The sequence below is a fragment of the Ctenopharyngodon idella genome, chromosome 3 (assembly GCF_019924925.1).
Source record: "Ctenopharyngodon idella isolate HZGC_01 chromosome 3, HZGC01, whole genome shotgun sequence".
NCBI lineage: Eukaryota > Metazoa > Chordata > Actinopteri > Cypriniformes > Xenocyprididae > Ctenopharyngodon > Ctenopharyngodon idella.
Window position 1 is genome coordinate 3,757,058 of NC_067222.1, and position 288,358 is coordinate 4,045,415.

General features: G+C 38.9%; 11 protein-coding genes and 1 long non-coding RNA gene across 15 annotated transcripts in view; 8 read left to right on the plus strand and 4 right to left on the minus strand.

The window, feature by feature from the left end:
• Positions 1 to 4,559: 4,559 nt before the first annotated feature.
• Positions 4,560 to 13,956, minus strand: nup85 (nucleoporin 85). Its single transcript, XM_051888540.1, has 19 exons — positions 13,779 to 13,956; positions 13,442 to 13,535; positions 13,187 to 13,344; positions 13,015 to 13,085; positions 12,892 to 12,935; positions 11,291 to 11,360; positions 11,083 to 11,204; positions 10,868 to 11,002; positions 10,611 to 10,733; positions 10,400 to 10,531; positions 7,957 to 8,063; positions 7,792 to 7,875; positions 7,492 to 7,557; positions 6,375 to 6,526; positions 6,026 to 6,143; positions 5,824 to 5,924; positions 5,247 to 5,398; positions 4,934 to 5,023; positions 4,560 to 4,843 (listed from the first exon to the last, which is right to left on the minus strand). Exons 4-19 carry the CDS (start codon positions 13,037 to 13,039, stop codon positions 4,745 to 4,747), a joined length of 1,620 nt encoding a protein of 539 aa, XP_051744500.1. The 5' UTR covers positions 13,040 to 13,085; positions 13,187 to 13,344; positions 13,442 to 13,535; positions 13,779 to 13,956; the 3' UTR covers positions 4,560 to 4,744.
• Positions 13,957 to 14,890: 934 nt separating this feature from the next.
• On the plus strand, positions 14,891 to 23,099 carry sumo2b (small ubiquitin like modifier 2b). Its single transcript, XM_051888431.1, has 4 exons — positions 14,891 to 15,055; positions 16,002 to 16,133; positions 19,933 to 20,004; positions 22,408 to 23,099. The coding sequence occupies exons 1-4, from the start codon at positions 15,035 to 15,037 to the stop codon at positions 22,468 to 22,470; spliced, it is 288 nt and encodes a 95-aa protein (XP_051744391.1). The 5' UTR covers positions 14,891 to 15,034; the 3' UTR covers positions 22,471 to 23,099.
• Positions 23,100 to 25,789: 2,690 nt separating this feature from the next.
• On the plus strand, positions 25,790 to 40,520 carry jpt1b (Jupiter microtubule associated homolog 1b). The gene is made up of 5 exons (XM_051888415.1): positions 25,790 to 26,003; positions 29,726 to 29,865; positions 34,812 to 34,924; positions 36,840 to 36,870; positions 40,051 to 40,520. The coding sequence occupies exons 1-5, from the start codon at positions 25,948 to 25,950 to the stop codon at positions 40,161 to 40,163; spliced, it is 453 nt and encodes a 150-aa protein (XP_051744375.1). The 5' UTR covers positions 25,790 to 25,947; the 3' UTR covers positions 40,164 to 40,520.
• A 1,626-nt stretch (positions 40,521 to 42,146) lies between these two features.
• Positions 42,147 to 144,061, minus strand: LOC127509341 (nuclear factor 7, brain-like). Of its 2 annotated transcripts, none has more exons than XM_051887968.1 (6): positions 142,816 to 144,061; positions 142,161 to 142,256; positions 46,967 to 47,197; positions 46,865 to 46,887; positions 45,300 to 45,418; positions 42,147 to 44,178 (listed from the first exon to the last, which is right to left on the minus strand). In XM_051887968.1, exons 1-6 carry the CDS (start codon positions 143,209 to 143,211, stop codon positions 43,676 to 43,678), a joined length of 1,368 nt encoding a protein of 455 aa, XP_051743928.1. In that variant the 5' UTR covers positions 143,212 to 144,061; the 3' UTR covers positions 42,147 to 43,675. The 2 variants fall into 2 exon arrangements, with proteins under 2 accessions (XP_051743928.1, XP_051743927.1); XM_051887967.1 differs by lacking the exons at positions 142,161 to 142,256; positions 142,816 to 144,061 and adding exons at positions 48,404 to 48,499; positions 48,627 to 49,187.
• Positions 64,260 to 74,576, plus strand: LOC127509340 (nuclear factor 7, ovary-like). Its single transcript, XM_051887966.1, has 6 exons — positions 64,260 to 65,254; positions 65,370 to 65,465; positions 72,766 to 72,996; positions 73,084 to 73,106; positions 73,188 to 73,306; positions 73,646 to 74,576. Exons 1-6 carry the CDS (start codon positions 64,859 to 64,861, stop codon positions 74,146 to 74,148), a joined length of 1,368 nt encoding a protein of 455 aa, XP_051743926.1. The 5' UTR covers positions 64,260 to 64,858; the 3' UTR covers positions 74,149 to 74,576.
• Positions 82,658 to 89,264, minus strand: LOC127509343 (E3 ubiquitin-protein ligase TRIM35-like). Its single transcript, XM_051887969.1, has 6 exons — positions 88,802 to 89,264; positions 88,592 to 88,687; positions 85,915 to 86,145; positions 85,815 to 85,837; positions 85,615 to 85,733; positions 82,658 to 85,389 (listed from the first exon to the last, which is right to left on the minus strand). Exons 1-6 carry the CDS (start codon positions 89,204 to 89,206, stop codon positions 84,905 to 84,907), a joined length of 1,359 nt encoding a protein of 452 aa, XP_051743929.1. The 5' UTR covers positions 89,207 to 89,264; the 3' UTR covers positions 82,658 to 84,904.
• Positions 110,424 to 128,996, minus strand: LOC127509345 (uncharacterized). Its single transcript, XM_051887983.1, has 7 exons — positions 128,976 to 128,996; positions 128,776 to 128,894; positions 121,428 to 125,052; positions 119,217 to 120,007; positions 118,443 to 118,649; positions 111,056 to 111,144; positions 110,424 to 110,716 (listed from the first exon to the last, which is right to left on the minus strand). Exons 3-6 carry the CDS (start codon positions 121,507 to 121,509, stop codon positions 111,115 to 111,117), a joined length of 1,110 nt encoding a protein of 369 aa, XP_051743943.1. The 5' UTR covers positions 121,510 to 125,052; positions 128,776 to 128,894; positions 128,976 to 128,996; the 3' UTR covers positions 110,424 to 110,716; positions 111,056 to 111,114.
• Positions 144,062 to 149,620: 5,559 nt separating the features above from the next.
• Positions 149,621 to 157,151, plus strand: LOC127509338 (protein NLRC3-like). The gene is made up of 3 exons (XM_051887964.1): positions 149,621 to 149,759; positions 153,128 to 153,396; positions 155,333 to 157,151. Exons 2-3 carry the CDS (start codon positions 153,138 to 153,140, stop codon positions 157,147 to 157,149), a joined length of 2,076 nt encoding a protein of 691 aa, XP_051743924.1. The 5' UTR covers positions 149,621 to 149,759; positions 153,128 to 153,137; the 3' UTR covers positions 157,150 to 157,151.
• Positions 157,152 to 157,277: 126 nt separating this feature from the next.
• LOC127510163 (stonustoxin subunit beta-like) lies at positions 157,278 to 172,901 on the plus strand. The gene is made up of 5 exons (XM_051889666.1): positions 157,278 to 157,309; positions 157,528 to 157,701; positions 159,968 to 160,141; positions 162,605 to 162,651; positions 171,934 to 172,901. The coding sequence occupies exons 1-5, from the start codon at positions 157,278 to 157,280 to the stop codon at positions 172,452 to 172,454; spliced, it is 948 nt and encodes a 315-aa protein (XP_051745626.1). The 3' UTR covers positions 172,455 to 172,901.
• Positions 172,902 to 175,389: 2,488 nt separating this feature from the next.
• LOC127509351 (uncharacterized) lies at positions 175,390 to 178,240 on the plus strand. Its single transcript, XR_007929208.1, has 3 exons — positions 175,390 to 175,793; positions 177,080 to 177,235; positions 178,183 to 178,240. It is a non-coding gene; the product is annotated as an uncharacterized LOC127509351 (long non-coding RNA).
• Positions 178,241 to 214,637: 36,397 nt separating this feature from the next.
• On the plus strand, positions 214,638 to 229,755 carry LOC127509349 (butyrophilin-like protein 2). Of its 2 annotated transcripts, none has more exons than XM_051887986.1 (4): positions 214,638 to 214,753; positions 225,628 to 225,972; positions 226,048 to 226,404; positions 228,337 to 229,755. In XM_051887986.1, the coding sequence occupies exons 1-4, from the start codon at positions 214,702 to 214,704 to the stop codon at positions 228,483 to 228,485; spliced, it is 903 nt and encodes a 300-aa protein (XP_051743946.1). In that variant the 5' UTR covers positions 214,638 to 214,701; the 3' UTR covers positions 228,486 to 229,755. The 2 variants fall into 2 exon arrangements, with proteins under 2 accessions (XP_051743946.1, XP_051743948.1); XM_051887988.1 differs by having other exon boundaries at positions 228,486 to 229,755.
• A 25,907-nt stretch (positions 229,756 to 255,662) lies between these two features.
• The window catches only part of LOC127509339 (uncharacterized), an 82,791-nt gene continuing 50,095 nt past the window's right edge, over positions 255,663 to 288,358 (plus strand). For both annotated transcript variants that reach the window (XR_007929205.1, XM_051887965.1), the window contains exons 1-3: positions 255,663 to 255,918; positions 273,636 to 273,989; positions 274,527 to 274,613. Coding sequence is in view for 1 of the 2 variants with exons in the window: in XM_051887965.1 (XP_051743925.1) it covers positions 255,663 to 255,918; positions 273,636 to 273,989; positions 274,527 to 274,613 (697 nt within the window). In the remaining variant the exon portion in view is untranslated. The remainder of the gene's footprint in view (positions 255,919 to 273,635; positions 273,990 to 274,526; positions 274,614 to 288,358) is intronic.

Below are 288,358 nucleotides of genomic sequence, written 5' to 3' on the forward strand. Positions count from 1 at the left end.
TATAGCATACCAAGAATATTGACTGTCTGCTCATCGATTGCTCCTGTCTGCCTCGCTGCTCAGTGGTTTGCGTCTGTAGCTCCGTATAGTTTTGTTTTGAATCTCTTACTATCATTCTTTGTTGTTTATATTATCATCACCATATATCTGATATTGTCTAATATTGCCTATCACATTAATTTGATGTCGCTATCTTTTAATCTTTTAATCTAAATCGCTATCACAACTTGTTATCCGTGCCTACCGTCTTTTTCTCTCGCGCTCCTTTTTCCACGAGTCCATCAAACAACTGTGGTAAGACGGATCAGTCTACAAACACGGTGAGTCATGTCATCCTCTCCTTTTATTGTTACTTGCCTGTCACATGCTTTGTATAGTTTCTCTGTCAGCGGTGAGATTTACATGTGATAAATGCAGGGAGATAGTCAGGCAGACAGAGAAAATCTCAGAATTAGAGACATGCATCCAAACTTTAATTGAGGACAGTAAGAATGTAAGGGCTTTAGATACTGTTTTGGATGCGACTAGCTTAGTGATCTCTGTACATTGTTCAGTTCTGGCTGTAGAGCCCATGCAGCAGGGCAACTGGGTGACTGAGACGGCAAAGTTGCGGGACAAAACACCACTCTTCTGTTCTGATTAAAACATCAAACAGGTTCTCCCCACTCAGTGACACACCCACTGAGAATCCTGTTGAAAGTGCCCTAGTTATTGGTGAGTCTATTACATGGAACGTGAAAATAGAGACACCAGCCACCATAGTCACATGTTTGCCTGGAGCCAGAGCACCTGACATCAAAGCAAATTTAAAAGTGCTGGCTAATGCTAATCATAAATACACTAAGATTATTATTCACATCGGCACTAATGATGTCTGACTTCGCCAGTCAGAGAGCACTAAAATGAACATTAAAGAGGTGTGTGAACTCGCAAGTACGATGTCAGACACTGCCATTTGTTCTGGACCCCTTCCTGTTCGGAGTGATGAGATATTTAGCAGACTATCATCACTCGATGGCTGGGTTAGCATCATATAAATATGAAATCCATCACCCCTCAGCAGTAACATAACATGCCCTATGTTAAATCAATATTACCAAACTGACAATGAAAAATACTTATAAAGCATTTATTAATCTTAGTTCATGTTAATTTCTTAGTTAAAGTTTAATAACATTACTAAAATGAAAAATTGTAACTATTATTTAATGGACCTGAGCTAAAACTAACAAAGATCAGTTGTATATTTTTACATTTACAATAACATTTACAAAACAAAATAAATAAAAAAAACCTTGTGTAACAAATGTAGCTATTGCTCATTCTTAATATTAGTTAATGCATTAACTTTAAATAATGAGACCTTATTGTAAAGTATTACCTGTTCTTTATAATTCTTTTGCATTATAGCGTAGACTTTTAATCTGTTTAAAGAATTTTACTTTATAATTTTTTTTTGTGAATTGCATTATTGTATTTAAACATTCAGAGTTATTTTTGTTATAAGAAAAAAGAGTTCTTAAACCTGTTATAGTATGACATTTTTTTCAATACCTTATTTCAACTTATTTCAATATCGTGATAATACTGTATACCGTGATAAAAGCTTCAGCAATATATTGCAACATGAAAATTTGATACCGTCACATGCCTAGCTGGATGCCATATGTTGTGATCCCTGCGGCAATCACATATGTGTATTCTTCCATGGTATGGCTTTGCTGTTGGCAAGCCCATGTCTTTCCCTTGGCAGAGCTCGCTCTGGCGTCTCTGCCGTGCCATTGACATACTATTATAGATATGTTTTAAATATTTTAAATTATTATTTTTATTTTTGTATTTTCCGTTTTCCTTTTTGTTTTAGTAATTGTTTGTTTTTTGTCATTTTTATTAGTTAATTTTTTTTTTTGTTTTTCTTAATTTGTGTATATAATTTTTTATAATTTTGTTAGTTTTAGATATTTTAATACATCGTTAAACTAAACAAAAATGAGAAATGTTGCTTTGGCAACTAGATAAAATGTTTTTTTTTTATTTCAAGTAACAAAATGTAAAAAAGTAAAATGTTTTTTAATGGTTTTAGTTTTAGTTACTATAACAACCCTGTTTGTTACCCATTGTGGTGTTTTTTATATTTTACATATATTTAATTTTTACTTTTATGTAATTTTTAGGTTTATCTAATGTTTATTTGTATAAAATATATTTAGTTGAGTGGCTCCTTTCACTTACTACTTGTTGAAAAATCCAACAAAATTTATCTTAAGCACTATTTTGTACCTTATTTTGTGTCAGCTGTAATAACTGTGGTATTTTGGTGTAAACTATGGTGTATCATGGTAAATTCAGAAGCTGAGCTGATACTGATGGTGTCATGTGACCTCGCCGTCTGTGGAGTGTATTTAACCGTGATTTTACTCTGTTCAGGCAGTTCTAGGTGTTCTTACGCTCCTCAAAATGAACAAGCATTTGAACGTTGCTGTTTCTAGAACTAAGATTCATCCACTACAAACTCAGCATCAGAACGAATGTACCTGCAGTCAAACGAGTTTACACGCGTACAGTCAGAGTAGCACAATGACGCTTGTTTATTTTGAGATTTTTTTTTTTTTTATCTGCCTATATTATAGTTCAACACTGTTTGGTTTTATTTATTGCTGCTACAGGAACGTTTGGACTCAAGTTTCAGCATTACAGTCTGTCTCAGTCGACAGCCTTTATTGACAATATTAGATTTGTTTATTTAATTATGACAATATTAGATTTGTTTATTTAATTATGAGATATTTACATAGTGTTTTTGCCTGCAGGTTATGAGATGAAGATCTTGATTGAGGACAAACTGCATTTGAGTTAATGGTGTTTATCATAAGTCTGTCAGTCCTCTGAGCGTTTCCCATAGTTTAATTCTTTTTAAGCGCTGTAGCAGAGAGAGAGAGAGAGAGAGAGAGAGAGCATTTGACTTCATCTGATAAAGGCCTCATGTGATTTTAGACACTAATTTAGTCCTAAACAAACCTTAATGTGTCTGACTAGGAGAACTGGACAGCTGCTCCTCCTCTGTGTGATAATGTGCAAACCGTACAATTCATTATGATCATGTGTTTAGACTCTGACAACAGCTGCTGAGTGAATCTCACAAAGAAATTATATTTAAACTTAATCATTTTACCCGCAAAGAGATAATTTTGCCAAATTTGTTTTTTTTTTTTGTGTGTGTGTGGGGGGGGGGGTATATGACCCGTATATGTTTGAGATTCATCTGATTCATGCCTGTGAAAGTTTGAAGGCATTAATCTGTATTTGTGGGCATCATGGAGCATCTCTGCTGATTCTGTCTTGAGTGTTTCAGTGAGATGATGGTTTGAGAGCTTCATTGTGCATCTGCATCAAAGCGTTTCCAGTATTTCAGAGGACCTAGTGTGTATTTTAATGAATCATTGTGTCTCTGTTAATGAGCCAAAGTTTCATCTGGTCTGATGTTGAGGTTTAGGAGGACTCATGAAAGTATGTAACGTTAGGACAAATGTGTAAATTGTGAAAAATGATAATGGTTGATGATGATGATGATGATGATGAAGATGCACTGCTCTGGTGTTTAATAATGATTACATCATGTGTACTGCGCCATTAAAGACTTCAAATGGATTGACAAGCACAAGTTTCTATCTTTTCTTTTCGTTTCCTGTTCATTATTTTTCACCATCGGTCATACAGAGACAATTTTCACCATCCCACTCAATTCAGATCAAGTCCTGACCAACCGTTATTCTCATCGACTATCCTGTTTCATTCAAAAATACGCCACAATAAAAGTGAAACGACTTTAAAGTCTGTGGAACTGCATTTGTAAGTTATATTGTCGAAACTGCAGCTGGTTTAAGATGTGTAGTAGTTGAAAAATACATGTTTGAGGGCGTCTAACCTGCTTTTCTTGCCGTAAACGACAGATTTCACGCCGCTTCTGAATTCCTGATGTTTTGCTCGTCGCCGAATCTGAATGATGACGGTTTATGGAGTGATATCGATATCTGTATGTCACAACTGTGCAGTAAAGGTCCGTTCAAGCAAAGAAAAATGTTAGCGTCATACCATCGGACGATAACGGTGTTTTTTTTTTGTAAGCGCGCGCTTCAGCTACGTTCCGTGAACGTAATTGCAGCGCGCGCGATTTTTAAGTAGGAATGATTCTGATTGGCTGTATCATTCATCAGTAGTTACAATATCGCTCTCAAAGTAATTTTTACAATATCGTTACTCTGTACGGTTATTGTAATCAGAACCGCTATTTTCTTTGAGATAAATGATTATAAAGTGTTATATTTAATGATTATATATAAATTATTGATTATATAGAACCTATAAAATTGTTATGGTTATTGAGTTTAGCGTGTGGGGACTTAAATCAACCAGCATGCAGAATAAACCATGTACTTATTAAAATATCAGTCCATTTTCTTGCACTAAAAACAATTTACATAAGTAAATACAGAGTCTTGCAGTTAAACAGGCTGTTTGAGTTGCTATACCTCAACTTCTAATTCAAAAGAACACAACTATTTTGTTTACCCTCACAAGAGCTTTATATAAAGACAAAACAAATACATGAAATATGAAAGGCATTTTTTGCAAATACTGGAAAATGTTTTTATAAAAGACATCACGTTTTGTATCCAAGTTTTCTGGATTATGTACAGGACACAAAGAGAGTAAAAAACAGTGTTAATTTGATGATCAGATGAATTTATGTTTCTATCGTTCCCTCTTTCACAATGGCCATGGCGAGGTTACGGGCCAAAGACAGTCGCAAGAGCTCTGTCTTTGTGGACTCGATATCTTCATCCTGAAACAGAAGAAAAAACAGCTTAGATTTACTGCTATACATTATACCAAGCAGCTCGTGTGTTTCTGGGACATTCTGGACGAGCAGTACCTGGTCTGTCTGGTTTGGTTCTTTAGTTCCTGAGTTCAGTTCCTCCAGACAGGACATGAGCTCATACGTCTGATCCACTGAGAAGATCACCTTTACATGCAAGAAAACAGAGTGATTCAAGCTAAATGCCAAATGGTCAACTTTTATGGGTTAAGCTGATGTTTACATTTAAATTTATGCATTTAGCAAATGCTTTTATCCAAAGTGATTTACAATGCATTTAAGGTATGTACTTTATCAATTCATAGTACAGACAGACAGAACTAATCAATGTTACTTTATGTTGTAATGATCGTGAAAGCTCTAATGTGACCTCTTTCTGCTCCAGCAGCGGCAGTGCATCGGTCAGCAGCGTCATCCACAGGCTACGCGGGGCAATCTTTGCCGTCATGAGGGACAGCAGGAGTTTGGCCGCCTCAGAGAAACGCTTCTCACCGTAAAGCCTGTGAAACTCACGGTACTTTCCTAAAAACACACACACGGTCATACATCTTATGGACTACAGACCTTCTTAAAGACAACCTTCATTTGTGACATGTTTCAGAGTGAAACAGGATATTTGACAAGAAAAACATGAACTTTATTCAATGGAATTAATTGGTGTGAAATGGGTGTTTCATATAGAATGAGTCAGAGCTGAATGTGCCTTTGCTAAAAACAAAAACGAATAAATCGCTTCAGTCATTGCTCAATATTAATACTTGAAGAGCAAGTTCTTACACAAAAGACAAGCTATGTGCAAATATAATGTGAATATAATGAATCGTTCAGTTAGTGCAGGAAAGCCGAATGAAAGCTGTGATAAACAGCAGACTGAAATATGACACAGACTGAATTATAGCAGCTCTTCAGATAAATCACATAAATGGCATTGATCTCTCATGCTGTACCTAAAAACGTCAGTCTGTCACTGAGCAGCATGGCAGGACCCAGATTATCCAACAAATCCAGATCTGTGAAAGAGCCTTTATTACTGTAATCCTGAAGAAACCTGCGCCAAACACACGGGTTAGGAAAAAAGAGCAATATAATAACTTGTGTATACCGGCAAGAGTATGTTAGACAGAAAGATAGATAGATAGTGTGTGTAACCTCTCAGAGATGAGTGTAGCAAAGGCAGCGTCTTTGGCTCTGATGCTCCAGGACAGAGCAGATCCCAGTCTGTTGTTCCTCAGAGCTCGTTTAGCCATGATTTTACAGATACTGCGCACTAAAACACACACATACTCTCTTACTTTATGTAGTTTATGATTTTATTAGTCTTTGACTATCAGCATAAGATACAGTCTTTACTGAAGAATATTCTGAAAAAAGAGTTTAGGCAGCCATTTAGGCAGAAGAGGACTGCCATGTAAAGTGATGAATTACAGTTTTTTGTGACTATAAATCTGTAATCGGTCATAATTCAAACTCTGTGTTTGAGGGTGTTGGCGTCGCTCACCCTGTTCACTCATCTGCCTGTCCTCACAGATACGCAGGACTTTAATGGCTTTGCGTTCGGTGTCGAGCGGGACTCTCTCGATCTGCAGCTCCAGATACACACGACCGAACTCAGGACAGTGATCGAAATAATCCACCGCCAGCTGCCACAGACTAACACACACATATGAGAAATACATCATCTTGAGCAGTTCATTACTGAACCAGATCAAAGAACATGTCAGAGCCATATTTATAAAAAAAAAAAAAAAAAAAAAAAAAAAAATTATATATATTCATAAATACATATTAAATTTTATCTATCTAAAATATAATAGCATATTTTGTATAGTGCTGTCAATCGATTAAAAAAAGTTAATCACGATTAACAACAGTTTTTAATATTTTTATATTGTAATAATTTCACAGTTACTCTCCAAATTAATGTAGAAACTTAAAAACTATTATATTAAATATATTACATTAATTATTATATTAATATTTAGTATATTTTGAATATTTGTTAAATAGCATCTTTTTATGAATGAAGGCCAGTATCACTGATACTAATGTCTCTATGAAATTGATTTTTAAAACATTAATTAATAATTAATTATTTAATTAAAATTAAACATTAATAGACATTCAACATTACAGTATAACTGAAAGCTATCAATTTCAATATTAGGCTTAAAAAAAAAATTTAAGTGAACTTTTATATTAGTCTTCACTGCATAAATTATAAGTTAAATATAGATTAATCCTTATTAAAGCTACAATTCTCTGTTACCTTTGCTCTTTGATGAATATTAATGTCAGACATCACAGCAACTGGTTTATTAGGCTGCTGTCACTTTAAGAGCTGCCGCTGCCAAACATGACGCGGATCTGACGCACATCTCATTTTCTCACAACTCTTTAAGTTCAAGATCATATTATGTAATTTTTTTTATTTATTTTTTTTTACATTGAAACGAGCATTTTCTGTCAAGCTGCTTTGAAACAATATGTATTGTGAAAAGTGCTATATAAATAAACTTTTGAATAAAATTGAATTGAAGTTGTGACCTAGACATGTTCTCATGAGATTTAACCCTTTAGTCATCAGTCTGCAGAGATAAATAATGTGTTTTAATCACCTGTGATGTGTGAAGAGACCTGAGGCATACTCCAAAACCAGAAACTCTCGCAGATTAGAGCCAAAACTACAAACGCACAAAACCAGAACAGCGTTACATGCATCACATCAACAAAACCTTCTCAAAGAGACACATGAATCTGTACGATTAGTTTAAAGGCACCATAACAGAGGTCATTTACATATAGAAGTAGCAAGGGTGGAAAATTATCATATAAAAAAATATGACTTTTTGTGTGCAAGAATCTTGACTAAGTGTACTACAAAGGTCTGAATGTAAGATCTGATGTGAGATACGCACTGGAGGTTGTGCGACTGCAGCAGTTTGCAGTGATCCAGCAGGTCCGTCAGATGAGCCACAAACCACCAGTTATTGAGCGCGATGCTGTGGAAACATCACGTGTGTGTTAGTTCAGAGGGTCTCTTCAGATGAATGTGTGTCTGTACTGAAAGAGCATCAACACACCTGCAGTCTTTGATCACCTGATGCAGGTCGAACTCAAACGCTGACAGCAGGATGATATCCAGAGGCTCCGGAGATGCCCGCGGACCCAGAAACATGTTCATGCTCGACTGCCACAAAAACACACGGTCAGTACAGGGTTTATAGACTCACACGCTCACTCAAATCAAGCTCAGATATCACTGCATGACTAATTCTCAGAGGTTCGTATGATATCGGGCAGCTTCACTCATGCTGTGTGTGTGCTGCATGCAGGGATATTATAGTTAACCAAAATTAAATAAAACAAAGAAACATAAGCCTGCTTTTAGGATATTACTGTGATGACAATTTGTACTGATTGACTAATTAAAATTAATTTATGGATTAAAATAGATTAATTTTCTTCATGCAAAATATAATTTCTTAATTTTCTTGAAGGGTGAAGCATGACCTGCACATGATTTATTATAGTTATTATATTTACATGGGTTATTATAGTTAACTAAAACCATTAAAACTTTGTTACTTGAAATAGAAATAGGATATAAAAATAAAAATTATTACCTTCTAAAAATGATAAAAACATACAACACGTTTACCAAAACTTTATCTAAAATAAAACAGAAAATATTAAATTATAAATACCAATACTACTATAACAGTATAGGCCTGTCACGTTCATGAAGTTTGTGCTAACGATTAATTGTCATACAGATAATTGCGAGTAACGGTTTAATTCTGTTTTGTTTATTTCACTTCACACAGTGTAAAGCCTAATATGTTTGGTTTTTTTATTTGGAATATAATATATGATATAATATGATACAATCTTGGCCCATTTACTTTAATGTTCTGATAATATAATATAATGTAATATAATATAATATAGGCCCATGTGATTTACTTTAATGCTGTGAAAATTAATATATAATATATGGTCCAAGATTATATTATATTATATTATATTATATATCATATCATATGATTTACTTTAATGTTGTGAAAATTAATAAAATATAATATAAAATATAATATAATATAATATAATATAATATAATATAATATATGGTCCAAGATTATATTATGTTATATCATATGATTTACTTTAATGTTGTGAAAATTATTATAATATAATATAATATAATAATAATTACTGCTGTCAATCAATTAAAAAAATTAACTCGATTAATTACATTTTTTCTGTGATTAATCACAATTAAAAACACAAGTTTTTATATGTTTTTAATATATTTTATAATGTAATAATTTCAGTTAATCTCCAAATTAAAACAACATAAAGCAACAACAAAGACAGTATATTTAAATACTTGTTTAATGGCATCTTTTTATGGTCAGTATCACTGATACTAATACAGCTAGATGTCTTGATGAAATTGATTTTTTCCCCAAATTTTAAACATGAATTATAGCCATTCAACATTATAGTGTTATTGAAAGCTATATCATTTTTTTTTTTTTTTACACATTCATTAGGCTTTAAAAATATAACTTTTAATTTAAGTGAACTTAGAACAATCCTCACATAAACCCATACCAAACAGTCTGCACTGCATGATTTATAGCCTAAATTAAATATAGATTAATCATTATTAAAGCTACAAAAGTTCTTTAGTCAAGAGCAGTGAGTAATTTTCTTTGATTATCCTCATTGACAGACAGCAATGGTTGCTGTTCCTTTAAGAGCTGCTGCACATGATGCAGATCTCACAAGCGTCCCACTTTCTCACAGCTCTTTACTTTCGTTTAAGACTCTTTCAAGGCTGCTCTAATGAGGATACTCGACAAAACGGATTATTGTACGTTCAAGCGTGACAGAGAACTCGATTCTGGCGCGCCGTCCATGCGCACGATGGCGCGCATCTTTCTGTGCGTCGTGTGTGTGACAGGACATTCACAGACAGCGCGTTCTCTTTTTCTCTTTTGGCGCGCTTAAATGGTTTAAAAGCATTTGCATGAATAAGAGCGTAATCATATATTGTAATGCTAGCCAAAGGATGACGGAAAAAAAGGGATGCTGCGTTAATTGCGTTAATATTTTTAATGCGTTAAACCAGAAAAAAAAAATTAATCGCATGCGTTAACATTGACAGCACTAAATATATAATATATGCAGTCTAATTAAACACATACATCTTCATTTCATATAAAGGAAGACCTTTGATCTTTGTGTGCTTTACAACAGTTTTTTTAATTTTTTTTTATACATTTTTAAAAAATATTTTTCATTCTTTACTCCCTGTAAGATTCTGTCTCTCTCCGCACCAGAAAAAAAAAAGGAGACACAATATCACACATTTGATTCATTTAAATTTCCCTTACTTGGACGGCAAAATGTAACTGAAATTTAAACTGCACAATAATTGTGCTTCTCTCAAATAATTGCGATTAGATCCGATTAATCAATAACTGTGACTGGTATTTAAATGAACACTGCTGCTCGTACCTGTGCGTAGTAGTGCAGATCGGGCGGTTTGATGGTGGGGTGCGTGAAGAGCAGCCGCGACACCAGGAAGTGATACCAGGTGCTCAGAAGCTCCTTCTGCTCCAGCAGAGCATCTTCATCCCCAACCAGAATCTGACAGAGACAGACAAAGTCAGGATGGTACAGCCTCAGTCTCTTTGATCAAAGGTCACCAGAGGTCAGGATTCTTCACCTTGCAGATGGTCTCTAGGTGACGGTTGCTAGCGAAGGTGTTGTCCTGGAGACTGCGGTCACACTCCTCGTGCCAGCTTCTCCATTTCACATCAAACTCGGTCAGTGTTTGAGTTCCTGTGGGCTGAAAATACACACACACATAATGTGATTATTTAGTTGTTACAGTGATTTTATGATAATTAAGGGTAAATCTCACAAAAACAGGTTATAGTTCAATCCTTTAATCATAGGGATGTTGTGTCCTGATGTACGTACGTTGAATATGGGCATGGTCTGTAACAGGACGTCCATGCGTCTGAACACAGAACTGCTTTCTGCCCGCAGAGACGCCTGTTTGGACAGCACCTGCCGGGCTTCATCCATCCGGCCCTGCAGCACTAAACTGATCACCTGCACAGAGACACAGATGCGTGAGGACGCCAGTGGTGATGCGTGAAGGATCTGGAGGTCAGAGGTCTCGCGCTTCATACCACGTCCCAGTAGGACTGATGTCGGGTGGGGCTGTCGCTCTGTAACACCTCTCTCGCTCTGGTGTCCACGTCTGACTTGTGCAGGCGCACCCAGTCCAGCAGGTGGAGCAGCAGAGATCCGGCTACAGCGTGACAACAAAACCCAGTCATGAAGAGCAGAGAAACTAAGATCAAATCTGAATGAGGACATGATCGCAGACGTCTGTACCTGGAGCTGCGTCGATGAACAGCACCTCACACAGGTTCCAGATCAGCTCGATAGCCAAGAGAATAGACACCTACAGACATCAGATCAACATTTAACTTCAGAATATTTCATTTGAAAATCAGTGATTTTACCCATCAGGGGCTGGTTAGATCATAATATTTTTCTTTTGCTCATGTGACATTGATTATGTCAGCAGAGTGAGATATTACTTTTTCTGATGAAAAATTACAAACATTTTTACTTTTAGAAACAAATGTTATTTAATTTTATAATTTTTAATCCATTTATTATTATTAAAATATTCAGAATGCATGCATATTACACCTTTGTTGTTGTAATCTAATGATTAATGTCTTTTTATAAAATAAAGCATATAAAATAATTAGAAAATAAGTGTTATTTTAGTAATACTGTATTAATATACTATTATAGTATTAATATTTTTGTAATCTAATGATTAGATTAATGACTTATCTTTATAAAAAACAAACTTAGAAAATTAGTGTTAATAATATTAATATACTATAATAGTATTATTATTGTTTTTGTAATCTAATGATTAATTCATAAAATAAAATAAAATAGAATCGTTTTATTTTAGTAATATGAATATACTATAATCATATTTATTAATATTTTGTAATCTAATGATTAATTAGAAAATTAGTGTTATTTTAGTAATATTAATATAATATAGTATTTATTAATATTTCTGTAATATAATGATTAATTTATCTTTATAAAAAACAAAATTAGAAAATTAGTGTTATTTTAGTAATATTAATATACTATTATAGTATTCATTAATATTTTGTAATGTAATGATTAATTTATCTTTATAAATTAAAACAGAATAAATATAATTTAGTGTTATTTTAGTAATATTAATATACTATAATAGTATTAATATATTTGTAATCTAATGATTAATATATCTTTATAAAATAAAACAATTAGAAAATTTGTGTTATTTTAGTAATATGAATATACTATAATATTATTTATTAATATTTTTGTAATGTAATGATTAATTTATCTTTATAAAATAAAATAAATATAAAGTAGCATTATTTTAGTAATATCAATATACTATAATAGTATTAATATTTTTGCAATCTAATGATTAATTTATCTTTAGAAAGCATATACAATAATCAGAAAATGTATGTTATTTTAGTAATATTAATATACCATTACAGTATTTATTAATATTTTGAATACATTTTTGTATTTTCGGTTTTCATTTTAAATTTAGTTTAAGTTGTAACCGTCTGTTTTATATTTGTGTTTGTCATTTTTTTTAATATTTCCATTTATTTTTTATTTCAGTTTTAGAATTTTAATATTATAGTAATTTTATTTCAGTTTGTTACCAATGCAACATTTCTAATTTTCACATCTCATATTTATATTTTATTTTGTTTTATTTCCATTAACGAAAGTGTTTTTAATAGTTTTAGTTGGAATGAAACTACTGTCATCCGTCACTCACATATCATTTATCGGACGATTAAACATTAAAATAATCTGCACTGGTCACGAGTTAGTGTTAAAAATACTCTATCTGTCAATTTAGATTTCATGTGAACTTCAGCATGTACCTGATCTCCATACTGTGACGCTAAAGACCCATCTTGTGTTAAAACTGAGAAGAGAAAAAGAGCATGATCAGCTGATCAAACGCATCATTCCTCATGTGTGAAGTGTGTCACATGACCGTTTACCTGCGTTCTGCTGAAGTTCCTCCATACAGGCTCTGATCACAGACCTGTAGTTTTTACTGATACTCACAAACCTGCAGGAAACAATGACAGATCAGCACAACAAATACACCAGGACTTTGTACCAGCAGCATGTGCTCCTGTTAAACATCCCGTTTGATGTCTGAGGACTCACTGTGGCTTCTTGTTTTTGCTCGGCACATCCTCTTTGATTTTCTGCAGCCCCACGAAGATGAGATGGGACTCATTGAAGAGTTTACGCAGGATGGGAGAGCAGATATCTTCATCTTTCCTCACGATGTGGACGAACGGAGAGCCCTGCAGACTTCAGACCTGAGCAGGAATACATGTGATGAGATCTCTGACAGTTTTCATGTCCTTTCACACACACTCGAACAGTCTTTCCAGAATTAATTTTGGATATTAATACCTTGTAGTTTGTAGTTTGTCTCATAAACTAACAGATCTCCAGGACCCCATTCAAAACCCAAGTGTCTCTGATGAAATCCGGAGCCAGGAATCAGCTGCAAGATATATATTTATGAACAAATAGCACTACCATTAATCATTCAATAATATATGAATATGCCGGTTTATAGTTTATACAAAATATATATAATGTTAGCCTACTTTGGAGCACCATGGTATATACCATACTACCTTCAGATACCATGGTAACACCACAAAACCTTATAAGTGTATCACATGTATATTCTTCACATATGCATACTTAAACCGTATATTAATAATCATATGCACGCACGTACCGTGGGACCGGGCTCCACATCCACCTCCTCCATCACACAGCGATATTAAATCCTCTTGAATAATAGTGAAAAATATAACTTTAAACACCTTTATGATCTGAACAACATTCAATACTTTCAGCGCTCAGAATCTAACGCCATGAGCCTGAAGGACCCCTGTAGCCTGCGCGGTTAGTACGACGCACTAAACGCCTGAGCAAAATATTGATCGACAATAAAATATAAATTATTATGCACTGTTTATATTAGTTTCCAGTTATGTGGATATTATTAGGAAACGCCAATTGTTTCAGAATTATCAGTAATGTTTAATAACAATACATACCAATCACAAATGTTTGTCATGTTTTCATTATGCAGAATAAAGGAGTAAAATAAGAGTGTTCTAACTTATATAACTTTTATTTTAAGGGCTGTGCTGTGATTTTTTCAATCATTAAAGCTTGAACTTGACTGTAATTAAACATTGTAATGTTTCTTTAAAAATAATAAACTGTTTTATATATGGTCCTGATAAATGTATTAATCTATCATTTCAATGGTATAAAATTATCATAAGATGTTTTATTCAGGATGTAGTGTAAATAATTTCACTTATTTGTTGTAGTGTAGCTCTTTTCCCTTACAGTCGTTTTGAATTATTAATAAATAATGGCTAATAAATTCATTATACTATCATTTCAAAGGTATATGTTTTATTCAGAATGTAGTTTGAATTATTTCACTTATTTGTTGTAGTGTAGCTCTTTTCCCTCACGGTCATTTTGAATTATTAATAAATAATGGCTGAGGTACATTCAGCTTGATCTGTGAATTACATAAAGAACAAAATGGCTTCCCTTCCCACTCCAGTATGAGGAGCAATGGATCATTATTCCCTCAGAATCTACACAACACTCAATGTACACCATTCTTATGGATTCCCTGTCATGTATATGATTGTATATGATATTTACTATAAAATAATCATTGTTTTGTGACATTTATATCATATTTGGTCCAACATTTTTTCAAGATAAGATGTTGTGCACGAATGCGCGTGCATGTTTCCCCGGCTCCCTGGTCTCGCGCATGACATCACCGTTACGCATCGTACGATGCTTGTGACCTGCACTGGCCAATCGCGACAGAGCGCGGAGAACGGACGCGCCGCTCGTGACCGCGCACGCCGGGCCTGTTTTTAATCGGGGGCGCGGACGTGCGCGTCCCCGCGGAGTCTTTGTGTGGCGGCGTAGAGAAGCGCAAATACAATAACCATGGCCGACGAGAAACCCAAGGTGAGTGGCGTTTAAAAATGAAGAGACAATTTATTATTAGTTACAGTTTAAGTCGTGTGAGGGGTTGTGAAAACATGGAAGGACGCAGATGGTTTGATATTTAATGTGAAATATCGCGCGTAGTGGATAAATCCTGTAACTGCCGCCTCAGAAACACCGGAAGAAGACGTGTGAACGCGCGTGGCGAGCTCGCACCGCGCGCGACACACATAGACGCATTCAAATAAAAATAATAAGGAGAAGTAATCAATTATCAGACATATATTGATAATATTTACGTGTTATATGTGATCGCTGAGTGTTTGCTGATTGGGACCTGACAGAAAGTAGTTTTCTGTTGGTTTGAGCTGAGGATGTGATTCAAATGTGAGCATCCATCACGTGAAGCACAGCAACTCAAGCACAACACTGCTAATAAAGCCACAAATAACACCACAAAGATGAACGTGCACGAGTCTGTTTATTACAGCAATTCATTTCCAAATGTAAAAGATATAAATAAACTGAAATTAGTGTGAAAAGACAATGAAAGGGACACACAGTGAGCAAGATTTATCCCGTTCCTTTTAGTTTATTTATAAAACCAGTTCAAATAAAGGATACAACTAGTTTCTACACTTACCACAATAGTCACATGTTAGCCTTTTGCTGCCCCTTTCCACGTTATTGTCATGTGATTATAGACAACTTGAACTCACATTCATTCTATTTTAATCATGAAACTACAAACGGTTCCTTTTATACGAATATATATATTAGTATAAAATCATTGTATAGAATCATACAGAATTTTCTGTGTATATTGTGTAATGGCTTTACTAATATGTCTGATATATTATTTTAAATTTTTTTACATGGAATAATTATAAATGTGATGCACATATAACATGCCAGGAAGAGTGATGTAAAATCTCATATTTGTACATGTGTGCTTTTGTTTTCTCAGGAGGGTGTAAAGACAGAGAACAACGACCACATCAACCTGAAGGTGGCGGGACAGGACGGGTCAGTGGTCCAGTTTAAAATCAAGAGACACACACCCCTCAGCAAGCTTATGAAGGCCTACTGTGAGAGACAGGTGAGATCATCACGCCACACACACACGTAAAATAAAGTCACAGTCACACACTCTCCTCGTGAGTTCTTGTCAGCTACAAGGATTGACAACTTACCATCCCGATAGCATTTTGTGTCCAAAATATAGAAGAGGTTTACACATGCCTGTCGTAATTTCTTCATTATTAAATTGAAGAAATACACAAGAATTTGCCTTGTTTATCAACACAAGAACAACAATAATACAACATGAAATATTATTAGAAATTAAGCTTTGTTCATTTTGGTTAATTCTGATTTCTAATTAAACTGCATTTATTATTTTAAAAAATATGTTTGTGTATAAAATATACAAAAGAGAAAGCAACTAATTATACTCTAACTGACAGTGTAAAATTCAGATAATAACAAGCCAAATCTCATTAAAAGAATCTACTGGTACGCAGTAGAGTGCATTAGTGCCTGCCACCTTTTTTAGCAGCACTTTTTCCATTCATTTCTCCCATAGGAATTTCAAAAAAATTATTTGTTAAAGCATTAGAAGCCATGAACCAAGTCAGCCAACTACAAGCTGAATCACAACACTACAAACTTTGATTTGAAGCAAAAAAGTATTTGAAAAAGGTACAAAGGTACAAGACTGTACTTAAAGGCACAATATGTAATTTTTCGCCACTCGATGTCGCGTATTCAAAACAAAGGCATAGCTCGATGCCGAGATTGAGTGTGGAATCATGGGAGATGTCCGGTGGAATAGAATCTGGATGGGACTCGGTCAGAAATCTTGTTCATGGATGAGATTATTAACGTTACTGTAGTAAGAAGCAGAGCAAGGTCGAGTGCTGTTGGAGCTGAATGAGGCTGCTGGGGCGATTGCTAATGAGAGACGAACGCGACACATGCCTCGAGAGCAGCGGAACTTTTATTATGCCGCAGTCGCCGCTTCCTCTTTTTCTGGTAATTCGTGTGTGGGGTAAAGCAGCACTGTTTATTAGAGATGCACCGATGTATCGGCCAACAATCGGTATCGGCCGATAAAAGCTACTATTATCACTATCGGCCATCGGCCGATTGTTTAAAAACGGCCGATGATCAGGGCCGATTATATACTGTCGATCAAAAGCGTGCGGAAAAACGTGTTCAGACTGCAGCTCATACATACTGTGTGGGAAGAAAATCACTCTTGTGTTGAATTTCTTCTTCTTCTTTTGTGATGCTTTTGTGATGAATTTTAAGGCATTAACAGTTATAAATAGTGACGCTAAAGCAGGCTCTTTTTGACCCTATGAATCACCCGTATTTCAAGCCAGGGTTGCCAGGGTCTGCGTTTTTATTTTTTGCTACATCAAATATTATTTGTAGCGCCTCCCGTCCAATAATCGCAAAAGGCTTTGTGCTTTGTTACTTCTGCTTGTTCAGAAATGGTTACAAAATCTTGATGAATTAAAAAATAACATCTTTCTCATAACATCATTTAAATAAACGAATATTCGAATATTCATTTTTTACGAGGCCAAATATTTGAATACAGTATTTTGGAAAAATGCCCATCCTTAGTAAGTACACAAGTCAACAAAATATATAACACTGTTCTAGTGGTTTTTGATTATTTTAATCCAAAAATCTTACATATTGTGCCTTTAACATTTTTTTCTGAGGGAAAGAACTACAATCCCATGAAGCATTGCAAACAGCATAATCTAATTAAAAACGATGAAGCGTGAAACATAAAACTCCTTATTTGAAAATGTTGATTATATATAAAAACATTTTTTTTTTAAGATTATTGCAAAATATGGATATATTTAAATATTTAAGTATTTTGAGTATAGGGAAATCGACTCGATTACATTATTCGCAGTGCTTCATGGGAGTGGGTGGAGATAAAGAACTATTTTGATGCGTTTTGCTTGTTTCGACTCCCTGATTGGTGGAATTTTGTACAGCATCATGGGTAATGTAGTTTTTCACCCGGAATTCCGCTGTTAAACATGATTATTTTGTAAATAAGTTGAAATAATGCGGGCTGACGGCCTCGTAGCTCACAGTAGCACTGGCTTTAAAGATTTATAAGTTATAGTTAAAAATCAATTTCCCTATGGAGAAAATGAATGGAGTTTTTACTACCGGAACCGTCTGTTGCACTCTGATGTTATTGTACCTCAGACCTGAATTTTTCATGATTGCATTTTTAAGTGTCCAATTTTGTATAATAAAAAATAGCTATTTTCACACTTATAAAAGAATGCAACAGCAGGACAACATGATTCAAGGATATGCTCAATAATGAAATGTCACCTAGGATACATAATTGAGGTAATAAAGGTTTTTTTTAGGCATGCATTTTATATTTTAAGCATAATCTTGGCATTTTTTTTGTCCTACGTTCCTTGGTCTCCTTTCCTAATTGAAACCGGTTTAAATTATATACATAAACGGTTAATAATGTTCTTTTCGAAATGAGAGTACACTATGATAAAAAGCTTTGATATATGAGATCATTTATTCAAAAACAGATGCAGTGGTAAACTAAACATTTGTTTGTATATGTACTTTTCACAAATGGCAAGAATCCATGGATGACTAATATTTGACAGATAATATTCCAGAGCATTGTTCAAACAAATCTGAGCCTGGTTTATTCCACCTGTTTGTCATTATAACAAAAATAAAAGTCATTGAGAGTGGATTGAAGCTTGACATATTCATATGAGTCTGATGGCTTACAGTAGTGCTCAGTCCGCAAGACGGTTACAGCCATCTGCACTAAAGCTCTTCAGCCTGATCAATAATTTCCTCAACAGCCTTACCGCCTGCTGGCTTTATCACTCCCTCATGTCCGGTTAATGGTCCTGCGCGTCCGGTCGAAGGTTTATTCCATGTCAGAGAGGGTTAGAGAACGAACAATGACTCTAATGTTCATGTGTGACAAAGAAAGACACACATGATCAGTATTTCTGCACAGTTCGGCTCCAGACATAAGCATGCGTACAGTACCAGACTGGCGTCTTCATTTCCATGGCCTCCTGTACACACACACACACACACACACACACACATACACACAAGCAGGCTTTATTAACACTGTAAACATACGAGGTTAAGATGCTCCTCGTGATCTTTAGGTCAGTAACATGTTTTCCTGGCAGAGGCAGAGGGTTTAATCTTATTGTGGCTCTGTAAGTTTTGCCGGCAGAAGTAGGACAGCGTTCACTTGCGCATGGGGAAGGAAGCGACCCTGCCCTGAGGAACTCCCTGTCAACAGCGCTGCCCGTCAGAAAACAAATATGAAGGCGTGAGGTTTCAGCTGATCTTTATCTGAGATGTTTATTTCCCTTTTTGGGGAGGAAGTTAAAAAAGATGCAGGATTCAACTCGATTCAACTGATTCATTAAAAAGAGCAAGTCTAACTGAGTTATTCATTCAGGATTCAGGATTTATTCAGTTTTCAGCAGGTAACTAACACTATTAAAAAAATTTTGTTAATTGAAATGACATTGCAATAAATTAAAAATAAAATATACATATTAGATGAAAAAATTTAACTTATTTCAATTAGTTGTCAAAGTAGAATTTCAAATTTTTAAGTAAAATTTTAGCACTCAAATTACTAACTAGTAATAAAATAAATAAAAACTAAACTGAAACTGAAATAAAAATAAATCAAACCTAAATAGTAATATTTAAAATAAACAAAAACTAATAAAAATGACAAAAGCAGTTAAAAAAATTACAAAAATGTTAAAGCTACGAAGTGATTTTCATTGTGGTGAATGGTGGTGTGAGAAACACTGGACTGATGTGCTCATTTGTTTTTGCAGGGACTGACAATGAGGCAGATTCGATTCCGGTTTGACGGACAGCCTATCAATGAAACAGACACGCCCGCACAGGTATGACATCACCGCGCTCACTGTCATTCTTACAACACTTTTGATTCTGAAGTAACAACACTGGACAGGTTTGTGTGGGTTATAGAGACCAAATGTCCCTTCAAGGATAATAATACCAGTCATTTTTGACCTTGTGGGGACATTTTTTTGGTTTCTATGAGGAAAACAGCTTATAAATCATACTAAATGTTTTTTTGAAAATGTAAAAATGCAGAAAGTTTTCTGTGATGGTTAGGGTTACAGGACAGAATATGTCATTAGCTCAGTATAAAAAATATTATGCCTATGGAATGTCCTCATAATGTAGTATGTAGTAATGTAGTGTGTGCGTGTGCACATGTGTTTTAGACCACATCAAATCAAAATTAACCCTATTTAGTAAAAGGTGAGTCTCACAAAGCCTGAATGTCCAGGTCATATTCTAAAGATACTTAAAAAAACAAAGCCCAATTGCATTGTTAATCATAATAAGCCTAAAAGCCTAGCCTAATTGCACTGTGACATTATTTTCATGGTAATTAAGTAGAACTCTGTTACATCAATTGCTGTAATGATAAAAATAGTATTTATAATTTTTTAAATTTAAATATATATTTTATATTCAATTCAAGTTTATTTGTATAGTGCTTTTCCACAGCTTTATATATGTGTGTGCGTGTGTGTGTGTGTGTTTATGATTTATTTATATATATATTTATATTATATAGGGCCCTATGAAATTCGTTTTATTTTTTCCCAAATTCAGATTTATTTTTATTTATTTATTTTTTCAAATTCAGTTTTTTTCTGTTGTCATTTTTCTGGATTCCATTTTTTTCTTCTTCTTTTTTTTCTTTTTTTTTTTTTTGGATTCCATTTTAATGGTTACATTAAATTTTAGTATTCAAAAAGCATGTCTAATTAATTGAAATAATAGAATAATAACAATTTATTAAAAGTTTAACAAAATTAAATTTTTAGGGCCTTAAGAAATTTATTTTCTCAAATTCTGTTTTATTTTTTAACTAATTCTGTGTTTTCTGTTTTAAGTTGTCTGAACTCCATTTTAATGGTTTATTTAAATTTTAATCATCAAAAAGCATGTCTAATTAATTGAATTCATAAAAACATGTATTATTTTTTATTTTAAATTCATTTGGAAATTTTTTTTTTTTTTTTTTTTTTAGAAATTCTTTCTCCGTTGTGTTTTTTTATTTATTTATTTTTTTCTGGCAATCAAAAGAAGGCATTTATCTTTTAATCAATAAACTTTTGTGTTGAACACAATAAATTTACTGTTAAAATTAAAACATGGAGGAAAATTTATGATTATTTCTTTAAAAAAAAGTGTTTTAATAATAATTTATTATTATTATTATTAGTGTTAGTATTATTATTGCATTGAGACATAGCTAAATTCTACTGTACAACAGTAATATATTTCTGTCACAATTTCTTCAAGTTAAACCAAAGTTTTATTTTGACGGGTTGCCGTGAAGACCTTTGAGTTTCTGTGTTTATGATGTGTCGATATTTTTTCTCAAATGAAACTGTAAAAAGCTCTGTAAAAGCATTGAATATTCTTTTTGTGGTTTAATATTAACAGACACTAGCCTATATCACAATTTGATTTAAGTGTACTGACCTACTTTTAATTTATTCATCAAAAAAATTACAAATTCCGTGACATTCCACACTATACAATAAATTCCGTTTTTATGACTGAATTCTGCGATTCCATCCGCGTTTTCTGCATCACGGAAATCATGGGGCCCTACATATAGTAATATTTGTAATACATTATATATAAAGAAAAATATTTTTATACTATTTTTAGTTCGATATATATATATAGAGAGAGAGAGAGAGAGAGAGAGTATTAGTACATATTGGTAGTGTTTATACTAATTTAATTTTTTAAAAAGTAGTAGTTTAATCTAGTGAGTATTATTATTGATAAAACTTATCCAATCATACACTACTTTTTATTATCCAATTAAATCATGATGGAAAATGTCCTGCCCTTATTTTCCCACCAAATATTCAATTTCAATTAGAAATTTAATGCATCTCATGTTGACTGTAAAGCTCAGGTGGTTTGATTTAGACAGAGTAGGCGTCATGCGTGCTCTTAGATGAAGATTCAGGCAATAAAACAGCAATAAAACAAGATTTTGTCAGAAATATTATAGAGCTCATCTCACCCACTGAATAAATCTGAGTTGACAGCATCATTGTACATTTGCATCATGGGATAAGAGTAAACTGTAATTAGAGTGGATAGGTGTCGATTTCACAGTCAACAGGACGTCTTGTGAAATCTGAATGAAGTGTCCTTATGTGACTCTCTACTGACCTCGCACCGCTTGTGTGTATTAATAATACTGAATAATAAAGACGTGACCTCATGTTATTCTTCCGCAGTTGGAAATGGAGGATGAAGACACAATTGACGTTTTCCAGCAACAGACGGGAGGACACATCTGAATCGGACGACTCTATCAAGCCCAACCCATCTCTCTCTCTCTCTCTCTCTGTTCCTGGTTCTCCCAGACCTCTCTCCTCATGGTTTTCTGTAACTGCTGTTGTATAGTGTTTTCAGTTCATCATGTTTTCTTTTGGTTTTGTACATAAAGGGTTCCTGCTACAATAATTATTGCATTGGGTTTGTTAATTGCCGTAAAATCTGACGTGTTAAGCCCAAGTTCTTGAACGAGTGATCGCTAAACTATCATGGAGACGGTCATTTGTGTATAGACCAACTAATACATGTTTCCCCTTAAGAATCATTGACCTGAGGATACGAGCCGTGTGGTTTCGCTCGGGTTCAGATATGAGCGCACAGGCTTTTTCGCAGTTATGACTGTGTTTCAAGAAATGTTCAGCTCTGTTGTACTTTAAGCAGATTCAAATTGATTTTCTGTTTTCCATTCAGACAATTTGGTTTTAAAACTTTTTTTTTTTTTTTTATTGTAGTGATCATGTATAGTGCAAAACTTGTGTTAAACATGTTTTGACTCGTACGAGGGAATTCATGTTTTGGACAAGTCGAGCATCTGTCTGTATTGTCTAATCTCTTGTTAAAATAAAATATTCTCTTTTTATCAAACTGCCAATGTGTTTTAGTCATTGACTGATTGCACTGAATGACACGCATCTTTAAATTGTTTTTGCGTTCCAAATAATATTGCACTGATTCTTGAGATAAGGGACAAAACATGTTTTGTTTTAAGTTTTTATTTCTTGGGTTAGGGTTATTATGAACAATCCAGTTCCTAAATTCCTTAATTCTCTACCCTCCTTTTTAATATTAAACATAGATAACCAATGTTCTTACATAAATCAGACATGATATCATGTAGTTCAGTTGATGTTTTAATTTAACACAGTGAATTGAAAAAAAGAATACAACATTTCTTTCAAAATTAACAAAAACCTTCACCTGACAAATATTGGCGGAGCTGACAAAAACTGACGGAGTTGACAAATACTGACTGAGTTGACAAAAACTGACGGAGTTGACAAATACTGACAGAGTTGACAAATACTGACGGTGTTGACAAACTGACGGTGTTGACAAAAACTGACGGTGTTGACAAAAACTGACGGAGTTGACGAACTGACGGTGTTGACAAAAATATGACGGAGTTGACAAAATATGACGGAGTTGACAAATACTGACGGTGTTGACAAAAACTGACGGAGTTAACAAATACTGACGGAGTTGACAAAAACTGACGGTGTTGAGAAATACTGACGGAGTTGACAAATACTGACGGTGTTGACAAATACTGACGGAGTTGACGAATACTGGCGGTGTTGACAAAAACTGACGGAGCTGACGAATACTGACGGTGTTGACAAACTGACGGTGTTGACAAAAACTGACAGAGTTGACGAATACTGACGGTGTTAACAAACTGACGGTGTTGACAAAAACTGATGGAGTTGACAAAAACTGACGGAGTTGACGAACTGACGGTGTTGACAAAAATATGACGGAGTTGACAAAATATGACGGAGTTGACAAATACTGACGGTGTTGACAAATACTGACGGAGTTGACAAAAACTGACGGTGTTGACAAATACTGACGGTGTTGACAAAAACTGACGGAGCTGACGAATACTGACGGTGTTGACGAATACTGACGTGTTGACGAACTGATGGTGTTGACAAAAACTGATGGAGTTGACAAAAACTTGATGGTGTTGACAAATACGGTGTTGACAAAAACTGATGGTGTTGACAAATACTGACGGAGTTGACAAAAACTGACGGAGTTGATAAAAACTGACGGTGTTGACAGACAAAAACTGACGGAGTTGACAAATACTGACGGAGTTGACAAAAACTGATGGTGTTGACAAATACTGACGGTGTTGACAAAAACTGACGGAGTTGACGAACTGACGGTGTTGACAAAAACTAATGGAGTTGACAAAAACTTGATGGTGTTGACAAATACTGACGGAGTTGACAAAAACTGACGGAGTTGACAAATACTGACGGAGTTGACAAAAACTGACAGTGTTGACAAAGGTCCAGCTGGGGCCAAATATGCAGTATACATAAATAGAATCATGAAACAACATTAGAAGAATTACCTATATGCAAAAAACATTAAATCACATTATATCGACTTTTTGAGAGCACTTGTCAACCATCAGACATAAAACCTGATGGAGTTGATGTTTGACGGAGTTGATAAAACTGAATATTTTTCCACCTTAACCACATCTTGTACAGTGGAGCAATTTTGTTTTCTTTCTCAGTTGTAGCTGCTTCAAGAAACATATCAAAAATGGCAAGATTTATTCCACAACTATTTACAGAAACTACACTGAGACGACGGAGTTGACATGTTAAAGCAAAATTTGTATAAAGCATTGTTTGTATAAAATATAAAAAGATATAAAACTTCCAGGACTATGTGTCCTACTGTGAGATCCACAATGAGCAGGAAATAGGAAAGGGGTCCTCAGAGTTAAAGATGACCATGACCCCGCCTGATTTATTCAGAATTATAAAAAATCCTGACGGAGTTGACACAAATTGAGGACACAACTTTGATAGGCATTTTTTATGGAAAATATAATTCAAGACTTAATTTTGCTATTGTTTGATATATTCCAAATCTCTGTCTTTCAATTTAAATGTGTATTTTTGAATTTGTTGCATTTTTAAACACTTTGTTTGGCAATTATTACATTGTGACCTCATCCTGAATTACATGTATTTTCCAAGTATAGAGCACATGTTTAAATAATACTAAGAAAATTATTTAAAATTAAAATCAATGAATGTCCTGAGTATCCAGATTTCCTTTAGATGTACTGTTTTAAGTATTTTTATTTTGATGAATGTATTTATTTTTTAACATAAATAGGGCCTTTGTGGGTAGGACATGTTTTGTCCCTTATCTCAAGAATCAGTGATTGGCATGATTTTAGCAATTATTCAAAATTGCATTCAAATGAATTATAATAATCATTAAAATAATTAGATATAATTTTGCATAATTAGAATTCATTGTAGGTTGAAGAATTTAAGATATGATTCAAATTATTGTCTAATTATAAAATGTCATAATATAGGTGTTTCAGTTTGTTCTAATGTCTTACGGTAATTTATACATTTATAATGTAAATATTCGCATAACACGTTTTTAGTAAATAGCCTATGGATGATTATGCAGTAAACCACATCACATAAACCCAGGAAGGCTACTATCTGATTGACAGTCGATCATCCAATCAAACGCCAGGGACCGCTCTGCTCTATCCAATCACATCGCGCGTCTCTCCGGGGGGCGGGGTTTCGTGGGCTGGTCTAAAGGGCCGCTCCGCTGCACTCGGATTTCAGCTGGTCCGGGCGGAGTCCATGCGGGATAAAGGACTTAGACGAATTCAGTCAAGCTGAAGGGTTTCTAACGCGTTTTAGCGAGCACATTACCCGCTCAACATGACTACGACGACCACTTTCCAAGGCATGGAGCCTGGTGCCAAAAACAGTTCCAGGTAAATGAATTTAAACGTGTTTGTTGCGTTCGCCAGGCAGACAAAAGAAGAGCGGAGCTCAGAGCTGGAGGTGATGATGATGATGATGATGATGATCATGGTGGCCTGATGGATGGATTCCTCCTCCAATACACGAATTCAAATGAAGCTAATCAGCCTAAATATGAGGACTTAATGGATTTGGATTAATTTAACACTTTCATTTCATCTGAATTCACCCAGACTGTCTGCCACCACCATCATCATCCTCTTCCTCCTAGCCATGAACATCCATCCACCCTTATTCTGCTCTGAGATCCAGTCCAGGCACATTATACCCAGGTTTGACGTGTATTTGATCTGATGTTTTGATGTGGATGGAGCTCAAACTTCAGCCATTATAAAGGAATGGGGCTGGCAGGCTGCCACTGTACATCTCAAACTGGGAGATTTGCTTTAAAGTTTAGTTTGCATTGTGCATTGCATTGATTTTAATGAATAGATGCTTTCTCTGCTGCTTATATTTCTTTTTTTTTCTATCAGTTTAATCCAAGTCATCTGACTATTCAGTGTAACCCTCAAGCTCTGGCCCAAAAATACACGCTCCATTGTCCTTAAAAGGTTTCTGATACTAGGCTTGGAACAGATGCATTGAATTTCTTCCAACCAACCAGTGGAAGGTTTGCACGTCTGGCCAAAGGACTTTGTGATCCAAACTAACTCATATTTTTTTTTTTTTTTTTTAGGTGTGTTTGTGTGTCCAGAAATGATATCATCTGTAACTTTCAGTCAGTGAATGAGGGAGGGATGGAGATGCATTCTGGCATTTGCATGTCAAAAATGTTGCAGTGGCTTTTGTTGCACAGAAACGAGGTTTAAAATCAGGATTCAGGCATTGTCTAGTCGGTTTAACCTGAATATTAAGGCATCCTTGGTGCAACATGTTGCCACCCTGACACCTTCAAAGCTCATTTTCCTGTTAAATCCAAGTAAATTCACCCAGTTTTACTCTTAAAATCCTGTGTGTCTGGGGTTCCCCTCAGTAGGACGGCCAGAAATGTAGGTCAAGCCGAGAGCAGGCGTGTTTATTGGTCACTCGGTCTGATTTAGTGATGTTTTCAGCATGTATCTTGGGCTTGAGGAAGGATTTTTAATGCCATGTGTCTCCTGTGTCAGTTGGGTGGGGTCTCAGGCGAAGCGGCCTTCCTCTCTCTAATAAAGTCCACTGATCGGATCCCAAAGCTTTAGTCTGGTTAAGGCATTAGCTGTTTCAGACGGCACTGGTTGGTTTTATAATCTCCACACCGTCGATTCCTTTGACAAAGGGAGCAGAAAGTTGCGTTTGGATGGAGGCGAGACCCTGACAGCTGCCGCCGGGTGTCAGCTGGTCTCGTGGAGGGAGGGCTGTTGAGATAAGCGTTGGGCTTTTCAGAAGCATTGATTAGGGCTTCCCTCAGCCGCATCAATCACAGGTCCACTGCTTTTCATCCGGGGTTTGCTGACACCCGCCCTCATGTCTTTTTAATGAATCAACATATGTGCTGAATGAGAACCATCCAACGATGGAATCTGCACTTGGTGTGAGCAGATGAGCTGGACGAGTCAGCTGTGTGTGTGTGTGTGTGTGTGTGTGTGTGTGTGTTCAATGGTGGGTGGTACGACCAAAATCATTTGTTGTATTGTATGCGTCACTTTATATTACAGCGACCGGTTTGCCTCACAATGCAGTTTTTTTTTTTTTTTTTTTTTTCTCTTTACTCAAAAAATGATGCATTTTGATAACCATGTGGTAGGCTAATGCTTATTCCTGTAGCTCAAACTGGTCATGTGTTCAATTAAATTCCCAAGGAAAGCATGAATTTATCAAATGTATATCTTCTATAAAAGGCATCTGTGAAATGCATAAATGATCCAACGATCTAAACGCTTTATTTATGAGAGGTCATAAAAGGTCATTTTTGTGAGACTTCTTTGACAAATCTTATTTTATTGGACCGTCCTGATCTAAATATTTAATTTATATTTAATGTTTTATTGGACTGTCCTCATCTAAATATATAATGTATATTTAATGTTTTATTGGACTGTCCTGATCTAAGTATTTAATACTTTAAAATATTAGGTGACCGTTTTATTCAGTTTTCATTTATGGGGATTTTTAAAAAGACTTCTAGGAAGATTTTAGATTTTGTAGCCAAAGAAAGAGCATATATACACTCTAAAAAAATGACTGTTAAAAAAACGAAAAATATTTACACAGCAAAATACCGTTTTCCATTGAAACGGTAATATACCATAAAAACAATGCATTCTGGGTAATAGTTGTTGCCTATAGGCAACTTTCTCAAAAGCGACAAATAATATTATCCAGAATGTATTGTAATATCCAGAATGTATTGTAATATACAGAATGCATTGTAATATACTGTAAAAACAATGCATTCTAGGTAATATTTGTCGTTTTCGAGGAAGTAGCCTAAAGGTTACTTTCTCGAAAACAACTAATAATGTTGCGCAGAATGCATTTTTACGGTATATTACTGTTTCAATGGAAAACGGTATTGCTTGCCAAACATAAATGACAAAATGCTTAAAAGATTAGTTCACTTCAGAATTAAAAGTCTGATCATTTACTCACCCCCATGTCATCCAAGATGTTCATGTCTTTCTTTTTCTTCAGTTAAAAAGAAATGAAGGTTTTTGAGGAAAACATTCCAAGATTTTTCTCCATATAGTGGACTTCACTGGGGTTCAACGGGTTGAAGGTCCAAATGTCAGTTTCAGCTTCAAAGGGCTCTACACGATTCCAGACGAGGAATAAGGGTCTTATCTAGAGAAACGATCGGCCATTTTCTAAAAAAATAAATAAAAAAATTATATACTTTTTAACCACAAATGCTTATTTTGCACTGCTCTGTGATGTGCCACACATTACATAATCACATTGGAAAGGTCACATGTGACTGAGCAAGTGTTTACAAAGCGAACGTGCAAAGACTAATTCAAACGCTCTTAAAAAAAAAAAAAAAAAAAAGGGTAAAACAACGATGTTGGACGATTTTGAAGTTGGAGGAAGTTTTTTGCCCAACCGCGGTACTTTCGCCTACGTCACGTGTGACCTTTCCAACATGATTACGTAATGCGTGGCGCATCGCAGAGCAAGTGCAAGACGAGCATTTGTGCTTAAAGTATATACATTTTTAAAATGACCAATCGTTTCTCTAGATTAGACCCTTATTCCTCGTCTGGGATCGTGTAGAGCTCTTTGAAGCTGCATTGAAACTACAATTTGGACTTTCAACCCATTAATCCCCAGTGAAGTCTACTATATGGAGAAAAATACCGGAATGTTTTCCTCAAAAATTCGACGGAAGAAAGAAAGATGTAAACATCTTGGATGACATGGGGGTGAGTAAATTATCAGGGAATTTTAATTCCGAAGTGAACTAATCCTTTAATTTCATCATCTTGACACACCCTGCTTTGAATTTTTGCATGTTGCTTCATCATTCTCACATGTAAACAGCATAAAGTGGTAATTTCTACTGGTATCATGCTAATAAGATCTCGACTGTTGACATATTTGCACAGTATCTACATCATAATGTCCAGCCCTTCTTCTGATAGTGTTTCTTTTCTGCACTATTGAGTGTCATTAGGCTGAGTGTGCTGTTTGTTAATATGTCAATGATTCGTTGATTTGCATGTTCCTGAACGCCATTCTTCTGACCGATGTCTCGTAGGGTGTTGCGTCCCCCTGGCGGAGCCTCTAATATTTCCTTCGGCACAGATGATGAGAAGCCTGTGCGCAAAAACAAGATGGCCTCCAGTATCTTTGCTGAACCTGATGACCCTCACGCTCACCGGAGGAACAACCCGCCAGGTACAACACACACACACACACACACATACACATACACACACACACATACACATACACACACACACACACATACACATACACATACACACACACACACACACACACACACACACACACACATACACACACACATACACACACACATACACACACACATACACATACACACATACACATACACACACACATACACACACACATACACACACACATACACACACACATACACACACACATACACACACACATACACATACACACACACACACACACACACACATATACACATCTGGTTCAAATTCTGCTTCTGGTCAGATCTGGACTTTGTTAGATTTTAATGCTTGTATTATTTGAAACCAGCATGGCATTAACGCCACCCTTATGTTTTTAATTCATGTCTGTATAACTGATCTCATCTATATGAATGTCTAAACCGTAAATCTAATTTAAAAGTTTGGGGTCTGTAAGATTTTTATGTTTTTGAAATGTTCTCGTCCAAGACTGCATTTATTTAATCAAAAATACTGTAATATTGTGAAATTACAATTTTTAAAATCACTGTTTTCTGTTTGAATATGTTAAAATGTAATGTAATCAAATTTGCTGAATAATTAATACAGTTTCAAATTATAGTTTTGAATGAAAAATGACAAAACAAACTTAGCAGGAATATATATAATATAATATAATATAATATATTTTATATATATATATATATATATTAGTTTTGTAGTCCATTTTAGTGAAATGGGTTAAAAATATTGATGTATTAAAATATTAATGGCCTTTAATGATTCACTATTGGCTTATTATTTCAGTGGGAAAATGTCAGAAATTAAAGAGTGCTTTTGTTAGATTTTCCAGGTTTAACCCACTCACTGCTTTCACAGATGACCACTTATGTGTCAGCATACTTGTTGGCATGATGTCATTTCCTGGACTAATATCCTGACTGTTCAGTGATTGAGGAAGTGACTCGTGATGTAGAGAATGTTAGGGTGTGACATCATGATGCGTCCAGTCCATTAGTGCGTACAGGACGGTCTGCTTTACACAGAAAAGTGTTTCTTTATAAATATACCTGTATTTTATTCAAAAATTGAGATTTAAATTTAAATGGGAATATGTTCCTCAGTTTTTGTGTGCTGTTTTTGTGTGCTGTTTTTCTGCTCAAAGTAGCACATCATTAGTTTAGCAACATGTCAAACACTACTGAAATCACTTGAGTTGTTTCCCCCATGTGCTTCACATGCTGCTCCAAATCCGTCACTTATGTAGGAAGTTGCCTCAGAAGGGAGCTGCCCATGTAGACAGCGAGGCAGCTCTGTGCTGTTTGGATGTTCAGAGTTTGACAGCATCTTTATTTTCTGAAAAAGAAACATGTATTTGCATGCAGTAGCGTTTTGAATGCAGTCGGCAGTCGTGTGATTAGCCCTGCACAAGCTCATATACGGATAAACGCTCGTATCGGGATAATCTGAGCTTTTGATTCAGCGCTAATGCTTCACTCGGGCAGGTGTCGTTCCTATATCTGTTTATTCTCTCTAAAGGCCTTTGCTGGCTCTCTTCTGGGATGTTGAATCCCGCTGCATCTGATTATTTTACAGCCATAACTCAAACAAAACTGAAAATTCTGTAGCAAGCAACTAGATATTTATAAGCTGATCTAAGTGTCCCAAAAAAAACTTTTAGTTTTAAAATATTTGATGTGAACTTCATGTCCTAAAGGGTTAGTTCACCCAAAAATGAAAATTCTGTCATTAATTACATTAATAATCTTCAGAACACAAATTAAGATATTTTTGATGAAGTCTGAGAGGGTTTTTTTCCATCTCCCATAGGCAGCAACATAATTACCACATTCAAGGTCCAGAGAAGTAGTAAAAACATCCTTAAAATAGACAACGTGACTACAGTGGTTCAACCTTAATGTTATGAAGTGACGAGAATACTTTCTGTGCGCGAAAACAAAACAAAAATAACAACTTTATTGAACAATTTCCTCTATACCCTGTCAGTCTTCTACGCCATTGATGCAGCGTCGGGCAATACTGCGTCAACTCCGTACGAGTCTGACAGGGTAGAGAAGAAATTGAGTTAAGTCGTTATTTTTGTTTTGTTTTTGCGCACAAAAAGTATTCTCGTCGCTTTATAACATTGAGGTTGAACCACTGTAGTCATGTTGGCTATTTTAACAATGTTTTTACCACTTTTCTGGACCTTGAATGTGGTAATTTCGTTGCTTTCTATGGGAGATTAAAAACCTTGGATTTCATCAAAAATATGAAACATGAAAGTTATTTAATGACAGAAATTTCATTTTTGGGTGAACTAACCCTTTAAGGTCTTGGAACTTGACTTGTTAATGACTTTGTTTCCCGGTAAGCCGGTGTGAAGTTTTGCATACTGATTTTAGTTGTGTAAAGCATCCGGTCAGATTTTATTTTTTGGGAAACGCTTGGCATTTTTACGTGTGCTATGTATCATGTGGTCCATGTCGGATGTGTGGATTTTCTCTCATATAGTCTTGCTCTGACTGAATGAGCTTCTCTCCTGTCTGACAGGAAGTTCATTGTGTCGACCAGAGGTGCCTGACAGGATGTTGTTGTGGTTGTCCATTGTGATTTGTAAGGGGTTTCGTTTTTTTATGTTTTTTTTTTTTGTTGTTTTTTTTTTTTTGTTTCAACTAATGGATTGTAACAGTCGGTTCCAAAAGTAAAAATTACATTCCATTTTTGTCCATTAAGGCAAGACACTACAGGTGAAAAGAGTCAAAATTTTAATAATAGATAGTTGATTAATCACAGTACATTATGACAATTGATTTGTTTTACAGGTTTTCTATATATTCTATGTTTAAATATGCAAATGGTGCATTATCAATTTAAACATCACATGCACTAATTTTCCTATATTTCCAGAAGATAAATCTGAATACTGGAAAAAGCCAGGTTCAAAATTCTTGTTTGATTTTGTTGACATATTAGAGTTAAAGGTTTTTACAGAAGGGATTTTTGATATCTCTTTTTATCACTCCATAAATCAAAATACTGTCAACAGACAGAAAAACACAAGTTTTCACCATGTTTTTAGAAATAAAATGTTCTATAAATCAGAGAGAATGATATATGAACAAACCCCTCAGTAAAAACCTTCAGAATATAGATATGAATAAATATGTAAAGTTTGGTGTGTGTAAGTGCTGCTGAAGTGGAGAAAAAAACTTTAAAGATATGTATTGTAATTGAAATCTACTGACGCTAATACATAAAGTGCAATAAAAGAAACACTTAAATGTGTATTCTGGATGTTTTCTGTCCACTAGTCTTAAAGTAGTAGTTATGGAAGCAAATAGACCAAAATCTCAAAATTGAACCGTTGTTTAGCCCTATAGTGTATAATATGTATACATATTAAGTTGGTTTTTAATAATAATATATAAAATTTTCAAGACATGAACTGTCACAAATTGTCAAATGTTGCAAAATTATCTTGACTTGTCATAAAACAGTCACATACTATTTATTAATTTATCTATAAATATACTATATTTAGTTGATTTAAACTAAAAATAATCAATCCAAATCACATGTTTAATGGCAAACATGTTGAAGATTTGGGGATAGTCTGTCGATTCATTAAATAAGCTGCTTCCCCTCAAAAGCAGCGTACTGTCGCTCCTCCATTGACATCCATTCAAAAATGGCCTCTTGTCTGTTTTCCACTTTATCTGCGCTAACCTTGAAGGCTTGCCTTAGTGGCTCTGTTAATGGTATTCCTGTTGAAAACTTCACTTCCCATAATCCTGCAGAATGGCTGTTACCATGGAAACAGGAATCACTGCAAAATGGCTCAGCAGTGACCGGACACTCCCATGAAACATTGTGAAATGTAATCCAGCCCGTCTGCCCACAGCCTATTTGTACATTTTTGAATATTTTGGAAAACTTAAAATATATTTTTATGCTTTTAACTAAGTCAGCAGTTGTGCATTATACTGTTGTTTTTATTTGGATCTTTTTTTCTTCTCTATTTACTTTCATCGACGTGTGATGTTGTGATTTTTCTCAGTTGGTTTGGTTCACTTTCTCTGAAGGGGTGTGTGTGTGTGTGTGTGTGTGTGTGTGTGTGTGTTTCACCGTCAAGCTCATTTAATGTTCATAATCTCTCCATTGACACACAATAGGATGCTGCATTTGTTAGACAGTCAAACAAAAGCCCTTTGTTTGCAAAGAAGCAACCTCTGGTTCTCCTAGATGTGTTTAGGACTTTGACCTCAGGGTCACGTCACACTTAAAACACTCATGAAAGCCTTTAGGGGGGTGTGTGTGTGTTATGTTGTCATTAGTATCTTTTTGATGTACTACTGTAGCGTGTCAATTTGAAATTGCTTTAAAATGGCTTTCTTTTTAAAGTTTAGTCTTTTTTTTTTTTTTTTTTTTTTTTTTTTTTTTTTAAATGGGTTTCAGTTGACGATAATAGCCCTGATGTCATCTCTGGTAATAAATGCTGTCTGTTAATAGCAGTTCGTTCAGGTCACAAGCTGGCTTTTTTCCACCCACATCAAACAAACCAGATGCAAATGTGTGTCTTGTTTTCTTGAATCAGCTGCTGAAATAAACATTGTATCGTCATTGTGACTCTATTTAAAACTGGTTTGTTTTATGACCCAGATTTGACTTTGAACATCAAGCGGTGACCCAATACCCAACTAGAATTGTTCGAATCAAATTCATGAACATTTACCATGAATTTCATTGGACTAGCGGAAGGTTAATAGGACAGTGGAAAAATGCTGCGCCTGATATTGTTGTATGAAATGTTATGTACTGACAGGGCTGTAGAGTTTGTTTGGATGCACAGCCACTGTTTAGAAGATCCTATTGTTTATTGGTAAACTGAAGTATTGATAATCTAATGACCCAAGTGTGTTTCTGTCATCACAGGTGGAGAAGCATCTGGTGTCCTGTGCGGTGAACCCTCGGCTCCTCTGAGACGGTGCCAGCCCGCCATCGTTTATGATAACGGCGCTCCCGCCGAACGGCCCGCCAACAGTGTGGTGAGTTCAAACACGAGATTTATGAGTGCGATCTGAATGTAGGTCATCTGAACCTGTTTGAGCTTTATTCATTTAGTCATTTAGCAACCTAGAGCACATGAATGAAAGGGTGTGATTGGAGTTCATGCTCTTACACAACATGAACCCCATTTACTTTTCTTCATGCATGTTTCAGGTCTTACTGTGAAGTTCATCAGGACATTTTATTCTGGAGGGAAAAAAGTCACAATGCAAAAAAAAGGAATGTAAAGAATTTATTTAGATTTGACTTCTTAAGTGTGCAATTATTAATCATGTACTGTAAGGCCAGACACGTTCAAGGCAGAAGATACATAAATATTTTTATTTTTTATTTTGATGAAAGGTTATTTTCTGTAACCCTTCATAAAAATAAATCTTTATAAATTCTGCAACCGTTTATTTAAATAAAACATATAAAAAAGAATTAATAAAAAATCTTTATTTTAATGTACTTATTTTAAAGAAATATTGCTTTCAACCGTTCATCTAAATAAAAAAAAAAACGAATAATTAAAAAAATTCATAAAAATCTTTATAAATTCTGCAACCCTTCATCTAAATAAAACATAAAAATAAATCTTATTATAAATGTATGTATTTTAAAGAAAGATTGTTTTCTAAAAATTTAAAACATAATCATCATAATCTTTATTGTACAATTCTGCAACCCTTTATCTAAAAAACATAAAAATGAATCTTTATTTTTTTTTAAGTTTTCTGCAACACTTCATCTTAAAAATAAACAAATAAAAATAATTCATAAAATCTTTACATTTTGCAACCCTTTATCTGAATAAAAAATAAAAATGAATCTTTATTATAAATGTATTTATTTATTTTAAAGAAAGATTGTTTTCTGCAATCCTTCATCTAAAAATAAATAAAATTTATTATACTTTCTGCAACCCTTATCCAAAAAAATTTCAGGAAAAAAAATCTTTATTGTACATTCTGCCACCCTTTATCTGAATAAAAAATAAAAATGAATCTTTATTATAAATGTATTTTATTTTGAAGAAAGATTGTTTTCTGCAACCTTCATCTAAAAAAAAAAAAAAAAAAAAAAAAAAAAAATCATAAAATCTTTAATATACTTTCTGTAACCCTTTGTCTAAACATGATGATAAAAAAAAAAAAAAAATTATATTAAAAATATATTTTGAATGTTTGCAACATTTCATCAAAATAAATGAATAAAAAAAATAAAACAAGTAACATAACACCAGAGAAATTTGAGTTCAGAGGGGTTTCATTATCATAACTGTATTTGGCTCTCAGTAGTGCTGTTAACTGACTGTATGTGTGTCTAAAATAACACTGTTAGTTGGGTGGGGTACAAACTAACAGCCGCAGGGTCTGTGGAAAACACACACACACGCACACACACTGCTGGACACCACAGCTGTTCTCTGGGTCAGTAAAACCGCAGCTCTTTATGTGGATGAATTTCATTCATTTGTCCTTCACAGGAGGAATTTCTTACTGATTTTTATCCTGTGGTGATTTTTTTTTTTTTTTTTTTTTTTTTTTTTAAGAAGCTTTTGTTTCTATTTTCTGTCTTGAATGTCTCTGCTCTTAATTAATTGCACATTTTTATTAACAATCTTTTATCAAAACAAATTGTTACTTAATCTGCCTTTGCAATGCCTGTTTTTATAAATGCTGTGAGTGCAGAGAGAAATAATAGAATAATACTTCACAATCTATAAAATCAAGCCCTGCCCTTCTTTGTTTTCCCACTCAGAAATAAGTCGCATTACGGAGTTTAAAAACTTTCATGTTGTCAGGACAGTTGAACCGAATGAGAGACCATATTTAATACTGAAGCTTGACAAACACTGTCCAGGTTTGTTTTATAAATGCATCTGATCTCAAATCTGCTCTTGTTTTGCAGGATCAAAATGAACATGAGCAAGAGAACAACGGTGAGAATCAATTCCTTTTGTAAATTTCAGTGTTTCATTGTGGTCCAGTGATGGTGTTCTTTCTCTCTGCGCGTGTGACCGGTGAAGCGTGACTCACATTTGTTGAGGAATGCTGCTAATAAACGGTTGCTGAAGTTCTGCATTAGTTCTGGAATGTTCCCTCTCCGTTAACGGCACAGAGACACATATTCCATGATTCCACGTCTGCTGGCCGCTGCTTCAGTCTGGACTTCTCATTAAGGACAGCTGGAGTAACACTGATTCTGGATTTCAGATGACGGTCGGTCTCGCGGGACAGAATGAGGGAATTCCATTAGAAATCCAACCCGTCTAGAGTTCAGGACAGGGAAACCGGGACTCAAGTTTTAACCTACTAGACCGAAGTCACATGCTGATTGAGCTTTGTTGATTTGATATGCGTTCATCATGTGTTGGCATGACTCGGTTTAATTTTCTTTTCTTTTTTTGCAAATGGTCAGTGAAAAGAAGTGCTTAAACTTCAGAAAGTGTTGACCAACAAACTCAGGAGGTCAAACTAAATATGAGCTTTTATTTTTCATTCATTTAGTAGACACGTGTCTAAATATAGTTTTTAAACCTTCATTTATTTGTTTTTTCCCCTCTTTTAAATGTTCAATAGGTAGATTTTAAATTTAAAAAAAAAAAAAAAAATGATTAGTAGTAGTGTATATAAAAATATAACAACAATTATAATAAAAATAATAATTATTATTATTATTAAATGATCAAAACGTTTAACTAATAGATGAAAAAATGTTAGCATGGATAACAAGGTCACAGATTTTATATAAATGACACATTTATAGTTCACAAATGAATAAATGTTTTTTTTTTAAAAGGGTAAAATCATTTTGTTTTTTTGTTTTTTTTAACTGCAATGAATTTTAAAGGGCACATATTATGCCCCTTTTTTACAAGATTCTGGTGTCTGCAGAATGTGTCTGTGAAGTTTCAGCTCAAAATACCCCACAGATCATTTATTATAGCTTGTCAAATTTGCCCCTATTTGGGGGTGAGCAAAAACACGCCGTTTTTGTGTGTGTCCTTTTAAATACAAATGAGCTGCTGCTCCCTGCCCTGTTTCCAGAAGAGGGTGGAGCTTTAACAGCTCCTGTTTCGGTTGCTCAACAACAACAAAGCTGGAGAATGTCACGCATGCAAAATGAGAACTGAAAAAAATGGAGCTGCCTGAACCGAAGAAACACATTGCATTAGTTAAAATGCTTACATTTTCTTCATCTGCAGCTTTGCTTTGCTTCGCGAAAACAAAATGGCGGCGCCGTGGGTGGAAACGTGTAGATTAAGGGGTGGTAATATTAAAATAAGATCACCTTCCTACATCACTAGGGAGCTCATTTTTTCACATGCTTGCAGAGAAAGGCTTACCAAAACAGTTACTGAGTTGTTCTTTTTCTCATTTTCTGGGTTGGTAGATGCACCGGGGACCCGATTATAGTACTTAAACATGGAAGTCAGATTTTCATGATATGCCCCCTTTTAATATCAATTCAATAGACATTTGATGCATTTAAAACCAGCAACTTTTTCATTCTGGGTTAATTTGTGTCGTTTATGGGCAAATGTTTGTAGCTTTGTCTTCAAACACAGGCTTTGTGCCTCTTGTATGTTTGTGTGTCCTGTGACTTTAAGTATTCAGTATTCAGTGGCTCATCTGGGTTCATATAACAAGTCTGTTTACTAGTCCTGCTCTAGTGTTAATGTTAGGCCATTAGTCAATGCTGATAGTGTAAATATTATCCGTTTCTAGGGTCTTAATGTCTGCTGGGTTTGGCTTTTTACCAGTTAGCACTTTTGCATAGTATCTGACTTCAGCTCCTCTGAGCAAATGTTTGTAATCAGAATTCAAACATAGGGTCATTTTCATTAGATAATGCTGTATAAAAACTAAACTTTAACCCGCTCAGCGAAATTCTCTTCAGCCTGTTGTGTTTTCTTTCAGGTCAGTTTATGTGAATATCTGCTATAGTGCCCCCTTGTGGCTGTGGTGATATTGCAGTTTGTACTTGTTGCATTATGAATTGAGTTGACACTTTTCTGAACACAGTGTATGGAATTTAAAGCATTTGCATTCATATAGTTTTGTAGAGTATATATCAGGCCTTACTGGTGCACAATACTGCTGTGTTCATGAGCTGAATGCTATCCCTCTGATGGTATGAGTCCTTTTGAGAGACGTTTCTGAGTCACACCTTACCGAACGCTTGAATATACTTCCTGGAAATGTTCGATGTGACTGAATGATGAGCCATTATGTTTCCATCACCATAAAATGCAAATATACTGACCATTAGAGAGACAGTCCTGATATGCTGAGTGAGACTGTGAATGTTGTTCCAGTCATTGATGGTACTGAAGCACCGGTGCTTTGACATCTAGACTTCTGGACCTAGACTTTACATGTATGATAAGCCATTTTGGTTCTGAGATGTCAAAAGATTGAATGTATCCTCAAAATCAAACATTGAAATGTATTAAAAATGCGTTTGTATTGATATCCCTTAATGTTAGTAGAGCTTTTTTGCACACGCGCGCACGCACACACATACACATACAAGCTATATATATATATATATATATATATATATATAATATATATATGGAAAAACTTATTTCCAACCCTCATTGTGACCCTCTGCCTGGAATTATGCATTTTTAAAGGGCAGCTCCTTTAAAGCTCGTCAGTAAACAGCCACTGTTATGATTGAAAACATTATCCATATAAAACCGTCATTTATAGACAAAACATTATGAAATACTTACGGTTTGTAATACAGCTGTTGTCAGATCCAATACTTCATGTGTCAACAAAAGTTTCTTTGCAAACTCATTACACTGTGCCTCGCTGAAAAATAATATGCTCTGAACAAACATATAATCCTCTGACGTGATCCATGATGCCATTAGAATAAAACATCCTTTTACATTCACAAGCAGCTATATTATACTACATGAAAGGTAATATTTTTGGGGAAAAACGCATAATAGGGGCACTTTAAGCATGCATGTGGTTATTTGTATTGTTTTAGACAATGCAAATGCCAATATTTTCCTTCCCCTGCTGTTTGTAACAGAATCTCTGTGTCAGACGGAGTAGGACACTAGTATCCTAACCATTGTCCATCTGTGTTTGTTTTCCAGACGAGGTGGTGGAGCAGAAAGAAGAAGCCGCACAGCCTTCTGCCCCATCTCCTGCCAACCCGTCCGGCCGGAGGAACCCACCCGGTGGCAAATCCAGTCTGATCCTGGGCTGAAACGGCCTTCACTGAACTTTCTTCGCTCTTTCTGTCTTTTTTCTGTTTTTCTTTTTTTAAAAAGGAATTCCCCTTCCTCTTCACTCTTCTTGTGAGCCATGGAAATTTTTTGTCCTCCACCGTCTTTTCATTTTTTCTATTGCAAAAAAAAAAAGAGAAGCGATCGTTGACAGAAGCACTTTATGTAAGAGGTCCGTTTCAGCCGCTCCTGCAGGAATAATGGCATGAGAGATTCAGATCGACTTTTAATCTGCCCTGGTGTAAATCATTAAAGGAAAAAGGACAAAAAAACAAACAAAAAAAAAAGATTTGTTGCGCAAAATTTCTAAGTACAAATAAAGATTGATATGAATTTCACTGTGTTTGTGTTTGCTTGGAGTGTTACTGTCATATCAAAATGCCTACTTGCTTTTTAGTAAAATGTCAATATGAGGTGACATTTAATTAGGGGCCTTGTTAATACAATAATCAGTTTAGCTTTGTAAATGTGCATTTTGCACATTTTTGTTCTTTGCTACTTGGTAAATAAGTACATGTGAGCTGAAGTGTTATATCCCACCTATTAGTGGGTGGGATATATTAGGCAGCAAGTGAACATTTTGTCCTCAAAGTTGATGTGATAAAGCAGGAAAAACGGGCAAGCGTAAGGATTTGAGCGAGTTTGACAAGGGCCAAATTATGATGGCTAGACGATTGGGTCAGAGCATCTCCAAAACTGCAGCTCTTGTGGGGTGTTCCCGGTCTGCAGTGGTCAGTATTTATTAAAAGTGGTCCAAGGAAGGAACAGTGGTGAACCGGCGACAGGGCCATGGTCGGCCAAGACTCATTGATGCATGTGGGGAGCGAAGGCTGGCCCATGTGGTCTGATCCAACAGACGAGCTACTGTAGCTCAAACTGCTTAAGAAGTTAATGCTGGTTCTGATAGAAAGGTGTCAGAATACACAGTGCATCACAGTTTGTTGCGTATGGAGCTACATAGCTGCAGACCAGTCAGGGTGCCCATGCTGACCCCTGTCCACCGCCGAAAGCGCCAACAGTGGACATGTGAGCATCAGAACTGGATCACGGAGCAATGGAAGAAGGTGGCCTGGTCTGATGAATCACATTTTCTTTTACATCACGTGGATGGCCGGGTGCGTTTGCGTCGCCTACCTGGGGAACACATGGCACCAGGATGCATTATGGGAAGAAGGCAAGCCAGCGGAGGCAGTGTGATACTTTGGGCAAAGTTCTGCTGGGAAACCTTGGGTCCTGCCATCTAATGTGGATGTTACTTTGACATGTACCACCTACCTAAGCATTGTTGCAGACCATGTACACCCTTTCTTGGAAACAGTTTTCCCTGGTGGCTGTGGCCTCTTTCAGCAGGATAATGCGCCCTGCTACAAAGCAAAAATGGTTCAGGAATGGTTTGAGGAGCACAACAACTAGTTTGAGGTCGACTTGGCCTCCAAATTCCCCAGATCTCAATCCAATCGAGCATCTGTGGGATGTGCTGAACAAACAAGTCCAATCCATGGAGGCCCCACCTCACAACTTAGAGGACTGCATCTGCTGGGATCTACTGCTAACATCTTGGTGCCAGATACCACAGCACACCTTCGTGGAGTACATGCCTCAACGGGTCAGGGCTGATTTGACAGCAAAAGTTTACCCCCGTCAAGTTGTTCCAAACCTGTATGATATTGACATCCAGGTGACCTATGTACAAGGTTAGTTAAACCTACAATAAGGAAAATGTGCAGTGTGTTCATTGGGGTGTTTTAAGGGGCAGTCATAATACACTTTTTGATTTTGGCTTGTATTCAATTGCATATGAATGTAGGAGATGGGAAACAGACTCATGTAAAGAAATTTTGTTGCATTCAAAAGTTCAACTTGCGAGTTCATATCACGTGAAGACGCGTGACCAATTGAACAATGGTTTTCAACTGGTTTGGCCCACATTTTTCAATGGTTATTAAGCCACGACCTAATTTTTTAGGATTTTGAACCAAGCAATTTTTAATTCTCCAAAATACACTTTCTGACACAGCCATAAGTACATTCATCATACACATAAATTGTAAGAATATCATAACACTGATGAATAAAGGAAAGGCTATTAATTAGCAGTCCCAAACTAGTTTTTGTTAATACAATAAAGTTATAAGTTGGTATGAGCCACCACAGTCATCAAAAATATAGAAAACAAAGTGAAAAGTATTGTTAAAGTTACAGAAATTAGAGTTATCATGTTAAATACACAATAACATAAACTGTTAATTAAGCATATGGATACTGATCCTGATGAATAGAATGAACATTATACATGCAAGCAAATCCTTCCCAGCTAACATGTAACATATTTGGTGGCGATTGCAATAAACGTAAAGATGATTGTGGTGACGTTACGGCTGCACGATAATGGTTAAACTGATAATCACGATTATTTTGCTCAAAATTATAATCACGATTATTAATCACGGTTATTCTATCAAAAAGGGTAATGTAGTTATGGCCATTTTGGCCATTATATATATATCACTTAATGTAGCCTACTAAGTGATATTAAAAGATCAAATTCTGCACAAACCAATTTTTCTGTATAGTATGCTTTATTAGTATAGTGTTTAATAAGTCTGGTATTTTAATGTCACTGACTTAGTATATTAAGCCACGTTAAGCGTACAATAAAGTGAGATCCGTGTTGCATTTGTTGAAATTCATCGCTGAAGGTTTGATCATGGGAGATTTAGTCACACAAATAGTACAAGTAGCTTGTTAAGAAGAAAAGACTGGCTGTATGACACTTTCACTGAAGCAGAATTTCGCTGTGGAGATCGCTAAACTCCAGCGCACATGTTTGTTTTCAGATCATCAGCGCTTCTTCCGCATAGAGGGAGCGCGTGCACAGAGTTGCCAGATTACACAGATTAAGTAAAACACCGGGAAGATCTTTTTAAGGGAAAAGCTCTATTTGGGGGATTTAAGCTCTTTGCATCTGGCAACCACAAGCATATCCCAAAGAAAAAACACGTTGTCAGGATAAATAACGAGCGGGCCAATATCGTGAAGATTATTTGTAATCAGTTATCGTTATCGCGATTAAAATACAATTAATCGTGCAGCCCTAGGTAACAGTCGTACAGTACGCTGTATTGATGAGCAAACAAACCGTGCATGTGCACCCTCGATCACTGATTGCACATTGTACTTGTGCACAGACAGATTTCAGTACATTTGCATCATTTCCACACACATTCAGGATAATGTTTTGATTTGTCATGTGTATGTTGCTGCGTTTAGTAATTCTGAATGGATCGGTGTACTGTAGTAGGTATATGCAGTCAGATCAGGGTGGTGACTTAGGGGTTTTTCTAGCATCTTCATGTGGTCCTGTTTGGTATCACAACTTGTCTAAAATATAAACAAGCTCTTTGCTGTTCAGTCATGTGAAAAATTACTCGTGAAGTGGATTAAATACTGGAAACATGATGACTGTAAAAGATGAAAGCAGCTTGATCCAAACCTACAGGTGTAACAATTTCTGACTACTGAGCGGTGAGATTCTCAGAGGGAATTGACTATAAAAGAATGGAAAGACTGGGATAGTGAAGGTGGTTGTGAATGTGTGTAGATGTGTGTTAGTTACAGGATCAGAGAATGACACCGTTCCTCTGTCATAGTCTAGATCAACTCTCACACACTCAAGCTTCTGTTTAACACGAAAACCAGGCAGTTGAAATGGTCCATACATCACACTCCAGACATCAGCGTTAAAGAAAACGCGTCCTTTCCGTCGTTTTGATGCTGTAGTTACTCCAAGACTCCAGGATGAACGTTCATCAACCTCCACATCCCAGCAGTGTGTTCCTGAGTTAAAACCCTCTGAACCCAGAACACAGAGATACTTGTCAAATCTCTCTGGATTATTAGGAAGCAGTTGATTGATCAAGCCACATGCCATGATGGTCAGATCATCAGACAGGACGAGAGATGGATGAGCCGTGTTTGGATCCAGAATCACAGGAGCTGATGAGACACAATCAACAGGTGCTTTTATTTTTTATTCTGATGTTCATATAATGATCAAGAGCACAGGCGTCGGAAGCAAAAAAAAAAAAAAAATGTGGGTGGGTCCTCCCCCAAAATTTTTTTACTGGAGTAGATGCCATTTCCTGTATTCTGGTGCCTTTTAATTAAACGAGTAAGGGATAATCTACAGCTAGCTGTGCATTAAACGATTTTACTGCACAATGTGGAGGCAAAGAACCGCCCGATGCGAAGCAGAGGGTGGTTGCCTTTGCAAAGTGCATTAAAATAGTTAAATGCACAGCTAGCCTTGGATTATCCTGCTTATACCATGGTCATTTTATTGTTAATGATGTTTGCAGCGCAATACTGTCAGATATTTTCGTCATAGTCCAGAGTCCATGTAGTTCCAAGTCACTGTTCTTTATTAAAGGATTAGTTCACTTTCAAATAAAAATGCTGTAATATCTAGCTTCCACCAGACCGCCTTCCATATTCTACTTACGAAGAAAGTGTAAAACTCTCATAGTCCAAAAAGCTTACGCTACATCCTACACCTTCCCTATTCAACTTGTGGAAAAAGCTTAACTGACGCCACGCCAGTTCCATTTTTTCATAATTTGAATACGGACGGCGGTCTAGCGTAAGCTAGATATTTTACTTCATAACTTGTTAAATATGGATTTTTTTTTACACAAATGCATTGCTTTGCTTCAGAAGGCCTTTATTAACCCACCAGAGTCGTGTGGAGTATGTTTATGATGGATGGATGTGGATGGAGGCACTTTCTTCAGCTCATATTTGTTGATCCCATTCATTGCCATTAAAAAGCTTGGATGCGTCAGGATATTTATTAATATTTTTCAGATTGTGTTCATCAGAAAGAAGAAAGTCATATACACCTAGGATGGTTTGAGGGTGAGTAAAGCTTAGGGTAATTTTCATTTGAAAGTGAACTAATCCTTTAATAAAGAACAGTGACTTGGAACTGCCTGACTTGGAACTACCTGTATATATATATATATATATATATATATGACATCTATATATATGACATCTGTCAGTCTTCTCTCATTCATGATTTCCAGTGTATGTAAGAGTAGACTCTTCTCCAGACTCACTGTATTGGACGATGTCCTGCATCTTCTTCCAGACTCTGAACTGCAGGTTGCCCAAGTAACGTGGCACATTAATTAAAGCTTCAGAAGGCAACTGTGGATCCGACTGTAAGATCTGGACTCTGGAAGAACATTCAGGAGTCAAAACTGAACACAGCAAAACCCCCAGCATTAAATGAACTCTCATCAGAGTTTATTTGAGACCACACCCAAGAGTGTTAAACTGTTAAAATAAGAGTGTTAAATTAACACTAAAGCAGTGTTAAAGTTAATAAGATAATTAAGTGTTTACATGAGTGATGATTGACCGTTATTGAAGACACCTGAGACAGCAGAATCACTGAAGGAGAAAATCTTTTTTTTAGTTTTAAATCAAGTTTTAAATCAAATTTAAGTCACCATTATGAAGATCAGTGTTTGCTTTAGTTTGGCTCTTAACTCTTTACTTTTTAACATTAGATTTTGTTTGGGCTGTTGTTACTGAATTTTAACAACCAGACGAGCAAAGAGAAAATGTAATCAGGTGGTGTTGGTTATGTTTTGACAATCATTATTTGACTTGAATCACCGAACTCATTTAGAAACCAATCTCTGAGTTAGATTTACATTATTGATTACAGCAGCCCTGTGATTCTACCGCATAAGATCCAGCTTTTTCAATATAATCTAAAGGATTTCTTAAGTTGTTCTGTTCAAAAAACTTTAATTTAGACACACACAGACATCAAGAATCAGCCTGTGAATCTCAACAATGGTGACAATAATAAAGCATGTTGTAGTGCATTCTGGGTGCCACCAATCAAAACTCATTCATGGCTCCCATCATGCATTGCGGTATGAATAAATTATGAGCTGAATTGTCTTAGTAATTTCCTTTCTTCTTAATATTTTCTTCTATTTTTGCTGTTTTTATGTGACTTTTTATTAGCTTGTTTTCTAATGTTCAGTTGATCTGTTTATCTGAATATGCCTTTTTTCATCGTTGTTGAGATTCATACATTGATTCTTGATGTCTGTGTGTGCCTAAAAGATTGATTGATTGATCGATTGATTGATTGATTTTTTATCAGAACAACTTTTAAGAAATCCTTTGGATTATATTGAAAAAGCTGGATCTTATGCTAAATGAGTTCAGTGATTCAGGTCAAATGATGACTATGTTAAAACATAACCAACACCACCTGATCATCTTTTTTCTCTTTGCTTGTCTGGCTGTTATAACTCAGTTACAGCAGCCAAACAAAATCTAATGTTAAACATTTAAGGGTCAAGAGCACAACTAAAACAAACACTGACCACCATAATGGTGACTTGAAATTGTGATTTTCTCCTTTGGTGATTCTGCTTGTTAACATCAGGTGTCTTCAATAATGGTCAATCACCACTCAAATAATCCCTTAATTTTAATTAATCTCATTAACACTGCTTCAGTGTTTATTTAACACTCTTATTTTAACACTTTAACACTCTTGAGTCTCTGATGAGAGTTAATTTAACACAGGGGTTTTTGCTGTGCAGTGGCTTTGAATCAGAACCAGAGAGACCAGAGACACCAGCAGATCACTCACCTTTCCATTGAAACTGGAAACTTCTGTAGAACAAACACACCATTTATCATCAAGAACTCAATCAATCAATCAATCAATCAATCAACCAATCTGAAATCAGACCTTCAGAAAGCAGACGTCATTGTCTTTCATCATCTCCTCCATGTCTTTGATTGTGTGTGAAAGAGCTGAGATGTGTCTGTTCATCTCCTCCAGCTTCTCCTTCATCATCTGGTTCTTCTGCTCCTCTTCCTCCCTCAGTGCAGTGATTGTAGCTTCTTCTTCATCTCTGAGAAACTGATGAAGCTTCTCAAACTGCTGTTTAATCTGACGCTCTGTGTGCTCAGTTTGAGACTGAAATCAAACCACATTCACTTCAGTAATTTCAATCAACATTGAATGTCTAGACACTCTCAATGTATCTTTTTTCAACTGTTTTGAATGTATTAACAATCAAGAATTAAAACATCTTTTAATTATTTTTCTGCAACTAAATAAAATGTTGGTTATTTGATAATCAAAGATATCTTCATAATCTGGAGTATTGGCTTGTTTTCAGTATTTGAAGTAACTTTGTGTTTGCTAATTTGATCTAGTCATGGTTATGTTTACTGGAACATGCTTTTATATGATTTTTTTACTTGGTATGTGCTAAATGATAATTTCCTGGTTTTACCAATTGTAGGCATATGGATTTTTACCATCAACCTGCTATGTGGCATATTTACATGATGGACTTAAGTGTTCATGTTAAAGGGGTGGTTGATTATGATTTCACTTTTTTAACTCTAGTGTAATGTTGCTGTTAGAGCATAAACATCTGCAAAGTTTTGACGCTCAAAGTTCAATGCAAAGGGAGTTAAACTATCTTCATGCAGCATATATTTTCTGGCTCTGTAGGCATCTTACAACAGTTCCCACACGAGCGATTTATAGATTATCATGACAGAATATGCTAATCAATGACTTTAAGATAGTTAACTCCACATCAGCTATAAATTAATCAGCTAACCATTCAGAAACGTCCTGTTGCATTCTACATGTTGTCACTTCTTCTTGAGTCTCTCCATCATTGTCCGACTCCGTTTTGAACATAAAAGGCTGAACAGTTTCTAACATTTTCAGTGAGTCTGCGTGAGGTAATCGGTGCTGCTAACATGAGCTCTTGAAACTCCGCCCTCTTCTTGAGAGCAGCAGCTCATTTGCATTTAAAGGGACACACAAAAACCCTCAAAAAGCAAACACTTTTTAACATGCTATAAAAAATTATCTGTGGGTATTCAGACTTCACATACACACTCTGGGTACCTCAGAGACTTATTTTTGTAAAAGTGCCATTATATGACCCCTTTAATTAAAGTGCTTTTTAAAAAAAATTAAAATTAAATAAATAATAAAAAGGAAGTTGTTTGTGTCCTGAGCTGGGGGACTTTGAAGGAGATAAAATAAATTACTTTGTTTGTCATAAATTACTTTTGACATTCTTCCATTTGTGTTATTACTCTTCTAAAATGTGGACAGTCATAATAATAAATAAACTGTGACAAACTGTTTCCTCACCTTGATGTGTTGAACAGTTTCCTCAGACTCTCCTATGAATCTTTCTCTGCATTTAAGTTTCCACTTTAAGGACTCCAGTGCTGTATTGAGCTCCTCCTAGAATTTAACAAAATACAAATGTATAAAACACCAGCTGCTAAAAGAATACAGTGATATGATTTATATGATGGTAGAAAAATACTGATGGGATGAATGTGATGATATCTGTGTTAATGAGCCTTACCTTGTATGATAAAACAGCTTCACTGATGGGTCTGAATTTATGATTGTCATGTTTCTGTGAATCTCTGCACACTAAACACACAGGCTGTTTGTCCTCCAGACAGAAGAGTTTGAGTTTCTCACTGTGTAAACTGCAGATCTCCTCAGATCCTGATAAGCGCCTCTCATTTCTCCTCTTCAGGAACGACTCACACAAGTTTTTTAAGACAAGATTACATGGAGGATCATCTCTTGAGGATCTTCTCCTGCAGACAGGACACTCCTGAGTTTCCTTGATTCCCCAGAACTGTTGAAGACACTCTTTACAGAAACTGTGACTACATGATAAAATAACAGGATCCTTGAAGATTTCACGACACACAGGACAAGAAAAATCATCCTCAGATAGCAAAGCCATTTTCACTGTTTGAGCTCCAACAATATTAACCTCTCTTTCACTTTCTGAATGACTGTCGTAAGTCACTTCCTGGTAATTGTTGTAAGAGGATGGAATTCCTGATCACATGGGTGTGTTGAAACAAGTGGGATTTTCAGTATTTCTTCTGGTTAATATAAACAAAATTAATTCAAAACTTACTTACACCATCTCTAACGCCAAATATACTTGATCTGTGAGTGATTTTTATTGCATTTTATTTGATGGTGAGTGTGTGGACCCTTACGAAAAGAAAATATATTTCCATATATTTATGATTAATACATTAAATTGTTTATATATAAAAATTTAAACCATTTACCCCTGGTTTCACAGACAAAGCTTAAGCTAGTCCTAGACTAAAATGCATGTTTGAGCTGTTTTAACTGAAAGCAACTTGCACTGACATGTCTTAAAATATGTCACTGCCATTGTTTTGTCTTAAATTGCACACCAGCAATGTTTTTTTTCTATGGTATGTTTATAAAAGATACTTAAATACCCTAATTGAAATGAAGCTTAATCCTGGCTTAACCTAAGCCCTATCTGTGAAACCGGCCCATTAAGTATTAAAAATATATGAAATAATATTGCATTACTTTAGTACAATATATTGAATACATAAGGAATTGCCACTTTTCATACATTGAAAAATATGCGATAATGTATTTATTTATAACATAATAAATATATTGTCACATTTTTCAATACATGAAAATCAGCAATTTCTTATGTATCTCCACAGAATCCCATCCGCCTTCCTCAATGCCTAATTAAACTGATATGTTCTAGTGTTATCAAATGAAACCCCTTTAATATAAACTTCTCTATTAAGCATGACAAGATTGATATTCATCCATTTTAGGCATCATCCATATAGGCATCAATATAGGACTGCGAACGATGTGGATCGATGAACGATGATGATGACAGTCTACATATAGATGGATTTGGGGCTCCCTTGAGACTTGACCGGGATAAAGAGCTTACAGGCAAACAGTACGGCGGTGGTGTTTGTTTTTATGTGAACACACGCTGGTGCTCAACGATTGTCGTAAGGGAGAAGTTGTGTAACTCTGATATTGAACTTTCGGCTATTTCCTTACGCCCTTTTTATCTGCCCAGAGAATTTCCACAGCTCTTTTTTATATTGGTTTATATCCATCCGAGAGCGAATGCGACTATAGCTATAGAGCATATTAAGAACACATTGGACAGTTAAGAATTAAAATCACCTGATTCTCCGAAATTTATTCTGGGCGATTTTAACCACTGCCTGGCAGAAAAATCTTTTAAAGGTTTTCATCAATATGTTACATGCACTACTCGTCTGGGGAAAATATTAGACAAAGGTTATGGCCCAATTCCCGGTACATATAAATCCATCGCTCTTCCACCACTCGGCTCTGCTGATCACCATACTGTATTGCTTGCACCAAAATATTTGCCGATTATCTAGAGGGCAAAGAAGGTTGTAAAATATGTTAAACAATGGACAAATGACAGCATTGACAGGCTACAGGGATGTTTTGAAACAACGGATTGGAACACGCTCATAGTTCCATCTACTGATATTAATGAGCAAGTGGACATAGTAACATCGTACATTTCCTTTTGTGTGGACAGTATCGTTCCTACTAAGAAGGTTCCCATTTTTCCAAATAAGCCCTGGGTGACCAAGGAACTTAAAGCAATTTTAAATAAGAAAAAGAGACTTTTTTACACTGGCTCTGAGTTTGAAAAAAAGGAGGTTAATAGAGAGGTCAAGCGTGCTATTAAAGCTGCTAAACTGAAATATAAGAGTAAGATCACGCAAACGTTCACTCAGGGGAACCTCCATGCAGCCTGGTAAGGTCTTAAGAACATGGCAGCAGTTAATATTGCTCCCAATGCCTGCAAGTACATTCAGGTTGCTGGTAGCAGCCCAACATCTCTTCCTAATGACCTCAATTCTTTTTATGGCAGATAATTGGAAACAATCATCTCGACTCTAAAACCTGGGGACTCTGCCCTCACTATAAGTACAGAAGACGTGGTGCGAGCTCTTAAGAAAACTAAAGTTAAATCTGCACCCGGATCGGATAATATTTGTGGCTGAACTTTAAAATACTGTGCGGAGCAACTAGGGGGTGTGTTACAGACTTTGTTTCAGAAATCTTTGGTCAGTGGCGTAGTTCCATAGAAATGGAAACACTCCACAGTTATTCCGATACCGAAAAAGAGTTCCGTTAAAGCATTTAACGATCTGAGGCCAGTTGCTCTTACCTCTCTAGTGATGAAGGCAATGGAGAGAATTATTAAAAACTTTATCACTAAAGTCACCGACCCACAGTTGGACCCACTTCAGTTTGCCTATCGTACAGGTAGAGGAGTCGATGATGCAAAAGTGTTTATCACAGATGTTGTCAGCACCTTGAGTCTCCTAATACCACAGCGAGACTTTTGTTTGTTGATTTTTCTTCGGCATTTAATACTCTGCAGCCACACATTCTTGCTGAGAAACTCGCCAGTCGCTTTCATTTTGAGGATCAGTTGATTTGTAGGATAATTGACTTTATGACCAATAGGTCTCAGAGATTGCTAGTCAATAATACCCTTTCTGATCTTCTATATACATCTACGGGTTCCCCGCAGGGATGTGTCCTTTCACCCCTGCTCTTTATTCTTTATACTGATGATTGTAGGTCTACTCATCCCAATTGTCATCTAATTAAGTTTGCAGACGACACCGTCTTACTGTCTCTACTTTCAGGCTCCTCACAGCAGCATGGTCCAGCTCTCCATGAATTTGTTGAATGGTGTGATAACTCCTGTCTGGAACTAAACGTGAATAAGACTAAGGAGATGGTAGTGACTTTTTCCAATAAGCAGAGGCAGATGGCTATGGCAGTTACTACTGTTATTCACGAAAATCCTATAGAGATTGTCGAGGAGTACAAGTACTTGGGTACAATATTTGATAATCTGTTGAAATTTACTTCCAACACAGAGGAGATACTTCGGAAATGTCAGCAGCGGCAGTATCTTTTAAGGAAGCTCAATTCTTTTGGGGTCAATAAGAATATTCCTTCTTTGTTCTATTACTCTTACATTGAAAGTGTCATTACATTCTCTATTGTCTGCTGGTTTCATTCTATCAGCCTTCAGAACAGAAATCGCCTGGAGCGTACAGCTAAAGTTTGTTCGAAAATTATTGGACTTTATATCAGGACTCTTTCCACTATAAGTGAACAGCAAATGCTGAAGTTGGCTGGTAGGCATTTTACATATGCTATGAGTGGCTCCCTTCAGGGCGACGACTTCGTTGTCCAGGTTGTAGGACACAAAGGAGGAAAGCAACCTTTATTCCTAAAGTGGTTCAGCTTCTAAATTCTCAATCATTTCTGACCCCCAGGCTTACCATGTTGTGATTACATATTTTTAAAAAACTTTTTTGTTATTTTTTTATAGGGTCTGGATCTGCTTCTTAGATGTTTATACGTCATATCATAGAATACACATATGTTGTGTACATTGTGTTATTTATTTACTGTGTTGTGTTTTTGATGTATATTGCTTGTTACTCTGCGTGACCTTGTGAATTGCTCTTTCTGGGATAAATAAAGTATTTGAAATTGAAATTGAAATTTTAGTGTAGAATATCATGTGGTTTCAGTCACACAGTGTGTTTTGTCAATAGTCTTACATGAATTCAGTATTTGTGCACAACATTGAGCCAAGCCTTCAAAATAAAGATACTGCAACTTATAATAAATAAAATAATGCATATATGTAATGTAAATAACAAACACAACTTAAATTCTCAATTATGAAAGTGATTTTAGAAAATGTAAACAAATTATATATCAAAGTTCAAAGAAGTTCAAAGAACTTTATCGTCATTCTAGTCATACAACGAAGTGTACAATACAACAAAATTTCGCTCAATGTGCAAAACAACATAAGCTAGTACAAACAGGACAACATCAAATAAGTGTAATATACACCATTGACAGACAAGATAACATATCACCATATACAGTAACACAATTCTAAATATACTGAAACAATACAGAACTATATAAATACTACACAGTGGGGGTAGTGCACATATGGGTGTATTGTGCATAAGTGTATTGTTCAATGTAACATTTGATGTAACATTGCTCAAAAGTAGCAGCATAGGAAATAACAGCATATGTAATTTAGTCAGTCTGTGCACAACATGTATCAGTAGTCCAACAACCAACATATCTGTGTAATATTCATGTGAGTTGAGCATTCTAATGGCCTGTGGAAAGAAACTATTACTGAGTCTGGCAGTCTTACATCGCATAGTACGGTAGGGTTTGCCAGAGGGCAGAAGGGTGAACAGTCCATGGGGCAAGGTGGGTGGGGTCACTGATTATTTTGGTGGCTCTGCTAAGACAGCGTGACAGATGTAATTCCTGTATAGATGGGAGGAAGGCCCTGATACCTTACTGTCCTTACCACTCTCTGGAGGGACTTCTGGTCTGCGACCGTACAGATGCTATACCAGACTGAGAGGCTGCTGGTCAGAATGCTCTCTATTGTGGTTTTATTGAAGATTGTGAGGACAGGAGGGGAAGATTTGCTCTCCTCATCCGCCTTAAGACGTGCAGACGCTGCTGAGCCCTCTTGACCAGGGAGGTGGTATTAGTTGTCCATCACAAGTTTGCAGTGATATGTACCCACAGGAACTTGGTACTTCTCACTGACTCCACAGTGCTGCCATTGATTTTGAGTGGGTTATAAGTAGTATGCTTCCTCCTGAAATCAACAGTGATCTCTTTAGTTTTGTTGACATTCAGTGATAGGTTGTTGTTGTCACACCAGACGACGAGCTGGTTAACTTCTCTGTAGGCCAATTCATCCTTGTTGCTGATGAGACCCACCACCGTTGTGTCATCTGCAAACTTAATGATGTGGTTCGAGTTGTATCTAGTACAACAGTCGTGGGTCATCAGGGTGAACAACAGTGGGCTCAAGACACAGCCCTGGGGGCCCCCAGTGTTCAAGACGATGGTTTCTAGGTTTTCTTCCCAACTTGTACTGTCTGGGGTCTATCAGTGAGAAAGTCCAATATCTAGTTGCACAGTGGGATGTTGATACCTAGTGGGCCAAGTTTTCTCACCAAGTGCTGGGGGACGACTGTATTGAAGGCAGAGCTAAAATCAATGAAGAGCATCCGCACATAACTGTTCTTGTTCTCCAAATGCGCCAGGCTCAGATGAAGTGCTAATGCAATGGCGTCAGTGCTGGAGTGGGTCAAGTGCTGCCGGGAGTTTGGATGTGATGTGGCTTTTGACCAGCCTTTCAAAACAATTCATCATGATGGGAGTGAGGGCTATCGATCGGTAGTCGTTGAGTGTTGATGCTGGTAACTTCTTTGGCAGTGGTCTGATGGTAGTGGCCTTGAAGCACGAGGGTACAATGGCTTGATTTAGGGAGATGTTATAGATGAGGACATCTGTCAGTTGGTCCGCACACATTCTCTAAGTACATACCTTGGTATGTCGCCGGGACCTGCAATTTTCTGTGGGTTGACCCTATGTAGGGTCCTTCGGACGTCAGCTGGGTCAAGGCAGAGTACTACATCGTCCGGGATGGGGGGGTTTCATTATTGTTGTGTTGTTCATTTTGTCGAACCTGCTGAAGTAGGTGTTAAGTATATTGAGGAAGTCAGTGTTGTCATCACAGGGTGGTTGGGAGGACCCGTGGTCCGTGATAAGACTTGATGCCTTGCCATAAGTGCCTGGGGCCTTTTGTATCAGGGAAGTGATTCTGGATTTTCTGTCCATAAGCATGCTTTGCTGTTGTCACACCCCGGTTCAAGTTGTTTCTGGTAGATCTAAGAGCGTCTTTGTCCCCAGAAAAGAATGCAGCATTATGTGCTTTTAGGATCATGTGTACCTCTCTGGTAAACCAGGGTCTCTGGTTGGCAGTTGTGGTTGGCACGTGTGGTGATATTCTTAACAACAGCCACATCCTCAACACACTTAGATATAAATCCCATCACAGATTCAGCATACTCCCCTAGATGGATTATATAAATATAATACTGGCAGCAGTTACACACACACACACACACACAAAAAACACATTTGTCCTAACTTATATGGTGGAATTACTTCACTGATGGGTCTGATATGTGATTGATGTGTTTCTGTGAATCTCTGCACACTAAACACACAGGCTGTTTGAGACAGAAGAGTTTGAGTTTCTCACTGTGGAAACTGGCAAGCTCCTCAGACCCTGATGAACGCCTCTCATTTCTCTCCTTCAGGAAGTACTCACACAACACAGGAAAATCACAGGTAGACACTCTCCAGACGCCTGATGATGGCCTCCCTCCAGCTGAGTCCCTGGGTCTCTGGGAGGTCTACTGGATGTTGATAATTTGCCCTGATCCAGAACAGTGATTTCAGTGTCTTGTCGCCATAGTTGGAACTGATGGCGAGATGGCAAAACTGCAAAGAAAAGTCCAGAAAAGTTAGGCCACTCCGGGCCAAAGCAGACTGAGCTGCTAATTCCATTCTTTGTTGAGGTCGGTTGTTCTGTCATGTAGTGAAAGTCCCAAAGATGAAGATCAATGCAAAAGTTCCAATGCAAAGTTATTTAATGAGAAAATCAACTAAAAGTTATAAAAAGTATATTTTTGATATATTTTTATTAGTGGGTGCAGGACACTATAGTTAATTTATGTAAGTGAGGATAGCAAAATAAAGTAAAGTAACATATTATACCCAAAAATTCTTCATACAGTGGACTACTAGTAAAAAATTTGGAACCAAAAATTATTCAGACACTTTGACCTGACCATGTTTTACTTAAGTGTTATCTGACATAATTAAGATTATTTTTTGACACATTTAACTCTGAGATCTTGTCATATTTTATTACCATTTTTATACTATAGTGAATAATCTGTAATAATGAATGAAATGTTCAAGGTGTCTGAATAAAATTTGGTTTGACTGTATTTTGTACATTTTAAGGTAACTTGTGAATGGTTAATCTATTTTGTTTATTCATTTGAGTTGAAATTTAAATTTGAATCTGCATTTGAAAACAAGTGGTTTAAACTACAGTAAAAGCAGAAAATTAAAGCCTTAAAGTGAAACTAAACTTATTAGTCTGCAATAAATAGTATTTAAATTAGAGAAAGTAAGAATTTCAAACCAAAACCTAAAATACATAAAGAATTGAGGGAAATTTTCAACTTAAGAGACAGGAAAGAAAGTGTTGGTGTTTGTCTTGTTATTTGGATTCATCTTTTTTTTTTTTTCCTTTTTCAAACAGAACTTGATTAAGGTTGATTATATTGTATTTTTTCTTTTTCTGTTAAGAGTTCTGTTGACATTTCATGTGATTCATCTTTTCAAATCTCATTTACTGTTTATTACATCAACTCTTTAATCATTCACAAAAAATATAACAGCGAATAGAAAAAAAATCTAAAAACTCAAATCCTATATGTGTGTTTGTGTGCTTTGCCTCCAACAAACTCTGCATTTTCTGATTGGCCCATCAGTGTGTTAAGCCAAATTTTAGGTACTTCTTGTGGCATTGATTCAAGCATCCAGCTAACGGGTTGTGTATACGTCTGGTGAGCAGGTGTTACAGACAGTTAAAATTTTCCCATGCAAAATCATTATCTGCTTGTCTAAACACAACACTATTGATTAACAACAGCTCCTCTGTTGACCTCATTATTACTTCACTAGGAGTCCCTTCTGAAATGTGGATAAAACCAGTGAATTTGCCACTTTACACTAATATTTTAAACAGTTCAAACTAACTCTAAACCATTTAACTCTAAATGAACAACTTTTACATTTAAAAGTGTTTATGACAACACTGTTGTTTTAAAAAGTTACACAATGACACGGGACATGTAGGAGTTGAAGTGCTTCGTCTTGCTTGTGAATGCTTCTATTGGCCTTCAGTAAGGAAGAAGAATGAGGATTAAAAACCAAGTGTGCCCGCATAAAACAAAAGCACCCCATGAGCTTGTGGCCAAGCAAGCAATGGTGGAGAAAGTACACAAATCTTAGTATTTGCATAAAAGTACAGATACTCTTTTAAAATATTACTCCAGTAAAAGTATTAAGTACATAATTTTTCTTAAGTAAAAATACTTGATTTTTAATGTAATTATATATTAAAAGTAAAAAGTACTGATCAATGAATGTTTGTTTTGTAAATTTATATACATTATTGCATCTCAGAGTTGGTGACAATTTCTTCAGTTCAAAGTAATGATGACTAAGACCTCAGATGACTAAAACTTTGGAAGAGACGGCGCCAACTCCTGCGATGACTTCAGAAGATGCAACATCTGGATCAACACGCACATTCACATTCTATAAATCCTAATTATTGTTAATATGTAATTCATTTTTCCAGGAGCTCTTTGCTTCTACCTCCAATTACATTGCTAACAGTGATTGTATGTTAATTGCCTAAATTATTACATTATTAGCTAACTGCAGTCTCCAAATTGTAATGTTGACATGCATTCTCTGTAAAGCTGCTTTGAAACGATATGTATCGTGAAAAGCGCTATACAAATAAATGTGAATTGAATTGAATTGAATTAATGAGTAACAACATGTTTTTATGAAATGTAGTGGAGTAAAAAGTATGATTATGCTTTGGAATGTAGTGAAGTAAAAGTTTCGCAAAATAAAAATACTCCAGTAAAATACAGATACTTGAAAAATATTTTGTTACTGTCCATCACTGCGTTTTTCAAATCCCCGTCTTTGTTTTTTATATTGCCTGTGCATAAATTTGCTGGTTTCAGCGACAGATCACACTATAAATTGAACACGTTGCTTTAATGTACTCTGTGTTTACTTCTGTATGTCAGTGTGCTGCGTAATGCCTTTTTATCATTCTTTTGCACATGCAGGTCATTGCAGGACAATGATCTGTTCGCACTGGAATCTGACATTGGCCACTTTTAAAGCAACAATGTGAACCACTACACAACAAAATCTGATCTGAGCAATAAATCAGAATTGAGCACTAAGGCTCGCAGTGTGAACATAGCCTAAATTATTCTGTTGTTCTAAACTTTTTTTTTTTGAATGATTAGTTAAAAATTCTTCATGATAACTGGTCGTTGCGGAAACTTTTGCTGTAATTTCACAGTGGTGATAATGTAGAATTTAAGTGTATTAATAATACAACACACTTTTGATAAATGACTAAACACTGGATGAGATCAGTGAATCAGGCCACTACATGATCTAAATCTCAAAATTAGTGAACAAATACAATTTCTAAAGCTAGGGCTCCTGAACATTAGATCCCTCACACCTAAGGCGGTTATTGTAAATTAAATTATCACAGATAAAAATTTTGATGTACGTTGCCTTACTGAAACCTGGTTTAAACCAAATGATTATTTCGGTCATTTAAGTGTACTCAACTGTGCTATTTTGAGACACCATGGACTAAAATGTGCTTTTAATATACTATCTCTGTTTTGGAAAAATGTATTTAGTTACCTCTTGTAGTATAAGTGGTAACTAAATACATTTTTTAAATACAGAGATAGTATATTAAAAGCACATTTTAGTTCATATTTCACGGTGACTCAAAAAAGCACAGTTGAGTACACTTAAATGTTCTTAAGATTATCTTAAGAAGTACTAAAGAAGAATTTTTAGTATATTAAGTACAAAATTAGTACTTTAAGTATATTATAGAAATGTACTTTTTTTCACCTGGGATATAGAGTGCAAATGGAGACAAACACATTCAGAGGTCTTTAGAAATGCGTGGAAAGACATCACTTCCCGTTATAAAAAGGCTCTAAAAGCAGCCAGGGCCGAGCATCTCCGCAAACTCATAGAAAATAACCAAAACAATCCAAGGTTCTTGTTTAGTAAAAGCATCAGAAATACAATTATAAATGTCTCAATAATAGTTTTACTTGATCTTAGTGCTGCATTCATCACTATAGAACATAAAATACTCTTAGATCGACTACAAAATTACATTGGTATTCAGGGACAGACATTAAGGTGGTTTAGATCATACCTATCAGACCATTACCATTTTGTTTATTTAAACGGGGAAAAATCGAATATAACATCAGTAAATTATGGAGTGCCGCAAGGATCTGTGTTAGGCCCTCTGCTATTTTCAATATGCTGCCACTTGGTAATATTATAAGAAAACGTGGAATTAGTTTCCTCTGCTATGCCGATGATACTCAGTTATATATTTCATCATGACCAGATGAAATCTCTAAAATATCCAAGTTGACAGAGTATGCTAAAGATATAAAATATTGAATGACCAGTAATTTTCTTCTATTAAGTTCAGACAAGACTGAGATATTACTTACTGAATTACAAAAACAGCCTTCTTCCACCTCAGAAACATTGCTAAGCTACGGAACATATCATTTTCTGATGCAGAAAAGTTAGTTCATGCATTCATGACCGTCTAGACTAGATTACTGTGATGCATTACTAGCTGGTTGTCCAGCATCCTCAATAAACAAGCTACAATTAGTCCAAAATGCAGCTGCTAGAGTTCTTACCAGGTCAAGAAAATATGAAGAGTTCAGATGCAAAAGCCTCTAAGTGCCGTCTGAAATTTTCTTCTAAAATGAACATTTTTATCAAGCTTGTATGTTTAGGTTCAGTAATTTCACTTCAATGGCAATTAATAGGTCATTTTCATTGCCATTAAAGTTAAATAACTTAACATAAACACAAGCTTGATAAAAAATGTTCATTTTAGAAGAAAATTTCAGACGGCACTTAGAGGCTTTTGCATCTGAACTCTTTATATGATCATATAACACCAATTTTATCATCTCTACACAGGTTACCTGTTGAGTTCTGTATCAATTATAAAGTATTGCTACAGACCTATAAGGCCCTAAATGGTTTAGCTCCTGTCACCATTCAGGATCACGGGTACCTGTGCAGCACCATCGAGAACACGAGCACCAGGAAAGCAGTGACTGCGCACCTTACCTTTAGATGAGTTAGCGTGGACGTGCCGGACAATGGAGTCTCCGATGACCACAGTGTTGCGTTCCATCTCACAAAGAGGTGAGAAGTGGTTCCAGGTTGAGATCTCGAAGGCTCGGGATCGGGGTGGCGGAGGGGGAGAAGTCCTGGCTCGTGCCTTCCGCTGCTGAAGCACCCAGGGTCCGTGGTGTGTCGGCGCTGGAGTGAAGGGGGGATCCCTGTTCAGAGAAACACACGGAGTAGAAGAAGTCAGAGTGATAGCATTACTTACCACAGATTTGTGAGCGTCAGCCCACAATGTTTCTAGCACTGATCGCCATTCCTGTAGCTAGGCCTGCCTCTCTAGTAGTTCACAGATCTGCTTCTCCACTGCCTCCAGCTCCAACTGCACCGTGTGCAGCTCAAACATGTCCTCACCTGCACTCAAAGGTAGACACATCTGATACATTCGCCATTAGAACAAATAAACAGTAATTAAAGAGTGATAAGAGTGTAAACAAGACGAGTGTTAGGCGAGACCACGCTAGTGATGCTAGCGGGCTAAAGCTAGTAGCGGATGGACGAAAAGTTGGATAAAAGTAGCAATATCAAAACAATCCAATTGTTTTCGATATAGAATACTATTGGGTAGGGCTGGGCGATTTTTCCGATTAATCCTAATTTAATGTTTTGCCTCGATTTTATTATTTTTTAAATCGAGAAATCGCGATTTTGAATAAAAATGTCAGCAAGCGTTACAATTAGACATGTTGACAATACAGCAATGATAACCGTATTAGGAGAAGAAAATGATCCGACCCCATGATGGCGCCGGCGCGCCTGATTAACCGCTCTCATGTGACGCTCTATGAACGTAGAACACATCACTGTTCTTAAGCGGCTGTTCATTCAGAAATGCGTTATTGCGTTATAAAAATGAGACGCAGGCAGTGGAATGAGAAAAAAAGGCAAAGTTATTAAACGCGAGTTGAGCTTTTTTTTAACTTGACTGCCATGTTTTTAGAATGCCGTTTCATGGGTGAGACGCTGCAAAAGACGCGAGACACAAGTGCAACACCTAAACATGTACGCCAAACATAAAAACAATAGAACAAATAGTGCAATGGAATGCAAAAACCTGTAAACCTGTTTGATATTTCACGTTTGCATGATGGTGACAGGCTGAAAGCTGCTGTTGTTTTCTGTTTTTGCAAAGCATTTGCTGTTAATAATAGCCTATTACTGGTGTTATTTATTGCTATTACTTTTTGGCTAAGAAATATTTAGCATTTTCTTATTTTATATTATTTCTGAGTGTATAGGATGTGTTTAAAATAAGTTTGTACAACATTTGCCTTCATATTTCAGGCATATTTCTGCAAAGATATTTAACACTGTTTTACATTTACACCATATTGATCACTTCATGTGTGGTGCACTTGGAATGGAACTTTTTTTTTTTAACCAGATTGTAAATAAAGAGAATGTTACTTAAATCATATTGTAATTAAGTTTTTAAGTTGACTAGTTAAGCAGTAAAAAAAAAAAAAAAAAAAAAAAATCGAAATCGTGAATCAGTCAATCGTTCTGAAAAAAATCGAGATTTTATTTTTTTGCCATATCGCCCAGCCCTACTATTGGGGATATGTTCACCCACTGTTAAAAGAAAAACTATTAGTTTATAGAATTAATACATAGAAGAAAACCGAGGATTAAAGGGGACATATTATGCCCCTTTTCACAAGATGTGTCCCCAGAATGTGTCTGTAAAGTTTCAGCTCAAAATACCCCACAAATCATTTATTATAGCTTGTCAAATTTGCCCCTATTTGGGGGTGAGCAAAAACGCACCGTTTTTGTGTGTCCCTTTAAATGCAAATGAGCTGCAGCTTCCCACCCCTTTCCAGAAGAGGGTGGAAGCATTTACAAGAGTTTTGCATATTCCATCAACAAAACAGGTGAATCTCACCCAGCCAAAATGTCAGAAATAACCACATGTTTGAACCAGAGTCGGACACAGATGGAGAGACTCAGGAAGAGGTTGCAACTTTTAAAATGCACCTGGACGTTTCTGAATGGTTAGTGAATTCATGTATGTAGTTGTTGTGGAGTTACATTGATTCAACTCATCGACTAGCATGTACCGTCATGTTAATGTATAAATTGTTGCATAGGTGCTTGTGTGGGAAATTATACACGAGCTTATACACAAACTTATATACTTATACCGACTTATACAGCCATTGTGAGTCTGTCTGGCAACCAACATCACTCGTGTTAAGGTGATGATACACGGGGCAACTTTTTGAGCAATGTTGCCAGGCAATGTCAGCAAGCGATGTTGCTTGGGCACTTTCCCATTGAGAATGGGTAGAATGGACCCTAGTGTAGTCAAATCAATAATATTGTTGAATAGTAGGTGTCCCCAACTAGGCAAGTCAGAGAAAACAGTGGCAAGGAACCTAAACTCCATCAGGTGACAGAATGGAGAAAAAAACCTTGGGAGAAACCAGGCCATTCAACATGATTGATGTGCACTCCTGACACATATTAACAAAATTACTGTCACTGTAACCAGTAGCGTATTTACATACCAGCAAAGCACGCAACTGCGTGGGGCCCCGCGGGTCTGGGGGGCACCATCGAGTTCTCTCTAGGGGGATCCCCCAAGTGGTGTAGTCTACGTGATACGCAGGTATATGCCTTATACCCACTAGGAAAGGTCAAGGATTTTCGTGTATCCACTTAAAAAAGCACGAGAATACGGATTTGCCGCTCTTTAATGTGACGCGACAGATCGCAGTGCTTCAGTTCAAAAGAACCGGCAGCCTGACGCGCACGTGAACTGATCCTCTCCTCCGCTTTAATACCAGTTACAGCGTGAAATAAACATGAATGAACACCTTAAGGTATGTTAAAGGATACAGAACAACTTACCGACATCCATATCATGTCTCATGTAATCGTTTAATCAGTGTTTCAACCGCGGAAAGACGGTTAACAGCTTGTAAACAAACAAACGTAACGTCACATTTACCATATTCAGTGACCATAAACTCGTTAGTCAGCTAGAAAAATTAACTCTAGAGAGGAGCATTTCGCTAAATATATGCATCAGATTACATATTAATTATAATTTTTAATGTTCTTCAGTAGCCTATATAGGCTAATGCATGTTTGAATAAATCCATCAAGTTGACAGCCACCATTTAAATGTTTATATTTAAAAAAGAAAAAAAGAATTAGAGTAGAAATAATTTTAAAGTTAGTAGGCCTATTATAACTTTATTATTATAAAAATTTCCTTAAGTGTAATTTAAGTTTGTATACAAATTGGTTTATTTAACCTTCAATATTAATGTACCAACTGATTCCCATGTGTATTATACAGCATTAGTTAATTTTTTTTTTCTTGAGAAAATTTGCCATGTAGCCTACTGTAGCCTACCTGATATACAGTATATCCAAAATAACTGATATTGACTCATTGCAAGCTTGTGAATCCAAATACATAACTATGATAACAGACTGGCAGGAAATGGTGCAATACAGAGTCCAAATAGGGTGATATTGTGACATACTGATAAGCCTCATCTTTCCATTAATGTTAATAATAGTTGCAACTTGCACTCTTGTGCAAATGTGCATTGAAAATTGCCAGATGATAAAACCTGTGCTCCAGGGACCATATTCATATAACATCTAAGGCTAAATGTAGATCTTAACTGGCTGAGTTAGATGGTGATTGACACTAAACAGTAGAAAATCAGTCCAGTCTCTCCAGCTGTAAATGTCATTAGCTGTTAAAGTGTTGTGTTGCTTATAATAAATTGTAATAAATATAACACGCTCGCTGGGGCCCCCTCCCGGAGATTTGCTTAGGGCCCCCAATAACCTAAACACGCCACTGACTGTAACATTTTTTTATTGTAAAACATTGGTCAAATATCAATGCTGAAAACTTAAGTCTTTAAGTAAAGACCAAACGTTTGCTTCTGTCATGCTCATTTTGCGATCATTGTTTTCAGTCAGCTGGTGAAATGGTGAGGTCGTGTTACGTTGTTCTGTGGAGGCGTGTTAAGGGTGGGTTTAAGGGTAGCGCTGCAGGGCTACTGGCCCAATAGTGCAAACATCTTCCCTGTGCAAACAAAAGTGACTCTGTGTGTTTTGAGATAAGTTGTGTTTTGGATACTTACCGGAATTGCTTACCTCTGCGTTGTTTTTTGGATTTTAAAGACCTGTTTCCTGTGCATAGAATTTTGTTTTCAATTTTGAACTCAAATTCTAAGTTCTTGTTTAAGAAAGATTTACCTGTGAAGACCTGCCTATTGCGAGACTTGCAGAATCGCACTCTGTTTATGATCCCTGATCTGTTGAAAGACTAAGGACTTGTTAAACTTGCCTGCATACTCGTCTCCCATAACTGAGTTCTTCTCCATTTTCTGTGTTTGTGTCGTTACACAAATAAAGTGTCTTTAGTCTTTCTTGTTATTTTTAAGTTAATTTGATTGCATTTTTTTTTTTTTTTACCTGAGGAAATCCTGACTTGTTTCAACACACACATTATCAGAAACTCCACCCTCTTAGAACACTTACCAGGAAGAGACGGACTTGTTTTTTCTTCTTTCTGTCATGCAGACTTTTTTTCTTTCTTGACAAAAGCAAAAAATTATCAGCGATCAGTGGAGAACGAAGACAAACACTTTCAAGGAGGATTTTTAAGAAGTTTGTTTCTTAACAGACAGCTGATGTTTGTGATTCTCGTGGATATTCATTTTTTAAAACCATCGTTTAGAAAGTGAAAGTAAAGTTTATATTGCTGGAGTTCAAACAGTAGAAATGGCTTCCCTATCTGAAGATGATTTGTCTTGTCCTCTGTGTCGTGAAATCTTCAAGGATCCTGTTGTTTTATCATGTAGTCACAGTTACTGTAAAGAGTGTCTTCAACAGTGCTGGAGGACCAGTGAAACTCAGGAGTGTCCTGTCTGCAGGAGGAGATCCTCAAACGATCTTCCTCCATGTAACTTTGCGTTAAAAAACTTGTGTGAGTCGTTCCTGAAGGAGAGAAATAAGAAGCGTTCATCAGAATCTGAGGAGATCTGCAGTTTACACAGTAAGAAACTCAAACTCTTCTGTCTGGAGGACAAACAGCCTGCATGTTCAGTGTGCAGAGATTCACAAGAACACAACAAACACACATTCAGACCCATCAGTGAAGTTGTTCCATCACACAAGGTAAGACTGACTTAAATGTGAGGATAAACACTTTTTAAGCTCATGTTATGTATTAAATACATGAACATATTACAGAAATCTCTGGTGTCTTATAGATTTTTACTTTAAATTCCAGGAGGAGCTCAATGCAGCTCTGAAGTCCTTACAAGAGAAACTTAAACACAATGAAAACATTAAAGGAGAGTTTGAGAAAACAGTTCAACACATCAAGGTGAGAATGAATTCTCCTGATACAAATTTGTTTAGAACAGCTGAATTGGTTGCCAGGAGATGAAACGTCCACATGGTGGCACATTGTTCATTTGTAGAATGCTTGCATTCCAAGCACACATTAGCTGCTATGTACACGTAAACAACAACAACAACAAAAAGATATAATGTAGGATTAACGTCGGTCATATCTAAAGAAAAAAAGTCAAGGGTCAAGAGTCCAACTAAAGCAAACACTTAAAACCATAATGGTGACTACATCCTTTATTATTTTCAATAAAACATCAACATCTAAACCTTTCTCAATAAGAACTTCTGTAGACGTATGACAGAAATAAAGTTAAACTTGTTAGTAATTAGTGCTGTTTTTGTTGTTTAATCCACCTCTGCTAAGATCTTGAGAGTGTTTAATGTTCTGTTGGGATTTAAAGGGTTTCTGTTGTATCTACTCTTCAGCAACAGTAACCTCACAAAACTCAGACAACAGAAACCTGCCCTCAAACACTAACTGTAGCTGAGAAGCAACATGTTGTGGCAACATGTCATGTTGTCAACATGTCAAGACGCTTTTTTCTTGGCTGCGAATCCACTTCAAATCAAAAGTGTTTTTTGACCTTGGATGCATGTAAACCTATTGTAGGAGACCTCCAAATCTAAAGGAGGAACATTTATTCAGCATTTAAATAGCATAATAGGAGCACTTTAATCGCAGTATGAAAGTAAAAATATGACCTCTGTCTGCTGGTTGCTTCGGCAGTGGGCTGGACTAATCTGCAAGTGGGAATCCTATTGGCTAGTGCTCACATTTAACCATTATGTGCTTTCAGCGAACCATTTTAGGCCAATGCAGATGAGTGATTAATATTTATTAATATTCACAAGCCCAAAGTTTCTTAAAAGTTCTGTTGTTATGCTTTTAAATGATATCACATGAATTTATCTCATTAAAAAGTCATTTAAAACTGGCATTTTCTGAAAAGAGGCTGATGAGAATGTGTATTTACAGCCAACACACACACAAATGTCTACTCAGTATTCAAAGTGAAAGTAAAAAATGACGGAGCTGCCTGACGCTGCATTAACGGTGCATATTCTCTCAGAGACGAATTTCAACATAACATGCTGATAACGGTATATAACTGTCTTTATTTATTCCATTATTTCTCTTGTGGCCCGCATATAGTGAAACAAATGAGAAGAATAGTGTTTCGTGTTAAACAGCTTGTTTTTTTTTTTTTTAAAGTAGCCCAAAGCTGCTCCTAATTTTCACTGATGACTGCAGTGTTAGGAAATATTATACACTCTTAATAATTTTAATTATAGGCATATAATTAATTGTATAATAGACCTAAAAAAAAAAAGTTTAAAACATTTTTAAAGATGAGCTAATAGCCTAATCTTTTACTATCCTCACAGCACGTCAGTTATGCGATGATGTGCTATGAAATGATTGCGGGGCAAATTTATTATAATATTAATTTAATAATAAAAGTAGCCTAATAATAATAGACTAGAAGAATGTAACAGGCCTACATTAATTGGAAATGCCAAATCCTCTTAATATTTCCAATATTTGATGATTTTGACAATATCTCTGGCTATTGTTGATACATGATCATCATCTGTTGACGCAACCCGGGTTATTACATTTGGGTTAAAAATAACCCATCATTTTTAGAGTGTGAATAATAATTTTACATTGTATGCATAGTTTACTCCTTGACATGAACTTTTTAAAAAATGCATTATTCTGGAAAAATGGATGAAAAATATTGATGGCTCTTGTATCTAATTTGTATTAAGACGTTTATTTTGCTTAAAGTGCCCCTATTATGCTTTTTCTGGTATTGCCTTAGTGTGTAATATAGCTGTTTGTTAATGTAAAAGTTCTGCAAAGTTTTAAAGATAAAAGTGCACGACAAATAAAGTTGTTGTCTCCCAAAAGAAAGAACCAATTATGAAGTTCCTGAAACGAGTCGTCAGTAATTCCAGTCTCATTTCCGTAACATACAAAGTAGCATAATGCCAGCCTATGGTCTTAATTGGCTGTGACAACGTCTACTTAGTACTTTCCCTTATGGAATGAAAATATAATTTTATATATATATATATTAAAACAAATATGAAATGATATACTGCGTTAATATATTGACAATATATTCAATAATACATAAGGAATTGCCGCTTTTCATATATTGAAAAATATTTGACAATATATTTACAATGTAAAGTGTAATTGGTTGAGTATACTTAGAAAACTTTTTTAAAGGATATTTTACTCAAAGTTGTAAGTTCTTAATTCAAAGACATACAAAGGAGTGATGGGACAATGATAGACTGTGCACTTATTTGTATTTATTAAACTGCAAATACTTAGAGTATGTCTGAAATGTAATACAATTTGAAAATGAATTAATTAAAAAAATAAATAAGTAAATAAAACATCAACTCAAAGTAGTTAATAGACATCACTGCAATGCAGTTATTGCCTTTTAAATAAAGTAACATTCAGTATATTCCCAATGCTTCACAGTCTAAACTGAAGCACAGGCTCTACTCTTCAGTACAATAGTAACAATGGTTGGGATGAGGTCTGTGAACTTAGATACTTCATGATAAAATCATCAACAATAAATACCCAACAGATTATATTTCTCTTTTCACTGTCACTTTTTTTCCCATAACGACTGTGTCTTATAAACACTGAGTTACAGCAGCCAGAGCATATCTAAAGAAAAAAAGTCAAGGGTCAAGAGTCCAACTAAAGCAAACACTTAAAACCATAATGGTGACTACATCCTTTATTATTTTCAATAAAACATCAACATCTAAACCTTTCTCAATAAGAACTTCTGTAGACGTATGACAGAAATAAAGTTAAACTTGTTAGTAATTAGTGCTGTTTTTGTTGTTTAATCCACCTCTGCTAAGATCTTGAGAGTGTTTAATGTTCTGTTGGGATTTAAAGGGTTTACCTCACAAAACTCACAAAACTCAGACAACAGAAACCTGTCCTCAAACACTAACTGTAGCTGAGAAGCAACATGTTGTGGCAACATGTCATGTTGTCAACATGTCAAGACGCTTTTTTCTTGGCTGCGAATCCACTTCAAATCAAAAGTGTTTTTTGACCTTGGATGCATGTAAACATATTGTAGGAGACCTCCAAATCTAAAGGAGGAACATTTATTCAGCATTTAAATAGCATAATAGGAGCACTTTAATCGCAGTATGAAAGTAAAAATATGACCTCTGTCTGCTGGTTGCTTCGGCAGTGGGCTGGACTAATCTGCAAGTGGGAATCCTATTGGCTAGTGCTCACATTTAACCATTATGTGCTTTCAGCGAACCATTTTAGGCCAATGCAGATGAGTGATTAATATTTATTAATATTCACAAGCCCAAAGTTTCTTAAAAGTTCTGTTGTTATGCTTTTAAATGATATCACATGAATTTATCTCATTAAAAAGTCATTTAAAACTGGCATTTTCTGAAAAGAGGCTGATGAGAATGTGTATTTACAGCCAACACACACACAAATGTCTACTCAGGGCTCAACGCTGAGGATTTTATCTACTTGCCCAGTTCAAATTTGCCCTGCCAAAATTTTCACTTGCTCCACCACAAACAAACAGACAGACAGACAGACAGACAGACAGGAAAAAAGATAGAACTTTGAATCCTTTAATCTTCCAGTGTTGTTTATCTGTAAAGTATTTAAGGGTCATTGACAAATAAGGCTTCAAAAAAGGTGTTTTTTTTTTTGTTTCAGTTTGTTAAATAACATTTCAAAGTGTATGAATTAATTTTTTTGATTGTTTTTATGTCAGGCGGTACAACCAAATAGTATGTATATTGCGGCTGAGTGTCGGCTCACTCGGCTGTGCTCTGGCAGCGGCTGACCAAAAGTGAGCCAGCTCTGGCCCAGTAATGGTTGCCAGATTTGGCTAGGCTTTGGATGTGCAGATTTGGCCCAATTTGCTCTGAGACACGGCGCATTTAGCCACATTCGGCCCGATTACGGACCATAAGAGCTGGTCTGATTTTGGGTGAGATATGGCCATACAGACCCGGACCAGTTTAGGTTGAGTACTGGGGGTGGGTCTCCTTTTACAATATGGTAAATTGTATGTAGCAGTGACCCTTAAACTTAAATGTAATATCCTTTCCCTGTCAATGTTATATGTTATTTATTAGTGTATTTTTATTGGGGATGATCTGTTAGGTGTTTATTGATGATAATCATAATCGTCATTAAACATTTTAAGCCACAGATCTCATCTTAAGATTTATCGCTGATCAAAAGTGTGTTAGGTCATTAAATGATTTTAAATTTTGTATTATAAACACTTTGAAACTATAACAAGACATCAAACATTGTTTTGGTAATCAGATACTTTTTTAAACATATTGCATACAAAATATTGTAAATTACTACATCATTTAGACACACACAGACATCAAGAATCAGCATATGAATCTCAACAACGGTGACATGCTTCATGCTGCAATGCATTCTGGGAGCTACCATAGTATAAAACTCATCCATGGTTCCCAGCATGCATTGCAGCATGAAGCATGTCACCATTGTTGAGATTCATACGCTGATGTTTGATGTCTGTGTGTCTAAATATAACAGTAGTACACAATATTTTGTGCACAATGTTTTAAAAAAGTATCTGATTACCACAACAGCACAAGACCTCTTGTTATAGTATCACACTGATAGAACGCAATATTTGAAATCCATTTAACACACTTTTGATCAGCGATAAACATGGGGTGAGATCTGTGGCTCAAGATGTTTAATGATGATTATGTCTTCATCAACAAACATTCAATAGATCATCCACAGCATTTCCCTTTGCTTTTTTTTGCCATAACGTCTGTTTTACAAAGACAGTTGCAGCAGCCGGAAAAAAGTAATGTTTTAAAGTCAAGAGGCAAGAGCCCAACTAGAGTAAACACTGATCTCCATCATGGTAACTACAAACTTTATTAATTTCAATAAATCATCAACATCTAAACCTCTGTTAATTCTCAATAAGAACTTCTGTAGACGTATGACAGAAATAAAGTTAAACCGGTTAGTAATATTTGAAGCTGGTAATGCTGTTTTTGTTGTTTAATCCTCCTCTGCTGAGATCTTGAGAGATCTGTATGTGTTTTAATATTCAGTTGGGATTTAAAGGGTTTCTGTTGTCTGAGTTTTGTGGGTCACTATTGTGCTGAAGAGTAGAATGTGCTTCAGTCTAGGAGAAGACCAAGAAACACTGATGATATGCTGCATGTTGCTTTATTTAAAAAGCAATAACTGTGTTGCAGTGATATCTACTAACTACTTTAAGTTACTTTTATTGGTTTAATTTTTTTTAATTTATTTAGTTTCAAACATGTGCAAAGTATTTGCAATCTATCAATGTCCCAATGCACTTTTGTATGTTTTTATATTAGTACTTTTAACTTTGATTAAATATGTTAACACAATATATTTTTTCATATATTATTCAGTATATTTACAACATTTAATATATAGATCATAAATATATGGAAATATATTTTCATTCCGTAAGGGCAATACCGGCTAAGTGTACAATTTTTGCTGGCGTGATTGTGGCCCAATGCCGGCAGTGTCGGCTCAGTTTCAGTACCCAGACTCGGGCCAGTACTGGCTAAGTGTTCAATCCTTGTCAGTGTGATTGTGGCCCAATGCCAGCAGTTTTGACAGCCGGACATGGGCCTGTGTATTTGGGCCGATACTGGGGCGTCATTCATCCTGCGTCCATCCCGAGTCTGGCAACCACAATCGGGCCGAGTTATTTCTTCCAGCCAGCCGGATCTGGGCCATTATTGGGCCAAACTGTTTTGGCTACCTGGGTAGGCTCCTTCCTACATACTAGAGCACATGCACACTCTTCAAAAACGGTGCTTTAAATCTCGACAAACTAAAAGACGTAAATGACATTTGTATATATTCAAGATATAGATTGTACTGAATGTCAGCTTCCATATTTTGCTCAAGATAAATATTTAGTCAGTCCATGTCATGCAAACAGGAAACTATGCTTCTAACCACAGCTCGAGAGCTGTCATTCTAAGCACATAACTTTGCAATGCTGTTTGTGAATGTTCGTTGAAACTATGGTTTTGAGAAACACCAACTTGTTGAAATATGCTGAAAACGATAGAACTTGCAACCATAGTTGGCTAACAATGCTTTTGGGAAATGCACCCCAGTTTGTCTTCACTTATATTAATTAGACTACATAAGGCCATGTCTTTATGAAAATATTCGCGTATTGGTATTCTCAGAAAAAAATGAAGGTAAAATTATGAGAGCCTTATTTGTGTGCCATCTTGTCTTGATTGTTTGCTTGCTTTGTCACTTTAGTTTTTCTTTTTTGAACGCTGGTTTACAAAGCTGAACAGCCAATCAGAGTGATCTCTTTTCGCGATGGCGATTCAACATGCTCAATTGACTAAAGCCGACAGAGGCCTGACTAAAGGGGGTCGCACACCGGACGTGCACATTCTATGCACGCAAGCTCAATTTCAAATCGACTCCTGATAGAAGAGCTGCATGATGACTGTTTTAACTTTATTTATTTTATTATTATTATTATTATTATTATGGAATAATAGTTGACTTTTGAACGTTAATCAATGAAAAGTATCTATATTACGTTGTTAAGTCTGTTATTGTTTTGTTGTACCGGTTGTCTAGGCAACTGTGTTACAATAGTATTTATTTAACTAGCGTTAACTAGCTAACCCGAGAGAAAACGTTAACCCATCAAGTTATTTGGGTTACAATTTACAATAAGGAAAATGGCTAGTAAGAGTGTAAGGAAGGCTACGTTTATTATAAATTTTTTCAAGCTGTTAAACTAAGAATGTAAAACGAATGTATCTTGCAGCACAGGTTGAAGTCAGTATGTACATTAACAATGATTTGAGAGAAATATAATATAAATTTAATACAAACTATGTAAATGGCGCTCTGTGGCGCGGCAGGATTTTAAACAACTTCCTGAGTCGTAGCTGGGTGCCGCGGACAGATGCCGAATGCCTCCGCCGGTGTGCATACACTCCTAGAAAACAATGCATTCGAATTTTAAAGACGTGGCGCGGCGCTGAGCTTCTCGTCCAGTGTGCGACCCCCTTAAAGCCGGCAAATGGAACACACCGCAAAAACTAGCTCGAACGACACTCACCGACTGCCCGACTTTCGCCGATGGCTGACTGTCAGCTTGGTGTGTCCATGCAATGAAATGATTGATGTGAATGTGGTTTGATTTCAGTCTCAAGCTGATCACACAGAGCGTCAGATTAAACAGCAGTTTGAGAAGCTTCATCAGTTTCTCAGAGATGAAGAAGAAGCTACAATCACTGCACTGAGGGAGGAAGAGGAGCAGAAGAACCAAATGATGCAGGAGAAGCTGGAGGAGATGAACAGACACATCTCAGCTCTTTCACACACAATCAAAGACATGGAGGAGATGATGCAAGCAAATGACGTCTGCTTTCTGAAGGTCTGATTGATTGATTGATTGATTGATTTATTGTTTTATTGATGATTGATTGAGTTCTTGATGATAAATGGTGTGTTTGTTCTGCAGGAGTTTCCAGTCTCAATGGAAAGGTGAGTGATCTGCTGGTGTCTCTGGTGTCTCTGCTTCTGATCCAAAGCCACTGCAGTTCTGACTCCTGAATGTTCTTCCAGAGTCCAGATCTCACAGCCGGATCCACAGATGGCTTCTGGAGCTTTGATTCATGTGTCACGTTACTTGGGAAACCTGCAGTTCAGAGTCTGGAAGAAGATGCAGGACATCGTCCAAAACAGTGAGTCTGGAGAAGATCTGTGCTGTTACACAAATGACCCATAGGGGAAGATTTACAGATTTTAGCATTATGTGTGAATAACCAAATGAGCTGTAAACAAGAGAAGAACATGATATTTATAGTTACAGTGATACAGCAGATCTTTATAGTTCAGTTTGATCGATTGTCAATATCAGTTTCTATTGACATGGGATGCAATTCTGAAATTTCTCAAGGAAAGTGTCTAATGTGTTTGATCAACAGGACGAGTGTCATAATTCATAATAATCTGTGTACGGTTCACTCTTGATCATTATATGACCATCAGAATAAAAGCAGCTGTTGATTGTGTCTCATCAGCTCCTGTGATTCTGGATCCAAACACGGCTCATCCACATCTCATCCTGTCTGATGATCTGACCAGTGTGTGGAGCAGTGAGAACAAACAACCTCTTCCTGATAATCCAGAGAGATTTGACGAACATTCCTGTGTTCTGGGTTCAGAGGGATTTAACTCAGGAACACACTGCTGGGATGTGGAGGTTAAAGAGAGTGAACATTGGAGTCTTGGAGTAACTACAGCATCAAACCAGAGGAAGGGAGATGATTTCTTTACCACTGGTGTCTGGAGTGTGCGGTATGATCAGTACGGACGGTCTGAACCGTATAGTACTTCTGTTAAACAGAAGCTTGATCGTGTGAGAGTTGATCTGGACTATGACAGAGGAACGGTGTCATTCTCTGATCCTGTAACTAACAAACATCTACACACATTCACAACCACCTTCTCAGACACACTCTTTCCATTCTTTCGTAATCTTGATGAAATAGCCTGTCTGAGGATTTTACCAGTTAGACTCTAAAAACAGAAAATCACTGATACATAATCTTATCTGCTAATGAATAAAATATACAACCCCAATTCCAGAAAAGTTGGGACATTTTGTAAAATGTATTCATGAGTTCACTTTTACATATAATAAAATACAGTAAGAGTTATGCGTATTTGGCGTGCTGTCCAGGGGATGGGCTCCGAGCTCAGAATTTTAACCTGAACCCAGAGTACTCCCCCCGGTTGTGGTAGGAATAGTTAGAACTAGAAGTGAGGAGATGGGGTGGTGGAGGGATACTGATAAACTATCAAACGAACAGAGGTAAGTCTGCTGTATATATACCTCTTATCAATAATTGAGTTGATTAACTGAATGCTCTCCACTTGTGCTAATTAGGTTAATTATCTGAACCTGCTCCTCCTGAACTTTGTTAATAAAACATGATGTAAAATCAAGAATCTGTGATTTGTTAATTCTCTTTAACATTTATTTAACTTACAAAAGTACAAAGAAAAAAAATCTAATGTTCTCACTGGCCAAATTAATTGTATTTTGTAAATATAAACAAATTTTGATTTTGATGGCTGCAACACACTCCAAAAAATTTGGGACAGAGGCATATTTACCACTGTGTCACATCACCTTTCCTTTTAATTACAGTTTTTAAATGTTTGGGAATTGATTGAAAATACTAATTGTTGCAGTTTTGCATGTGGAATGTTTTCCCTATCTCGCCTGATACAAAACACCTGCTCAGTCTGTGGTCATCGTTGTCTGATTCTTCTTTTTATGATGGGCCATACATTTTCAATAAGAGTCAGATCTGGACTGCAGAAAGGCAGTCAAGTACATCCCTTCTATGGTGTAGTGTGTCTAAGAAAGCACTCTGATGTATCACGTGCAGAATGAGGCCTGGCATTGTCTTGCTACCCAGGAAAGATGTCATCTTGATGGCAGTTTATGTCTCTGTACAATTCAAATATATTCCTCCATGTCAATAGTACTTTTACGCATTTGCAAGTCACAAATGCCGTTTGCACTGATGCACCCTGCATTGAACAGACGAATAGCTTTCTCCTTGCGTAACAGAGATTCGAGTTGCATTTCTTGATGCAGCGTCAGACGGTTTTCCAAAGTATTCCCGATCACATGTGACTAATTTTAACGTAGTAGCATGCAATGCCATCTGAAGGCTCAAAGGTCATGCGCATTCAACAGAGGTCTCCGGCCTTGGGAACCCCTGTCCTAGGATGTTTGTTTGTTTAACCTGGTATGTATTGCTTGATTATTTATATATATATATATGTTGTGTTGTATTTGCATGCATGCTTGTTTTTGTTTTTTTGCTCTTTCTCTCTTTCCATCATAAGGCAGTTACCCTGATTGTTATCAGCTGAGGTTAATTAGCTTGTGCCTAAGTTGATTAGATTGTGAAAGGGAAGCAGAGATATAAGCAGTAGTGGAGCCGTGGATTTTGATAATCCCTGTGTCCCAATGTCCATACTATCCATCCTAAATAGTATGTCAGAATAAAATAAATGTGTCCCAAAGCATAGTATGTTAAAAAAAGAGTATGCCCGGATGGTCTACTATTTCCAGTAGATTTTCAAAGTGTGGATCCGTGCACATTGTAATCTATTGTGCTTTGGAGGACGATTCATTTCAGAACTACAAACACAAATAAAAAGTGTTCAAAAACTACAAACATGGCAGATGTGCGCAACCGATGGTTAAGTAGAGAGGTTTAGAAAAAGGGGTTGTAATGATTAATAATCAACATTTAAACTGATAAAACTATATATATTTAATGTTATCTGTGTTATATATCATCTGATGAGGAGAGTTCTTCGCATGAAAGACCTTTTCTCTCCAATAGAGAAGGAAATGAAATGAAATGTGGATGATTTTAACTGTGACAAGATGATTGACTGGTCAGTTTACAGTGACAGCTGCGTGTATCTATGCGACAGAGCATCTGTTAATGACGCAATTTAATGACTTGATAGTATGTCCCAAAATTCTGTTGTAATTCTGTTTGTAAAAAAGTCCCAAAATGTAAAAAAGTTAAAAATAATGATTTATAATTTGTGAATAACTCAGTTTTTACAAAAATGTCAGATAGAACTGTAAGACTGATGCCGGACTGTCTGGACCAAGAGAGGGCTACTCTCTGAGAAAACAAAGGAAATTAACATTTGAATTCTCTCTTGCAAAATTAGCATCCCCGTCTGAGATGCAATCACAGTCGATCATCACACCTCAGTATTGTCTTAATCTACATTTCCTTTCCTTCACCCCCTCTTTCCCCATCTCTCCTCTCTACCTGAAATTCACCCAAAATCTATATGGTTTAATATGAATGCTATACATGTTAGTATCATTTGAAATGTCTCAGTGTGACTGGTACAAAGGTCTCATCCCCACAGAAGTGACCCAGAAGGTAATAAAGGTTTTAGGAGTTTAGAGATACATTGCTTACTGTGGTGGGTGTACCCCTTTCACATGGTCTTTTATGATAATTGCCTTCTGTCCTCAGTAAGGTGTAAACTACCCAGATCTGGGGTCTTGATTAATGCAAATTCCCATTGTTAACTCATGTCTCCTTTGGAGGAGGTTTCTGTCTTGGTCTGGCATTTAAGGAAATGCTGCAAAGGGCTCAGGGCACGATTCTGTAGCCAGGTCGGCCCATAATGCTGTGTGTCTTTGAGACGCTGCAACGTGATCTCATGAGAAAACGTGTGTATTTTTACATAAATTGTGGTTCTACCACACGTACATTTACTTACGTTTTCATACACACAAAAACGTACAACATTGACATATTTATAGCACTAAAACGTAAAAATACTTACATATTAACAGCAAAAAAAAAAAAAAAAACTAAATCATGTAACGTAAAGTGTGAATGTATATGAATTCCCATGTTAAAATCGTGGCTTTGATGATTTAACGATGTTTTTAGTCGAATTTATTAAAAGCAGTTTACTCATCTACTTAATATGAAATAACATTTCTGTTCGTGACTTGTGCTGCTCGTTTCGGATGATTATATAATGTTAAACAAGACTACAATTTGAAACCTTATGAATAAAATTTCTGTAATTGTTTAACCATTTTGTAATATTTAGTTTGTTTGCTGTGAGACACAGAAGGCGTTTTCTCTTATGCAGCGACTGACAATACAACCATAAGATACACCAAAGCACAACATAAATTCACAAATCACATCCATTTTATTTGTTCGCTGTACTCCAAATCTTTAGAATCCATATGTTTGTAAGGAACAGATCCAAATTCAGCCCTTTATCCATCAATCTTCATCTTCATTCTCAGCAACAGCGACCATCACAGTCAAAGCTCGCGCTCGTTATGATTCAAATTTGAAAGTAGCGCCACCCTCGAGAAGCGTTACGACATGGTTTACGGCACTGATATCGAACGCTCATTGGTTCTCACCTGCTTCGTCACAGATTGCGACATGCCGTGTTTCAGTGGATTGACATTTGAAATGAGTGCGCGCCTTCACGGAGAGAAGCCGGATTTATCATATTTTCATGGATTGATAAGTTAAATTCTGCTCTGTACCCTATAAAAACTATTACCGCCAGAGAGGACTGTGACTGGAGCTCATCATCATTTGAACTACTTTTGGTACCACTTTTGACATTTTCGCAAAAAATAAATTATTGTGATTATGCGTGTTTGTCTGTCATTCTTTTATTTATAACAGTAGATAGTTTAAAGAAATGGTTATGGGTAGGTTTAGGGGTAGGTGTAGGATTAGTGGCTCAAAATATCGTTTTAATGTTACATTTTTACTAAAATTGTCATTTTTCTACACATTTCTGTTCTTTATGTTTTATTCTTTTAACATTCTGTATAAAATGGGTAGGTTTAGGTTCGGGATGGGGTTTAGGGATCTTACATTTATCTATAAAACGATAAAATGGAAAGTATACATATATCTTTATGACATGAAAGATTCGTAAATATTTTACGTTTTTTCACTGTAAAAACGTAAGTATTTTTACGTTTTAGTGCCATAATTACGTCAATATTGTACGTTTTTAGCACCTTTCTAAACGTACAAAAATGTACGTTTTGTGTCTTTGAAAGTTACGTATTAATACCTACGTATTAACAATGAGACCAGGCTGACTAACCAGACTGGTTAGGGATTTCTGCGTTATGTCTACAAAAGATTTTATTGAGAACTAACAGAGGTTTAGATGTTGATGTTTTATTGAATCCAATACTTTGGTTTGAAGTCGCCATTATGGTGATCTGTGTTTCCATTTGTTGGGCAGTTTGACTTTGAGGTTATTCTTATGTATGTCTGTGGTCTTTTTAACAGTGTGTTTATCAAAACACATAACTTGTTAGAAAATAAGCCATAAACAAAAATGATTAGATAATGTTGATTATTTAATGATGGTGATCACCATTATGATGTAGACTGGTTCAGAAATCTCATTACTGACCAAAAGTGTTTACTCTTCATAGATTTTATTTTATTGTTAATACTGTCTTGCTACAGATAAATCCTGCATTTTGATTTTTAAATATATTGTAGAAAAAAAAAGAAAAAAAAATTTTAGACACACACACTGACAATGGTGACATGCTTCATGCCGCAATACAATGAGCCACCAAAGAATAAAACTCATGGCTCCCAGCGGCATGATGCATGTTACCATTGTTCAGATTCATATGCTGACTTTTGATGTCTGTGTGTGTCCAGATGATGAAGCTTCTCTAAAAAAAGAAAAAAAGTTGTGACTATTGTTATTAATATTCTTCAGGTTATCAGTAGTGATGGTTAAATGAAGCTTTGTGAAGCACGAGGCTTTCCCCTCCACTGTTTTGTAAAATGGTTCATTACTCAAAACTTTTCAAATGGGTGCACACTCATGACATCTTGTGGTCAAAAGGTAGAAAAGCTGCCTTTGCGTCCCAGACAACCAAGCCATCAGTTTGTGTTATGAAAACCATATATATATATATATATATACCATTGTACACACACAATGTATGAATAAATGAGCCTATGATTAAATTCATGAAAAAAATAGGAAAGGCTCATGTAGGCATATATGATCAAAATAAATGAAGATTATCGTGGAATGGTCTGTTAAAGTGTTTGTGAACCGGAGATTAATACAAACTGAACATGCACAAAACTACATGTAAATATTTAGTTATTCTTATCAAAGAAGCAAATGACATCTTAATCCTGTGCAAGGGGTTCACATTATTTTTGAATCAGAAAACGAAACAGTCATGTGGTTGTGTGAAAATGAAGCTTCGGACGTCACTGATCACGTGGTTATGGCAAAACGAATCAAGCTCCGGTACAGTGCTTCACTGGAAGACATCACTAGTTATCAGGTTAGTAGAATATCAAGATTGCAGTCACAGGACTACTGTCATCAGTAATGTGGTATTCATAACACATTACCAGAAATTAGACTCTGAATGTGATCAGTGAATAAGATTATTATATGATAATTCGATCTTTATCGTCAAGCATCATCTGATCACATTCTTACCATGACAAAAAGTTACAGCAGTCAGAGAAGTTAAAAAGTAAAGTTTCAAGAGCACAACTAAAACAAACACTGATCATCATAATGGTGACTTCAAACCAAACTACTATTTTCAATAAAACTTGTTAATTCTCAATAAGAACTTCTGTAGACGTATGAAAGAAATAAGGTCAGTCTGGGTTGTAATAAGTGAAGCTGGTAGTGTTGAAGTACTTAAGACCGGTCTTGGTCTCGAGACCAGCCTTAAGACAATTTTTTGAAGGTCTTGGTCTTGTCTCGGTCTCGACCAAATTTGTACCCGGTCTTGTCTCTGTCTCAGACTAACATTGTGTCCTAACTACACGCAATATGACACTGTGATGTGATAAAAGTATCTCCTCCATGTTAATCAGAGTTTTTGTCCTAACCATGGGGGACGATGGGGACTTGCGATGATTCTATTTTAGAAATGGTTTCTATTTTTCTGCGATGTCATGGCTGGAACAACGACACAAAGTATGGCAATGATAATCTCTGCTTATGTGCTATATTTAATGTTAAAAGCGTCTAATTTGAGTTTGAATATCATTTTGTGTGTTTTTATAGCTGTACTGAAAGCAACAATGGTCAATTCACCTCAGATCTTCAAAATAAATGAAAGGAAAGAAGAACGTTTAAACTGTCAACTCATTGTGAACAGAGAAGTGTATTCTATGACAAAGATTGTTTCAGTAACTCAGTATGTATTTTTAATTATGTTAAAATGGTGTAATATTCATGAATTTGATTACGTACCAATCCATTTCATTGCGAGTGCCGGGAGCTCCCGCCCACGCTTTCTTCTGATTGGCTGTGATTTTTGATTGACTTTGATTGTCGCGTGGACAGACAAATTGCTTGTCACTGGAGTCTTATCATATCGCGTCTGGTTAGGACACAGACTTTTGTTTCAAGACCGGTGAAGACCAAACTGCGGGGATATGACTAAATTGTCGGTGCATTGTCCGATTTATTTATTAACATCATTAATGTGATTGGATGTAAAACTTCCTGCTTCAAATGCAATCAATAACTTGTTTTTACTTTGATTTATTTATACTGTTGTGCCAGGTCAGAAAATAATGAGGGATTAAGCCAAAAAATGTCACCCAAATTAATACAAATGCCCACAAAATTCAAGATATTGTTGCAAAAAAGTACTGGATTTTTATATTATAACATGATATAATTAAGCAATATCTCAAGAGCAAGAGAGTCGTTTTCACAAATTTGAGCATGATTGCAAACAGGATAATTTAATACAAATTTATATTTAATTTTATATTTATAATTAATACAATTTATTTCAATAAATAACATTTTATTTTTAAAACATTATTCTCAACTATTGGTGCAACATATCACAAAACTAACGGTTCAGATCACATTACGTTTTTCGAGTCACGGATTGGATCATTTTTCGGGTCAGCAAAAAAAAAAAAAAAAGGGGGGGTTAAGAAAATGTATCTTTGCTTCCCATTTATTACTTAAAGAACACTTTAAAGGGGATGTCTAATGCTTTTTTATTCATTCTGGCTTATTTAAACTGCTAAAGAGTTACCTTCTCATGCTAAACATGGCCAAAGTTTCAAAAAACAAGTTGGACGTATGACAGTATTTCTGTGCCAAATTTTTTTTTTTTTTTTTTTCAAGTATGGCCCTGTATGATGTCATAAAGGGCGGAATTCCTTGTATGGGCACACACACATCACCCAGAGCGAGAGAGCAGGAGCACGCCCATCAACATGCTTCATTCGGGTTACGGAAGTCGTCGGCAGCGCTGCACAGGACTTGCTTGAGAAAGATTTGTCATTTTGTTTTTAGACTATGAAATCACCATGTGTTATTGGTTGTGAGGGAAAGATAACCTTGCTTCCCAAAGAACCCAGCATTAAGGGAACAGTGGAGCTGAGAGGTTTGTGCTCATTGATGCGCTCTCGACATTTGCCATTAAAATTACCATAGAAACTGCCTCAAATTAACTGACCTTAAAAAAAGTGTCTGAAAGTTGCAATCAATTTTTTTTATTGGTTAAAATGAATGGAGAATATCTTGTGTTTTTCCGTGGCTGCTCGAACCCTTAGGATCAGCACTTATAGTTTTATAAACAAGCCCCAGTTCTACACTGGATTTACAGATCTTTTGAAACTAAAAGATGGGGCAGTCACAGCGATAAAAGATCCCGGTCATGAGTCTGAACCGCAGGTGATAAGTAAAACTGCATCAAAAGTCTGTTTTGTTGGCAGTCGGCGCACAAGTGCATATAATGTAAACAACGCCTCCAGGAGCTCAGCTGTTTTCGGAAATAATCGGTACAGCGTATCTGTCTTTTATAAATCTCATAAAACTAAACTCTTTGGAGATATGAAGGATGCAGTACTACTCTATGGCCCGGTTTCACAGACAGGGCTTAAGCCAGGATTAGGCCTTAGTTCAATTAGGATATTAACTAACTTTTATAAACGTACATTTGAAAAAAAAACATTACTGGTGTGCATCTTGAGATAAAACAATGGCACTGTCATATTTTATCAGTACAAGTTGCTTTTAGTTAAAACAGCTCAAACATGCATTTTAGTCTGGGACTAGCTTAAGCCTTGTTTGTGAAACTGGGGGTATAGGTACTCAAGATTAACATGAGATTGGCAGAAGCAGTGTGTGTTATTTACCCTTCAAGTACTTTGACACCACAGCAAAAACTCCTAACTAGTAAAGTTCAAACATTATTAGACAAATGAAAATAAGAACACACAAATTAAAACATTGATAAATACTATAGAACAGTTACAAATAGTTAGGTCTAACAGTAGCCTAGTATCCAGGTACAGAAATGTAATAATTAATATAAATATAAATATAATTGTAATTTCTGTCAAGTGAACCCTCACTATTTTTGCAAGGTTCTCAATGTGCAAAACTCTCTCACTTGAAAAAGATGGCCCACTACAAGAATAATTCATCTGGACTTGACTCCATTGACCACACTTTTGCTGACTTTTCTTTTTTTTATTTTGAAAGTTCGATGCAGTGATCATTCAGTCAATCAGTCAGGTGAAAAACCTTTAAACACAAATACAAACACCACTTTTAGAGCACAAGTAGATGCAGTCAAATATAAACAGGATTTAGCACAGACAGGATTTAAATGCTTGATTTCAATTACCACAAAGAAGACCATGTAAGTAGGCGGTAGATATTCAAACATTTATACAGCAAATACAATTTTTAAATTGATGATTTAATTATTTTAAACATTTCTTTTTCAAACTATTAATCTGAATATATTTTATATAAAACTTGACATTCATCCACAACCCAATAATGTCTAAATACACCCTTAAAATTATATAATGTGCAATACAAAAATCCAATTTCATACAAGAAAAATCACCAGCTGCTACAATCTCTTCCCCCACATGTCTATTTTCAAACATAAAACAAACACAATGGAACTATAAAAAGGCTATTCACATAAGCACATTAAAACTAAAGGATTTATACTTACATTAATTTGATACACTTCTCCACATAGGAAGACCAGACAGAACTAGTTACTGACCTGATGCACACACATAGCTGAAGCAGATTGATATCGCCTTGGTCTGGAGCGAGGTTTACTTGAAAATAAGCGGGGAAGTCTGAAATCTGCTCCATAGTTTAAATATATAATAATTAGTTCTGGACTACTGGTTTGGTCAGTCAAGCAGTGTTCCAAACATGCTTGTATTTCACTTTTTTACTGCACAGACAGACACCGACAAACACTGCGTCAAAGTATATAACTTCTTTGACATTCCACAACTCAACAAACCCTGTCTGAACATGTTCAATTGGCAAAAACAAGTGCCTACCAATGCCAGCCCTTATGGAAAAAAAATATTTCCCTATATATGAATGATCAATATATTACATGATTTAACAGTATATTCAGAAAAATATATTGTGTAAATATATTACAATATATTGAATAATACATAAGGAGCCGCTTTTCATATATTGAAAAATATGTTATAATATATTTACTAATATATCATAATGTATGTAATTTTATATTCAGTAATATACTTCATATTATATAGATTTATATGTGATCAGATATGGTACTGCATGTATAATTGCAGATATATTTACTCATGCAGTATAAACACATATATGGTCAAATATATTATGTAACACATTTCTTATAGTTTATAATTATTTACATTTTAAATGTTTCATATTTTTAAGTTAGTTAACAAAAGCACACCTGCATGTACTAAAGTTCCTACCAAAGAGACTATCACTGTGTATAACGTGCACAGCCGTTACTGTTTAAATAAAGTTATTACAGTCTTAATGGTGTTCAGCCAATCATAAACCTAACCTCAGGCTCTACTCTTCAGCACAATAGTAACCCCAAAAACTCACACATACCAGAAAACCTTTTAAATTCCAAAATAATACAACTTTAAACACTAACAGATCTCCCCCTATATCAATATTGAGCAAAACCCATGAAATAGCACTTAATTTTAACATTTACTCTCCTTTAACAGTCAGAAGCAAAGCATGCTGGGAACTAGAAGTCTGCTGTAACTCATTCCATGAATGTGTGTACAATACATTCACATTTATATGGGAACATGTATGTGCAATATATGTACACAATAAAGGATAAAACTTTATGAATGTAATGTCCTCATTTCTAAATATTTTATATGTATCAATATATAGCCATACATGGTCAATGCATATATTGCAGTATATTGAAAAATATAAGCAGAAGTTTCCCATATATGAAAATGTATTATGTAATATATCACATTATATTTTGCAGTATATTCCCATATATTTTTGTTCCATAAGGGAGTAAACACCGACAAGGGTAACACATTGATACAAATGATTCTGTTGGTGTTTAACAGCGTCTGTCTATGAAGTGTGAATTGGCCTTAACAGCACTAGAACATTTCAGTGTTTGTTTCACTCCACTCCAACTGAAATGTTGTATAAAGCAATCAAACTCACAATCATGTTATGCTGAATCTGCATGGTTGTGATCAATTGCAGCCTTGTGCCCAGTCACAGCCTCAATGATATTTATAACAACAGTGTGTGAGAGTGTGATATGGTTTAAATATCGGAAGGCATGTTGACTATGAATAAAAAATCCCCCTCCCCCCATACATTTTTGACTTCACCCCCAATGAAAGCAGGTTGATCCAGACCTACAGTTGTAATGTTTACAAACTATTTAACTGTAAGATCCTCAGATGGGAAAGAGTATAAAAGAATGGAAAGACTGTGTCAGTGAAGGTGGTTGTGAATGTGTGTAGATGTGTGTTAGTTACAGGATCAGAGAATGACACCGTTCCTCTGTCATAGTCCAGATCAACTCTCACACGATCAAGCTTTTGTTCAACAAGAAATCCAGACTGTGTCAGATTGTACCCCACACTCCAGACACCACTGTGAGGGAAATCACGTCCCTTCCTCTGGTTTGATGCTGTAGCTACTCCAAGACTCCAATATGAACTCTCTTTAACGTCCACATCCCAGCAGTGTGTTCCTGAGTTAAATCCCTCTGAACCCAGAACACATTCATACCAGTCAAATCTCTCTGGATTATTAGGACATGGATCGGGGTTCCAGTTGCTTGTCACGCTAGTCAGATCATCAGACAGGGCGAGACGTGGATGAGCCGTGTTTGGATCCAGAATCACAGGAGCTGATGAGACACAATCAACAGCTGCTTAAGAGGTCTTAATAGTTGTGTGTATTGTTTTAAAGTAGTTTCTTGTTACTGTCTGTTATGTTTGATTTAATAATTAATTAATTGTTCATTTTAAAATTTTTAAAAATTTTGTGGTGTAAGTACAGAACCAGGTCAGGATCTTTAACTTTCCATCCATCATTTCCACTGTATAACAGCACAGATCTTCTCCAGACTCACTGTTTTGGATGATGTCCTGCATCTTCTTCCAGACTCTGAACTGCAGGTTGCCCAAGTAACGTGACACATGAATCAAAGCTCCAGAAGCCATCTGTGGATCCGGCTGTGAGATCTGGACTCTGGAAGAACATTCAGGAGTCAGAACTGCAGTGGCTTTGGATCAGAACCAGAGAGACCAGAGACACCAGCAGATCACTCACCTTTCCATTGAGACTGGAAACTCCTGCAGAACAAACACACCATTTATCATCAAGAACTCAATCAATCATCAATCAATCAATCAATGATGTGAAATCAGACCTTCAGAAAGCAGACGTCATTGTCTTTCGTCATCTCCTCCATGTCTTTGATTGTGTGTGAAAGAGTTGAGATGTGTCTGTTCATCTCCTCCAGCTTCTCCTTCATCATCTGCTTCTTCTGCTCCTCTTCCTCCCTCAGTGCAGTGATTGTAGCTTCTTCTTCATCTCTGAGAAACTGATGAAGCTTCTCAAACTGCTGTTTAATCTGATGCTCTGTGTGCTCAGCTTGAGACTGAAATCAAATCACATTCACTTCAATCATCTCAAAGACACAACTGATCCTGGAGCAGCATGAAGAGTGAGTAGGTAAATGTGGGATATTTAACTTTAACTTTATGAAGTACCAGTACTGTAGTAGTAGATGCTCTGTGTCTGTTGGGTCAAAATACACATTCTCAATCTCATCAGCATCTCTTCACAAAACAACACAATTTTAAATGGCTTTTTAAGAAGATACATTAATATATGGGATCATCTGAAAGCATAACAACTGAACTATGAAGATGTTTCTGGGTATAATGAGGGTTGAGATTAAACTTGCTTTAAATAAATGTAAATATTTTCACCTATTTAACAACTACTTATTACACAGCTTATTAACTTACAACCCGTAGGCTATTGTAAAAGTGTTGCCTCAAATTCTTGTTAAAACGCACTAGACATGCTTATTCTGTGCATTTTGAGCACTTTTTGTGTGAAATCATATTTATTTTGTCCATCAAAAGTGTACTTCACCTTGGTCGACAACCAATGAAACACAGACATTCAACAAACTCATTTTACAGAATAATGAATATTAATATATGAGCACGGAGAAAATGACAACAAACTCCCAAGCACAAGGGAGAAATGCAAAAGAATATTTAAAAGGGCTAATAATACTTTGATTACGTTTACGAGCACTGCTGTCTCATGATAATTAACAACACGTAGTTTAACACAGAAAGAATAAAGACATCGTTTATTTTTTGTCCATTTTTCTTTGAATTTTCGATCTAAATCAGTCTTTTGTCTATTAGAATAATCGTGTCGTTGCGTTCAGATAGGCTACACCACTGTATCAGTGTCTAGTTTGCACATATAATTCATTTGAAGAAGACTTTGGTTAATGTTTGGTGCAAGAGAATGTGTGAAATATGTCTATAAAAACTTTAAACATGGATACTTTATTCTGTATGAGCTATGATCCACGTGGCTAGTGTTGTTAAACTCATCACGGACCTCCGCGCTGAAACCGATCATATGCGTGTATCATAACAATCGTATTTTTCATGTGTTCGTATTCAACCTCCAGTTCTGACCCCATCGCGGACAAAATACAAACAACACTCATGTGCTTGCTGTGAAAACAGACACACGGTTCGCGTGTCCGAACGCAGAGCAGGCAGAGGTGAATGAAGCACTTTTGTGACATTTGAATTCTCCGCTGTAATGCGATCTCATGCAAACATATATTTTCCATTTGTGCTGGTAGATTAGCAAAACAATCTACATGCACCCAAACTTCTGCTCTGGTCGCATTGCGTGGAGAAGCACGGCTAAAGGCCCTATGGCCCATGGTGGTTAGACGAGCAGAAGGTGTTTGGAGGAGACCCAAAGATAAAGAGCGGGGAGTTCAAGAAGGAATGTAAGGCTGTAAAAGATCTGAAAGGTAAGTTGGAGAGAAGTTATGGAGAGATTTGTAAGTGAGGAGAAGAATTTTAAATTCAATGAAACAAGACTGGTTATATTATTAATGTGAGCTTCAAATGAAATGGTGCTGTCAAAGATAACCCCCAAGTTCCTAACCTGGCGGGAAAGGGAACGTGGAAGAACCATCAATGGACAAAGAAAAACTGCAAGACCTAGAGAGAATAGATTTAGTGCCAATAAGGAGTACTTCAGTCTTACTGCCATTAAGTTTGAGAAAGTTGGCAGAAAACCAAATTTTTATTTTGTCTATTCAGTCGGTAAGACAGGTAGGTGGAAGAATGGAATCAGGGTTTGTGGATACATAAAGCTGTGTATCATCAGCATAACAGTGGAATTTAATACTGTATTGGGAGAAAATATTACCAAGTGGGAGAAGGTAAATAAGGAACAATAGGGGACCTAGGACAGAACTTTGGGGGACACCACGGCTAACAGAAGAAGGTTGGGAGTTTTTTTTTTTTTTTTTTGTACAAACTGTGTACGGTTTGAAAGGTATGAAGTGAACCAGGTGTAAGGAATAACAGTGATACCAATGGCAGACAAGCGGTTCAACAGAATATTGTGTGAAATGGTCTCAAAAGCTGCACTCAAATCAAGCAAAACAAGAATGGATAAGGATTGAATAACAAGAATTGGAGTATGTCAGAAAAGAAAATTAAAAATCAATAATATTTATAGAAGATTTACCCATTTAAACTTGTTTTTAATTATTCAGTTTGGGTTAAAGTATGGTGTAGCCTATTATAAAAAAAAACTAAAGTAAACTAGCCAGAAAATATGATATATAAACATTCTTTTAGTTATTACACAGACAGCTATTTAGGCTATAGCATACCCACATCAAACCAGCGGTCATTTTTTTGTCACGAGTTTGCTGTCTTATAAAGCAAGTGTGAGTTCCAGTCAATAAAGGATGTAATTATGTCAGACAAACAAATTCAGAAGTTCTAATAAAATTTGCAAATGTCAAAATAATCAATCCTCACCTTGATGTGTTGAACTGTTTTCTCAAACTCTCCTTTAATGTTTTTATTGTGTTTCAGTTTCTCTTGTAAGGACTTCAGTGCTGTATTGAGCTCCTCCTGGAATTTAAAAAGAAAAACTATAAGATACCAGAGATTTCCATAATATGAGCAAAATGGTGCAAAGAAATGTGTATGTTTGTGACCACATTTTTTCTCTGATATAAACCTTACCTTGTGTGATGGAACAACTTCACTGATGGGTCTGAATGTGTGATTGTCGTGTTTCTGTGAATCTCTGCACACTAAACACACAGGCTGTTTGTCCTCCAGACAGAAGAGTTTGAGTTTCTCACTGTGTAAACTGCAGATCTCCTCAGATCCTGATGAACGCCTCTCATTTCTCTCCTTCAGGAACGACTCACACAAGTTTTTTAACACAAGATTATTTGGAGGATCATCTCTTGAGGATCTTCTCCTGCAGACAGGACACTCCTGTGTTTCCTTGGTTCTCCAGAACTGTTGAAGACACTCTTTACAGAAACTGTGACTACAAGATAAAACAACCGGAGCATTGAAGATTTCATGACACACGGGACAAGACAAATCATCTTCATATAGTGAAGCCATTTTCACCATTTGAGCACCAGCAATCTTAATTTCACTTTCACTTTCCGAGTAATTGTTTCATAAGTCATTTTCTGGTAAATGTTGTAAGAGGGTGGGATTTCTGATCACATGAGTGTGTTGAAACAAGTGTGATTTCTTCAGGTTAATGTAAAAAAAAAAAAATAATTCAAACGTATTTACACTGAAACTCTAAATGCATATTAAATGTATTTTGAAACAACTTTAAGTATATTAAGTGTATTTTATGCTTAAGATCAATTTTAAGCTATTTGCAAATTAATATATTGAAACTGTGTTAAATTGTGACCACTTCAAGTACATTTAGTGTACATATTATTTAGTTACAATTCATTTAAAATATACTTTAATACTTTTTTAACTACAGTTAGGATATATTTGAAGCTTCATTTTAATGTACTTCAAGAACATTTCAGCTCATTAGGAATGCATTAGCATTACACTACTGGTTTATTATAAAGCTGTTTTTTTTTTTTTTTTTCCAGTATTCAAAATGTTATATTAAAACTTTGAAATCTAGAAATATCTATATTTTTAATATACTATATTTTGTTGTGTACATTACAAAATAACTAGAGTACATTAAAGAACAGCAGCATATATAATCTCTTGACCAAAATACATTATAACAAATGAAAGATCAGTGAAATGCTATGGCAGAGCTATTTTTAACCATTTGTAGAACATTTCAGTAATACTGGTACAGATTTTCAAGACTGAAATTCAAGAGGTGCTTTTCAAGGGTACAGGTGAATAAAGGAAAAGTTGCTCATTAACATGCTTATTACTAGCATATTGTCTTTTTATTAGTATTTATAAATCACATATTAATACCTCATTCTGCATGATCATATTCACCCCTTAATCCTACCCCACTTACTAACTATTAATAAGCAGTGATAATTAGGAGTTTATATGGGGCAAAAGTTTGGGGTTGGGGTGTTAGTAGGGCTTTGTATCATCAACATGGTCACAATACGATATGTATCACAATACAGAGGCCGCAATATGATATATATCATGATATGGGTCTGCGCTAAATTTCACCTCAGCAGAACAGTTGTTTATTAAACACTGCATATTTTGAGGCCATTGCTAACAGAGAAGGCAGTTGCTCTGTGCATTATGTAGGGCCTCTTTAGCACTGAATAACAATACTCCCTGCCAGGTACAATATCCTGATTGTTTTCTTCTGTTTTTTTTTTTTCTTTTTCTTTCTTGTTCTTCTGTATGCGGTCTTCGTTTGGGGTGTACACTCAGGCCTTTGGGGTCTCCAGAGACCCCAGGCAACAAAATGTAATTTTGTAACAAAAGTTTTTTTTTTTTTTTTTTTTTTTTAAACAAATGTCATTTTACTCTGTTATTAATGTTTTTCCTCCACATTTGTGCAGTTTTTGGAGGATTTATGATATCTTTTAAATTTATATAAATTATTATTTTTTTAATAATAATAATAATAATACGTTTATTTTATATAGTGCCTTTCTACAAACTCAAGGTCGCTGTACAATATTATAACACAAATGACAACAGACAGGTAAACAATACAAAAACATCAAAGGCATAACACATAACATCATACAATCAGAAGTCAGAGAAGCAAGAAACAAAAAGATAAGTTTTAAGGTGGGTTTTGAAATCATGTATTGATGATAGGTCTCGAATGTGCTTCGGAATGGAGTTCCAGAGTGAGGGCGCAGAGATGTAAAATGCCTGACCACCAAATGATGCGAGTTTGTGATGTGGGATCAACAACTGACCAGTATCAGAAGATCTTAATGTGCGCATAGGAGAGTAGGTTTGAATGAGATCAGAAATATACTGGGGGGCAAGACCATGAAGTGCTTTGAATGTGATGAGGAGTATTTTGTATTGAATTCGGAAACGAACAGGTAGCCAATGGAGTCTGTGTAGAATAGGAGTAATGTGAGAAGATTTCTTTGAATAAGTGAGAACCCTAGCTGCAGAGTTTTGAATGTATTGGAACTTATTAATTGTTGTGTTTGGTAAACCATAGAAAAGAGAATTACAATAGTCGAGTCTGGAAGTAATGAAGGCATGAACCAGTGTCTCAGCATCATTGGTATGTAAGAAGGGACGTAAACGTGCAGTATTATGGAGGTGAAAGAAGGCAGACTTAGTGAGTGAAGAGATGTGTGGAAGGAAACCCAGGTTTTTAACGGAGCTGGAAGGTTGAACCAAGACTCCTGCAATGTTAACACTGTCAAGACAGAAACGAGATACAGATTTCGGTGAACCAACAATTAGTAGATCTGTTTTATCTGTGTTGAATTTGAGAAAGTTACTGATCATCCAGGTATTAATATCATGAATACAAGCAGATATGGAGTTGATGAGAGAAGGAGAATTGTGTTGAAAAATAATATAGATTTGAGTGTCATCTGCATGGAAGTTGAAGCTATGATGACGGATAATGTTACCTAATGGGAGCATGTAGATGATGAACAGTAAAGGTCCAAGAACAGAACCCTGGGGAACACCGTGAGAAACAGGGGCAGTAGTGGACTTGGCTTGGTGAATAGAGATGTAATGCTGACGTTCAGACAGGTAAGAAATGAACCAGGATAGAGCAGTACCAGAAATACCAAGAGCAGAGAGTCATGAAATGAGAATACTATGAGTGATTGTGTTAAAAGCATGAGGAAAGATCTAACAGAATTAAAATGCTAATGGAGCCTGAGTCAGTAGCCATAAGGAGGTCACTGACAACCTTGAGAAGTGCTGTCTCAGTGCGAAAGCCGGATTGGAAACATTCGTAGAGGTTGTGAGATGACAAATAACATTGAAGTTGAGCAGCAACAACTTTTTTAAGCAGCTTTGAAAGAAATGGAAGGTTCGAGATTGATCTGTAATTGACCATGTCAGAAGGATCGAGACCAGGTTTTTTTAAGACAGGTGTGACAGCTGCAGTTCTTAATTCCAGAGGAACAACACCAGTACTGAGTAGTTGAGAAATGAGAAGTGAAATAAGCAGTGAGATGACAGGTGCACAGTTTTTAAGTAAAGCAGTAGGAGCAGGGTCAAGACGACAGAAAGATGCATTTGATTTCTTGATTAGCTCAGAGAGATATAAGCAGGGGTTGGAGGGTTAAAGTCAGTAAGAGTACCAGGTACAAAATCAGAGGGGAAGTCATGCAAGGGGTGAGAGATCATATATGCAATTTATTTTATTTTGAAAGAAGTGTAAGAATGACTCACGGAGGTCCGCTGTATTACTCATAACAGGTGCAGGTGGGTTGGTGAGTTTATTGACCACAGAAAACAGTGTTTTGGGACGAGAGGATGCATTAGCAATAAGGGTAGAGTAGTAGCTGGAGCGTGCAGTATTTAGAGTGGATTTGTATGACTGTATGTGTTCCTTGAAGGCAATAAGATACACATTCAAACTGGTTTTCCTGTGAAGGCGTTCAAGGCGGTGACCGGTAGTTTTCAGTTTGCGAAGTGCAGGAGTAAACCAGGGAGATGTATGCGTAGAGGGTACAAGTCTACATTTAAGAGGAGCGTGTATGTCAAGGGCATTAGAAATGGAGGCATTATATTTGGCAAGGATTTCAGGGGCGCTAGTGTGTACAGTAATATTGGACAGATGTGTTTGTACAGATTCAGAAAACAGTAATGGATTGATAGAATTGAGGTTACGGTAGGTTATGGTGGTTTTCACCCTAAGGCGGGGAAAAAGCATTACACAGTTTAGTTCAATGAAGAGGTGATCAGAAAGTCCAAAATGAGAGCCAAGCATGGAAACATTATGTAAACAAACAGACCAAATCCAGTGTATGACCTTTTGAGTGTGTAGGAAAATCAACATGCTGTACGGGATTGAAACATTCAAACACTGATATGAGTTCACGGGAATCTGCACAGTCACTATCAATATGTATGAAATATGTTGAAATCACCAAGTAATATAACTGAAGGAAACCTGGCACAGGAAAAGGTTAACAGTTCATGCAGTTCTCTGAAAAAATTAGACATTGATTTGGGTGGACGATACAGGAGAATTACAAGCAATGGAGAAGTACCAGATATTTTGAGAACTAGATATTCAAAAGTTAATGTCACATGAAGATCAATTGTGTTAAGTGGGATATTGCTACGGTAGACAGCAGCCAGACCACCACCTCTAGATGTTAAACGAGGTTTGGCCAGGTAGCTGTATCCAGAAAAATTACTTTTTTTTGTCAAAGTTTAGCATTTTTTGTACTGAAAAAAAAAAAAAAGTTGTTCAGTAATGTCACATTATGATTAGAATCAAACCTGAACAAAGTGTTACAAAGAGAAAAGTTGGAGTCTTTAGAGTTTATTTCAGTCATCTGTTTTTCATATAATTCTACAAATTTAATCTACACTTCACTTACTGTAACTGTAATGGAACAAAAATTAACAGAAATGAACAGTTACATTACATATTGAGTACAAATACATGGCATGAACATCAAAATGCGATGAACTAAACAGCAATAACAAATGAGCAAATGGATTCTCTGTGTGTGTGTGTGTGTGTGTGTGTGTGTGTGTGTGTGCGCATGATCATTTTGCATTGTGGATGTTTTTTCATTGTTGGAAGTGTGCCACTTCATTTCTGTCTATGTGTGTTCTGCATTGTTTCTGATTTTGAGGATGAATTTTGTCCATTTTCTAAGTGGGGTCTCCAGAGACTCCGAAGGCCCTGAGTGTGACTTTTTTTTTTTTTTTTCAAACAGATATCATTCCATTTTTTTTAGATAAGACCTTTATTCCTCGTCTGGTATCGTTTAAAGCCTTTGAAGCTGCACTGAAACTGTAATTTTGACCTTCAACAGTTTGGAGTTGAAGTCCATTATATGGAGAAAAATCCTGGAATGTTTTCATCAAAAACCTTCATTTCTTTTCAACTGAAGAGAGAAAGACACGAACATCCTGGATGACATTGGGGTGAGTACGAATTTTTTTTTTTTTTGAAAGTGAACTACCCTTTAAATCCACGCCAACGCTCATATTTATAAAAACGGTCTTTGACGTGGAAAAGTGCTTACGTCAGGGTCTAAGCAGATGTACACACTTTTCCTTGTCAGATTACTGCAGGTTTTTGGAAATCTAAGCTATTCTTGCTGCTCACCATTCTAAATGAAAGGATTTGGATGATGACTGGTGATCTTTTATATGTAAATGACATTAATTATGTGTCGTTTACAACGCAGAGAACTGAAACCATTCAGCTGAGAGCAAGTTCAAGATAGACTTCACATCTGAAAGAGAGGTGCACACTCGTTTTCTGTGTGTACGTTCATTCTATGAATCACACGCACAAACATCTGAGTAATGATCGTAAGATCAAATTTAGGATGGTTTCTGCGCAACATTTTATAAATGAGGCCCCTGATCTATTGCTTTGTCAAACAAAGAGGCAGTGCAACAGCAGAAGACGGCCATGTAGCACACCCATCCATCCATCCATTTTCTAAACCACATGTCCTCTGAAGGTAAACACCCTAGATGGATGGCCAGACCACCACAGAGTTAACACAAACTCACACTTTCACTTTCACACCTACGGTCAATTTAGTTTCTCCAGCTGACCTGTACTGCATGGATTGTAAGGGAACCAGCACATGCTTACATAAATAATATGATTAATAATAACAACAACAACATATATAAAAATTGCTTTGTAGTTGTGGATAAAAGTGTATACATAATGAACCATGCAAATAAAATTATATTATCCAGAGGGGTACCTCAGCTGAAGTGGGCAAAATTAACCAGTGGCTCTACCCCCTTTGCACATCCCTGTTCTTGTCTTGTATCACTCAGTTTCCCCAAAGTCATGTGATTTTTACAAAGCCATTGTAAAAACGTCCCAACGTAAGTTGTATTTCCTTCCGCAGCAACTGTTGCCCTCTGACCGGTCCTACAGAGCACTGAGCACAAGAACAGCCAGGCTTTAGAACGGCTTTTCCCCTCAGGCCATATTCTGCCTGAACAATACATATCTCAGGACTGTACATCTGTACATAACACTCTTCATTTGTAAATAGCACATTTGCACATTCATAATTCTGTCTATTAATATTTTGTTCTCTATATTTTTATTACCATATATAGTTATTATTATTATTATTATTATTATTTTAACTTATTGTCTATTATCTTTATTATTAGTGTTATATTTCATTTTATTACCTTAAAGGTGCCCTAGAATGCTTTTTCACAAGATGTAATATAAGTCTAAGGTGTCCCCTGAATGTGTCTGTGAAGTTTCAGCTTAAAATACCTCATAGAATTTTTTTTATTCAGTTTTTTAGCTCCCTATTTTGGGGCATCATTATAAATGCGCCGATTCAGCGCGCATCCCCTTTAAATGCTCGCGTTCCCCGCCCCCAAGCTCGCAACTCTATAATACATTGTATAAACAAAGTTCACACAGCTAATATAACCCTCAAAATGGATCTTTACAAAGTGTTCGTCATGCAGCCTATCGGATCAAGAAGTATGGTATTTATTTGGATGTTTACATTTGATTCTGAATGAGTTTGAGGCTATGCTCCGTGGCTAACGGGCTAAAGCTAACATTACACACTGTTGCAGAGATTTATAAAGAATGAAGTTATGTTTATGAATTATACAGAATGCAAGTGTTTAATAATGAAAATAACTACATGGCTCTTGTCTCCGTGAATACAGTAATAAGCGATGGTAACTTTAACCACATTTAACAGTACATTAGCAACATGCTAACGAAACATTTAGAAAGACAATTTACAACTAGATGAAAAAAGTTTGTCGCGACAAACTTTAAGTTGGTTTGAAAAAGCCGGTCCAGAAAGATTGAAGCAGTTGTACAAGTTTTAAAAGTTTTCAGTTTGAGAGTTTTTAGTTTGAAAGTTTCAGTTTTAGTTTAGTAGTTTTGTTAGATGAGTTTATGAGTTTCAATGAGTTTAGATAGATTAACATGATTTAGCATGTTGCTAGCATGATTTAGCACATTGCTATCATGTTCCTAGCATGATTTAACACATTGCTAACATCATTTAGCATATTGCTAGCATGATTTAACATGTTGCTAGCATGATTTAGCATGTTTGTTAGCATGTTGCTACCATGATTTAACACATTGTTAGCATGTTGCTAGCATGATTTAACACATTGTTAGCATGTTACTAGCATGGTTTAACACATTGCTAGCATGTTGCTAGTATGATTTAACATGTTGCTAGCATGATTTAACACATTGCGAGCATGATTTAACACATTGCTAGCATGATTTAGCATTTTGCTAGCATGGTTTAGCATGTTGGTAACATGCTTTAGCATTTGCTACCATTAATTAGCATGTTGCTAACATGATTCAACACATTGCTAGCATGTTGCTAGCATGATTTAGCATGTTGTTAGCATGATTTAACATGTTGCTAGCATGTTGCTAACATGATTAAGCATGTTTGTTAGCATGTTGCTACCATGATTTAGCATGTTGCTAGCATGATTTAACACATTGTTAGCATGTTACTAGCATGGTTTAACACATTGCTAGCATGTTGCTAGTATGATTTAGCATGTTGCTAGCATGATTTAACACATTGCGAGCATGATTTAGCATTTGGCTAACATGATTTTGCATTTGCTAGAATGTTGCTAGCATGATTTAACATGTTACTAGCATGATTTAACACATTGTTAGCATGTTGCTAGCATGAATTAGCATGTTGTTAGCATGTTGCTAGCATGATTTAACACATTGTTAGAATTTTACTAACATGATTTAACACATTGCTAGCATGTTGCTAGTATAATTTAGCATGTTGCTAGCATGATTTAGCATGTTACTAGCATGATTTAACACATTGTTAACATGTTGCTAGCATGACTTAGCATGTTGTTAGCATGTTGCTAGCATGATTTAACACATTGTTAGAATTTTGCTAACATGATTTAACACATTGCTAGCATGTTGCTAGTATGATTTAGCATGTTGCTAGCATGATTTAGCATGTTACTAGCATGATTTAACACATTGTTAACATGTTGCTAGCATGACTTAGCATGTTGTTAGCATGTTGCTAGCATGATTTAACACATTGTTAGAATTTTACTAAGATGATTTAACACATTGCTAGCATGTTGCTAGTATGATTTAGCATGTTGCTAGCATTATTTAGCATGTTACTAGCATGATTTAACACATTGTTAGCATTTTGCTAGCATGACTTAACATGTTGTTAACATTTTGCTAGCATAATTTAACACATTGTTAGCATGCTACTAGCATGATTTAACACTTTGCTAGCATGTTGCTATCATGATTTAGCATGATTTACCATGTTTGCTAACATTATTTAGCAAGTTCCTAGCATGTTTTAAGCATGACTTAGATAGATAGATAGATAGATATTAGTTAGATAGTTAGTTAGATAGTTATTAGTTAGATAGATAGATATTAGTTAGATAGTTATTAGATAGGTAGATAAATAGAAAGACAATTTACAAATATCACTAAAAATATCATGATATCATGTCAGTTATTATTGCTCCGTCTGCCATTTTTCACTATTGTCCTTGCTTGCTTAACGTTACCTGCATAAAGTCTGTTGATTCAGCTGTGCTGCTCCAGACGTTAATACTGGCTTGTCAAATGCCTTGAACATGGGCTGGCATATGCAAATATTGGGGGCGTACATATTAATGATCCTGACTGTTGCGTAACAGTCTGTTATGTTGAGATTCGCCTGTTCTTCGGAGTCTTTTATACAAATGAGATTTACATAAGAAGGAGGAAACAATGGTGTTTGAGACTCACTGTATGTCATTTCCATGTACTGAACTCTTGTTATTCAACTATGCCAAGGTAAATTCAATTTTCAATTCTATGGCACCTTTAAGGTTTTTTTGATGAAAACATAGACACACAGCAGCTCATTCACCTTTCCATTGAGACTGGAAACTTCTGCAGAACAAACACACCATTTATCATCAAGAACTCAATCAATCATCAATCAATCATCAATCAATCAATCAATGATCTGAAATCAGACCTTCAGAAAGCAGACGTCATTGTCTTTCATCATCTCCTCCATGTCTTTGATTGTGTGTGAAAGAGCTGAGATGTGTCTGTTCATCTCCTCCAGCTTCTCCTTCATCATCTGCTTCTTCTGCTCCTCTTCCTCCCTCAGTGCAGTGATTGTAGCTTCTTCTTCATCTCTGAGAAACTGATGAAGCTTCTCAAACTGCTGTTTAATCTGAAGCTCTGTGTGCTCAGCTTCACTCTTAAAAATAAAGGTTCTTTTTTGGCATCGATGGTTCCATGCAGAAACTTTAACATCCATGGAACCTTTCCATTGGACAAAAGGTTCTTTAGATTACATAAATGCTCTTCACACTGGTTCTTTAAAGAACTGTTAAGTAATGGTTCTATGGGGAACCAAAAATGGTTCTTCTATGGCATCATTTCAAAAACCCTCTTTTGGAACCTTTATTTTTAAGTGTGTTGAGACTGAAATCAAATCACATTCACTTCCGTCATCTGAATTGTCTTATTCTGGAGACACAAATATCTAAATCTCATCAGCCTCTCTTTTTAAAAAAGCAGTTTTAAATAGATTTTTAATAAGATACAATAATATGCAATATCATTTGAAAGCACATCTACTGAACTTTTAAGAAACGTCAGTCAATTGAGTATTTCTATGACAAAAACTACATGGCAAATGTATGAATGAAAGTGCATATTTTTTATACAGCATTAAACAGAACATAGAGATTTGGCGGTAATGCTTAAGAAATTGTGTCTTTTTGTTAAGACTAAAAATAATGAGGTTCAAGATTAAAAACCTGCTAAAAGTTATTAAAATGTAAAATATTTTCATCTGTTTAACAACATAAACTTAATAGACAACATAAACAATAGTCAGATATGAGTTCTCTTTTATTTTATTTTTTTTGCACTTTTTCTGCACAGGGGTTGATTTGTAGTTTGTATCACCAAAATATTTGTTTTCATATTTCCCATTCATTTCCTATCAGTCATTTTTGACCGCTAAGGAGCCAGGTGTGACTATTTTTTTCCCGATCCTTCATGTCCATGATGTTTTGTGTTCACATAGCTAATGTGACAAAAGTCACCAAATGTCATCCCATTCCGATGAAGCAAACAAATGTAACATTTCAAAACGTAAATTTTTTTTGGTCATTTTTGACCAAAGAGGACCAGAAGGTTTGATTGTACTGTTGATTGGTAAATGCGCTCTAGGGGGAGTTGTATTATGTGGAGGGGAAGAGAAAGTAAAAAGACATGCGTTACCTAAATGTAATCTCTCTTGAGTTATGTGACTACACTACAGCATTCTTCAAAATATCTTCTTCTGTGCCAAATGACTACTTCAGGTTTTGGAGAGTTTTTTTTCCGAGTGTGTCGTCAAAAGAGAGCAGAATTCCTTGTATAGGCACTTCTTCCTGATAAGTGCACACACACATCACACAGAGCAAGAGCTAGTGTCGCCCATCAACACGTTTCGCTTGGGATACGGAAGCCGAGAGATTTTTCAGCAATGGCTGTGTCCCAATTCAGGCGCTGCACCCTTTGAGGGCTGCATACATCATTGGTCTCATTTAAGAAAAATAACCATTAGATTGCAACATAAGAAAGAAATTACAGTATTTTACACCTCACAATGAATATCAGTCAATTTTATTATGGTTACTTTTCTTGAATATGACATCCTTGATGAAGTATTCAGCCTTCAAATGCGACCTCCGAAGGACGCAGCCTCCGAATGAGACGGAGCTCCTGTCACCAAAGGAGTGTGTTTTTGGTTGTGAGGGAAATATTACCTTTTTCAGCTTCCCAAAGAACACAGCATTAAGGGAACAGTGGATGAAGTTTGTTTTTCCGAGGCAGCAACGGAGTTGCACACATATGTTTGTTTGTTCCTGGGATTTCAGGGTGATGAATACTTTGTAAACAAGTCCCAGTTCAGCGCTGGATTTGCAGATCGCGGGTGGTGAGTAAAGCTGCATCAGATGTCTGTGTTTTGTTGGCAATCGGCGCATAAGTGCATATAATGTAAACAACACACACTTTTTCTTCCCCATTGTATTAATAATGATGTTGCAGCTAGCAGACATCGCAGAATCTGCGCCCTCGTGACTCTTTAGCTCTGCCCACGGCACTGACGGCAGACACGCCTCCAGGATCTCGCTTTTCGAATTATGGCAGAATTTAATAGCAGTAAATGTACTTTCATGGCATCCTAGCTCAAAATCAGTGCCTTACTCTCAAGTACATTTCTATGCGACAAAAATGCAATATTAACTGTATTTGCAATAATTTCAATAATGTATAATTTTTGTTTCTGTCCTATTTCATTTTTTAATTTACCACAGCAAAACATTCACAGGTGAACCTGTGGGCTGGATGGGTTAGATTTGTCTGCTAACAGTCTTCAATCAGCCTGAGAGTTAGACTGAGAAAGCCAGCAGAAGAAGGCAGGAGACAAAGAGATGGTAAAAATGAGCAAAGTTTATTGAATAATCTTATTTGCATATGTTTCAATGTTCAGACATTGTCTGAGTGTTTCTTTGCTCAGACTTTGTCTGACTAGTACAAATCCAACAAGTGTTATTATAACCAAGCAACAACAATGGAAAATTACTGCTTCACAACACCGTTCTGTGATTTTAAAAATATTGAAATAGAAACATTCCCTTATCACTTATTCATGAAGACAAAATCCCTTTTTGCACACAATTTTAAGATTAAATGGCAACAGCAAACATTGCAAGAGCAAGAAAATAAGTAATATAAAAACTAAAAATATAAACTGACAAAACTTAATAATAAAATGATTAAATTATGTAAAAGAAATACGAAATGATTAAATGATATAAAATCATATATAAAAAAATGATGAAAATATGAATAATAAATGATAAAATAAGTCAAATGACAATTACGTAAATGACTGATTATAAGTGATTAAAAAGTTAAATCATATGAACAAAAAAATAAAATAAAAAGACAACACAGAATTATTGAGTTATTGAGAATTCTTAGATCCGTCAAAAGTATTTATCCAAACTCTGAATAGCATCTTGTTTTTTGTGATTTCTCCATTCAGCTAGAATCTCACCACAACCCTGGAATGTTTTTTTTATAATACTGTTCCAGATCTTTCTGGAATCTGCACACAAACCACTTCCAGTAGGGTGGTTCAGAGAGATCAGGTGTGATGCTCCACTGTGCATAAACTCCTCCTGCTCTTCTGTATTCTTTATATGGAAACCACTTATATGATACAAGAAAGCTTTTACTACTTAATACTAAATTTGTACAAAAATCAGAAGAGAGATACTCTGTTTTATAGTAACAGCCTCCATCAATTCCTTCCACTCTATGGAAAGGAACGCTGTGATCTCCATGATGGTTTTCTATGGTGTTGGTGCAGATGGCTTCAGAGAACGGACACAGAACCCAACAGCACTGACAGAAGTGATCTATCAGAAGCTTATCTGGTCTCTCTTTGAGGTCCAGTTTTTCATCAAATGTCTTTCTGTTAACTCTGCTAATATCAGACATTATAGCTGGAAGTTCTTGTCTTATCACATATTCTAGGAGGTTGAAATCATCAACATCATCAAGTTTCACTCCACTGAGGTCTTTTTCAGAGAAGATCAGCACATCTGAGAGCTGCTGTGTGAAACTCTTCAACCACAAACCAACATCTCCTCTGTTCACTTGAACATGTTCAGTAGATTCATGTGCTGCTTTCATGATCTTCTGCTGCAGGAGTTTAAGGTTCTCTTTTATCTTGGGTAAAACACTGACACTGAACTTATCAGTGATGAAACCCTTGAAGTGATCTCTGGGATTTTCAATGTAATTCATGAATTTGTCAAAATCTTCCTGTTCTGCCAGTGTCTTCAGGATGTGTTTCTCAGTATTAGATCTGTTTCCTTTAAGTGATTCACAGTTTGTTCTCATTTCATCTGTCAGATCTCTGGCAGTCTTCTTGTAGACACTCTGCTCAATGGGTTCTTTAAGTTTCTGACAGATGATCTCACCAAAAATGACAGTTGATATTGCGCCATGACAGTATTTCTGGAAAATACTATAGTACTCTCCTCTTTTTTTCTCAACATATATTACAGGATCATTGGCTTCCTTGAAGAGTCTGTGTTGGTCAGTGATCATCTTGTTTGCTCTCTTACAGATGGAAAGAACCAAATCCATGAAGAATTCATTCTTGAACTCATATTTCACTGATTTTTCCTCATGTTGCATTACATTTGCCTTGATATAATCTGTGAGTTGTTGAATGTAGCTGATGTTGTAGCCCATCTTTGAGATGTTAAATGACTGAATCTCTTTGGCTGTGTGGTGATCAACATCTGTGACAAATGATATTATTTGAGCTTCATCCTCTTTAGATAGAAAACCGTAACCAAACATTGCTTTATCCTTCTCTGTAACTCTTGATTTTTTTTGTCCTTACATAACCTGAATAACTGGACACAGAGAAAATATCTCTGCTCTCCCTCCAGTGGTCGACAGAAACACTTCCATAGGCATCACTGATGATCTCTCTCACATCTCTCATTATGTCAATATCTTTGATTGGAGGACTGTCTCTGATGATCTTCTTCACACTCTGTTTCCAAAACAAATCAAACTCTTTCTTCATTGTTTCTCCATCGTTTGCTTTGTGTTTGAGTTTTAAGGCGAGTTCTTTGCTCTTTTCAAAGAGAGTGTTTTCATGATTTGTCCTCTGAGCATCAATCTTTTTCTTCAGGTGTTGATGCTGAAGAATCTCATTTAATTTCCTCTTGGTTTCTCTCACAATGTTTCCCTGAAGCTCTTTGATTTTGATTTCAAATGATGTTTTCCACTGAATCAGTATATCCGCATCTTTGTCTTTCTCAAAGAATTCTGACATTGATTTCCTCACTTCTTCACTTGTCTTCTTCAGTTCTCTTTGAAGATCAGTTTCCTCTATCTCATGGATTGCTTCATTTTCTATTTTGTTGTGTAGTTTGTTCTCAGTTTCCACCATTGCACTGCGAAGACTCCGGGACCACTTGCTGTATTTGGCCTCCAGTCTCCTGTACGCTGAAATCTCCAGAGAATTTCTGAAGCTGAAGACAAATCGTTCATTCAGTAAAGCTTCCCAGAGATCTTTAATACGATCTTTCAAGTCTATCAGCATCCTCTCATGTGATTTTGAGGCATGAGACATAATACTTTCCTTTAGTTCTTGTACATTCTTGCAGTAGTTTGGGTTTGGTGGTGCCATGGGTGGGCTGCCCTCCCAGAACTGAGCAAAATACTTCACATCTTTCTGAACATCAAATCTAATGACATCACTGAAACATTCTGCATCACAGTCTTCCTCTTCTGCAGCAAGTTTTGTTATTTCATCCAGTGTCTTCTGAAGTCGTCTCCTTCCCTCCATGTTTTTCTCTCCAGCTGTGACGTCTGAAATGTTCTGATGCACAAACACACAGCTGGGATTCAGTCTGACCTTCTTCATCCTCATGAAGGCCTGAACAACAGTCTGAAGAATGTCCTGCATCTCAGATGGGTTTTCTCCATAAAGGTTGATCAAGGTTAGATTTCCAAGACCAACAACAAATGTGGCCAGTTCATTGTCCTGATGTCTTGTTGATCTTCCAGACAGTTCTAGAGCATGAAGGCCCTCAGTATCAACAACCAGAATATAGTCAAAGTTCAACTGTGTTTTCATCTCATCTGACACTTTGACCAGCTGCATGAAAGCTCCTCTGGTTGTCCTGCCAGCACTGACGGCAAACTGGAGTCCAAACATGGCATTCAGCATGGTGGATTTCCCAGAGTTCTGAATCCCTAAAACTGACAGCACAAAGACTCTCTTGTCTCCCAGTTTCTGGATGAGCTGATCTATAACAGCAGAGATCCAGATCAGAGGAACATGAGCAGCATCTCCATCCATCAGCTCCAGTGGAAATCCAGAGATAATCATCTCTGCTGCAAGACTCGGGAGAGAAGAGAAGTGAAACTGCAGGTCTTTCTTGTCCTTCTTCACAGATGAACATGATTCATAGATCTGCCTCATGATGTGCTCCAAACCAAAGTTTGCAGCTTGAAGCTCTTCAGATATTCTCTCAAGTTCAGTTTGTTTAGCTTTATGTTGTTCAGATTTATTACTGTTGTCTTTCAGTTTCAAGACTGCTGACCATGTTTTATCATATTTCTGATGTAGAGCAGAAAGGTCAGCTGATGTATGTTCATCCAAGAGGATTCTGAGCCATTTGAGAAAAAAAGTTTGTTCTAGATTAAAAAAGTTAATTGTTTTATTAAAACATGTCATAAACTCCCCGATTTCAGAGTCATGCTGTTGTTCACGGATTTGCTTCATTTCTGTTTTTTTCACACTTGTTTCCTTTTCTATATTTTCTCCTTGAGGTCGATGTAGTTCTTTGTTCTTCTGACTCCACTGATGCCACAGTTTTCCCTGACGAGGAAGAAATGATTCTTTGATTTCTGTCAGATCTTTCTTCTCCAGTAAACTCATCATCTGCTGTGCTGCTTCTCTTCCTCTCCTGCAGTCTTCATCATTTTCCTCATCTACTCTGATGTCTGAGTGTTTGGACACATCTTCAAGTCTGAAAGTGGAAGGTGATTCTGAGAGACAATCTTTTATAGTTCTTCTGAGTTCTTCAGATACATCTGACTGATTTCTGTTTTTCAGACCAATCTTGAATTTCCCTTTCTTCATCTTCATTACAGTAGATTCCTCCTCCGTAAATAGACAAATAAGTGGCTTTGTGATTCTGAACAGGTTCTGGATCTTTTCTGCACTTCTGTCATTCATGTCCAGTTGTGGTAGAAGAACAACATTGACTGAGGCCATTTCAGTGAGGATCTCCAGCTGTTTCTCATGGTTTCCTGCATCACCGTGTAGATTACAGAACGCAACACAGTCAGTGAATTTATCCGTGTTACAACCAATGAAGCACAGACATAGAGCACACTCATTATACAGAATAATGAATATTAATATATGAGCATGGAGAAAATGACAAACTCCCAAGCACAAGGGAGAAATGCGAAAGCATATTTAATAAGGCTAATAATAGGCTACCTTGATTATGTTTACGGGCACTGCAGTCTCAAAATCAGTCTTTTGTCTATTAGAATAATCGTGTCGTCGTGTTCAGATAGGCTACACCACTGTATCAGTGTCCAGTTTGCACATATAATTCATTTGAAGAAGACTTGATGAAATATGTGTGCATACACTGTGCTGGTTAATGTTTGGTGCAGGAGAGTGTGTGAAATATGTCTATAAAAACTTTAAACACGGATACTTTATTCTGTATATGATCTATAATCCACGTGGCTAGTGTTGTTAAACAACGCGGAGCTCCGCGCTGAAGCCGATCATATGCGCGCTCCGCCTGTATATCATAACAATCGTATTTTTCATGTGTTCGTATTCAAACTCCAGTTCTGACAGCATCGTGGGCAAAAACAAAACAACACTCATGTGCTGCTGTACTGAGGGAAACATACATATGGCTCACGTGTTTGAACGCAGAGGTGAATGAGCCGCACTTTTGTGACATTTGAATTCTCTGCTGTAATGCGATCTCATGCAAACATATTTTCCATTTGTGCTGGTAGATTACAGCAAAACAATCCACATGCACCTAAACCTCTGCTCTGGTCGCGTCACAGGAAAACGTCTCAGGTTATGACTATGACCATGGTTCCCTGAGAGAGGGAACGAGACACTGCGTCCCGAAGGGGGCGCTATGGGAACGCCCTCAGCGTGAATGCGTCTGATGCACGTGTGTCAACTAGTCCAATGGCGAGAGTGAACGTCACTGGTGGGTGACGTCACGACCAGGAAAGGATAAATACACATCCGGAAAGACCGGCTTCAGCTTAAATTGCCGAAGCATAATCGATCACCGGGATGCAGGGAGTATGGCAACGTGACGCAGTGTCTCGTTCCCTCTCTCAGGGAACCATGGTTATAGTCATAACCTGAGATGTTCCCTTTCGAGGGAACTCGCACTGCGTCCTGAAGGGGGCGCTATGGGAACGATATCCCAAAACGCCATAATTCCAAAATGCCTGTCCGTGTGAAACTGTGGCACACTAAGACGAGAGCACTGATGAGCCTGGAGCAGCGTCCAGGTCGAGATATATCATCTCACAACGTGAGTGGCGAGGATCAGCCCACCACATCACAGACTTCCTTGAGGAAAACCCCCAACAACAAGGCCGTGGAAGCCACCATACTCCTTGAAGAGTGAGCTCTGACAGACAGTGGATACTGCTGACCAGAGACCTCATACGCAAGTGATAGTCTCAACTATCCACTTGCTAACCATGGACGCAGAGAGACCCCTTATTGCGCGGTCCAAAACAAACAGTTGATCTGAAGTTCTCCACAGGGCAGTTCTGTGGACATTAGGTGTCCAGTGCTCACACTGGACACACAAGATTCAACTTTTCCTGGTCTGGATCTGAGAACAGAGGACAGAAAGCTTGCAGCACTATAGGCCATGGAATATTGGTCAGAACCTTAGGTATATAACCTGGTAGGGTAAAGGAACACTTTGACCATCCCTGGTGCACACTCAAGGCATGTAGGGGATACAGATAGGGCCTAAAGGTCTCCTACTCTTTTTAGGGGAGAAATGGCAAGGAGGAAAACAGTTTTCAACGTCAGAAATTTTTCTGAGACAGAATCAAGTGGCTCAAATGGAGCTGCAGATAAGCCTTCCAACACAAAGGCCAACTCCCAAGCAGGAACCCTAGTGCATGCTGCAGGCCTCAGCCTCAGAGTGCCACAAAGGAAACGATACCTCAAAGGGTTATACCCCACAATTATACCATCCACAGGGACATGGAATGCAGAAATATGAGGATAGTTCCCTTGTGGCTGGAGTTCTGGAGTAAAGTATGGTTTCCACAACCTCGGTTGAGAGACCAGATACTATGAGTTGGGCCCCCTCGGGCCAAACCCACAGGTTCAATACTTCTGGGCGGGGTGAAAAATCAAGCCCTTCACCTGAGATAGAAGGTCTCTCCTGATCAGAATCTCAGAGGGAGAGCCGTCGAAGAGAGACACAAGTTCCAAGAACCATATCAGACTTGGCCAGTAAGGTGCTACTAACAGTAGACTTATCCCTTCCCGGCGAATTTTGTCCAGAACTCCTGGGAGCAGAACAATTGGGGGAAAAACCCCGGCCATGTCTGTACCATGGCATCCAGTCCAAGAGGAACTGGATGCGTAAGGGATAACCACAGTGGACAGTCGTATCCTGAAACGCGAAAGATCCACTTCCACGTGGCTATAAATCTCCCATATGAGCTTCACCACTTTGGGGTGAAGTCTCCATTCCCCTGGCCTCAGCCCCTGTCTCGAAAGGACGTCTGCTCCTATATTCAAGGTCCCTGGAATAAGATTGTTCTCGCGGAGAGCATCTTTCCCAGGGACCACAGGAGGATCTGGTGTGCCAGATAGTGGGCACGAGCGCAGACCCCCCTGTTGATTTATACAAGAAACCATCAATGCATTGTCTGTCCAGACAGCTTGATGACCTCTTAGGTCTGGGAGGAAGAACTTCAACGCATTGAAGACTGCCATCATCTCCAGGCAATTATGTGCCACGAAAGATGACTCCTCCACAGCCCTTGAGCTGAGCGGCCTTCCATTACCACTCCCCAGCCTGTGAGAGAAACATCTATCATGAGAGTGACTCAATGATATTAAGCTCCTAACACAGGGCCTTGGGACAGGAACCAACTTTTCTTCCATATAACCAAGGCGCGGAGACACCGCCGTGTGATCTTGATCATACGAAGTGGGTTCCCCCTCAGGGAAAACCCTTGGTCCTGAGCCACTACTGTAAGGGTCTCATGAACAGCAGGCCAAATGGTATCACCATTGGACGCAGCTGCCACCAGACCCAACAGTTTTAGAAAACTGTTTTACAGTGAGTGACTGGCCTAGATATATCTCCTGTGTGACTGAAAAGATTGCAGAAATACGAGTGGGCGACAGAACGGCCCGCAGCGTCACTGAATCCATACCATGCCAAGGAAGGTGGTTCTCTGTAATGGAGAAAGCACACTCTTCCTGGCGTTCAGCCACAACCCCAATTTTTATATGAGCAAGAATGACATCTCGATGTCGAACTGACCATCTGTTCCGACTGCGCTAATATTAGCCAGTCATCTAATCAGTTCAGAATGCGTATGCCCTGCAGCCTGAGCAAGGCCAGAGCTGCATCTACGCATTTCATGAACGTGTGGGGTGATAGAGCTAGACCGAATGGAAGAACCTAATATTGGTATACTTTGCCCCTGAAAACAAACCTGAGGAACTTCCTATGCTGTGGAAGGATAGAGACATGGAAGTATGCATCCTTTAGAACTATCATGACAAACCAGTCCTCGGATCTGGTTTAGCATCAACATTTTGAACCCAAGTCTCCTGACTGAACGATTCAAATGATTAAGATCTAACATAGGACGCAACCCTCCATCCTTCTTTGAAACAAAATAGTAGCGGCCCTAAAAACCCTAACTCTCTGCTGGGAGGAGGAACCCATTTTGTAGCTCCTTTCGCAAAAGAGTTTACTTTCTGTTCCATTACCAGAGCCTGCCCAGTGAGATAAATTTGGCAGAAGCCTCAACTCTGCCAGAAAATCCACAAAAGGGAACCAGCCTCTCAAAGCTGGTCTCTGGTATACCTAGAGCAGCCACTTTGGTGACCTGAAATACACTGGCAGGAAACAAGCCATTTGACTGCTTTTCGACCCTCCTCAGAGGGTGCGAACCTGACGCAGCGTCGTGTGAACGCTGAGTCATAGCTTGCTGGAAACTGCTGCGCCCTGAAGCACCAAGGGTGCCAGGGTTGGTAGAACGGCCCCATACGGACAATGAAGTTGAGCGGGCACCGTATACTGAGGTGTACACCGCTCTATCCCGTATGGGGCTGCCCTTAGATTTCATTCAGAGGGTGCGAGCCTGATGCAACGTCGTGTGAGCGCTGAATCAAAGCTTGCTGGAAACCGCTGCGCCCCAAAGCACCGAGAGTGATAGGGTTAGCAGATCGGTCCCCTGAGGGCAACGAAGTGGCATGGGCACCGTATACTAAGGTGTACACCGCTCCACCCCGCAGGGGGTGTCAGGATCTACATGAAAGGCTGAACTAATACATGAATCTAACTACTTAAAGTCAGATAAATATGTATTTTAATTTCTCAAAATTAAATTACAGCCAACTGTCCATTTAATTCCTGAAAATTAAATGCAGCAAATGATCTATCAGACAAGTTAATACTGTCTGAAAGAAATGCTAAATATAGTATGCATATAGGCCATACACATCAAATTTCATTTAATCTCTCAAAATTAAATGCAGCCACATATCAACCAGACAGGTAAAAACGGTCTGGATGAAAGGCTAAATAAAGAGTTATTAGTGCAGACATATAGCTTTTAAAAACCAGGCAAAATCTACGCATCCCTTCGGCAGACGCGCGATCCGTGCCACTAGAATCTTCATTGCAGTTTTGCAGACCCGTAATCTACGTGTCGCCTCGACAGACGCGAGATCAGAGCCACTAGATTCTTTATTGCAGTTTGCAGACCCGAAAACAACGCGTCGCCTCGGCAAACGCAAGATCCAAGCCATAGATTCTTTATTGCTCAAGACTTTATTCCCTCAAGAAAAAAGCCAAGTGGAGCAGAGCTAAAAAATCCCGATAGTGCATCACATCGGGAAATTTATGAATGAACACTGTCAGAACCCAAATACAAGAGCTGACATGTATGCTCTGCTCTCAAACAAACAACACATGAATCGCGTGTATCCCCACTCGTATAGTAGGGAGGGCAGGGAAGCACACACGACTCAAGTTGCTATTTGCTCGCCAATAAACTCCTGTCTAGAAATATATAATGCTTGAGGACAAACAACAATAAATAGACAGAGACAGTTTCACACAGAGTGCTTTGCTGAGGCACAAAAGCTTTCCGGATGTGTATTTATCCTTTCCTGGTCGTGACGTCACCCACCAGTGACATTCACTCTCGCCATTGGACTAGTTGACACACGTGCATCAGACGCATTCACGCTGAGGGCGTTCCCATAGCGCCCCCTTCGGGACGCAGTGCGAGTTCCCTCGAAAGGGAACGCATTGTATTGTAGCACTGAGGAAACGAACACCAACGATACGTCTCTGAATGACAACAGAGACCGAGGCTAGAGAAGTGATACTTCCTCATGCATAATACGGCAATTATAATCTTATGCATACTACAGCGCTGTGATTGGATTGAATGTGCTTTTTCTCATGAATAAATACAGAAAGTGTTGACGTCAGCATGTTCGACCAGCCCATACTGGAGCCAACCAGCACTCCGGATCTTGCCGGTAGTACACGATGACGTCAGATTTTGTGATGTTGCTCCGACTTTGGTTTTCAAACCGGAAGATAGAAATCGCTCTGAAAAATGCAAAAATAACTAATTTTAACTTGTAAATAAAATTAATGAGTACCTTTAGTGTTTTCAATGATGTGCAGCCTATACATATCTGTTCACAGCTCAAAAAATGTGTTCTGGGGTTTCATGACCCTTTAACATTTCACCATAATATTAGGTTTGTTTGTTTGTTTTACTTAAAAAAATATGAAGCCTTTCTTTCTGAATATACCCATGCACAAGACTTCACAGAACTTGTTCAGTATGTGTGATATCTACATACAGTAACACAGATAATAAAGAAAAAGGCCTTAATATAAAACAAGACTAAACTTTTGCAAAGATTTTCTGTGATTGTTCACCTTTATGGAATCATTTGAATCAAAACCATCAGTCAACTCCTCATGGAGGCTGTTTCCTGTTACACACTCATCTGTGTTTTCAGGTGAATCTGAAAGAGAGAAAACAGCATTAGTTGGTTGAATATAACCACTGAAGATTTTAGGGTTCGACTAAAAACAAAACTTTGACTTAATTTACTCACCCTTGTTTCAAACCTATGATATTTACTTTCATTTGTGGAACACAGAAGGCAGAATTAGTAGGCTATGCACCTGATTATGCACCTTTAATGCCTTGTGTATGTGTACAGAGTGCTACCAATAGTGTCACCTCATTTTTGAGGTGAAGTATGTTCTGTTTGGTTATGACATTCATTGTTTTGGTTTGCCGCCTTAAATATATTTGTTAGACTAATAAAATTGAAAGTAAAATTCTTATGTTTTTGAATAAAAAACAAGGACTAAATCCAAGGACTTTAAAAATACTTTTAGAATTTTTATCTCAGGCTGAATCCTTCAACTGAAGTCTTTTTTTCACTTAGCAGACACTTTTATCTAAAGCAACTTACAAATGAGAAATACAACAAGCAATTTATCTTAAGGAGGTAATAAACAGGAAAAGCGGTAGTGGTCATTTTTTTTTTTTTTTTTTTTTTTTTTTTTTTTATAGACATTCAGAATAGTAGGGGAGACCGGGGGCAATTGTAACATCTCAAATTACACCAATCAGAAACGAGACAGAACCATGAAATTCATTTTGCATGTGCTCTGTGGAAATCTCTCTCTGAATGCCAAAGGACAAGCTTCTAAATCATACTTGGTAAAGTTCTTCTACAAAAAAAAATATTTTTGAAGTATAAAAGTAATTTTTTTATTCTATGAATTTAAATCTGTCTTGTTTTGTTGACCATTCTGTTGTCTAGCATTTGATATCATTGTAAAAACATCAGTTTCGATGTTTATAGCTAGCAGGGTAGCTTGTCACAGGGTGGTACAGTTGAGGCCAATTGTAACACTCCATTACAGTTGCCCCTGACACCACCAAAATAGTGTCCAGCTTAGTAAGGACATCAAAATAGATTATTTCTTTCCAATAATTTAAGAAAAATAAATTTTTTGCCTCTAAATCTGGGGATCCATTTTACTGAGTAGGCCTTGTACACTCTCTGTTCACAGCATGCCGAGGTTCAGACCAAGGAAAACAGCAAGGGGAGTTAATTAATTGTTCTGGATAATATGGATGTAGTGGATATTAAATAGTTTTAACTATATCCATATTCTCTGGAGTTTATTGTGGTCATTGGTATTTATATGAAGGTATTACACGTGTTGTTACAATTGCCCCCGCATGTGGGGTTACAAGTTACTGACATAACTTACTGTATCCAAATGACATAAAAATTGTATCCAAATATTTCAAAAGCTAGAACAAAGGATTAAGATTAAAATAATCTTTTATATTTTCTTAGAAGAAAAGCACATTTTTATTTTTTTAATTAGTGCTTCCTGAGTAAAGAAAAGATAGAAAAACAGGCTGTTGCTCATTTTGAAGTTGTAAGTGGATAAACACCTTTACTCAATGAATATAAATGTAAACAAGCAGCAATTATGAGGGCCGAGCAAAAAAAGCATGATAAGCCATGCCAACATGGCTGGAAGCGTCAGACCAGCTGCAACAAGAAGCAAGAAAAGTTTAAGATGATTTCATTTTAAGATGACTTTAGGCAAATTGGCTGAAAAATCATAAATTTAGTCATTAGAAATATGATTGAAAGGTTTATAACAATTGACCAATAGGTGGCGCTATGACCAAATTTATGTGGTAGGGTCAGAGTGAGGTGGCAATGACAATGAAAGTTTGGTGTCAATATAACAAAGCATTGCAGAGATACAGCAATAAAAGTTTAGTTCACCCAAAAATGAAAATTCTGTAATTTATTACTCACCCTCATGTCGTTCCACACCCGTAAGACCTTCGTTAATCTTCGGAACACTTATTAAGATATTTTTGATGAAATCCGATATCTCAGTGAGGCAAGTTGCCAGCAAGTCCACTGCGACGAGAATACTTTTTGTACGCCAAACAACAACAACAACAACAAGTTTATTCAACAATATCTAGTGATGGCCGATTTCAAAACACTGCTTCATGAAGCTTCGAAGCATTACGAATCTTTTGTTTTGAATCAGTGGTTCGGAACGCTAAAGTCACGTGATTTCAGGAAAACGAGGCTTCTTTAAAGGGGTGGTTCATTGCGATTTTACTTTTTTTTACTTTAGTTAGTGTGTAATGTTGCTGCTTGAGCATAAACAGTATCTGCAAAGTTACAGTGCTGAAAGTTCAATGCAAACGGAGATATTGTCTTTTAAAGTTATGTCAGTTTAAAGGGGTCATGAACTGCGTTGTTTTATTGTTTTATAATGATTCCTGGGGTGCACTTACAATGTTAGTATGCTTTTTACATCCAAAATTGTCATAATTTATAAATAAAAGGCATTTTTCCTACCCTGATTTTAGCCCTCTGGTTTGAACACTCTGTTTTAAGGGGCGTGTCTGCTGTGAGACTTCAGTGAAAACGCCCACTGCTGTGATTGGCTGACATCTTTGCATATGAAATAGCCAAGTATTACTCTCTCTTTTACAGCTCTCAAGGTTAACTAATTGTGAAAAGTGTTGCATTACATTTAGATCTATGGCATTATATTTAGATGGTGGCATGAAAGGTTGCAGAGATGAACACTGTAGCCGATCACATATGTTGAGCGCATGAAAGCAGTGATCTTGTCATTGCAATTCAATTTCTGTACACTAACAATTGCTCCCACTTTAAAAGCAGAAACTGCTGTTTATGGGCCCCTAACTGTAAGTATGTTTTATTGTTTGTACATGTATTTTAAATGTATAGTTCTGTTGCTATTTTTTGGTTGCATCAAGGACGTAAACAAAGACCAACACGTTTTTGCTTCGGTAGCCAGTTAGCTAAATTCTATTGCATACTTCTCCAACAAACTTCTATGTTCATAGACAAACAGTTTTTCATGCTATACATCAAACACTACCTTTACAAAAATGCTACTACTCAGTCATGTATTCAGCTACAGTAAAGCTTTAATCAGGATAAAACCGTATATTAAAAGCTAACAAACAGCAGTAACATTTACAAGTGACAGCATCTAAACACTTTGACACAAGTACAAACGGAAATAAACCGTGCTTGCAGAGGTTCTGCTTGACCCTTTTCATCATTACTGCTATCTGGGTCTGATTCGGGCTCAATTTGATAATATAGACGCCATTATTTATATTTCCACTGAAGCACATATATCAACTAATGGTAAGGGGCGTGGCGTTTCCGGACAACGAATCACAATACACTGGGCCAGCTACCCAATCTGCGTATTTTGGAGGAAGTGGTATCATAGAAGCAGGAAGTCAATCCGGCCGTTCAAATGACAATGGAAACAGCGGTGTAGAATAAAGGTGAAATATAGAACAAATACAGTGTTTTTTTTTAAAAAACGAATCATTAAGACATGTTAAACTGCACCCCAAAAACACAATCAAGCATAGAAAAAAAAAAAAACAGTGAATCACCCCTTTAAGTCATAAGTTTTTCAAAACTTCAATGGTTCTTTGGTGACTTTGGCAGTTTGATACGTGTTCCGAACCACTGATTCGAAACAAAAGATTTGCAAAGTTTTGAAATCGGCCATTACTAGACATTGTTGAATAAAATCGTTATTTTTATTTTTGGTGCACAAAAAGTATTCTCATTGCTATATAATATTAAGGTTGAACCAATGTACTAACATGAACTGTTTTTAATATGTTTTTAGTAGCTTTCTCTGCATTGGAAAAGGAAATTAAGTTGCTGGCAATGAAGGCCTCACTGAGCCATCGGATTTTATCAAAAATATCTTTAATTTGTGTTCCAAAGATGAACGAAGGTCTTACGGGTGTGGAACGACATGAGGGTGAATAATTAATGACATAATTTTATTTTTTTTGCATTATGCCTCAAATTTGTTGCTGTGGTATATGAAAACAGACTAACGAATCGACTTGAATTCCATAACTTTTTGTCAGCACAGTCTGAAGATTATATGATTTGATTTTGGTGAAAATCAGACACGTGGTCTAGGAGGAGTTTGAAAAAGTAGGTTTTTCGGAAATTTAAAATGGCGGACAGGAAGTTTGGCTGACTATGGTAAAAATTGGACTATGCCAAAGACATATTGAGTTTCGTAATAATATGCTGATACAGTAATTCATTTTGTGACAAAATTCAAAATGGCTGACGCCTTAAATAGCCGATATGGGAAAAATGGATATCAGTCAACTCGACATGTTGCCCTGAATCTAACAAGGCCACTTTTTTATTTTTGGACAAATTGTTCAGGAGTTACAGGCACAAATAGCCATTTTCATATCTCCGGACCAGTAGGTGATGCTGCACAGAAACGCAGCATGTCACCTCAGGCCATGCTTGTGATGACAGGTACCAAGTTTGGTCTGAATATGAAAAAGCCTTACGTCTACAGCCTTACGTATATTTTCGCAAGCGCTACGTAAAATTTGTTTGTGTATTTTTCAAAAACAGTTTGACAAATCAACTTGAATTCCATAACTTTTTGTCAGCATAGTCTGAAAGTGATCTGGTTCGATTTTTGTGAAAATCTGAGAAACAGCCTAGGAGGAGTTTTAAAAAGTATGTTTTTCGGAAAAATCAAAAAAAGAGATGACTCCCGTGAAAATAAATCAACCACATCCGAAGTTAGAAATTTTTTTTTTTTTTTTTTGTATCTCCAAACCAGTAGGTGGCACTGCGCCAAAACACTGCATGTTGCCTCAGGTCATGCTTGTGATGACAGTGTTGGAGAGATATAGTCTCAAGTCTGATTTGGCAAGCTTTTCATCTAATTCATTTGTGCAGTTTTTGAGAACAGATGGTTCTATCAAAAAGCTTATGATAACTTTTTGCTAGCATGGTCTGAAGATGATCTGGTTCAATTTTCATGAAAATCAGAGCAACAGCATAGGAGGAGTTCAAAAAGTAGTTTTTTTTTTTGGAAAATTCAAAATGGCAGGAAAATTTTCATGACGGAAAATGACGCCATAGGGTGCAATCGAATCATCTTGAGACAAGGAATCAGAGGAATAAAAAATTCTAGCCCTTACGGTTCAAAAGTTATTAACATAAATGTGAGTGCAACTTCGACAGCTGGTGTCGCTAGAGGGATTGAGTTAGAGACTCCAAATTTTCTATGGTGACAGGTCAGACTGTCCTCTATCAGTGTGCCAAATTTCACAACTTTTTAACATACTTTTAACAACTTTTTCTATGGGCTACCTTAGACTTCCAGAGCGGAAACGGAATAATAAGAAGAAAAAGAATGCCAACGATTGCAATACGTGCCTATGCACTTTCGGTGCTTGGCCCCTAATATGAAGAATTCTAATGATTACAATAGATGCCTACTCACCTTTGGTGCTTGTCCCCTAAATAAGAAAAATTCTAACGATTACAATAGGTGCCTACTCGCCTTCGGTGCCTGGCCCATAATAAGAAGAATCCTAATGATTACAATAGGTGCCTACTCACCTCTGGTGCTTGGCCCCTAATAAAAGTATTACATTTAGGTGATCCCACTGTGATGGTTTTCAAGTGCCTCTCCCATATGCTATATAAGAACCAATGATTATTAAGATTCTCCAATGGTCAGAGAAGATAAGGGATCACTGCCACTGCGCTCTTGCCCAAGTGGGAAGTCGTGATATTGGCAAAGGAAGGAAGGATGAGATCAGACCAAATTAATTACAGCAACCAAATCACCCCAATGGACTGAGTGAAAACTGAATCAGGAAAGGATCTTGAGCCAGGACTAAAACATTCGCCCTGAAGTGCTTTTGCACATTATTAGAGCCCTAAAACAAACAAGGCTATGACATATTCTGTCCCAATTTAATTTGCTCAAATAGATTGCTTAAAAAGAAAAAAAAAAAACTAAAAGAAACAGAGATATAATAATATCAACAATAATTTTTTTTTTTTTTTTTTTTTTAACCTGGTAAAAAATGTCTTTGGAGATTCTTTGGAGAGTCTTCTATTTGTGGCAGTTCTGGCTGTGGAGATGTGTTTTTCTTTAGATGTTTCTCTATCTGTGGAAATGCTGAAGTGAGTTTACAAACTGCATATGAAAACATAAATATTAATTAAATTACAATTTCTCATTTCACAAAAAAGATAATTTGGTCTTGATCTTTAAAAAAAATGAATTTATTGAAACTATGGTGCAAAAAAAGGTTCATTTAGGTTCTTCTGCAACTTTCTGATGAAAGATAGATGAATACATCATGGGGCTAAAAAAAAAAAGGACATCTTTATGCTGATGCCTTAACTTTATTACCTCATTATTTTGTTTGGTGTCACTTTACAGTTTGCAAAATGCATATAAATGTGATTAATTCAATAGAGATGTTCAAGCAAGCTAAATTGCCACTACTGTATGTAATCCATCTGAACCTGAGTTTATTGAAGGATGGACATGTTCAAAACTATACGTGATTCAATATTTCGATATTAGTCAATAATAGTATTGTAATTCACATGTAAAAAGTGTCAACGTCATGTATTTGATATGCTCGTACAGTATTTGTCTTAATTAAATCTGTTCATCATGCCTCTTGAGGAATATATGATCATTTCAAATGTATAATTTTTACAATATTTTTATTACAATATAATATTTTTATTTTTAACTTTTTGAAGTTGGAAAATGTTCTTTGAAACTTGGATAGACAATAATGAGTGAACAATAACGAGTATACCACATCCAATTTCAACTAAGCCTATTAAATACCTGTTAAAACTGTGTTTGGCTTACCATTGGCCACTAAAACTGCTTGTTTTTGCGAGAGTTAAACACCCTATAATGTGTTGGAGCGCTAAACTAGAGCTATAAGTTTTAGAAATGATCATGTTTAGGTTAAAATATAAATGTAAGAAAAAAAATAATAAGAATTTAAAGAATTAGAATGAATCTATGTCATCTTTTTTGGCGTTTTGATGCAAGTAATTCTATTGATGCCACAGGAAAAGGCACTGGAGGGCGCTTTTAGTGTCTGTGTATGATGCAAAAACACTAGAAATTAAATTTAACATTTTTACATATTAAAAAACAAGTTATATATAATTTCTATTATTTTTAATAAAATAATAATCTTGCATAAGGAAAATTAGCTTGTATCTGCTAATTCTATTCATCAGTATTAAAATAAAAAAGGAAGAAACCACATTTTCATATTTCATTTCTGGTTTAAAAGAATTAAATCATTTTAAAGAGGATTTGTAAATGTCATAATTAATAATAGTGAAAGCAGTTATTTTGGTAAAATCTGCACTCTTACCGTCACTGGTGTTTGTGTCTCTGATTGTCCTTCCTGTTGTGATCCATTAATTCCTGATCCTTCCACAAGTCCTTCCACTTTTCCTGCTGCACATGTTCTTGATGATGACAAGAAAATGTGCAAGAAAATAGTTTCTCCCTGGTTGTTGTTAGTAGGATTAAGCCACGTAAAGCGGTAATGTCCAGGCGAAGCTGCCGTAACGGATTGCTTTTAAAGAGAATTGAGAAACATTTTATGTTAAACCTCTACTTAGGCAAAGAGCATTGGAATTTTGTCTTAATGAAATTTACATATTATTGTGGTATAATTTTGTCATGTTGGGGTATTTTCAATTTGTACAGCAGGACGCAGCAAGTCTATAAAGCAAATCCTAATCCTAAACCACTTCTCGATATAGAACAATATAAAACACCAAACAGTCACAGTAAAAAAAAAAAAAAGTCACAGTAAAATTTAGATGTCATTTTGGCCTTTATTCATATAAAACAGTGTGAAAAGCAAAGGGACGGGATCGAGATCAGACAAGCAGGAACCCGATAATGTGTTGGAGCGCTAAACAAGAGCTATAAGTTATATACTGACGCCAGAGGAAATGGCACTGGAGGGCTTTTAGCGTCTGTGCATGACGCAAAAATAAAAAAAGGAAGAAATTGCATTTTCCATATTTCATTTCTGGTTTAAAAGAATTAAATCATTTTAAAGATGATTTGTTAGGCCTAAATGTCATAATTAATAAGAGAAAGCAGTTATTTTGGTAAAAAACTGCTCTTTTACCATCACTGGTGCTTGTGTCTCTGATTGTCCTTCCTGTTGTGCTCCATTAATTTCTGATAGTGCCACAAGTCTTTCCACTGTTCCTGCTGCTGCTGCTCCTGATGCTGTCACTTCTACAACTACACCTGATGCTGTTGATCCTTCTGCTCCTACACCTGATGCTTCTGCTCCTGCCACTACATCTGATGCTGCTGCCGCTCCTGCTGCTATAGCTAATGCTGCTGACTGTGACATTTTCAACACAGCTGCTATTACTGTTGCTGTGAGCGAAGCTAGTTTTCTTACTTTTGTACCCCATTGTATTGTTGATATTTCTCTTTCTACTAGAGCTATTACCCCCTTTACTGTATCTATTAGCAGTTGCATATGTAGTCCTGATACTGCTATTATTGCCGCTCCTGCCATTGTTCCAATTACTGCTGATCCTCTTTGTGATTGTGCTCCTGATAATACTTGCAATATATCTGCTGCTACTGTTCCTGCTATGCCTCCAGCAACTGCTGCTGCTCCCACTATTGATGCTTCTTCTCTCACCCCTGCTTCCCTTAGTGATCTTAAAATGCATAGTCCTGCTTCTGTTGCTGCCCCTGCTACTGGTCCTACAACTCTGTTAAAAACTGCTGGTCCTGCCATATCTATTATCATTTCAGCTGCTGCAACTGTCAGTGCCATTATTACTGTTAATGTTAATGGTGATTGTTTCCATGCTTTTGCTAGCAGTGGTGATTGTTGACTTTCCATGCCTTCTCCTGCTGCTGCATTTGCAGATGCTGCTTTGGCGGCTTCTGCACCTGCAACATATAAAGGAATCATTGAAATAAAATAAATAAAAAAAAATATTAAAATATGCTCACTCTTGTGTATAAGTGTTATGGGACATAGAGAGATATCATGAACAGGATGTTTTATTGACAGGACTGAGCGTAATGGCAGAAAACAAGTGAGCAGACAGTCCAATGATACTTTCAATTAATGGAAAATGGATAAAACCAGAAATGTCTTTCTTACAGATGTGGGGAATCATGGATGGCTGAAGCACACACCTCGCTGGATGGTAGGTATAGGGGACCTCACACATGATGGACTCACTCATGATTTATAAAGGCCTTTTAAAGCGAAGCAATGCATTTTTAAAAATATAATATAATATATCCAGACCGCCTTCCAAAACACTTGCAGTTCACAAAGCTTACGCTGTGTCCTACGTCTTCCCTATTCAATATGGAAAAAGTATACCTGACGCGACACCAGTTTACACTTTCTTCGTAACTTGAATACAGAATAATCGGATGTGTCAGGTTATTTATTAATATTTCTCTGATTATATTCATCCTACACCTAGGATGGCTTGAGGGTGAGTAAAGCTTGGGCTTTCACTTCCACTTTCTGAATAATTGTTTCACAAGTCATTTTCTGGTAAATGTTGTAAGAGGGTGGGATTTCTAATCACATGGGTGTGTTAAAACAAGTCAGATGCCACACTTTTAGGATTTCTTCAGGTTAATGTAAACAAAATTCATTCAAAACGTACTTACTGAAACTCTATCAAATATAGTGTTATTAAATTAGAACAAACACAAACGAACAAATAGAGAACAAATATTCACAATAAAAAGACCAAATACACTTTATTTGTGAGTGATTTTATTGCAATTTATTTGCTGGTGAGTATGTGGATCCTTATGTAAATGAAATATATTTGGAAGAATGTTTGTAACCAAGCAGATCTTGCCCCCATTTACAACCATAGTATTTTTTTTCCTACTATGGTAGTCAACGGGGGCCGAGATCTGCTTGGTTACTGACATTCTTCCAAATATCTTCCTTTTTGTACAGCAGAACAAAAAAATTCATACAGGTTTAAAACAAGTTGAGGGGAAGTAAATGATGACTTTTTTTTTTTGAACTGTCCCTTTAACTTGTTTTAACATCATGCATGTCCTGCTCTTTATTCCTCATTCATGCATGTTTATTAATTAAAATGTCAATAACTTTAGAACTGTACTACGCGAATATATTTACATTCCGTGATATAAAAAATGATAACAATTTCTCTATCACTTATCGCCACATAGCCCAGCCCCATAGCTTGACAGTATTAAAACATAGTAACAAAACACAGTAACAGAATATGTAATCACAAATAGCATGTCATTTTAATGCACTATATGTTGATGTAACAGTAGAAAAAATACGATAAAAGGTGTTTACCTTCTGCCATTTGCAATTTGTCTGTTAGCCATTGGTAAATGTCTGTGTTCATATTTGCATTTTTTTCATTCTCAATCGACATCCCACAACCCAAATTCGCTCAAAATAATAATTTGTCAGTCAGATATAAAATAACCCATGTAAAAATCCATTTAAAAGCCATTACTAGCGCACTGAATGAAGCAGTACTGCAGATTATAAACTGAGCAGTGACACACACTCCAAATATTTCAAACTTGATCGGTAGAAGGTGCGTACAGTTGTCATTGGCCAGATTCCTGAATGACGTTCAGATGTACCAATTACACTCAAAGCAACACAAAGAGACAGCATATAGTGTTGCAACTATAGAAAAAAAGGTTAGGTGCTTCCCCAACTAACAGGGAACGTTCGTTCTGGCAAGGTTCTCTCAAAATTATGAACAAACGTTCTTCCAGTAACATTAATAGAGAGTTTGTTCAACATCTATTCTTCAATAATAATCTCAAAAGAATAACACAAAAAAACGATTTATACATTGTTTGTAGAAAGTTTTTTACAGGTCCTCATAATGTTAGGAGGAAACATTTATAGAACAACATTCAATTGTCCTTCAAATATTAAAGAGCTAATTCATGTTATGATTAGACATGAAAGTTTTAATTCCAACCTGGTAATAAAGACTGAATATCTGAACAGAAAATTCTCTCACAGATTTTTAATTAATTTCTAAAATCCAATCTGGCCTTTTGTAATTTTAACGTCTTTATTGGGTCCAGTCAAAAACAGTAAAGAAAGTTCTATGCAATATTAAAACAGAATGATTTACACTTCTGAAATACTCATCATAAAAGATCAGTTGATCAACATGAGATGAAGTGATGGATAAAAAAAAAAAAAAAAAACTGTTCTGGTGCTTTAGTTCTGTGTGAAAACGCTTAACCCACTTGCTTTTGATACACATGACAATAAAATACAACAAAATAACACAAACGCAGAAAAGGTCTAAGGCATAATATGTAATACAATTAATATATATATATATATATACACACACACACACACACACACACAGTAACACATTTAGACCCTGTCTACACCAGACATGAGCATTGCTTAAATGCAAATAGATAATAAATGATGCTGTCTACAAGTGCTGAGTCACAGACAGTAAAGGCACATCACACCAAGAACGATAATTATATTAGCGTCCACACAAGTTAACTATAACTTTGTTTATTATAAGCACGCTCTGCAGTTTTATCATCTGCCGATGTAAATGCTCATGTCCATAGTCGTGTGGATTCTGATTGGCTCTCAATGTTTTATCGTTTATCAACTGGAAAAAAAAAAAGGTCCTTGGTGGGAGCCGGTGGGCCTTAAACAGACCTCGTTCTATTTCTGACATACTACAACAAGTGTACCGCACATGTCCTGAAAAGTGAAGCCAAAGCATTTTGATCGCCTCCTGGTGGCTGGCTGCAGTATAGGCCATAAACTCCTCCCTCCCCATATAATCCACCTCATTATCACTACTGTGCAGACTAGGGCTCCAAATGACCTAATCAGCAATGATTGAAACAAGGATATTTGGCTTCATTTTTCTACAGTGGAAGGAAGTGGAAACACGTGGTCCATCTTTTTTTTACAGTCTATGTTCTACACACGACAGTGCTGTTTCCAACAAAAGGACAGAGTGTTAGATTAATAGAGTAACAATATATATATATATATATATATATATATATATAAAATATATTTATTTTGAAATGAAAAGTTAAAGGTAGACTTAGATCTAGACCTGCCCAAAGCTGAATACCTTATTCGGAAAGGAAATGACACATTCTATGGAGCCCCTAAAAGGAAATGGTGTTGGAAAAAATATGAGATGGGAGGAAAACATATATTTCAGTGCTTTTTTACATTTATTTGTGATCCTGGACCACAAGTCGCATGGGTATTTTGTAGCAATAGCCAATATGGGTCAAAATTATCGATTTTTCTTTTACTGCCAAAAATCATTAGGATATTATGTAAAGATCATGTTCAATGAAGATATTTTGTAAATTTCCTGTGGTAAATATATATATAAAAATATTTTTGTGAGTGGATATGTGTTGCTAAGGACTTCATTTGGACAACTTTAATTTTCTCAATATTCTAATTTTTTTGCACTCTCAGATTCCAGATTTTCAAATATTTGTATCTCGAACAAATATTGTCCTATCCAAACAAACCATACATCAATGGAAAGCTTATTTGTTCAGCTTTGTCCATGCTTTGTCCATGCTTATAAATCTCAATTTCAAAAAAAGTGACTCTTATGCGGGGTATTGAATGCACACTCGCTTTTTACTTTTGCTTTCAAATTCACAATCTATTTGTGTATAGGGAGTAGCGGACTGTCCACACATTTAAAAAGGTACAATATTTGTCAGTGACGCTCAGGATCTGCAGCAGGATCTGCAGCAAGCCTAACCATGTCCCTTTAAGGGCTTCATATTCCTTTTCAGTGCCTTTCCGAATTCGGAATTAGGCTTCAGGTACATCCCTAGTTAGACCCATGAGGTAAAATGAAGCTCTCATAATTGAAACAGAAGGCTGGTGTTATTATTTAACTTAATTATTGTAATTCGTCAAGCTATTACTTAAATGTTCTATGAATTAGAAGCACATATAAACATGTTCATTATTCATCATAACCTGTATGGCATTTATTGCTATTATTACATCCCTTCATTTAAGGATATAGGCAAGTAGGCTACATCATTTATACTTCAGATTTAGTCCTATTGATACTAAATTGTCAAAGTGCTCTTTTTTTTTTTTTTTTTTTGACCAATTAAATCTATAAATGGCAACTATTAGTACCTGAGATATAAGAGCTGTCTATGTGTTCACTTCATTTTCAATGCTCCTTCCTGCTTTAATTTCAGTTGGGACAAAAATAAACTAAATATTTGGCCATATTTTGTCTGAAATCATTAAGTTTCATTAATCATTGAACTGTTGTATAAAATCAATATAAGAGTGTGAGTGTTGCTGTAGTGCCGGATATCAGTCACGTGATCAGCTGCGGCCCAATCACAGTCTTACTGATATTCAGATCAACAGCACTCTTACACAGGTAAAAACAGATCCAGACCTGGATGTAATGTTTACTGACTATTGGACGGTAAGATTCTCAGAGGGTAACGACTATAGAAGAATGGAAAGAGTGTGTCAGTGAAAGTGGTTGTGAATGTGTGTAGATGTGTGTTAGTTACAGGATCAGAGAATGACACCGTTCCTCTGTCATAGTCCAGATCAACTCTCACACACTGAAGCTTCTGTTTAACTGTAAAACAAAATGGTTTAGTCAGTCCATACTGCACACTCCAGACATTAGTGTTAAAGAAATCCCATCCCTTCCTTTGGTTTGATACTGTAGTTACTCCAAATCTCCAAGCTAAATTCTTTTTAACCTCCACATCCCAGCAGTGTGTTCCTGAGTTAAAACCCTCTGAACCCAGAACACAGTAATAATCGTCAAATCTCTCTGGATTATCAGGAAGCGGATGTTTGTTCTCTCTCCATCTCACACTGGTCAGATCATCAGACAGGACGAGATGTGGATTCGCAGTGTTTAGATCCAGAATCACAGGAGCTGATGAGACACAATCAACAGCTGCTTTTATTCTGTACAGATTATTATGAATTATGAACACTTGTCCAAATCATCAAACACATTGAAATTTTAGATATGCATCCTATGTCAACAAAAACAGATATCGACAAAAACAACAATAAAAATGCTAGGTAATTTTTTTAACCCAAACACTGGGTTCAGCTCAGTGGCATCCCCAGGTGAAAAAAAATGTACACTTCCATAATGTACTTAAAGTGCTCTATTTTTGCGCACTAATTCTGTACTTAATATACTTAAAAATCCTCTTTAGTACTTCTTAAGATAATCTTAAGAGCATCTAAGTGTACTCAACTGTGCTATTTTGAGACACCATGAATAATAACTAAAATGTGCTTTTAACATACTATCTCTGTACGAAAAAAAAATAATTTGGTTACCACTTGTAGTACACAAACTCACTAGTGTATGAAAGATGGGTTAAAGTGTACTACAAGTGTACTACACTGTGACACTGTGATTCTCAGTGAGAAAGCTCCCGTCCCGCTTGGCTCTTTTCATAAGTGATGAGATTCAAGTCATCAAATTCAAATTTTCTGAAGGAAGATGCCCAGGCATGCTTGAAGCATAGTAGCGCGACAGAGCATCTGGTTCCATTCTCAGGGAGGGAACTCAATGCTACGTCAGTTGCTGACACTATGGGAAAGCCAGTACAAACTATGCCATGCTGACCAGTGCCTGCCTGTCTGCCGAGAAAGACACTAAACACAACCCTGTTGAGCCTAGGCATTGAAAGGGCTCAACAGGCCCCGACCTGGAGCAACCTAATGCATCAGCAACTAAGCGGCGACATCCCATTGACATTTATGTTGCTGCTCCTAGTAAGCTCAGTGCTACAGGTGTTAAGAAAGATCCCCAAGCTCCATGTTCGACTGTTTCTGAAACAGTGACTTCTGCATTAGGCCAGTCCAATCCACAGCTACAGGTCACCCCAGAGCCCCTAAGAGCAGGGTTAATAGGGGAAAGCATAGCTATAGCCTCAGCTAAGTCCATAGCACCACATCCATCAGCCAAACCAGGTGAAACATGAAATACAGAGTTGCTCACAGCAACTCTGCATATAAATCCAGACCTGAGTACAAGCCTAAGAGAGCATCTTACCAGATGGAGCATACAAGGGAAAAATTCCCAACTTCCAGACTAATGATTTGGGGAGGTAACAAGTAATGGGTCACTGACCATGATACAAACCATTCCAACTGACAAAGCCCTGCTCCAACCTTTGAGCAGCCTGCCAGGATGGGAGCCAATCTATTCACAATGAACATAATCCTAATTTCACTACTCAAATTGGAAAGTATGAGAGAGTGGGAAGTCACACACTCTATCCCAACCACTTAGCTCTACACATGCCAGCCTCTGCCAGGGAGCTCTGCTCTCCTTCAACACCCAGTTGATGAACTGGGGAGGGTGACAGCCTAGGGAGGATAGTCTCAACTAAGTAGAATGGGAAGAAATTGGGCCACCAGTGAGCACAATCATATTTCAACTCCTAGTGAAGAAAACTAGAGAGGGCAACAATTTTTTCTACCCAGCTTAACCCCGCAGCCACCTTCGGGAGCACGGCCCCAGTTGAAAGACTGGGGAAGGCAACAAATGAAAAATTGGCTTTTGCTGCACCGAGCTTTCATCTGTCATCTCTACTGCCCATTCTCAGAGGAGCATAATTAAGATTAATTCCCCAAGTATTGGGGAGGGCAACGAGTGAGAGATTGGAAATAATCCACATACCAGCTCACCGGTCTAGCTCTACTCAAGAAGATAGCTGCCAGGGAGGAACACCCCAATTAAAGCCCCTGCTAATGGACTATGTCAGGTTCCACCATACAGATCTAAAAAGGAGCATGGCCTTGCTTTAACATCCAGTCTGGAGTAGGTGACAGAGAAGGGAGTGGGTCGCTTCACAACCACCTCAACCTCCATCTGTGCTCTACTTTTTTTCTTTTTAAAAAATGTATAATTTGCGCATAAGCATAAACATAAGCATAAGCCCTGGCTTAACCCCTAGTCCTTGGAATAGGAGGAGGGTCACAAGTGACAATTATCTATTCACCTGTCAGCTCCACCTCACTGGATACCCATTGGAGAGTACAGCCCTGCTTAAATCCCTTTTTTCATTTTTTTTGTTTTTTGTTTTGATACAATGGAGAGAACGACAGACTCATCAAGCCTAAATAAAGCAGTCTAACTCTGCTTTGATACCCGGTGAAGGACTAACAGAGTGGGAGAATGGGCCAAGCTGCAGTCCAGGCCACATCAATTCACCTACTCTGACTGAAGCAACCAGGAAGGGAAACAGAGGGGTGAGAGCACGAGTTTAGCTTAATTGCCTGTTATACCCTTCCTTCTCACCAAAATCACGATCCTCAGGTCTGATTCCAACTTCCTCCTAGGGTGGCACCTTTTCCCCTTACTCCTCAGAGGAGGCGCTTGAGCGACCACACTCACCTTCTGTTTCTCTCTCCAGGAGCCTGGACCTATGCACAGTTAAGCCACCGCCTCGGGAGATAAACCCTCACCCTGGTCCAGGTCTTTGAGTAGGTTGTTACTTTGCTACTTTTAAGTAATTTCTTGACAATTAAAAGTGTTATATAGCCCACTGAATCATTCTCAGACTTAATGCTGACAACAATGGAACCACTTGGGAGAGAACTGTCAGGAGACTTATTTCTTAGCACAAAAGAGGACAGTGGTACAAGAGGATTACCAAATCATTGTTTTAACACAGAAATTCAAAAACAATGGACTTGTGACAAGGCCACTGAGATAATCAGGCCTTCATTTTAAGCTTTCATTTAGTGATGAGGGATTTTTTTGCTAGACAAAGAGGAGGAGAAATACCAAGCGAGTGTCTCAGAGCCAGCAAAAGCTATGAAAAGAGTGACTGTTTATCTCACAGAGTAAGATGCAGCCTGCAGAAATGACATGCATGGTTGTTGTCCTCACTGGAACTACCTACTGTAGCCAAAGCACAATAAAGTCAGTTAGCCATTTCCAAAGCCCATATTTACAAAAAATAGATTATAGGAATCAATACTTTGGTCTCATGAGACCAAATCAATCATTTTGGATCTAACAGCATCCAAAATGTTATGGTGTTGCTAGAGGAGGAGTACAGAGAGAATTGCCTGGTTCCCACAGTAAAGTTCAGTGGTAGTACAGCTCTTATATAGGGATGTATGAGTGCTAAAGGTGTGAGGGAGTTATCCTTTATTTTTTCAACATGACAATGAGGATATGCATTCTCCCAAGGTGAAAAACCTTCTGTGGACAAGTATTGCACTTAGTTTTAACACTCTTGAGCACCTGTGGGGGATTCTGTAGAGACGAGTTGAACAACATTTCCCATTAAAGATCAGGGCATTTAAGGAGCTCATCATCCAGGAGTTAAACAAGACAGATGTGACAATTTGTCATGAACTTGTACACTTGTACAAACTTTTTGCTTACGTGTACCCATACTGTCAGCAACTGATGCAGCATGGACTTCCTTTGCCAGGGAACTTAGCAGTGGTCATTTTTAACCTACCATTTCAATCAAACTGAACAGTGGAGATATTCTGTATTTCTGTAACTGTAATCATGTTCTTCTCTTGTTCTTCTCTTCTCTCGCTAAAATCTGTAAATATTCCCCCATGTGTGATTTCCAGTGTGTTTAACAGCACAGATCTTCGGCAGACTCACTGTTTTGGATGATGTCCTGCATCTTCTTCCAGACTCTGAACTGCAGATTGCCCAAGTAATGTGGCACATGAATCAAAGCTCCAGAAGCCATCTGTGGGTCCGGCTGTGAGATCTGGACTCTGGAAGAACATTCAGGAGTCAGAACTGCAGTGGCTTTGGATCAGAAGCAGAGAGACCAGAGACACCAGCAGATCACTCACCTTTCGATTGAGACTGAAAACTTCTGCAGAACAAACACACCATTTATCATCAAGAACTCAATCAATCATCAATCAATCAATCAATGATGTGAAATCAGACCTTCAGAAAGCAGACATGATTGTCTTTCATCATCTCCTCCATGTCTCTGATTGTGTGTGAAAGAGCTGAGATGTGTCTGTTCATCTCCTCCAGCTTCTCCTTCATCATCTGCTTCTTCTGCTCCTCTTCCTCCCTCAGTGCAGTGATTGTAGCTTCTTCTTCATCTCTGAGAAATTGATGAAGCTTCTCAAAGTGCTGTTTAATCTGGCACTCTGTGTGCTCAGCTTGAGACTGAAATCAAATCACATTCACTTCAATCATCTCAAAGATACAACTGATTCTGGAGCAGCATAAAGAGTGAGTAAATGTGGGTTAGTTTACTTCAACCTTAACTTTTTTAAGTACTAATACTGTAGTAGTAGATGTTCTGTCTCTGTTGGGTAAAAATACACATGAATCGCATCCGCCTCTCTTCATAAAACAACACATTTTTAAATGGCTTTTAAAGAAGATACATTCTTATGTGATATTATTTGAAAGCAGAGCAAATGAACTGAGCAGCTAACAAATGTTAGTTCTAAAAACATTTTCCAAATGTTCAGTTTTGGTTATGGGAACATTAAATGTCCAGTTTTCTTAATGTTAGTGCATTCTAGGAATGTTGATTTGTAACATTCCAAGAACATAAAAATGTCCAGTTTCCTTAATGTTAATAATTTTTAGTATGATGTTCCTGAAACATTCAAACACCTGCTGTTAACAAGCACTGAAGGAAAGAGAAAAAACAAGAACAGAAACTACATCTCATTTCCAGCCACAGCCTTAGACATTAAATCTCTCAAGATCTCAGCAGAGGATGATTTAACAACTCCAAAAAACACCATTACCAGCTTTAATTATTACAAACCAGTTTGGTTCTTTCATACATGTGCAAAAGTTCTTATTGAGATAAACAGGGATTTAGATGTGGATGTTTGGATGAAAATAAGTTTTGTTTTAAGTTTCATCACCATTATAGTGATCAGTGTTTGCTTTAGTAGGGCTCTTGACTGTTCTGTTTCAGCATTTGCAAATGTTTTTAGAAACATTTTGCATTGCTCAAAAAAGAGATTGATGATAAACCACAGCAACATGCATGTAGCAGTAAAATGACTGACTGTGGTTTAGACATCTGTGTCCCTTGTAGTTTCATGATTGCCTAATAGTTAGGAAGTTGTAGAATTAATTAATAAAAAAGTTATAAATTCAGTTGTTGTGATACAAAAATCACTTGTAATACTGAATAAAACTGTGTGCAAAAATGCTACAATCTCTGTTATGCAAAACTTAAGATGCACTTAAGACATCAACACTCATCATGCAAACAATTGTGACAATCAAAAAATATTCAACTGTAATTAGAATCCAGCTGCATAATTTATCCATGCCACAGTGCATGCTAGGAGCCACTTGAACTAGTTTTGTATGTTGGTACCCATGATGCACTGCAGCATGATGCATGTCACCATTGTTGGGTTTCCTATGACGATTGCTGATGTCTGTGTGTGTCTGTAGTTAATAACTTCCTGCTCACTGTCACATGTTGTTAAGGAATAAATAATACAAACAACTAGGAACACTTCAAATAGTCTTTACTGGAAAACATAGAAGTAACACAACACATAATCTGAGACAATAACTGACAAAGGAATGAACAGAACAGGGAGTATACAAATAGTAAATGAGGGAACTAAACAGGAACAGCTGGAACAATGATTAACTAATGAGATGCCTAGGTGACAAACTAGGAAATCAGGAGAACAGGCACAGAGCAAACAGAAAAAGTCACCAAATGAAACTCAAATCAAAACATGTGACACTCATGTAATGGTGGACCTCCTACAGGGGTTCAGGCTGCTATAGTTCTACAGGCTGCTATATCGTTGCTATAGTGTGACAATATTGTATTGCAATAGGGAGCATGTTAATGTTAATACTAAATCAAAACTAGTTAGCACATCATTTGTAACAGAAAGGGTTTAATGACAATATCTGATTATGGTTACACTTAAAATAATTACAAAATAGATGCATGAAATTATAAAATCATATACCATTAATCATACCCAGCATGTATGTAAAAAGTTACCTGAAAGATAGAGAGAGAGAGAAAGAGTGAGAGAGAGGGCCAGAGAATGCCCAAGAAAAACCAAGAATCAAAGAGCCAGAGCAACAGTTACAATCTTCTTTTATCCCTTCCTTGACCATGTGACTGAAACCCAAATGTGAGACATTCAAACTGTTACATGTGCCCTGGGTCCATGTTCTATTTACATTTACATTTACATTTATTCATTTGGCAGACGCTTTTATCCAAAGCGACTTACAAGTGAGGAATACAATAAGCGAGTCGTCATGACAAGGCAAATAGACACAAGAAGTGCTCACAAACGCGGCTGTTATTCTAAACAAGTACAATTAAAATACAATTATAGTCAAGGTAGAAAATAGGACAAGTGCAGATTTGAAATTAATCTTTCCTAGCAGCAAATAATAAACAAAGCAACTGACCCAGAACAGATATTAAGCAAAACACTTACGTGCTATTTTCTTCATATGGACTCCATTTCCCACAATCCCCCACCTAGGAACCAATCATGCACTCACACCTGTTTCCCATCAGTGACCCTTTATGAGTATTGTTTCTGCGTATTTCTGTCTGTTCCTTGTTCTGACTAGCCTAGCCTGTGTTTTTGACCCTGGACTGATTCCTTGTTTATGATCGTTTGCTGCCTGCCTTGACCATTGCCTGTGTTTGGACTACTCTTTTGCCTGGCGTTCTTGTTACTGTTTGCTGGTGTTTGACCTACTGCCTGTATGACTACGCTCTCCTGTAAATAAAGCCTGCACGTGGATCTCCAACTCCGTTGTCCCGCTCCATACGTTACAGAATACTCAGCCATACCAAGATCCAGCGGCTTTTATGAGCGTTTCCAGTTCAACCATGGATCCAGTCGACCAGCTACTATGCCTTCGGCAAAGAGACTTATCCATTGAGGAATATGTTCACCAATTCTGTGAGTTATCATTTCAAGTTCCATTTGACGATGTGGCTTTGAAAGACATTTTCTGTTTTGGACTAAATGAGCCCATAAAATCCTGGTTTCCTGAAGGGAAGTTTAATTGTAGTCTAAGAGACTTTATGGACTATACCCTAATTTTGTGTGGTTCATCGTTCACTGTGGGGGAAGAAGAGAACTTTAAGAACCCAAAGAATTTTGGGGGGGAGGGGCAACTTCAACAAGCTACGGTGGCAGCGGAGCTTGTACCGTTGCAAAGTTCTATGCCTTCCACTCTGATTATTGCGACCCTGATACTCTCTGCACCTCCAAACCCAGTAATTCCCTCACCAGAGCCTGTTCATGTGATGGCTGCATCGGAGTCTGTTCCTGTATTAGCAGCCATTCCAGAGCCTCGTCACATCTCAGCAGATCTTCTAGAGCCCTCAGCCGAGATGGCTGCCACGCCTGGGCCCTCAGTCTATGAATGCGCTCCAGAGCCCGCTCCAGTCTATGAATGCGCTCCAGAGCCCGCTCCAGTCTATGAATGCGCTCCAGAGCCCGCTCCAGTCTATGAATGCGCTCCAGAGCCCGCTCCAGTCTATGAATGCGCTCCAGAGCCCGCTCCAGTCTATGAATGCGCTCCAGAGCCCGCTCCAGTCTATGAATGCGCTCCAGAGCCCGCTCCAGTCTATGAATGCGCTCCAGAGCCCGCTCCAGTCTATGAATGCGCTCCAGAGCCCGCTCCAGTCTATGAATGCGCTCCAGAGCCCGCTCCAGTCTATGAATGCGCTCCAGAGCCCGCTCCAGTCTATGAATGCGCTCCAGAGCCCGCTCCAGTCTATGAATGCGCTCCAGAGCCCGCTCCAGTCTATGAATGCGCTCCAGAGCCCGCTCCAGTCCATGAATCTGCTCCTGAGCTTGCTTCAATATATGAGTCCATTCCTGAGTCCACCTCTGTCCATGAGTCCAGTCCAGTGTCTGTCCCAGTCCTAGAATCCAGCCTCGTGGTCGTCCCTGAGTTTCCTGTCTGCCTTGACATGACTATGGAGGTGGTCTCTGAGTTTCCTGTCTGCCTCGACATGACCGCAGAGGTCGTACCAGAACTGTCTGTTTGTCCCGACGCAACCGCGGAGGTTGTTCCTGAACTGTCTGCTCACCGCTACATGACCAGAGAGGACGTTCCAGTTAGAGCCCTGGAGGGCTTTTCTGAGCTCCCTGCCTGTACTGTCATGGCCCTAATGGCCAATGCTAACCTCTCTGTGATTCATGTTTCAGTTTCTCCTGTTCAGCCATGTTGGTTCCCAGTGCTACCTGATCTGCTGTTGTGGTCGTCTGCTCCGCCGTGGGGGTCTTCAAGCCCATCTGAGCTGCAGTGGTGGTCATCTGCTCCGCCGTGGGGGTCTTCAAGCCCATCTGAACTGCTCTGACGGTCGTCTGCTCTGCTGTGGGGGTCTTCAAGCCCATCTGACCTGCAGTGGTGGTCGTCTGCTCCGCCGTGGGGGTCTTCAAGCCCATCTGAACTGCTTTGGTGGTCGTCTGCTCCGCGGTGGGGGTCTTCAAGCCTGTCTACCTGGCCGTCTGTCCAACCTTCTTCGCCCTGGCTGTCTGCCCTGCCTCAGTCTCCAGGCCGCCTTCCTTTCCACGGACCTGGCCCTCCATCCCGCCCCCTGTTCCGCCTCTGCTCCACCTCCCTCCTGGGCTGTTTAGGAGTGTCTGGAAGCCACTCCTTTGAGGGGGGGGGCTCTGTTACATGTGCCCTGGGTCAGTGTTCTATTTTCTTCATATGGACTCCATTTCCCACAATCCCCCACCTAGGAACCAATCATGCACTCACACCTGTTTCCCATCAGTGACCCTTTATAAGCGGCACTCACACACACATTGCTGAGTATTGTTTCTGCCTTGTTTCCGTGTATTTCCATCTGTTCCTTGTTCTGCCTAGCCAAGCCTGTGTTTTTGACCCTGGACTGATTCCTTGTTTATGATCGTTTGCTGCCTGCCTTGACCATTGCCTGTGTTTGGACTACTCTTTTGCCTGGCCTTCTTGTTACTGTTTGCTGGTGTTTGACCTACTGCCTGTACGACTATGCTCTCCTGTAAATAAAGCCTGGATCTCCAACTCTGTTGTCCCGCTCCATACGTTACACAAACTGACCAATCAGAAGATTAAAACTTCCCCCACTGTACTAAAGGTGTGACAATTTGTAGATCGCCGATGTACACACATCTTGGTATACAGGCCTTGATCACTATCAACACCTTTGTGCCTTCCAAATTGCCCTTGTAGCAAGAGAGAGGGGGTTGAAACCGTAAAGCAAATGTCTTTGTTCATTTTAAAATATCTTTGGATATTTTCAACCTTACAAATCCCCTCTTGGCACCGTTGGCCACACTCATGGAGTCCAAAGGTAGCACAGTCCAGACATGCTTTCTGTTGTGTGTAGATGTCATCTTCAGACTTCTTGTCCAGACTTGTTGCAATAGCAGTTGGTCAGTCTTCAGTCTTTGTTCTCCTTTCAGTCCTGTGCGAGATTTTCATCGAATGGTGTTGCACCGTTCATTGATATGCAAATCATCCATCGAACACTTTACACCTCCACAAGAATCAGGCACTTATAAAGCCCTGAGTATACTTCACTTTCCGCGCCCGGACGCGTCACACGCGCAGTCGCATCCGCGCATCTTTCAAAGTATACCAAACCAAGGATGCGCGCGGATGACCGAGTTCAACACATGCGCAGTGCAATTTTTTTTCTGTACTATTACCAGACATCGTGTCATCGACCGGATATTCGCTGGGCAGGATCGGAGAAGAAAAATAGTGCATCCACCATTGCAGCATAGTTCAGAAAATACACCAAGAGAACAGGAATCAAAAACGATGGAGAAGGCATGCTTTTGAGTTTACTCGTCTTATTTTTGAATCACTCTTCACACACTCTTCTTCGACGACTGCACATTGTGCTCACTACTGTGCGTATTGCCACCTAGTGGAATCTTCTTTCCTGCTTGCACATGCGCTGTTGCACGTGCACTGTCCGCGCGGTCTCAAAATTTGGGCTGCACGCAGACGGGGTGTGCGGCCGGCCGCGAGCCCTCCGCATAACGAAAATTATGTCATGCGGACGGTGCACGAACGCGGACGGCTGAAGTATACCCGGGGCTTAATGGTAGAACTCAGTTGTCCCTCTTTTGAGAAAAGATACAGGATTTGAACTTTGGCAGCAGGGATCCTGTGATTTAAAAGCACATATAGCACAACAAACAGCAAAAGCATTCATACAGCATTTGTCATTGGTCAGAGGTTTGATGTGGTCAGATTAAATTTGTCTCTGGCAATAAGCCCTCAAATCGATATACTTGATAAAGTGGTCAAGGTGAGAATAAAAGAAGATCTTTCAAGCTCTCACATTGTTTCTGGAAACTTTGAAATAAATTGCATAATAACAAAACAACAAATGTTGGTTTAAAACCCTCCTTTTTCATGAAGAGTATCAGCAAAATATTCAGTATTCACCAAATACATAGAGTCAATTGAAATAATGTCCAAAAACATTGTTGCAAGTCAAATGGACAAAATACAAATAAGAATAAATCAAATAATTTTCAGGAATGTTTCAAAGGCATTCATGACAATACACATTTTTGTAAGAATGAGAAATACTAACATACATTTTGATATTTAACTTGGTGAGACAAATGATAAATTAAGTGTTTTAGTAAATCCAAAGAAAAAACAAAACAAAACAACTGGATGAAGTTCACAGTTATAGTGCAGTCTAGATGTAAAGACTTAACACTGTATGCATACATTTTGTGAGGCATATGTAGATTTGACTGTGTGTGAAGATCAAATCTATGTGGCTGCATTTAGCTGTGGCTATGTGTAAATGCAATCATGCTCCAAACAAAGGTGAGAAAGTTTTACAATTGTGATGCAAATTTGGTCTTGTTGTTGTAACAGAGAGCCAGCTTGAAAATGTGGGTATGAGGTGTGATTTGGCTCAAAATCTTTCCAAACCAATTTTTGTTAAGGAGCATGATAAAGTGCAAAAGTTCAGAGTTACTGAATCCTGCTGTAAGGAAAGCATTTTCATGTTTAATGCAATTGTGAATCACGTTGTAGCCACATGGTAATTCTATGCTCCTGTACATGGTTTTACTGCAGCTAATAGCAGAGTGTTCCACTTAGGAGACAAACAAATTCAACATAGTCACACATGCAACTTGAAATTGCTATACAATTCCAGTACTACAATTATTCCAGTTTACACAAGATACATGGTCTAGAATGGATAACATCTACAACCTCTAATCTAAGTGTTTCATACAACACTTACAGTAAAGCAATCATGTGTTTTAAAGAATAAACTCAGCTAGTCTATGTGTACATGTAGTATCACAAACAACTTTAATGTGTGTTCTATGAGCACAATGTGTTTAGCACAATTACAAATTTGAAAATACAAACAGGATCATTGCAATTTGGATGTTTAACTATTAAACTTATTGCTATTGGGCTGCTAATCCACTAGCAAGTGAAGTTAATAGTTGGAGGCCTTGTATGAACAATGTATTTAACTCACTAAGAGTTTTACTTGCAATTGAGCGTTGATCTTTGCCCTTAGAATGTGGTTTCCTGTTTTTCTGAAAATAAGGTAGTGGTCTACCCCTACCCAGTGACCAGCATTTTTCCTCTGTATGGCCTATTTTCTGACAGGAACTGCAAAACCTGCTCTCTTTGCCACAGGGTTGTTTGCTGTGTTCTCCTGATTCTCAAAATTTTTATGACTCTCTAATGCTTGTACATCATGCGTTCTGGTACATGACTCTGCGCTATTACGGTGCTGCATCACCTTAAGAACTGAAATAGGCACACTTTATTGAGCAGTGGCCTCTGAACAAAACATTCCAGATTCATTAGAACAAGTCACCTCATCTAAGAAGTGAGCATGCTTTTTAGTCCCATCGCTGTTAAGCGTTTTGGGAGACTTTTGAGCATTTAGCTTTGCCTTGAGATCTGCAATGGTCTCTTTGTGTTTTTTACACTTTTCAGTCAGAGCTAACTGTTCAGCTAGTAAATTATCTAGCTGTGATTGAAGATCTTGTATCTTTGCCTCACACTTTTGTACCTCTGCATTTTTAGAATGCACTTCTTCATATTTAACATCCATAAATGAAGATAGAAATGTTGTTAACTCATGTAGCCATTTATAACGCATGTAGTTTAAAGCCTTAATGATTTCACCATGTTTTGACTTCTTTTGATGTTTACCAATTATGTCCCGATATGCGAGCATGTCATCATCTGAATTTAGATTTTTTAGTATGTATTGGCCATACAAGATAGGCTCAACTTTTTTGCTCCATAAAGCAAACAATATGTCACTCTTTTCAGAAATTTTCCCTTCTATCTCTGAGGAGATCTGAGTATCATACCATTAAACAATTAAAACAGACTTAAATTCCTTGGTGAGAAGGTCAGATTTAATCCATTCACAAGATCAACTGTGAAAAAATGTCCTCATTCTGATGACTGATCAAAGAAAATTTCAGAAACTCACTGCAAGGGATCCCAGGTTTCGGCTCCACCTGTAAGGGTGGACCTCCTACAGGGGTTCAGGCAGTAGGGTTTCTGCAAGAAACTGTACATTTCTTGTCTATTACCACCCACTGCAACTTATAACAATGACGGAAATAAGCGCAGTTATAATAGCAAAATATGTGGGAGAGCGTTGCTATAGTGTGACAATATTGTAATGCAATAGGGAACACATTAATGTTAATACTAAATCAAAAAAACTAGTTAGCACATCATTTGTAATAGAAAGAGTTTAATGACAATATCTGATTATGGTTACACTTAAAATAATTACAAAATAGATGTATGAGATGATAAAATCATATACCATTAATCGTACCCAGCATGTATGTAAAAAGTTACCAGAGAGAGAGAGAGAGAGAGAGAGAGAGAGAGAGAGGGCCAGAGAATGCCCAAGAAAAGCCATGAATCAAAGAGCCAGAGCAACAGTTACAATTTTCTTTTATCACTTCCTTGACCACGTGACTGAAACCCAAAAGTGAGACATTCAAACTGACCAATCAGAAGATTAAAACTTCCCCCACTGTACTAAAGGTGTGACAATTTGTAGACCCCCGATGTACACCCATCTTGGCATACAGGCCTTGATCACTATCAACACCTTTGTGCCTTCCAAATGGCCCTTGTAGCAGGAGAGAGGGGGTTGAAACAGTAAAGCAAATGTCTTTGTTCATTTTAAAATATCTTTGGATATTTTCAACCTTACACTCACAATGTTTTGACCATGTTCCAGAATATCTGACTGGCACAATATATGAACAAATTAGTAAGAAAACACACTTCAGTGATTCAGTTGTAATTAATGAATCGGACAACTTCAAGAAGACATTAATTTCCAACCAATATTCTGTTCTGTCTTGACTCTTTCTGATGCAATAAAAGTGTTTTACACTGTTAAGCAGCCAGAGAAAAACTAAAAAAAACATTCAAGAGTCAAGAGCCCAACTTCAGGAAATACCGATCACCACATTGGTGACTTCAAATGTTTGTTCTTCTTTCCTTCAGTGAGTCATCACTAATGGTCAATCATCACTTAAAAATCGAATTAACTCCTGCACTGCTTCAGTGTTATTTTAAGACTCTGTAGTGCAGACGCATACGACTGGTGCACTACATTCAGAGCGATGTTCATTAGGATTTTGCTGTAGCATGCAGCCTTAAGGGTGCAATAGGAGATTCTCTTCAGAAACATTTTTTTGTTATGCTGGTTGAAAGTCTCCTCATATCCTAATAGCAATCACTATGTTAAGCAGTCTAAATGTATTTTTATAAATATATACCAACTGTAGAAGGCATAAAATGTTCCTTCAATCATTGCGTTCAGTCCAATAGCATCTGTTCCCTGTCGGTCAATGTGTGTTTGCATATACCAGTGAGCAGCCTGTTCACGCAGGCTGCGCAGTGGTGCAGAGTCAGTTGAGTCAGTTGTTGATAGGCAAACAGCAACAACCTAACTTTCCTTCTGAACCGACAACAAGTGGCACTGGAAAAGTATCGACCAAAAGAAAGACAGTCTTAGAAAGAGCTACAATGAAAAAAGGCTGGCTCATAAAAGAGCTAGAACCCCAAATTAATATCGGTGTTGCTTTTCCATGCTGGAGACAACTGTGGGAGTCAAAGGGAAAGATGATGCTATGGTTGCAGTATTTATTTTGGACAGGTAGGTACAGGGTATGATTTGATTTTGATGTGTTTTGATAGTAACATATAATGTAGCATATGCAGTTTGTGTACCTTTACTAATTAGCTCAACGACAGCAGCACCCAGTGTCTAATCGGGAACTATTTTTATGTTGTGAAATTTACGAGCAAACTACAATATCCACACCTTTGGGTCATGGATTTTTAAGGCCAACATCACCAGATATTTTGGAGGAGGCATGGCTTTGGACGGTGATTTGCAAAGAGGGTGGGACGTACACTTTCAATGTTAGCAGGCTAAAGTTAGCATTTTCCCAGAACACCTACTGAACCTTAAAGCTAATTTTAAATAGTTAGTGATAGTTAAATTGTTACAGTCACACCTGTCCTGGAGTCCTTTTCCCATGCTCCTCCCTGTTCCACACCTGAACTCACTTCCCTCATCAGCTTTCCCGCTCTCCCTGGATTCCCTGCACCTGTCCATCGTCATCAGCACACCCTTTATGTTGGACTCACTCCTTGCACTCCTTGTCCGTTCTTGTTGTTTGTATGGTGGTTAAACGTGTTCGCTGTTCTGTTCCCTTGTTGAATAAAGATCCTATTTTCGTAGAAGTCTGTTTATGACTCATCCCTGCTGCAGCACTACATGATTGTAACATAAATAGTCAGATAGTTAGTGATCCTTGATATTTAAAGGACAATCGAAGAATGTTGTTCAAAGAATACAGGTTGTCGGGCTCAAGAATATTAATCACATTGTCTGCGTTCGCCCAAATGAAAACGCGGAAAGTTGTGTTCACACTGCCAGTGACTTTGTCACAGCATGTCGGCAGTGCGTGGCGGTTCAGATCGTTATTGGGCGTTTCCAAAACTGGTTGCCTAGTAACGTTTGTGAATGACATTCATGGATGTTACTCCATGTTGTAAAAAACAAATCAGCTTTCTTGCCACTAAAAACAAACATTTTGGTGGGAAAAGACATATATTATCAATTGTTGCTGTCCGCTAAAATTACTATCTCCTCCATTTGCCGCCAACACTCCACTACAGGATGTAGTAATGGATCACGTGTGTGCCACTGACTTCACTTATTGTTTGCCTTGCCCGAAAGTCGCTCTTCATTTGCATAAAGTTAAACATCGCAACTTTGTCGCGTCATTAGAAACACCTACATCCTGTTGCCAACAGTCACAGTTGTTCATGTCGCTGGATGATGCTAACTCATTGAATGCATTGAAATTAATGGGATCATGTCGCTGCATGCCGCTGGTGGTGTTAACGGGGCTGCACAGTAAATTCCCCAGTGTTAAATTAACACAGTTCGCTGTTCATATGGGAACCACTAACAGGGTGTTAAAAGTAACACCGAAGCAGTGTTAGAGTTAATTAGACAATTAAGTGATTGATTTTGTGATGATTGTTCGATTACTGAAGACACCTGATGATAACAAGCACAATCACTGAAGGAAAGAGGAACAAAAGAACTATAACTGACTTCAACCACACCCAACTGAAAAGACATTAAATCTCTCTTATTACAACCAGACTGACTTTATTTCTGTCATTCGTCTACAGTTCCTTTTAAGAATTAACAGAGGTTTAGGGTGTACTCACACTAGGCGCTCTGACCCATGCCCGAGCGCGTTTGACCCCCAAAGACCGGTTCGTTTGACAAGTGTGATCACTCCGTTCCGTGCCCGGGTGCGGTTCGTTTATCCGTCCCTGGCCCACTTGGAAGAGATGGGCCAGAGCGCGGTTTGGTTGGGCTCGAGCGCGGTTCGCATGCAGTGTGAGCGCTAACCGTGCTGGAGCACGGAACAGCTACTAGTTTTGTGTGCGCTACTGTCATCATTACGACGGCAAACATCTTTATTACTACTCTGATAGTACACTTATCAATTCATGTAATTAATTCGAGTGTATTTGGGTTTATAACGGGTCTGCTTCTCAACTTATTGATGACCAGGAATTGTAGTCTGCGAGTAAAGCTGCAAATTCCTCCATTAACGTCAGCTGCCTTTAATAATTCTCTGATACGTGCAAGTGAAAATTGCTGCGCGTCATAAATAATAAATATATTAGACAGAAACTGCATTTCTTCCTGTTTTCTTCCATTCAAAGAGTTGCATCGTATATGATGTAAGCGTGCTCCGGTCCGGAACGTTAAGTGCAAGTGTGAGTGCAGGCCACCGGGGGAGTGGGGAGGGGGGACAATCGCGCTCGGGCTCGGTTCAGAGCAACCGTGCCTAGTGTGAGTACACCCTTAGATGTTGACGTTTTATTGGAAATGTTTGGTCACCATTGTGGTCACCATTATTAGTTGGGCAGTTTGAATCTTGATGTCAGTTTGTGGTTTTTGTAACAGTGTTTACCAAAAAAATGTAATTTAGTACAAAAGAAACCATGAATAACGGCAATCAGATGATAAGGTTTTAATCATGGTTTGACTAATGTCATAACTGATCAAAAGTAGTTATTTGATATTAATAGACTTTCACTTAAAATATATTGTTGGCACATATCAGACATTCTGATTTGTAATTTTTAAATACGCTGTGGGAACGCTGCTTCAGTGTTACTTTTAACACCCTGCTGGTGGTTCCCATATGAACACCAAGTGGTGTTAATTCAACACGGGGGAATTTACTGTGTGAATTTGAGCTCTAGCCATTGGGATTATTGCTCACACATTAGTCCCGGCCACTGCTGAATAACAAGCTGAGAGGCATCTCTGCCTGATCATCGTTATACGCAAATGACGCAAATGTGTGTGTTTCAGTCAATAAAGGAACATGTAATTGTGTCAAACAAACCAGTTCAGCTGCTCAACTTGTACATATATCAAAAGAATGAATCCTTACCTTGATGTGTTGAACTGTTTTCTCAAAGTTTCGTTTACTGTTTTCTTTGTGTTTCAGTTTCTCTTGTAAGGACTTCAGTGCTGTATTGAGCTCATCCTGGAATTTAAAGAGAAAATCTATAAGACACCAGAGATTTCTGTAATATGTTCATGGTACGGACACATTTGTACATCATATTTATGATTTAAGTTTTAATCGTCATATGTAATTCTCACCATCCATCCATCCATCCCTCCATATATTCTTTAAACCACCTTTATCCTCTGCAAGGTTGCAGTGAAGCTGGAACCTATACCAGCGTCTTGGGCCATAGGCGGGGAACACCCTGGATGGATGGCCAGTCTATCGCTGGGCTTACATACATTCACACTCTCATTCACACTATAGACAATTTTAGTGTCTCCAATTCATTTATACAGCATGTTTTTTTTTTTGTTTTTTTTTGGATTGTTGGGGAAACCGGATCACATAGAGGAAACCCACACATACACATGGAGAACATGCAAACTTCACACACACACACACACACACACACACACACACACACACACACACACACACACACACACACACACACACTGGTTCAGTCGAAATTCTAACTGTGGACCGCCATGAGGCGACCCTCTGAGCAGCCCTATGTTAAAATCTGTCTTACCTTATATGATGGAACAACTTCACTGATGGGTCTGAATGTGTGATTGATGTGTTTCTGTGAATCTCTGCACACTAAACACACAGGCTGTTTGTCCTCCAGACAGAAGAGTTTGAGTTTCTCACTGTGTAAACTGCAGATCTCCTCAGATCCTGATGAACGCCTCTCATTTCTCTCCTTCAGGAACGACTCACACAAGTTTTTTAATGCAAAATTACATGGAGGATCAGGTTTTGAGGATCTTCTCCTGCAGAGAGGACACTCCTGAGTTTCCTTGGTTCTCCAGAACTGTTGAAGACACTCTTTACAGAAACTGTGACTACATGATAAAACAACAGGATCCCTGAAAATGTCACAACACACGGGACAAGAAAAATCATCTTCAGATAGTGAAGCCATTTTCACTGTTTGAGCTCCAGCAATCTAAACTTGACTTTAACTTTCTGAACAATGGTTTCCGAAATAATAAGCAAGAGAATCACAAAGTTCTGCTGTCTGTTAAGAAACAAATTTCTCAAAAATACTTCTTCAAAATTTCCTCATCATTCTTCATTGATCGCTGATTCTTTTTTGCTTTTATCACAAGAGAAGGGAGTCAGTATGACAGAAAGGAGAAATAACTCAGTCTTATCCTGGTAAGTGTTGAAAGAGGGTGGAGTTTCTGATCGAATTTGGGTGTGTTTAAACAGGTCAAAAACAACATCTGGATTTCTTCATGTTAAATTTTAACAAAATGCATTCAAACTTAGCTTGCATTGAAACATTCTCAAGTATAATCCTAAAAAAAAAAAAAAAAAAAAAAAAAAATCGAATCAAACACAAAAGAATGAAAAACACAAATATTGATCATAAAAACACTTAAAGACGCTTTATTACTCCTTTGTCAAAGAGATTCTCCAGGGTCTATCATGAACAAATCTCTGTCAAAATGATTCTGAAATGTTTCACATGCTGAAGTTCCAGTGATAAACACGTCTGCTTATTGTGCTGATCGCCAGTGTCTGAAGATATGAGGTGGGTCAAGAAACAAAAAACTGTACTCAAGTAAAATACATGGCACTTACAGAAATAATTACTTATAATAATTAAATAATAATTATAGTAATAATTTTAATAATTACTTGAGTAAGAGTAAAAAGGTATATCCAGTGAAAAGCCTAATCAAGCTTTTCAAACTTTTTATTCATTGAATAGGTAAAACTTATCTAAAGAGACACTGATATAAAAAAAAAAAAAAAAAAAAAAAAATTGTCATCGTTTAGAAGTATATTAGTATAGAGTACTTTTGAAACTGAAGCAGAGTTGGCACATCTGCAGGGGAAGTAATGTAACTAAATCGGTAACTAATTAAAATACTTTGAGGAAGTCATGTACATGTACATGACATGTTGTTTGGTATGGCATACTATACTTCAAAATATTTAATGCAATTATTTTATATTTATTCTTAAACACATTTAAGACCTCTTATTAATTGAAATTAATAATAATTAATTTGTCACAATGCAAGATTTAAAATTAACTAGAAGAGAAAAAAAGAGTATAAATGGTGAAAAAAGAGTTACAAGACTTTAAAGACATGTTTTTATATCAAATTTGTTTTAAAATCTTGATGTTGATAAAAGTACTTTCCTAGTATTTTAGGAAATATACATTGCAAACAGCAAATCTGCATTTATCTTTAGTCTCAATATCAATATCAAAATCTTCAATATGTATATGTTTTCTGCACCTCCAGTGAAAATAATGAAAAGAAGAACAAAGAAGATGTGCAGACACATCTTGTGATGGAACAAGAATGAATATATAGTTTAATTTTCGTATTATATATGCTCAAGCACCTACAGAGATTCACCTCAACAGGATTATTATCATACGAGTCTGACTTCTGCAGTGAGTTTGTGGTAAAACCACAATGAGGCACAAAATGTAGACCTTCTATGATTTAATTGATTTATAAATAACTATTAGGCCTATCCTATATTAGACATTTTCCCAATGGCCAATTTAATTTGCGATCAATTAGACAATCATCCTGGTAAAACACATCCTGGGATTGCTGATTTTACTGGTTGGGCAGCAGAAAAAGTGACTAAAACCCCCTTTAAAACCATCAAAGTAGACCAGCCCGACCAGTGAAATCTAACTGAGTGGGCCAGGCTGTTTTTCAATTAAATAATCCTGTTATAATTTACTCATTCATGTTGTTCCAAATATGACTTTCTTTCTTCTGTTGAACAGTTTGCATAGAATGAAAAGTGAAAAGTAATGAAGGGAAATTAGCTCTATGAGGCTGTTGAGCTCCAATAAATGCCTCATTTATAAAATTAGTCCATATGACTGGTGCACTTCATTCTGTAAATCAGTAATTTAAGCATGATCAATTGCTGCCCCCTGTTGGATACACAGAGCACATCTCATTTCACACTGATCACAGAGGGAAATAACTACTTTGATCAATTAGTTTTTGGTGCAGTTGTAATCCAAAAACAAAAACAATATAGGCCTATATAACAAATTGCCAATTAGAAAGTGTTAAAATAGTTAAAATAGTGTCTGCAATAGCTAAAATAGCTATCTGCTGGCGCTAGATAATACAGAATCAAAAGCGCTTTAATAGCGTTTTTCCACAGAAAAAGTACACTTTTCACATATTTAAATAATAGAAGAAATTAGAAGAACAAAAAATATAGTTAACACATTTTACCAACGAAGTGAAGGTTTCTGCAGGCAATTTGAGAGGCTGTAGTTCAACAGTTAAAAATTGTTTTTAAGGTTTTTTTTTTTTTTTTTTTTTACAGTCTATGGTCTATTCTACTTTATCAGCAGTGGATGTGTCTGTTCCACAGTACAACACTATCACACCCAAAGAACTTCATCTTCTCATGATTTCCTACACTGTTAGCATTATGCTAGCCATGGGAACAGGGAGAGTGTTACCAAGTTCAATATCCAGTAACACTCAATAAATAAACCTTTTAAAAAGTTTAATGTTGTCAGTGACTTGTCCTATGTTCAAATCCATAGATTAACTAATAATATTGAATATAACACAATTCAATTCGATTTACGATTGGTCTTTGTCAGTCACGTGTGTTTATTGTGTGTGACATTTTCAAGGCGCCATTTCGAACAGTGAGCAGTGAAGTGAAAGTAAAGAGTGGTACAGTAAAGAGATTTTAAATAAGTTAATCCAACCAATTAAATTGTCAAACTGAAAAAGCAGAAGCAAATCATTGTACAACAAGCATTTGAATGACATAAAAACCAGAAAACTTCAGCTGATCTACATTATCAAAGCACAAGTGTTCTTAATGAAACCCTGTTGCAATTGATGCAAAGAAGTCATTTAAGAAAAGCCAAGGGTCAAGCGCTCAACTAAAGCAAATGCTTTAATGGTGACTTCAAACAAAAAAATTTCGATAAAAAAATTAGCATTAATTAGAGCTAAACCTCTGTAAATTCTCTTTAACAACTTATGAAAGAAATAAAGGCAAACTGGCCTGTAATAGGTGAAGCTGGTAAAGTTGTTTTTGGAGTTGTTTAATCATCCTCTGCTGAGATCTTGAGAGATTTAATTGATTTGATTTGCAGTTGATGTTTCAGTGGCTGAAATCAGATCAGTTATTATTTGCAGTAGAAATGAATTTAGATAAAGTTCTCAACCGAAACATGGTTGAAACGTTTGAAATAGAAGGATTATTTACAATATATGCAATATGTAAGATTTTTGCAGTAAAATATCCAAAAACCACTAGGCCAGTGTTATATATTTTGTTCACTTGAGTACTTACAATATCCCAAATGTTTCCAACTATTTGTAAATCATGAGAAAATTGCAGTTTTAACCAAGGCTCCGGGACGTGTGAGGAGTCGCCTGTCAATTGCGTCATACCCGCGTTACCCTCGGTTTCCGGTTTTATTTTGTAGAAACCATGGAAACACCAAAGAAGCTATTTATATTACACATTTTAATAGACAAGGGAACAACTGTTTTGATATATTTATAGACAGAAAACTAATCGTTGTTATATAGCTCAACACATTTAGTCGTATTGTTTAAATCTAATTTTCTTGATTTTTTGGAAGTGCCATTCTTTACCATGCCTTAGAGAAAAACACTATTTTGTGAAGCAGCTAACATAGCATAATCAGATGCAGCTTCATTTTTAGTAACAGTAATACAGCATTTTCTCCATCATACAATACATTTTAAAATGAATTGCATGCCATTTATCAACACAAGCCATCCAGCATTTAATATGATTTTCTAAAATCGATCTAACTTACTGCAGTGTGTAACAAGTGTCTCACAGCAGCCACCGAGCGAACGCACAGAGTAACGTTATAACATAATTTTCAACACTCTCAAATGTATCTAATATAATAAACAGAGCTGCGTTACCTCATACTCATGACCGGAAAAGCGGAAGCAGCGCCGGCGACTGTGGTATAATAAAAGCTCCATTGCTCGCGGCTTGTGTTGCGCAATCGCTCCAGCGGCCCTGTTCAGCTCCCACAACACTCGGTCCTGCTCTGCTTCATACTACAGTAACGTAAATAATCGCATCCATGAACATGATTTGTTCCCGAGTCCTATTCCGATATTTCCACCTGCTGTGAGGTGAAGACCACATGTCCCAAGATTCCGCGCTCAAACTTGGCGTCATCAAGCTACACCTTTGTTTTGAATAGGCCTCTAGTGACCTCTAGCGAACAGAAAATATTACATATTGCACCTTTAACAAAAGAAGAATTAAAAAAAAATTATTTAATTGGTTGAATTAATAAAATAAGCCAAACTAGGTTACATGAACATGAACTTTGATACTGAAAACTGTTGAACTGTAAGTTTACATAAGTAAATCTGTCAAGTTGAAAATACTTAATATTTTAAGTAAACGCAACTTAACTGAGTCAGTGCAAAATGATAACTCAAAATTAAGTTAAAGAAAATACCTTTTTTTACAGTGTGGCAATAAAGCTCTTTCTGACTTCTGATTTAGGCCTTCAGCCTTCCTCAGAGTGTGAGAGAGTACTTCAAAAGTTCATTCCAGCAAGTAGGGATCCAAGGTTCCTCCTTTAACCTGCTAATGAACTGATTCATGTTAAAGATACAAAAGTGATTCAGTCAAGAGCAGTAAGTGATATTCTGTTATTGTTGTTTTGGATTTATATTAATAAGGCTGCCATCCCTTTAAGAAGAAATGCACAGATGTAATATACTGTTACACATCTGATTTGCTCCCAACTGTTTAAAGGAACACTCCACTTTTTTTGAAAATATAGGCACATTTTCCAACTCCCCTAGAGTTAAACAGTTGAGTTTTACCGTTTTCGAATCCATTCAGCCGATCTCCGGGTCTGGCGGTACCACTTTTAGCATAGCTTAGCATAGTTCATTGAATCTGATTAGACCGTTAGCATCTCTCTCAAAAATGACCAAAGAGTTTCGATATTGTTCCTATTTAAAACTTGACTCTTCTGTAGTTACGTCGTGTACTAAGACCGACGGAAAAAGAAAAGTTGCGATTTTCTAAGCCGATATGGCTAGGAAACTATACTCTCATTCTGGCGTAATAGTCAAGGAACTTTGCTGCCGTACCATGGGTGCAGCAGGCGCAATGATATTATGCAGCGTCTCTCACAAATGTCTCCATGGTTGCAAGGCACGCTCCCTGTGCAAGCAGGGGGTCACAGGCGCTGCGTAATATCATTGCGCCTGCTGCACCCATGGCAGCAAAGTTCCTTGATTATTACGCCGGATGAGAGTATAGTTCCTAGCCATATTGGCCTAGAAAATCGCAACTTTTCATTTTCCGTCGGTCATAGTACACAATGTAACTACAGAAGAGTCAAGTTTTAAATGGGAAAAATATCGAAACTCTTTGGTCATTTTTGAGTGAGATGCTAACGGTCTAATCAGATTCAATGAACTATGCTAAGCTATGCTAAAAGTGGTACCGTCAGACCCGGAGATCAGCTAAATGGATTCGAAAACGGTAAAACTCAACTGTTTAACTCTAGGGGAGTTGGAAAATGAGCCTATTTTCAAAAAAAGTGGAGTGTTCCTTTAATTTCATGTAGGACATAACAGACCTTGAACACTAGGTGTGTGATAAAGTTAACCTCCATCATGAAGGACTCCGCTCACCCTTCCCAGATCTGGTTTAAGCCCCTGGGAAGATCAAGGCAAGAACATCCAGACTCAAAAACAGTTTCTTCCTGCAAGCAGTCAGACTTCAGAACCTTGCATTGTCGTGTAGAACGACAGATAAGGGAAAGTCAGAACTGCAGTTAAATATTAACCAACAGCATCAACTGAAAATCAAAAATAGTCAGACAGTTTGGAAATAACCTGACCGATAATAAACAGTCATCTCTTCCCTTACAATAATACAAAAAAAAGCAAGAAATGGTTAAATAGAGATCTTAAAAAGTTCACAGTAAATAAAAGAATTATTTTATCTTGCATTATTTGAGAATAAAATTACATTTACGTATTTTACAAAATAAAAAAATTTGTAAGTATTTAATTACAAATTACATCTGATTATTTTTTATCCGGTAAAATGCTAATTACAAAACAATTTGTAAAAAGTAATTGAGGATGTAATTAAATGCACATTTTAATACATTAAAATACTGCCCATCATGTCCTGATTACTGTATTTTTCAATGTTGTTGGTCTCTTTTTACCCGCAATTTCGCAAGACATGATTCTCCACATAGTTTCATGCTTATGTCACATGTCCTTTTGAAAAACTGGTTCTATTAGTTTTCAGGAAAAGGTTCAACAGATCAGTTTAACATGTCTGAAAATGTCCGTCTCCACTGTCCTTTATGAAAATGCAGAGTTGAAAGGAGTTTCAAAATAACTTCTGCTCAAGACACAAGTTCAGTGGAGGAACAAGAAACATCTACAATCTACATCATCATTATCCATGGTTAGTAAATAATACTTCATAAAATACTGACAGATATAGATTTTAAAGTATCATGTAGACTTATCAAACAGCACTGACACATTGTGTATACACATTTTGTTTTTTAACACATTGTGTTTTTTTTTGTTTTTTTTTTACTAACAAAACTCAAAGCATTTATTTGATCTTTTCAAGTAATTTTATCAGATATAAGACATGGCTATCTGATGCCTCATATATCTCTCAACTCAGACTGTATCTCTGTTCTCTTTTCATAAATACATTCTTCTACCATCCTTTATTTCAACTCATTAATTTAGATCATGTGAGCGTATATATTCATAATTATGAATATGTCTGTCCACAGTTGCATATTCTGTGTCAAACCTCGGCTTGCGCATCTGATCTCAGTTTGAACTTGTTGACGTTTGTCTCCCTGCTTTTGTGTGTCAGTGTTTGTTGTGTGTGACTCTTGGGTGAGGAATTACAGACTGTTTAAATAGCTCCTGTTCTACTTTTTTACATGTTCAACTTTCTTTAGTGTGTGTAATGTTGCTGGTTGTGCATGAAAAAGCTCTTCAAAGTTATAAAGCCCTTGGTCACTCCAGCAGGAGTTATTCTCTATATCACATGTCACACTGTTTCTGAACTTAATGAAACACCTCCATTGCAGTCTTGAGTTTTCTTCTGGAATGAACATGTCACAGTATTCCTCTGTGTTTAGCAAGGTGGGTTAAATGGCATGAGAACGGAGCGAGGCCGGTGGTGAATATTTCTAGGTGAACTCTATTTTCTTTTAATACATAATACAGAATAGCAAAATACATGGGATCCCTTCTTAAGATTCTTCAGTGGAAAGAATGAAAAATAAGAAGAGTAAGAAGAGAACGAGTAAGAAGACAAGCATGAGAAACAAAGAAAGGGACAAAACGTGCTACTTTCTGTCAGGACTTCAGTATGTGAAATGAAAAGTTGATATTGATAAAAATAAATAAATAAATAAATAAATGAATAAGAAGTGTTGCAAATATGTTTTGAATTAAGTTGTATCAAATAAAGATTTCAGAGTCAGTGATTGTATTTACCCTGTATCTACATGAAACAATATTTCCCCAGTATTTAAAAAAAATATATATACACACACTATATTGCCAAACGTTTTTGGACGCCTGCCTTTACGTGTACATGAACTTTAATGACATCCCATTCTTAATCTGTAGGGTTTAATATGAAGTTGGCCCACCCTTTGCAGCTATTACAGCTTCAGCTCTTCTGGGAAGGCTTTCCACAAGGTTTAAGTGTGTTTATGGGATTTTTTGACCATTCTTCTAGAAGCGCATTTGTGAGGTCAGGCACTGATGTTGGACGAGAAGGCCCCGCTCTAATTCATCCCAAAGGTGTTCAGTCGGGTTGAGGTCAGGACTCTGTGCAGGCCAGTCAAGTTCCTCCACACCAAACTTGCTCATCCATGTCTTTATGGGCCTTGCTTTGTGCACTGGTGCACAGTCATGTTGGAACAGGAAGGGGCCATCCCCAAACTGTTCCCACAAAGTTAGGAGCATGAAATTGTCCAAAATGTCTTGGTATGCTGAAGCATTAAGAGTTCCTTTCACTGGAACTAAGGGGCCAAACCCAACCCCTGAAAAACAACCCCACACCATAATCCCCCCTCCACCAAACTTTACACTTGGCACAATGTAGTCAGACAAGTACCGTTCTCCTGGCAACCGCCAAACCGACCCATTCTTTCACAAATGTTTGTAGAAGCAGTCTGCATGCCTAGGTGCTTGATTTTATACACCTGTGGCCATGGAAGTGATTGGAACACCTGAATTCAATGATTTGGAGGGGTGTCCCAATATAGTGTATATATATATATATTACATAAGCCCAATCTGAAACAGCTGCACTTTTGCTATATATATATATATATATATATATATATATATATATATATACACTATAATTACAAAAAGCTATGCAGTATATGTTCTCGCTAAATTGCTCCCAAACATAAAAATGTTTTCTATCATAATAGTAAAATAAGTACCCCTTAGTTCTAAAATACTTACAGTATAAATAATTTGTTAATTTTCCTGGTTGTTACCCCTTTATTTCCCAAACTTTACATATTGTTCCCTTATACCTACATGTACATACTTTATAGGTACACTATAATTACTGAATGGTACGCTGTAAATTAGTTTTAATTATGCAGTACTTTCCGGGCTGTAATCTAAAGTGTTACCGTATGTTGCCATGTCTAAGAGACACTGTTTCACAGACCTAATATACTGATATACATGGGATTTCTTACCCAGCTGATTATGTTCAAAGACTGTGTTTATGTGAACTTTGTATGTTTTTGCCAGTTCATGCAAAAAAGTCGACTTTTTAAACAAATACATAGAACAAACATTTCATTATGACATAATTGAGATGATACTGAAAACCAAAAAGATGTTTTATTTGTTGTTGGCAGAGTATCCCAGGCACAAGCACCACCCACTTCAAGCAGCAGCTAATTTGCATTTAAAGACAGAAAGTTTTTGTTTTCACTCAAAAACAGGCTTTTAGTGGATGACATAATGATCATTGGGGTATTTTGAGCTGAAACTTCACAGAGACATTTTGGGGACTTATATTACATCTTGTCAGTGGTCGAAAGAGTACTAAAAACTTCAAGCCATCTCGGGTATTTTCATAAGAATAATGTATATCTATAATGCAATGCTAATCGACGTTGCCTGTCAAAAATCATAGACTTTTATAACAATATATTTTCTGTATTACTCTGTGTTAAGAATAACATGTTAAGGGTTAAAATGTTAAATAAAATCCTCTTTTTTTTTTATTTTACCGAAAATGCGCCGGGAACAAACCACTATTTTACGTGCATGATTGACGGATAAATCATGTGATCTCATTTCACCGTTGTTGTTGCTAATGTTTAGGTTATTTCAGCTTCATATAACATTTGCTTTGTACATTTAGTTTAACTGTATTTTTTAAAGAGGGCAAGCTTTACCATTTAACTGAACTGTGTGCATTTTGTACATTTATGTTGTTCTTGCTCTGTCCATGGAACAACTGTGTGAGTCGAGAATTCTGTTGGCTTTAAGCTGCTCAGTGCTCTGGTAATATCAATTGTATGATTAGCTGCCAAAGTTACAATTTAAAATAATATATGAATAAGCATATATGAATAATGAATGAGCAAGCATAGCTCACTTACATTCACCAAAATATTGAAACGTTAGCAATACTGATTCAAAATGTGAGCAGCGAGCGCCAGTGATTGAATGTCAAAGCGCAGTTTGAATGCCCCGCACCACATTTTAACAGTGAAACTACTTCAGACCTTTTTCTTTTTGTCTTGTTGTGAATAGGTTAAGGGCGATGGCGTCTGCTGAAAAGCTGCTTCTGAACTCACTGAAGGAACTGGTTGAAGCTGATCTAAAGGAGTTTCAGTGGCACTTAAAAAATGATCATGAGTGTATATCAAAATATGAAATGGAGAAAGCAGATAGGTTAGAAACAGTGGATAAGATGGTGGCATATTTTGGGCCAGAAGAAGCTGTGAAGATCATGGTGGAGATCCTAAGAAAGATGAACCATAACAATCTGGCTGAGCAGCTGGAGAACAAACACAAGCAAGGTAACGTTTACTTGACTGTGACTGACCTGCTGAAAAAAATCTGCATAAACCAGTATGGTTTATGCTGGTTAGTGCTGGTCTAGCTGGTGGCCCAGCATAGTCATGCTGATCTTAAAGGTGCCATAGAATTGAAAATTGTATTTACCTTGGCATAGTTGAATAATAATAGTTCTGTACATGGAAATGACATACCATGAGCCTCAAACACCATTGTTTCCTCCTTCATATGTAAATCTCGTGTGTGATAAACACCACAGAAAAAAGGGCAAATCCCAACATAATACCGACTGTTACATAACAGTCGGGATCATTATTATTTATGCCCCCAAAATGGCAGATGGATTGATAATAACTGTTCATGATCCATGATATAATGATATATTAAGTGATATTTGTAAATTGTCTTTCTAAATGTTTCATTAACATGTTGCTAATGTACTGTTAAATGTGGTTAAAGTTACCATTGTTTCTTACTGTATTCACGGAGATCAGATTTTCATTTTAAACTGAAAAAGCTTGCAGTCTATATAATTCATAAATGCATCTTCATTCTTATCGAGTCTCTCCAACAGTGTTAAGCTTTAGCCCCGTTAGGCGTGCAGCACACTATCAAACTCATTCAGAATCGAATTTTAGCAAACATCCACAAAATACATGCCATACTTAGGTGATCTGATATGCTGCATCACGAACAGTTTGTAAAGATCCATTTTGAGAGCTGTGTGAACTTCTGTATTATTTATGCAATGTTTAATAGAGTCGCTAGCTTGGGGGTGGGGAGCACGAGCATTTAAAGGAACACTCCACTTTTTTTGAAAATAGGATCATTTTCCAACTCCCCTAGAGTTAAACAGTTGAGTTTTACCATTTTCAAATCCATTCAGCCGATCTCCGGGTCTGACGGTACCACTTTTAGCATAGCTTAGCATAGTTCATTGAATCTGATGAGACCAATAGCTTCTCGCTCAAAAAAATGGCCAAAGAGTTTTTTCTCTATAAGAGTCAAGTTTTAAATATTTTTCCTATTTAAAACTTGACTCTTCTGTTGTTCTATTGTTAAATAGAAAAGGGAATATGAATAGAAACAAACTAAAAGTCCGCTAAACTGAAACTATGATAAAAACAGAACATATTACAGAATTGTTACAGATATATATTATTGTAATATATAACTTTGTAAATTCTTTTGTAATTGTTTTAGTTGTGATTATATTATTAATCAAAAAACAAACAAACAAAAAAACAAACAAAAAAAACACCTAGATCCAAGCATTTAAATCTCCTTTGCAAAAGCTTTACGAAGCTTAAATAGTCCTCACTTTAGATGAGCTCACAAAAATTGTTTATAAATGATGAATTAACTATTTACTAATGCTTCACTAATGATTCATAGCATGCTGTTATTATAAAGTGTTACCCAAATTATTTGTTTCCTGTTTTAATGAATTTAATGAACTGCACTGAAAAATAAGTAAAATGATCTTGTGCACATTGCAGAACAAAAACCAAAAGACAACATCTGCCACTGTTGGAGCTAATACAGTCTCATGTTCTGTTGGTGTGCTAGATGTCAGTGGTTTGGTTAATAAGTTGTAATAGTTTTAGTCAGCATGACCTGACGTTGAGTCCAATAGTGGCAATCAAATAAATGCATTGGAAGGAATTATAAAAAGAAAGTTATTCAGAAATTTTAAAACTAAAAGTAGTTGTATTCAAGCTGGAATTAGTCAAGGCATTTCCATCATCAAATATGTTGTCGACTTCAACATAATCAGTGTGAGATGTGTGTGTAATCACTATTGCAGTATGAGTATGAATAATTTAAATAAAATAGCAACAATTTTTAATCACACATTTTCTGTACTTAATTTTGTAATGGTAACTGCAGACCAGGTAAAAAAGTATAACCTTTGTCTTTTCCCTTCTTTCTTAAAAGGCTCAACTGCAGATTACAGTCAAGCTGCTCTTCATGATTACACAAAGGCCAGTCTCAGCCTGAAGGGCAGATTAAAACAAGACTGTGAGCAGATACTGGTTGGTAATTCAGAGACGGGTCATCTGAAATACCTGAACGATATTTACACTGATCTATACATAGTGGAGAATGAGACTGGAGGAACAGTAAATGACCATGAGGTGAGAAAGATGGAAATGAATCATAAACAATTAGATGCCAAGAACACACAAGTTCAGTGCAATAATCTTTTTAAAGTCCATGAGGATCGTCGAAACAGAAAGGTTCTGACGATGGGGATCGCAGGGGTAGGAAAAACAATCTCTGTCAACAAATTCATCCTTGACTGGGTTGAAGGAAAAGAAAATCAGGATATAGCCTTCATTTTTCCTCTGCTGTTCCGTCAGCTAAATTTGACTACAGAGAACTGCAGTCTTATGAAACTGCTTCATGAACACTTCTTTAATAATCCTAAGGAACTGCCTTCTCTTCCTGAGGGTGACGGTAAGGTCTTATTCATCTTTGATGGGCTGGATGAATGTCGCTTCCCTTTGAGCTTTAAAGAGGGTGGCAGATTTACAAATGTTAACAAACAAACAACAGTGAGTAAGATAGTTACAAGCCTTATCAAGAGACACCTGGTTCCCTCTGCTCTTGTCTGGATCACATCCAGACCAGCAGCAGCCAGTCTGATACCTCGACACTACATTGATCAGGTGACTGAAGTGCGAGGATTTAATAATGAACAGAAAGAGCAATTTTTTATCAAAAACAGCAGTCCTGAGGTTGCTGGAAACATCATCCGTCACATTAGAAAATCCAGGAGTCTGTACATCATGTGCCACATCCCTGTCTTCTGCTGGATCTCTCTCACTGTTCTTCAGCCTCTCCTGGCTCGAGAGAGCAATGACAAAACACCAACAACTCTCACAGGGATGTACACAAAATTCTTAATTTCTCAGCAGCAACAGATGGAGGAAAAATACTCTGATGTACCTGAAGCTAAAGTCAATGCGATCTCTTTTGATCAGATTATTCTGAAGCTTGGGAAACTGGCCTTTCAACAATTGAAGAAAGGAAATCTGATTTTCTACAAAGAAGATCTTGAGGAATGTGGACTAGATGTCAGTGAAGGGTCAGTGTATTCTGGGTTATGCACACGGATGTTTCAGGAGGAAAACGTTTCAGCCAGAAATGTTTACAGCTTCGTACATCTCAGCGTCCAGGAATTCCTTGCTGCTGTCTATGTGTTTTTTATGAACAAAGACAAGAAAGTAAACTCATTTCTTCAATCCTGGAATAAAATGACGCAGAAACTCTCCAAAGAGGAGCCAATGTTTCAGCTTCAAAAGGCTGCCATCAAGAAGGCATTAGACAGCAAGAACGGACACCTGGACCTTTTCCTCCGGTTCCTTCTGGGTCTCTCATTGGAGTCCAATCAGAGTGACCTGAAAGAACTACTGCCAGGACTGGAACTCAAAACAGAGAATGTTAAAGACACAGCTGATTATATCAAAATGAAAATAGAGAAGGAGAAATCAGTAGAGAGGACCATCAATCTCTTCCACTGTCTGAGTGAACTGAAAGATGAAGGATTTGTGGAGGAAATCCAGAAGAATCTGAGCTCAGGAAATCTTTCAGCACAGAATCTCTCCTCTGTTCAGTGGTCTGGTCTGGTGTTTGTGCTCCTGATGTCAGAAGAGACTCAAGAGATGTTTGAACTACAGAAATACAGAAGATCTGATGAAGCAGTGATGAGACTGCTGCCAGTAATAAAAAACACAAGAAAAGCACTGTAAGAGTCCTGTTGTAATTGGGTCTTTATTTTACATGGGTAACTTGTTGGCCAAGACTGTTCAGAAAAAATGAATAAATGTATCAATAAATGTATGAATAAATACAATGTGTGTGATCATATTAAATGCCAATGTGTCTGCATCATCAGGCAATCTGGGTCAGGTATCAGGCAAAACTCAGGAACCTGAGTTTTACTCATTTTATTTTTCTAAAGTTTATCATAAATTAAAAAAACTGAAAATACTGGTTATTTTGTTATCTTTTTTTTTCTTGTAGATTTGCTTACATCACTTCAGTCAAAGAATTTTCCAAATGATCTGTGCTCCAGATTATAAATCCAGCATTAATATTGCATTACTGTTGTTTTGTACTCCACACAGGCTACATGGCTGTAATCTCACTGTCCAGTGTTGTAAGAGTTTGTCTTCAGTTTTACAATCCTCAGTCTCTGTCCTGAAAGAGATGGATCTGAGTAACAATGACCTGCAGGATTCTGGAGTAAAGATTCTTTCTGAAGGACTAAAGAGTCCAAACTGTCAGCTGGAGATACTGAGGTAAATGGTTTTAAAATAATTAATGAAATATTAACATCTGCTCTCAATGGAATGCCAGAACAGGAGACAAAACAACATTTGCAGGAATATCTTTTTTTTTCTATATACAGATGTCCGTACTTTCAGAGTTGAGAGGTTTGACCCACACAGACTGCATAAGTCTGAGAAAAAATATATTTTTTGGAGGGTGGAGAGATGGGAGTTGACTGTTTGAAGATTGAAATTGAGACATGGCCTTAAACAAGTACTAAAAGTGTAAAATGTTACTTTTCCAAATACATTTAATTCATGCACTGAACAAGCTAGTAGCACCATCTAGTGGCTGTGTGTGGGATACCATTAACATTTCAGCCAGGGTCCAAAATTAACACCACTTGCCAAATTATATGAAACAATGTTACTGGCTTTTCTTATTTCTAACAATAGATGCTTGATACAATAAGATATGGCTGTAATTGTATTAATATACATTCTGACATGATGTTTCAGAGTAAAACGCAGCACAGTATTCATTTACACAAAAGCAGCTCATGATTCTGTTTTCAGTTTTTCAGAGCGGCTTAATTCACAGTAAATCACTGGTCTAAAACTTAGCTCCTTTAGGGTAACTGTCCTGAAGAGTTTAAAGGTGGGTGCATACTGTGCGATTTTGTCACGATTTGGTTGTCTGAGACAAATTTTGCAAATCCTAAAAGATTCCTATATTTCCAGGCAAAAATCTGTAGTCTTTGATTGCTAGTTTAACATGTTCACCGACAGCCAATTAATGACCGTTGCGATCCAATTTTACCTCCAACGAAATTCTGGCAGTTTCAGAAGATTTGGCACACAGTCCTGCAGTGTGACTTCTCCTACGACGAATTGTCTTCATTTTTCAAGACAAGCCGAATATCAAAATTAACGCTAGAGATTTCTTTGTTAGCCACCATTTCAGTCCCGTGTGTAATGCAGCTCAGTCACTGAACGTGTATGGGTTGATGATATAAAACTCTGGACAAGTTTTCATGCGTGCGTCTGTTTTTAACGCATCTTGACTGTCGTACAGTTTGACATAAATAACAGCTGAGATCCCACAGTGTGACACAAGGATCATGTTCGTACAGTCTGACAAGCAACAATTGTAAAGGACTATTATAAATCGCACAGTGTGCACCTGCCTTCAGGTATGTTAACATGACAACAATGTACTGAAAACAGACGACGACTTTGCCAAAAGATCCCCATTCACACGGATCTGCGAAAACTACTAAAAAGGCTGTATTATACATGCCAGGCCAGTAGTTGGCGATGTCCCCGCAAAAATGTAATACAATATGTGTGCATGAACACGTAATATGCATGTGCATGACATCGCTGTTTTCACAAATTCACGTTTTTGTTTATATGGGGACGGTAAAGGCATCATTTACAAAACTTTGCATACTGAAATCTGTTTTCAAAAGCTTGCATATTCAGTCCCCCAAAACACTGTTGTCATGTCAATAAAAGTCTTCCATTTTCAGTTGAAAACAGTGTCGTGTAAACAGCCCCTTAGATCCAGCCAAGTTTCTAGTAATCCTGAAGACTTTTATTAGCAGGATGATGTGTGTTAAATTAGGGTGGAGCTACACTCTGCTAGACAGTGGCCTTCCAGGTGCTGAGTTTGAGTCCGCTGCAGTAAAAGCTGAGTGAGTTTGGGCCACTCGTAACTTGGAAATGTATATGCAACATACATTAATTATTTTCCCAATTTTGGATTTATAATTGTTTATAAATCTTATAAAACAATAAGCAATAAACTGTGTCTATTGTGATTTACTGTCATTAGCTCCCTTCAGATTTCTGCTAAAATAAAAGCCTTAGTTATTTAAAATTTTAAGTAATTTAAAATATTTAAAGGTATTTGAGGGAAATTAAAAAAAATGTATTAGCAAACAGAATTAATTGCAAAGTAATGCAACTCTTTGCAAATAATATTTTGTTTTAAAATATGCACACTTTCACTCTTATTTGATTGCCTAATATGCTGAAAATGACTCCGTAAATGTTTGTCTCATCATTTTCAATTTCAAATGGCATGAATTACATAAATTATATATTTTCAATTTATAACAATTAAACAACTACATTTTTAATTAGTCACTGTAAATTACTGTTTCAATTTTTACACAGTTTACCTTTTTTCATGTTTACATTTTACACAGTTATAAATAAATAATACCTAATGAATGGCTGAAATAGGTATAAATGTTCAAGTCATGTGGACTGTTGCTGTGTGTGTCTGTAGATTGTCTGGCTGTATGGTGACAGAGGAAGGCTGTGGTTATGTGTCTTCAGCTCTGAGTTCAAACCCTTTACACCTGAGAGAGCTGGATCTGAGCTACAATCACCCAGGAGATTCAGGAGTCAAGCTGCTCTCTGAAAATCTGAAGGATTCAAACTGCACACTAGACAAACTCAAGTATGTATGCAGGAGGAGTTTTGATTAACTCCAAAAACAGCATTACTATCTTCACCTATTACAAACCACTTTATTTCATACATGTACAAAAGTTGTATTTGATAATTAACAGAGATTTAGCTCTAGTTATACTATCGAGTGCTTCATTCTGATTGGTTGATGAACTCTCTTAGGTGTGTAATTATTTCCCAGTAAACCCACAGCTAAAGTAATTCCAGTAATGTAGTCATGTCTTGACCACATTACAGTGCCATATCACTTCATCAAATGATTTATTTCAGCCTTCACCTTACAGCGTACAACAGCTAAATAAATAAATAAATGGAAAAAAAAAAAAAAAACCCACAGAGACACTGACCAAACAAATAAAGATAACAAATAATGAGATTATTTAAGACTATTTAAATGATTTTCTTACAAAATAACATTTTATCATCTGTGAAAGTATTCTCTTTCATACAGGATCTTTATCAGCTTAATTCAAAGGAGGTTTATTTGTTCTTAACATATTGGTGACTTTCATCTAGGCTGTACAGCTGTACGCTGACTTTACAAGGTTAATATATTCGCCATAGGTGCATGTACACATACCCAATAAGAGTTTGTGTGTGTGAATTACAGGATCTTTTATATGAGACTAAATGTTGACTCAATATACTGTTGTCCTTCACTACACTATCCCTAAACCTACTAGTCACAGGAACCTTATGTAATTCTAACATTCTTATGTATGCACCCGCCCTAAACCTAAGTAGGTCATCTTACATTTCATACAGTTGATTGGTGACAAACATGTTGCTGGCAGCAACTCACTGCGTGATATTGCCTATAGCAGTGGATCTCAACCTGTCTTGGAGAACCACCAGCACTGCACAAGACTTGTAGTCTCTACTAATTAGTCTCTACTAATAGCTCATGGGTTGAATCAGGTGTGATAGGGATCCAAGTCATTTTTGGGGATTGGCAGCATACGAATGTTTCATGAATCACACATGAACCCTGATGTAAGACGATTTCTGCGCTCGGATCTGTGCTCGTTTCTATATTAGATTGATAAATGGGGCCCATTGTGCACATGTAACAGTATATTCTCCTGTATTTCTGAACATGGACAATTCGCCTCCAAGTCAACACCACACCGCATCTGCACTATAAGTGATCTATTGCAAATGGTCACCTCTGTTTAAAAACTATAAAGCACAAAATAATAAAGTCTGTGCTGCAGGAGAGGTGTAGTTTTGACATGCTGCATGCTCATAATACAAACAAGTTTGACAAGAAAGATGAGAAAATACAGCAGCAGCAGTAAAAGTGTACATATGTTCATACTTATTCTTTATACATATTTGTCTGTTTTTATTACCTATCTTTAAAGTTAGAGTTAATAAATCCCCTCATATGACTTATTTTAGAGAGAATCCCACTAATTTCAGACCCTGTTTACAGTGTGATACAAATTGTTTTCTGTACAAAAGACATGTGTTTGTGTAATTTGAAGTTATATTGTTTGAAACAGCTAGTAAATAAAACAGCTAAAAAGAAATCATATTATATTAATAATAAAGTAATTGGAGTAAAATGACTGCTTCCGCTTCTTACCCAAACAGTTGCTCACCTGTCTAATAAAATGCATGATATATTAACCCTCATGCACTGTTCAATTTTTTTATCACAGCATCTATGGTTTGGATCAAATTGACCCTAATTGGATTCAATACAATTCCCTAAAAATCATACTATAAAAAAAACAATAAAATAATTAACTTTTAATATCTGTACTTTTCACATGTTGCAAAGAATAAATATCTGAAATTATGATTTATAAAAATGGTTTTAACCACTATTTTTAAGACTGCCCCTCCCCAACACCTACGGGACACTTGCCATTATACATTTATAACAATAATATCTTAATCTAAACCTAAAGTAATCTTGACAAACTATATAGCATTTGAAAGCTTTCAGACTCTAGTTAACTAATAAAACATAGGTTAACTAATATTTAACCTCATGTGCTAAGCTTAAATCCTAGATAAAATGTAATGCTTTATAAATAATTTTGAATAGTAGAGCTCACTGAAATGTTTATTTTTTCAAGAAGGGCATTTGATACAGTTTCAAAGGAGGTGAAGTGATAAGTTTGATCAAAGAAATGAGGGATGAATAGAAAGTCATCAGTAATTATAATAAAGACAAAATAATAATAATTAGAGCTATGTAATGGATAAATTATGTATATGATGTATATTACAATGTTTTGATGAACATTCTCCACTGACTTTCTATGATGTTTAAAGCATTTGTAATGATGATGATTTTTAGATGACTGACTTTGAGATGGGAAATGGGAACATGCCATGGTTTGTGTAACATCAGCATGTGTTGTTAATGTCACACAAACCTTATTTTACAGTATAAAAACTATTATGTACATGATTGATTGTGTCACTGTGTGTTTTCTAGTGTTGATCATGGAGGTGAAATCAGGATTACAGCAGGACTAAGAAAATGTAAGTCTGCAAACACACACGGGTTTGTCTTAGTGAGGACATTCCATAGGCGTAATGGTTTTTATACTGAACAAACTGCACATTCTATCCCACTACACTACCCCTACTCCTAAACCTACCCATCACAGAAAACAGGTTATGGTTAGGGTAGCAAGGTGTTATTTGTATTAAAACCATGGTTAATTTTCATAAGGGAAGAAATCTTTCGAGCTGCATTTTTATAAGCACAGCAGCTTTGTGTATAAAGGTTAACAGCTTTATATCTGCTGTTCCAGTGCCACCTACTACTGTCAAAGAGTCGATTACATTTTCATTTAACCCGTTGCTGTTTTTCTGCAGACTAGTCTGAAAATCGTCATGTTCTCTTATGTACAGAACCCATTAAACCCATTATTTAATTAAAAATGTAAGAATAAAATATCAGGTAGGGCCTACACCTTCTCTCTCTCTCTTTCTCTTTAAAGTGATCTATTGTATAAAATCCCTTTATTCTATAAAAATCCCTTTAAGTCCTAAAATACATTGTACTCTCACGGTTTCTCAAGTCAAGTCAAGTCAAGTCACCTTTATTTATATAGCGCTTTTTACAATGTAGATTGTGTCAAAGCAGCTTTACATTGATAACTGGTACATTGTTTGGCTGCACAGCAGCTCTTAAAGAATAGTGTCAATGCAGGCAGATCAAAGCACTGTTGAATATCAAAATGTCAAGTCAAGTGTCCCCAACTAAGCAAGCCAGAGGCGACAGCGGCAAGGAACCCAAACTCCATCAGGTGACATCAGGTGGCAGACAAGTGGCAAATTGGTGTTAAAATGGAGAAAAAAACCTTGGGAGAAACCAGGCTTAGTCGGGGTGCCAGTTCTCCTCTGGCCAACAGTGCTTTGTTACAATTCAGGTTGCTATCATAAGTCCAATAGGATCGCAACATTAAAAGTATTTATTTCAGTTCCATCCAACTGAGGATCGTATTCATCACGGCGGTATGGATGGTTGTTGAGGAACTGTGTCGTGGCTGTCGTGTCGATGAGGCCTTCACAGGGGATGATCTAGTTGACTCAATCTCTGCTGATACTTCAGGGCTGCGTTGTGGTCGTGTCAAGGTGCAGGTCCTTGGTCTCACCTGGATACGGCCCGGATCCGGTTGACTACGGTGAACCTCAGGATAAACAGAAAGACTAATATTAGCGTAGATGCCATTCTTCTTCTGATGTAACGAGTACATCAGGTGTTATAGGAAGTGTTCCCGGTTCCGGCTGACCTAATTTATGCAGCCTAATAATCCTTTAACGGATTTGGAAATATAAATTGGTAATGTGTTATGTGTATGCCAGGTTAAAGAGATGCGTTTTTAGTCTAGATTTAAACTGACAGAGTGTGTCTGCTTCCCGAACAATGCTAGGAAGATTGTTCCAGAGTTTAGGTGCCAAATAGGAGAAGGATCTACCACCTGCAGTTGATTTTGATATTCTAGGTATTATCAGCTGGCCTGAATTCTGAGATCGCAATAGACGTGAAGGACTATAATGAATTAGGAGCTCGCTCAGGTACTGGGGAGCTAAACCATTTAGTGCTTTGTAAGTAATTAGCAAGATTTTAAAATCTATACGATGTTTAACAGGAAGCCAATGCAGTGTTGACAGAACTGGGCTAATATGGTCATACTTCCTGGTTCTAGTAAGAACTCTAGCTGCTGCATTTTGTACGAGCTGTAGTTTATTTATCAGGCGAGCAGGGCAACCACCCAGTAGAGCGTTACAGTAATCTAGCCTTGAGGTCATGAACGCATGAACTAACTGTTCTGCATTTTTCATTGAGAGCATATGTCGTAGTTTAGATATATTTTTAAGATGGAAGAATGCGGTTTTACAGATGCTAGTAACATGGCCTTCAAATGAAAGATTGGTATCAAAGAGCACACCCAGGTTCCTAACTGACGACGAAGACTTAACAGAGCAGCCATCAAGTGTTAGACAATATTCTAGGTTATTACGTGAAGAAGTTTTTGGTCCAAAAATTAGAATCTCTGTTTTTTCTGAATTTAGTAGTAGGAAATTACTGGTCATCCAATTTTTTATATCAGCTATGCACTCCGTTAATTTTGTGAATTGGTAAGTTTCGTCAGGGCGCGAAGAAATATAGAGCTGAGTATCATCAGTGTAACAGTGAAAACTAACGCCATGCTTCCTAATGATATCTCCCAAGGGTAGCATGTACAGAGTGAACAGTAACAGTCCTAGTACTGAGCCTTGTGGTACTCCATATTGAACTTGTGATCGATATGACATGTCTTCGTTTACTACTACAAACTGATAACGGTCAGATAAGTATGATTTGAACCATGACAATGCAATTCCACTAATGCCAACATAATTTTCGAGTCTATTTAAAAGAATATTGTGATCAATAGTGTCAAATGCTGCACTAAGATCCAGTAACACTAATAGAGAGATACAACCACGATCTGATGATAAGAGCAAATCATTAGTAACTCTAATGAGAGCAGTCTCAGTACTATGGTACGGTCTAAATCCTGACTGGAAATCCTCACAGATACCATTTCTTTCTAAAAAGGAACATAGCTGTGATGATACTGCCTTTTCTAGTATTTTTGACAGAAAAGTGAGATTTGAGATCGGCCTGTAATTGACTAATTCTCTAGGATCAAGTTGTGGTTTTTTAATAAGAGGTTTAATAATAGCCAGCTTAAAAGTTTTTGGTACGTATCCTAATGATAAAGATGAATTGACGATATTGAGAAGAGGGTCTATGACCTCTGGAAGCATTTCTTTCAATAGCTTAGTCGGTATAGGGTCTAACATACATGTTGTTGATTTTGATGATTTAACAAGTTTAGACAATTCTTCCTCTCCTAAAGCAGTAAATGAATTGAATTTTTCCTCAGGGACACTACAATGCACTATCTGACACGATACTGTAGTAGACGGTTGCATGGTTATTATTTTTTCTCTAATATTATCAATCTTGCAAGTAAAGAAGTTTATAAAGTCATTACTGCTGTGCTCTTTGGAAACATCAGAAGTTGAAGCTTTATTTCTTGTTAATTTAGCCACTGTATCAAATAAATACCTAGGGTTGTGTTTATTTTCTTCTAAGAGTTTTGAAAAATAGGCAGATCTAGCAGATTTTAAGGCCTTTCTGTACTCAATCATTCTCTCTCTCCACGAAATACGAAATACTTCTAGTTTTGATTTCTTCCAGCTGCGCTCCATTTTTCTGGCTGCTAACTTTAGGGCCCGAGTGTGGTCATTGTACCATGGCATTGGATTAATTTCCTTAATCTTTTTTAAACGCAAAGGAGCAACTGAGTCTAATGTGCTGGAAAAGACAGAGGCAATAGTTTCTGTTGCAACATCGAGGTCTTCTAAGCTGTCTGGTATGCTAAGGCGATGAAAATGATCAGGAAGATTATTTATAAAGCAATCTTTAGTGGTAGAAGTGATGGTTCTACCATATTTATGGCATGGAGGCAGTTTAGCCGCCTTGACTAAATGTAGTATACACGAGACTAGATAATGATCTGAGATGTCGTCACTCTGCTGCAGAATTTCAACAGCATCAATATCGATTCCATGTGACAATATTAGATCTAAAGTATGATTACGACAATGAGTGGGTCCTGACACATGTTGTCTAACACCAATAGAGTTTAGAATATCTGCAAATGCCAATCCTAATGCGTCTTTTTTTATTATCTACATGAATATTAAAATCACCAACAACAAGGACTTTATCTGCAGCTAGTACTAACTCTGATAGAAAGTCAGCAAATTCTTTGATAAAGTCTGTATTGTGTCCTGGTGGCCTGTATACAGTAGCCAGCACAAATGTCAACTTACATAATGTTACGTAAAGTACCATAGTTTCGAAGGAATTATATTTGAAAGACTTCTGACTAATACTGTAAATATTACTATAGATTACAGCAACACCTCCCCCTTTGCCTTTCTGACGGGCATTGTGTCGATAATCATAACCTTGAGGACTAGACTCATTTAAAGTAATGTAATCGTCCGGTTTTAGCCAAGTTTCTGTCAAACACAGCACATCTAGATTATTATCTTTGATAATATCATTAACAATAAGTGATTTTGAAGAAAGGGATCTAATATTTAACAACCCGAGTTTTATCATTTGTTTAGCATTATTATCTCTATTTTTTATTTGTTGAACATCAATTAAATTTTTACCATTAAATGGGTTTGGAAGTTTTTTGTTTTTACTAATTCGGGGTACAGACACAGTCTCTATTTGAAAATATCTAGGTGTAAGAGTTTCTATGTGTTGAGAATTATCTGAATTTTCTGACTTCTGTAACGTGAGGCAGCTAGCAGACGGTCGGTTTAGCCAGTCTGTCTGCTTTCTGACCTGGGCCCCAGTTTGTCATGTTTCAGTTCTAAGACTATGTGCCATATTACTAGAGAGAAGAGCAGCACCATCCCGGGAGGGATGAATACCATCTCTTTTTAACAGGTCAGGTCTGCCCCAAAAACTTTTCCAATTATCTATGAAACCTATATTATTTTGCGGACACCACTTAGACAGCCAGCCATTGAGTGATGATAATCTGCTAACTATCTCATCACTCCGACGAACAGGAAGGGGGCCAGAGCAAATTACTTCTCCTGACATTGTACTTGCGAGTTCACACACCTCTTTAATGTTAATTTTAGTGATCTCCGACTGGCGAAGTCGAACATCATTAGTGCCGACGTGAATAATAATCTTAGAGTATTTACGATTAGCATTAGCCAGCACTTTTAAATTTGCTTTGATGTCAGGTGCTCTGGCTCCCGGCAAACATGTGACTATGGTGGCTGGTGTCTCTATTTTCACGTTCCGTGTAATAGAATCGCCAATAACTAGGGCACTTTCAACAGGATTCTCAGTGGGTGTATCACTGAGTGGGGAGAACCTGTTTGATGTTCTTATTGGAACGGAAGAGTGGTGTTTTCTGCGGCTAGGCCGCCTCACCGTTACCCAAGTGCCCTGCTGCGCGGGCTCTACAGCCGGAACCGAACAATGTACAGAGTTCACTAAGTTAGTCGCATCCAAAACAGTATCTGAAGCCCTTGCATTCTTACTATCCTCGATTAAAGTTTGGATGCGTGTCTCTAATTCTGAGATTCTCTCTGTCAGCCTGACTATTTCCCTACATTTATGACATGTAAATCCCTCGTCGCTGACAGAGAGAGCTATGGTAAACATGTGGCAAATGGAACAGGTAGCAATGCTGGGAGAGGATGACATGACTCACCGTGTTTGTAGACTGATCCGACTTACCACAGCTGTTTGAAGAACGCGTTGAAAAAGGAGCGCGCGAGCGACTGTTAACAAGTTAACAAGCTAGCGCTGCAAAGAGAAATCACAGATCATAAGCATGTGCATAAGCATGTGTCTTGGAATTTTTACAGGATGTGTATGAACTCTGCACAGGTTCCAGAAAACCACTGGAAAAAAAAAAAAAAAAAAAAAAAAAAAAAACTAAATTTGAAATTTACTTAAATATTATTAATATTTCAAATCATTTACTAATTTAAAAGGCAAAATTTAGAATTTTTCTAAAATCTCTAAATACTACGATAATATTTTATTTTAACTAAACAAATTTAGCAGTGAGAGAAAGAGCACTAGTGTGTTAACACTGAGAATACCTAGATTACCTCAACAATGGTAAAAAAAAAACCCTACTAAAATTCATGCAGCAATGCATGCTGGGAGCAATGGATGAGTTTTGATTGAATGCACTGAAACATGAAGCTTTTTGTTGATTGTCACCATTGTTGAGATTCATACGGTGATTATTGATATCTGAATTAAACTTAATGTCCAGCATTTTTTTTTTTAATTCTTCAAATGTTTAGTTTGCTATGATACTGCTGAAGGAATCAGAACGTTAACCAATGTTCTGAGAACATTTCCTGTGAGCTGGGAATCTGCTAAATGCAACTATAGGGCATTAAGAATTTTTTTTTTTTTTTTTTTGAAAAGCACTACATACACACACAAAAAAAATTACTTAGACTTTGACAAAGAACACTCTATGGATGTTTCATTAAAATTGTTCTCACAACGCTTTATGCAAACATTTCAAAAACATTCAGCAAATATCAATAACATCATAAAGATCCGAGAATGTTGTTCTAAGAATGTTTTCTCTCAACATTATGAGAACATTAATCAAGTACAAATACCGTCATATGAACGTTCCAAGAACACTGTTCTAAGAAAATTTTCTCTCAACATTATGAGAAAGTATATTAACTGTTAATAACATTATAAGAACCTTACTTTAAGAACGTTTTGTCCTAACATTTACATAACTTTTAAAGAACGTTAGTCAAAGGTATGGGAACGTTCCCTGTTAACTGGGTTTCCGATGGTCATTTTTGATATTTTGGCTACAAAATAAACTGTTTATAATTTAGTTTCCATTTAATTCACTATTGTAGCTTGTGTCTGAGATGCACTGTAACAGGAAGACTAAGAACATTACTTGACACATTATTCAATATATAGATTTTACTAATATTAGGGTTATTATAGTTAAATAAAATTAAAACCATGTAAAATTTTTTAAAATTAAAATTATTTGAAATAAATGGTAACTGAAATTAAAAAATAGCAGAGTAAATTTTTTTTGTTTTGTTGGGTAAAGAAAGGAGATTCGTCAGATGGATACTAGGCAGCGCTGTCCTAAAGCTGCTCTGTCTGAGCTTAGGGCACTGGCTCGCTTCCTGTGCTTGTGTGTCCTGGAGCGCTTTAGCAGCACTGCTGCCCCTCCAACTATACTGTCCAGAAAAACATCAGAATAGTAAAAAAAAAAATGGTGAAATATTGGGTGGTGTGTATTGCAGAATGTTCATTAATTTGTCCCTGGTAAAACTGACTGTAGGGATATAACTAAAGACAGGACAAACTAACAAAAACAATAAAACAGCTGTGGAACGACGGACCGTGGCAGCCAATCTCGGCACCACCTTGATCGAATAAACCATATCACTTGATAGAGTAATATTATAGATGAGTCTGCAGATTTGAGATGAACTCAAGTGCAAAGAACCATGGGTTGAGAATGGTATGATTCTATTTTTACAGAGAAGAGTTGTACCCCTTTTGCACAGATTAGCCGACTGTAATCCTCTGCCATGACCCTTTAAACTTAAAATCGACTAGTTTCTGATCATGTGAACAACATGGCCACCTTACAGAAGACTTTTACTAAGGAATAGAGAGAAGTCTTAAGGGAAAAGGCAGGGTTGAACTTGTTGCTATGGAAAATGTCAACACACTTACTAACTCTGCAAACAGTGATTGGCTGACAGGGGAGGGGTCTCTGTCAGTGATTTAACCATAGAAATATAGAATGCGGTCTCATGTTGCCCTTTTCAAATAAAGATTTAAACCACAAAAGTTTACCTCAAAAGTTTACTATGACTTCAGTAGTTACTAGAGAGCTGTATGCTCATTTTATAATACTGATCCAAATAATTAGTAATTCCTTCTGAAGGATTTGGTAATACTTCAGTCATTACTAGTGGGTTACCATAACCTTTACTTTAGAATTAATTACACATTATGCATTATTCACATGGACTTTCAGTTTGTTTGTTGTCATCTGTCACGTGTTCCTTTGTTCTAGTTTCCCGCCACAATCAGTAACCATGGACACTTATCACATTCATCACAGCTGTTCGTCATTTGAGTTAATCAATCAGTGTATTTAAGTTCCTGTTTCTGTTGTCGGGTGTCGTTTGTGTCTACAGTGGTGTATATTCCTGTCTGTTCCTGTATTCTCCTGCTGGATTTTCAAGTAAAGACTTACTTAATCCTTATCTCCTCGTTCGTGTGCTTTATACACCGGTGGTATTGTAACACATTAATTATGAACCTGTATTTAGTAGTTCTCTGGGAGGTATGAAAAAATACTAGTTACTGATTAGCTAATAGTGAACTACCACCTTCAACTGAGCACTATTACTTATTAATTCATTAATCAGAGTTTCTTGTTAGTTAATAGTAGTTACTAGAGTGTTAATAATGCATTACTCATTTGTTCCTGCGTAGTTATTCATTAATGAAGGATCAGTATTCTAAAGTGTTACCGAATAGTCTTAAGCTTTGACTAAAGTGTCAAAAAATTACAAGCAGGACTTGTCTAAGAGTAGGAGATTTTTATAAAGAAGCTAAAAGCAACTTTTAGTAAAGTCTAAGGCTTATTCTTAAGTGCTGACTGTGTTGTGAACTAAGGACTACAATGATGTCAACTCAAAATGGCCACCCTCAACCTCTGAATCAGCCAATGCCGAGCCTGCAAGAGTGAAGTCACAGCAGCATGACACCAATCATTTATTGTAATTATAAAAATATAATTTAAATGGACATTGAAACATTTTAATATTTAAATTTATTTAAAAAAAAATAGCTTTGCAATATGCAAAATAATCACAAATTAGTACTGGTGTGGAATATTTTTCTATTGATATATGTCTCCTCATCTACAGTTGGAGCAATGATGCGAACATGAGTTCCATCAGCGGCTCCAACAACTGCAGGAAAGCCCACAATCCTCATAAAAGTGGCTTGCTCAATGAACTTTAACTTTATTTAAAGTTATTAAATTTCTTACTAGGTCAATTACAAAAAGAATTGATTGAATTTTTATTATTTTAGCAAATCCACACAGTAAATTCCCCAGTGTTAAATCGATGTTCCTATGGGAACCACAAGCAGGGTGTTAAAAGTGATGCAGAAGCAGTGTTAGAGTTAATTAGATACTTAAGTGATTAATTGAGTGATGATTGTTTGACAGCTGATGATATCGAGCAATAAACTGAAAACCAGACTGACTTTATTTCTGTCATTCGTCTACCGTTCTTTCTGAGAATGAACAGGTTTAGATGTTGATTTTTTTTTTTTTTTAAATGTTTGGCTACCTTTATGATGATCAGCGTTTCCTTTAGTTGGGCAGTTGGTCATAATCAGGTGTCTTCAATAATCAAACAATCAACACTTAATTAACCACTTAAGTACCTAATTAACTCTAACACTGCTTCTGTGTTACTTTTAACACCCTGCTGGTAGTTCCCATATGAACACCGAGCAGTGCTAATTTAACACTGGGGAATTTACTGTCTGTGTCATCATATATCTTTAATACATTTATATCTTTATTGGAAAGTGTGCATCTCCTCTCTGCTGCCATCTTGTTACTCCTAATTTACTCCTTGTCACTCCTAACTTGTGTGTTTTACCTCCATCAGATTTCCATCAGCTCACTTTGGATCTGAACACAGTGAATAAATACCTGCATCTGTCTGAGAGGAACAGAGAGGTTATGGACTCTGACACAGATCAGTCGTATCCTGATCATCCAGAGAGATTTGATTATTTGGAGCAGGTGTTGTGTAGAGAGAGTGTGTGTGGACGCTGTTACTGGGAGATTGAGTGGAGTGGCGATGTGTATATATCAGTGTCATATAAGAACATCAGCAGGAAGGGACGGGGTAAAGAGTGTTGGTTTGGATTCAATGATCAGTCCTGGAGTTTAATCTGCTCTTCCTCCAGATACTCATTTAGACACAGTAACATAAAGACTTTTCTCCCTGTAAAGTCCATCAGCTGTAGAATAGGAGTGTATGTGGATCACAGTGCAGGAACTCTGTCCTTCTACAGCGTCTCTGACACAATGAGCCTCATCTACACAGTCCAGACCACATTCACTCAGCCGCTCTATCCTGGGTTTGGGGTTTATTCTTCTGGATCATCAGTGAAACTGTGTTGATGATCAGAATAGACTGATAAGAGATTCTATCCATAATACTTTGATCTGCATGATATATCAATAACAGTGCGATATTATAGAGTCTCTTTTTTTCCCTCTTCTTTACATTAATACTATAGGTGAACTGCAGTCACAGAAATATTGTCAGGTTCTTCCAGTCAGTCACTAGAGCAGTATTGGTGGAGTAAAAGTTTACATAAAATACCCTGCTAAATAAAAAGAAAAAACAGAGAATATTTAAGGATGAGTGAGAGAAACAAGGTGAAAAGCAAGAGAAACCCAGAAAAAAAGCAAGCAAGGCAAGGATACTAACGGAGAAGTGGATATATGGAATTATGAAGAAGATGGAGACACAATGGAGACTCATTGCAAACATCTGGATGATACAAGCAAATACAAGACTTTCAAGTCAAAAAGGACATCTCAAAGGACAAATGGAAAGTGAATTTACAAAATTTAAGGAAGACATTAAGTTAGAAGAAACAACAAAAGAAAAACAGGAACAGAATATTAAAGTCAATGGAATTAAGATAGATTCGAGAGATGATACAGAGAATGAATCAATCACACAGTTTGTTGATTAATTCCTGCGTAAATGAAGGATCTAATGATTCTCAATAGAAACCTGTGTATTATTTCAACCATACATCTGTTGTGCTTTATTTTTTTAAATTCAGTCATGTATATAGATGTCTTTTGATTTACAGCATTTATCATGGTATTATTATTGTCAGGGTTATGTTTGGTTTGGTTGTGTGTTTTTTTTCTTTTCATACTTTCCTTTTTTTTCCTTTCAGTTTTTTCCTTTTTCCTTTTGATGTTAATTACTCCCTGTTTCTGATTTTTGCCAGCTGTGTTCACTCATTAAGCCCTGTGTATTTATACTCCTGGGCGGTATTCCAGAAAGCAAGGTTAACTTACCATCAAACATACCCTGATGTAAGACTTGATTTTCCTGCTGAGACGAAAACTGAGATCAAGCACCCTGCAATAAAGCAATAAAACTCATCTGGAGAGAAGATCTTAAAGAAATAGCATAGGACAACGCCTTGCCCTCACACATCTACAGGATGCAATAGCCCTCCCCCCAAAACACACACACCCTCCTTCCTTTCCCCCTGACTCAAGTCACTGAAAGTTCTCCAAGAAGTATAATGTATCTGGTGTATCTATTGTTTATTCCTTTCATGTTTGGTATCATTTTAAATGTCTCAGTGCGATTGGTAAAATGGTCTCAATTTCACAGCAGTCACTGGTATTATGAAGAAGATTGAAAACTAAGGAGAATTCTGTCCTCCTTTTGGGTGGTGTCACTTGTGAAAACCCACTCCTCTCCCCCCAAAACAGGTGTTGGTGTAATAAAAATTTACAATCCTTTTGTTCTGGTCTTGGTATATAAGGTAAAGTGCAAAGCAGTCAGGGGGGATTTTCTGTAGCCAGAGACCCCCACACGGTGGTGGACAAGTGTCTTCAAACACTAATCCACCACTGTGTGCATGTGCATTTCAGTTGATGTTATGCATTTATTATTTCTGAATTGGCTTCTAATTGTCCAACTATGAAATTGACATGATACATTTTTACTTGACAAATAAAATGTTATATTTGATTTACTCTGGATTCTTCTGAAATCATTATGACCAGTAGATTATGGAGTCCGTCATTTCCGTAAATCTGCGTCAGGACAGGCCAAGCCAGAGAGCCCCATGAAAGGAGCATATTGGCACATCATGGGACTTTTTGAGTTTGTCTGTTATTGAATTAGCAAGTTGCAGTATCGTGACTAAGAAAACTGTATTTTTGTATGAACAAGCATGTGGCGGTTCGACTCAAATGCATTAGTTAACTCTGCATCCTCTGACTAGATCATAAACTGGCGAATTTATGTCCGTGAGAACGCAGTCGGCCGATGTGAATTTCTCTAAGCGATGATGAGACCGTAATGAACGAATAATTGAAATTATGAGATACCCAGAATAATCAAAAATCAAAATTAATACATAACAAATGATTAATTTCCAATTGGGAACAAAACCTAAGAGTAATAATCATTTAAAATTGGAGTCAGATTAAACGAGTGAAATTAAGTGAACTTCACAGATGCGCTGAAAAGGCATACACGCGTTAACCTTCGCCCAGGCCGTCGGATTCCGTTTTTGGGCCGATGCGGGGTTCCTTACACTGAACTCTTAGTTGATTAACCCAAACCTTGTTTACTCGAGGTATGCTGGTTCCAAAAATGCGTCTGGGAATAAGACATAACAAGACATTCTTAACCGAGCGACGAATTGATGATTCACCATGGAAACAGATGCTAAGAAAAAGCTCACCATTCTACTTCCTTCTTATTCTTTTGTTTAAAGGGGACATTGGATGCAAAATTCACTTTTACATGGTGTTTGCATATAGTATGATATCATACTACTCAGGCCCCACCCTTGACTGCTGACGGACTGTCCCATATTAGCATTGTTTCCGCCCTCAGCCAGTTTTACACTTTCCGCCATTTTCTCCGTGTTCGAGCAGCTGTAGTGACAACAATGTCTCGTAAGTAATGCAGATATTTTGCTGTTGGATGTAAGAGTGAACATAACAGTCTTCATGCACTCCCGACATCAGAGTCGCTAAAGACGCAGTGGACTAGTTTTACTTTTGAAGGGAACGCACCACCATATACCTAAATTTGTTTATGTCTGCGCAAATCATTTCACACCAGACTACTTTGTGAACGAGGGTCAATACAAAACACCAGTTTTGCTAAAAAGTTGTTACTCAAGGATGGATCAGTACCATCTGTGATCCAGCTTAAAGCCAGTGTGATGCTGGTTTTGTTTACGGTTATGGTGCTTTTCCACTGCGTGGTACTACTCAGTTCATGGATAATATTTTAAAGAGCACTTCTTGTACTGTTTATTTTGCTCTTAAGGTGCACTGAAAAAAGTCTAACATTGCTGTTGTTCGTTTAATGTGTATTTTCTCGTTGAAATAGCTTAAAATTATTATTTTTTTCATTTAAAGTAAACATTTTAGTTTATATTTATGGTTGAATCCATTATTTTACATTGATACAATATAAATTGGCAGCGGGACATTAAACTGAATTTATTAATTTGATCAGAGCATTTTTATTAGATTAAGCATGATTTGCACATGCGCATTGTTGAGTTGGAGTTCCCGCTCTCTGATTCAAAAAAAAAAAAAAACGTCAGTCACAGTTGAACTGTCTGTGAAGAACACAACACACAATCTGTTGAGCGGCGGCCGTGACGGTACACTTCAACAGACGTCAGACCCCTCCAGCCAGGCTGCGACACAGAACTACGAGCAACATTGATACAGGTAAGATACATTTTGTCTATCGTTAACGTTTTTTTCCCAAGTATACCTGACTGGCCTTGACTCTGGCCGTAATTTCAGCGCTCACGATTGATAGCATGTAAATTATAAGATAGCACTAGAAACGTTAGCATTCTTCATTCAAACTATAACGTTAAGTTACGTTAGCCGCCCTCTGGTCGTGGGTGAGTAATGCTATCACAGGTCGCTAGTTAACTGGCTAATAAATGCAAACTATTATTTCTAAATGCATTTTGTGGGGGCATTGACCTTAGCTAAAGTTACCACGTGTAAGTTAATTAACGTTACAGGTAATGTTAATTCAAATCCATTTGTTCTGCTGAGTGTTTTTAATAGTTAACAGTGGCGCGAAGAGCCTACAAAATGTTTATTTGTCGAGATTACTGTCTTTTAAGAGCTCTGCGGGCTCTGTTTTAAAGCTAGCTAGTGAAGATATCAGTCAGGCAGGCACGCATTTGGCGTGAGACACGCGCTTTCAGGCTCTGTTACACGGCATCACTCTGCCCAAGTAAATCTCACGCCAAATTGCCAAACCCGTTTTTGATATGAAGTATAAGCTTTTACATTTAAAAAAAAAAAGTTTTAATATGAAATTCAAACAATAAATACAGTTTTGGTGCACTTAATGTTGAAAAACAGAGTTGCGACATGCTTTCATCTCGCGGCGGCGCGCACGGTCACGTGGTTCATGGAGCTCTGAATAGCTCTAAACAAGCCAGTTCTGTCAATACATTTGAATAGACAACAGCTTCACTATACAGGTATTTACAGCAATTTTTGGTAAACAGTACAGCATAGTGTGCATTGATTATTACGTAAACCACATTTACATTATCATTTTATTATGGACAGTGATGGAGATGCAACATTGTTAACATTAATGTTAATGTTTTTCTTGTATTTAACCCTCAGGTATTCCTTACTAATTGGTCACACTCATACTCATTGGTGGTCAAATGTGACCATACTATCTATTTTTCAATTAAATAAATGTTCTGTATTTTAGTTAAATAACATTTATTGAAAAAATATTGATCTTTTGGTACTAAATACTATTTGTGCAATAATTATGGTCCATTAATGACAACTTTAAAGTATTTTTCTTCTAATATTTTTATTATTTATATTAAAATAATAATAATTATTATATTATTATAATTATATTAATATAAATATTATATATATTATATTATTAATTAATTATAAATATTATAATAATAATAATTATTATTATTATTAAACTTATTTCTGTATGCTCTACTTTTTAGATCAATGCCGAGTTCTTGCGAATTACAACAGTTCCCTTGGAGACAAAGTTCTTGGTGCAGTTGGACAAGCACTCCACCAAACTGTTGGAGGTCATCAGGAGCAAGGGAGGAGTTGTGAAAGAGAAGACCACCAGGACCTTGCAGGTTTTAGATGAGGTATCTATGAATAAGTTGTGTATCAGTGGGATCCATGGCTGAATAGTTGATATGTTTCTCCTATTGATCAACTTTTGTAAATCAACTCTTGCCGGGTCAGCAGCACACATGCAGCCATGATTTAGTCTTGCCTCCTCTTTGTGTCTTTGGGGAAGTAACCTCTTTAAATGTGATTGGGGCACCTTTATACCTCAATGATAAATTTAATATATTTTAATTCAGTTATAACTGCAGCTCACAGTCTCAAACAGAGCTATAGCATTCCAGTTTTTATATCACAGCGTACGCTGGTGTTGCATCAGTTGGGCGGAGTTGATTCACTCTGCGAGTGCACGTTATCAGTTATACATTTGTTTTATTTACTGTGTGAGATAATTTGATGTGTCACGTAACAGCATGTGAAAAAATTTGAATTGCGTGAATCTCATGAGACATCTTTTAACCAGACGAGAGATCTCGTCACTTTTAATTTTGTCACACCCCTTGTCATAAACATTTGATTCGTTTGATTTGCGCCTTGTAACACAGTTCATAGATATGGGAAGAAGGAGGTGGGAACCGGCGAACATTTAAAAGACTTTAATCAATAAATAAACAAACAGAAAGTAAAAGCGGCAGCCTCTCACGGATGACTGCCGTGCACACACATAACAAAACGTAACTAAAACGCAACATAAAATCCAGGCCTGGTCCTCTCTCGTCCTTCACTGTCGTCACTCCTCCTTTTATTCTCCCGTCACTCCTCTGTGAGAGATCCGAGACCGGTGTGACGCGCAGCTGGCACTGATCAATTACTCACCGGCCTCGCTTCACTCTCACAGCTCTCACTCGTCACACGCCTATTCAAGTTCAGTTTAAAGTGTATAAGAGCTTGGCACATTATGATCTAACATGAAATCGGGAGATTTCTGAAACTATAACGTACTTATTGTCTCTTTTTTATGCAGGAAAATGAGGTTGAAGAACTGGAGCAGGCAACCATGGCGATCTTTATCACTGGGAAAGTCTCCATCCACCAAAAGACATTAAAATTGTCATCGAAGGAACAGAGGTCCTGAACCAGTTGCCCTTGGTTGCAACCGCTTTTGCCATGGTCTTTGGGCTCATATACACACTTAACCTAAAATATCCGAAAAGGCTGCAGTTCACCTTTGAATTTGTGCAAAAGGTCCTGATGGAGCTTGATGGAAAAAAGATGACCCCAAAAGTCACTAGACTGACCACCCAGCTGTACAGCACAGAGTAGGCAGAGCTGAATTGCACAGACTTGTTTGAATTTATTTTCCATTTGTGGTTGAATTTTATGGTGATTTACAGCCAAAACTTTGGATCCTTTTGTAAGAGGTTGCACTTACAAGGCTGCATTTTCACAGCAGCATTTACAAATGTGGCTGCCCAAGTTCGATGGCTACCAGCCTCAAAGGCCAAAGTAAGCCAAGTGTTATGGACAACTGGAGAGACTGATTGCAGTGTTCTCAGCGTATGCACAGATTTGTACGAAAGAGTTTAGATTTTCAGACCAATGGAGAGGGACAGGAGCTTGCTATATTGCATATAAATTAGTTGTATTTAAATGTAGAGCTTACAGCTCTGTATCAGAAACTCTGACAGTGTCTTAGGAGTTCCACTGTTCACTGTCTGAGGAGCAGTTCCAGGATTTGTCTCTGGTTTTCAGCTGAAAGAGAATGTTCATCATCATATACATTTGTATATAAACAGGTATACAATACTGTCTTAACATTTAATTGTATTTTAGGATAGTTTATGGTGAAATGTGTTCTGTCAGGACAAACCTTCCTAATTTAATATTACTACTAATGTGATGTCATCAAGTGATGATTTGATTATTTTGTAACAAATTTGTATTTTTGTGTGAAGCAGACTGTTAATATTCATACATTTGTAACAGATGTTCAATGTCAGTTTATTGAACAATAAATATAAATGTGTTCTAAAGGAAAGTGTTATGTGTCACAGACACGCCAGGCTCCACAGTCACCCAATCACATCGCACTCCCTCTCCTGAATACTAACAAGCCTCACCTGACGCCAATCCACAGTCATCACTACAGCCACATAAAAGACACACCAGTTCACACAGTCACTTTCCGGTCTCGTTGACACTTACCTTGTGTTCACTTACCTCCTGGACTCCCTTGCTCTCCGATTACCTGTCTCCAGCGTTCTCCGCGATTCCCTGTGTCTCCTCGTCTCCAGTGTTTCTCCAGTGTGTCTTCGCTCCCTCGTCTCCTGATCTCCACGCTCTCTGTAAGAAACATCCAGCCAAGTATCAGTGCCAGCTCTTCATCATTCTGCTCTGTCCATCTGCCTTCACTTACCTGCATCCTGTTCACGCTCTGCATTACCGTCAATAAACCTGTTAAACCCATATCTGTGTCTCCGTCCCCTTCTGTACGTAACAGAAGACCGGACCAACACCGACAGCATGAGCACCCCGGATCCCATTCAAGAGCTGGTCACTGTTCTTCGTCGCACTTTCGCCAGCACCTCCACGGTAACAACACCAGCGAACACTTCTGCATCCACCGCCGCAGTTCCTTCACCTCCCGTGGTCGCCAGTCCCATGGCCAAACCGGCGCCCTTCTCTGGTCTGGCGGAGGATTGCAACGGTTTTCTCCTGCAATGTTCGCTGGTCCTGGAGATGCAACCGCACTTGTACCCTGACGATCGCTCCAAAGTAGCCTTCATAATCTCTCAACTCCATGGAAAAGCACTGCGATGGGCTGAACCTTTATGGAATCTGAACAACCCTGTTGTATCATCCTTGTCCAGTTTCACAACTCATTTCAAGGAAGTTTTTGGCAAACCCGCCTGGGACTCGTCGATTGGTGAGAGATTATGCAATTTAAAACAAGGTGCACTAACTGTGTCTGATTATGCCCTCCAGTTTCGTACCCTCGCTGCTGCAAGTGGCTGGAATGAGCAGGCCCTCATCACGACATATCGTCAGGGCCTCGATCCACGTGTGCGGTTGCATCTCGCTGCATACGAGGATTCCATCGGGCTCGAGAAATTCATTCAACTATCCATCAGATTCGCCACTCGTATGCAGCTGTGCTTAGAAGAGCACCAGGGCCAGCCATTATTCCCTGCGTTTTCCCGCCAGCCAGAGTCCGTCAGCCCTCCAGAACCAGCTAATGACAACATGCAAGTAGAGCACTCACGTCTTTCAGCGGCTGAGCGACAGAGGAGGCTGACCCAGAATCTCTGCCTGTATTGTGGTGGTGCTGGGCATTACATCGCCGAATGCCCCCTACGTCCTGCTCGGCCCATGGTGAGTGCCATTCTGCCTGCCCTGAATAGAATGAAACCACTCACAATTGAAGTAACACTTACTGCCGCCAAACTTTGTTTTTCAGCCTGCGCGCTCCTCGATTCTGGGTCAGCTGGAAATTTCATCTCCGGAGCCCTCTGTCGCCAGCTGCATCTCAAAACCACTCCCACGCCGAAGATCTACCAAGTCCACGCAATAACAGGAAAACCACTACGGAAAGTGCGTTACAGCGTGGGACCTCTTCGTCTCCAGGTGGGAGTGCTTCACATGGAAGAGATCCAGCTGCTGGTTCTGGAGGAATCTACAACTGACGTGATCTTAGGGCGCCCATGGCTTGAGCAGCACAACCCCACCATCTCCTGGAGGACAGGAGAGATCCTGAAGTGGGGTAACCATTGTTTCCAAGACTGTTTCCCTGAACTCCCCGCGTCCAGTTACCCTAAGTCCCCGAAAATCCAAGTGGGGGCGACTACTGTGGAAAGCCCCCTCGAGAACCGTTCCACGGATATCCCCGCCTGTTACTCCCACTTCAGAGATGTCTTCTGTCCCAAACAAGCCTCCAAGCTGCCTCCCCATCGGCCATGGGACTGTGCTATTGACCTCATCCCAGGTGAGCCAGTGCCCAGAGGGAAAATCTATTCCCTATCCATTCCGGAGGAGAAAGCCATGGAGGATTACATCGACGAGGCGCTCAAGCAAGGCTACATCCGTCCGTCCACTTCCCCTGCTGCTTCCAGCTTCTTCTTCGTGGCGAAAAAGGACGGAGGCTTGCGGCCCTGCATAGATTATCGAGCACTAAATCAAATCACCATCAAGTTCCGTTACCCCCTTCCTCTCGTCCCAGCGGCCCTGGAACATCTGCGCGGCGCCACTGTGTTCACCAAGCTGGACCTCCGCAGCGCGTACAACCTCATCAGAATACGTGAGGGGGACGAGTGGAAAACAGCTTTCGTGACCCCTACTGGCCATTATGAGTACCTCGTCATGCCGTATGGTCTGGTCAACGCCCCCTCCGTATTCCAAGACTTCATGCATGAGGTGCTCCGGGAGTTCCTGCACCGGTCTGTCCTGGTCTACATTGATGACATTCTGATTTACTCCCGGAGCCTGGCCGAACATCGCCGACACGTTGCGGAGGTCCTTCAACGCCTACGAAGCCACCACCTCTTCCTGAAAGCCGAGAAGTGCACCTTCCATCAGCCATCTGTGCACTTTCTCGGCTACATCATTGACCACAGTGGCGTCCGCATGGACGAGAGGAAGGTCACCGCAGTCAGAGAATGGCCCATTCCCTCCACGATTAAAGAACTTCAGAGATTCCTAGGATTTGCCAACTTCTACCGTCGTTTCATCCAGAACTATAGCACCATCACCGGTCCACTCACCAACCTCCTCCGTGGTAAGCCCAAGTCTCTGTCCTGGACCCCAGCCGCCACCCAAGCCTTTGAGACCCTCAAGACCGCTTTCACAACCGCTCCCCTCCTGGTTCATCCTGACCCTGAGCTCCCCTTCGTAGTCGAAGTAGACGCTTCAACCACCGGAGTGGGAGCGGTGTTATCCCAGCAGCAGGGGAATCCCAGCAAACTCCATCCATGTGCTTTCTTCTCCAGGAAACTCAACCCGGCGGAAATTAACTATGACATCGGCAACCGCGAGCTCCTTGCCATCAAGCTCGCCCTAGAGGAGTGGAGGCACTGGCTTGAGGGAGCTAAACACCCTTTTACGGTCTTGACCGACCATAAGAACCTAGGATACCTCCGTGATGCCAAGAGACTCAACCCCCGCCAGGCCAGATGGGCTCTTTTCTTCACCAGGTTCAATTTTATCATTTCCTACCGCCCGGTCCTAAGAACGTAAAAGCTGATGCTCTCTCCCGTGTCCATTGTGTAGAAGAGAATAACGAAGATCCAGAGCCCATCATCCCCGAACGACTCATTGTGAGCCCCATCTCCTGGTCGGAAGAGACGCTCCCCAAGACCAATGCCTCCACCAACGTTCCGCCGGGTTGCCCCCCCGGATTGAAGTATGTACCCCGGTCACGACGCACACCCCTCATCCACTCCACACATACTTCACTGGGCACTGGCCACCCCGGGGTCAACGAAACCCTCTCGCTGTTGAAACAGCGCTTCTGGTGGCCCAGCATGCTATCCCACGTCAGAAGGTACGTACAAGGGTGCAGGGAATGTGCCATCTCAAAGAGCCCACGCCATCTTCCCTCCGGAAAACTCCTACCTCTGCCCGTTCCCACTCGTCCATGGTCACACCTAGAAGTAGATTTCATCACCGACCTTCCTGTCTCCGATGGTTGCACCTGTGTGCTGGTCATAGTCGACCGCTTTTCCAAGTCCTGCCGTTTAATTCCCCTGCCTGGACTCCCCACTGCCATGGAAACGGCAGAACTGTTATTTAACCACGTCTTTCGTCATTATGGATTACCTGAGGACATCGTTTCGGACCGTGGTACCCAGTTCACATCCCGAGTCTGGAAGGCCTTCTTCAAGCTCCTAGGTGTGACCGTAAGCCTCTCCTCAGGTTACCATCCCCAAACAAACGGGCAGACGGAGAGGAAGATACAGGAGATTGGCCGTTTCTTACGTACCTTCTGTCACGGCCACCAGGACTCCTGGAAGCAGTTCCTGGGCTGGGCCGAGTACGCCCAGAACTCCCTCCGTCAACCCACTACTGGCCTTACACCTTTCCAATGCGTGCTCGGCTACCAGCCCCCACTCTTCCCCTGGGATGGGGAACCCTCTGACGTTCCGGCAGTGGACTACTGGTTCCGGGAGAGCGAGAGGGTCTGGGACTCAGCACATCTGCAACTCCAGCGAGCCCTACGCAGGCGCCGGTTGACAGCCGACCTTCGACGCTCCCATGCACCCAACTACCAACCAGGGCAGAAGGTCTGGCTGTCAACCAGGGACATCAGGATGCGCCTGCCCTGTAGGAAACTGAGTCCTAGGTTCGTTGGCCCCTTCACCGTCATCCGGCAGATCAACCCCGTCACCTATCACCTGCAACTCCCTCCTGAGTATCGCATTCACCCAGTTTTCCACGTGTCACTGTTAAAGCCTCACCATCCCTCTGTCCTTCCCTCCACAGAGCCTGGCGATTCCGAAGATCCCCCTCCTCCACTCATCGTAGAAGACGGAGTGGCCTATCAAGTGAAAGACATCTTGGACTCCCGGCGTCGTGGTGGTTCCCTAGAATACTTAGTCGACTGGGAAGGGTATGGTCCCGAAGAACGCTCATGGGTCCCGAGAAATGATGTTCTAGACCCCAGTCTCCTTGACGACTTCCACGCCAGACATCCCAGTAAGCCTGCCCCCCGAAGTAGAGGTCGGCCACCACGACGTCGGGGTCCACGGTCCTCAGGAGCGGACCGTGGAGGGGGGGGGTAATGTCACAGACACGCCAGGCTCCACAGTCACCCAATCACATCGCACTCCCTCTCCTGAATACTAACAAGCCTCACCTGACGCCAATCCACAGTCATCACTACAGCCACATAAAAGACACACCAGTTCACACAGTCACTGTCCGGTCTCGTTGACACTTACCTTGTGTTCACTTACCTCCTGGACTCCCTTGCTCTCCGATTACCTGTCTCCAGCGTTCTCCGCGATTCCCTGTGTCTCCTCGTCTCCAGTGTTTCTCCAGTGTGTCTTCGCTCCCTCGTCTCCTGATCTCCACGCTCTCTGTAAGAAACATCCAGCCAAGTATCAGTGCCAGCTCTTCATCATTCTGCTCTGTCCATCTGCCTTCACTTACCTGCATCCTGTTCACGCTCTGCATTACCGTCAATAAACCTGTTAAACCCATATCTGTGTCTCCGTCCCCTTCTGTACGTAACATTATGATAGTCATTGATCAAAATGTTTTAAAAGTATTTTTTTTTTTAAATTTGATTTATTATACATTTCAAATAATGACAACTCTTTTTTTTAATTTATTTTTTTTATTTGAGACAACCTAAAATAATTAATTTACTATAAATATTACCTATAAATATTAGTTTGTTTTAACTTAAAATAATTAGTTTGTTCTAACCAAAATAATTAGTTTACTTTAACCTATACATATTAGTTTTGTTAGTTTGTTCTAACTTAAAATAAATTGTTTGTTCCAACCTAAAATAATTAGTTTGATCAACCTTTAAAAAGTGGTTGCATGGATATAAACTTTTCAGATTAAACTAAATGAAATGATTTACTTTGAGTCAATTTCAAATATTTCGTGTGATTGATTACTTCAATTTTTTTAAGTTGATCCAAGGTTTTTATTTTTTCAGTGTGATTTTTCTGGAGTTAAAACAGACACTTCCTCTTTTGTGTGATGTAAAATAAACATCATAAAACTCATCATAAAAGTTTTGGCTATCATTCGGACGGAGTCCACTACAACAGTCTTGCAAGATGACAACATAAGTTATACCTGTAATTAAACTAAACTATACATGTTCTATCTCTATGTGGCATATATTCCAACACAGGCTCATTGGAAAAACGTACCTGTACCCTAACCCTAACCCTAAATGCAAAATATGTCACCGCTGACATTGTGATTTTTGGATCACATGTCTCTTAAGGTGTGGTTATGAGTACATCAGATGACCACTTCCCATCTTTTCCTAGTTCAGGGCACCAGTCAAGGTCTTTTACCTTGGCAGTATGAGAACACTCTCAACAGGGTTTTTTTCATTCATTTAATTAATGTAATGTAGTCAGCTGATTTATTTGAAAGATTGGTGAGATCGCTAACTTGTAGAGCCTCTTCTGTATTATCAGGAAGACACAAGTGTAATAAAATAAATTTTATTAACAAAAGATAAACAAGAATAACTAACACAACTACTAAATGAATACCATGAATGATAAAGGAATAAAGTGCATAAGATACATATAATACAAGTGATTAAGTTGGTGTGGCTATGGAAGAGTTACGTTATCTTATGGAAAGATAAACTGTTTATCTGAAAATAATAAGGTGGAGAACCTTATTATGCAATAAACAAATAAACGAAAGATTATTTGTTATTAACTAACATCAGCTATATTAAATCTAATGGGAATTAAGAAATTATATACTGATAATATACAACAATGCCAGGGTCTCTGAAAAGAGGTTTGGTTATATAATATTTACAGTCCGGTGATGTCTTCCACTGGTTGTGCTGGGTGACAATGCAGTGGGGAGAGGAGCCAGAATCTGTTTCAACAGTCTTGAACACGAAGCTCTGTGGGATGCTGATCTCCTAGAGCACCAAAGGGTCCTAAAATCTGGAACACGCAGATGAGGCCCTGGTGTAAGTGCAGAAGGTCCTTAACAATCTGGAACACGCAGACGAAGGTACCTTGGAGTGAAGGTTTGCTCTTCTGAGCTTAACCTTGTTGCAAATGTCTCTGTGTGTCTTCTGTCTGTCTGGGCCAGACACTCAGAACTTGGTCAATCCGCTTTTATCTCTCTGTAGTCGTTACTGTCACGTTGGACGAAAACAACGTAGTGTTTGTCAATGTCTCTTTCCTCACAGGCTGGAGGCTCAGAACATGGTCGTACCTGTTGCTGCCTCACTAGCTGTAGGCTCATATCATGGAATCTGTTGTTGTCTCTCTGGACAAACCAGAGGCTCAGAACGAAAATGTATCTGTCAATGTCTATCCCCGTACAGGACAGACTCAGAACGGTGTTGTATCTGTTAGAGTCTCAGCTTTGCAGGGTATATCTGTTATGTCTTTCCCCTTTGAAGGGCAGACTCAGAATGAGGAGTGTTTGTTGAAAGGGTACCTTTATCCCTTTCCGATGAGGAGGAGATTGCAATTTGGTGCTTTGAGTGCTGTGATTGACTGCTGGCATCAGAGGGGACACACACAGTGTGGCCCACCCTTCTTTTCCCTGTGGAACTCACTTGCATAAAACACAAAGTTGGAAGTCTTTACAGTCTCTTTAAAGTTTACCAATGCATTTCTCACTTTCCAAACCACCACCTTTGGCAATATTCTAAACAAATATAGACAAAACATGATGCAAAATGATTTAAATGTCATGCATTCATTCAATTGTACATTAACAGCTGAATTTGTGTCAGATGTTGCACTACAAATAGCTGTCACTGAGAATACTTATTTCTGTGAATAAGTATGAAATGGATGTGTGTAGTTTTCATCAGTTTAAAGTTTTCCAGACATAGTTATGAATGGATTTGGATGGATCACTGTGACATCTCTTTGTTTCACCCACTGCTGCTGAGGTCCTGAGGAATTTGTATGGCAGTCTCTGGTCAACCTTAGGAGGTAGTCTCTAGATGGGTGAAGGGCAGAAACTGCACGTGGACCAATGAGAAGTCCTGTCCTTCCCAGGCTTGGTAAAAGAGGTCTTCTTCTTGCCCTCTAAGAGGTGTCTGGATGTTGTCCGTACATCTTTATGTTGTCCTTCCTTACATCTGATGGCGTTGGATAGTTTATTTTTTGTTAGTCCACCAAGATCCAATCAAAATGTAGCAAACCTTTGTCCGCTGTTACGGAGAGAGAGGGGCCTGGCCATAAACTTGGCCCTGGAATGTGCTGTTCCCTACAGTTACGATTGTGTTTTTATGTCACATTTGTTTTTGTTAACACTATCAGTTTAAGGTTTAGTGTGGGTGTATGTTATTTTAAAACATGATGGAGCATTAAGCTTTTAGCGCCACTCACCGAACATTTCAAATCAGAACTGGGTTGATACATACAAACGGCAACGTAATAAATCATTGCTATATTCACATTCATCTGCTTCCAAAAAAACTAAACACGCTTTTAGTGCCACTCACTAGACATTTCACTTTGATATTTTGCGTTCTGCAAAAAATTGACAGTTGACCAGTTGAAACTGAACAGTTTCTGACATTTTAAGTGCGTGAGATTGTTCTATTTTGTTGCCGTATGAGCTCTTGAAGCTGCAACCTCTTCTTTAAAGGGTCCGGGAGCAGCAGCCCATTTGCATTTAAAGGGACACATAAAAATTTCACATACACACTCTGGGGACATCAGAGACTTATTTTACATCTTGTAAAATAGGGGAATCCGATGTCCCCTTTAATGGAGATTTACATAGCCTATTTAGTACACATCACCACCTATTTGGTGGTTGTGTAATCATTTTTTCAATCTTTTCATTCAATACATATTATATTTATACTAAATATAATTATTTATACTATTATATTAAATTATATTGTTTGATGATAATTATTTAATGAGATATCACATAAGTATTTATAGAAATACATTATAGGGGTGTCCCCGACTTCGGATTTACATAGTCGAATCAGATTCGAATCAGATTGCCTATATTCGACTGACAGTCGAATCATATGTGTGAGCGGGGGGGTGGGGGTCTGCTTGAAAAACAGCTGTCCACTAGATAGTGCGCACCAGAGCCGTTAAATATGAGAGTTGCGACTCTTTGATCTCGCCGCCACGCTGTCACGTGGTTCGTGTAGCTCTCAATAGTTCCAAACAAATCCGCGCTGTCAACCAGTTTGAATGGTTTTAAGCGGGACAGACAGCTGTAGCTATATTTGCAGCAATTATCGGTAAATATTGATGCATAATATACATTGATTATTACGTTGACACTTACATTACATACATATAATAGCCTTAATCAGTTTTTGTTTAATTTTGAAGGGAAGAGGGGCTGCTCCTATAACGTAAAATACAGCAACTACTTGTATTTGCAGCATTTTTTTCGGTAAATATTAATGCATAATATTGATTAAATATTGAATAAAATTGATTACTACGTTGAGTACACTTACAGTAGTGTATTGTATCTGGAGAGTGATAGAGAGACGGCATTATCGTTAACAGTGTGGTCTGTTAAAATGTACAGGTAACTGGAGAGATGGTTACTTAGTGAATTAACAATGTTCCTAAATACAATCCATAACATTAACATTTCTGTTAACTGGATTCATTTCAGTATGGCTAATGTACCCCTTCATCCTTACCTTCCCTATAGGCTAAACCATTTATCAGAACACACACAAATACATACAAACATATGTGTATGTATGTTTTATATCTCATGCAAATAAAGCCCTTTGAATTGAATTTTTTGTTTAATTTTAGAGGGAAGGGGGGCTGCTCCCATAAGGTATACATTTACCGTATGTACTGTATATATTTTTCTCATGCTTCTATGGTCATAATTACTAACATCCTAATGTTGTGTTATGTTAAGATACATTCACATAAACATGCACAACAAGTGAATATCAATGAATGAAGCTGCTCAGTTTAAGTCACGAAAGAAATTTGGTCAACAGTGAAAAATATACAAGGCAAACAACTGCATTCAACAAAACATTTAATTATATATTATATCCAGGGAGAGGGTAGGTACGTTTTCCTTGAATGTTGTGTCTTCAAAGAAACTCATTTGACTTCCTACAGGGCAGTGGCGCAACTGCACATTTGCTGAAGGTTATGCAAGATCATGGTTGGCGCCCCATATGAGTCCTTGTTTGTCTTGAGCAGTTAAACTGCCCAATCTAAACTTTTCATTAGGCCTACTTTTTTCAAAAGATTAATGAGATTTTAAATAAAGACATAATTTTATTTTTGTATGTTATGTTAACTACATTGTGTTTTGTCTACTTGTGACTTTAATGAATATGACATTGATCAATTGATATGATCAGTTAACCCAGAAAATCCAAAGGATTCACATTTTCTCACATTTTTCAATATTCTTGCCACTCTATGTCCCCTGTCTTGCCCCGCCCCAAACCTATGTAGGTCATCTGATGGAATATAAGGAATATAATGCAGGGCAACAACTCACTATGCGATGCATAGAGCTTACAGAATGCAGTTAGAATGTCTATAAAACTCAAGATATTGGAGCAAAAATGCCGCTTATTGAGTTTTTGTCTCATATTTATCATATGAGTTAAGCAGTATCACAAAAGTAACGGATTTCAATATTACACGAGTGCTGTTTTTGTCCCAAATAAAATGAGTGCAAAATGCAATACTTATTTTATACGTGTTTAAAATAAGTTTATATTGTGTTATTTTAGACAACATATTGTCTGTTTTTTTCAAATTTGCCAATGAAACTATAAAGACAAAGCAGAACTGTTCGTCTCCACGCAACACACAGCAGTGTTTCATTTCTGAATCTGCGTTCTGAACGTAACAAAAGTGATTCAGCGGACCATTCATAAAAGACTTGAAACGGCGCTACACACAGACAGATCGTATGACACGGTATGACATCAAAGACTTACAGTGATAATGATCGGTTACGCTTACCAATTTCTTGTTATCCACATGGACATCGAGGTCCTCATTTTAAGACACTGTTTTTCAATTTCTTTTTTACGTTTTCTGTTCTGTGTCCCAAACCGCTTCCCTCCTCTGTCCATTTTGGACATGTGACTGTCCGTAACAGAGCAACGGCTCTTGTCGAAATGGTGAGCAGTTGATATCACTTAATATAATAAAATATATATATTTTTACAAATTTAAAATGCTAAACAAACATTATTTTTCAACAAACATAATTTTTAAGTTTATTTTAAACGTTTTATTCAAAAAGATTTTCAAAGAAGTTTTGGCACAATGGCGTGCATTCGACCAGACTGCTTTTGTAGTGTAAACGCTCAAGTTTACTCTACTCTCCCTCTACTGACCTAATGTGTAAACATTATGGGAAGCGCTCGAGCCAGACAGGATTTAAACTTTGTTGGCTGAAGACCCAAGTTTGGTTTAAAGATGAAAAACGTACCAAGCACAATGTTCTCTCACCATTACTGATTTCTAACACACACTCACAGCATTCGGCTGGTCTCACGGCTGTCAGAGCAGAAGCGAACACTCTCAATATGTTTTCCTGTCGTCTCTGGGCACGTTCATATGTAAACTTCTTAAGCTTATTTTGTCCATTAGATTGAAAGATCTGTAAAAACCCATACATTTACCCACCCCCTCAAAGAAATCAGGACAGAAGTGGTTGAAAGAGGACAAAACAGATGGATTAAAACACCAGGTGTAAACGTGTATGTGTCTCCGTCGTCCACTTATGATCCGATCGACCAAAATGCATGTTAACTCCAGGTGGAAACAGAGCCTGTGTCAGAGGTCCCAGAGGAGACCGGGTCTGAAGTCGAGTCAAGCCTGTTGTTGCTGGAGAGAACTGGGAGTTGTAAAGAAAGAGGAAACAGTGTTAAGGTTAATACATTGAAGGACAGATTAAATACACTTTTCCCAAACATTTTCATGAGGTTGACATTACAGAGGTGAGAGCACACACCTATAGTTAGGTCCATAACTATTTGGACATTTGTCATGATTTCTGTTATTTTGGCTCTGTACTCCAGTACAGATTTTGAGATTAAATGAGAAAAAAAAAAAAAAAAAAAAAAAATCTATATACAAACCACTATTGTTATTCAATTTTTTATTCTTCCACACAATAACATTATGGAAGAAGCTGGGTGATTATTTAGCTAATCCAAGAAATTATGCAAATAAGGGAAAAGATAATTTTATGCTGTCCTAGAGGTGTAAATTTAATGATGATTTAGCATTGAGGTCATAATTTGTGGGGGTGTTTTTGCACTTGTTGCTTCATATCCAGATGTGTTTAATATTTTGGCCACCTCATGTATGTAAATAAACCCATCTGAACACAATGTAGTGCAACATCACCTTTAACTATGACCTCAGTATTGAATTTACACATTTCTGGCTTATTATAAACATTAAAGTAGAATTCCTGGCAGAGCTGTTGTATTGAATTACATTAGATTGAAAAGGTGTTCCTAATATAGTGGCCACTAAGTGTATGCAGCCTCCTTACTGTGTTATTCTCTGGTACTTTAATGAACTGGCAACTAAGTGTTGCTAACATTAACAACAAATCTAATAACCGAAGATAAACGTTGTTTGACAACGAACTTGTAAATGTAAAGGTATGTAGGAATGTAGCCCAGCTGACTTCAGGTTATGGTAGCTAAAGTTAGTGAAGTGTTGGTCACTTAAGCTAGCTGCAATTGGAGTCTAAATAACGTTATTATCTTCCAATAAACATTAACTAAAGCTGGTTACATAAAATACAACTATTGACTAGATTCATGAGGTCAGGTAATGCGTTCAAATGTCAAAAATGCAGTAATTTCATTAACTTACCAGCGAGCGAACTTCAGAGTCACTGAAAATGAATGAGTTCAGCGCTGGAACTATCAGTGTTTGGAACTATCGGCTGCTCCACGACACGCGTTACTTCCGCATTCCAAAGTTCCTATGGGAGGTCTATGGGAGTGTCACAACTCTGTTTTCAACGGCTCTGGTGCGCACGAACTCTTTCCGCGCTTAAGGTCAAAGGAGTATAGGCTACTTTGAAAGGCTCGCGCGCTCAATTATGCACGAGATGGAGCGGGACGCGGAAAATGAAGTAAGACCTATACCCGTGCCTTAAGACAACTTTTATTTTCTTTCACACACCGCACAGAGAAACAACTTTCTAATAAAGCGACCAAACTGCCTGTCAAGTGATAGACGAAACTGACAATGATTTTTATCTTTTTTAAACTGAAATGAAAGGCAATGTGGATAAACATTCACAGCCACAATGTAGACAGAACACCACACAAAGATATAGAAGAAAATGAATAAATATATTTTGGATCAATAAACTTAAATATATAAATAACCATGGTGACTGATTGGCGTGCTGATTGAGTGCAGGTGCGTGTGATCAGTATTCTATTGAGGGAGTGCGCTGTGATCGGACGGTGCTAGAGCCTGGCGTGTCTGTGACAGTAGGACATGCATCTTACATTTTTTGGATAATCTTTTACCATTTCAAAGTGCATCCAATTCTACACTTTAGATTTTCTGGTAACACTTTACAATACGTGTGCACTCATTAGCATTAATTCATGCTTAACTAATGCACATATAATACTGAATTAATATATAACTCATGATTATCTAAGCTATTCATTAATGATTGCCACATTAGCAACTAATAAAGAGTCTGTCTGGTTAATATATTAGTTCATATATGAATTGTTATCAATTAAATATGTCATTGTGGATTAATGACCTTATAACTTATTTTATTAACTAATAGTGTTAATTAACTTGTTAATTACCACAGTGAGCCAAAGCCTTGTATTTCAACTTCCAGGCAAAACAGGTAAAGTAATATGCATTAATATATGATTAACTGCATTATTTGTGCAAATTCATGTGCAAATTACTACAATTACTAAATGATGAGTTAATAATGATGTGCCTCAACAAGTAAAGTCACAACATAATGATATATTTGCAAACCATTAGCTAATAATTAATACATAATATATTTATAATAATAAAAATTAAATATTAATAATATTTATAAATGATGTTTATAAAAGCCATTTATTAAACACAGATTATTAAACACTTAAGCACTTTCCAAAAACATATTTCCATAACATATTACATTGTTCGTTTTAAGGTAAACTCCTACACAGGATAGGGATGGCGAATGTCTTTGAACAGTCTACAAAGGGGACCCTGGCTATGTTTGTCAGCCAGCCAGTGAGTCCATTCAACGACTGAGAGGTGTTGCTTCAGGATTTTTTCTGTTCTGTTTCCTCTAAGCCTCCAAATAGTAGACTTGTACTTCAACCATGCTCTCTCGAGATGCTGGGTGTGGGCTCCACTGTGGGGATCCACAAACGACTGTCTGTGATTTACTCTAAAGTGAGTGTAGCCCATGGCAGCTAATGCACCTCTATAAGCTCTCCATTCGTCACTTATAATGGTGGTTTCAGGTCACACATGCTTAACCACAATTGGTACAAGATTCTGCTTTCCTCTTCTCTTTACAAGCCGTAAGACTGGATGTCGTTGCTCATCCTTTACTCCTAGTATGCCAAAGACCCACTTTTTTCGTCTCCAAGTTGCGCCTGCCCTCCCTCTGCCATACTGTAAAAAAATTAAATATTAAATTATATCACATCAGGTCTACAAAGACATGACACAACAACAAATATATATACTCAATGGCAAAAGTAAAGAAATGGCTTCCAAAAACATCACTCAAAAATCATATGCATGTTTAGTATGCCAATAATGGATCAACATATGTATTATATACTATTAATTACAAACAGAAAATAATTCGTCTCTGTTGTCATTTGCTCAAAGTTTGCAGAAGTTAGTATTAAAGATGGGAGAAAATAGAGTTACCATGGATAATAATGAGAATTGAGAACAGTTAAACAAAAACTGATTTAATACACAAAAGTGATTATTAAAATACAGTGGATCAAAATTAAAGCACAACCTACAGTTTCCTAAATTTTGAGGTCACTGCTTAGTCCTATTTGAAGTTATCAAAACAGGAGTGAAAGCACAGTTTGTTTAAGCATATTTATAAGCAATGTTAAACATATTGTGAAGCATGGTTTAGATGGTATAGACACTTATCAAAATTAGAGAACACTTTCAAATAACTTCCAGTTATTGCCCTGCTGAAAAAACCAGCATATGCTGGTTAAGGTAGGTTTTGGTACTGGTATGCTGGTTTGAGCTGGTTTATGCTGGTCCTATGCCGGTCCATGCTGGTCCTATGCTGGCCCTATGCTGTTCCATGCTGGTCCTAAGCATGAACCAGCAAACTAAGCTGGTTCATGCTGGTCCTGAGCTGGTCCTATGCTGGTCCATGCTGGTCCTGGACCAGCTTAGGACCAGCATAGGACCAGCATAAGACCAGCATAAAACCAGCATAGGACCAGCATAAACCAGCTCAAACCAGCATACCAGCTCCAAAACCTACCTTAACCAGCATATGCTGGTTTTTTCAGCAGGGTGGTGTTAATCTGGCACCGGGTGCTAATTGTACAGTATCTGACAAACCCTATTTAACTGGCAGTCTAACTTTCCAGCTTTCACTGACTTTGCAAGATGGTGAACCATTCTAAAGTGACAGCAGGTTGTCCAGATGAAGGCCAAAGGGATGACCCTTTACAATGTCTTTACAATGTCACTCATTCAAGTCCCCCAAAAAGGCTGGTCGCCCATGAAAGACAAATGCACAAGAGGACAGGATAATGCAGAGAATCTCAATGGGCAATAAGATCAACACTGCAGCTGGAAATGCTCGCCGGTTCAGCTCTGAACAGGGTAAGGATCTGCCTCGGCTTACAGTTTCTCGACATTTAAGAGAATTTGGACTGAAAGCTCAATCTGCAGTGAAAAACCTCTCATCAACAGGCTAGACTAACTTTTGCTGAGGAGCATGTTGTGTGGAAAGAGGAGAACTTGCCCAAAGTTCACTTAAGTGATGAAAGCAAGCTGAAAACATTGAAATAATGCAATGGCCAGTCCAGAGTCCTGGTGATGAAGTTATGGCTAAGAAACCCATTACAGTCAGCAAACTGTGGAAGAGACTGGAAGAAGAGAAGGCAAAGATCACAGCAGAGCAGAGACTGGCCTCAGATGTGCTGAAGTCATTCAAAGTAAGGGTCTGTACACTTCCTACTAATGTTTGACTGCTGCCTGTAACCTTTAGAAATTGCAAATATAATCTTTCTTTGTGCTACAATCATTGCGGTTCTCTAATTTTGATCACTGTGTTTTCCACAAAATGAAGCTTTTTGTTGAAGTGCTTTGGTTATTTTGTAAAACGCTGTTCTACTAGCATGGTATGGCCACAACTAAAATTCCTTCAAATTTTGAACAAAGAAGAACATTATTTCTGAAAAAATCAAGTGTTCATAAATTGTTCACTAGTTTTGATCTCCACTGTAGGTTACTACTTTGTGACTTCACAATGTGAATATTTCCATGGTAATAGACAGAACGCTGAGCTGTCACCCTTTAACTTACCTCACGTTTATGACGGAAGATGCTTTTGTCAATAACAGCAAATTCTCTGGGATGTCCAATAATTTGCCCACTTCTTCGTGTATGGCGCCTCATAGCACACCTGCAAACCTTTCTTAATGCTGCAGCCATCTTGGACATAGTTCGGGAACTTCTTGCAATCCCATCTTGCTTCATGTCGATTTGTCTGAGGTGCAAGCCCTGAGAAAACTTGGTAGTAAAGATAAGTGCATAGCTTAGTTATTTTTCATATTACTGACTGCTTCACTTATGGATATTCCAGGACTCACATGAGGTTAGACAAGTAAAAGAGAATCAACTAAAAGGTAACACAACTATAATCATGTGCACATCTACATTGCATTAGATTGCAATTTGTTTTGTTGTAATTGGAAAAATGCAATCCTAAATGTATTCCAACTTTTTTTTTTTTTTGGTCAAAGTGTTTCAGTAATCCTGCAGCCCCTGCTCAAGGCCATCTCCCGGATTTCACCACCACCTGCACCACCCTGGACTCCTGTATTCCGCCTCCTCCTGGTTAGCCGTCCACCCCCTGAACCGCCTCCTACATCATCTTCAGGATCTTATCATCATCTTCCCCTCTCTACGGCATGAGGACGCGCCTTTCCGGGAGGGGGCGTAATGTTACATCCACATGGACTTTCAGTTTGTTTGTTGTCATCTGTCAGGTGTTCCTTTGTTCTAGTTTCCCGCCACAATCAGTAACCATGGACACTAATCACATTCATCACAGCTGTTTGTCATTTGAGTTTATTCATCAGTGTATTTAAGTTCCTGTTGGTGTTCAGTATGTTGTCGGGTATCGTTCGTGTCTACATCGGTGTATGTTCCTGTCTGATTCTGCATTCTCCTGTTGGATTATCTAGTAAAGACTTATTTAACTCTTATCTCCTCATTGTGTGTTTGATACACCGGTGGAATTGTAACAATTTTAGTACTAGTTTCTAAAGCAATACATCCATTTTAGATCATTTAAGCAGGGTTTTTATTAGAATGAAATAATATTACAATTTTAAAAAATTACATTATTACATTATCTCTTTGTAACTGCCAATTTTTTGTAAAATTGGAAAATAGTTCACTACAGTCTAACTGCTACAGGCTGCCAACGACAGATTGCCAGTAATGTTACACCGTGTCTACAGATGCGACAACCTGACCATTGCAATGCAAAGCACTTGGACAAAGTTACCTTGTATGCTTCACATAAAATAGTATTTGAAAGGTCAAATAAAATCGTGCCAGGGGAAATGTGCAGATCTAATACAACCTACCAGTGAAAGCCGTCTGATGTATCTGTTACAGTACAGACAGGTCGGAGACAGGAATACACAAACAACAATGTTTATTGATACCAACAGAGGAGTGACAGCAGTGCAGGTGAATGAATAGTGATAAATGGATGATGAATGGAATGCAGAGAGGTAATACTGTCCTTTGCTGATAGCAGAGATGAAGCTCTTGGATATTGCTGGAGTAACTGGACGAAGGAGACAGGGAACACTCACACACAGAAGGAATTCACACGAGGAGAACTGGAGACGCTGGAGACAGGTAAGTAGATCGCTAGGAGTCCTTGAGGTAAGCATACAGGTAAGTCTTAATGCAAACGAGACCGGACGATGACTGTGTGTGAGTGTGAGTCCTTTATAGTGCTGGTGATTGCTGTGATGATGAGGTGCAGGTGTCGGTGATCAGTACTCGGGTGATTGAGTGCGCTGTGATTGGTGGATGGTGGAACCTGACGTGTCTGTGACAGTACCCCCCCCTCCCACGGCCCGCTCCTGAGGGCCGAGGACCCCGGCGTCGTGGTGGTCGTCCTCTTCCACGTGGGGCAGACTGTCGGGATGGTTGGCGTGGAATGCTTGAAGAAGATTGGGATTGAGGATGTCATTTCTAGGGACCCAAGAGCGCTCCTCGGGACCATAGCCTTCCCAGTCCACCAGATATTCTAGTAGACCACCACGGCGCCGGGAGTCCAAGATCTCACAAACCTCGTAGGCTGCACCGTCGTCCAGGATGACTGGAAGGGGGGGCTCGGCGGCTGCCACGTCAGGTTCTGTGGAAACAGAGACAGAGGGGTGGTGAGGTTTTAGGAGTGACACATGGAATGTGGGGTGAATGCGGTACTCAGGAGGTAGCTGAAGTTTGTAGGTGATCGGGTTGATCTGCTCCAGGATGGTGAATGGGCCAATGAACCTGGGACTCAGCTTCTTGCAGGGCAGACGCAGTCTGATGTCCCGAGTTGACAGCCAAACCTTCTGTCCCAGTTGGTAAGAAGGAGCGTGGGAGCGACGAAGGTCGGCTGTCATCCTGCATCTGCGCAGGGCTCGCTGCAGTTGGTGGTGTGCTGAGTCCCAGACCCTCTCGCTCTCTCGGAACTAGTAGTCTACCGCTGGAACGTTGGATGGTTCCCCGTCCCAGGGGAACAGTGGGGGTTGGTAACCGAGTACGCACTGGAATGGAGTGAGTCCAGTAGATGGTTGACGTAGGGAGTTCTGTGCGTACTCGGCCCAACCCAGGTACTGGTTCCAAGAGTCCTGGTGGCTGTGACAGAAGGTACGGAGGAAGCGGCCGATCTCCTGGATCTTCTTCTCCGTCTGCCCGTTCGACTGAGGATGGTAGCCAGAGGAGAGACTGACGGTCACACCCAGGAGGGACAGGAAGGCCTTCCATACCCGAGAGATGAACTGGGGTCCTCTGTCTGAGACAATGTCTTCGGGAATACCATAGTATAGGAATACGTGATCAAACATGAGTTCAGCAGTTTCCATGGCGGTAGGTAGACCTCTCAGGGGAATCAGACGGCATGACTTGGAGAAACGGTCTACAACTACCAGGATGCAGGTGTGACCATCGGAGGCAGGTAGGTCAGTGACGAAATCCACTCCCAGGTGTGACCAGGGTCGATCAGGAACGGGCAGAGGATTGAGCTTGCCGGCTGGAAGATGGCGAGGGCTCTTGGAGATGGCGCACTCCCTGCAGCCCTGCACGTACCTTCTGACATCCGTTGCCATGTTTGGCCACCAGAAGCGTTCCTTCAGCAGCGAGAGGGTCTCATTGACCCCCGGGTGGCCAGTGCCAAGTGACGTGTGGGCAGAGTGGATAAGTGAAGTGCGTCGTGTCCTGGTGATGTACTGCAAGCCTGCTGGACAACCCGGCGGAGCGTTGGTGGAGGCATTGGAGGAGGGTCATGTCTCCTCTGACCAGGAGATAGGGCTCATGAAGATAGATTCAGGGAGAATAGTTTCTGGTTCTTCATTACTTTCCTCTGGAGCATGGAGATGAGATAAGGCATCCGCCTTGACATTTTTGGAGCCAAGACGATAGGAGATTGAGAAGTCGAAGCGGGAGAAGAACATAGCCCAGCGTGCTTGTCGAGGATTCAGTCTTTTAGCAGCTCGCAGGTATTCCAAGTTCTTATGATCAGTAAGGACCAGGAAGGGATGTTTGGCTCCCTCCAACCAATGCCTCCATTCCTCCAGGGCCAACTTGACTGCCAGGAGCTTGCGGTCACCGATGTTGTAGTTGACCTCCGCCGGGTTGAGCTTGCGGGAGAAGAAGGCGCATGGATGGAGCCTACTTGGTGTCCCCTGCTGCTGAGATAGAACCGCTCCCACTCCGGTGGTGGAGGCGTCCACCTCCACGACGAAGGGCAAGTCTGGATTGGGGTGGACGAGGAGGGGAGCGGTGGTGAAGGCTTCTTTGAGGGTGTTGAAGGCGTTGGTGGCAGCTGGAGTCCAGGACAGAGACTTGGGCTGGTTTCTGAGCAGGTTGGTGAGTGGATGAACGATGGAGCTGTAATTCTTGATAAAACGGCAGTAGAAGTTAGCGAAGCCAAGGAAGCGTTGGAGTTCTTTGATGGTAGATGGAGTGGGCCAGGACTTGATGGCTTCCACCTTCCCCTCGTCCATCCGGATGCCACTGTGATCGATGATGTAACTCAGAAAGTGTACAGATGGTTGATGGAATGAGCATTTTTCAGCCTTCAGGAAGAGGTGGAACTGTCTCAGGCATTGGAGGACCTCCGCAACGTGATGGTGATGTTCGGCCAGGCTCCGGGAGTATATGAGGATGTCATCAATGTAGACCAGGACAAACTTGTGAAGGAACTCCCGGAGCACCTCATGTATGAAATCCTGGAATACGGAGGGGGCGTTGACCAGGCCATACGGCATAACTAAGTATTCATAGTGGCCGGTGGGCGTGACGAAGGCGGTCTTCCACTCCTCCCCCTCTCGTATCCAGATGAGGTTGTACACGCCGCGGAGGTCCAGCTTGGTGAACACAGTGGCACCACGGAGATGTTCCAGAGCAGCTGGGACGAGAGGAAGGGGATAACGGAACTTCACTGTTATTTTATTGAGAGCACGGTAATCTATGCAGGGCCTCAAGCCTCCATCCTTTTTTGTCACAAAGAAGAAACTCGAAGCAGCAGGGGAAGTAGACGGGCGGATGTAACCTTGGTCTAGGGCCTCTTTGATGTATTCCTCCATGGCCTTCTCCTCCTGTATTGACAGGGGGTAGATCCTTCCCCTGGGCACTGGCTCACCCGGAAGCAGATCGATGGCACAGTCCCATGGCCGGTGTGGAGGCAGCTTGGAGGCTCTTTGTGGGCAGAAGACGTCACTGAAGGGGGCGTAACAGGATGGAATGTCCACGGAACGTTTCTCTACAGGACTTTCGACGGAGGTAGCACAGATGGAGATATCCTTGGAACGAGGAGATTTGGAAACAGGAAACTCAGAGAAACAATTAGAGAAACAGTTATCGCCCCACTTCAGGATCTCACCAGTGCTCCATGAGATGATGGGATTGTGCTGCTCCAACCACGGGCGCCCTAGAACCACATCAGAGGTGGATTCCTCCAGAACCAGCAGATAGATTTCCTCAAGATGTAATACCCCAATCCGCAGTTGGAGTGAGCCCACACAGCGACTGACTCTCCTTCGACTTAGGGGTTTGCCCGTGATTGAGTGTATCTGGTAGATGCATTTTAAATTGTAAATGCTCTGATGAGACGAGACGAGACTCTGGAAGATCTGATGAGACGAGATGAGGCTCTGGAAGATCTGACGAGATGAGGCTCTGGAAGATCCGATGAGACGAGACTCTAGAAGATCTGATGAGATGAGACGAGGCTCTGAAAGATCTGATGAGATGAGATAAGACTCTGGAAGGTCTGACGAAACGAGGCTCAGGAAGATCTGATAAGACGAGGCGAGGCTCTGGAAGATCTGAAGAGGTGAGATGTGGTTCTGGAAGATCTGGTGAGACAAGACGTGGCTCTGGAAGATCTGACGAGACAAGACGTGGCTCTGGAAGATCTGACAAGGCGAGGCTCTGGAAGATCTAGTGAGAAGAGGCTCTGGAAGATCTGCTGAGACAGGGGCTTAGGAAAGCCCTCCAGGGCGCTGACTGGAACGTTCTTTTTGGTCATGTTAAGGCTGACAGGAAACTCTGGGACGACCTCTGTGGTTGTGTCAAGACAGGCAGGAAACTCAGGGATGACCACAAGGCTGGATTCTAGGACTGGACCAAGCTTAGGAGTGGACTCATGGGCTGAAGCAGGCTCTGGAGCTGATTCATGGGCTGGAGCCGATGTGTGCGCAGCCCACACACACCAAATGGCTGTGGCCATAATGGTCAGCGCTGTAGTCTCTGAGGGCTCAGGCATGGTAGCCATCTCGGCTGAGGGCTCAGGCGTGGCAGCCATCTCGGCTGAGGGCTCAGGCGTGGCAGCCATCTCGGCTGAGGGCTCAGGCGTGGCAGCCATCTCGGCTGAGGGCTCAGGCGTGGCAGCCATCTTGTTGGAAGGCTCAGGAGGAGCGGCCATCTTGTCCGTAGACACTGGCGGGGCGGCCATCTTGTCCGTAGACACTGGCGGGGCGGCCATCTTGTCCGGTGACACTGGCGGAGCGGCCATCTTGTCCGTAGACACTGGCGGAGCGGCCATCTTGTCCGTAGACACTGGCGGAGCGGCCCTGACGGGATGAGACTCTGAAATGTTAGTGGTGACGTGACGTGACTCTGGACGATCAACTGTGACTTGACTGGGCTCATGAAGATCAACTGTGACTTGACTGGGCTCATGAAGATCAACTGTGACTGGACTTGGAATTGGCTCAGGAAGATCCACTGTGTCTTGACTTGGCTCAGGAAGATCAGCTGTGACTTGATTTGGCTCATGAAGATCAGCTGTGACTTGATTTGGTGTTGTGGTGGCCGCCATTTTGTGAGTGGGTTCTAGCACAGCCACCATTAAAGGCACTGGAGTTATGTTGCATTCCTCCGCGACCCCCACAGTGAAAAGAGAGCCAGTAAGCATTAGAGCAAAATCCAAAAATTCAACCAGTGGCCCTCGAGGACCATACATGATTAAATAATCTTGCAGTGGTGTGTTTAATCCATGACAGAAGAAATCAATGAGAGCAAAGTCAGGCAAGTCAGATAAATGTGCAATGTCCAGAAACTTTTGGATGTGGTCCTCGAGGGTACAATTACCTTGACGTAGATGGACAAGACGTGTTGCTGGATCCATGTTGTGGCTGGAAACACTCATAAAAGCCGGTGGATCTTGGTGGCTGAGTATTCTGTAATGGAAGGGAACGGGACAACGGAGTGGGAGATCCACGTGCAGGCTTTATTAAAATGAGCGTAGTCGTACAGGCAGAGGTCAAACACCAGCAAACAGATCCAAGAGGGCAAGGCAATAGAGTAATCTAAAACACAGGCTATGGTCAAGGCAGGCAGCAAACGATCATCAAACAAAGAAACAGTCCAAGGTCAAAAACGCAGGGCAAGTGTAGCTTATAAAGGGTCACTGATGGGAAACAGGTGTGAGTGCATGATTGGTTCCTAGGTGAGGGATTTTGGGAAATGTAGTCCAGAGTGAAGTGACTGTGTGTGTGTGCACTGAAAAAGTCTTAATTTAGAAACAGAGACCTCTGGTGGGGAGTGGAAGGAGACAGCAGTGGGCGGAAACGTGACAATAGTTTAGTAGTCAGTCAGACTGTCTATCCTTGTTGTGATGATAAATGTCTATGTGTAAATGTCACAACAGGATAAGTTGTGATAAATTAAAAAAAGGATATTGCAACTTTCATAGTAGGAGATGCATTAAACTGAAATACTGTTTTCGTGTGGATAGCCTACTGGTTACTGCGCTGACATATGGCACACCTGCCTTGGAAGAGGCTCCAACTGCCCAAATAACTCTTTCCAAAACAAAACAAACAGTTGAGATGCTGAAAGAGACGATCCATGCTCTGGAGGAAAAAGTGGAGTCTTTGACTGAAGAGAGAAACTTTCTCAGAGAGAGACTGGTAGATGGTAAGTTTCCCCTCCACTCCTGTGGCACAAATTGTGAATTACTGATTATTGTGCAACTGAAAAGAAAGGTTGCTCAAACACTTGAAATATAAATTCAAAATAATTAACCCATACTGTTCGCTTGGTATGTTGTTTATTTAAAAACAGTTGCATTTGGTTGATTTCTGTGTGAATAATACATGTACTTCCTGTGTGAGGATGCAGTAAATGGGGGCAATACAGTGAGGGTCCAAACAGCTAAATGAAAACATTAAATTACTCTAAGTGACTCAAATTGATCAGTTAACATCTTGTAAAGCAGAAATTTGACAAGAAATCCATCATGAATACATTCTGAACTTTAAACCATCTCTTTCGATTTGAGTCCTCCATCCATAATATCAAATCCTCAGCACACCCTGCTTGTTTAACATAGCTATCCAGTGGCTTGCCATTACATTCATTCTTATGTTTATTAAAAAAAACTATTTAATCATATAACTTTATTTAATCATAACTTTATCATATACTCACTGATATATGATAGATAGATGGATGGATAGACAGATGATTTTTTATTTCTGTAGTTCAAGACTCAAAGAAGATATAATTATCTGTACATCCTGTTTTGTCTGTCTCATGGGTGGGCAAAGCAGAGAAAGGGGAGGTAACCTTTCCCCTTATGATGACATATGGGGAAGATTCCAGATTGGGTCATCTGAGCTTTCATTTTCTCAAACGCGAAGCAAAACACCCAGGGCTCGGTTTACACCCATCGCCTTTTCTAGCCACTGGGCGACCATAAGCAGGCTAGGGGAACTCATATTAATGTTAAAAAATCTCATAAAGTGAAATTTTCATGCCATGGGACCTTTAAGCAGTGTTGTTACTGGTTATGACTGCTTTTGGTACTAAATGACTAGTGGTGCTAAATAAGAATTTAAAATAATCATTGAAACAATGTCCTGTCAGACATTCTGAGAAAAAAAAAAAAAAAGTAAAGTTATATTACCTGTTTCTCAAAGTTCTAAGGACATTTTAAGCAGTGTTGTTACTGGTTATGACTGCTTTTGTTCTTGTGCTACTAACAATAATTTAGTATAATCTTCCCTTTTTGCTTTAAATTTTTAAGGCTTATGGTTGTCATAGAAAGGGGAGTATATATTTAATTTTATGTTTTGTAAATGTTTTAATGAGTTGTTTTAATGTATCTGTTATGGAAACGTGTTTGGAAAGTGCTTAAATGTTTAATAATCTGCGTTTAATAAATGGCTGTTATAAACAGTGATGGTCATTAATTAATTATTAGTTAATGGTTTGAGAATATATCATTATGTTGTGACTTTACTTGTTGTGGCACATCATTAATTCATCATTTAGTAATTGTAATAATTTGAACATGAATTTGCACAAATAATGCAGTAATTAATCATGTATTAATGCATATTACTTTACCTGTTTTGCCTGGAAGTTGAAATACAAGGCTTTGGCTCACTGTGGTAATTAACAAGTTAATTAACACTATTAGTTAATAAAATAAGTTATTAGTTAATTAATCCACAATAACATATTTAATTGATAACAATTCATATATGAACTAATATATTAACCAGACAGACTCTTTATTAGTTGCTAATGTGGCAATCATTAATGAATAGCGTAGATAATCATGAGTTATACATTAATTCAGTATTATCTGTGCATTAGTTAAGCATGAATTAATGCTTATTAGTGCACACGTATTGTAAAATGTTACCAATTTATTTCTGTGATGCAAAGCTGATTTTTCATAATTCATTGCGAACAAAAGCTTCATTGATGTGGCACTTCACATAGTGGCTATTCTACAGTAAACCCTTCATAATCTAGCCAAAACAGGCCAAAAAATATCATATTTGTTATATTATGGACTATAAATGTTAATGTGCTGTTGAATACATTGCTAACACATTTTATTTTTAAGCATTTATGCTTACGTGAATATTACATCCCCTTTCTTTTGAAAAAAAAAACAAAAAAAAAAAACACATTATACATATACATATGCATTATACATATTCAAACTACTCAAACACTACTCTGGCATAAACAGAGGTTGCTGCATTTCACAAAGCATCTTATCACCTCTGACACTTAACGTAGCACACCATGCAACAATATTTAGGAACAAAATGTCTATGATTCTCAGACAGCCGATACCAGATCTTAGATACAATTTCTCTCATAGGGGCAGTGATCCGCCTACACCCCAGACGAATTACAAATCACAGATCAAGAATTGCTCTTGGTTGCACTGCTCGACCTGATCTGGTATGGTATTGTATGGGCTGGATCTCTCTGTCATTTGAATGCTGTGCTGGTACTTCAGGGAGTACCTGAAGCATTGATGAGGCTTTGGTGTTTTGCTCTTCCTCTATGTTTGCAGAAACGCAAGTGTTTTCCACAGGCTTCTCTTTTGTGCTGAGAAGATGACGACGGTTTCTGCGATACACCCGACCATCTGAAGTACAAACATGGTAGGATCTTTGTGTATTGGCAGGGTGGACAACAACAACTGGTTTCCAAAGGCCGTGCTCTTGTATGCAAACGGATTGTCCAGTGTGAAGCTGTGACAGTGGACGAGTCGAACGATCATAATACTTTTTCTGATGCTGCTGCTGCTTTACTCTTTTGGAGCGTGCCTCTGTGAAACTGACAATTTCAGGTAGGAGCTGCTTGTTGGTGGTTGGCAGTATGGATCACAGTCTGCGACTCATGAGAAGCTGGGCAGGTGACTTTAAGTTGTCAACAGGTGTATTCCTATACTCTAACAAACTGAGATAGGGATCTTTCCTGTCCATCTTGGCTTTTGTTAAGATCGACTTTGCGATCTGCACAGTCTTCTCAGCCAAGCCATTGCTCTGGGGGTTATGGGGGCTAGTGGTGGTGTGGGTGAAACCCCATGTCTTTGCAAAGTCTTCAAACTCCTTGCCTCGATAGTGTGGACCGTTGTCAGAGACAACTTTCTCTGGAATGCCATGTCTCGCGAAGATGACTTTGAGTTTGCTGATGATGGTGGCAGCCGTGGTGGTGTTGAGTTTGTCCAATTAAAAAAAAACGGCTATAGTAGTCTACTGTAACCATGTATTCTTCGTTGTTCCAGGTAAGGATGTTTGAAGCTATTACCTGCCATGGTCTGGTTGGTATTTCGTGAGGAATCATGGGCTCCTTGGTGTTTGAACAACGTCGCTCCAGGCAAGTATCACATCTCTCAACCATGCGTTCTATCTGTTTACACATTCCTGGCCAGAATAACACATCTCATGCTCTTTGCTTTGACTTCTCTATGCCCATGTGACCAACATGAATGCATGTGAGCATATCTTCTCTGAGTGAGGTGGGTATGACTATTTTCTCACCTTTGAGAATGATTCCGTTTGTCAATGACAGTTTGTCTCGGAAATTCCAGAAGTCACTGATGTCTGTGGGGCATTTTCTCCTTTTTCCAGGCCATCCATCCAGAATCGCTTGTCTAAGCTGGACAAGCTGGCTGTCTGACTCAGTCTCAGCACGGATCTGTTGCAGCTTTGCATCACTGACAGGTAAGCTTTTGTAAACCATGTGAACCTGCTTGTCCATCCCTTCGCTGAGATTGTCGTGCTCTGTCTCGATGAACTTTCTAGAGAGGGTGTCTGCCACAGGAATCTCCTTTCCGGTGTGTGATGGTGATATCATATTTCTGGAGTTGTAGGATCATTCTTTGAAGTCGCGGCGGAGCTGTGGCTAGTGGTTTTTTCATCACTGATTCAAGCGGCTTGTGATCAGACTCCACTATGATTTTTCGGCCATACACGTACTGATGAAAGCGCTTGCAGCCGAATAAGACCGCGTAGAGCTCCTTCTCTATTTGAGCGTAGCTAACTTCACATTCAGTCAGTGACCTTGACGCATAGCTGAGCGGCTTCCCATCCTGCAGCAGGACTGCACCGAGTCCATATTTCGATGCGTCCACTTGAAGGTGCAGTTCTTTCTGTGGGTCATAGTACACAAGTACTGGTCTCGGTTCCTTAGTTATGAGATCTTTCATTTTTTGGAATGCGGCGTCATGCTGGGAATCCCATATGAACTCGCTGGACTGTTTGAAGAGCTACCGAAGTGGTGCATTAATGTCCGATAAGCAGGGTGCAAACTTGGACAGGTAATTTACCATTCCCAGGACCATTTTTACCATTTCGAGCTCCGCTTTGGTCTTTGGTGGCTCCATGTGCTTGATCGCTGAGACCTTTTCAGGGTCTGGCTTGACTCCTTCAGCAGATAAATAGTGACCGAAATAGCGAACTTCAGTAGCACTCACGATGCTTTTCTCAGGGTTGAGCTTCACGTCTTTCTCACGAGACCTTTGCAACATTGCGTGTAAGTTGTCGTCATGTTCCTTTTTGGTCCGTCCGTAAACCAGAAAGTCATCAATGATTGCAACGACACCATTTAGACCTTTGTATGTCTCGTCGATTTTGCACTGAAATTCATCCTGAGCTGAAATTATGCCAAATGGAAGACGCCGAAATCTGTATCATCCAAATACAGTTTTATTGCCCAGTACCCTGAACGGGCATCTAAAACACTGAAGTATTTTGCACCTGTTAGCTTGGGCATGATGTCTTCTATCGTTGGCAAGGGGTAGTGTGGGCGCTTGATAGCTTTAGGTCGCGGGGATCCAAGCATATTCTGAGTTTGCCAGTTCTCGGTTTTTCCACAACCACAAGTGCGTTTACCCAGTCGGTGGGCTCTGTTACCTTGACTATGACTCCTTGTTTTTCCATATTTTGCAGCTCTTCTTTCAGTCTGCCATGTGGGTATCCTTCTCGGTGGATAAACAACTGGAGTTGCATCAGGTTTTAGATGGATTGTGCACTCCCCTGGAAATAATCCAATGCCATCAAATACATCAGCATATTCCTCCATGACGGACTTGTCTTCTTTAAGTGCATTCACTGAGAGCACTAGCTTGATTAAGTCCAGGTCCAGACATGCTTTTAGATCTAACACAGGCGGTGTTTGCGTGTTGACTATGTAAAAGTTCATCAGTGTTTCTCTGTCTTTGTATCTGCATGGCAGTGCACATGTCCCTTTTACTCTGAGCATTTGACCACCATATCCAGTGAGGCTGTGCTTAGTCGGTGTGACCTTGTACTGAGCTTGTAGCCTATTAAATGTGTGCAGTGGAATGACATTTACCTGTGCTCCAGTGTCCAATTTGAAACTAACTTCAGTTTTTTCTTTCCCCAGCAGTATGTCTGCAAATGCTTGTTCCGTGTCACATGACTTTTGCAAGGCTGCATCCACAAAAAACTCTGCATGTGGGTCTTCCTCATCATAAGAAGCTTCTTTGCTCACTGCATGAACATTCCTTTTGTAAGCAGAGCGACACACTTTGGCGAAGTGGTTGCGTTTCCCGCATTTGCCACATTGTTTACCTTTTGCAGGGCATTTATCAGAAGGATATGTTTGCAGTACATTTGCTTCATCTGTCATCAGTGCCCAGGTGTTGAAGATATCTCTTCCTTTCTCTCCTACCCACAGGAGCAAATAACTGCACTTTTCGTCTTCACCCCGTTTCTTCAACGGACCCGCGAACATGAGCTCTGCATGCTGTCTGAACTTACGCCATGCTGGTAAGTTAGACGATTCCCAATTCATGTGCGGCGATGGTACTCCTGCAAAATCCATTTTAGTTATTTTTCTTCTGACACCATGTCTTATTCTTGGTTTGCTATATTGTTGCACAGGGTGTGCAAAATAAGGAGACGTACAGCAAGTACCGAACAAACTTGGAGCTTTTACTAGCAAACATTCAGCAGTATTCACATGTCACATACAACTGGTACCAAGCCAATAATCCCACATCAACTTGCCGTCGTGCTGTAAATCAATGTCGCAAATATTCAGTGCTTACGTGAATATTACAAAACCTTACCATTCACAATCATCGGCTTGATCAAGTTGATTGTCAAAATGAAATTGAAACCAGTCACACTATTCCTCTGAGGTAAATCCTTTTAGAATAATTTCTCACCGCATCTCAAAACGATGAAAAGCACATAAATCTGACTAAGCTTGATACATTTTTTATGAGCTGATGCAGGCATTGACTGTTGCATGAATTGCCTCAGAATATGTCTTTGAATAGTGCGCTCTCCGTGGGTGTTGGCGTGGCTGCATTAGTGGATAATGAGGTGACTCACAAATGACTGGCATCTCTCTCTTTTTTAAACAGATTACATAAACAGAGAATATTTGTTTTCAGTTAAACTTATTATATTATTTAAAAAACGCCATTTCAATGTTTCTTTAGACATATGTCCCATGTTTGTGTGATAAATATTCTCTAAGTTACTGTTAATTTTCTGAGGAGTTTCAGAATGGACTTCATTCAGGTCAGGTCACGCATCATGTTAGTTTTCTTTATTTTGCAAAAAGCACAACATTTTGTTTTTATGGTGAGTATAAAAGAAGACATTTCACAGATTTGAATGATAACTCTTATTTCTATATCCAAAATGTATGGAGTATTTAGAGTCTCTTTTGCACTGGTAAGAAAAAAAAAAAAAAAACGAGGTGGTATCACTGTGAACCAACCGTCTGTGTGAACCAGAAGTTGCCACCGACATTACTTAAGTATTGTGACCTATTTCCAAATGAAAAAATGGAAATCTCCATCTCTCATCTCTAGCTCACAGCAGTTTGTCTGTTGCAGGGAAGCAGTTAAGGATGTCTTGTCCAAGTAATCAACTGATGCATTAACAAAGGAACACCATTCCAGAAGAGAAGCCATCTTCACATTTTGAGTAAAGATTATTAAAGACAACAAAAGGTTTACCGTAAGACAAGCAATTTGTGCTACAGACAGGTTCATATTTGATTTTATGTTGACCTCAAGGTGTGCTGCTGATAATTATCAGTTATCTGCAAGAGGTTTGAATTAAATCAATGTTTTTAAAAAAAAAAAACAGGAAATTTCAGGGTTTTTTTGAGAGAGAGATACTTCTAGTGAAAACAGGAAATTTTATTTTCTTTCAGCTTTTGAGAGACATTTCTATTTTTACAGTTCCAGTTTTTACATACTAATAACCCAAACTCACCAGGAAAGAAGTTAAACTAGCCTATCTATTAATATACTTTTGTAATAGGCTTACCTAATAGATAAAAAGGCTACTACTGAGAAAACTCTTATGCAGTTTAGCTAACTTTAGTAACTAACTCTAGTTCTAGCAATAACTCAAGTATTCCTGTTTTTGAGTGTTGTAAGCAATTAAAAGATTATGCTATTGACTTTATCTCTGTAACTCTTAAGCTGCATTTGGATCACAGAGAGCTTTGTAAGATAGAGGGAATTCACACTGCGTAACATTCAAAACGTCTCGGGTTACGTATGTAACCCTGGTTTCCTGAATAGGGAACGAGACGCTGCGTCGATATGCATTGGGAACGCCTCTGCGTGATTGCATTGTGAAGCACTTGTGAATCTAACAATAACATGACGAGACGTCAGAAGCGGGTGATGTCACGGACCAGGAAACTATAAAGCATACCCAGAACAAAGAACGCTAGCTTCTGGATTATGGCTGAAGCAAGACGCTCACAGGTACGCCAGGGGTACGGCAAAGCGACGCAGCGTCTCGTTCCCTATTCAGGGAACCAGGGTTACATACGTGACCCGAGACGTTCCCTTTCATGGGAACTGTCGACGCTGCATCGATACGCATTGGGAACGCTGTCCCAACTACACCGTAGTGCCAAGTACCTGTCTGTTATCTTTGAGACAGCACAGCTGACCCCTGAGTGGAGCCGACATCAAGGTTATAAAACCTAATAAACGTATGCTGGGAGGACCACCCAGCCGCATCACATATGTCGTGGATGGAAACTCCTGACATTAGAGCCTTCGAGGCCGCCATACCCCTTCATAAGCAAGTGAGATGGCCTCAACCAACCACTTGCTCATCCTCTGCTTAGACGCCGGGCCTCCTTTCTTAGGAGACCCATAACATACAAACAGCTGGTCTGTTTTACGCCACAGGGCAGCTCTGTAGACATATGTGTCTAAAGCCCTCACTGGGCAAAGCAGATTAAGTTTCTCCTGATCCGAGTTTGCAAAAGGAGGAGGACAGAAGGCCTGAAGTACAATGGGCCCTGGGACATTGGTGGGGACCTTTGGCACGTAGCCATGTCTAGTGTGAAGAAAAGCCTTTACCATACCAAGCGCAAATTCTAAGCATGAAGGAGCAACTGACAGTGCTTGAAGATCTCCTATTCTCTTGAGAGACAAGATAGCCAGTAGAAATACTGTTTTTAGAGTGAGGAACTTCTCAGAAACCTCTTCTAGTGGTTCAAAGGGAGCCTCAGCTAGCCCTTCCAGTACCACGGCTAAGTCCCAGGCCGGAGTTCTTGTACGAACAGTAGGCCTCAAAGTACCACGAAGGAAGCGTATAACAAGGGGGTCTCGACCCACCAAGGAATTCCCCAGAGGAGCATGATAGGCTGATATGGCCACAACATAAACCTTCAGAGTCGAAGGGGATAGGCCATCCAAGAACACTTTGTAGCACTAGGCTAATGGAAGAATGGACAGGGTCCACATGACGTTGTCTACACCAAGTAGAGAATAGTTTCCATTTATAGGCATAAAGCTTCCTCGTGGAGTGAGCTCTGGAGTGGAATATGGTCTCCACAACCTCGGTTGGGTGACCAGAATCTCTGAGCCTGGCCCCCTCAGAGGCCAGGCCCACAATCTCCATAGTTCTGGGTGAGGATGAAGTATCATGCCACCCGCTTGAGACAGAAGGTCCTGCCTGAGAGGAATCTCCATCGGAGAGCCGTCCAAGAGAGACACTAGGTCTGAAAACCAAATTCAGAAGAATGGGAACGGGGCTACCAATATTAGACGGACCCCGTCCCGGCGCACCCTCTCCAGAACTCGGGTGCAGAGCGAACGGGGGAAATGCGTACAGGGTGTCTGCTCCCACATTTTGATGCCCTGAGATGTAGGCTGCTCTCAGCGAGAGGAGCTTCCCACGGGCCCACAGGAAGATCCGACGGGCTAGTTTGCACAATTGGCGAGACCTCAGACCCCCCTGATGGTTCATATATGCGACCACCGACATGTTGTGGCCAACACATGGTGGCCTCTCAGGTCTGGGAGAAAGTATTTTAATGCTTGAAATACCGCCATCATTTCCAGCTGATTTATGTGCCAGGAAAGTTGATGGTCCTCTGAGACCCTGAGCTGAGTGACTACTCATGATCGCCCCCCAGCCCGTGAGGGAGGCATCCGTCGTTAGCATTACGCGATGACAAGGAGCCCCCAGCACAGGTCCTTGGGACAGGAGCCAAGGCTTTTTCCACATGAAAAAGGATTTCCCCTCGGAGAAAACCCCTTGGTCCTGAGCCACCACTGTAAGGGTCTCATGTGCAGCAGGCCAAAAGGCATCACGTTGGACGCAGCTACAATGAGACCCAACAGTCGCTGAAACTGTTTCACAGTGAGTGACTGGCCTAGTTTCACCCCATTCACAGCATCGAGGATGGAACTCACACGAGCAGGAGACAAACGTGCCTGCATACCCCTAAGTAGTTGGTAATTTGAGCCGGAACAAGCACACTTTTCTTGGCATTGAGCCTCAGCCCTAGCCTCTTCATATGGGACAGAACAACATCTCGATGTTGAGCTGCCAGATGTTCGGTTTGAGCTATAATCAACCAGTCGTCGATATAGTTCAGTACGCGGATGCCCTGGAGTCTTAATGGAGCCAGAGCTGCATCCACGCACTTCGTGAACGCGCGGGGTGATAGTGCTAGGCCAAAGGGAAGAACCCTGTATTGGTAAGCTTCGCCCCCGAAAGCAAACCTGAGGAACTTCCTGTGTTGAGGATGGATGGATACATGAAAGTAAGCGTCTTTCAGGTCTATCGCCACAAACCAGTCCTCGGACCTGATCTGTGGGATAATCTGTTTGAGTGTGAGCATTTTGAACTTGAGCTTTTGCACAGATCGATTTAACACGCGTAAATCTATGATGAGACGCAACCCTCCATCCTTCTTTGGAACAATGAAGTAACGGCTGTAAAACCCTGACAGCTTGCTGTGAGGAGAAACCCTTTCTATAGCTCCTTTTTGAAAGAGCATCATAATCTCCTGTTCCATTACCAGAGACTGCTCGGGGGCCACCACTGTGGGAAGGACCCCGTTGAACTGTGGCAGGCGAGACCCAAACTGAATTTTGTAACCCTTTTCTATTGTGAGCAGTACCATTTTTGAGATATTTGGGAGAAGTTTCCATTCTGCCAGAAAATGTACTAAGGGAACCAGTCTCTCGAGACTGGCCTCTGGTGTTTTTTGAGCACTTGATTTGGCGCCCTGAAGCGGCGAACCGGCAGGGAACAGGCAAATCAAGTGATGACCGGTCCTCCTCGGAGGGTCAGTGGAGACCGCTGCGCCCTGAAGCACACTGGGTGGCAGGGTTAGCAGAACGGCCCCCTGAAGGCACCGAAGAGGGGCGGGTACTGAGTATTTTAATCCCCGACCCCCTCCGGAGGGGGCTGCCCTCACAGGTCCTGGGCCATTGGCGTCAGGACCTCTTCGAAGCCTTCTTGGCGATAATGATGGTCCGCAGATCCGCCTTACCCCTTGAAGGCTTCGGTTGTGTTGACCGCTCCGGACCCCAAACTCTCTGCACGGGTGGCAACACTGACTTTTTGTTGCTCTCTGTGCGCAGAGGAGCTTGTTGACGGCCGAGACTGCTCCCGCTCAGCAGTCTCGGGGGGATGAGAACGGCGGGGAAGGAAACTTTGGAACGCAGCTTTCTTGTCTCCTGGAACCTTTCGACGACCGATGTAACTGGGTCGCCGAAGAGGCCCGCAGGAGACAGCGGCGCGTCCATAAAGATGTTCTTATCTCTCTCCTTAATGTCTGAGAGGTTGAGCCATAGGTGCCTCTCCGTGGCCACCAGGGCTGCCATAGAACGGCCTATTGACTTGGCCGTCTCCTTGGTGGCACGGAGAGCTAGATCAGTCGCTTTTCTAAGCTCTTGGATGGTCTCAAACGTCGCTTCCCCGCTATTATCAATTTCCCCCAGCAGGTCGGCTTGGTAGGCTTGCAAGATAGACATAGTGTGTAGACAAGCCGCTGCCTGACCCTTCTGCCATATAAGCTTTGCCCACCAGCTTTGATGTTGTCTTTAGTGGTCTGGTGGGCAGCGTCGGGGATTTTAGGGACGACGCGGACTCAGGCGAGAGATAGCTCGCAAGTGTCTCTTCTACACGAGGCATCACCCCATAACCATGGTGTTTCAGCTCCACGATGTTGCTGTATGTTGACGTTTGGGGGCTGAATACACGATACTGAACTGGTCTCTGCCACGACCTCCACACCTCGGTGTGGAGGTCGGGAAAGAACGGCAGTTCCTGACGCTGAGGCAGTGACCGAGCGGGGAGGAAGCGTTCATCCAGCTTGCTTTTAGTTCTTACTTCGCTCCTCTCCGCGGGGCCATTCAATTTTTAATTTATCTACGGCCCTGGTCACCACCTCTAACAGCTCCTCATATGCTGGAGATGAGGATGGCGAGTCCTCCTCTCCAGCCTCGGCGCAGCGTCGACAGTTCCCATGAAAGGGAACCCATGTTTAAGTCCCAGGTATATACACATATAGGCAAAATATTGCTAAATATATTAACGTTTTCAGCTTTTGAGTATAATCTTATTGTATACAATATAAGATTATACTAAAAAGCTGTAAAAAACATTAACACGCTGACAAAGTCGTTAAAAGTTAATAATTACTGATCATTCTGCTTGACCCAGCCCTAACCACAATTTAAAAGAGAAAGGAAAGAATAAAGTCAAAGTACATGTTGTTCTGCTGCATTTCACGAACATGGGCAACTGTCAGATGAAATAAATCTTTGCAGTACTTTACAGCTGATAGACACATATTTGAAGATGCACCTACCGAACTGTGTTTTGATGTCAGTGCTGCTGATGATCTCTCATGGTATGTATATTATGCACAAGATTTACAGACTACAGCAGGCATTACTTCAATCAATCACTCCTTAATAGTTAAATCGAGTTTTAAATAAGTTTTGAATTAAATTATTTAAATGATCATTGTATTTTTGTTAAATCATTATCACAAAAAGTAAAGGAAATAGGCTGAATGAAATAGAACCCTTTTTTTTTCACCACATGCACACGTAAGCATTGTGCACAAACATGCTTGTGCTCGCAGTAGTGGGATTACAAGAAAATATGCACACAACATACAGATTATCCCCCAAAACCTTTCAAAATAGTACTTCTGTGCATTGGTGTAATTTTTTCTTAAAAAGTGGTGGGGACCGTGGCATATATTTACATCGATCTCAATCATTATTCAAGTAGGCTAAAGTATTTTCTTAGCACTCATACTGTGAATCCTACCATATAGAATTCAGAGCAGTATTATCACAACCAAGCATTCCTCAGTGTCATTAAAAAAAAAAAATGTAACATGTCATGGTTATATTTCTATTTATACCATTTTATTTTTTTAACATCTGGATAATGATGAATATTTGTTTAATTCTGCACATCAGAAGATGCATCCACCAAACTGTGTTTTAGTGTCAATGCTGACTGATGGTATAGAATTTACTTTGAAACAAATTTCAGTCAGAAATTGCTAATTAGTTTCACAAATAATTACAAAGGAATGGCAAGTATTACACTGAATATAAACGGGAGACATTAGCACACGTAGTGGAATATACTTTGATAACTTTGAAAAATATTTTTTTCTCTCTCTATGGATTACTTGCAGTTTCACAGTAAAACATAATTTCAGCTAGCCTCTTGCTCTCACACACTCCAAAAAACTTTCTCTACACAAATGTAACTATTCCAAATTTAAATCTATGCAAACATAAACTACAGGTCAGTACTAAAGTGTTTGGACACACTTTACTGATTTTTTGTAACTCTTTTGATATAAAGGCTTCTGCTTTAATTTAATTGCATCTGAGTTCCTTTTTAAAAAAAAAAAAAAACGTTACATTAAGAACATTCTTATGGATTATCTGAAACAGATATAATCTGCACAAAGAAGAAGCCACAAGACATCTGGCATTTTAAATTTCATGTCAGTTTTTTTTTTTTCATAGGTGTCATTCTATGTTGTACTTTGATATTTTTCTCAGGTTATATTTCCTGGTTACCTGATTTTACAAACTGTTTACAACACTGAAATTATCTCTGTCAATGATTCATGAAGTTTTCTTGTGAAGTGTGAAAGCAGAAACTAATTTAATACATGACACATTTGTAAATTGTAAAATTTAATGCATCCAGGGTGTCACAGCCAGCTCATTCCCGACTGTCATATAAAGAGGATCCACATGCAAATGAATAATTTATTTATGCAGAAAATTTTTTATTTCAAAAATATAACGCCATGCCTAGGGATTTAAACAATAAAGACAAAATAATAATCTGACGGGGTGATGAATGTTGATAAATAATAAACAAACTAAAAGAAAACAAGATGGAGCAAAATACTTCTCTGGAGAACATTCCACCAGAGGATGTACTGGCGAGCAGATTATTACAAACTTTTATACTTTCTGCGTATAGCATGTTATAAGTCTGCGTGTCTCTGTGTGAATGAATGTTATGTGAACTTTAATCACTTCGAGCTTTCTTCACCATTTCATTTAGAAGAACATGACAAACCGCCACTTCCGGGTCGAGAACGCTGTGAGTGTCTGTGCTGCCGCTTCGCACCTCGACCATTTGTATGTTTTTGTTTGTATGTTTTTGCTACGCATTTTTTAGTAGTTCTGTTCTGTTCAGATTATTTTTTTATCAGAATTCTGTCTGGATTACTCCATTTCTCACTGCTGAACTGGACCGTTGTCACTATCAAACTTTTGCTGTCTGGCTCTTCAGATGGGTGAGTTACTGCTTTCTCAGTCGGTGCGCTATTCGTTTACTGCTTTCTATCTGGGTGTGTTGTCTCCTATTTAGTCTGCCGTTTTTGGTGAAGTGACGTTCAGGGTCTGGCTAACGTGGTTTTCGCTTGTGATTGGCTCTATTTGCTTGGTACTAACATGCCTCAGGCAAAAGTTTTTCTTTTTCTTTTCCTTTTCTTATCTGCTTTTTATCTCACATCCGTAATGGATATTTACCATCGCAGCTAAGGGCCTTGAATTCCTATAGTGTACACCTGAATTCCGCGTCTTGATTCTATGACGTATGAATGCTGCCGGAGTCTAGGGATTCTCCGGCGCCCACGATATATATACACCACTCATGGCGTGTCTTCAGGAGTACCTTTTGCTCTAAGCCTGATGCCCTTCCATGCATCTGGACTAACCATAGATTGTCGTCCATGGCCAGACAATTGCCTGCCGGCTATACTATGCAGCGCTCTCTAATCTTTCTCACTGATGCCCAGCAACGTACCTCTAACTTGACTTCAATGCATCGTCACTTTGCACTTTTGAACTGTCGATCAATCTCGGACAAAGCCCCTTATCTCAATGAAATTATCACTGACAGTAAGCTTGACATTTTTCTTCTCACTGAAACTTGGCAAGTTCCGGGTGATTTTTTGCAGTTATCAATCTTCTCGCACCTGAAAGATATAAGTATCTGTCCAGACCTCGATATGTACATCAAGGGTTGATAGCTCTTCTATCTCTTCTTCTGACATTGGTATTTCTGATCATAAATTTCTTGATTTTAGCTTAAGTCTGCCTATGCGTAAAAAATACCCTACGACTGTTATATCATACCGCAATCTGAAAGCTATTGATACTTCGTCATTCTGTACCTCTATTGTTTCTACAAACCTCTCTGATGTCTTTGATATTTCTTCTCCCTCCCTGATATTATCTAACTATCACTCCATAATTTCTGAAATCTTACAGGAGCATGCTCCTATTAAGACCAGAAGTGTCCCTTCTTCCCACTCTTCTCCTTGGTATACCCCTGAGCTCCATATTCTTAAGGCTACTGGTAGACAGCTTGAGCGTCTCTACAGAGAAAACAGTCTTACCGTACATTATTTAGCTTTTCTTGATCATCTCAAAATATACAAATCTGCTCTCAACTTGGCTCACTTTAGTTTTGTCTCTGCCACAATTAATAAACCAAGCAACAGGCCAAAAGCATTATTTAATAAGTATATAATAAATAAATAAGCTTACCAAACCTCCACCCCAGGATGCTGTAGCTTCTACTGAGCTTTGCTGTTGCTTTCTGGATCATTTGCTTGAAAAGACCGATGCCGTCCACCAGTGCTTCTCTACTGATCCTACAAAGCTTAGCTATTTACCAATTCTATCCGGTCAGTCCCTGCTCCTACTTCTCTCCTGAAACTTTGCCATTCTTTCATCTCTGCACCTATCTCTCACTTCATCAATACATCTCTTACCTCTGCTTCATTTCCTCTGCCACTCAAAACCGCTGCAGTTACCCCTGTTCTCAAGAAACCCCACCTCAATCCCTCAGTTTTATCTTATTACCGTCCTATTTCAAATTTACCCTTCATTGTTAAATTACTGGAAAATACTGTTGCCTCCCAGCTTCAGTCTTTTCTAGTTGAAATGATCTCTTTGATCCCTTTCAGTCTGGTTTTCGCCCCCTCCATAGTACTGAAACTGCACTTGTAAAGGTAGTGAATGATCTACTACTTTCTGGTGACTCTGGTTCTCTGTCTATACTTCTGCTACTCGACCTCAGCTCTGCCTTCGATACCATCTCCCATGAATTACTTATTTCTCGTCTCTCAGATTTGGGTATTTCTGGTACTGCTCTTTCATGGTTTTCTTCCTATCTCTCTGACAGACAACTCTACATCTCAGTCAAGGATTTTCAATCACCTACTGTCCCCCTGAAGCGAGGTGTTCCCCAGGGATCTGTTCTCGGGCCATTATTATTCATAATCTACATAATACCACTTGGTCAAATCTTACAACGTCATGGTCTTAACTATCACTTTTACGCTGATGACATTCAATTATACTCTATCTGTTTACCTGCTCTACCTGCCCAAACTGACAAAATCTCTGCTTGTGTGAAAGACATAAAAGATTGCCTTAATTTAAATTTTCTGAAGCTTAACATGGACAAAACTGAGATTATTTTCATTGGAACTCCCTCACTCACTAGCAACATTCCTACCAATTTCACCTGTGAGATTGCTGGTTCTCACATCAAATCATCTAGTACTGTTAAAAATGTAGGTGTAATCTTAGACTCCAACCTCTCCTTTCAATCTCATATTACCTCTATCACCAAATCTGCATTCTTTCATTTTCGTCACATTGCCCAACTCCATCCCTTCATCAGTATCTAAGATGCTGAAACTGTCATCCATGCATTTGTCTCATCCTGCCTTGATTACTGTAATGCACTTTTCATTGGTCTACCTGCCAGCTCCATTTCCAGATTACAATACATTCAAAACTCTGCTGCTATAATACTCACCCATACCAAACGTTCTGCTCAAATCACCCCAATTTTGTATGATTTTCACATTTAAAATTCTTCTGCTAGCTTTAAAATCTTTGCATGGCTTGGCTCCCCCTTATCTTTGTAACATGCTCGTCCCCTACACCCCGACTCGCTCACTAAGTTCCTCTGACTCTGGCCTTCTCGTTGTCCCACGGCATCGTCTCTCTTCAATGGGGGGCAGATCATTCAGTGTTTTGTTGCGCCCAAACTCTGGAATTCTCTCTCCCTCTCACTCTGTTGTGCTAGTAATATTTCTGAATTTAAATCATTACTCAAAACTCACTTATTTTCTAAATGTTATGTTTCTGAATTGATGGATTGATTTATTGATTAATTAACTAATAATTCTCTGAATGTTATGTTATGTCTCTTAAGTTCTGTTTTGTATTTTGTTGTGCTTGATTCTATTCTACTGTATGCTGCCCTGTCCATATAATGTTCCTTTACTGTATTTTCTAACTATTGTTTGTCATCATTGTCTACTCTACTTGTATAGTCTCTTCTTTGTTAAATGTACATTGTAAAGCGTCCTTGAGCCCTGGAAAGGTGCTATATAAATAAAACTTATTATTATTATTATTATAAAATAACATGATGATAAGCCTATGTGTAAACTGATATTAGGCCAATATTGTAGATCTACCGTTGTGTTGGGTTTTGCTCAATATGATGTTAAGTGGCAGATCAACGGGCTTGCTGCAGTTGAATATAGTAAGAGACATTTTCTGTCCCAGACGAAACCTAAAATACTATGTAGAGGACGCAAGATCATTTAATAATTATAATATGACCGTGTGGTGAACCTATAAACCTAACTCATATTTAAACAACTATCGATTTTTGTTGCTGGCCAGATAAAATGACAGAGAAAAGAAAAACAGACATAAAATTTTGGTTGTATTATTTGTGTCCCCTTCAAAAATTGCTCTTGAGAAATTTTATGTTTGAGAAAGGGGTTCTGCTATCACATTATCCTTTTCTCGCACATGCTTAATTTCCAGGTGGAAAGGTTGTAAAATGAGACACCATTGCATAATTTGTTGATTTCGATTTCTGATCCAAAAAAGCAAAGGGTTATGATCGGTATAAACAATGATTGGTGCAGCGGCTGACCCCAAGTATACTTCAAAATGTTGTCCAGCCAACACAAGGTCGAGGGCTTCCTTCTTAATGGTTTAATAAACCTGTTGATGATGGTTAAACTTTTATGAAAAGTAACTAACAGGATATTTACCTCGATTTAAATCTTCTTGAAAGAGAACAGAGCTCGCACCGCAAACACTAGCATCAATTGCAAGACAGAATGACTTATCAAAATTTTGAGCGCCCAAAACAGAAGCACTTGCCAAAGAGGCTTTGCAATTGTCTCAAGTTTGCTAACATGTCTCAGACCACTGAAAAATAACTTTCGGACTAAATCAGTCAGAGGTGAAACCATACTAGCAAAGTTCTGATAAAAACTATTATAATAACCTACCATCCAGAGAAACAGATATAATTTACGGCGAGTAGTAGGAGTTGGGAAGCTACATATGGCTTCTACCTTAGCACCAATAGGTTTTACACATCCATTTCTAACTACTTTACTCAAATACATGACAGTTGCCTTTCCAAATGCAGACTTAGCGAGGTTTGTGGTTAAATTTGCCTCTGCTAGGCATAAAAATAGTTCTTATATCTGGCTAAGGTGTTCAAACCAGGATAGGACAACATCATCAAAATACGCCTCATATCCAGACAATACATAAAATGAATGATTTACCAAACGTTGGAAAGTAGTGGGTGTGTTACAAACCCCAAAAGGCATTATCGTGTACTGGTAACAAAGGCAGATGACTCTTTTGTAGTAAAAGGCACCTGCCAATACCTCTTTAGAAGGTTAAACTTACAGTTGTGCACTCGTCAAGGTAAGAAACATGCAGGCTGCCAGCTTTCCATCAATTTTTTGCATAAATTGCTATAATTTTTAAGTAGCCTAAGTGTTCTTACTAGGGCTGAACGATTTTGGAAAATAATCTAATTGTGATTATTTTTTTACCGATATTGTGATTGCAATTTAATATGCAATTATTTTTTAAGTTCTTTATCTTCTGTATTATTCAACAAAGACAAGCATTAAATCATTGTAGGGGTGGGAATCTTTCATCACCTCACGATTTGATTCCGATTCTGGGAGTTGCAGTCTGATTCCAAAATGATTCTTGATCTTTTTTTCTTATTGATTAGTCTTATTAATAAAACTTTCTATTATTAAGAAAAAAAAAAACAACAAAAAAAAAAACATTACAAGCAAAAAACAAACAGTGCTTTCAGTATTTAAGAGTATCCTTTTTCCTTTCAAGAGCTGTTGAGTGATTTTTCTCTTTTTCAGCTTTACTGTTGTCTATGATGAGTGGGAGAGAGTGGGAGATTTAATAAGCTGCATTCACATTAATGCACAGATATCTTTTGAAATATAAGATGTAGTTTGTCCTGTTTGTTTGATCCCCTAAGACATAACTGACTGTGTTTACATTAATTTCGCGTCATTAAAGCATTTTGAGATGCAAGTATATTTAACCACTTAAACGGTGTCGCGCATGACCGAGGACTCTTCGCGTCAGCATTTGAATTTGACATAACGACATAACTGAGGCAGCGTTCAAGGTCCCTGTAATTCAACCCTTCCGAACTTTATTAAAGATTATTTTGTGGATGGATCGAGTGGTGTGTGTGTGTGTGTGTGTGTGTGAGAGAGAGAGAGTGAGAGAGAGAGAGAGAGAGAGAGAGAGAGAGATTGGAAGCAAACAGAATAAGTTTCTAAAGCACACGCAGCGCCATCGCCCACCGCGCATCTGTGGTGAAAAACTAAGCTCAGAGTCATTAGAGAGAGAATCTTTTCTCGCATCACTATTGTATAGTATGAGCAACACAATATTAGATAGATTAAACATAAACTGTGCTTTTCTGTAGGCCAGGCATATGCATAGCGTGCCAAGTTGATGCTTCCTCTGCAGACTGCTTACTCTCGTGTGTCACGTAACGAGCGGGTAATCGCAGCCTTTGTGATTCAAATATTGCGTTTTGTCATATCGCGATATTATCGCAAATGCGATTAATCATTCAGTCTTAGTTCTTACTACACTATTAATGTCTATGTGTCCTCTATACATCTAAGGCTCTCAATAGATTCAGTGGTTGGAGTTGGGTTAATACTCCTTGACAAGTTCTGTTGCTAATTTCTGATTACATTTCTGGCTACATTTATAATCAAAACATATTGATCATTTAATAATTGTTGAAATGCTAAAATGTTTGTTTTCAACTTCCAAATAGGTAATTGATAAATAAATATTTGATTGTTGAATATTGTACCCTAATTGAAGTAGCTGTTTAGTAGGATCTTAATTTTGCATACCATTACATGAATGACTGCCTGACAAATAATATATTTATGATTACCAATCAAATTATTAATTTAGAAACTAGTTGCTATGAATACAGGTGCCATCAGTTGTCTTATGAATGACTTGTTTGTCAATGAGTCAGTGTTGCTGATGCAAAGTAGGCCCTTCGTTACCAAACACCAAATAACTAAACTGTTAAACATAAAACATTAAACCGCTGGTTACTTTAAAACCAACCTTCATCTGGGAGATCACAGGAATATGTAAATATTTTATCTGTTAACTGTTTGCATATGTCAGATTTATTGCATGACTCGGGCAGGGAAAAGCTGTTGCTATCAAACATTGTTTACTTAATCAACTGAGTCAGTGTAATGGTGAAGGGATAGGTCAAAAAGGCCAATTGATGGAAGGTTTGCAAAGAAATTTCATGCTCCCTTGTAAAAGTACTTTTTTAGTATTTTTAAAATACAAAAATACAGTAGTTTATTTTGATACATGGTGTGGTTGCTGTATTTTGATACACTTAAAATTAAGGTATTTGGTATTTTATTTTAAAATACATTTTGATGTATCTTTGCCCAACTTGCCTGTAGATGTATGAAGGCCATATTAATGTTTGTCTGTGGGGGTTGTTTTTATGTTCTCATGTCAAAATAAAGTAAACTAAAGAAGGCTGCTGTATAAGTTCTCACCTAAGACTATGGCACAAGAGACAATTTCACATTCTGTGTACTGATATTTGTTTGTTCCATCGCACCTTAAAAGTGTCTGATGTATTTTAATAATGTTATTTTAACATAATTCTAAATATAGGCTACAGTATGTTTGTTCAGTGAAGAGGGCAGTTTTTGTATATGTTTGATAATTATCTCCTCACCTTACTTTCATGGGCTGTGAAATAGAATTCACCAACAATTGGTTTTGCTGTACTTTTCTAAACCACCGAACTTAATAGAGTGCACACTATGGGGAATCCATGTTGCAGATTTGGCACAATTCTTAGAAGGAAACCTTTAGAGTCTAGAAGCTCATTGTAGCTAAAGACACAAGTTTGTTTTTATGCAAACCAAAGAAAATGTGAGGTATGAATTGAAGCATCCAGTTTGTTTCTGCTAACAGGTGCTGTAAAGGCACAATTTCCAAACACAACTTTTGTGGTTATTTCTCAAAAGTCTTTCAAATATAATTTCTTCGAAGTGATGGTGCTTTATGTAACGTTATGTAATGTAAGTGACAAATCCCATTTGATGTTTGTGCTGGCTACTGTATACAGGCCACCAGGACACCAAACAGACTTTATCAAAGAATTTGCTGATTTTCTATCAGAGTTAGTACTGGCTGTGGATAAAGTCCTTGTTGTTGGTGATTTTAATATCCATGTAGATAATGAAAAAGACTCACTGGGATTGGCATTTACAGACATTCTAAACTCTGTTGGAATTAGACAACACGTGTCAGGACCCACTCATTGTCATAATCATACTTTAGATCTAATATTGTTACATGGAATTGATACTGATGCCGTTGAAATTCTGCAGCAGAGTAATGACATCTTACTCTGTCTTGTACTGTCTGTCTTATCTAGTCTTGTGTATACTACATTTAGCAAAGGCTGCAAAACCGCCTCTCTGCCACAAATATGGTTGAACTATCACTTCTGCCACTAAAGACTGCTTTATAAATAATCTTCCTGATCAGTTTACACAACCCAGCTGGATACACACTGCCTAACTGGAGTTATCTCATTCATAAAGATGATGCATTTACAAAAATAGACACATACTCACAAACATTCCTGCACTAAAGGATTGCGGACGAGCCACCCAATTTATGTCACAGCCAGCTTGTTCCCGACCATCACATAAAGAGAATCCACAAATTGTTTGAATTGCAATATTTTTTTATTTATTCAGAAAATTTATTACAAAGATATAACACCATGTCTAGGGAATTAATCAATAAAGAGAAGATCCAATGGGGTGATGAAGGTTGATGTAAAATAAATAAATAAATGAAAAGAAAACAAGTTGGAGACGTCTCTGGAGAACTACGTTCCACCAGAGGAAGTAGTGAGCAGATTATTAAAAAACTTTTATACTCTGCACCCATTAATTAGCCAATTAACAGTGACATCTCTAGCCAATCACATTCTAATATCATATTGCCCCCAAAAGGTGAAACATGGAAGACAGGGCTGTAATAAGGGGAAAATGTAAACTCAACAATCCTTGTATGAGTAAACAGAATAAATAAGAAAAAAAAAAAAAAAAAATCAAAGTCTTGCCTTAAGCCCGGGATACACTGCATGATTTTTGGCTGTCCCAGGTGAAAGACTGCCATCGTGAAACAACCGTGGCGATTTCTGTGATCGTGGCTCTTAATTGGTGGTCCTATGTCGTACAGTGAGAGAGGTCTTGCGACCAAAGATAGCCTACGATATTTTTCTGACAGTGTCAGAAATTCAGCATGATCATTGCAGTGTGTTTGCTGCTACGTCTACTGACCAGCCTATAAAAATGCGACATGAAATCAGTGCGACATGGTGCTAAAACTTAAAACTGCTTACCTCAAGCTCTTTTCCCTTCTTCTTTCGCCGTTTCCTCTTTTTTTCAGCACACATAAAAACTACAACTGCCAAAGTGTGATTCAACATGGTCTTTTTCTGTTTACCACTAGCGCATGCTGATGACGTTATATTCTTCTATAGAAACTTGTATCATAGCCTACGAGTCAATAGGTGTCATCATCGTACAGTCTACATGTATGTCGTGCCCAAGTTTAATAGATCCATGTCGCACAGTGTGATTTGTAGGATTGCTAAAATCGTGCAGTGTATCCCGGGCTTCATAGTAATGCACCTAAACTTCTTCATCTTAGTAATAATGGTCTTTGTTAGTATGCATTAAGTTATACTCTGAGAAATTTCAAAAACAAGCTTTATTTCATTTGTCTCTGTCTCTTTCTATGGGGAAAAATGTTTCAGGGTTGCTTGTGCATGGTCCCTTTGGTCCTCTTGTTGCTCCTCTGGGATCTTCAGTGGTTTTGCCCTGTTATGTTGATGAATTCTTACCAATGAAGGATCTGGAGGTGGAATGGAGAAGAACAGACTCAGAGACTCTGGTTCATCTGTATCAAGATGGTAAGAGTCGACCAGAGGCCCAGCAGCAGGATTATCATGATAGAGCTCATTTCTTTACTGATCAGATTCAACATGGAAACTTCTCCCTCCATCTGGACAATCTGAGAGCTGAAGATGAGGGACGATACACATGTACAGTATATAGTCAACAGGATTCTGGTAAAACTGTGATCACATTAAAGAGTGCAGGTGGGTAAAAATGAAATAAGTTCTGGTAGAAATTTAATCTATCTGATATTTCACTTTTCACTTATTTTGTTTCAGATCGTTTGCTAGTATCAGGATCAGATGAACCCATATCTGTGTTTGTCGGTGAGGACATCACTCTGAACTGCTCTGTAGACTCTCACATCACACCTGAACACATTGAAGAGGTTTCATGGAAGAAAACAGATGAAGATGAAGATATTCTGGTTCTGCTCTATCAAAACAATGAAACTTTACCAGATTCATCAGATGAGCGATACAGAGACAGAGTTGAGTTTTTCACTGATGAAATCCCCAAAGGAAACTTCTCTCTCAGACTGAAGAATGTCAGAACTGAGGACAAAGGAGTTTACTTGTGTGAAGTGTTTGCTGGAGGACTTTCAGCCAATGCAACTGCAGTATTGGAGCAACTGGGTGAGTCTTAATGGATAACAAAAATATACACAATCATTGAGGCCTAAACAAACACAAGTTATGCGGGTAACACTTTAAAATACTTTAGAATTACATCTGAAGGATTTGGTAATACATAACATGATTAATTACTAGTGGGTTTGGGTTACAATAATCTTCACTTTAGAATTATACATGCATCCTTACATTAAATGTGTCACTCATTTGTTCCTGGGTAGTTTTTCATTAACGAAGAAGCAGTATTCTAAAGAGTTACCAAGTTACAACTCATAAAAAAAACATATCAATCCAAGGCACACAAGTAACCACACACCGACGTATTGTGGCTAATGAGCCTTCATCAGGGGAGTTTTAAATGTTGAAGCTATGATCAAATAAAGGCTTTAATTGAGTGCCTTGGATTGATACACCCAAAGGAGCACAGGGATATGGAATTTAAACTCCAAGTTACATTTAGTTCTTAAGTCATGTTTAGTTTACAGTACTGTGAGTTTGATTACTGTCAGACATTCTTATAACTGATTTTAGTCTGAATGATTGTGTTACAGGTTGTTGTGTTACAGAGATAATGTGTGTTATCTTGCGTGTGTGTGTGTTACTCTGTGTAATAAAGACAATATATATCTGCACAAAAAATGTACTTTTTAGGGTAATATTGAACAACTCTTCACTCTAAAAAAGAAGTTTCAAGTGGTTCCACGCAACTATATTGATTATATTGATTGTATAAATAACAGTTTAGTTGTTTGAACAAAAGAAATTCAAGTAAAGCTTCTTTGAGTAAATACAAATCATTTGAATTTTTCACTGTTACAAAATATTTATATGTGCAGTTTACTTAATAATGTTGTTACGTAAGGTGAACTTGTTTATTGACTTAATTTACCTTATTAAATGAACTGCTTGCCCTACAAAATGTACAAAAAAACAAAAAAAACAAAAACAAAAAAAACTTAAACTCAATTGAATTGAGAGCAGGAATTCCATCCTAAACATGCGTATGAGTCTAAACACAGGTGCCATTCTTCTGCATAATGGTAACCACAAAATTTAAAAAAAACATTGCAGAAACTCCTCTAAATGTCCAACATAACTGAACATTAAACACTAACATAAACTAACAACATATTTCCCTTAACTGAAAAACACATAAAATAACTGTCACGTTTCCGCCCACTGTCTCCTTCCACTCCCCACCAGAGGTCTCTGTTTCTACATTAAGACTTTTTCAGTGCACACACGCAGTCACTTCACTCTGGACTACATTTCCCACAATCCCTCACCTAGGAACCAATCATGCACTCACACCTGTTTCCCATCAGTGACCCGTAATAAGCTGCACTCACACACACACTCATTGCTGAGTATTGTTTAGCCTTTATCCGACCTTGTCTCCGTGTTTCGTTGTCCTTGCCTAGCCTTGCCTTTGTTTTTGACCCTGGACTGTTTTCCTTGTTTTATGATCGTTTGCTGCCTGTCTTGACCATTGCCTGTCTCTTGGATTACTCTTTTGCCTTGCCCTCCTGTATCTGTTTGCTGGTGTTTGACCTCTGCCTGTACGACTATGCTCATTTTAATAAAGCCTGCACGTGGATTCCCAACTCCGTCGTCCAGTTCCCTTCGTTACAATAACACTTTAATCCCTAAATTTACTCTCCTAATGCAGTCCCTTGCAAAGCATGCTGGGAACTACGGATCCACTGCCCAGTTAGTTATGTTAACATTAATTTGTGCGTTTCACTCAGCAAAACAAACACTTATTAAGTAAAGCTGACAATACTCATTTTTAGTAGAAACAACACAGTTAAATTAAGTTAATGTAGTTATGTGAGTTTTTAAGTAATGTGAACAAGGATGGATTGAGTGAAACTAACAACAGTGAAAGTTCATTTTTTTGAGTGTTGTCTTCAGTAACTGATGTCTCTTTCACAGGTTTCTCTGTTTCACACATCATGGTGTTGATTCTCTGTATTTCTGCATCTGGATCTGCACTTCTGCTCTGCTGTCTGATCTACTGCAGGTCACCATATAAAGGTACAAATAATCTTTTCTTTTTCTTTTTTTTTTTTTTTGAGGATTAGGAGAAGGACAAGCCAAGAGATCCAGTATATATTATTTGGAAAATACACAAAAGCTTTTGGAAAGAGTTAATCGTCTAGTGGGGTTTTAGTCCCAATTAGCCAGACTTTCACTATCAACATGATACAGCAATCAGCAGATCTGGATGAACTGATGGAGGAGATTCAACACTGTACAACGTTGCTAAAAAATGGCCAAATTCTGACAATAACGTACCATTTTCCATTAAAGCAGTAATATACTGTAGAAAACAATGCATTCTGTGTATTATTTGTCACTTTCGAGAAAGTAGCCTACAGGAATATTCTGTGAATTAACAGTGCTCAAAGTCGACACTCAGAGGCTGTGTTCCAAATCACACCCTATACCCTTATTCACTATTCCCTACATTAGTTCACTAATATAGTCCACTTGACAGAGTAAATGAAAAGAAGTGAGTGGATTCAGAGACTGATAAACACCTGACAAGCAGAATCACTGAAGGAGTGTGAAACCAGTTTGACATTGTTTCTTTTCTAGAAGTACATAAGATCTTCATGAAAGTTAACAGAGGTTTAGATGTTTTATTGAAAATAATACAGTTTGCAGTCACCATCATGATAATCAGTTTTTGCCTTTGTTGGGCTCTTGACCCTTGACTTTATAACATTAGTTTTTCTCTGACTGCTGTAACTATGTGTTTATAAAGGACATTTGTTTTGGCAAGAGATAGGCAAGAGAGAAAGTTGATCAGGTGTGTTTTGACTGTGTGGTGATGATGCCATAATCATCATGGACTGATCTCTTCCAGGGTCTAATCCTTTTTTGGGTGTTTTTATGTGTATTGGGTGTTTAGTATAGGGAAAACATATAAACTATTAACTATGACTTTTCCTTCAATAAACTCCTAATTTACTGCTTATTAATAGTCAGTGTAACAGACTTTATTTGATTCTGTCATGATGTATTAATTCTGTATGTTCTGGCGCTCGTTGTGTATATGTATGTATATGTATTTTTCCCCTCAGGGCTTGCCGTTTATAGGTTTGTGCATGCGCACTTTTGTACTGGAGTGTCGCGGGTTTTTAAGGCTGGTTGATACATATGTGGCAGAGAATAAAGTGAAGGAAAGTTCTGTTGTTAAACTGTCGTTTATTGTTTTCTTAGGAGTATTTTAGGCGAACCCTGCACGAACGCTTGGTCACATTAGTAAGGTAGTTGTTAAATTCAGATATTGGGTAGGATTAAGAATGCAAAATAAGGTCACGCAGAATAAGGCATTAATATGTGATGAATGATTTAGTAAACAGTTATTTTGAAGGATATTGAAATCATACAGTGCACAAAACATTTTGAACTCCTGCATCACCTCGACACACACAGACATCAACAATCAGCATATAAATCTCAACAATGGTGACAATCAAAAGTTTCATGTCTCAATGCATGCTGGGTTTCAGCATGGTACAAAAATCCCAGCATGCACTGCAGCATGAATAAATAATGAAGCTGAAAGGTCTTTTTTATTGGCACCATTGTTGAGATTCATGTGCTGATTTTTGATATCGGTGTGTGTCTAAATGATGCTGTAGTTCTGTTTTTTTGTGAATGATGTCTTAAAAAAATCCATTATAACTAATTGTTGTTGGAACTCTTGCTGTAGTTTCACAGTGGTGGTAAAGTAAAATGTAAACACTTTAATACTGTAACATTTTTGATAACGGATTGAACACTGGATGAGATCAGTGAATCAAGAGACTACATGAGGATTATGTCATCAATAACACTCTGGGGTAGGCTTGTTTTGCTTTATTTTCTTCTCATAGCAGCAACATTTTTTGTCATACAGATAAAAGTAATACATCAGTTGAAACTACACAATGTCTACTTTTATTTGTGTGCACTCACAGTAAAAACAAAATGTTGTGCTTTTTGCAAAATAAAGAAAACTAACATGATGCTTGATCTGCTGCTCTTTCTCAATAAAGTCCATTCTGATACTAGTTAGAAAATAAGCTATAACTTAGTGAATACTAATCACACAAGCATGGGACATATGTCTAAAGAAATGTTGAAATTTCAGGTTTGGTTCCGAAATGCGTTAAATGCCATTTTTTTTAAAAAAACTGAGTTTCCGCCAAAATCAGTATTGTATCTGGTCGGTATTGAAAAGTCATTTATTAATTTTGCGCAAAATGCGATATCCGTCGTGTTATTCTGTCATGTTTTCTCCCTTTCTTTCCAAAACGCGACAAACGCCTATCTCCGTTCTCTGCAGAATGCGATATATCCACTCAACCAATCACAGCGCACCATTCCACGCACTGTAAACAGTAATGGCGGCGCTCTGAATACACCCGGCATCCTAGTTCCCATTCAGTCGGTCACGTTCGACGTACGTCGGACAGACCGACGAATAGGAATCTCGCTAGAGAGGCCAATCTACTTCGAGTGTAACTACAACGAGCCAATGCACATTGGCATGCAATCATATGCATCAGCTGCTCGCCTCGCAGCGCGTGTATATAACGAGCAGCAGGTGCGTTGCATCTTCAGCTTTTCGCTTCGGAGCCGAACCTCAGGGTTACTACGGAGTGCATCAAACTAGAAAGACGAGCCGTTGCGGGACTTCTCTGTTGTGCAGGCGGACAGCACTGCAGCGGGCCGGTCTCCTTCCTTTGTGTTGCCGAGGAGCAAATTCAGAGCCGTTCTCACGGCTGGTAGAGCGGTGCGCTTGGAGCGCTAAAAAGCTGTTCTGACAGCTGGTGAGACGGTTGTGAGGAGGGAGTGCACACGACAGGCTGCACTACTTCCCTGTCTGTGTTGCTGCGGCTTTTTCCCCTGCGTGCTTCGGCACGTAAAGAGCGAGTCCCTAAAAGAGCTTACACAAGTAGATTCGCGTCTTTTTAAAGATGTCGTTCTACTTGTGTGTTTCTGGATGCGGTCGTTATCTATCACCGCGGGATGGTCACCAACGCTGTATCGCGTGCCTGGGCTTAAGTCACGCTGAAGCGGCGTTTGTGGATGAGTCATGCACCCATTGTGGGAAGATGACCATCTCGGAGTTGCGATCTAGACTCCAGTTCCTGCAAAGGGGCGGAGTCCCGGTGCCGTTGCCTCGTTCCAATCCTCCTCAGAGGGTTGCTGCGGGCAGCGGTGCTGGTGATCTGAGGATCACGGTGAGCGCGCTTCCTTCGGGGAACCAACCCCCTAGGAACCCTCATCCCTCCTGCACTCCGCAGCCAGTAGAGCTGCCGGGGGAGCGCGGTGGACCACCCCAGAGGTGCGTACCATCCGTATCCTTCGGAGCTCCCCAAGATGATAGGATGTCGATCGCTGCATCGGAGGGTGAGCCTGATACTTCGGGGGATGATGATTCGGCGCAGCTGCCTCCTTCAGGAGTGACAACTGTGCCCGATTCGGACCCGGAAATGATGGCTATGCTTGCCCGGGCCGCCAACAGGGTTGGGCTCGTGTGGAATCCTCCACCGTGTCCCGAACCCTCGAGGCTGGACGATTGGTTTCTCGGGGTGGCCAGGGCTGGTTCTCAGCCCCCCACCCCAGTTCCTTTCTTCCCGGAGGTGCATGAAGAACTCACTGGCACATGGACGGCACCTTTTACTGCCCGAAACCGTGTCGGTGGGTCCTCCTCCCTCACCACCCTTGATGGCGGGGCGGCTAAGGGTTATACGCGCATACCCCCTGTGGAACGGGCCGTTGCTATGCAACTGTGCCCTAACTCCACCTGGCGGGGGGAGCCGTCTCTCCCTTCCCGGGCCTGTAAGTACTCGTCGGACCTTACCGGCAAGGCTTATCAGGCCTGTGGGGAAGCCGCCTCTGCCTTGCACGCTATGGCGTTGCTGCAGGTCCATCAGGCCAAGGCACTGAAGGACCTGCACGAGGGTGGTCATGACCCACAAGTTCTTCAGGAGCTTCGGGCCGCGACGGACCTCGCGCTTCGTGCGACGAAGGTCACGGCGCGGTCTGTGGGTCGTGCGATGTCCACGCTAGTGGTCCAGGAGCGCCATCTCTGGCTGTGTCTTGCGGACATGAGGGATACCGACAAAGTCAGGTTTCTTAATTCCCCCGTGTCCCAGACCGGCCTCTTCGGCGACGCGGTCGAGAACTTTGCCCAGCAGTTCTCGGCTGTACAGAAGCAGTCTGAGGCGATCAGTCACATCCTGCCGAGGCGGTCAGCTGCTGCACCTCCACCGCCCGCGGCCCCTCAGACTGCTCGTCGCCGAGGGCGCCCTCCCGCGGCCGCCCCCGCTCCCGCGCCCCAGCAGCAGCCGTCATCCAAGCGGCGCCGTGGAGCCGGTCGTGGTCAGGGTGCCCAGCCCGTCCTGCCCGCCCCCAAGAAGAAGGGCGGCAAGGCCAAGTCCAAGAGGCCCTAGGACGGGCGACCCGGAGATGGAGGGGACTGCTCTTCAGGAGATGGTGACCGCACCACTCCTTCCCCCGGAGGAGGGCCGGGTGGAGAATCCTTTGTTTCCTTTTGTTTGTGTTCCGCCGCTGGCCCAACAGCCAGCGGTACCCAAATTCTCAGTAAAAGAACAGTTTCCTTCATCTCCGGGTCCGAAGAGGGCTCGGAGAGCAGTGGGAGGGCAAGAACCTCACCACTCTCATCCCCCTCTTCTGTCGCCAGCGGACAGCAGCGAGCGGCGGGTAACCAAAGCCTTGACCGCTCCCTCTGTCCTCCCGTGGAACCAGGTAAGTGTTGCACATCACACTGTGACGCCGCTTCGGGCCGCCTCGCAAAGAGAGCCCCCCGGGCCGCGTCCCTGGCTTCCACCTCGCTGCCCCACTGCGGGTACGCCTGCGGTCCCTTTGGTCCCGCTTGTTCGGTCTCTGAGTGCCTGGCTAGCGCTCCCCAGGCCGTCTCACTGGCTCATTCGGACCGTCAGGCTCGGCTATGCGATTCAGTTCGCCCGGCGTCCCCCCAAGTTCAGGGGTGTCCTCTTCACTACAGTGAAAGATGTAGATGCCCATGTCTTGCGTGCTGAGGTCGCGGTCCTACTGGCGAAGGACGCGATAGAGCCGGTCCCTCCAGCCGATATGAGGTCAGGGTTCTACAGTCCCTACTTCATTGTACCCAAGAAAAGCGGTGGGTTACGACCGATCCTGGATCTGCGAGTTTTGAATCGGAGCCTTCACAAGCTACCGTTCAAAATGCTCACACAGAAACGCATTTTCGAGTGCATCCGTCCCCAGGATTGGTTTGCAGCGATCGACCTGAAGGACGCGTACTTTCATGTTTCGATTCTTCCGCGTCACAGGCCATTCCTGCGCTTCGCGTTCGAAGGTCGAGCATATCAGTACAGAGTCCTACCCTTCGGGCTGGCCCTGTCTCCCCGCGTCTTCACGAAGCTCGTGGAGGGAGCCCTTGTTCCCATGAGAGAACAGGGTGTTCGTATTCTCAACTATCTCGACGACTGGCTCATTCTGGCACAGTCTCGGGATCAGTTGTGCAAACACAGGGATTTGGTGCTCAGACACCTCAGCCAGTTGGGTCTTCAGGTCAACTGGGAAAAGAGCAAACTCGCCCCGGTGCAGAGGATCTCTTTTCTCGGTATGGAGTTGGATTCGGTCGAACAGATAGCACGCCTCACAGAGGAACGTGCTCAGTCGGTGTTGAACTGCCTGAATACGTTCAACGGCAGGACAGCGGTTCCACTGAAATTTTTTCAGAGGCTCCTGGGGCATATGGCAGCCGCAGCGGCAGTAACCCCGCTCGGTCTGCTTCATATGAGACCGCTTCAACACTGGCTCCACGGCCGGGTCCCGAGATGGGCGTGGCAACGCGGCACGTTCCGGGTGGCAATCACTCAGGAGTGCCGCCAAACCTTCAGCCCGTGGTCGGACCCCTTGTTTCTTCGGGCTGGAGTACCCCTAGAGCAGGTGTCCCGGCATGCTGTGGTATTCACGGATGCCTCTGCCACGGGCTGGGGTGCCACGTACAACGGGCATGCAGTGTCAGGGGTGTGGACGGGCCCCCATCTGCATTGGCACATCAACTGCCTCGAGTTGCTAGCGGTACGCCTTGCTCTGAGCCGCCTCAAAGGGCCGCTACGGGGCAAGCATGTACTGGTCCGGACGGACAACACTGCGACCGTTGCGTACATCAACCGTCAAGGTGGTCTACGCTCCCGTCGCATGTCGCAACTCGCCCGCCATCTCCTCCTCTGGAGTCAGAAGCATCTGAGGTCGCTTCGTGCCATTCATATTCCCGGTGTGCTCAACCGTGTGGCCGACGAGCTTTCACGAGCTGCGCTGCCAGGAGAGTGGCGACTCCACCCCCAGGTGGTCCAGCTGATTTGGAGAGAGTTCGGAGAGGCTCAGGTAGACCTGTTTGCCTCACCAGAAACCTCCCATTGCCGGTTGTTTTACTCCCTGTCCGGGGGAACACTCGGAACAGACGCACTGGCGCACAGCTGGCCCTGGGGCCTTCGCAAATATGCGTTTCCCCCAGTGAGCCTACTTGCACAGACCCTGTGCAAAGTCATTGAGGACGAGGAGCAGGTTCTGCTAGTTGCGCCCTATTGGCCCAACCGGACCTGGTTCCCAGAACTCTCACTCCTCGCGACAGCCCCTCCCTGGCCCATTCCTCTGAGGAAGGACCTTCTTTCTCAGAGACGGGGCACTCTCTGGCACCCGCGTCCAGACCTCTGGAAACTCCATGTCTGGTCCCTGGACAGGACGCGGAGGTTCTAGGTGACTTACCCCCCGAGGTACTTAACACCATCGCTTCGGCACGTGCTCCGTCTACGAGACGGGCTTACGCCTTGAAGTGGAACCTGTTCGTCGAGTGGTGTTCTTCTCGTCGAGAGGACCCCCGAAGATGCTCGATCGGTGTCGTGCTTTCCTTCTTGCAGCAGGGGTTGGAGCGTAGGCTGTCCCCCTCCACCTTCAAAGTCCATACTGCTGCTATCTCCGCTTATCATGACCACATAGATGGCAAATCTGTTGGTCAGCACGACCTGGTCGTCAGGTTCCTCAGGGGGGCGAGGCGGTTAAATCCTCCTCGTCCTCCCTCCATACCCTCTTGGGACCTTGCTCTGGTGCTGAGAGCACTTCAGATTGCTCCCTTTGAGCCCTTGCAATCAGCAGACTTAAAGATTCTGTCTATGAAGACTTTGCTGCTGGTTGCATTGGCCTCCATCAAGAGGGTAGGGGACCTGCAGTCTTTTTCGGTCGACGAATCGTGCCTGGAGTTCGGGCCGGGTGACGGCCATGTGGTACTGAGACCCCGGCCTGGCTATGTGCCCAAGGTTCCTACCACTCCCTTCAGGGACCAGGTAGTGAGCCTGCAAGCGCTGCCCTCGGAGGAGGCAGACCCAGCCCTGGCTTTGCTCTGTCCAGTTCGCGCTTTGCGACTGTACATAGACAGAACTCAAAGCTTCAGGACCTCAGACCAGCTCTTTGTCTGTTACGGAGGCCAGCAGAAGGGAAAGGCTGTCTCCAAGCAGAGGATGGCCCACTGGATAGTGGATGCCATCGCCCTGGCTTACCAAGCTCAGGGCGTGCCCTGCCCGCTCAGATTGCATGCGCACTCCACGAGAGGCGTCGCATCTTCCTGGGCGCTGGCTCGTGGCGCCTCGCTAACAGACATCTGTAGAGCTGCGGGCTGGGCGACACCTAACACGTTCGCTAGATTCTATAGCCTTCGTGTCGAGCCGGTCTCCTCCCGTGTTCTCACCTCAGGTCAGAGGCACGGAGAGGCCCCGGCTTAGTGTCGGCTTGCTGCGCTTACATGCGCTTTTTTCTCCAGAGAGTCCCTACAAGGCAGACCCTGTTGAGTCCTCCGATCTCCCTTCGGCAGCCGACGTGGCGGAGCGTCTGGCGCTAGGCCTATACTCCGTTGTATCCTTGAGAACCGGGTTTAGGCTGGGTACCATATGTGTGACCCTACTGGGATCCCATATGTCTAGTTCCACGGTTGCTCCTAAACGAAGCCCGTGTCTTTCCCTCTGGGAGAACCCACCTCTCATCGAGTTGGAGTCACCCCAGTTCTTCCATATGTAGTACAGCCTACGGGTTAGTCCATATGTACTTCTCCACTTAACTCCTTCGGGAAGGATGTGGCTTCCGCAGCGTTCCTTTCCCAACGGAAGGGTACGCTTTCCCAGCGTTATCCAATAGTCTCACTGAATGGGTTTTGGGGAACAGCAGTGATCGACACTCTCTGTGTTAGCCCTGTCCCACCGTCCGTAGGCAAGGGGGTTCAGGTGGCTTACAACAGAGCGCTGGAAGGGGGCAGCCCCTGTGGCGCTTTGGTAGGGATTCCTATTCGTCGGTCTGTCCGACGTACGTCGAACGTGACCGACTGAATGGGAACGTCTCGGTTACAAAGGTAACCCTCGTTCCCTGAAGGAGGGAACGGAGACGTACGTCCCGTCGCCACAGTCGCTGTACCCCGCTGATGCTGCCGCCTATCCGGTTCGGCTCCTCAGCGAAAACCTGAAGATGCAACGCACCTGCTGCTCGTTATATACACGCGCTGCGAGGCGAGCAGCTGATGCATATGATTGCATGCCAATGTGCATTGGCTCGTTGTAGTTACACTCGAAGTAGATTGGCCTCTCTAGCGAGATTCCTATTCGTCGGTCTGTCCGACGTACGTCTCCGTTCCCTCCTTCAGGGAACGAGGGTTACCTTTGTAACCGAGACGTTTTCCTTATCTACTTTGTGATCAACAAAAAACAGAAAAATGAATCATTTTGACGGCACTGATGAACCTGTGGTGGTTTCTGCGGTGGGCAAGAAACGCAAGTCATTGAAATGTAATCATTTACGTGAGAAGATTAAGAAGATGAGGCACTCGAGTCGGGAAGAGATGCCGGCTGTTGCTTGTTCCATGACAGCATCAAACTTCTGTCCTGGACACAGTCCCCAAAACTGAATCATGGACAGTTTTTAAAAGCCATTTTTAACCCTTAAATGTATGACTGTTTCGCCAATCATTCTTACATATTCGGGTCTTTATCGACCTGGATCTATATCTAACACTGAAGGATTTCTACCTGTCGCAATAATATAAAACTCCTCTGATATTAGAGTAGCAATTACAGAAGAACAAAATAAAGCATATTTTGTTACCTTTTGGAGCTTGAAAGGGCTCATTTTGAGCAGATGTTTTATGCCATCATCACTGTCCTCGTCAGAGCTCATTTCCCAGTACATTCAGCAAATAATAGGCTAGTTTTATGTTTGAGGTCGCAAATATGAGCCCATTCGCGATCTCAAACATATTCTCAGAACTATATAATTTTCAACATCTTCAAATCAATTTTTCGATCGCTAACAGCTTCACCAGATCCATCCAGTGACAGTGACAGTCATATTTGATTGCGTTTAGTACTTGCTCTGCAGTAAATCACTGAGCCATTTCATGTTTTTCTTATTATTTCGTTTTCTGTCTGAATGAGTCGTCACTTCAGCATTATGTATCAGACATTGCCACCTTGTGGAATAAAGGTGAATTGCACTTATTCCGTCATCTAAGAAACGATTATTGTTGTGCAGAAAAAATATACGTACACTTGTACACACCTCAGGTCGTTAGCGACCCTATACAATTTTTACAAAAAATGAATTCAAAAATAGGCATTCTTTTATAATTTTATGATTTTGTTTTTGTTATATTCTTTATAATGAATTGATTGAGGAATACCAAGAAGGTTGAAGTCTAACTTTAAAAAATGAATGAGGTGGAGGGTAGTGAATGACGTCCCGGGTCACTAAAGACCCGAGGTATGCATTTAAGGGTTAATCGGTAATGACAAATGGAGACATAATTAATTTATAACATTAACAAGATGACTTGTTGTATTCATTTTGGGAGCGAAGACTGAATGTATTTTTAGTAAAATGCCTGTATATAAGATTAGTATTGACAAAGTTCAGAAGCTGTCATATATGTGAATCAACTTACTTTTGTTGTGCATTTTCAATATGAAAAAGAACTTTTGTATTGATGGATTAATTGCATTTTGGAAAAAAAAAGGTCATGGATTTACTGCATTTTGGGGAAAAAATAATCCATTTTTATAATACACCTTTGAAAATCAAAATCTAGATTTGAATTTTTAATGTTTTTATAACCAAAAGATGTTATGTAAAAGTTTGAAACAGAAAATAGTGGTTTTCATCTTGCCACTTTCTTGGTAAAGAAAACACCTTTTTACTCAAATGAATCAAAATGGAGTTATAGTATTTTGGAACCAAACTCTTCAAATATTCCCTGTTTATGTAATCTTTTTGAAAAGAGAGAGTTGTCAGTCGTTCGCCAGTCACCTCATTATCCGTTAATGCGGCCACGCCCACGGAGAGCACAAAGTATTCAAAGGCAAACAGAATCAACGCCCACATCAGCTCGAAAAAATGCATCAAGCTTAGTCAGATTCATGTACATCGTGTTGAGACGTGGTGAAGAATAATTCTGGAAGGATTTACCTCAGAGGAAGAGCACGACTTTCTGTTTCATTTCGAGGATCAACTTGATCAAGCCAATGATGGTGAATGGTAAGTTTTTTTCTTCTTAAGTTCTTTATTTGAATCACAATATAGTGTCTGTGAATATTAAACCATAAAAAGGCTTTGGTAACGCTTTAGATTATAGCCCAGAAAGTTCTGCGTAAGTAAAATGAATTTACAGCGTACCTTCGATACCGTCTCGGTTACGACTGTAACCTTAGTTCCTTGAAGAGGGAACGAGACATTGCGTCGAGAATAACGCTGTGGGAATGCGCCACGTGATGTCGTCATAAAGCACATGTGAAATCCGTCCAATGGTGTGACAAGACGTCAGAGGCAGGTGACGTCACGACCAGGAACTATAAAGCATGCTCAAACAGTGAAACATTAGCTTCAAAAAGTCTGAAGTAGTCGCTGACAGGCATGCCGGAAGTATGGCAGGGCGACGCAACGTCTCGTTCCCTCTTCAGGGAACTAAGGTTACAGTAAACTGAGACGTTCCCTTTCAAGGGAACTCGCGTTGCGTCAAGAATGACGCTGTGGGAATGTTAATACCCACGCAGCCATAGTGACCATTTTGAACTTGAGCTTCATAACTGACTGGTTCAGTTGACGTAGGTCCAAAATGAGACGCAACCCCCCATCCTTCTTCTGAAACCTCTCGACGACAGTATTTACTGCGTCGCCGAAGAGGCCAGGGGGCGCAAGCAGGGCGTCCATAAGGAAGTTCTTATTTTTGTCCTTAATAGCACTTAAATTCAACCACAAGTGCCTCTTCGTGGCCACCAGGGCTGCCACAGCACGACCGACAGATCTGACTGTCTCTTTGGTGGCACCGAGAGAGAATTCCCCCACCCTCTTCAATATCTCCTAACAAATCTGCCTGGTAGGCCTGCAGCACGCCCATTGTGTGGAGACATGCTGCAGCCTGACCAGACGCTTGATATGCATTGTCCACCAAAGCTGAGGTGACTCTAACTGGCTTGTTGGGCAATGTCGGCGCCTTTAGGGCTGATGCTGACTGTGGAGACAGATAACTTGCAAGCATCTCTTCCACTTTAGGCATCGCCCCATAACTGTGCTTTTTAAGCCCCACTGCATAGTGCGTAGTCTGAGCACTATGCACACGATAGGAGGCTGGTTTCTTCCATGATCTCGACACCTCAGTGGAGACGTGGAGGTTGTGCTCGCGAGGGCAGGAAGCGTTCATCGAGCTTGGTTTTTGGACGAACATCGCCGCTGTGCCTCAATATAATGAGTTATATTAATATAGTTATATTCATTTTAAGTTATCTCAAAAAATAAAATAAAAATCTCCAAGCCCCCCTGGAGGCACTGGCCTACACAGTCATTATGCTATACCACATCACCCTCCACTGGATGTATACGAGCAGCAATAAACTACATTTTAGCATTTTATGCCGTCATACTTCTGTGGTTATTTTGGTGAAAGTAACTCAAAAGTAACACAAAAGTAGTGTAACGCATTACAATTCAGAGACAGTAATATTGTAATGTAACTAATTACTTTTAAATGACAGTAACTAATAATATATATTGTATTACATTTTGGAAGTAACTTGCCCAACTCTGGGCACAGAGCAAAACTGATTTAGGGTAGGCTATGAAATAACCCTTTGAACAATAAAGCCAGAGATGAAGAGTATTTTATAGCCTATTTTTTTGCCATCTATTACCGTCAGAAATTAATTAAGCCAAATATGCATACCTATAGATTTTTTTTTAATCTTATAAAATATGTAAGCATATACCATCTTTAAATTTAAATTTAATCTATTCAATAAAATTAGAGTTTGACACTATAGGTTGTTTCTTGCGCTGCAAATGTGGCACAGAAACAGCATATGAAGTTGCTTTTAGATGAATTTACACAATTTAATGCTGCTCAGAGAGATTAGCTAAATGCATTTACACAGCAACAGCAAATACACAATGCAACGAGTTAATTTTCTGTTTTAAACAATGCTTTCAATACAGAAACATGAAAGAAATTACAAGGTGAAACGAATATGAAATATCCCCAGTAAGTCATCCTCAGCAAGTCACTGTTTTAATGAATGAGTCATTTTATTTAATTGATTTGTTCGAAACGCTGATTCATTCAGTAATAAAAAGGCTGGCTGGTGAGTCACTCACTCAGCTGATTTGTTCAAAGACTCGGATTCTGCGCGCATATGCTGCAAGTCGCACAACTATCTGTGACTTTGCTTTATAAGTTTAGCTGGCAGAAAAAAATAAAACATTGTTCTGAGTGACATTGATTAATACTCAGAGTTAATGAAATAAACTCAGTGTAGGCTATTGCTCAAAACAACAGTCAGGATGGATGCACTTCACTACAGTGTAAATACATTCTCTCTGCGCTGTTCAGTGCGTCGCACAGTTTTGGCACACAGATTCCAAGAGTTGGTCAGCTAAATAAAACAGGTGGTGTGCCAGATAGGTAGGTTAGGGGTAGTTGTGACAGCAGATGCAACGTAATTTAATATGATAAACTAATTTCACGGCACGCAAATTTATATCTAGGCAGAAGAAAGCTATGTCTAGGCTCTGCCCCTGGGGTTTGTGTCAAGCCATTCTTAAGTCTGGTTATTTGTTGAGAAATAAATGAAATGTCCTTGCAGTGGACGAATTCTGTACAACTGTAGCGGATGAGTACTATTATTCTATTGCACAGAACTGAGAAGGAACTGGTGACAGCATAGCTTGATCAAAATTCTTCACTGTAAATAGCCTACATTCTCTCTGCGCTGTCCAGTGCGTCGCGCAGCTTCAGCAGAGATTTTGAGAGTTGGTCAGCTAGCCTCAATAAAACAGCGGTGTGCCAAATACGGTTAGGAGTAGTTATGAGAGCATATGCCACGTAAATTAATATTTAATAAGATAAATTAGTATTTCAACGTAAATTAATGTGTAGGCTACACAGTGTAGGCTAATTTATGTGTAGGCTACACAGAAGAAAGCTCTATCTAGGCTCTGCCCTGGTATGGGTTGTGTCGAGCCATTTATTAGTCTGACTGTTTGATGAGAACGAGATTAAATGTAGTTGCAGTAAACTCTGTAATAATCCATACAAATGTATCAAATTATTCCGTTACTTGTGCGAAGCTGATGACAGTGCAGCTTGAACTTTGGTTGACCAATTAACAGAAAGGGGTGTTTTATTCCCACACATGTAGAGATTGAATATTCAAGCTGTTTATTCATTTTGGTTTTATTGTTTTTCCATTTGTTGGATTAGAACAAAGTGTGATAAAATCAAAAATAAAAAAAATGACGCAAGATGTTTATTTATGTTCATGAGAAGGGTAGAATATGTGATAAATGAACGGTTTCTTCGTTTTTCCGTTTAGAAGACAAAAACAAGAAAACAAATTATCTGAAGGTACACAGACCAGTGATTTCAGATTGTGTATGTATTTTTATTGTACTTACTGGTGTTGTCACGGTACCAAAATTCCAGTAGTCGGTACCAATACCATGAAAATTTTACAGTTCTCAGTACCAATTTTGGTACCACAGCAAAATCTGTTGGAACTATTTTACTATTTTAGCATTGTTAAAAACATTAAATATGATTTGGAGCATGTGTGTATGTTTGTGTGAGTGTATATAAAGGCTACCTCAATGAAATAAATTTTGAAATATATAAAAAAAAAAAAAATGCTCAAACATCCATTTTGTACTGTTGAAAAAAACAGCATATGCTGGTTAAGGTAGGTTTTGAAGCTGGTATGCTGGTTTGAGCTGGTTTATGCTGGTCAAGTGCTGGTCCTAAACTGGTTGATGCTGGTCCTATGCTGGTGCTGGTCCTATGCTGGTGCTGGTCCTATGCTGGTCCATGCTTTACTGTAAAATAGCCTAGTGCCACATCAGTAAAGCATTTGTTCACAATGAACGATGTAAAATCGTTTTTTGCATAACAGAAATAAATTATATTTTACAGTATATTAAAATAGAAAACCATTAATTTAAATTGTAATAGCCTAATATTTCACAATATTGCTGTTTTGTTATATTTCTGTATTTTTGATTAAATAAATGCAGGCTTGATAAACATGAGACTTCTTTCAAAAACATTAAAAATAGTAACGTGTCCAATCTTTAGACCAGTACTGTATTGTAGGAAACTTTTTCCTCGTCGAAGCAGAGACCAGGAGACGTTGGGATATCTTTCAAGCAGAAGTTACTCTTTATTGAGAAACGTGCTGTCCGTCGCTGTAGTCATCCAAGTCCAACTAAGGCAGTGTACTTGGTAGTTCATATACATTCAAGGGGGAGGGATACATAGAGTAGAGGTGGAGACAATCTAAACAAAGCATGCAAATGCAATGCAGGAATCAGCCCATTCCCTACATTTCCCAGCCATGATCTAATCAGCATAACGGTGTCATTCAAATGCATAGGTGCTAATCCAATCAGTCTGACAGTATCGCCCATACCTTTACATTATCATAGAGACAAAGGCACCGCTGTATCTTGAGCTTGTCCTGCCAAATGGTCAGGAAGTGCATGAAGACAAAAGGTTAATGTTACAGACACCTGGGCTGTCTGCCTTGATCTCCTTAAATTTTCATTATCTTTACCTCAAAATGTTAAATACAATATACTTCACCTTAGTATTTCATGTGAGGTTATGTCAGGATGTAGGATCAGCAGATCTTAAACAGATTCTTAAATTTGTAATCCTACAGTATATAATTTAAAATATAATAGGCCTATACAAAATTTTCTTCACACAATATGCAATAATATGTGCATGCATGAGATCCCAAAAATCATGTTTTCTGTTAAGATTGGACATTATATTAACATTAATACAATAGTTGAAATAATTTTGTGATCAGCATGCTCATAGAGATTTGGAAATCATAATGACCAGATATTGGCCCACATTGGACAATCTGCATGAATATGAAGGTGAGATCACTGACTGGAAGCAGGAAAGTTTTTTTTTTTTTTTCTTCTCCAGTGCATAGAAACACCAAACACCTTGGAATGTCAGGTAAGTGATGTTCACATATCTTTGAACAGTATTTATTTCCAGGTATAACTGTGTACTCAAAATGTGCCTTTGACTCTCATTTATACTGTTAAATATATTCTAAATAAACTACAAACTACAATACTTTGTCCTCATGTTCTTTAGTCCCCTCTAACATACCTGATTGAAAGGCTAATTATGCAGCTCATTATGTGGGTTATTTTCTCCTCAGGTGTGAATCACAGCATTATTCAGCATTATTCACGCCTCCACGCATACTGTCTTTCTAAACAAAACGTGTCTTACAAAATTTAAATCAATATATTGTTTTAAGCGAATAAGTAGGTATTGTCACGATCACTGTCTGTTCCTGTCAGTTCCTGGACTCTATTTCCCATAATCCTCCCTGCCAATCACATGCACACTCCACACCAATCACCAATTGCCACACACACCTGTAGATCATTACCTGGACTATAAAAGACTTACACACACACCACCTCATGGCGAAGTCTTTTTAACTGTTGTTGCATTTCTGAGCGTTTATTATCCTGTCTGCCTGTCTGTTCCCGTTACTGCCTGTTACCCGTGATCGACCCGTTGCTGCCTGCCTTTGATCCTTGCCTGGTATTCTGTTCTGTGAGTGATATCTGTCTGTCCTGACCATTGTCTGTATCCTGACTACGATTCTGCCTGTCCCTTGCTGGTCCTGTTTGTTCCTGTTTGACCCTGCCTGTACGACCACGCTCACTTATAATAAAGCTTTGCATATGGATCCCTGCCTGAGTCCAGCTTTGTTACAGAAGACTTCACCAAACCAAGATCCAGCAGCTTCTATGAGCGTTACCAACCTTAGCATGGACCCAGCAATACGTCTCGTCCGCCTTCGGCAAGGTAATCGTACACTCGAGGACCATATTCAGAAGTTTCTGGACATTGCTTATTATTATTTGCCTGACTGTGCGCTGATAGACTTTTTCTGTGAGGGCATTAATCAGCCACTCAAATCACAACTCATTTGTGAGGGACCCCGTTCATCTCTAAGTCAGTTTCTGGATTATGCTTTATTGACTGTTGGCTCTCCGTTTACTGTGGGTGTCGTGGAGAAATACGACACCTCGCTGAATCATGTAATGGCCGCCGCGCCAGAGAACACGCACAAAATGGCGGCCACCACTACTACAACACCAAGTCAAGTCTCCGCTGATCTTCGTGAGCCAAGTCAAGTCCAAGTTAAACTTCCTGAGTCACGTCCCATCTCCGCTGATCGTCCAGAGTCATGGCACGTCTCCGCTAATCTTCCAGAGCCAGGTCAAGTCGCCACTGATCTTCTAGAATCACGTCACGTCTCTTGATCTGTTTGGGAGCGGAGTGGGTTGCGTTCCAGTGTGGCTGATCCACCACTGACGTCAGCGCGAGCGGCTGGCATTCCTAAGCCTCCGCCGGCCGCTTCGCACTCAAGCCCGCCGGCCGCTTCGCACTCAAGCCCGCCTGCCGCTTCGCACTCAAGTTCGTCGGTTGCAACTCACTCAAGCTCGCCGGTTGCTACGCACTCAAGCTCGCCGGTTGCTACGCACTCAAGCTCGCCGGTTGCTATGCCCTCAAGTTCGCTGGTGACAACCCACTCAAGCCCGCCGGTTGCAACGCACTCATGGCTGCCCGTGGAACCTGACCCACCGTGGCTGCCTGAGTTCCTGGATCTGCATTGGAGACCCCGTTCCTGTCTACGTCTTCAATGCACCCACCCCCCCTCCCTATCTGTGCCATTTATGCCGCGAGGACGCGCCTTCCGGAAGGGGGGCGTTATGTCACGATCACCGTCTGTTCCTGTCAGTTCCTGGACTCCATTTCCCATAATCCTCCCTGCCAATCACATGCACACTCCACACCAATCACCAATTGCCACACACACCTGTAGATCATTACCTGGACTATAAAAGACTTACACACACACCACCTCATGGCGAAGTCTTGTTAACTGTTGTTGCATTTCTGAGCGTTTATTATCCTGTCTGCCTGTCTGTTCCCGTTACTGCCTGTTACCCGTGATCGACCCGTTGCTGCCTGCCTTTGATCCTTGCCTGGTATTCTGTTCTGTGAGTGATATCTGCCTGTCCTGACCATTGTCTGTATCCTGACTACGATTCTGCCTGTCCCTTGCTGGTCCTGTTTGTTCCCGTTTGACCCTGCCTGTACGACCACGCTCACTTATAATAAAGCTTTGCATATGGATCCCTGCCTGAGTCCAGCTTCGTTACAGGTATGATGATTTTCACATCAGTTTGAAGCAAAAACTCTAGGCTACAACATCCAATACTGAAAAGTCTTGTGGACACATATTCAGTATGTGGGGTTTTTTTGGCCTTATTTCAGTGACTTACATTTTTATTTTATTTTTTATTATTTATTTATTTATTTATTTATTTTTTAATAACCACGCATAAACGTTATTCTCTCAAAAATACAAACATGTACATACATGTTGCTCACACATTATGGTAGCCTAGTTCGTGCTGAACACAGTGTAATGACACTTTTGTCATTAATACGTTTATAAGCAACTGAAAAAAGCACAAATGTCAGGGTATGTCAAAACTTCTCCAGGGCCCCAAAAAACCCTCAGACCACAGAAGGTTAAAAAAAAAAGTCCTTTTTGCAAAAACACAGTTAAAGCAGCCAGAGAAAGAGAGAGAGAGAGAGAGAGAGAAAATATTTTACAAAGTCAAGTGTCAAGAGTTCAACTAAAGCAAACACTGATCTCCATAATTGTAATTTCAAACCAAATATTTATAATTAAACATCAATATCTAAACATCTGTTTATTCTCAATAAGAACTTCTGTAGATGTATGACAGAAATAAAGTCAAACTGGTTAGTAATAAGTGTAATAAAGTGTAATGGCTGGAAGTCAGTTGTAGTTCTTGTGTTTCTAAAAGTCTCATCTCTTTTTTTTCTGTTCTTGTTGTTCCTCTTTCCTTCAGTGATTCTGATTGTTAACAGCGGGTGTTCATTCCTAATGCTCAATCATCACTTACATATTCACTTAGTTATCTCACTACTTTTACTCTTTATAGAGTGGACACAACATGACTTTCCTGTGGGGTTGAAAGGGTTAAAGATATAAGATTAATAAGACACACCCACAGAATGTATTTAACAGTAATATATACTGGCAACACTGTTGCCAGTAGTTTACCATAAAGTTTTGTGGGTCACCACTGTGCTGAAGAGTAGAGCCTGTGTTTCAGTTCAGGAGTAGACCAAGAAAGATTGATGATATGCAGAATGTTGCTTTATTTAACAGGCGGTGTCTGTGTACTTGCTGATGCCATTTGGGGCAGGCAGGGTTGCATTAAGCCACTCCTGGTCACCGTGCTAATTTACCCCTCCAACATGACTCATTAATATTAATTACTTCAGGTGAACAAGCTTTCTACGCAGTTCAAGCAACATCAGTGCGCACTGATTAATTTTCATGAGTTAAGTCCTCTTCAATTCATTCCCAGTGCTTTACAGGCATTGTCATGACAACTCTCAGGATATAGTATGGTAATAAAGATTGGCATGGTAATAGATATGGCAATGTTAATGTATTTGGTCTTGTCGGAATAGATCTGCTACACTGCTGCTGCTGCAGAGCAAGTACTATTGTTATACATTTGTAAAGCAACTTTTCGCCCTGCACAGGTGCACGGGATAATGGGAGACACAGACAATACAAGTAATATACACGTGATGTTGGGTGAGAAAACAGCCGCTGCATCAGCAGATATGCATATATCTGCACAATGATGAAGTAGAGACAGGAAGGGATAGGAAAAAACACCCCCAAAACAAACAGATCTATCGGCAAGACATATATACTGATTTTTTTTTTTTTTTTTTTTTTTTTTTGGGGCCGCATGTTTTATTATCTATGTGTGCCTGGGCTACCTTGCCGACCAGCTTAGCACTAGTGACTTAAGGCTATGTGTGCCTTGGCTACCTTGTCGAATGGCTTAGCACTAGAAATGTGTTCTCGTGAACAAAAAATATAACGTTGCAAGCTGATAGCGATAGGAACCCAGCAACCACCTGAACAGTATCATCAATAAGGCATTTTGATATCAATTACATAACCCTTATATACTTACTTGATAATGAAAACCACTAGGAGTGCTAATGAATGACAGGAACGTGCTCTGCTGCATCATCATATTAAGCATAGCTCATGGAAACATTGCCCTTGAAATAAAAGCACACGTCATTATTTTAATGCAGCCAACATGTTATCCTGTTGAATGTGAATGCTTATTTTAATTTATCCTTCTTAGGGTGTACTCACACTAGGCACGGTTGCCTTAAACCAAGCCCGAGCGCGATTGTCCCCCCTCCCCCGCTGGCCCGCACACTCACACTTGCACTTAACGTTCCAGTCTGGAGCACGCTTACGTTATACACAATGCAACTTTTTGAATGGAAGAAAACAGGAAGAAATGCAATTTCACTAAGATACTGCCTAATAGATTTATCATTTATGCTGCACAGCGATTTTCACTTGCATGTATCAGAGGATTATTACAGGAGCTGACGTCAATGGAGAATTTGCAGCTTTACTCGCAAACTACAGTTCCTGTTCATCAATAAGGTGAGAAGCAGACCCGTTATAAACCAAAACACACTCAAATTAATTACATGAATTATTAAATGTACTATCAGAGTAGTAATAAAGATGTTTGTCGTCATAATGATGACATTAGCGCACACAAAAGTAGCAGCTATTCCATGCTCAGGCATGGTAAGCACTCACACTGCATGCGAACCGCGCTCGAGCCCAACCGAGCCGCACTTTGGCCCACCTATTCCGAGCGGGCCTGGGACGGCTAAACAAACTGCGCCCGGGCACGGAACGGAGCGATCACACTTGTCAAACGAACTGGGCTTCGGGGGTCAAACGCGCTCGGGCACGGTTCAGAGAGCCTAGTGTGAGTACTCCCTTATTCATAGCTTTGACAGCACAAACAACAGACCATTTGTTGCTACATAGACACAACTGCATAATGCTCCAACTTATGCTTAGTAAATCACTCCACAAGACTACAAACCTGATGCTTAGTTTAACTGTTTTGATTCTTTTAGTGTGACTCAGACACAACAAGCATCTGAAACAACCACACACATTTAGCATAGCTAATGAAAACATTGCTCTTGATAATAAATTAATGCGTCATTAAAGTTATACCGCTATTATGGTGAATGCCTTTTAAAGCACAATTGCTTATATCACTTTAACTGTTTTCACATCTGTGCTAAACAGCGTATAAACAGCAATGACATATAATAGACCAGTGCTGCTGCATAAACACATGCAGTTAACACTGTTGCTTATATGCTTCAGTGATTCACTCGTGCAACTGTTGACATGTTGCTAGTTTAAAACATTTCTAATATAAAGCTAGTTTAAAATTAATAACTAGACCACAAAATATGCGCAGAGATGTTGAATAAAACACCAATCACTTATCTTAGATGTTGATTCCAGATATGTTCTGAAAGCGCGCTACAGACTGCTAACAGCAACACTACCGGTATTTGTTTGAAAGTTGAGCCGCAGCCAATCACTACCAAACCAGTTAATCACTACCAAATGAGTTAAAGACCTATCAGCCTGCAGCATTTATAGTTTAATGCCAGAACTAGGTAATTGCTATAATTTGCTGAGGCCCTCAGTGAATGAAAACAGATCATACTATAAAGTGAGAAAGACAACCTCTGTTTGTTGTGTGTTCCTGACTGGACAAGGTTTGGCATGTTTGTCTTTTTTTTTTTTTTTTTCTTTTGAGCTGATGCAGGCATTGACTGTTGCATAGATTGCCTCAGAATTTGCCTTTGAATAGCTCGTGCTCTCCGCACGGCATTAGCGGATAATGAGGTGACTCGTGAATGACTGACATCGCTCTATTTTCAAACAGATTACATAAACAGAGAATATTTGTTTACGATTTGACTTACAGTATATAAAACCTGATATTTCAACATTTCTTTAGACATATGTCTCATGTTTGTGTGATAAGTATTCACTAAGTTACAGTTCATTTTCTAATGACTATCAGAATGGACTTCATTGAGAAAGAGACGGCAGATTGCGCATCATGTTAGTTCCCTTTCAGTCGGTCACGTTCGACGTACGTCCGAACTGATCGACGAATTTGTGATCGTTTTGGGAGACCAATCTACTTCGAGTGTAAGAAAAACGAGCCAATGCATATTTGCATGCAATGATTGCAACAGCTGCTCTGCGGCGTGAGTATTTAATGAGCAGCAGGTGCGTCGCATATTTGCTTTTCGCTTCGGAGCCGAACACGTGCTGTTCCTGCAGCCATTTCCCTGTGCATTTCAGCACCAGAGAGAGCGGTTGGCAGTGTGCGAGTTACAAACACCTTGCCGCTCCCTTCCCCCTCTCTCTTCGCCAGCAGGCAGCAGCGTGGCACCAGCATACTACTTCATTGTACCCAAGAAAGGGGGTGGGTTACGGCCAATCTTGGATCTGTGAACCTTGAACCGGGTCCTGCACAAGCTCCCGTTCAAGATGTTAACGCAGAAATGCATTTTTGAATGCATCCGTCCCCGAGATTGGTTTGCAGCGATCGACCTGAAGGACACGTACTTTCATGTCTCGATCCTCCCTCGACACAGGCTGTTCCTTTGGTTTGCGTTCGAGGGTCGGGCATATCAGTACAAGGTCCTACCCTTTGAGCTATCCCTGTCGCCTCGTGTCTTCATGAAGGTCGTGGGGGCAGCCATTGTTTCACTCAGAGAACGCGGCGTTCGCATTCTCAACTATCTCGACGACTGGCTGATACTGGCACAGTCTCGGGACCAGTTGTGCGAAAACAGGGACATGATGCTCCGTCACCTCAGCCTATTGGGACTTCGGGTCAACAGAGGAAAAGAGCAAACTCTCCCTGGTGCACATGATCTCTTTTCTTTCAGAGGCTCCTGGGGCATATGGCATCCGCAGGCGCAGTAACGCTGCTCGGCTTGCTACATATGAGGCCGCTTCAGCACTGGCTTCACGGCAGAGTCCCAAGATGGGCGTGGCAGAGCGGCATGCACCGGGTGTCCATCACCCCACACTGTCGCCAAACCTTCAGCCTGTGGTCAGACCCTTCGTTTCTACAGGTTCTAGGTGACCTACCCCAATCAATGGTAGACACTATCACTTCTGCTAGAGCCCCCTCTACAAGTTGCTTTGAAGTGGAACCTGTTCTTCAAATGGTGTTCATCCCACCAGGAAGACCCCAGGTCCAGTCAGAGTCGTGCTTTCCTTCCTGCAAGACGGGTTGGAGCAAAGGCGGTGTCCTTCCACCCTGAAAGTGTATGTTGCCGCAATTGCCACGCATCATGATGCAGTTGATGGTAAGTCTTTTGGTAAGCATGACCTGGTCGTCAGGTTCCTTAAAGGGGCGAGGAGGTTGAACCCTCCTCGTCCTACCTCGATACCCTCTTGGGACCTTTCTGTGGTGCTCACGGCACTGCAGAGACCTTCCTTTGAACCTTTGCAGTCAGCTGAGTTGAAAATTCTGTCACTGACTGCATTGGCTTCCCATCAAGAGGGTAGGGGACCTGCAGGCATTTTCGGTCAATGAATCATGCCTAGAATTCGGGCCGGCCAACTCTCACGTTGCCCTGAGATCCCAGCCTAGATATGAGCCCAAGGTTCCTACCACTCTCTTCAGGGACAAGGTAGTGAGCCTGCAAGCGCTGCCCTCGGAGGAGGCAGACCCAGCCCTAGCTTTTCTCTGTCCCGTCAGCATTCTGCAGCTGTACGTGAACAGAACGCAAAGCTTCAGGACCTCAGACCAGCTCTTTGTCTGTTACGGAGGCCAGCAGAAGGAAAAGGCTGTCTCCAAGCAGAGGTTAGCCCACTGGATAGTGGATGCTATTGTCTTGGTGTACTAATCCCAAGACATGCCCGTTCGGGTTGTGAGCACACTCAACTAGAAGTGTTGCTTCCTCCTGGGCGCTGGCCCAAGGCGCCTCACTGACAGATATTTATAGAGCTGCGGGCTGGGCGACACCTAACACATTCACTAGATTCTATAGTCTTCGTGTATCTTCCCGTGTACTCGCCCCCAGAGGCCAGTAGCGCAAAGGACCCATTCTAAGTGTCGGCTTGCAACGCCACTCCCGCCCGCTGGGCCGGATATGTGCGTCTGTTCTCCAGTTCCCCTGAAATGGCTAACCCTGTGAGTTCCTCTGTCACCCCCCGGCAGTCAGACGTGGCGGAGTGTCAGACGCCAGGCCGGCACTCGTATGCATTTTGGAACCTGTGTTAGGCTGGGTGTCCATATGTAGTGATCCCTGCGGTGATCCCATATGTGTATTCTTCCACGGTAAGGCTACCCAGTCCGGCTAGCCTGTGTCTTTCCCTTGACAGAGCCCGCTCTGTAGTCTCTGCTGGTGTTCTTTCCCCCCTAGAACTAGGCTGGAACCACCTCAGAGACTTCTATATGTTGTACTACCCTAATTGGCTAGTCCGTATGCGTAACCTCCACATTTCACCTTCCTACGGGCAGGATGTGGCCTCTGCAGCGTCCCCTTCGCTTCAAAGGCACGCTTAATGCTTAGGGAGCTAATGTAATGTTAACTGAACTGGGCTAATATGGACATACTTCCTGGTTCTAGTAAGAACTCGAGCTGCTGTGTTTTGGACCAGCTGAAGTTTGTTTGTTAAGCATGCAGGGCAAACACCCAGTAGAGCATTACAGTAATCTAGACTTGAGGTCATGAACGCATGAACTAACTGTTCCGCATTTTTCATTGAGAGCATATGTCATAGTTTAGCTATATTTTTAAGATGGAAGAATGCTGTTTAACAGATGTTAAAAATGTGGCTTTCAAATGAAAGATTTGAATCAAAAAGCTGCTTACCCAGGTTCCTAACTGACGACGAGGACTTAACAGTGTTCATCAAGTGTTAGACAGTATTCTAGGTTATTATGTGCAGAGATTTTTGGTCTAATAATTAGAAACTCTGTTTTTTTTTTCTGAATTTAGTAGTAGGAAATTACTAGTCATCCAATTTTTATATCAGCTATGCATTCCATTAACTTTGTGAATTGTTAAGTCTCGTCATGGCGCAAAGAAATATAGATCTGAGTATCATCAGCATAACAGTGAAAACTAATGCCATGCTTCCTAATGATATCTCCCAAGGGTAGTAAAAAGCAATGGTCCCAGTACTGAGCCTTGGGGTACTCCACACTGAATGCCAACATAAATTTTGAGTCTATGTGCACATAGAGACTGTGTCTGTTTCCCGATTTAGTAAATACAAAAAACTCCTAAACCCATTTACGTGTAAAAATGTAATTGATGTTAATTGAGAATATAATTCAAATGACAATGGCATTTACAGACATTCTAACTCTACTGGAGTTAGACAACATGTGTCAGGACCCACTCATTGTCGTAATCATACTTTAGATCTTATATTGTTACATGGAATCTGTCACAAGGTAAGCTTGGTGACAGACAAGAAATTACATGGACTTGATACACATGCACACATTATAACTTGATTATGCCGACATTTACCATATTTCAAATCATCATGGTGTTGTGTAATTGTCTTGCCTGTTTCAAATGAGTATGATACTATGTTGTTACTGTTTTTTTTTTTTTTTTGGCCAACATTTTGTTCAATCAGTTATTCTTTTAAAAAAAAATGTCACAACACAGTTTAATTTCAGTTAGAATTACCTTTTATTTCTGGTGAGAATTTCCCCCAAACCTTTTGTTTTGGCTGTTGGCCTTCCAGTCTAATGCTGCACCATCAAACAGACCATGTGGATCAAACTGGTTTTTATAGCATTAGCATGCCCCTAATTGGACTGAACCACTGAACCACTTTTCTTTTGCTTTTTCATTTTTATATGGTCTGTTTAAGTACCCATGGGTTTGCATAGATTGTTATTTGTTTTTATGTGTAATATTTCATTATTATTATTATTATTATTATTTACTTCTGTGTATAATGTATTGTATGTATGGACCCTGTTTGTTTATTTGGTACAGTCTGAAGAGGGAGCTAGCCCTTATAAATAAGTAGCTATAGAGCTTATCAGGTCAGTCTTGTTTGTTGAAAGCCAAAGGAGAGACCCTGTTGCAAATTGGACCAAAGTATTTGGTGTAGCCTTTCTTTGCACATTGTTGCAGTTTTGTTTTGTACAGGATTTGTTTGTATTCCAGTATGTGACCTTTTAATTTTCCCCCCACCTCATGGTAATAAACCACCTTTTTGGGATCCACTAAATCTCTGACCAGCTTGATTGTAATCATTCCCTCTGACCACTGGGCTATCTCTTACAGAATCAACATTGATGCCATTGAAATTCTGCAGCAGAGAGATGACATCTCAGATCATTATCTAGTCTTGTGTATTACTACATTTAGCCAAGGCTGCAAAACCACCTCCCTGTTACAAATATGGTAGAACTATCACTTCTACCACTAAAGGTTGCTTTATAAATAATATTCCTAATCAGTTTCATATCCTTAATATACCAGATAACTTAGAATAACTCGATGTTACAACAAAAACTATTGACTCTGTTTTCAGCACATTAGACATATTTGCTCCTTTGTGCTTAAAGAAGATTAAGGAAAATAATCCAATGGCTAAACTAAACTACTACATTACTAACTATTAATAAATAGTATTGAGGAAGTGATTAAAGCAAAAGTTGTAGGTAACCCTTTGACACGTACGATCACACTGGTGTGATCAGTCTTGGCTGGTCCCTGGAGTGTACGATCACACCAGTGTGATTAGAACGTTCAGTGCATCACGTGATCAACTGCCAAATTCAAATGTGCTTGCGCTCTTTGGCTGGTTCTGAGCCAGAGATGGATGCACTCAGCGCTTTTCATATATCACAAATACGCAGTGTTTTCAACCACGTTTATTTTAGGTTTCAGACATTTAAATACACATAAGTACTAACAAAACAATACATTTAGTTTGTAAAAAATACAATGTCTATAAAAGCGGCAATTACAATACTTTCCAGAATAATTAGATGACACGTTTTATTCATATCAGACACACATTGTGTAAGTATCTTTAAAGTTTACTCTATTCTTCTCCCAGTTCACCAGCTTACTTAATTTCATGTATTTTGGGAGAAGTGGATGAATTCACGTGTTGTAAATCCAGCAGATCCGATTCTCTGTAACGCGGCACAAACTAACATGGCGGCACCCATTGTGCATATAGCTCAATTAACGAGATCGTAAAGGTGTTTACGATCTCGTAAACACCTTTACGATCTCGTAAACAGCAAAACTTGCACATATTTGAGAATAGGAATATCAGATATTTCATGCTATAGTTAACAAATTTGTGAATATTTTGAATTAAAAAAGAAAGAATGAAATAAAAGCAGATCATCAGTCATACAGCGCTATTGTGGCTGCGGTGTGTCACAATGACAAGCAATGACACATCACCATGGAAACAAAGTGATATGTTCTAAATAATGGTCGCCTTGAAATACTCACGCTGGGGGAACAGCCAGAATATTTTAAACTTATGTGTGAAAGGGTTAATAGTTAGTTAGAATTGGACCCTAAACTAAAGTGTGACCAAAATACATTTTCATTTTCAGGGTTCATTCAACCATTTGTTCCTCTGGGATCTTCAGTTGTTCTGCCCTGTTATGTTGATAAACCCTTAACGATGGAGGGTTTGAAGGTGGAATGGAGAAGAACAGACTCAGAGACTCTGGTTCATCTGTATGAAGATGGTGAGAGTCGACCAGAGGCCCAGCAGCAGGATTATCATGATAGAGCTCATTTCTTTACTGATGAGATTCAACATGGAAACTTCTCCCTCCGCCTGGACAATTTGAAAAGTGGAGATAAAGGAGAATACACATGCAAAGTTTACAGTCAGCAGGATTCTCTTTTTTCAACTAAAATTACTTTGAAAAAGGGTAAGTAAATAGACGAATAAATATAACCTACTGTTATAGTTTTAACCAGTACTTTAGTATCAAATTTGTGCTAGGTGGTCAAACATGCAGTGGCCCCAAAAAGGTATTTAGATAACAATTAACAGGTGGAGTTCATCTCATGAACTATGAACATCACAAACATAAAATGACAATACTATTTTATCTTCATTTACATTTACACTAGATCTATTGATTTATCATTTAAAATTCTATAAAGTGTGTTTTTTTTTTAATCAAGAAATGACACAGGTTGAGGTTTTGTTATCTACTGTATTACAATCCTCCCCAGTCTAGGGTTGGGGAGAAAGTAACAAAAATGATTGTGTGTAATCAAGAGGACCAAAAAGTAATTAAGCAAAGAGAATCTCCCTGTACAAAGGATACATGAGCTCAGCTGCCCAAGGAATGAAACGATGATAGAAATTCACCATCCCCAAAAACTCTTGCAGTGCTTTGGTTGTGTGGGGAACAGGGAACTTTGCAAATGCATTGACTTTGTCTGGTAGGAGAACCGCCCCCTCGCTTGTAATTCAGTGACCAAGAAAGCTGATAGCAGCCAGTCCAAACTGACACTTGGCAGGGTTAATTATCAAGCCATGTCGTCTGAGGTGAACAAACAGCAATTGCAGATAAGCCAGGTGCTCTGTCCTGAAAGGCAATGGTGACTAAGATGTCATCCAAGTATATAAATAAAAATCCAAATCCAGGCCTTGTATGACAGTCCATTATGCGCTTAAATGATTGTGCTATGTTTTTGAGTCCAAAGGGCATTCACAAAAATTAAAAAAGGCCAAATCGTGTTATCGCTGCTGTTTTTGGCATGTCCTCATGGAAGACTGGCACCTCATGGTATCCGATAATAAGGTCCAATTTCGAGAAAATAGTTTTCCCAGCCAGATGGGCTGAAAAATCCTGAATGTGTGGAACTGGGTATATTGGTCAGGCATGGTGACAATAATTCCCACATGGGTGGCAACCGCCATCCGCTTTGGGGTCTATGTGGAGGGGTGAGGCCCAAAGACTTTTAGAGCATTGGACTATACCCAGTTTTTCCATGTTAGCGAATTGACAGGCCTGGGCATGAACCAGAGAGATATGATTTACGACCCCATGGCTGGCCACTGCTGAGGAGAAAGTGGGTTTAGAGAGATTGGAAAATTCACCAAGCAGTCGGGTAAGCTTGCAGTTATCTTGAAGTGTTAGAGTTAAATATACATTTAAGTGATGAATTGTGTGAGGATTGAGAATTATTCATGCCGCAATGCATGCTGTGATCCATACGTTTTATACTATGGTGGATCCTAGCATGCATTGCGGCATGAAGTATGTCACCATTGTTGAGATTAATATGCTGATTCTTGATGTCCAAATGAAGCAGTGTTTCTAAATAGGGATACTGGTATCGGTATCGGGCCCGATACCAAGCTCGTGTACTTGTACTCATACTCGTAAAAATACCCCCGATACCAAAGACCGATACCTCGCGTGACATAACTGACAGAATTTTCCGTGAACAGAGACACAATGTCAGCCTCAGGGGTGTGGAAATACTTCAAAATTAATGATGACAACCCACACATTGTGAACTGCATGCTTTCAATCACAATTCGTTATCGATTAGTGAAGGGCGGAATAGGCGGAATTGCGCTGAATGACACAGACCAGAAGTGCTCTCTCTCTCGCACGCGCTCTCTCTCTTTCTTGCGTGCAATCCCAGTTCTCTCAGACAGCGCGCGATCAGTTCTCCTCACGCCTGAATGGTCAAATGCACATACAGTTGTCAAAATGCAAATACAGTCAGTTATGGCTTAAGTCAACGTAAACATTTGGGTGAAAACAGGTTATGTGTCAGTATCCAATGGATTCGGTCTTAAAGGGAACGTAGCCTATATTTGTCATTAATGTTAATAAAACAACAAAATATGTTAAATAAATGTATACAGGGTAAATAAACCTACTGTATCTGAAAAATATTTAATTTGTATCTCTGTAGTGATACGTGATGCTAACACTAAGCGATAACTAAGCAATAAACATGTCTTTGAAGAGTGCAAAATGTTTTGCAGTGCCAGGTTGAGGGAAAACGTAGCTGCATTTGGATTAGCAGAGAGTGAAAAAAACAAACAAACAAAAAAAACCAAACAAACAAACAAAACAATGCTGTGCCTTCTATATTGGAATTGCACAACACACTTATGTGTGTAAAAAAGTTTTTATTGTTTCACTATTGCTTTGTTAAAGATCGTTTGATATGTACTTGTCTAACCAAAATCACCTGTGACCAGTGATTTCTGTTATGTTATGATTCATCTATAATCAGATGGTCTCAAAATCATTTATTTTCATTAAATCAAACCAGTGACTAAATGGTCAACTTCACATTGTTTCTTATCGTAGAATGAAAATAATCTGTTATTTAAATTAAAACGCTCCCTTTACAATAGCTGGAGCTGTCAGTCAAATAGTGCAAGATTATAAGTGACTGAGTTCTGGACTCTCGCCAAAACTCCTGTTAGAATCAACAAATCACTTATTTACATTGTGTTTGCACCGTTAATTAAGATAAAAGCATTTGTTAGTGTGCAGAAATTGAGTAACAATGACAAGATCTCGGCATTCATGCGCTCAACAACATGTCTGTGATCAACTACATGCTCATCACTGCAACTTTTCATGCCACAATCTAAATATAATCAACACTTTTCACGATTAGTAAACCTTGAAGAACAATGAAGTCTCACAGCAGACAAGGCCCTCAAAACAGAGCATTCAAATCAGAGGGCTAAAATCAGGGTAGGAAAAAATGCCTTTTTATTTCTAAATTATGTCATTTTTTTATGTAAAAATAATGTAAACATTGTAAGTGCACCCCAGGAAACATTATAAAATAATAAAATAATGCAGTTTTGAAGGCCTTTAAAGTTACAGATTAAGCATTTAGTCAGAGATTTAGACTCTGAATGACATCAGTAAATAAGGACATTGCATGATGATAATGTCAATATGAGCAGGTCATATTTTCTAATAAATGCCATAAATGCAGATGTTATTAAAAAATTATTTTCACCAACAATACTTGCAACAAATTATGTGTTTTGGTAAACACTGTTACAAAGATCACAAACTGACATAAAAAGCTAAGAGCCAAACTGCTCAAATAAAGGAAACACTGAGGAAACACTAAAGGAACCAAACAGTTTCAATAAAATAACATCTACAACATTCTCAAAAAAAAAAAAAAAAAAAAAAACTGTAAACAATAGACTTGCTACAATAGTCGGTGTTACTAGTGTAACTGGTGTTTCCCTAAATTTCCTCACCATCACATCCCTAGTAGATGAATGACAAATAAAGTCAGTCTGGTTAGTAATAAGTGAAGCTGGTAATGCTGTTTGTGGAGTTGTTTAAGCTCTTCAACTTTGTGTACAACAGGTTTTTCAGCAATCTATTACTTTATTTTTTATATTTTATTTTACTACAGTGTGGAGGCAGTGCCTCCTCAAAAAAAAATAGGATGAGAAAATAATCCATATTACATATAAAACAACACAAATTTTACAAATTATGACATTAAAAAGAGCGCAAGTCACTCTTATTTCTAAAGGAACACTGCCCAACAGCGACACCCGCAGGTAAAGTTACAGCAGGAGTCATGCCTCCCTTTGCTCTCACAGAAAACCACAGAAAACCATTAGACCCCCTAAAGCGTGCGGTGGGTTTTGTGGTGGGTAATTGAGAATGAATGGGGGAAAGTCACGTGAGAGGAGGCAATGTCTCCATCACGCTATGATTGAATGTAATTGGTTATGATTGGATATGATTGGTTTGTGTGATAAATCCTGCCTCTTGTTTATGTGCGCATTCTGCGCGTCAGTTTGAATGAACAAATGATGGCATCAATGGGAAGACTACTTGAAAAGTAAGTAAACAGATCACCCAGTTAGATATCACTGCTTTATGTCACGTCAAAATCAAACTTGAAATGGACGGAAAACATGACTACAGGGTTTTTTTTTAGTGCAATCAGCTTGGTGAAATTAAAAAATACATCTTCGTGTCTGTGACAGAAGTTATTAGTTATTATTTTGGAATGAATGTAGAAATGCTTAAAATACTAACTTGATGAGATTTACTTAGTTTTGATAAATAGGACATTTATTACAATACATTGTTAATGTAAAATTGCAAAATAGAATTGTATTTGGTTTCTTTTCTGATGTAATATAAAGTAATGTTCATTTAACAAGAAAGACGTGTCAACGTTAAGAGTAATGCACATGAATTTACATTGATTCATAAATAAATAAAAAATGTGCCTCCTCATTCCAGAACACCACTGCACGCCACTGGTATATATATAATATTTTATATATATATATATATATATATATATATATATATATATATATATATACAGTATATTTATACAATAGTTCTTTCTGGTTCTTGAACCTGATTGGCTGATAGCCGTGCAATATTCTAGTGATAGCAGTACTCTTACCTTTTCACCTTTGTATCACTTCGCTTGAAGCGACCACATGTCGGCCGAGTAAATCCACCGTAATTTTTGCGAATACTTCTCTTGTTGTACCACGAACTGTAGTTTTAAGAGTTTTTAGATGAGAATGTAGTTGTTTAGACCTGAATTATGTGATTTATATTTAATCATAGCACCTATTTTACAATTTGTTTAGATGTTTTCGGAGATGTGAGCTCCAGGCCGTCAACGGCCGTTCAGGGGTCGTGCACGCGCCGAGAACAGCTTCATCTCGGCCAGTGCTTCGGGGATTTGCCGCTGGGTCTTAATGTGGTTAAACATGAGACATAATTCATTTTTTGTACATAAAACAGGCAATCTTTGGTCTTATTAATCTATTACTTGTTCCATAGCAAGTTGAATTGTGCTATGTTAAATTATGTTAAATTTAAAATTAAGTGCATCCTATAGCATATTGGCTAAACTAGACAGGAAATATCAGACGAAGACTCTTTTCCTCTCTTTAAATACATAAAATATTAGCCTTTATAGACAATGTTTCTTGAGCAAAGAAAACGCTTTACATTTTTTTTTCAAACATCAGATCTTTATTTACCTTTGCATTGCAAAGAAGCAGAGATCTCCAAACTGCATGCGGCTCTTCCTTCACGACAGTGGTGGGGCGGATTTATGAGGTTTGACTGACAGTTTGAGGATCCAATGAAGTTACTAGGTTTTGTCACAAGCTCTTTAAAATCCTTTTCGTTCGTTAAATATTTGTAAAAACCCACATACAGGCGTAAAGGTGACCAATAGCATTGTTTTTTTTTTTTTTTAAATGTATATTGTTAATTTAAATATTGTTGTTCAATAAATATTATATTTTATCTAAATAATATGTTGTATTTGCTATTGAGAAAGGTCCATTAGTGCGTAATATGGATTGAGTGAAAGTCACATTAATACGCCTCTAGATGGCGGCAAAACTTTACGAGAATAAGGCAGTGAGTCGCAAAAGACTTTTAAATTGAAAAAAGATTTTTTGAAAACAAAGCTGGACGTTGTTTTGGCACTGTTATGGAAAATTAGTGATGGGAAACCGAGGCTTTCTGAAGCATCTGAGGCTTTCATCAAATTGTGCTGAAAAACAGTTCATTACTCAAAGCTTTTAACACAGTGCGCATTAGCGACATCTGGTGGTCAGACTTGTTTTCTCCACCATATCTAAATCATCGCGGAGCAGATATACGGTTTGAAAAAGCACGTGAACAAAGCTTCGGAAGTCTTTGACATAGGCTACGGAATCACTCTTGTCTTGAATCAGTTCCACCTAATCTGATGTAATCTCATCTAAATTAATTTGTGACAATGAGACCACCACTCCTGTCATGTGTAACCTGGTCAACGGATTCACATATTGATCAATAATATAAAATATACAATGATGTGATCATAACTGACGTGAGTAGTTAAAAAAAATATGTTCATCCATCAAAACTTCATTAATTAACAGTAGTGATGAATGATAGACACATAATCAGTTATGAATGATGTTAATACTTTACTGGAGAACTGTATGTAGTTTCAGACAATCTACTATTGTATACATTCGGGGCTGATACTGACGTCATAACTAAGGATACCTGTTAGGCACAAATGTGATTAAGGTATAGCTAAGAACATATAATCAATGTTCTACATCCGCTTTCTTTAGTAATCTCTCATCAGTCTGTAACAAAAAATATCCATATCAACTCAAAATCAAAGCATGTATGACCAAATATGCTATTGGCACTTAAAGTGTCACATTTTATGAACAAATGAAACTCAGAACATTTCACTCCTAATGATTTCACAGTCTCTCAAAAATGCTTAACCATCTCACTAGATATACTTTGGGTTTGGTCTTGAGATTCTGCCTGATCGAGTCACATAAAGCTTTTTTTCAGATTCTTTGGCGGGTACAGTGACCTCTGATGTTAATTTAGAGTCGGTAGATGTCACCTGTGCACTTGTGTGGTCTGAAAGGAAACTTTGGTCTTGTCTTGGTGTACAAACTCTTGCGTGATCTGCAGGGTTGTGTTCATCATTTTGTGGTGGCAAAGTTTCTGGTATAGGCAAGATGTGTTTCCAATTCCTTCTATAATCCCTCCCCTCTGATTCCACCACATACGATCTTGGTTCCTTGCAGATGTCTTTGATGATTACCAGGTTGTTGTACCCCTGAGGCGTTTGTAACCTGACTACTTCACCTTTCAACAGGGGACAGAGAGGCTTGCTGCTTTTGTCAAAACACAGCTTCTGTTGATGACGCTTGTGTGCCAGTTGTTTTCTGACCATTACATGGCTTTTGGTAGAAGGGACTAGCAACTTTTTGTCATTTGGGAGTGTTGTCCGTGTTTGCCTTGACAGAAGTCTTTCTGCTGGTGATCTGAGAATTCCATTAAGAGGTATGTTTCTCAAGTTGAGTAGATCAAGGAAGACATCTGTCCCATCTCGCTTTGATTTTTCCATCAACTCTTTTGCGCTTTGCACAGCTCATTCCGCTAATCCATTAGATTGTGGATATTCTGGGCTGCTTGTTACATGAACAAAATCCCAGGAACTTACTAAATTCTTGAATTGTTGACTGATCCGTTGTCTGTGATCACTTTTTGGGGACTACCATGTACTGAAAAGTGTCTTTTTAATTTTGCAATCACAGCGGTCGATGTCAGATTGCGAAGATCTATTTCAAACCAACCTGAATACGAGTCCACCAGAACAAGATAATGTTGGCCATTCCATTTAAATAGATCAGTTGCAACAAATTGACCAGGGAAATTCTGGAGTATCATGTAGCTTCAGTGGTTCCTTTTGTTGGTGGTGTCTCATACCATTGCATGTAGAGCATGAAGCACATTCCTTTTCAATGTCCTTGTTCATTGAAGGCCAAAACACTACACCTTGTGCTCTGCGTTTTGTTGATTCAACTCCAGGAAGCCCTCTGTGAAGAATAGTGATGTATTCTTTCTGCAGTGACTTGGGGATCACACCTTTTGGGCCTTTCATTACAATCCCAGCCCTTGTTGTCAACTCATCTCTGTATGGGTGCTACTGGCGGAGTTCTTGTGGAAGCTTAATCTGTCGGTCTGGCCAGCCCTGGTGTATAGTCCTGCGCAATGTTGTCGCAATGTTGGATCTGTGTCTGTGTGTTCTTCCAACTGAACAAGTCTTGATGACAAGATGTGTTCCACAGACATTACCTCAAAATCAGCTTTTTCACTGCCTTACGCTTCCATGTTCTTCATGGGGGCACGTGAAAGAGTGTCGGGCAGATACATTTGTTTTCCTTTTTTGTAGGTTATCACGAAGTCATACTTCTGGAGCCTCAACATCATGCGTTGTAATCGCGCTGGTGCCATGTGCAGTGGCTTATTGAGTATCGTCACTAATGGCTGATGGTCTGTTTCAATGTGGATTTTCTTCCCGTAAATGTAGTCGTGAAACTTAACGCATGCAAATACCACTGCAAGAAGCTCTTTCTCAATTTGAGCATATTGTCTCTCGGTTTGTGTCAGGGTGTGTGAGGAATATGCTATGGGAGCATTTTGCTGAAGGCATGCCACACCAAGTCCAAATTGTGAAGCATCACAAGTCAGTGTAACAGGTTTTTTGACATCATAATATCTCAGTGTTGATGGGCTTGTGATGACCTCTTTAAGCTTGTTGAATGCATCTTGATGATGTTTAAGCCAGCACCATTCAACGTCTTTGTGTGTCAACTCTCGTAAGGGTGCTGAGAGGTCGCTGAAACCTGGAATGAATTTTCTGGGGCTTCCATCTCTGTAATGGCTTTAATCTTTGAAGGGTCTGGTTTCAGTCCTTCACTTGTGAACACATGTCCTACATAGCATACTTCTGACAGACGAAACTTACATTTGAGAGGGTTAAGTCTAAGGTTGACCTTTTGTGCACGATCCAGCACTTTTTTAAGATTTTCGTCATGTTCTTTCACATCCTTTCCTCCCACAAGGATGTCGTCCAATATAATAGCACATGGATAACCTGTGAATATTTGTTCCATGGCCCTTTGGAACACCTCACTCGCTGTGCTGATTCCGAATGGCATGCGTAGAAATCGGTATCTCCCAGATGGGGAGTTGAACGTTGTCAACATTGATTTGCCAGAAGGAACTTTTCGCATCCAATACGGAAAAGACAGAAGAATTCGGCATTTGTGATGCGACTTCTTCTACAGTACGCATGGGGTGGTGCGGACGTAGTAGGGCCTTATTAAGGTCTCTTGGGTCGATGCATATTCTTATCTCCTCTGAATTCTTCTTGTGGGTTGCCACCATTGATGATACCCATTCAGTGGGCTCCGAGACTGGGGTAAGAACACCCATATGGACCATTCTTTGTAATTCTGCTTCAACCCAACCCTGCTGGGATTTTGCGTGCAGGATTTACAACTGGGTGCACTGTTGGGTCCAGTTTCATTGAATATGTTACTGGAAGCTTTCCAATCTCGTCCTTGAAAAGGTCTGGATATTCAGAATGAATTTGGCTTGCAAAGCTTGAAACTTCTTCTGTTGTCACATGATGAATTTCTTTATTGATGATAATCATAATCAGTTATGAATGAAATTAATACTTCACTGGAGAACTGTATTTTGTTTCAGACAATCTACTATTGTATACATTCGGGGCTGATACTGATGTCATAACTAAGGATACCTGTTAGGTACAAATGCGATTAAGGTATAGCTAAGAACATATAATCAATGTTCTACAAGCAGCATGTAAACACATGCTAGCCGGAGTCTTTATCCGTTGCACTTGCGTGTCACATCCTTTGCGACATCTCGTGCATACGGCATTTGAATTTGTAAAAGAAACACAAAACTGACAGGAGCCGCTCCGGTGGAGAACAGTGACTGGATCTAACACCTTCAGAGGACACACAGCTCATATCTCTGTAGCAGTAAGTTACCAAAAGCGAAACCACACACAAAACACCTTAGAAGAGCGGCTCTCTCGCACTGCATGATGTGACAGACAACTAGTTGTCCAGTGAGGTTCCGTTCACACAGTGCAAATATTCAGAGAATGCGGTTGTGAGTCCTGAAAATTTAGGGTTGTGAGTTCGGTTATAGAATGCGGTTGTCACTCCCATAAATAACCGTACTGTGTGTGAGCGTAACCGTATTAAGGACTCAAATACAGGACTGACAATCATATTCTGCTGCTGTGTGAACGTGGCCTCTCTCTCTCTCTCTCTCTCTCTCTTTCTTTCTCATACTGTACAAAATGTAATGAGTTTCAATAGAGCGACTCAACATACCTTCCTTACTAGTTCTAAAGTGACGTTTTAGAATTAGTAATGGAGGCTTGGTCAAACTGTCAACATGAGATTTGAATCCATGGCGGAAGGAAGTAGTTCTGTACTAAAGAGGGTTTTAAAGACACTCTGTTGTTATTTCTTATTTATTTACACACTGTAAATATATATATGTGTGTGAGAGAGAGTGTCACGTTTTCCGCAGCCTGCTGCTTCCTTCCATTGCCCACCAGAGGTCTCCGTTTCACCATTAAGACTTTTTCATTGCACACACACAGTCACTTCACTCTGGACTACATTTCCCACAATCCCTCAGCTAGGCATTGATCACACTCACACCTGTTTACTATCAGGTTCCCTTTATAAGCTGCACTCCTTCACACACACATTGCTGAGTATTATTCTGGTTTTCCATGTATTCCTGCCTTGTTTCCTTGTCCTTGCCTAGCCTTGCCTAGCCTTGCCTGTGTTTTTGACCCTGGACTGTTCTCCTTGTTTGATGATTGTTTGCTGCCTGTCTTGACCTCTGCATGTGTTTTGGATCTCTCTTTTGTCTTGCCCTCTAAATACCTGGTTGCCATTGTCAGACCCTTGCCTGTGTTTGACTACATTTTTAAATAAAGCTTGCATGTGGATCCGCACGCCTCTCGTCGCAGTCCCTCCGTAACAGAATACTCAGCCCAACAAGGATCCAGCAGCTTTTCCGAGGGACACTGGCCAGGTATGGACACGGCAAGAATTTTGTTAGCCCTTAGACAAGGACCGCGATCATTGGAGAACTATGTTCGTGAATTTTTAGGCATTGCAAATAGAGATCGACCGATATGGGTTTTTCTATAACCGATGCTGATGTTTAGAGGTCAGGGTCAGCCGATGGCCGATATGTGCTGCCGATTTTTAGGGCCGATATCTTGAAGTTTTCCCCTTCATTTGCATGCTAAAATGTCACACTAATAATAAGTGGATGCACAACATTACTAAACTTAACATCATTTATTGAACACTGACTTGATTTACATAAAAGTTTTAGAGCATTTATCAAGCAGAATTTTGAACATAAATGTAAACTTAAATATACATTTAAATAAAATAAATACAACTTTATAAATAAAAATCAATTAAAAACTTTGTCATGTTGCACAGCCTTGTATGCAAGGACAGTGCTAAACTCTTAGTGATTTCTGACATTCTTGACGGTTAACGTTAGACAGGTTTAATGAGGATAATAACTGTACGATATATATATAATCATTGGTCGGAACACATCACTTTATTAGGCTGATGTCCATTTTTATTTGCATTACACAGTTGATGGAAACACACGCAGATGCGCATATTCTTGAGCTGAATTTTCATTAATGCAAAGTTGGATGGAAACCCGGCTATTATCTGCATCAAACCATGCTTCTGAACAAATGTCATACACTTCTGCGCAGTGGCGTAGCGCAAATCCGCGGGGCCCCCCCGTGAGCCGAAAGTCCATGGCCTAACCCCTCCCCCTCCCCCTCCTTCGGGGTTCAACCAAGAAGGGGAGCCAGTGGATATCACACAAGAAGCAACGTGCAAACTTTGCGGAAAAGTTATGCCGGTAAAAGCTTAACCTCGGACAGTATTCAAAGTGAAAGTAAAAGTGACGGAGCTGCCTGACGCTGCATTAACGGAGCATTTTCTCTCAGAGACGAATTTCAACATAATATGCTGATAACGGTATATAACTGTCTTAATTTATTCCATTATTCCTCTTGTGGCCCGTACATATAGTGAAACAAATGAGAAGAATAGTATTTGGTGTTAAATAGCTTGTTTTAATATTATAGACTGTTAATTATTTTAATTATAGGTCTAATTCATTGTATAAAAGACCTAAAAAATGTTTAAAACATTTTCAAAGAGGAGCTGATAGCCTAATCTTTTATTATCCTCACAGCACGTCAGTTATGCGGTGATGCGCTGTGAAATTATTGCGAATTTATTATAATATTAATTTAATAATAAAAGTAGCTTACCTAATAGTAATAATAATAGACTAGAAGAATGTAACAGGCTTACATTAATTGGAAATGCCAAATCCTCTTAATATTGCCAATATTTGTCGGAGTAACGTAGCCCTCAATCACGCTGTAGTGTTTGTGAGAGCTGCCGCCTTCTCCACCCCAAGCACAGAGTGAAATTCTCTGACTCCGATACAGGAAAAATAAAACAGAACTTATAACATTGGGGCTAATATGTTAGCAAGCAAGCTGCTGGTAGTTTTGGACTACAGTCCTTAAAGTTAACTACAAGTAAGCGAACCTTCAACCAGCTGTAGTATTATGCCAGTTCCCGACGGTTCTATGCTATCCGTTGTTTCTTTCACTAAGTGAAGCAACACTACATAGTTTACTAGTAATATATAGTAAATATATGGCCATAGGACTTGGAAATATCAGAATTTAAGCCTTAGGCTACCTTTATCTCCCAGGACTGTTGTTGAATCTTCCAAAAGTTTCAATTTACATGCGGCAGCAGCACATTCCACCGCACCAATAACACAGGGCTGCCCGCGGACGTGCCTGGCTTTAAATCGGCGCTACTAAACACGGATATCGTCCGATGCCGATATATTAAAAAAAGACAAATATCGGCCCGATATATCGGCCGACCGATATATCGGTCGAACTCTAATTGCAAACTTTTCCGATCTACCGGACTGTCTTGATAGACTTTTTTTTGTGATGGCATTAATCGACCTCTACAATCTGAGCTTAGACATGAGGGTCCGCATTCATCATTGAGTTGTTTTTTGGATTTTGCTTTGTTGACTGTTGGCTCTCTATTCACTGTGGGTGTCGCGGAGGAGGTATGCGATATCGCGTTCAGGCCAGTAATGGCGGTCGCACCGAAGCAAGCTTACATAATGGCGGCGACAGCAGAGCCCATTGGCAAAATGGCGACGACGATAACGCCCCATCAAGTCACAGCTGATCTTCGTGAGCCAAGTCACGTCTCAGCAGATCTTCCAGAGCCCTGTCACGTCTCAGCAGATCTTCCAGAGCCCTGTCACGTCTCAACAGATCTTCCAGAGCCCTGTCACGTCTCAGCAGATCTTCCAGAGCCCTGTCACGTCTCAACAGATCTTCCAGAGCCCTGTCACGTCTCAGCAGATCTTCCAGAGCCCTGTCACGTCTCAGCTGATCTTCCAGAGCCCTGTCACGTCTCAGCTGATCTTCCAGAGTCCTCAGCCAAGATGGCTGCCACGCCTGAGCCACGTCACGTCGCGTCTCCGCTGATCTTCCAGAGTCACGTCGCGTCTCCGCTGATCTTCCAGAGTCACGTCGCGTCTCCGCTGATCTTCCAGAGTCACGTCGCGTCTCCGCTGATCTTCCAGAGTCACGTCGCGTCTCCGCTGATCTTCCAGAATCTTCAGCCAAGATGGCTGCCACGCCTGAGCCCTCAGCCAAGATGGCTGCCACGCCTGAGCCCTGAGAGATTACAGCGCTGGCCATTATGACCACAGCCATTTGGTGTGTGTGGGCTGCGCACACATCAGCTCCAGTCCCTGAGCCTGCTCCAGTCCATGAATCGACGCCAGAGACCGCTCCAGCCCATGAGTCCGCTCCAGCCCATGAGTCCGCTCCAGAGCCCGCTCCGGTCCTTGAATCTGCTCCAGAGCCCCGCTCCAGTCCAGTCCATCTCCCCCGCCGTGGGGGTCTTCAAGCCCATCTGAGCTGCAGTGGTGGTCATTTGGGTTCTGTCACATTTTCCGCCGAGTAAAAACAAAATGATGTGCTTTTTGCAAAATAAAGAAAACTAACATGATGCGTGATCTCTCGTCTCCCTCTGAACGAAGTTTAATCTGATAGTTCTCAGAAAATGAACTGTAACTTAGAGAATACTAATGATACAAAAATGAGACTTATGTCTAAAAAAAATGTTGAAATGTCAGGTTTTAAATCACGTAAGTCAAATCGAAAACAAATTTTCTGTGTTTATGTAATCTGTATGAAAAGAGACACATGTCAGACGCCCGTGATTCAGCTCATTATCCGCTAATGCGGCCACGCCCATGGAGCGAGCGCTATTCAGACGCAAATTCTGAGACAATACATGTATACATCATCTCAATCGTACATTTATTGTCTTGAAAAGTGTTTATCTGGATGTTAAAGCCATGGTTAGCGATCTCTGGAAGACATGCCATTAGTTCCTGAATGTCCTGTTCTTCTTTAGAGTAATTTGTGAACTAAAGGTGCACAGAGCGCCCTCCGGCTGCAAGTATGAATTGAAAACAGTATCCAGTGCTCACAATGATGACAATAAATATTGAATAAATATTACTCCTCTGTATAGAAAATTGACATAAACATATGAGAATCCATCAATATTTCTCCAAATGTGCATGCTTTTAAGCTAAAAGACTATATGAAATGCCATAGAGGTAACATTAATGTTCAGACGCTTTGCATCACAGAAATACATATTTTAAAGTATATAATAGAATACCATTATTTTAAATTGTAATAATATTTCACAGTATTGCTGTTTTTTCTGTATGTTTGATATACACCATGATGAGCTTGAGACATGATCACAGAGGGTTTTTTCACAGCCTACCTGACTGAAAGGCCTCATTAATATGCAGCTCATTAGAGGTTCTTTATGCGATTCTTTTGTCTTCTCATGTGTAAATCACCCATTATTCATGATGATTCACGCCTCCACGCATACTGTGTTTCTTGACAAAAAGTGTCTTACACAAACTAAATCAATATATTGTTATAAATGAACGAGTAGGCAGGATAATTTTTACATCATTTTGAAGCAAAAACTCTAGTCTACAACCTTCAATACCCAGAAGTCTTGTGAACACAGATTTAATATATATTTTTTGGCTTTATTTCAGTGACTAAACTTTTTGTTTTTTCAATAACCACACATAAACGTTATTCCTTCAAAAACACAAACATGTACATACATGTTCCTCACATATTATGGTAGCCTAGTTTGTGCTGAATACAGTGTAATGACACTTTTTCCATTAATATGTTTATGAACAACTGAAAAAAGCACAAATGTCAGGGCATGTCAAAACTTCTCCAGGGCCCTGAAAATCCTCAGACCCCAGAGGGTTAAGACCGGATGGAGCGCCTGTGCTCCCGTTTTCGTGTTTCTCTTTAAGAGCCCATAAAAACTGAACCCATATAGGTAGCACAAAAATTCTTTTTGCATACAAAACCAGAGACTTTACACATTTAGATCAAGCCTCCAACATGCTCCTGTTGCATTGTTTTCACCCTCTAATCTCTCTGAGTAATATGCGTTTACAACAAAAACAGCACAGCTGCTAACTGAATACAAATATGTAGATTTCACATGCTCATAACTTCATGAAAAATGCATAGATCATAGAAAATGGCACATTATTATTTAAAGCAGATTCTCACGATTACAATGAACCCAAAATATATTGCGGTGATCACAAGATATTACTCACGGAATGATGTAACATATTTGGCTAAAAACATGTCTCTCATCATTCCGGGATGCAGTGTGTATCCAATGTTCCCGGACCCATCCATGTTCATTTTCCAATGTGGAATAACAAAATAGGTATCATTTTAAAGCTTAGAAACTTTTTAATGCATCTAAACTTTTTGAAAAACTCCTAACGAATGCTGAGAAGTGCCTCTAAACTGGAGTTTACCGCCCGTGGGCACCATCTAGCTGCGTAAAAATGAATCTCACATGTGGGAGAGCATCACCAAAAAATAATTTTTCTCCGATCTTATTGCCTACCTGAGTTATTCCATGTTAAATAAAATAAAAAGAAAAATTATAAAAAAAGATTATATATATTTTTTGTCTTTTATCAGCAGTTTCTCAGCATGACAATGTCCAAATGTAATGTAATTTATATTTTCTAAAAATTTAAAAAGTGTTCTATCAAATTATATGTACCTTTTGACTCTCCTTGCTACAGTTTTGAAGTTATGAGTCTTTACTTTTGTGTATGTCGCTCAGAAAAAAAACTCAAAAAAGCCTTCAGGTCTTAAAGGGTTAAGCTAATATAGCCTATATGAAATGCCATAGAGGTAACATGACTGTTCAGATGCTTTGCATCACAGAAATACATTATATTTTAAAGTATATAATAGAATACCATTATTTTAAATTGTAATAATATTTCAAAGGATTGGTGTTTTTTCTGTATGTTTGATATACAGCTTGATGAGCTTGAGACATGATCACAGAGGGTTTTTTCACATAGCCTGCCTGACTGAAAGAGCTCATTATTATGCAGGTCATTAGCTCATTATGTGGATCTTTTGTCTTCTCAGGTGTGAATCACAGCATTATTCATGAAGATTCACGCTTCCACGCATACTGTGTTTCTTGACAAAAAGTGTCTTAGAAAAATTTAAATCTCTCTATTGTTTTATATGAATGAGTAGGCAGGATAATTTTTACATCATTTTGAAGCAAAAATTCTATTCTGCAACCTCCAATACCCAGATGTCTTTTTTTTTGGCCTTATTTCAGTGACTTAAGTTTTTTTGTTTTTTCAATAACCACGCATAAACGTTATTCCTTCAGAAATACAAACATGTACGTACATGTTGTTTACATATTATGGTAGCCAAGTTCGTGCTGAATACAGTGCAATGACACTTTTGCCATTAATGTGTTTATGAACAACTGAAAAAACCACAAATGTCAGGGCATGTCAAAACTTCTCCAGGGCCCTAAAACAGCCTCAGACTCCAGAGGGTTAACCATTACTATAAAAAGCTAAAAACTTTGTAATATAAGATGGTAATTTACCAAGAAGCACATTGGCAATAAATATATACATATGCAAATTCCTCCTATGATGCAAAAAGGATCATGATAAAGATTCATAAAGGATACAGTGATGTGTACGAAATTCCGCACCACATACAAAATGCAACACTGCATGATAGACAGAGTCAACCAGCTTCTTTCGGGCCTCATAGGGAAAACAATTTTTTAAACGATAGAGGAACCCCAATTTTGGTTTAAGCTTCTTCAGCAAATTATCAATATGGACATTAAATGCTATTTTTTCATCTAACCAGTGAAGTGAAGTGAAGGCTTAATAGATCCTGCTTAAAAAAAACCAAAAAAAAAAACCACTCTTTTTTCCCTTCTTAGACAACCAACCAATCACTGTGTCATACCTAGCAACATGGTCAGGACCGCCTCCTCACTAAGATAAAAGTTTTGTCTTGTCCTCACTCAGAGTTGCTCTCAGATTGGTCCAGAATCACTCTTAAATTTTTAAGCTAAATTAGGAGCTTTCTGAGAGGATTCTTAGAATCTTAAAGAATATGGGTCCAGTTCTTTATTATGATCTATTGCCAGTTCAGATATTCATACAACAAAATATTCTGGTGGCCATGAAACTTTTGTGAAAATGATCAAAAATGCTGGCGCTGGCTGGTAACTTTTTTTCAAAAACGCTGGCGGGGAAAGAGCAAAGTGTCTATATGTTCTTTGTGGCTGTGGTATGTTAATTGTATTTGTTCTATTTGAAAGAACAACAAAAATAGACAGAAGAAATGTCCAATATCAAAATAAAAACGTAGAATGTTTATAATCTAGAGAGAAAGAAAAACAATAACAACATTTCAGTCAGAAAGTTAACAGAAGTTTTAGGACTAGATTTACTAAAATGTTACTAATAAAGCTTTTGTAACTTTGTTAAATAAAGCTTTTGTTAACTAAATCAGTTGACCTGATAATTAAAAAAAAAAAAAAAAAAAAAGCATTATACAAAAATAATTATTTTATTTTGTCTCTAGATACATTGGTGCATCTTGATGTACAAAACTTCACTTTTCTTTTAACTTAACAAAATTTCACAATATAAACAAAATGTATTTTTGTTTTTTTTAGGGTTGATTGTAAAATGTACCTCTGCTCCTCCGGTTGTTCCTTTTGGAGCATCAGTGGTTCTGCCTTGTTATTGTTATAAACATTTACGATCAGAGGGTCTGAAGGTGGAATGGAGAAGAACAGACTCAGAGACTCTGGTTCATTTGTATGAAGATGGTGAGAGTCGACCAGAGGCCCAGCAGCAGGATTATCATGATAGAACTCATTTATTTACTGATGAGATTCAACATGGAAACTTCTCCCTCCGCCTGGACAATCTGAGAGTTGAAGATGAGGGAGAATACACATGTAACATTTACAGAAAACAGACACCTGTGTTCTCTGCTAAAACTAGTTTGGAATTGAGTCTACTTGGTAAGCAAACACATAAGAAAGATGATGATGATAAAATGTGTGTGTCTGTAGAAAGAGAGAAATCACTCACCAATGAAGGCTGATTCACTCTTTGTGTCATGTGTCATTTTACCCCTGGGTTTGTGTGTGTGTTTGTCTGTGTCAATACATGCCGCTGAAATGGTTACAGCAGTGTTTCTCAAACCTGTCCTGGGGACCCCCACTACTGCACATTTTGTATGTTTCCCTCATTTAACACACCTGATTCAACTCATCAGCTCATTAGTAGAAACTGCAAGACTTGAATTGGGTGTGTCTGATGAGAGAGACAAGCAAAATGTACAATGGTGAGAGGTCCCCATGAGAAGCACTGGGTTACAGACTGTTGTAAACATTTGAACAACATAATCTGTATTAAAGTCCATTTAGAGCTTTTATTAATTAACATTATTTCATCATTTAAAATTAAGCCAATTAAGAATATTATTATTAAAGATATATTATTTAAGATTATTGCACATTTAATTCAAATGTAATTATTTTGTATTTTCTCTCTAGATTCATTCCTCTGCCTTCATCTGTATCTAGTCTTCTGCCCAAATGTGATCATGTTTTTTGCTTTTGTCTTCTGGGGTGTTTCTGAAGGTGAGTGTTTCTAATTTTAAGTACATCTCAAAATGACACAACATCTACTTAATTATAAGAACAAGAGTGCTCTTACACAATGAAGTTATGTTTTATTTTCAATGTCATATTATTAAATAAATTCTGTTCTCAAAAACTTCATAAAAAATGCTGTAAAATAACAGTAACTCAGCTGCACTGTTAAAAAGTTGGTTTCTTTAACTTTTGAGTTATCTTTTTACATTGACTCAACTGAGTTTAATTTAATTTGAAGTATTTTCAACTTGACAAATGTAGTTCTTTGAAATTATAAAGTTTAGTTGGAATAACTTTACAAAAATAAAGTAAACTTTTTTAAGTTTTCAATACCACAGCTCATGTTCATTTAACCTAATTTGACTTATTGTCTTAGTTAAACCAAATAAATAATTATTTTATTTCAAATATTTCAGAATTGTTTCAGTTGAGAACTTTTTCATTCACATTCAAATTCATTTCTACTGCAAATAATAACTGATCTGATGTCAGCCACTAAAACATGCAAAAAATTAAATTAAATTTCTCAAGATCTCAGCAGAGTATGATTAAACAACTCCAAAAACAGCTTTACCAGCTTCACTTATTTATTTATTTATATTTGAAAATAATATTTTTTTTTTTTTTTGAAGTCACCATTTTTGTGAACAGAGTTTCCTTTAGTTGTACTATTGATCCTTGAATTTTTCAATTAACTTTTTTGGCTGCTTTCATACTGTGTTTAGAAAACACATTTGTTGTGGTAAAGTAAGGTTTTTAGTGTTTAGTGTTATTAGAGCCTCTAAACTTGCTTTCAAACAGTCATTTAAACATTAATTTAAATCACTGTACAACAAGCATTTGAATGATGTAAAAGCAGACAACTTTAGCTGATCTACTTTATCAAAGCACAAGTGTTCTTAATGAAACACTGCTGCAATTAGTGTAAAGAAGTCATTTAAGAAGAGCCAAGGGTCGAGTGATCAACTAAAGCAAACGTTTTTCGCTATAATGGTGACTTCAAACAAAAAAATGTTCAATAATAATAATAATAATAAAATCAACATTAATTAGAGCTCAGATTTTGAGAAATGTATTTGATTTGATTTGCAGTTGATATGTTTCAGTGGCTGAAATCAGATCAGTTATTATTTGCAGTAGAAATGAATTTAAATGGGAATAAACCGAAACATGGCTGAAACATTTGAAATAAAAGAATTATTTACAACTGACATAAAAGAACAATTTAGATAAAAATAATTTATTTGGTTGAATTAATAAAAAAAAGCCAAATTAGGTAACATGAACATAAACTTTGGTATTGAAAACTATTAAACTGTAAGTTCAAATAACTAAATTTGTCAAGTTGAAAATAATTAATATTTTAAATGATTACTTTTTTACTTACTTTTTTTTTTATTGAAAGACTGAAAGGTGACATAACATTACAAGAAGCCAACAGGCGGAACAAAAACAAAAACAAAAAAGAGAAAAGATAACAGAACAAACATACAGAGATACATAAAGAAGTAAAGATACAAACATACCTATACATAAATATAAATGTAATATATCATGTACTGAAATGCAAAGCTTATTCCACAGCTTTCAGTATATATAGGAAAGATAAGTGTATATCTATAACAAAAAGTATACATGTAATATATATATACACATATTGTCACATTTCCACCCACTGCTGCTTCTTCCACTCCCCACCAGAGGTCTCCATTTCACCATTAAGACTTTTTCATTGCACACACGCAGTCACTTCACTCTGGACTACATTTCCCACAGTCCCTCATCTAGGCACTGATCACACTCACACCTCTTTCCCATCAGGTTCCCTTTATAAACTGCACTCCTTCACACACACTGCTGAGTATTGTTTCTGCCTTGTTTCTGTGTATTTCCGTCTGTTCCTTGTTCTGCCTAGCCTAGCCTAACCTAACCTAGCCTAACCTAGCCTGTGTTTTTCACCCTGGACTGATTCCTTGTTGATGATCGTTTGCTGCCTGCCTTGACCATTGCCTGTGTTTGGATTACTTTTGGCTTGCTGGATCCGGGCCGTAAACCGGATCCGGGCCGTATCCAGGTGAGACCAAGGACCTGCACCTTGACACGACCACAACGCAGCCCTGAAGTATCAGCAGAGATTGAGTCAACTAGATCATCCACTGTGAGGGCCTCATCGACACGACAGCCACGACACAGTTCCTCAACAACCGTCCATACCGCCGTGATGAATACGATCCTCAATTGGATGGAACTGGAATAAATACTTTGAATGTTGCGATCCTGTCGGACTTATGATAGCTATCTGAATCGTAACAAAGCACTGTTGGCCAGAGGAGAACTGGCCCCCCGACTAAGCCTGGTTTCTCCCAAGGTTTTTTTCTCCATTTAAACACCTATTTGCCACTTGTCTGCCACCTGATGTCACCTGATGGAGTTTGGGTTCCTTGCCGCTGTCGCCTTTGGCTTGCTTAGTTGGGGACACTTGACATTTGACTTGACATTTGATATTCAACAGTGCTTTGATCTGCCTGCATTGACACTATTCTTTTAAGAGCTGCTGTGCAGCCAAATAATGTACCAGTTATCAATGTAAAGCTGCTTTGACACAATCTACATTGTAAAAAGCGCTATATAAATAAAGGTGACTTGACTTGACTTGACTTGTTACTGTTTGCTGGTGTTTGACTTACTGCCTGTACAACTACGCTCTCCTGTAAATAAAGCCTGCACGTGGATCTCCAACTCCGTTGTCCCGCTCCCTACATTACAGAATACTCAGCCATACCAAGATCCAGCGGCTTTTATGAGCATTTCCAGTCCAACCATGGATCCAGTCGACCAGCTACTACAGCTTCGGCAAAGACATTTATCTACTGAGGAATATGTTCACCAATTCTGTAAGTTAGTTTTTAGTTCCATTTGATGATGTGGCTTTGAAGGACATTTTCCGTTCTGGACTAAATGAGCCCTTAAAATCCTGGTTTCCAGAAGGGAAGTTTAATTGTAGTCTAAGAGACTTTATGGACTATGCCCTAATTTTGTGTGGTTCATCTTTCACCGTGGGGGAAACAGAGTACTTTAAGAACCCAAAGAATTTTTGGGGGGAGGGCCAACTCTGACAAGCTCCGATGGCAACAGAGCTTGTACCGTCACAAATTTCTATGCCTTCCAGTCTGATTATCGCAACCCCGGTACTCTCCGCACTCCCAAACCCAGTAATTCCCTCACCAGATCCTGTTCACGTAATGGCCATATCAGAGTCCGTTCCTGTATTTGCAGCCATTCCAGAGCCTCGCCACGTCTCAGCAGATCTTCCAGAGCCTCGTCACATCTCAGCAGATCTTCCAGAGCCTCGTCACATCTCAGCAGATCTTCCAGAGCCTCGTCACATCTCAGCAGATCTTCCAGAGCCTCGTCACGTCTCAGCAGATCATCCCGAGCCCTCAGCCGAGATGGCTGCCACGCCTGAGCCCTCAGCCGAGATGGCTGCCACACCTGAGCCCTCAGCCGAGATGGCTGCCACGCCTGAGCCCTCAGGTGAGATGGCTGCCACGCCTGAGCCTTCAGAGATTGCAGCTCTGACCATTATGGCCACAGCCATTTGGTGTGTGTGGGCTGCGCACATATCGAATCCAGTCCATGAATCCACTCCAGAGCCCGCTCCAGTCCATGAATCTGCTCCTGAGCTTGCTTAAATCTGTGAGTCCAATCCTGAGTCCACCTCTGTACATGAGTCCAGACCAGTGTCTGTCTCAGTCCTAGAATCCAGCCTTGTGGTCGTCCCTGAGTTTCCTGTCCATCTTGACACGACCACGGAGGTCATACAGCAGAGGAGCGCGCACTGTTCACAATAGTAGCTTGTGATTCTGTCAGATGAACGAATCTGTGCTTTACTATGGCGACCAACTTCTATGTTGGGCTTGTTCACACAGTGACAAGTCAAGAATCTGAAGAACGATTCAGTGTAATTGGCGTTCAGTGCCGCTTTATATAGGCAGAGCGCCAACCGCTATTCATGCACTTGAACGCCATTGCAAAACTTTTTTTTCCTGTTGAAAAGAGTTGCTCTGCACTGAGAATGGCTTGCTCTTTTTCCAGTCGACACAAAGTTCCAGTCGGGTTAGTTGCTTGAGGACCAAGACTCTGTGCACACACAACAACATTTGTGAATGGGTTAGGATTACCTAGTCAACCTAAAAGGGAGAACCTTGTACTGGTATGCTTGTCCTTCGAAGAAACGGCCTGTGCCGAGGAAAGACCAAAACATGAAAGTATGTGTCCTTCAGGTCTATCGCCATGAACTTGATGTTGGACACGTGAGCATCTTGAACAGGAGCCTGTACAGGGACCGATCTCCACAAGTTTCAACCACATGTGGTGCTTCTGGACCACAATGGTAGACATAGCCCGACCTAGAGCCTGTGCCTTGACCTTCGTAGCTCGTAGGGTGTAGTCAGTCACTGAGTGCATGCAGTTTCTGCATTACCTCTGGATCAGGACTACACTCGTGCTAGTCTTTAAATGCTTCGAAAGGTCTGATATACTTGCATGATGGCCATTGCATACAGGGTGGAGGCAGCCTGGTCAGCAGCATTGTTAGCTCTCGCCATTAGAGACGAGGTGCAGGACGGTCCAGGTGGTCAGCGTGGAATTGAGTAGGGAGTGAGGGGTCGAGGATGTTGTGACGGTTTACCCAGGAGCGTTCCTCTGGGCCATAGTCCTCCCAGTTAACGAGGTACTCCAACTGTGGACCCCGTCGTCGAGAGTCAAGGATCGCCCACACCCGGTAGATGGTCTCCTCTTTGGCAATGTCGGGAGGAGGAGGTACCGCATCGTCACCAAGATCTGTGGAAGAAGGAGATAAGGGTTCAGTGTGGGGCTTGAGTAGGGATACATGAAATGAAGGTGATATATGGTACTGTGGTGGAAGATTGAGGCGGTAGGTCCCTGGTCTGAATGGGTAGTGGCAGAAGCTTGCCTTCTGGTAGCCTCCTAGGAGTATCGGCAACGGCACAGACTGAGCATCCCTTGATGTGTCGGGAGACATCCTGGGTCATGGATGGCCACCAGTAGTGTTGCCGCAAAAGCAAGAGGGTACGAGAACTACCTGGGTGAGCTAAGTCAATGAAGGGCTGACAGTGGGCCGGTGGAATGTAGAGGAGCCCCTCAGGACCTCCCAGCGGAGCGGGTTCAGAGGCGTTAGCTTGGGTTATCTGTTGGTTGATGGCCCACTGGATAGGGCTGACAAGCATGGCTGGAGGGAGGATCGGTTCGGGGACAGAACTTTCTGGATCAGGTTGATATAGTCGAGATAAGGCGTCCGTTTTGCAGTTTTTCGTTCCAGGACGGTAGGAAACCATAATATCGAACCTTGTGAAGAAGAGAGCCCAGCGAGCCTGACAAGGGTTCAGTCTTTTTGCTTCTTGGAGTTGGTCCAGATTCCTGTGGTCAGTGATGACCTCAAACGAATGGTTGGCTCCCTCCAGCCAGTGTCTTCACTCCTCCAAAGCTAACTTGATGGCGAGTAATTCTCTGTTCCTGGTGTCATAATTTTGCTCCGCCGGGGATAGCTTCTTGGAGAAAAAGGCACATGGATGGAGTCATGGGGGATCACCCTGCCGCTGTGACAACATCGGCCCGACCCCAGTGGAGGATGCGTCCAACTCGACGACGAACGGGAGCTCAGGATTCGGATGGACCAGAATCGGGGCAGTGAGGAAAGCTTCTTGGAGTTGCTGGAATGCTTCTTGGGCTGATGGAGTCCAGGACAGAGACTTGGGCTGGCCTTTGAGGAGTGAAGAAAGGGGTGCACTGAGGAGACTGTAGTTGTGAATGAAACATCGATAGAAATTGGCAAATCCCAGGAAGCGTTGTAACTCCTTGATGGTAGTGGGTGTAGGCCAGTTGATGATGGTTTCCACCTTGATCTGGTCCATCTGGATACCATGCTAGTCGATGATGTATCCCAGGAAATGGACTGAGGTGGTATGGAACTCGTACTTCTCCAGCTTGAAATAGAGGTGGTGTTGGCGCAGCTTCTCAAGGACCTGGGAGACGTGGTGGCGATGGTCGGCCAGGTTCCAGGAGTAGATGAGGATATCATTGATGTAGACTGTAAGGGTGGACCTCCTACAGGGGTTCAGGCTGTAGGGTTGCCAAGCGACTAAAGAAACGTTATCAGCAAGATGGTAGAAAACTGTACATTTCTTTTCAATTACCACCCACTGCAACTTATACCAACGACGGAAATAAGTGCAGTTACAATAGCAAAATATGTGGGAGAGCATTGCTATAGTGTGACAATATTGTATTGCAATATGGAGCACATTAATGTTAACACTAAATCAAAACTAGTTAGCGCATCATTTGTAAATGAAAGAGTTTAATGACAATATCTGGTTATGGTTACACTTAACATAGTTACAAAATAGATGTATGAGATGATAAAATCATATACCATTAATCGTACCCAGCATGTATGTCAAAAGTTACCTGAGAGATAGAGAGAGAGAGAGAAAGAGAAAGAGAAAGAGAGAGAAAGAGAGAGAGAGAGAGAGAGAGAGGGCCAGAGAGAGTGCCCAAGAAAAGCCAAGAATCAAAGACCCAGAGCAACAGTTACAATCCTCTTTTATCCCTTCCTTGACCATGTGACTGAAACCAAAATATGAGACATTCAAACTGACCAATCAGGAAATTAAAACTTCCCCCACTGTACTAAAGGTGTGACCATTTGTAGACCCCCGATGTATATACATTTTGGCCTACAGGCCTTGATCACCTTCAACACCTTTGTGCCTTCCAAATGGCCCTTGTAGCAAGAGAGAGGGGGTTGAAACAGTAAAGCAAATGTCTTTGTTCGTTTTAAAATATCTTAAGATATTTTCAGTCTTACAAGACAATCACGAGCCGTTGGAGGTACTCCCGGAACACCTCATTCATGTAGTTCTGGATCACGGAGGGAGAGTTGGACAGGCCATATGGCATTACCCGATATTCGTAGTGGCCAGATGGTGTGATGAAGGCGGTCTTCCACTCATCCCCCCGGCGAATGCTAATAAGGTTGTACGCACTCCGCAGGTCCAGCTTGGAGAAGATGCGAGCTCCACGTAGCTGTTCCAGAGCAGCCGGGACCAGAGGAAGGGGATAACTGAACTTCACAGTTTGGGAGTTGAGATGGCGGTAGTCAATGCACGGCCTCAAGCCTCTGTCCTTCTTGGCCACAAAGAAGAAGCTTGAAGCAGCAGGGGATGTAGAAGGTCGAATAAACCGTTGTTTATGGGCTTCCTGGACGTACTCCTTCATGGCCTTTTGTTCCGGGATGGACAATGGGTAAACTCTATCCTTGGGTAGAGTAGCCCCAGGCAGCAGGTCGATGGCGCAGTCCCATGGCCGGTGAGGTGGTAGTTGCGTTGCCAACCGCTTGCTAAACACATCTTGGAACGCCCAGTATTCTGGAGGGATTTCAATCTTCAGATCCGTCTCAGGACTTTCGATGGACGTGGAGAGGACAGGGAGAACTTCGGAGTTGGAAGAAGAAGAAGAAGGTTGCAGCTTCGTAGGAGATTTCTTGATAGAAGATAAGCAGTTCGTGAAACAATTGTCACTCCATTTGAGAATCTCACCCATATTGGACATGTGATTGATGTTGGTTAAGCCACGGGCGTCCCAGGATGATGTCTGCGGTGGATCCTTCCAGCACAATGAACGTTATATCCTCCGAGTGCAGGCAGCTGATGCGGAGCATCAGTGTGGGGGAGAAATGCCTGATGCGACCACGCCCCAGCGGCTTTCCTTGGATGGTCTGTATGCGGAGATCCTGCTGACATCGTTTATGGTGTACATTCAGTTTTTGGAGAATCTGGTTGCTGATGAAGTTCCCTGCTGAACCGGAATCGAGGAGGGCTTGCGCTGAAAAACATGCATGAGAATTTAGGATGTGGACAGTAGTTCTAGTAAGAGGAGCAGTACGAGCGGGTAACTGGATGGTACTCACCACGGGGCGTGGTGGTCAAATAGGGCAGGCAGTGATGAAGTGGTCCCCTCTCCCACAGTAAAGACATAGATGTTGTTGAATTCTTTTCTGACGCTCCGCTCGGGTGAGGCGGTAGGAGTCCACCTGCATCTGTTCAGGTGTTGGAAGGGCGACAGATGGTGTGATGGGCAGAGGATTGGCAGTGGGCGTTAACACTGAGCATGCTGAGAAACGTTGAGCCACTCGGATGGTTTTTTGGATGAGGTTTTCCAGTCCCATAGAGTCGTCGGAGCTGTGGCAGGGATGCGTCTGAGAAGTTGAAAAGTGATTTCTAGGAGAATGGCTCTGTGAACGCTAAATTCTCGCGAGACAGTGCGTGATTGAACATGGCAGCACGCTGCTGCTAGAAGCCAGCAAACTTTTCTTGTTTTTTTTTGTTTTGTTTTGTTTTTTTGTTTATTTGTTTGTTCACTTCACCTCCCACAAATACAATAAACTGGATTACAATTCAGATCTGGATCACCTAGAAGACTACATCGACGAATGCTACAATAGACTGTGCATCATGGGACGCTCTTAAAAAGCTAAAAAGCCACGCATATCGGGCTCACCTGCTTCATCCAGCGCATCTTCTTCACCCACATTTCCGCACCCCCCTTGCTGTCCCGAGGTAAGCGACATACTTACACCCATAGTCAATAAACTATCCGGATTGGACGCCAGAGTAGCATTAATAGAAGTATTTCACAAGAACAAAGAATTTCAACAACTCCGCCACAGTCTGGAATACAGCCAACAACAAATCGACACGCTCACACAAGAAAACAGTTCACTCCAGAACTCCGTTACAACCCTCACAACGCAACTGTCTACTGTTACCACTCAGTTCGCCTCCATCACCTCCGAAAATAAAACAATGAAAGAAACAATTTTGGACTTACAAGCACGCAGCATGAGGGACAACCTGATTTTCACCGGCATCGCTGAACCACCCGCTGACAAACCCGAGAAAGCAGTCAAGGATTTTATGGTTAAACAGCTCAAACTCCCAACAGAAACTGTCAACAACATCACTTTTCACCGTGTTCACCATCTAGAGAAAAAACGTCACACGACCCCGCCCAATCATTGTTAAATTCGAACATTTTAAACAAAAATAACTGGTTCATCGGCAGGGCAAACAGTTAAAGGGCACTCACAACAGACTTAATGACCAGTTTCCACAAGAAATCATCCATAGACGTAAACAGCTAATCCCCATCCGCAAGCAAATGATAAAAGAAGGCAAAAGAGCAATACTTACAGTGGACAAATTGTATATTGATGGACAGCTATTCAAAGACAAGGACATCACCCCCTGGCTCTACTAGAACCCTTCCCTCAACAATATCATCCCAGCCATAATATATTATGGCTTGTTTACATTTCTTGTCTACTACAAGAAACACACCTTGCAGATTCAAAACAAAACACCCTAAGATCAGCACAATTCACTCACTCATTTTCAGCCACTTATAATTCAAAACAAAGAGGAGTATGTATCTTGATAAGCAAAAAAATTCTGTTTGTTCATAATACAACTATTTCAGACCCAGAAGGACGCTTTATTATCATAAACATAACAATTAACAATAACCCGGTAACAATTGCCAACATTTATGGCCCAAATTCAGATAACCCTGCCTTTTTCCACACTTTTTTTTCTTCCATTTCAAATTTTTCCAACAGCCTGGTAATTATAGGAGGCGATTTTAACACTGTAATTGACCCATCACTTGACAGATCCGCAAGTAATAAAAGACACTGGCAGTCCACTAACACAATAATACAGTCCATGAGAGATTTTGGCCTTGGCGATGGTTGGAGGCTACAGCATCCAACTGACAGAGAATATACATTTTACTCGCCAGTTCATCATAGCTACTCTCGCATCGACTTTTTCAATCAATCAATCGACTTTTTTAGCAATTCAATCATACCAAATATCTCTGAGCACAAAATCCACTCCATCAGCATCAGTGACCATGCTCCAGTAACATTCATATGGAATCCAGCTAATTTACATAAACACATCAGTAGATGGCGCTTTAACATATCACTCCTTAAAGACCCAGAGTTTGACAGTTATCTTAAAAGAGAGTGGACATCCTTCCTAGAAATAAACGACTCACCAAAGTTATCAGCTTCATTGCTTTGGGAAACAGGCAAAGCAATACTACGAGGTAAAATCATTTCATTCTCCGTCCATAAAAAGAAAATAGAAAAACAAGAAGAAATCAGACTAGAAAATAAAATAAAAGAACTTGAAATATTACATGCAAATAACCCAACAGAAGTATATAATGAATGAATTAATTCATATAATGAATTAGGAAAACAAAAATTCCCGCTAAACGAAATCATCAATAAAAAAAAACTCAATTTCTAATTCATAGACTCCGTCAAGAAACCTACCATCATAGCAACAAATCCAGTAAATATTTTGGGCAATCAGATTAAAAGAAACAGAGAAAAAGTTACAATTGCAACTATTAAGGACTCAGCAGGGAAGCCTACCAACTCTCCACAAAAAAATAAAACAATATTCCGAAACTTCTATGCTAAACTTTATTCATCTGATAATAACACAAGACAAGATGATATTAATTCATTTTTCAATAATATTCAACTTCCAAAACTTAACACAGAACAAATCAGCGCACTGGACAAACCAATCATAGAAAAAGAACTCCATATCGCCCTGAGTCGAATGCCTAACAATAAAGCACCAGGACCCGATGGCTTCCCTGCTGAGTTCTATAAACCCTTCTGGTCCATTTTATCTCCATTATTCATCAGAGCAATAACGGAAATAAAAGAAAACTCAAGATTACCAGTGCACATGAACACAGCCACTATTTCACGTATCCTCAAACCTAATAAAGATCCAACCCTTCCGTCAAACTACCGTCCTATATCTCTCATCAACGTAGACATCAAAATAATCAGTAAAGTTCTTGCACATAGAATTGAAAAAATTATCCCATTCATAATCCACCCAGATCAGACTGGTTTCATTAAAGGTAGGCAGGCATCCAACAACACACACAGACTACGATTTAATCCATTATTCATCACTACAACAGGAAAATACCATCATAGTCACTTTAGATGCAGAAAAAGCTTTCGACAGAGTCAATTGGAACTTTTTATTCACCACATTATAAAAATTTGGCTTTGGGGAGTCGTTTATTAATTGGATTAAAATTTTATACACAGCACCTTCTGCCACAGTCACCACCAATGGACTAACATCACAAAGCTTCACACTGCACAGGGGGACTAGGCAAGGATGCCCACTCTCTCCTTCTTTATTCGCCATCTTCATTGAATCCTTAGCAGCAGCCATCCATCAGAACCCACTCATCAGAGGAATCCACACACCCCAAACACAAAATAAGATTAGTTTATATGCTGATGACATTTTACTCTTTTTGCAAAATCCTCAATCATCTCTACAAAAAATAACTAAAACCATTTATTTATACTCTACAATATCAGGTTATGCAATAAATTGGAATAAATCTTCAATTCTTCCACTACATCAAACCAAATGGGATGTGGTAGTCTAGGTATCACCCATTCCTCTATGCACAGGCCACATCACTTATTTTGGCGTTAGTGTTTCCTCCAGGCTGTCAGAGCTGACTGGACTCAACTTCACTCCTTTACTGAAAACATTAGAAGACGACCTTCACCGCTGGCACAACTTACCACTTTCCATCCAGGGCAGAATAGCTATAATCAAAATGACAGTACTTCCAAAAATGAACTACTTATTCTCAATGATCCCAACCCAACCTACTCTCACTTGGTTCAAATCTTTAGACTCCATCATTACCCGATTCTACTGGAAAAATAAACCACCATGGATAAAATTAAGCACTTTACAAAAACCCAAATTTTTAGGAGGATTAGAAGCCCCACATTTTCACCATTACTCACTAGCAAACCAACTTCAATACGTATATAAATGGACTCACCCCACTCAGTCAGACATTATCACTCTGCGAAAACTTGCACATATCAGACATCCCATTTTTCAGTCAGTCCATTAAACATCATCCATGCTTCAAAGCATTGACAATAGCCTCTGCTCTGACAGCCTGGTGGAAATATCATCAAATCACAAGCTCCAATCAGGCCCCATCTAAACTCACCCCACTCTGGAACAACCCTGATTTCACAAGCAACAAAAAACACTCAATTTCCATAAATGGGCAGAAAAGGGCATCACACATATTAATCACATTTTTCAGTCTAACAACTTTGTTTCATTTTCCTACTTAGTCCAGGAGTACGGTATCGAGAGGAATCAATTCTTCAATTATCTGCAACTCAAATCAGCTGTTTCATCCAAAATCAACAATAGAACCATCAATCTTCACCTTCCTTCCGCATTAGCAGATTTAGTTAATATATCCTCCCTGAAAAAATTACTTTCCAAAATATACAAAATTATAACCAATTCAAATAAAACCCTAACTTTACCAACAATAAAATGGGAAGAAGACCTTTCGATTGCTCCGGATACCGACTTCTGGACTCAAATTTGTAAAAATATTAATTCCATGACTAAAAACACCAACCTTCAGCTCATACAGTATAAGACTCTTCATAGAACAAACTACACTGGGGAAAGGCTGTCTAAAATGGGATTCACTTCAGAAATTTGCTCGCACTGCTCACAAAATTGTCCGGACACATATATCCATGCCACATGGCACTGCCCACCCATTAAACACTTTTGGAAAGACGTCACTGAATCCCTATCCCGCCTCCTGGGCTGCCGCATCCCATTATCCCCCTTACTCTGTCTACTGGGTGATCTATCAGCTCTCAATCAGGAAATAACAAACAAAAGGATGCTCCTCGTAGCCTTAGCCATCGCCAAGAAAACTATCTTCTTGAACTGGAAATCCTGAAACACTATTCACATAATGCATGATATTGATGATATTTTGCTTTGTATAAGGACGGTAACGGTTTAATGAATATCTTTAATAATTTAAAAAAATTAATATATATATTTAAAATATATAAATATAACTAAATCAAATCTACACCCAACATATACCACACATGATTTTAATGCACCGAATGCTGATTTTCATGTACCACACCATTCTTTTAATGCACCACCTCAGCTTAGGCATACGTATATATACAAATAGTAATTGTACTGTGAATGAGAAAAAAGAGAAAAGAAAAAAAAAAACATGCACACTGACACAGAAGCTAGGAGAGGTGTGGTATGTGTTGGGCATGTGTCATTATTTCATTATTACATTATTATTATTACTATTGTTATTTTATCATTATTATTATTATTATTATTATTACTGTTATTATTATTGATATTACTGTTGCCGTCATCACAAAATATTATCATCATCACCATCTTTAGCATTACTATTGATATTATTATTATTATTATTATTATATTATTATTGATATCACTATTGCCGTCAATACAAAATATTATCATCATCACCATATTTAGTATTACTATTGTTATTATTATTACTGATATTACTGTTATTATTATTATTGATATCACTGTTGCCATCATCACAAAATAATATCACCATCTTTAGTATTAGTATTACTATTGTTATTATTATTATTGATATAAATGTTATTATTATTATTGTTATTATTACTATTGCGTCAACACAAAATATTATCATCATCACCATCTTTAGTATTACTGTTGTTATTA

Bases quoted from the DNA above. Each gene is read 5' to 3' on its own strand.
- LOC127509340 (XM_051887966.1), top strand. From the start codon at position 64,859: ATGGCTTCCCTATCTGAAGATGATTTGTCTTGTCCTCTGTGTCGTGAA. The intron at 65,255-65,369 runs GTAAGACTGACT...TTTAAATTCCAG, and splicing joins AAGTTGTTCCATCACACAAG to GAGGAGCTCAATGCAGCTCT. The intron at 65,466-72,765 runs GTGAGAATGAAT...GTTTGATTTCAG, and splicing joins AAACAGTTCAACACATCAAG to TCTCAAGCTGATCACACAGA.
- LOC127510163 (XM_051889666.1), top strand. From the start codon at position 157,278: ATGTGTCTGCATCATCAGGCAATCTGGGTCAG. The intron at 157,310-157,527 runs GTATCAGGCAAA...TACTCCACACAG, and splicing joins CATCAGGCAATCTGGGTCAG to GCTACATGGCTGTAATCTCA. The intron at 162,652-171,933 runs GTAAGTCTGCAA...TACCTCCATCAG, and splicing joins TACAGCAGGACTAAGAAAAT to ATTTCCATCAGCTCACTTTG.
- LOC127509341 (XM_051887968.1), bottom strand. From the start codon at position 143,211: ATGGCTTCACTATCTGAAGATGATTTTTCTTGTCCCGTGTGTTGTGAC. The intron at 47,198-142,160 runs GTAAGGATTCAT...GTTTGATTTCAG, and splicing joins AAACAGTTCAACACATCAAG to TCTCAAACTGAGCACACAGA. The intron at 46,888-46,966 runs GTCTGATTTCAG...TTTGTTCTACAG, and splicing joins ATGACGTCTGCTTTCTGAAG to AAGTTTCCAGTTTCAATGGA.
- LOC127509343 (XM_051887969.1), bottom strand. From the start codon at position 89,206: ATGGTGAAAATGGCTTCACTATATGAAGATGATTTGTCTTGTCCCGTG. The intron at 88,688-88,801 runs GTAAGGTTTATA...TTTAAATTCCAG, and splicing joins AAGTTGTTCCATCACACAAG to GAGGAGCTCAATACAGCACT. The intron at 86,146-88,591 runs GTGAGGATTGAT...ATTTGATTTCAG, and splicing joins AAACAGTTCAACACATCAAG to TCTCAAGCTGAGCACACAGA.
- LOC127509349 (XM_051887986.1), top strand. From the start codon at position 214,702: ATGCACCTACCGAACTGTGTTTTGATGTCAGTGCTGCTGATGATCTCT. The intron at 214,754-225,627 runs GTATGTATATTA...AAAATGTTTCAG, and splicing joins GCTGCTGATGATCTCTCATG to GGTTGCTTGTGCATGGTCCC. The intron at 226,405-228,336 runs GTGAGTCTTAAT...TCTCTTTCACAG, and splicing joins TGCAGTATTGGAGCAACTGG to GTTTCTCTGTTTCACACATC.
- nup85 (XM_051888540.1), bottom strand. From the start codon at position 13,039: ATGGAGGAACTTCAGCAGAACGCAG. The intron at 7,558-7,791 runs GTGCGTATCTCA...GTGCGTTTGTAG, and splicing joins CTGCAGTCGCACAACCTCCA to TTTTGGCTCTAATCTGCGAG. The intron at 5,024-5,246 runs GTCACATTAGAG...TTGCATGTAAAG, and splicing joins CGCTGCTGGAGCAGAAAGAG to GTGATCTTCTCAGTGGATCA.
- jpt1b (XM_051888415.1), top strand. From the start codon at position 25,948: ATGACTACGACGACCACTTTCCAAGGCATGGAGCCTGGTGCCAAAAAC. The intron at 34,925-36,839 runs GTGAGTTCAAAC...CTTGTTTTGCAG, and splicing joins AACGGCCCGCCAACAGTGTG to GATCAAAATGAACATGAGCA. The intron at 36,871-40,050 runs GTGAGAATCAAT...TTTGTTTTCCAG, and splicing joins ACATGAGCAAGAGAACAACG to ACGAGGTGGTGGAGCAGAAA.
- LOC127509345 (XM_051887983.1), bottom strand. From the start codon at position 121,509: ATGTCGATTGAGAATGAAAAAAATGCAAATATGAACACAGACATTTAC. The intron at 118,650-119,216 runs GTAAAAGAGCAG...TCTCTTTAAAAG, and splicing joins AGACACAAGCACCAGTGATG to CAATCCGTTACGGCAGCTTC. The intron at 111,145-118,442 runs GTAAGAGTGCAG...TCTCTCTTTCAG, and splicing joins AGACACAAACACCAGTGACG to ATTCACCTGAAAACACAGAT.
- sumo2b (XM_051888431.1), top strand. From the start codon at position 15,035: ATGGCCGACGAGAAACCCAAG. The intron at 16,134-19,932 runs GTGAGATCATCA...TTGTTTTTGCAG, and splicing joins AGGCCTACTGTGAGAGACAG to GGACTGACAATGAGGCAGAT. The intron at 20,005-22,407 runs GTATGACATCAC...ATTCTTCCGCAG, and splicing joins AAACAGACACGCCCGCACAG to TTGGAAATGGAGGATGAAGA.
- LOC127509338 (XM_051887964.1), top strand. From the start codon at position 153,138: ATGGCGTCTGCTGAAAAGCTGCTTCTGAACTCACTGAAGGAACTGGTT. The intron at 153,397-155,332 runs GTAACGTTTACT...CTTTCTTAAAAG, and splicing joins GGAGAACAAACACAAGCAAG to GCTCAACTGCAGATTACAGT.